We start from the raw sequence: 287,826 nt of genomic DNA, 5'->3' as shown, positions 1-287,826 counted from the left end.
GGATAGTGTTGCTTGGTTTCTTATCATTACAATCGGTGGTTAGCTATCTAAAGAGTATGCTGGTCAGCTGGTTTAGCTTTAAGCATAGCTTGTGCTCACTTTACTGGCTTCCTCTAGTGTCCTCCAGTGTCAGCATACCAATAGTTATTATCCCTTTTTAGGCTGACCTTATTTTTTTAAGTAGACTTGGCGTTTTGCCTTAAAAACCAAATGTATATATATATTTAGGAATGAATACGATTAGCACTGGAGAGTTTATAACTTTTTGTTGAATTGTGCTTTCTTGTGTTTTCTTCTTCTTTTCTCTTTTTTTAATTTTCTGAATGAGAGTGTTTGAGTTTGTTACATTACATTATTTATATGTTGCATTATTTATTTTGTTGCATTATTACTAGATGCAAAATCAGATTTTTGGTAAGTAATTGTTGTTATAATTAGTTTTTACTGAATATTTGAAAATGTTATACAATATAAAACTTTAACATATATTTTGTTCACTGTTTCAGTAGTATATTCTTGAAATTAACTATTTTTCAGTGTTTTGTCACATTGGAATATTGAAATATTGTGATATTATTTTAGCCCCTAGTAGGCAGTTCTATTTGTATAATAGTGCTTAACCAATGCACTGACGCACTGATTATGATGTAGTGTTTTTAATTTAATTTAAGTTTATTTTAATGTAACACATATTTGTTTAGTGTGTGATGAGCTGTATATGGTAGAAGAGCCGTGTGTATTATTTGTCAGTCTGATTGAAGGCTTGCCCTCGCTCAGGAGTTAAACATGCCTGACTTCACCTGACATATAATCCTGCTAATAGGGATGAGTAAGAGGGCAGGAGTTAAGACGTGTGTGTGTGTGTGTGTGTGTTTAGATGAAAGTCTCAGAGGCTGGACGTTTAGGCCAGTCTGATGACTCGAGGTGCTATGGGGTGTTACGTATGCATGTTTGCAAAAACTCAATCACACACACACACACACACACACACACAGACTCACACATCAGGGTGGAGACAAACTGGGAGGTTACTGTTGATAACAAGACACCGGATCACTCATTGAATGACAGGATTTTTTTCCTGTGTGTTGATATAAAGACTCTTCTAGAGGACTTCGCATTGAATGGGTCAGTGTGGACTGAGGTGAGATATTATGCATTTTTTATATTTTGTATCAATAATAATCTTTTAATTTTTACATTAATGTTACATTTACGATGCATACTTTTGGCTAAAAGTTTGTTAAAAGCAGCTAAGTGGTTAAACGCGGCTAGAAGTAGTTAAAAGTGTGGATACAAATGGTAAACAGTCAAGCAAATAAAAGTAAAAAACAATTCAATAAGTAAACAGATTGGTTGTTTAGGAATGCCAGTATGTTCATTATGGATTGCAATAATCACAATCTTTAAAAGTAACAGTGTGTTTTATGACATGTTGTGACAAAATGCCAAAAAAACAAGAGTTTCAGTCTGTAAATGTTATATCAGTGATTTCTCATTGTATAATACATGAGTATGATTAGACTTGACACATGCATGTGTTCATGCTTAGCCTAAGCAGACTGGATTTAGTACTGACAATTAAAGCTCAAGCTCCTATAGGCTAAGAAGTGTCTGTCTATTTGAAGCTGTTTCACAACTAAAAAGTCTTGCAGGGTCATTGGGCTAGCGGCCCTCACGTGGACAAAAGATAATCCTGCCTAATTATTTACACCAGCCCAGTCATCCTAGATCAGTGACCATGCTGTAAAAAAAGCAGGTGGGAGTGCTTGCTTTTGCACTTCATATTCATTTGAATGCATAATAATTAGTGATGTCAATCGATTAAAAAATGTAATCTGATTAATTACTACAAAATTCTGTGATTAACTGCGATTAATCGTATTTGTTTTTCTTCAAATTTCTTCAAAAATTCATAAAATTCAATTACATTTATATTAGTGGTGTTAATTAAAATACCAGTATATACTTTTAGGGGAGATAAAATAACGTAGGGTGCTGGAATAAAGAATGCATGATAAATTGAACTGTAAATGTTTCTAACTTAATTTGATAAGAATAAAAATCTCAGCCAATAGGAGCAGGGCAGTGGGGGGGAGGGGGGGGGGGGGGGTGCGCGTGAGTGTGAGAGAGACACAGAGAGAGAGAAACTCTAACCAGGTCGGAGGTGGAAGTCTGAACCAGAGTGTTACTGCTGGACACGAGCGCGAACAGCGTTGGGCGGGGCGCGGCAGATTACGGCGGAAGTAGGGGTCAAACTTGGTGCCTTTATTAACTTGCGTAAAAAAAATAGTAACGCGTTACTGATTCCAAATTAACAGCGCGCGTTAATGCTTTAAAGTTGACAACCCTAATAATAATACATATTTTTTTTACCTTTAGGAAAAAGTAAAAGCACAACTAGTTACTTGCATTGGTTAAATATTTACAAGAAAAAATATTTACACCAGTAGCAGATGTAAACAGACTTATTTTTATGTGAATTATATCTTCTCTGTAGTGTACTGGACTTGATATTTCCAATTCCAACATTAAAGAAATCTTAACAGTAAAGAAAATTTCTTTCCATTTCCTGTGTTATTTAAATACAGCAGTTGGTCTTAGTTGTTCTAAGAGGTTCTTAATGGCAGCTTCACTACAGTCTACAGTTTGCCCAAACACATCTAATGATTTAGTATGGACTGCTCGCCCAGTCAAGTAAGGAAATGTTGTAACCCATATACTATAACTACTGTTGAGCAATTATTAATGTTAAGACATCTCATCCAATACAAATTATTGGATGTTTCAAATATTCAGTAACCACCGTGACACTATTATAAAAGATAATGGTTTTCAGGTGTAGTCCAAGAGACGCACTGCCCTGCTCAATCTCAGGTATTCACTGTTCCTGATCCAACAAAAAAACTTGATACTTTGTAGATAAGCTGAATGATGATCCCCAGGACAGTTAATATGAAATATATAAGAATAATAAACGAAAATGTTGAAAGTCAGTGGACCTATAGATTGATTAAAGACATATAAGATTTTATTGTTAGTAGTGTGATGTGATGTTACCTTTTTTGTTCATGTGAGGCCTCTATAGGTATGTGCTTTATCAAAATAATAACTATAGAAATTGGGTTACTGTAGTGAATAATTTGTGATAATAAGGATCATTGTTTTTCTCTGCATTTTCTCAGGCTCTTGGTCTTTAGTAGCTGCCCAGAATCTGACTGTGATGTAGGAGGGTTTTACTTGCTGCTGTAGACTAAGGGGTCATGGCAAAGTTGCAGAATTCTGAGGATGCCTACTTGGGGTCTGGTCCAGGTGAGGAAGATGAGATCTGTGAGTTTCAAAGTGACTCAGAGTCTGGTAGTCTTCTATCAGATGATTCTGTGCTGCCGGATTATGAGGAAGGGGAGAACAGCAATAAAATTGCAAACACACTTTACGAAGCCTGCTCTCAGAACAACGCCCCAGCACTGAAGAGGATCCTAGAGCAAGGAGTGACGCGTGATGACGTGATGGAGGTCGACATAAATGGCTGGGTGAGAGAGAACACATGATCATATTTACAGGTCAATTCTTACTTTGAATTTTTTTCTACTTTGTCTCCATATTAATGATCTTAAACTGGCGGTCTTCAGGTTGTATATAGTCACAGTGTAGATCAGGGGTAACTTCTGCTTCCATAAAAAGAACATTTTTTTAACATGCTGTTTTTTCAACATGGGTTTTCTTGTCAAAGTAGAATATCTTAAGCAACCTTAAACTGTGTGGAATTGTCACTGGCCACCTCTGCCAACTGATGAAAATCACCATTGCCTATACAAGCTGGATGTTTGTGTGGATTTTGGGGTAATGGGGATATATGGGAAACATTTGATATAAGTATAATATCAGTTCAGTGTTGTGTTTATGCTGTATGTAAAGCAATAAAAAAAATATTTTATGCCATTGTTCATTAAAAATACTTTTTTCCATTACAATTAGGCTTTATTGGTTTGCATTTTTTTACTATGGGCATTTTCAATTTGGCTTTCTGTATTTCTTATATATTTTGTATGACAACAACACTGTCTTAAACACAGACGAAAATCATAAATAAAACTTTTCAGCATTGAAAAAAACATATTATAAGCTGGTAAGAGTAAAACTAATGTTGAGCTTACAAATGGCACTAACAAGTTAGCGGGGGAACAACACACAATTACGGTACATTTATCCACAATTATTCCTACAACAAACTGCTGATATTATCAGCTAATTGTAGAGAGATAACAAAATCTATTACAATTTAACGTAAAAAATGTTTATTTTGGTAATGATATGCTTACTATATGAGGAAGGTGTGCCTCTCCAATGTGTATGTCTCCCAGTGCAGTGTAGCTAACTAGTGTTAGCTTTGTAGCTAGCAGAGCTGTAACTAGCAGAGCAGGAAGTCAGGAAGTTGATGTTCAATAAAACACTCTGCTTAAACTGAAGGAAATAAAGTTTTCTCTGCTTAGTAACAGTTATATTTTCACAGACTAACGGTTTAGAACATTTTTTGATGTTGTTTTGTGGTAAGAAAATAATACTATTTCCAGTGTAAAAATAATCAAAATTTAATTGCTTCATATGAGCCCATTCATTTTGGACTCACTCAGTAGTACCCTGTGGTGGTCTAACAAACCCAGAAAAGATTCTGAAGTGGGTATTCTCCTCTCTAGAGGTTCTCTGATACAGGGCAGGCTAAAATAGACTTTATTCAGGACTGACTGGCTGCTTTTCTCTGTACATTTTAGCTACATACCATCTAACCTATAAATCTGTCTGAATATGATTATGGAGCATATAAAGCTTGTCTGCATAATAATATCAAACTAGTATCTGAGATGGAAATAATATAAATACCATTAGCAAATGTCGCAAATGTTCATATTGAACTGCTGAAAAAAGGCCATGCTCAAAATTACTGCATTATGAATCACAGGATATAAACTGATGTTGATCTACAGTAACATGTTTTCAGTATTTAGTTTCTATAGCAAGAATTTGTTTAATATACATTAGCCATGATGTGAAAACTACATGCATTTGTTACAATGTTGTTTTAGGATGCAAAACTTTTGTATGTAGCTGGTCTGTGCGATATTAGTGTGATATTATCCTGTCAGGACTAACACATGTCTTTTTCATGGTCAGAATGGCTTGATGGTGGCCTCATATAAAGGCTACCTGCCGATTGTCTATGGACTTCATAGCTGTCAACACCTGGAAATTAACCACCAGGATAACGAAGGCAACACTGCTCTTATGATCGCCGCACAAGCAGGTCAGTCATTCATTCTTATATTGAGGCAGTTACTTCCAGTGTAAATTGTTTGAATTTTAGTTGATCTAATGTTGCAACATATGTAATTTAAATTTTATAAACCGCTCGGCTCCTTTTATTCTGTGCATAGGTCATGTCTCCATATGTAACTATCTCCTGAACTACTTCCCTGGAGTGGAAATAGAGATGCGAGACAGCAGAGGATACACTGCCCTCATCAAGGCTGCAATGCAGGGCAGGAGTGACGTTGTGGCAGCCCTTGTAATGCATGGTTAGTGTACTCTAATAGAAACACACACTCCTTTATTACTATAAAATCTCCCCTTATATACAGTAAAATCCCATGGTAAAGATTTTTTTGACTTCCTGGCAGTTATATTTCATTAACAGGCTGTTAATACTGCCTCCTAGTTTTTCTTTACTCATAGCTTGTTAAGTGGCATTTTTGTTTTTGAATTTATTGTGAAGGCATTGAGTATAGCTCTTAGGGAAGCAACCAGCGTGCTCTGCGACCACTCTTGTTTTATTTGTTTGGTTTATTATTTTTTTTTTTTATGGATTGTTTGAATGTGTGTGTTAATGTGAATTGTATATTTAGATAAAATTGCATTTGGTTGTGGTGGTCCTACTAAATGAGCATTGCTCACCCTATTGGTGTTGAGCTGTAGGGTGGATAAGAGTCTCCACCAGTGAACTGCCATTTGAAAACAGAAGCAATGCTGGTTGGCAGTCATTTACAATAAAAATAATAATCTCCCCCTGTTCCTAAATAAGTAGATAAACAGGACTATGGTCTGACTTTCTTGCTCCACCCTGTTGATGCTGCACCAATAATTTACAGAAGAAACTTTACAGCAACAGATTTTACACTAGAATCTTATGGAAAGGTCATCATTAGATTAAACAATCACCCTAACAGAGAAGCTTAGCCTGAACAGATGAGGCTGGATTAGATTTAAAACAGTACAGTAGGGTCTCAACACCTTCAAGTATGAGTATTTTAACTTAATATGTAGCAGTTTGTAAGTCTGTAATGCTCTATTTACCTCTCTTAGGTGCAGACCTGAACATAGTAGATTCATACCGTGGCAAGTGTGCGCGAGACTGGGCTCTAAAAACAGGCCGCTTTGACACTCTGCAGCGCCTGCGCCGTCTCGTGCTCCGACCCATAGCTGAACAGTTCTGCCTCAGCTATCTACCAGAATGGCCGGACCTCAAAGTACGAGTAGCCAAGGCAACAGCCAATAGGAGCGCAGGGCAGAAGGTGGCCCACCGCCTGAAAAGCACTTTTGGATTCAGCTTCCCGCGAGATCCACAGGACAATGGGGTCATGGACCATGTAGTGCGAATGACCACCGGCCTGCGCAGCCCGCTTGTCGCCACAGCAACACGGCCCCTCTGCCCCAGCAGCCCCCCAGAGGTGGGAAAGCGGCGGCTGGCTGTCCCTGAGCTCATGATGAAGTATTCGGGACAGGAGTTGGAGGATATATCAGTTTGTCACAGTAACAGTTCCACATTCTCTGCGATCACCTCACTCCACTCAGCCGAGTGTGTGCCGACAGCCTGCTGTGCTGACACAGAGCGACGGGGCAGTGTGTTATCCAACGCTCAGTCCAGCCTCAAAACCTTTATCCCCCGCAGCATGGCCTCACGGCGGAACAGCATCTTCCCCTCAGGATGCGTTCCTCAGATCAGAGTGACCAAGTCATCAGAGCCCACACCCAAGAAACAGAAAAAGCCCAAAATACACAAGGGATACCTGGAACCACCCAAGTGGAAATACAAGGAGAGCAAAGAAAGGAAAAAGAAAGAGAAGAAGAATGCAGAGAAAGAGAAGGAAGAAAGTGAGAAAAAAGTAAAGGAAAAGAAAAAGTGAGGTGTGGCTAGGAGGCAGTGTTAAGACAATGCAGAATTACGTTTCAGATTGATTTTTTTGCTGTTTGATTTTTGGATAGTGGAGTGTGTGAAATACATAGCCAGTTCCATCTGTTAGCTAGGTCTCCCACTATCACATATGTGGTAACATTGCTGGTAATGATAAAGGTTAGCACATGCTTCCTTCAAATCACATTAATGTCATCAGACAGCTCAACACTCAGACAGCTTGAGGGCCGATGCTAAGACTAAAGATATACTTCCTGTCCTTGCGTTCATGAAGACAACTGGCTGCATCCTGAATGTAACAGTTCACATACTTGCCTGTGTGCTATTCATGTTACTGTAGGCTTCCACTAGAGGCTTCCACTCACCACAGCAGGAAGGACCCATTATATCGCCTCTAGTGCTACATGTTGTACATTTTTGAGAATGTACACAACCAATGCAGCAAGCAGAGCAAGACAAATGAGGCATCCATGATGTACATGCAAAAATAGTTATCAACAAGTTTATAAAGCTCTGGAAAAAATTAAGAGACCACTTCAGTTTCTGAATCTCTGATTTTGCTATTTATATGTATATGTTTAAGTAAAATTAACATTGTAGTTTTATTCTATGAACTACTGACAAATTCCAAAATAATAATATTTTCATTTAGAGCATTTATTTGCAGAAAATGAGAAATGGCTGAAATAACAAAAAGATGCAGAGCTTTCAGAAATCAAATAGGGCAAAGAAAACAAGTTTATATTCATAAAGTTTTAAGAGTTCAGAAATCAATATTTGGTGGAATAACCCTGTTTTTTAATCACAGTTTTCATGCATCTTGGCACGTTCTCCTCCACCAGTCTTACACACTGCTTTTAGACAACTTTATGCCACTCCTGGTGCAAAAAATTAAGCAGTTTAGCTTGGTTTGATGACTTGTGATCGTCCATCTTCCTCTTGATTATATTCCAAAGGTTTTCAAAAACTCATCATTTTTAAATGGTCTCTTATTTTTTTCCAGAGCTGTATCTAGACTAACTCACCAGACACTAATGTTGGAGTACTGGGCAGAGGGAAAGCTGACCTACAGTTTGTGCCCTTTTAAATTTGGATGACTATGCCACTGGTACTTTTGCCAACTAAAGGTAATATGAATTGCATCTGAAAATGACACTGTTGTGTGTGTCCAACTTCCAACAACTAGTGTCTACAGCTCAGTTTAAGAACAGCCCACCTTAAAAACAGTTACTTAGCCCTGCACACAAGTATATATTTTAGTCTAATAAAGCAGGAAAACAACAGTACACACACATCAACATATGCACACACCAGGATTAAAAAAGGCAATTTTTTTCTAGTAGGAATTTTGTTTACAATACCAGAAAAATGTGTTTAGTATTTATTGTACAAGTGTCTAGAATCTTTTTGCAGGAGAAACTGGTAATATAATTTAGTAGCAGGTTAAACTATTCAGTTGTGGTTAATCATTTCATTTTCTCAGTTTAGATCTTATTAATCACTTTTATGTATTTCAGACACATTGTTAATATTGTCTTGGGTGCAGTGATGTAAATGCTTCATTAAGAGTATGACTAAGTACGGAGTACCATAACCATATGCATAATTTCACCTTTACTACAGTTTACTACAGTAATTCTCTCTGCTCTTTTATTCTGTTGTACTTGTGTGTTATTCTCATGTATGATGATTTTTGTGCTGACTAGCACAGTTAATGATGTAACCCTAATTACAGCCCTCAGACCCATCTCAACCTAACGACACTGACACTGTATGCACGAACAAATTCCTAAAAAAATAAAAATAATATTTAAAGGATTAATTTAAATAGACATTCTTGCCATTGTATCAAAAAGCGTGGATGTCATTGTGGCACATAATATATTTTTGTAAATAAACAGGCGAAAATGAAAAGTTAAACCTGAGTTGATCTATTTTATAAAATGCACAGCACTGACAGTATGAGAAATTAAATAGGTTAAAGAATGTTTTGGGGAGCTGGATGCTTCTTTCCTCACTGTTAAGCAGTGATTTTGGTGAGTGTTACCAAAAATATATACTTTAATCCTCTGACCTGCACTGACACCTTAGACCGTGTCTGTGGAACTGTGGGGACAAACCTGATGCTGCTTAGTAATCTGCAGTAATAGAACAGTAATCTGCTCTCACAGACTTACACAACACCTTCTGAAGTTCAGCAGTGAGGCCACGAGGAAATAAGAAGCAGGATCACTGTGGACAAACACACAAACAAGTCAGTTTCTGCAGTGTGATATATAGAAGCCTGAGGAAGTGGCTCCGGCCTCCATACCTGTTGCACAACAATTACACAACACAACAAACAAGTAAATGTGGAACTAAAACAGCATTACAGAAACAAAAGTGTAGTTTCCTCTGTGGTGGAATGAAAAGTAACAAATTGCATTGACTGTATTTACCACAGCCAATAATTTTTCTCAGTTATAATAATAATAAAACAAATTATTTTAATTAAAAATATTTTCTTTAGAAGTCTTATTTGTAGTAATTTAGTGTGTGAATACAATCTAGTCTTTATGCACAGTTGCTTCTATTTGATTTTTTTTCTGGGCCTGCAGTTATTGGAAGATGATGTGCATACAGGCATACAGGCATCATTTATAATTAATGTAATGCTAATATAATAGCATATAAAATAAAATAACACATTTGACATACTGGCAGAATTTCTTGCTAAGAAAAAATATAAGTCGATCAATTTTTGACCAATTTTTTTGTGAAAGGCATAGTCACCATTAAAACCATTGCTGTCAATGTATTATTGATGACAATACATGTTCTCTGACATTAGGATTGTTGAAGTGTCTGTTCTTGGGCTGAACCTGATAGAATGGACTTATCTGGTCATGTCAGTAGTTGTTTAAATGTTTTAAGTATTTGTTTAGACAGTGGAACAGCTTATTTATATATTTTTTTACATTTTAAATAACTCCCTAGACTCATCTGCATCTACAAATCTTCTTTCTAAAGGCCTCAGAAAGCTCTCTGAATCTAACAATGGGGATCCACTTACTTTAACAATTAAGTGCAAACCAGACTAAGGTCTGAGTTTAAATAAGAGAGTCTTCTCCAACATCCTCTCTAACCATGGTGTAATAATTTGCTGTTGACGTACTTGATTCTGGTCTTAGGCATTTCAAGAAGTAACAAATGTGGGGATGTTCTGATATTTTCCTCACAAGAAAAAAAGCATTTTTATAAATAACATTTTTTTAAATTATTTTTTTTGTTTGTTTACCAGTAATGTTTACATTAAGCGAAAATGACCATATGTTTAAATAAGATCGTTTACATGACAGGACACATACCCAGAATATCACTTGTTGTGATATGTGAAATGTGTATTTTTTGTGGAAAATGAGCAGATAATTTTTTTTGCACCCACATTAAACCTGATTTCAGATAAGTGACCTGTTTCTCACACTACATTGGTAAATGTCTTTTCACTCTGTGGTAAGCTTGGCCAAAACTGTTCGTTTCTGAACCTGGGACAGTGAGCATCCGGTGTGTGGTGTAACATTCTTTCACCACATGAATCTTCTGCTCTTTACCAACCTGTGATTTCCCCTGCAGCCAACACTCTAACACTTACAGCCCACTTACTTTCCACCACCACACAGGCCAACATGTCTCTCTCCAATGCAGCTGGTAAGTGTCCAATTGTTTGATGGGTTAGTTTTTTTTAAGTGAGGGTATATAACCACATTAAAACAATAGAACAATAATAATACAATTTAAATACAGTGAAATATATAGAAAAAAATAAACATCTTTATACAATTAGACTGTGTGCAGTGTGCGTACGTGTTTGCATTCTGTTGGATATGTAAAAAGCAGCTTACTCTGTGTGATTCTGTCTGACTTTAATTATTGTTTTATTTTGTAGCCATTCTGTTCTTCATAGTTCTGAACTGTGTGCACATAGAGTCTCAAGGTAAGTCCCATGCCCTTATTTGTGTTCTTAAATAGGAATATAAAATAGGAATAATTTTAAAACATTATTATTATTATTATTATTATTATTATTATTATTATTAGACAGATTAATAATGACATTCCGGTATATGGCTCTGTAAATTCTTATAATGAGTTGACTGATTATGTTTGTTCGTACAAAATATTTATTGTTTGCATTAGCGCTTGATTAAGTGGAAATCATATTATATCATATTTGTTGTAAAGTTTGCATCTTTACTTTATCACTGAAGCATTGAGGCTAAATTAGCTGAAAAGTAAATAACCTTCCATCAATTAACACTGTGCAAACTGCCTCACTAATCATCATACAATGACCTAAAACCTGGTCAGGCAATGTGTTTATCTGATTTCTTTATAGGAGGAGCAAAGTGTGGTGTGGGTTTTTTACTTTTATTTTGAGATATTTTACCAGCATTGTTTTCTGATCAGTATTTCTTGTTTCAGGGCTTCCACTACTGGTGGGAAATGTAATTTTTGTGTTGAGCCACTAGTAAAGGACACACTTTACCCATGTCTTTCTGGACAAGCTGAGAACACTTTAAAGTGAAATGCTGAGATTTTTAGTGCAGGGCTCAGAATTTCAATGCATCAGAGGTTTTCTTAAGCTTTCTGGACAACACCAGTTTTGATTAGCAATTTTCAATCAAAATATAGATATTAGTGTAGAATTGGCCAATAACTTCATAATATTGATAATATAGGAGTGTGAAAAAAATGCTTATTTTCTTCACTCTGTGATGGAAATGGGGTTACACATGTGACCAATCTGTTTTGGAGGTTTACATGCTTCTTATGCTCCCTCAACTTTACATAGGCCTATTAAAAATATTTTAGGGTAAATTGTGTAAATTATTTTGGATCTTCTTTATTGTTGAAATAAAACTTGTTTATCATTGTTAATAAGCAGATTTCTGTCTCTCTCTCTCTCTCTCTCTCTCTCTCTCTCTCTTCCCTCCAGATTCTCTCCCACTTCCTACTCTTTCACTTGATCCTTCTATGAACACAAGTGACATTCAGCTGCTTTCTCAGGTGAAGCTTCACTGCTCCATCCCAGATAAAGCTCCCTTTCCTGTATTAGTCTATATAGCTCATGTGGATAATCCAGTTGTAAATTCAGCACGTTGGCCGATCTTTTCGAACCTTAGGAGTGCAGATGTCATAATTTTCACCATCTTAATGAACCCTGAAGCTGAAGGCACGTTTGTGTGCCGCTACCAATCTACCAGATCAAAACAAGACTCTGGACTTAGCAACTCTGTCAACTTAGTCATAAGTAAGTGCCATTCTAGGTATGTGTGTGTGTTGTGTGTGCGTGCGTGCGTGTGTGTGTGTTTGTTGTGCATGTCTGTGTGTGTGTGGGTGTGTGTCTTTATCACATAGTGATGATCATGTATCCTCATTATGATTTTACAGAACAACAGAATAAAGATATTTAATCCCCACTTTATGCTTAGTAATATATATTTGTTTTGCTTTGACTGTATAAGGTCATAATTTTTTCTATTGTATATATATTTGAAATCAACATTTTAGTTTTTACTGAAACAACAACTCATGTTTGTGTACCATGCCTTTTATTTGGATTTTAGGATTGCTGAAAGTCCCTTTAAGAGTGCATAGTGGAATCGATGCAAGAAACATTTTAAGGAAAGTCAATAGGTTAAAAAAGCATTGCCGTCTAGACTGGCATAAAAGATACAAAGTGTCCTTTTGGCTGCACTTTTTGTGGAGAAAAATAGTGTGTCCACAATGGTGTCTCTTTTTACAAAAATTAGATATATTAAGAATGTATCTTCCAGATTTAGAAAATGTGAATTTGTTTGTGTCTTAATGAGTGCCTTATGTACCATCCCTTCTAGTCAGTGTTCTAATGGGTGTCATGTCATGCAGTAGATGGCATTTTTATTTTTTTGCCCCTGTCCTTCACACAGCCTGAATCCACCACTGTAAGCTTGAGTATACGGTATGTGTGGGAGTAATATTTAGCCTTATCTGGTACTCCACACCAATGTGTGTTTCTGTGTATGTGTGTGAGAGATAGAGATAGAGAGAGAGAAATTAAAATTTACCAAAATGTTAAAATTTGTCTGTCCTGCCTCTTCTACTCCCTGATGCAGATTCTCTCCCGAAACCCATCATGTCCCTCAGACCTTCCCTAATTCTTTTGGGTGGACGTTACGTTGCAGTGTGTACGACTCCAGCTGATGGATTCATGAACGTCACAATGCGCCTTTATGAGCGTCCACTTCCCCTCACCCCTGGCAAAGAGGGTTTCAACTTTGTAGGATCGCGAACGCTTGCACCAACAGAGATTGGGGCATCAGTCAATAAAACAATAGCTGTTGTCTCAACTGAGCATGTCTGCACAATGGAGGTGTTCTACAAAGGGAAGATCCTGCAGTCTGCGTCCATCCCTGTGGTAGCCATACCAGGTATGACACTACATCAAAGCACATTGTAAAGAAATTGTAAAGTCAAGCTAGTTTATATGTTAATGTAACTAATTCTAGAATGTTTAGAGTTTAATTAATTTAGTCCTAATATTTATAGTTCTGCATCTCTTATTATATTATATTATATGTACATATTCAATTGAAACACACTCAATTTGTGTACTTTTAAGTCCCATCTATACATTAGATCACACAATGTCCCCAGACTGGGAGGCTTTTGACAGTAGAGCACAGAAACCTTGCTGGGATTTGAACTAATGATCTCCTTTCACTTGTCCAGCAGGTGTTTAGACTGCTGTGCCATTCTAGATCTGTGATATGTCACTTCATAGAAACTCAGTCCTCAGGAAGCTTATCTCTCTGTTTTGTCTTGGGCACTGATATGTGTATGATTTCACAGCACCAGGGTGGCATAACTGTCTAACTGTCTGCTTATCAAGAGACAGGAGATCATATGCTTAAATCACTTCAACACTACAGACCTCTATGGTTAGGATTCTGAAAATAAGAAGTTCTCCCCCAATGTGATAGGGAAAATCTGAATCTATAGACGAGAATAAACAGTAAAAATATTGACTGAAGTTTTTGAAGCTTGACTTAATCATTAATGGTTGACCAAAGTAAAATATAGAAGTAAAAAAATAAGTTACACAAAATGAATGGCTAACTAGAGGTTTTCTAATTAATTATTTGTAATTAGCGATTCATAAGCCCTATCCGGACGGAATTAGTTTCTCAGGTGGACGTCTGTGAAAAATGTTTTACACTTCTACTCAGTGATAAGACTCTTACATCCGGACTGCAATTGAAAAAACAGGCGGTCCATTGAGTTTTTAGGCTTTCACAGTCACATGACATAATGTTAATTTTACTCATTTTACTAAAATTCCTGGAGGACCACGTAGTTCACCAAAAAATAGTAGGTAATTCAGCCTGTAATTTCCTCTGAGGATTTCTGAGAAAAACATGTACATGGTTCTTCTGGACGGGAATAAAATCACAGAGGACCCCCATAAAATAAAAAATTACCCCAGAACCCCCTGAGAAACATATCCTGTCTGGATAGGGCTTTAGTAACAAACTTGTTTGAGAATGTGTTTGGTGTTTGGTTTAATTGCACTGAGCATGTTAAAGTACTTGTTCTGGAATCTGTTCATTTTATTAAGAACTCTGTAATACTCTCTTATCATCTCTCTTCAGTTCTAAATCTGTGTTCATTTAATTTAACAATGAATGAATGAGCATGTGAAGACTGAGCTCTTCTGATATCTCCATGTTTGAAGTAGCTCTTGTGTCAGTGCGTTTAGAATACCACACTTTCTACCACAGTAGCCAGGAAAACAGTTTTGGCCAGAAAACTTTCAGGAAGATCTACCAGACCGTTCTGTTTGTAGAATTTTTTTTTGGCTCTGCGGGAATAGCAGCAGAAACACATTGATGCCATGTATTATTGAGCAATTTAAGAGAAAAAATGATTTTATTTCAAAGAGAAATGATTAAGGGCCTGATTATTCAGGTTTAAAATGTTTCACAGCTCATCCCTGCGGAGTAAGGCTGCTCTATGTTTAAGAATGAGTTACAGGCAGCATAGCTTATTTGGAATAAAGCAGACTTGTTTACTTCTATATGTTCCTTATTAATGTGCAGGGTAGAATTTTGTTGAACAGTTCATTCCCCCCAAAAAATTAAACACAATATGTTTCTCAGTTCTACTTTGTATTTGACGACTGCATTTCTAATTTGAGTGTATTTATGCTTGTGTTTTGTTGTTGCTACAGATGAGCTGCCAGCACGTCTGTATTCGCCCGTTCGAGATTCAGCAGCCTGTTCAGGATATTTGTCCATGAGAGTGAAGGATGTTTGGAGACCTGTGTGTTTTCCTCGCAGTTCCGATTATCAATTAGAGGCGGCTGATGTAGTGTGCAGAGAAGTGAATTGTGGGCATGCACTTGGATGGGACACTCTTTCAGATGGCAGTTCAAATATTTTGGGCACACCACAATGCACTGGGAAAGAGAAGAAGATAGCTGAATGCCCTATTGCTAACGTAAACTGTTATAATCCATCCTTCCATGTTATCTGCTCAGGTGAGATGCAAAAAAAAAATCATGAGAAATAAACTAAAATATTTCTACAGTACATAACAATTTAATATGTTTGGCAGGTGCCATGCCTCCTCCTAAATTCTCTGCAATTGGACATGGGTCTTCTTCGGTGGTGTACCTCAGGTCAGAAGAGTCAGTGACCCTCAGCTGCAGTTTGGAGTCATCATCACTGACAAGCAGTGACTGGGTAACATAACTAAAATGTGGTTATTGATTTTTTTTATCGATGGCAGCAACAATTTACTAATGAGTTTTCATGAGGGACTAGGGGGATTCATCTACAGTTTTTGTTGCCCTGACTTTAAAGTTAAAGCCCATTTTCTGATTAGATTATCTAATCTCAGCGACACCCTCCAATAGCATATTTTTCTACAGGTCTTCTCTCACATCCAGATATATTATTGTTATATTTCTACCACAGCATAAATGAGTTACTAGCAGGAGATATTTTCTACAGTACCAGTCAAAGTTTTGGACACATCTCTTCTCATTCAAAGTGTAAATTCAATATTAAAGACTTTAAAGCTATACGGGAACACATGTGAAATTATTTTGTAAACAAAAAGTTTCAAACAAACCAGAATATTACCAGTTTTATAATTTAGATTCTTCTAAGTACCACATTTGGCTTTGAGGACAGATCTTCACACTTTTGGTATTTTAATGTCGGTGTCGTTACCTGGAATAATTTTCTCAGTGTCTTAAAGGAGTTCCTTAAGGTGTGGAGGCCAAACACGTTTTTTAAGTTTACTACATAAGTCCATATGTGTACCTTAACTGATTTCATGTCTTTAATATTAATATATGAAGTGTAGGAAATAAATTAAATAAAGAAATAAAGGAAACATTTAATAAGAAGGGTATCCAAACTTTTGACTGGTACTGTATTTAACTGCTAATAATATGAACCATAACATTTTAAAAAGCCTGTCTTGCTTGTCTCAAGTCAAGACAAGGCTTTTCTGCAGGCCAAGATGATTATATAACTTTCTACTCACTATTTCCTTTTATTGAGAAGACAGTATCGCAAGAACTTAGAAGAGCTGTTCATTTATTGAAATTGATTTTACTTGAAGCTAATCTCTCATGCCCTCTGTCCTCTTTTCAGATATATCTTAAAATTACACTAAATGGAAAACGCATGGACAGCAGACATTTCATATCGACTGACAGCTTTCGGTATACGTTCACTCCAAAAGTGATGGAAGGAGAGTATTCTTGCTTTGCCAGTCCAGATTCAGGCTTCTTGAGGCAGTCAGAGAAAAGCAACTCAGTATATGTCTACAGTATGTTCCTTTCCCACACTATGTTACTACTCTCACACCATATGCCGCCTTGCTTACCCTATTCAAGAACACCTGGTTAGAGTAAATGTTTACTTTGGAACTTAATATAGTGGTACTCATTGGCCGTGATGGCACACATCACAGGTCTGTCAGCACAGTCTCACCTGACATTCATAACCATCCAGATAGATAAACACAATGCAGCTAAAGGAAGCAGCCAGCAGTGTTAGCTTTAACTAGCTAAATACATACTGTCATAACAGAGTGAATAGTTTTTTTTTTAACCAAACAGATTGTAGACACATTCTCACTCAACATTTTTTCAGAGATTAAGGGTATTAGAAAGGAGCAACAGACTCTAAACTATCTAATAGATAGTTGTGAAGATCTAGTTAAAGCCACCCATAAGAAGCTCCATTAGTCCTAAAAACAGAGTTCCAGTGCTTCACAGTCCAGTCTGGGTTGCTTTATATCCCTTTAGCCAAGTGGCATTGCTCTACTGGCCTGTAATATGGAGAATAGTGTTTCCAACATTCCCATTTCATGCACTTCAACAAGTCAAATTGGTATAAATAAATGATTTTGAACTGTTACGCTGCCATTTCAGTCCACATGATTCTTAACATTTTTACAGCTCTGTATCTCTCTAGAAGTCCAGAAATTAATGCCAGTCTTGCATAATGCTGCTTGAAAGGTTGGATTTGATAGTATATTGACATACATTATAAATAATATACCCGGTGACTTCAGAAAATCCACTGACATCCCAAACAGTACAATAACTAACAGGGCAACAATAATGTTAGTACTTTTTACATAATAATAAAAAACAAAGATTTTCACAAACTGCCTCTCAGTAACTGCCTGTACTGTCCAGGTCATGACTTTCTATTAGACATTACAGAATTACTGTGAGGATTTATATGCATTCAGTGACAAAAGTGTTGGTCAGGATGTTGGATCTTCACCAGTTCTCTAAGGGGACTAGACAAGCTGTGTGTGTGTGTACATTTGCACTATTGGGTCAGCAATAGTTGCAACTTAAAGAAACTGAAAGCATGCAATATAAGGGGTGTCCACGGACATTTGAACATATAATATGCATTAAAACAAGATGGACTATACATCTTTTAGCTATATATATATATATATATAAATATGCAATGAATATTTATTATTCTTCACCACTAGGTGGCTCCTGTATGAAGTTTCCTTTTTCATATATTCAAAATGCACAATGCTTTGAGTCACTGTAGAAAAACTTAACGATGAGCGAGACTTTTCCAACAGTTCTATGCAAAGGCTAGTTCTATGAATGACTATAACTACAGTCATTCAGTTCAGAAACACTGGACTGATCTCTCGCTGATGACTTTAATCAAACTGAAAACACAGGCCTGAACAGGTCTCTGAACCTCCTTAAGGAACAAAAACAATATTTTACTAGAAACAAAACACAACCAAAGGCATAATCATCACTAACTGCACTGCAAGGAGTCATTAAATGTGTTTGATGTTCTATAACTGTGTTTGATTGTTAGAGGAGTCTAAATTGTCTCCAGTTGCTTTGAATTTGTTAGCTTGCCATTTATTTAATGTGCTTTAAAGGACCACTCTGTCTATTCTGTCCTTAACAGAGTGGTAATTTAAAACCAGGGTCTGGTTAATAATGTTACTTTTTTTGTGTGTGTAGCCTGTGTATAACTATGTATTATCACTAGACCTGTCATGATAACTATTTTTTATGGTTTATATATTCTTATTTAAATATTATATTTTGCATCAATTGATGTATTGGTACTCTATACTATTCAAATAATTTGAGTTTAAGTAATCATGCTATGTATTTTGGTAAGTCACACTGTCTGTCAGAATTTCACAGTATATGCTTAAATGCTCTGTGTGTACTCTGTGGAGGCAGAATTATTGTTACACTTGACATTGTTTGCTCAGCAAACTTTTCCTACAGAAGAGATGGTGCTGCTGCTCACAGACTCAAGCTCCATCATGGCTTAAAACACTGAATAATTTAATTGTTAAACAAACATACAGGAAAACACAGTGGAGAATACTGAAGCCAGTAAAAATGATTGTGGTCATGTTTATATATTGTACGATATGTCCTTTGTACACTTTAATTATCATGACAGGCCTTATTATGACCATACTTTTTGGGTTAACATCATAATATATATATGTATATTCTATTCATGGTTACCTGCATCCAGAACCCAACATATGCAGGTTATGCTGGTGACCAGTTAAATGATCATCATCCAGCGAAAACCATCTTAGACAAGCATGAAACGTATGGTGGCTATTGATGTTTTGTTAGGAGGATGTAATTTTAATTTTCATATTAATAAACAGTGTGCAAAAACATGCTTTTTAAAGCAGCTTTATGTGAGAATTGGCATTTCGTGCTCCTGAGCTCCCCCTATAGTCAGAAAATGTAAATCGTGCTTTCAGTCACCAGTACAGGACATGCTTTACACATGCCTTTTAGGACAAGCTGAGAGATACAGCCCTGATACCGAAAGTGAAAGAAGTATGTAGGCCTATGCGTTATAACGTGTGACTATTATTACACATTTTTACACAAATAAAAAAATAATCTAAAACACTGTGTTTTACAAGCGTGAGTGAGAGTGGAGTGGCAATGATAAAGATGACATTCTCCCTATTACAGTCATAGGAGCATCACAACAAAGCTGCTATTTTATGGTAAAAAAGGAAAAAAAGGGTTTTCTTTGACATCCATACCATCTCTTAGATTAGAATGCAAAGTAGAGTCAAGATGCGTACATAACATTTAAGAAGAGAAAAGGTTGTACTGAAAGGAAATTTTTAGTGTCAGCTTCTGTAAACATTTTTTACATTTATATGTACAAAAATTAGTATGTAGAAATCTTCACATTCTTACTTGTCTATCCTTTGTTTTTTTCTGCAGTCTATGATCCTCCACCTGCAGGAGCAGTAGCTGCTGCTGTTATCACCACTGTAGCAGGAGCAGCGCTTCTTATATTCGTTTGTGTTTTTCGCAAAAGCCAAGAGGAGCTGCAGAGCAATGCGCATGCAGCAGCTACCCCTAACCCTGAGGTTACACAGCCTGGCAATAGTACAATTCCACCACAGGGGACTCTGCCACAAGTGTAGGAAAAGCTTATTCACTTAAATTGTTGTTTATTTTTACAATAAAATAAATAATGAAATAAGTAATTTTTTTTGTGTTATAATTATTTTAGTTTACACATCATTTATTTCTGTTTATATATGTTTTAATGCTTATCTTGTTTTTTGTTGTTGTTGTGCAAGAGTTTTCTTTGCAGTGTGTGATATTTGAAAAGTACACTGGGTTATCTTAAATAGTGCTTATAAATATTGTTTTATAATCCAATATTTTCATATTTAAAATTAACTGAAGTATGCTCTTAGGTTTAAGAATGTTAATGGAGATAAAGATTAACAATGTTTCAGAAGTGCTGTTTTCCTATTTCTTCATTTTAAAATGTGATATAGAAATCACATCCTGATGGAAAAAATGATATGTCTTCATCACCGCATATTTAATCGCTTATAACAAAAATGTAACAACAGCAAAGCAAGACAGTACACAAGATTTATAGATCTCAGATTTATTTTGTTCAGGTTTTAGGTTGTTACAAAGTCAATTGACATCAATAAATCCGGTCCTCGCATAAAATCAGTTTTCTCTTTTTTTTCATGAAGTAGAAAGTCAAGTATGGCACAGCCTGAGAGAAAGGGAGCGATACCCTTAATTCTGCTCTGGTGTATGTGAGCACAGGGGAGGGATGGAGAACAAAGGTAATGGAAATTGCAGCTGCCAAATCAGAAGGTGCCACTGTAACCAGTCTAGAGAGGACCACCTTCACAAGCCCAACATGTAGCAGCTTTTTTGCCATAACAGATCTGCTCACAGTGTAAGGTCACTGGCCCATGCTGACCAGTCTTTGTTACAGTTACGTCTTGCTGAGAGCAGATGTGGGATAGCAAAATAACTTCTACTGAGACGAGCCTATTGGATCCTGTACTGAAAACTCCTAATCTAGTGTTAGTATGGCACTGCTTCTGGACATAATAATGAAACATGTTTTCCTTCAGTGGTTTAAATGTAGATACTCTGTCTTGTCAACTTTAATCTCCATCTAGTCTTCCTTTCCCCAAACATGTCAGTGCAGAAAATAAAGTCAGAAGTTGGGACCGAACATTTCCCTTTTACATTCTTCCTGGTTTAAATGTTAAGCTTTCAGTTGAATGAAAAGTGAGAGGGAGGAATCTGCTGGACCTGCATACAGTACATATAGCTTTGCTTCCTGGTTGGCTAAGGAGGAGACACACATTACAGACAATTGATATCAAACCAATAAAGCTCCTCATGTTCATTTAAACTAGGACAATCAAACACAAGCCTGTAGTCAGAGACAGTAGAGCCTCTCCTGGTTGCATACTTCTAAAAGGGGCTGCTAGTTAGTACTAATAGCACCGTAGAGTTGGTCTAAGTTGAAAGGGTCATGTAGGTGTAGGTGCAGCTTGGTAGGTGAGGGAATCAGGATGCATCTGCTTAGAAGTGTCTGGAACGGTTGACAGATGTTACGGAGGATTTGGTGATGGTTGAGCCTCCACCATAGCCCATTCCACCTCCGATTCCACCACCGATTCCACCTCCGATTCCACCACCATAGCCAAATCCAGAGCTGGCAGAGGAGAAACCTGCACAAAACATGGAGAGAGAGAGATGAGATGTCAAATCAAAGAGGCCACAAAGGAACACAGTAATAATTCAACTGTTTCCAGAAGATGCTGGTTTTAGAAGTGGCTGATGCAAAGATTACAGAGTGGTTTAGCAAATATGTGTCCACTATTGTAGAAGAGCAAACTGACTTACCACCACCTCCAGAGGTCTGCTGCACGTGGATGGTTGCAGAGGATCCTCCAGCAGAGATTCTGAATAGAAATGTATACAGTTAAATATTTAAAACTAAATAAAATAGAACAAACATCTCACTATTATGCACTGTGGTTAAAATTAGAAAGGTCTAAGTACCTGTTCTCTTCTCCTTCCAGCAGTTTCCTGTAGGTGGCGATCTCAATGTCCAGGGCCAGCTTGACGTTCATGAGCTCCTGGTACTCACGCACCTGGCGGGCCATGTCTTGCTTAGCCCTCTGGAGAGCATCTTCCAAGTCCTTAATGCGGAGTTTAGCATCCTTCACTGCCAGCTCACCACGCTCCTCTGCCTCAGCGATCTGGGCCTCAAGGTTAGCACGCTGACCAAAAAGAGCAGAAAAGAAACTTTTAACATTTCTGCAACAAAATAAAATAGAACCTTTTTGTCTCAACTGTAGCTGTTCTCCATGCTCCTACCTGTCCCTTGACTGATTCAATCTCGTTCTGAAGGCGGGCAATCATTCTGTTCAGCTCAGCAATCTCAGCCTTGGTTGAGCGCAGGTCGTCACCGTACTGACCAGCTGAGGTCTGCATCTCCTCGAACTGAAATTTAACGTGATGAGAAACAGTTCAAGCAACTGCTGGTAAAATAAAACTCAAAGGCTAAGGCTGTATTGTTAGCATCTTCAGGTTATTCCTACCTTCTGTTTGTACCAGGTCTCGGCCTCAGCACGGCTGCGGTTGGCGATGTCCTCATACTGAGCACGCACTTCAGCCACAATGGAGTCCATGTCCAGGTTCCTGCTGTTGTCCATCTCCACAATAACTGATGTGTCCTTGATCTGGGACTGCAGCTCACGCAGCTCCTACATGCAAAAGAAACAATTTGTTCTGGTCAGATTTCTCATCAGGTGTTGCTTCATGAAACAAAGCTATAAGTCTATATATATTATTTTGAAAGAATAATTTATAAAATAGTCACTTACAGCCTCATAGACTGCCCTGAGGAAGTTGATCTCATCCTGAAGGGCATCAACCTTAGCCTCAAGCTCAATCTTGTTCATGTAGGCAGCGTCAACATCCTAAAAGGAAAAATAAAAATTATTTGAGTTTTTTTTCTGCTGGCTTTGGCTTAAAATATGATTAAAAAAACTCTAAGATATAAAAAAATAAAAAAGTTATTTCAGCCTTTACCTTCTTCAGCAGGACAAATTCGTTTTCTGCAGCAGCACGTTTGTTGATTTCATCCTCATACCTGAAGAGAGAAAGGAAAGAAAAGAAAATTGTAAATAAATGACTTTAAAAAGACACTGAGATTATGTTAGCGTCTGTTTAGCTAGCAGATTTAGCAGATGTGCTTACTTCCTCTTGAAGTCCTCAACCAGACCCTGCATGTTCTTCAGCTCTCCCTCCAGCTTCATCTTCTCATTGCCCAGTCCGTCCAGCTGTCTGCGCAGGTTAGCAATGTAGGCCTCGAACATGGCGTCAATGTTGGAGCGGGTGGTGGTCTGCTCCTGCAGGAGACTCCACTTGGTCTCCAGCATTTTGTTCTGCTGCTCCAGGAAACGCACCTGAGGAAAGCAAGACATGTCTTAGTTTTATTGTCGGGCATATGCATCTTATTTGAGTTTTTATTTTACTTTTTTAATAAATTATTATGTTCTGAGAAGTGGATAAAAAAAGGATTTTTATAAATCTGTGTCACATATTGATTCATATGAGTGAAGGAATGCAGTCATTAATCTTTAAAATCTTCAAGCGAATTTGAAAGACTGGTATAAGGGACTGGTTTTACAGTAATGGCTTGTGTGGCTCTTTTGTACTTGTCACTCTTTTATGCTCTTTCTCCTGGATTATATTGTCTGAGGGAACATAAATGACCATGAGTCATTCCTTCAGGCATTTTTCTGCAGGGAGGAGTGAAGGAGGGAGGGGAAGCTCTAGTGAAAGAGAGAAAGTGGACTAACAGGGTGTGTCCATGAGACATGAACCATGAACTCCTGAAGGGAAAGAAAAAAAAAAAAACGCTTCTTGCCTAAGGCCTCGCCTAAACCTGCATTACTCCACAGATGGAATAGTGAACAGATAACATCAGAGGGGGCAGTTTTACCAGCCACACCCTAATAAAGGCTTTGTGTGAAGATGATGACAGATCAACTGTAACACTAAGCAGCACACGCCCTGTCTCGCCCTGAGTACCCTGCACTCATTTTTTTTTTTTTGGAATATCTGAGGTATGAGACCTTGAGAACATGAATGACTAAGTTCATCAAACATCTTCTTTTCTGACCTTAGAGGAACTTTGACATTTGAGGATTTTTTTAAAAGATTTTTTGCATGCAATATCTAGCTGGGAATATACTGGCCTTTCTGCTGTTCTACTACAACCATCTACTAGATGTTAAACTACATGATGTCTTTGGGGTGTTTCTACCTATTTTCTACTGATATGAAACCTGTCAAAAAGCTTTGTTAGGTAAATTATTATTATTGTAAGCTCATGTCAGTGGGTGTGTATAGTGAATAGCGTAATGTCTACAACCCAGGTAACTCATCCTGGTCACACTGTTTCCCGCAGGCACTATAAAATACAGGTGTGTGTGTGCTGACTACATGGTAAGCATTCATTAGGGGTGTGTTCTCTGTCCACACTTGCTTGGACTGTTTGCTTTTCTCCAAATATGGTATCACCAAACAACTGCTCTGAGGTGAGGCCAGGAGAGAAAAAAAAACTCATGTGAGATAAAAAGGCTGATAAGATAAATCTTTTTTGAAGACAAAAAAGAAAAAGCAGACTATTACTAACAAAAGCAGGGTATTTTGCTGCATGCTGTGTTAATTGTGGCCTTGAATTCTGCTGTAAAACAGACTAAACTTTGAACCTAACTCTCTTCTTCTGCAGTGTTTGAATGTGTGTGAGCGTATGTGTGACTCATGCGGTTGCTTGATTATGACCTGTTCTCCACCCATATTTGAACAGACCGTATGAGGGTTTAGTGAGTTAGTGCAATCAAAGAGTTTCAAAAGTTGTTTAGGAATCTAAAATAGTAAGAATTCTAAAATACACACTATGGGAAAAAGCTGGAATGAATCTTGCTGAGCGATCAAGCTAAATGACCCTGCAACAAACTCTGCTTTGACCGGCTTCTGGCTTTTTTTTTATGGCCTTTTCACTGAGAAGATATAGTGCTGAGGCCTCCCTGGTGACACGTCAGAGGGTAGTGTCGGTGAAGCAGTAGCTATGGCAACTTTGAAAAACAGACTTGACTGCGCTCTAGTCTACACCACAGAAATAAATGAATGCATTCTTCCCTTGCAAAGTGAACCTGGTATTTATTTATGTGGAATGTTCAAAGGCAAAGAACAGTTTTGCAAAACAGATGTTTGTCATTAGTTTTTGACTCTGTGAAAGTATCTGTTGAATCAAAATGTTTATTTTACATGCTTATTTTAACTTTTGAGCTAAAATGAATTTAGTTTTAGTATTTTAAGCTAAAAAAAAGTTCTCACTTCTGATAAGAGAATTTTAGCTCAGAGCCAAACAGTCTGTTAGTCTATAGCTACAGCCACTGATGTAGCCTGAGGTGATAACTGAAGTATTCAAGGTTAAAGGTCATCAGTTTAGCTTTCGGTAGCTAACATAGCAAAAAAGCCAGGCTTACTGCATGCTGGTGCATGTTCAATGCATTTACTACAAATCAGCAAGGCAATAAAAACTATTGTACTACTAACCATTTTATACTAACCAACTTTTTCCAGGCTTGAGATTTGCAGGCCTTTAGCCTCTTTGTTATTTATTATTTTAATAAAATGTTTATTACTATGAAATGAATAGTTAAGAATGTGAATTACTTTGTAATTACTAGGTCATTAATAAGGGACCATATACAGGCCATTTGGATTCTTATGTGGTTGAACTGAAATGAGTCTATCATACCTTATCAATGAAGGAGGCGAAGCGGTTGTTGAGGGTCTTGATCTGCTCTTTCTCTTGTGTGCGCACAGCCTGGATGGTGGGGTCGATCTCCAGGTTGAGGGGAGCCAGGAGGCTCTGGTTGACTGTCACAGCTGTGATGGGTGCAGGGACGAAGCCTCCACCATAGCCTCCGCCAATGCCTCCACCAAAGCCTCCGCCAATGCCTCCACCAATGCTTGACCCAAGGCCTCCTCCATACCCTCCACCGATGCTGCTGCTGCTGAAGCTGTAGGTGGCACCGCCACTGAAGCCAGGGCCAGCGCCTACACCAGAGCGACGGACACTGCTGATCCGGCTGGAGCCTCCTGGAGCGCCATAGGCAGAGTGGCTGGAGTAGCTCTTCCTGACGGAACCACTGCTGCCACCAATGCTGTAGCTTACGTTTCTGACGGACATGGTTTCTGTTGTTTTTTTTTCTGGTCTTCAGACAAGAAGAAGAAGAAGCAAGAGCAAGAGAGTGGAGCAGAGTGGAGGAGGAGGCGGAGGAGGTCACTCACAAAGGAGAGTCAAAGTCCCTCTGTGTGCTTCTCCAGTGCTGGCCACCTCCTTTTATTTGATATCAGAGCTGAGGGGTGGGGCCAGCTGTTCTGACACACACTCACCCACTCATACACACACACATACACACACACATACACACCCTACCTGTCAAACAGGTATAGAGTGAGAGTGGAAAGATAAGAAGAGTTACACCCTGCCTCAGGCTTTGCCACTAGCAAAGAGAAGCAAAGAGAGAAACAGCCGAGAAGAAAACAAATTCCAATTGTTGCTTTTGTTCATTAAAAAGCGGAATGTGTCCGTAAGTGCATGCCAGCGGGTGGGTCTGCCTCCCTCAGTCTGGTTGGTTGTGTGCGAGGCAGAGAGCAGAGAGGGAGAGAATGAGTTCACCCCTGCTCTCTTTAGCAGGGTGGGGCACGCTGCTCTTCTTACACTTATGAATGACTGCATAAGAGAGGCCTTTTTCCATAAACTTGTGCCACTGCATGCAATTGAATTGTGGGCAGTGGACTTCATGCCAGGAGTGTAGGCTGCTCTGCTGGGGATTGCAAGAGACGGAGACAGATTGCAAACAGATTGAAAGCTGCTGTGTGTTTCCATTTCAGCTACTTGTTTTAAAAGAAAAGAAAATGCCTCATTCTCTCTTTCTCTCGTGGGCCTCATATAATTCAGTTCAGGTGAATGGGGTCACATGCAAGGTGTTCTGTAATCACGTGGAGAGTAAAATGTGGGTAAAACCTAGGTATAACATTGCTGCTGTCCAGTTAAAAACTTTTATCTACATTTTTTCAGTTTTAGTTTTCCCTGCGAAGCAAAGACGTTTAGAGTTTAGCCAATCTGCCAAAAAAAATATATATATATGATTAAAATTTTGGAACAATGTCAGAAAAACATTCCTCACTGTAAAATTGTAAAGACTTTGGAAATCCCTCTATGTCCAGTACAGAATATCATCAAAAGATTCAGATAATCTGCAGGAATCCCTGTGGGCAAGGGATAAGGATAATGCTGGTGATCTTCAGGCTCTCAGGTGGCACTGCATTAAAACAAATCTTGCTCATAAAAATACTGCATGCACTCAGAAACAGATTTTCCAGAAATCACTGTCAGTAAAACCATTTCCTCTGCAAACCACAAATGCAATTTAATCCTGAATCATGCAAGGAAGACTAATGCCAACATGATTTAGAAATGCTTCTCTGGGCCAAAGAATAATCTGAGATAAAATTGAAAACTCTGTGAAAATTAGTGGATAGCTTAATCAAAAGAAGATTGTTTAATAAGATTCTTGACAGTATCTCCATTTTTGCAGTTTTTATTCCATTGTTTACACCCTGTATAAATAATTTAGAAATTATAATAAAAAATGAAACTTATTTTACATTATTTTATATTAACCTCTATCCAAACTCCTGTAAAGCCATCATTTTGGAGATATATTGTTTTATTGCACAGCAACAATAAAGACCATCTCTCCCTCTCTGTCACACTTTCTCTCACTCTCTATATCTCTCTCTAAATCTCCTCTCTGTTTCACATAGCTGCTACCACCACTCCCTAATTCAAATGACTGGGATTGACTATGTTTTACTAATTTAAATCCCCAATAAGATCAGGTGCATTTAAAGTGGACTAAACATTCATGTGCAACCAACTTTGACTCTTAATCTTTCCAGCTCTTTTATCTCTTTTATCTGTTGTCTATCTCTTTCTCTCTCTCGCTCAAATTCACACTTTCCTGCACAAGGACTCTCTGATTTACTTTCGCTGTTCATTTCTTGCATGCATTACACCTCTCTTTGAGTGGGGTGGGGGAGGGGCAGGTGTGTGTGTGTGTGTGTGTGAATGTGTTGGCCTGCTGAAAGTTGGGTGTGGTGAATACTACCTGTCATTCTTGAGGTTGCTTTGTTTAAGCTACAGCAGGAAAAGTAAGGTCGCTTTCTCAGCCACAGCCTTCAATAGCAGCCTGCAAAGCCGTTCAACACAGATCACACTATGATCACACTATTTGTTCTCTCAATCTGTGCTGAAAACTTTTGATAGTGTCCCATTGAAACTGACACAATTTCTTTAAACATAATATTGGAAAACATATTTTACTGATAGAGGATTACATTGACAAACACATGTACATTATGAGTTAAAGCTTGTGATTATATCAAATATTTTAATTTACTCATTTTGTCTTATATTTTTTGGTATATATTTGCATTGATATATTTTATTTGTGTACAAAACATTTAAAACATTCCACCATGCATAACCTTTTCAGTATGTTCTGCTGTTCATAACATTCTGGACAGAGGTTGGCTGGTGCAGTGAAGTGCTTTTGACTGAACAGATGCTGAGCTCAAATGTTCCAAACCAGCTCACATCAGGCATGAAGTCACTGCACAAGTGGTGTGAACCAGGTACAATGACCAGGTGTGATGTGCATGTCATAACCCTACAGTCATAAGGGAAAGTGGCAGACATGTCCGACGTGATCGTATGATGCAGACTCTACAGCAGGTGTGAAAAGTGTGAAATCAGTGAAGGTGAATCACAGCCTTGTGCAAGTCCCAGTTGGTTTTGTGCAATGACTAATGTGTTTATGCCAAGCCTCCTCTTGCAGGCTGAGCCCTCTCAAAATAAAGAGAAGACAAGAACTGAAGGAGAAACACTACGTGTCTGGGCTCGGCATCCCAGGTCATTGTGGAGGGAGTTAGTTGTGGCCCACCTATAGTGAGATCATCAGGCATGACCTTTATGGCCACACCAAGGTGGAGTACTGCAGGTTTACACATCTGCAGTGATCAGAAGGTTCACATGCCTGATAAAATACAGTGTGAATGGGTCTGTTTTTTCTGTTGTGATTTTAATAATTTCTGTGATTAATTGACCCCTGTCAGACCCAAGGAGTGGCAGAGGTGGCACCCCCCCTCCCCTGGTTTCACCATGATTGAAAAAGCATCACACTAATGTTCTTTAGAATGGTAAAAAAAAGTGACCAAGTTTTAATGTTGGTGTCCCTTCTTGCAAAAAATAATGATGACATGCCCTCTAGATAAAGAAAATGTGTTAATGTGTATTAATGATTGCACATGTAGGTGATGAAATGTAAATAAAGTGATTATACAGCTCTGAAAAAAAATTAAAGACCACTTAAACATTAGGAGTTTCTCTAATTTTACCTAATTGAAAACACCTGGAATATAATCAAGAGGAAGATGGATGATCACCACCAGCAAACCAAGTGCTTCGTATTTTGCACCAGGTGTGGCATAAAGTTATCCAAAAGCAGTGTGTAAGACTTTTGGAGGAGAACATGCAAAAATACAGGGAAATTAATTAAAATTTAATTAAATATTAAAAAACATTTTTTTCCAAAACTTTATGAATATGAACTAGTTATCTTTGCATTAATTGAGGTCTGAAAGCTCTGCATCCTTTTTGTTATGTCAGTCATTTCTTATTTTCTGCCAATAAATGCTCTAAATTACATTATTTGTATTTGGAATTTGGGACAAATGTTGTCAGTAGTTTATAAAATAAAACAATGTTAATTTTACACAAACATATACCTATAAATAGCAAAATCAGAGAAACTAAATAAGAAACTGAAGTGCTCTCTTAATTTTTTTCAGAGCTGTATGTGACCCCTACTAGACATTATCCACAAGGGTGCCCTTTTCAGTAGAGAAAATGGTTTCCAGTTCTGTATAAGGTTGTATGTGGGTGAGAGTGGGGAAGTTTCCTGGTGGTAGCACCTTCATTTTAAGTGGTGTATATAAGGTTTACCTTAAAAATCCTATCTCAATCTTAATTAAAAAATGAAGACTATACATGGTGCATTGTAGCTCTATCACACTGGTGGGGCTCCATGGCAGGCTGTCGGGATTTTATTGCCGCTGAAACTGACATGGCACCCGGTTCCTTACAAAACAATCAAACATCTGTGACATTAACAGACATTAACAAACGCAGTTTAAATCCTGGTCATGCAGCTGCCAGAGCCCCAAGAGGGTACTCCAAGGTGATGTGGATCAGCACAAGGCATCTGTGAGCTGATGTATCAGATCCAAATTGTTATTTTTTCCTCTGAGTGCACTGTGATGCTACTCAGCAATGCTGCATTAGCAGCAATTTGAAAAGAGGTGGTGGCTGACTTCATATGTGTCGGAGGAGGCAAGTGCTAATAAAAAAAAAACAGTGATAGAAAAAGTATTGGGACACTTGCTCATTAATAGTTTTTTGAGGGGTAACTGTCTCTACTGTCCAATGGAGGCTTTCTATTATAGTAATGGGTGCAATTTTAAGTAGCTGACGGCACTTATTAAACGGGATGTCGAACATTTCTGAGTGTATTTACATTTATCATGAAAATGAAAGGATAGTTGTAACACCTCAGAGTTAAATGCAAATTCGGAGTTATATGCAAATGAAAGTTTCTAAATGTACAATTAGAAAGGCATGCTTTTCAATGTGAAAAATGTAGTCCATCCAGCTGTCAGACCCGGGGCCTTTAAATTCTCCACAGATCACTTCTCTACAGCTCCCACACCCAGAAAAAGAACATTCCTCAAGAGTCTGTTAAATCTGGCAAAACACTGCTGTCTGTCCTACAGATCAGACTCAAATCAGTGCTCAAAATCCAGCAAGGTGCTTATTCAGTGTACTTTAATAACATGTACAATGTGCAGAATTGGTCAAATAAACAGTTATTTATTTAATAAATTAGTTCTCAAAAAAGGATTAGGGCGGTGCACATTCTTGACACATTCTCTCAGATATCATTTGAGAGAAAACATCAAATCTATTTCAGAGAACTCTTAAGGAGTGTCTCACACAAAAGAAAATTACACTCAGACACAAAAATAGTATCCTACTCATTCTTTGCTACAATTTTAGCCATTTAATATGAATAGAACATAATACTGTGGGACATATGACAGGACTATTATTTTTGTTATGCTTACAAAATCACTCTAAATTGCTCTGTCAAAAGTTTAAAAACATTTAGCATTTGCAAATGGGAAAATAACAGAAGTGAACATCTCTAATTGTAATTCATACATTGAGCTGCATTAGGGGACAGCCATTGCTGTATCATTTTGACAAAAGCTTTGCTGATATGATTGAATGCTCTGGAGCATTCCCACCCAGATCCAACAACCTGACCTCACTAGTTTTTTTTTTTGCTCAGTACAATCAGGCACCTTCTTTATTTATAAAGAAAAATGTGTTTATGAGTTGTCAACACTTAACAAAATGTGCAAAAATATTTTCTTTTGGCCCATTATCATTTTTAAACACTTTAATTTATTTATTTTTTTTATTTGAATTCAGGCATTCAAATGGTTCTTTAAATTGTTTTAGTTCTATACAGAATCCTACCATTTTAAGCTTACATCTAATTGCTGTTACGTCCTTAACAATGTATTCCGTTATCATGATGTCAATATAATAAAATCATATTTTTTTGTCAGAAAAAGCATTATCCAACTAAAAGTAACTATGTGGTAGATACGTGTGCTTAAAATTACAACGCAATAGATACAAATCTGAATATGCTGCATATTTAGCATATAACATTTAGCATAGAACATATCATAAGTATATTTATAAGAAAGTAGATAACTGCAGAATGTTTGCAAAGAAAAAAAAATGCTTTTTGTACTGATTCACAACACATCTGCTGTAGATTTGTGATTGGCTAATGTTTGCAAGCTGTAACACCTACACTGTGTTCTAAAATCTAGGCAGTCAAGGTAGTCCGGGTTCTTGGCAGGATTTTTCTATAAAGTTGCCTTTTCTGTAGCTTATTGGTCACGCATATGGAACAGTCTAACAAGGCTTTGTGGGGATACCATACACAAACGTACAAATGTGCTGGCATTGTGGTGCAAAACTTGTGTGTGTTATCATTTCTTTACACAAATAAATGGTAATTATAAAAACTAATATTCTCTTTGTGTTGTACAGGAGCAGTGAACTGTCGGTAACCGAAGGTTGCAAAGGATACATCAGTGGCATCCTTCAAATGTTGGCTGCATTTCTCAGCTTTGTAAAAGAAGAAAGGGGCTTTTATGCAATAGCAAGAGACTTTTATGATGTAGCAATTGGGAAATGCAGTCCAGGCATTAGAGCACAGCTACAGTCTGTGTAAATCCAGCCTCATTCTATTAAGAGCAAACTCAGTAGTAAAAAGAATCAAACTGTAAATATAAGACATTTACTGTAGTTAAGGAGTGTACAAGTGCTACTCAGGATCTTTATAGCTGAATACACAAGTGAAAGCTGTGGGACTAATGCTTTGTGGGTAGTGCATTTTCACCCTGCGTAGGTGTGAGATGGAATGACTTAAACTTTGATTGCCATACCTGAGTTTGGTGGAGCCAGAGTTGGTTTGTGTGCTACGCATAACTCTCAAATGCCAATCAAATTAGCTAGTCTGCTTGTCTGTCCTTTAGCGCGGTTGATTTAGCAGATGTGATAACTGACAGATCAGGGTGGAGGGACATAAGGTGTTGGTTTTGTTCATCCTGATCTTGGCTTCAGTTCAAAAAGAACCTAGAAACATAGAAATGTTTAAGCCAGTAAGACATACAGAGAAAGGCATATTGTTTGCACAAAACCTACAAAGTGTGATTGCAACACTCAAGGATTTAAGGAGGGGTCAAGGAGGGCAACTGCCTCCTCTGCTGCCCCCACACTCATGGGAAAAAAAGTGATATATTATGATAATGTGCTTTCTAGATCACAATATTTTAATAATTTTGATATTTTGTCAGTTATGGTGCAAACAGCCTTTTCATTCATATAGTGGGTTGTTTTTTCAGTACTGGTAGTATTAGTAAAAAAATGTGCAAGGACAGCACTAAAATTCATGACAAATTTATCATGCTAAAACAACTAATTTAAAAACAAACAAAACAAAAATCATAAGGGAATAGACCTTTGTGTTCTAGAAAGTAAAGCTCTGAAAAAAATTAGAGATCACTTTAGTTTCGGAATCAGTTTCTCTGATTGTGCTATTTATAGGTATATGTTTGAGTAAAATGAACATTGTTGTTTTATTCCATAAACTAAGGACATCATTTGTCCCAAATTTCAAATAAAAATATTGTCATTTAGAGCATTTAATGGCAGAAAATAAGAAATGGTTGAAATAACAAAAAAAGATGCAGAGCTTTCAGACCTCAAATAATGCAAGGACAAAAAGTTAATCTTCATAAAGTTTTAAGAGTCCAGAAATCAATATTTGGTGGAATAATCACAGTTTTCATGCATCTTGGCATGTTCTCCTACAGCAGTCTTACACACTGCTTTTGGATAACTTTATGCCACTCCTGGTGCAAAAATTCAAGTAGGTCAGCTTGGTTTGATGGCTTGTGATCATCCATCTTCCTCTTCATTATATTTCAGAGTTTTTTTTTATTTGGTGAAATAAAAAAAAACTCATCATTTTAGTGGTCTCTTTTTTCCAGAGCTGTATATTAATTTACAAAAGATGTATAAGGTTTATAATAGAACATTATGGTCACAGCCCCGCAAAAATCTTGTATTTCCAAAACACGACAAGGCAAGGCAAGGCAAGGCAAGTTTATTTATATAGCACCTTTCATACACAACGGTCATTCAAAGTGCTTTACAAATTAGAAAATACACAGAGAAATCAAATAAAAATAAAAATAAAAAAACATGTAAAAGATTAACAGTAAAAATGGAAATAAAAACTAAAATAAGAATAAAGCATGATTGATTAAAACATGATTAAAACAAAGAGAATTAAATTAAAAACACGTAAAAGAACAACAAGGAATTAATAAGAATAAAGCATGAATAAAACATAATATAAAAGTGCCGTTACAGAATAAAAGTGGGCGGAGCTGCAGTGTTTTAAGCTGAGCTAAAGGCCTGATCAAACATGTAGGTTTTCAGTCTGGATTTAAACATGTTTATTGTTGGGGCTCTTCTAATGCTCTCTGTTAACTGGTTCCATTTAAGAGCAGCGTAGTAGCTAAACGCTGCCTCTCCATGTTTAGTTTTTACTTTAGGCGGCTCTAACTGAGCAGTTCCTGATGATCTGAGAGTTCTGCTCGGCTCATACTGCTGGAGCACATCAGATAAATATGCTGGTCCTGCACCATTAACACATTTATAGACCAGTAACAGAACCTTAAAGTCTATTCTGTAACATACTGGTATCCAGTGTAGGGATTTAAGGATGGGGGTGATGTGCTCCCTTCTTTTACTCCTAGTCAGAACTCTGGCTGCTGAATTCTGAATCAGCTGAAGCTGTTTAATGGTCTTTTTTGGGAGTCCAGTTAGGAGTCCATTACAGTAATCAATCATACTAGAAATAAAGGCGTGGATGAGTTTCTCCAGGTCTGCTTTAGACAGAAAATCTCTGATCTTGTTTATGTTCTTGAGGTGATAAAATGCTGATTTGGTGACGGCTTTGACGTGACTGTTAAAAGTGAGATCAGAGTCCATTTGTACACCAAGATTACGCACTAGTTCTTTAGATTTTAGGCTTTTTGAATCCAGATAGGCAGCTAGTCTGTGCCTCTCATTACTATTCCCAAATAAAATAATCTCTGTTTTATCTTTATTTAACTGCAGAAAGTTCTGTCCCATCCATTTATTTATCTGCTCAAGGCATTTACACAGTGAGTCAATGGGACCGAAATTGTTTGGGCAGAGGGCCATGTAGATCTGAGTGTCATCTGCATAGCTGTGGTAAGATATCCCATAGTCACGCATGATTTCACCCAGAGGAATCATATATAAATTAAATAAGAGTGGCCCAAGAATTGAACCCTGGGGTACACCACAGGTCACTGGCACAGTCTCAGAAACATTATTTTCCATTTCCACAAAGTATTTCCTTCCTTGAAGGTATGAACTGAACCATTTTAGGACAGTTCCAGAAATTCCAACCCGGTTCTCAAGTCTATCTATGAGAATGTTGTGGTCAATGGTGTCAAAAGCAGCACTGAGATCAAGCAGTAGTAGAATAGACATTTTTCCTGAGTCTGTGTTTAAGCGAATGTCATTGATAACCTTAATAAGCGCAGTCTCAGTACTATGATTGGGCCGGAAACCTGACTGAAATTGGTCTAGACAGTTATTTATGGACAGGAAGTGCATAACTTGCTTGAAGACAATTTTTTCAATTATTTTTCCAATGAATGGTAGATTAGAGATTGGTCTGTAATTGTTCAATAAGTTTGTATCTAAATTTTTCTTTTTTAAGAGAGGCTTCACAACGGCAGTTTTTAATGCATTTGGGAAAACACCTGACATGAGTGAGGTATTTACAATTTGAAGAATGTCTGCTGATACTGAGTAAAAAACATTCTTTAAAAACTTGGTTGGTAATGTATCAAGACTGCAGGTGGATGATTTGAGGTGACTCACTGTATCAATTAAAACTTCTTCATTAATAGTGCTAAACTGGCACATGTTGACTATGATGCTTTTGCATGGTTTTGGAGAGCACATGGGCTCCTTGGTGGATAGAGATGTACTGATGGCTTGTCTGATATTGTGGATTTTAGTATTAAAAAATTTAGCAAACTCATTACATCTCTCAGTTGAAACTAGCTCAGGGGTCATATATATAGGTGAGTTAGTTAGTCTGTCAACCACAGTGAAAAGAACTTTGCTATTGTTAATATTATTGTTAATAATGCTGGAGAAGTAGGTTTGTCTACATGTGCACATTATTTTATTGTAATCACGCAATCTATCTTTAAAAATTTCTTTGTGAATGTGAAGCTTGGTTTTACGCCATCTGCGCTCAGCTTTTCTGCATTCTTTCTTTTGGAGCTGAACTGCAGCATCATTTCTCCATGGTGCTTTCTGCTTGCATGGCATGGTTTGAACTCTAACTGGTGCAATCTCATCTAAAACTCTAGCAGTTTTTGAGTTAAAACTATCCAGCAGAGTATCTACAGAGTCTGATGGTTTGCATGGTGCAGAGCACACTTTGCTCACAAAAAGTTCAGCTGTCATGTCATTTATCTGTCTCTTCTTGTACCTAATCTGTCTGGCTTCACTGTGTATTGAAGTCCACATTTCAAAGAAGACACAGTAGTGATCTGACAGTGCAACATCCTTAATAGAGGTTGATATGTTGAGACCCTTCGAAATAACCAAATCCAGGGTGTGACCATGACAGTGTGTGCTTCCGGTCACATGCTGAGAGAGTTCAAAAGAGTCAAATACATCATAGAGTTCTCTGGCATAATTATCCTTGGGAAAAAGTCAATGTAAAATGAATCATTAAAGATTGACACAATGTAAAGAGCAAGTGCCAGATTTACATCAAGGTTTTTGTCCCACAGTATTAATACACTTTACAGCAAATTCAAAGCATACATTTTTCCTCTGGTACTCAGTTCAAGAATGACAGTCTGATTTTACACACAAATGGAATGCAGCATTAGAGAAAGCTTGAGGCCTGGAGTTATTGGGCTTTCGCGTGAGCAAGGTGTATTGAAGTATGTGCATGTGTGTGTTTCGTTAATGGCACAGGTTGGACTACACTTTTATAAGAGAAGAGCTTGCCAGGTGTGTATAGCCTGAGAGAAAAGATGGCCTCTTAAAGGTGGAGCGTGCCTTACTTGTTTGTCTGCCTCAAGCTTGCAATCACATGTCTATACACATACTAGACCACACAGTATGCTGAAGAGTGCCTTCAGCACAGAACAAATCATGGCTGATTCTGTTTTAATGACTTCTTTAATGCACAAAAGTATTTCTGCAGGGGTTGAACACAATTTGAAAGACGAGCAAATTATATCTGTAATGATTCGTAAATCTGTACAGGTACAACACTTTAATGGTACTGACTAGATGTGTGCCGAAGGCTCCAAGTATGACAGATTATTTTCTGCAGCTTGTAAAACACTTTTGGCTGGTTTGCAAAAAGTGTGCATCAGAGAGTTTAAATAGTAACATAAGGTGTTGTACTTAAAGATAGCGTGCTGATGTTCTGCTACAGTTTTGCATTAAGTTTATTTCTGCTCATTAAATTCAGATGTGATTATTTCAATGGCACCTTCAAACATATTATGCATAATAGCTTCGACTCCACCAACCACTGGGATTGTCCTACTGCTTATTAGTTGCTTTTTTATTGGGATCTAGTTGTTCACTATCTTTGCCTGCTTTGTAGGTCATCCTGTTTCGTCAAACAAAGCCTAGAAAGGTTTTTACAACCTCAATTCATCAAACTATAGAACAGTATAGAGACTGCAAAGTGCAAAATAAAAATGCAGAATGTCTTACATTTATTTTATGTATGACAGTAGGAACCCAAGATATTACATGTTAAAAACATCAATGTCTGCATTTCAGACCTGGAACACATTCCTAAAAACAATGTTCCTCAAAGAAAACAACATTTCAAGACAAAATATCTTTTTTCAGGACAATGCAAAACCACAGAATGCACTCATTGTTGACCTGGCTCGAAAAGAGAGTGTGTGGAGAATTTAAAAACAGATGGCTGTTTATTAACAAACGTAATTAAGTAAATAACTAATATAAATCAAAGCAATTCTGTGTTTTTACCAGTATTTTCCTTCATTGCGACAGTTTCCATCATTAGGACATGCTGACGTGAATTTTGAGTTTAGATTAGGACCTTCTTGGTCAGATTTAGGTCAGCTAGAGTTTAAACACACATTTTGTCACTTTTTTAAAATGAAAAGTAATTTACACAGCCTCATTAGCAAATAAACTATTAAACATTTATTAATAATTCGAATGCACTATGAAGTTACTCTGCCCCTTGCATCCTAAAAAAATTAAGGGCACATGAATATACATTTGTAGTTAGTTAAACTGAAAACTTAATGCTGTATGGGACAAAAAGGTGCGGTTGTTAATACATACAGGATTGTTTGAATTTTGGTTGTATTTCCACTTCCCGCGCATTTCACAAGGCTTTTTCAGCATGCAGTTCCTACAGTGGGTCAAGAAATGGCAGTTCAGGGGAAGTGTGGAAGTTGAAGAACTGGAAATCCAAGAAAACCCTCAGAGAGATCTGACCATAAACACTGCGCGGTATAACACAGACCTCATCTGCATGGAAGAGTCTTAAGAATAAAAAAAACGTGATGCAATGATAAATATGCTACAGAACATAGCAGCTCAACAAGCACTGTGGGCCAAGAAGAACTCTGTGACCAGTCTTAAGCAAAGGTACTTGGGGGAAAAAATGTTTTGCTGGCTACAAAAAAACGTTTGCAAGCTGTGATTTCTGCCAAAGAGGTGTTACTAAATGTTGACTCTGTAAGGTCTAAACTTGTGCAAAGGGACAAAAACATGATTTTTTAACTTTTTTGTTGTTAGGGACTGATGCTGGTTTTACTGAAATAGTTACAGTTACAGCTGTATATCTAAACAAGCTTAGAGGACAGTTTACATAATGCATGCCCTATGCTGTTAACAGAGCATGCTTTTTTTTTTCTTCAAACCTTTCAGTCATAATTTATGCTCTTTACCTGCAGCATACAATAAACGCTTTATGTATCCATGGGTGTTGCTAGTTTGCTGAAAGCCATCTGTTTGCCGAAAATACCCCATTACTCTCTGTCAGTGAGAACCTCCGGATCTACAGAAGAATGCATGAACCAGCAAAGCAAATACTATCAACCAACAAGAAAATACCTTCATGGTGAAAAATCACCTGAGCAGGTTATCGTAGCTTTACATAGACTGCCTATCCAAAACCAGGGAGCTGTTTCAACAAAACCAGGGGAACAAAACACTGTTTATTGAGGCCGTTGTTAACTCACTATTTTCACTGATCTGCTGGGTTAAAACTTGCTGTGAACACGTTTAGCAAGCAGACAGCACAGAAACCTGAAGCAGTGTGAGTAGTGTATCATTCCCTGCTTGAAATCTGAGAACTTTCACATGCAGCATTACCAAGTGCCAGAACTATGCCAGGTGACACAATCTGAGCTACAGTGAGACATTGAGGCAGACAATAAACATGTTTGTGAACAGCCTAGCCTGCCTGTGACTAGACTTGTCCTGCGTTTTTGAAGGCGCACGGTAGGCTTCAGCCGCTTCTGCTGTTGTTACTGTTTTTCCCACCCGGTTCCTAGCAACCACTCAGTATGGGAGTGGAGTGTGCAACTTCCTATACACGCTAACACAGTGAGCTTTGATCCAGACACTGTTTTCACTCTCCCTGGAATTAATATCAGCAGTTCCAGAGTGACTCAGCCTCAAAAGATCCCTCCAAACTGCAGGCCAAGTGTGGCCACCGTCTGCCGCATGCCCAGGCAACTGCTCAGCAGGGTTTGTCTTCAGCCAGATACATCAGGGTCTGCTTTTTCCAGAGCTATTTTTCCACTTCTTACTTATATTTCCAGAAAATGAATTATCTGTCAACACATCTTGTAAAAGAAAGAAATCTACGAAATTGTAAATTCACACAAACCTAGCTTACTTCGCTAACAGTAAAGGAAGCTAACGTTAGAAGGAAAACATTAGGATACTGGAAAGTTGGCAAAACTTAGATTTTATATAAAATGTTTTCCATGACAAATCCCAGCAGGGTTGATTTAAGCCAGATACATCAGGTTCTGCTTATCCAAAGCGACTTTCACTTTTAAATATCCAGAAAATTAAATATCTGTCAACACAATTTGTAAAACAAAGAAATCTATGTAAATATAAGTGCAAAAAAATTAGCTTGCTTCGCTAACAGTGAAGGAAGCTAACGTTAAAAGGAAAACATTGGAATAATGAAAAGTTAGCAATCATAGATTTTATATAAAATGTTTTTAATAACAAATCACAGCAGGGTTTGATTTAAGCCAGATACATCAGGTTCTGCTTCTGCAGAGTAATTTTCCACTTTTAAATATCCAGAAAATTAAACATCTGTCAAAAGAAAAAGAAAGGAAGAAAGAAATCTAAGTAAATGTAAATGCAAACAAACCTGGCTTACTTAAGTGAACAAAGCTAATGTTAGAAGGAAAGCACTAGGATAATAGAAAGTTGGCAAACCTACATTTTATGTAAAATTTTTTCCATGACAAATCACAGCAGGGTTGATTTAAGCCAGATACATCAGGTTCTGCTTATCCCGAGCAATTTTCCACTTTTAAATATCCAGAAAATAAAAAATCTTTCAACACAATTTGTAAAAGAAAGAAATCTAAGTAAATTTAATGTAAACAAACCTAGCTTGCTTCGCTAACAGTGAAGGAAGCTAAGGTTAGAAGGTAAACATTAGCATTATGGAAACTTAGCAATTTTAACAAATCACAGCAGAGTTTGATTTAAGCTAGATACACCAGGTTCTGTGTTCTGCTTTTTACTTTTTTCCAGAAAGTAAATGAATCTGTCAGCACAGTATGTAATATAATCAAAATGAATCAGAATTTAAAACAGGAAGTTTAAACAACCCAGTCTTACTTTGCTAGGAGTGAATGGATGCTAATAGTAAACTGTAGCATTTTGGAAGTTAGCAATGCTAAGTCTACTACAAAGGGAGGCATAAGCAGCTTGTTTGTTATGATAAATCACAGCACTGCAGAGGAAAATGAATCTTAAAAAGCTATCAATTTCAGTGTTCAGTATTGGAGCAACTTTTCAGCTAAATATTATGAAACCCATGTTACACTGTGCTTTACACGCTTTCCCCTCACGGACCATCCCGACACACACCCCCACACAGCGGCATGTATAAAGGCTTAAAGTCACATACGCTTACACACACACCCACACACACGCACACACACACACACACACACACATTCAGAATCATTACCTGACAAACCTTGAACAATGAGCTCGTTGAGCAAAAACAACAGATTAGCTGATTGATCCACACTAGTTAAATGCCTTCAATTTGTCAGATTCTGGAGCACTGACAAATGTGTCCTAATCTCCAAAAATGTTCAGCATGCAGGATTTTGACAGCCTTTGTGCAACTAAGGTACACAAAGGAGCAATAAAGGCAGTATTGTACAATATAATATATATATATATATATATATATATATATATATATATTTGCAAGAATTCATGGTAGAGGGTATATTATGCAAGAAAATGTACATTCAGATTTTAGCACAGATTGAATGGAAATGATTTTAGATTATAACTAATACACTTAGACGTCAAGATGTTAATGCATTACAGATACAAATCGTCAAAACGCGTCCATCCTGAATTGTTGTGTTTGCCTTGTATCTCCAAAATGGAAAATTATTAGGATAAAATTTTATATATAAAAAATGTTTAATTTGATTACATTAAAAACTGTAATTTTTTAAGTATTTTTGCAGCTTCTGAAAAAAATATGAATTAATGTGACATGAAGAAAATAAAAATGTTTTCAAATCCAAATCAAAAATTAATATATAATATATATATATATATATATATATATATATATATATATATATATATATATATATATATATATATATATATATATATATATATCGTGTATCTGTTAACATTGTGATGTAGAGCAGATGCTGGGTCATGCCTCTCAACAAAATGTTCTTCATTTATGTCAACATAAAAATGTAAAGGTGTTTGGTTTTGATTATTTAATAAACTAACATTTTAGTACAGAAATCAATAATTCTGTTACTGATGACTGTTAGAGTGTTGGGTGACAGGGTGAGTGCTGAGTTGAGTTAAAAAGGGGCAATAAAAGGCAGAATTATTAAATTATTATTATATACTTTTGCCAAAATGAATAGTAGAGTGTATATTATATACAGGAATAGGTACAGAAGCACGGACCCAATATAAATTATTTTAGAGAAGTAAACAAACTTAAGTAGCACCTTTAGTGGACCATTAAGTGGTTAAGATGTTATCACACCTCAGCCTATTGTGCTGATTGTTTGCTCCTGCAGTTAAAATTAATTTCTTTGTAGAGACAAGCTTGAAGACAAAACTCCAGTTTTATAACCTCTTTCTAGATTCCAGCACAGGACAGGTGTTTTAGACACCTGTTCAGATTTTGAAAGCTTGCTCAAGATCTGGAATGTTACCAACGCTTGCAGGGAAAACCAAAGTATATGCTGCCAAACTTTTTAAACTAGAGTGAGCCTGTCGATCACTCTTTCAACCTCTCAGCTTTATCTCGGTCACTTTCAGCCACACGGCTTTACTGTGTTGAAGGCCTGCTGGATGCCTGAAGACAGAAGAGAGCAAATTGACAGGATTGCATCTGTCACACATACAACATGAAAAACTGCCAGTTTGCTTTCTCTAGCTTCCACACATAGCTTAAGCTGTTCTTAATGCTGCAAGCTATCAGGCACATTCGAAACATCTGTGAAATGATTTAAAGGTTGTTTAGTGGGAAGTAAGGAGTGGACGTGGTGCAGAATTGCTGGAAGTTCTGGGAGAATCAAGCTGCAGATGGTTTGTATGTGTCATGCACATTAGTTTCATTGTAGTAAAAATGTGGTGTGTAACACACACACACACACCTCCACTCCTTTTGGGTGTGTCACAAGTCGGTTAAACAATTACCTACCCTAATTACAAACCTGTTTCCTAACTTAAGGTTACCTTGGAACGTTCCCTTTATGAACATTAACATAATTGTTCAATATGTTAGAACTTTCCTAAAAGAGTGACTCAAGAACTTTGGTCCCTAAGGGCCTGTATGCATGTATATAAATACGTAGCCCTATGCTTTATTCAATCAGTCCTACAATATATGCCATTATTTTATAGTACAAATGTGTGTTAACCAGTGTTAAGAGTTTACTCACTAAGATTCCTAGGGCCCTATTTTTGCAATCTATAGGTGAGCTATGCACTGTGCAGCTTGATTTAGGGCTTGTCAGTGTATCTTTGCTATTGTAACAACAGAAAAAGTACACCTTGCGCAGCTTAAAATGTGCAAAAGGAATGTACTAATTCTATTAATTAATCACAGGTGTGTTTTGGGCATAACATGCAAAAAAAAAAAAATTCAGAAAGTCACTTGCTATTTACTTTAAGAGCCAGTTGCCAGTTGAGCCAGACTTTGGTGCAATGCTATTTCAATGGCGCAGCTACATGGATGTGTCCAACGCTTCTCAGCAGAGAAAAACTGTCTGCTTTTTTATGCTGTAAAATAAGTGAAAAGTAATATGGCAATTACCTATATTTGGTTTTGATGTAGAATAATGTTATTATATCTTGTATTCAGGTTATTGTAGCATGTGCTATGGGTTTGTGCACCGCTGCATGTTCATGTGTGTGTAACAAGTGTGGCTGTATGAGCGTTGGGCATGCACCTTTGTTGACCATTCACTGCCAAGATAGCAATGAACATCTGATTGTTGACTGATGATCCTTCTAGATAGTATTTAGTAAGAAGTACACCCTTTTTTCTGCTGCCAAAATAACAATATGCCATAAATATGCCTACCTGAACACACCTGAAACATTCACAAGACCCTTTGCTACTTAACGCTGCAGGCAGAAGGCATAAATAAAGACTGTTGGTGGTGTGCAAGCTAGCAATGAGCATCTCAACATGTCTTGAACAGGTTGTAAGATAGGCCCCTAGTCTTCAAGAGTTTAATGCATTGCAAATACTTATTAAGGTATAAAAAAACTATACTATAATATACTGTAAAAAGAATATTTGTGTTTGCAGTCTACCTGTCAATGTCACTTAGTGTCTGTGTCACACAGAAGTCTTGCATCTTTAAAATGACACATTTTCAGAAGAAGAAAAAATGTTTGGAGAGATTTGAAAGGCACAATTAATGTATCCTGCAAGACCCTCACTTACCCACAATTCTATACAAATATAAAAAGAAAAGAAAAAGCACAACAGAAACTGAGTGCAAAACTTTATAGGACACCCCTTTTGCACCAGGAATGGCATAAAGTTATCCAAAAGCAGTGTGTAAGACTGGTGAAGGAAAAAATGCCAAGATTCAAGAAAACCAGGGTTATTCCACCAAATATTGATTTCTGCACTCTTAAAACTTTATAAATATGAACTTGTTTTCATTGCATTATTTGAGGTCTGAAAGCTCTGCATCTTTTTTGCGATTTCAGCCATTTCTTATTTTCTGCAAATTAATGTTCTAAATGACAATATTTTTGTCTGTATAGAATGATGTTTGTTTTACTCAAACAAATACCTATAAATAGCAAAATCAGAGAAACTGATTCAGAAACTAAAGTGTCTCTTATTTTTTTCCAGAGCTGTACATTTTGACATACACTGCAAACACAAGATTTTCTATTGCAAGCTTATTTTTGGATGAATAAGGAGGCACATTAATGTGGTGTACATAAAGTAAAAACACTTTCAACACCAAATCACAGTTTACCCAGTCTATACAGGATGTCAGTTTGACATCAGAAAGACACTGGACTCAAAAGTTAATCAGACATTACATTTTGGTTGAAAAATGAACATATCAATGTCATCATTCCTCACAACTAAATGTTGTTATTTTATGTCAATATGAATTTGGCAAGTGACGTACAGATAATGTTTGATTTAGATTATTTAACAAACTAACATTTCAGTAAAGAAATCAGTACTTCTGTTACTGGTGAGTGTTCGCCTGGGTGACTCTGAGTGAGGAGTGCTGAGCTGAGTTGAAAGACCTGCTTTCTTTGTTCACCACAGAGAGCAAGACACACCTACTAAAGGTATCCAAGGGCTTACATAAAGAGGGGGTTTGGGTGTCCAATTATTACAACTGATGTGATCCCCAAACCACTAGTAATGCAATAAAAAAAAGAATTCCAGTGGAGCGAGTCTTCAAACACTTAAAGAAAACAATGAGAGGTGAATTAGAATGAGAAGTACGTGATTTGTGAAAGCAAGAACAATGGGAGAGCTCTCTGCAGCTCAGCCTGCAGGTAGTTGTTTGTTCGGAAAGATGTCAAACTAGACAGGCCTTTCACTGCTTATGTAAGACTGAATTACTACTTACACTCTTCAAGATGAAATGTAAACCTTCTAAGTGTGAAGAAAGAAAATGAGACGGATATATTAAAGATTAAGTGCCTCCTAATAGAAGGAGCAATTTAACTAATTGCTTGAGCACACCACTGACAAAAACCTGTAAACCCCTGAAGGCCATGACTCATAAACCTCACGTCTTCCTACTTTTAAAAAGTTATGTAAAAAAAAATCCAATTATGCAAATTTCTTGTGGAAAAAAAATATTGGCGCAATTTTACAACAAAAATAAAAAAAGGACCAATTTCTTATTTTCTTCAAGGAAAACTTACATTATTACTGGGTATAAATCAATAAATATTTTAGAAATCTTTATTTCTTATCTCATTAAAAAGTATTCTTCATTTTCTTTTACAAAACTGACACATTTCTGATTGCTGATGCACTCTAAAATAATCCTGGGACTCAAAAAAGAAGCCTCTCTGAGTACATACAACAAAAGACATGATTGTTGACTCCTGGAAATCTTAAACTGGTCACTCCCTGTAACTGGCTCCAGAGTGGAGACAGTCAGGAACAGACTTTTTTGTATGTACATCATAGAGTTAGAGCATAGGTGGGGGATTCTCATCACAGATATACAAGAGGTTCTCTATTATACAGAGGAACTCAAAAAGCAAGCAAAAACGTATGTATGCATTAACATAGCAAAAGTCATTGTTTTATATCAGGGTTTCCGCCACGTTCATTTCAGTGCGGCGGTCCGCCACGCCTTCGTTCTTCCCCGCCACCCTTCGTGAAAATTCGGAGCCCGGCGTTTTTCCCGCGTTTGATCAGCGTTGCCCCTTCGGGGGTGGAAATCGGTAGTTAGTCATGCAGTGCCAACATAACGCGCGCGCGAGAGAGAGAGTGTGAGTATAGGACAAAGCGAGAGAGAGAGACTGAAACATAACGCGAGAGAGAGAGAGAGAGCGAGAGCGCGCCTGTAAATAGCGAGAGAGATAGAGAGAGAGAGAGAGAGAGAGAGAGAGAGAGAGAGAGAGAGAGAGAGAGAGAGACTGAAACATAATGCGCGCGCGCGAGAGAGAGATGAATTAAACAGTGATTAAACAGCTTCAACTTACGCAGGTGTCCACTCAGGCTCACTCACCTGGTGGAGTGAAAATCACGCTATGTTTCTGTTTCTGGAGCTGTCATAAAGCAAGGATGTAGGGCCCTAGAATAGAGGCACCCTAGAACAGCTCTGTGATGCATTTGTTTTCACGGTCCAGTAAACATTTTATTGTAATTAAATTAAAGATTAAAGATATTATTTGTCTGTTTTAATAAGCACAATTTTTAATTAAATTCAATAATATTTTTTATTTTATTTACTCATTCTCACATTTAAAATACCTAATACAGATAAGAGCGAATAAATAATACATATATATTCTGTTGTGCCCTTTCTCCTCTGTTATGTATAATTTAACATTTTGTGTTGCACACTTTTACGTTTACCGTATCTGAAAAAAGAACAATAAGGATTTATTTTAAAGAAACCTACTTTTTGCAACTTTTTGTTTTAAGTGGGCATTTTTCAGTGACAGTTGGAAATAAAGAAAATAACTGGAAACATGTGTAATTGTGTTATATCGTGATATCATTAACGTGATATAAATTATCGGTTCCCAACCGGGGGGTCCTGCCACCGCACCTTCAAGGAAATCCTGGGGGAAACCCTGTATATACAACCATTATGTTCATTAAAGACTCCCATTTTAAGGACTATTTAAAGATATGTGTTCATATTTTCCTTTCATGGCCTTCCTACACATGGTGAATAACCCATGATAAGCACATTGGGGCATATTACTATTTTTCAGGCATATAATCAGCACAATAAGATCAACTTAATTTTCCCATGCTTTTATATGCTATACTTCTACACTGTCCTCCAACAGCATCATATTACATGTACTGTATTCACTGGATTGTACTGGACTGAGTTGTTTAATTGGACTAATCTTGCCTAAAACCATGTAAATGTGTGACCTGAAGGTTTCAGGTAAAGGCTGAGCTGTATTACTGCTGAGAAACTAATAATGACCGCTGTAAATCTGCAGAACATTTGTATACTTCCTAATCCCCTGAGTTTCTGTTACTACTGCTGAGGATTAGGCTTGTTGAAGCTTGCTGTGTGAAAGCAAGATAGATTAGATAAAGAGAGAGAGAGAGAGAGAGAGAGAGAGAGAGAGAGAGAGAGAGGACAAAAAGCAGCCTCTTTAGCATTATTTATATATTTTTAAGACAGCTTTATGGGATTCTTTCAAAAAGTTACTCAATCTCTTGTTCTGCTGGCTGGTTGGGTCAGTTTAAGATGGAGCCTGAGGTGAAAAAGCCTGAGGCAAATGTGTGTCGCCATCTATGTCCAAAATTTCTGCTCTGACCTGTTGTGGAAATGTGAAGAATTTTCTTCCAGTTTTTTTTCTTACCCTTTGACTTTCTTCACTATTTCATCAAGACACATTCTTTTTACTTTTTTCTCTGCCTTCACTGAGTTCTGTCATTTTAGGCTTAATCCAGAGTAATCTAAAATAACTATTATCGTTATTGCAACTCAATATGCAGAATGCAACATTTATTATCTGCAGAAAATTAAGGGGTTACCAATGAATGCCGTATTAACCTGCAAAGGAAGGCCCTACGAATTTTAAAGTATCTCTCACTGTTTCCATGTTCTGTTCTTTAAACATCCAATTGATGCAAACATCTGCTTGCAATAGCACTGTGATCCATAGAAACACTGTAGTTTTTTAGTTTGCACTTTGTTTTCGCCATTTCGTGAAGATGCATTCTTTCATACCTCTGCCTTCACTGAGTTCTGTAATTTTAGGCTTAAACATGAGTGAATCTAAAATAATCATTACTGTTATTATACGTAATGTCAAAATAGCTCAGTGACTCAGTAAGCACAATGCAGCACAATGCTGAGTTTCCTGCCTGCAGAAACACACACTGCAAGAGCACTGTCTAAACCATGCATGTCCAATATCTAGAAGAAAGAACACTGTGTTGAAATTGATTTTTTAAGCAAAAGAAATTTTGAGTTTGCACAATAAGATCTGTTGCAAAAGAAGTTGTAAAATATGTTGCATTAAAGCCGACTGATGCTGTGTTAACTGTAGAAGTGGGTGCAGATCACAGAAGTATAAAACACATAGTAGCCTAATTGCATTGAAGTTGGTCTGTTATGATCATTATTAAAATCATTATGATTTTATTATAGATATTTGAATTAATGTCCTTATATGTGTGTCATATAGTTAGATAATAATGATAAACTTGGAACTTAAATAATAGATAAATTACAGGTAATGAATACTCTCCATAGTAAAAATTAGCATGTCACCACATAATTTTAGATGCTTGCAGGATGGTTTATTGTTGTTACATTCTTCTGCATTCTTAAGCTTTATTTAATTATTTTTTGCTATCTACAGCCCCATTTAAAGTGGTGCACTTGGTGAAAGAAAATGCCATCAGGCAAATAAAATTAAAATGTATCAGAAAATACATGATTTTACTACTGTTTCACTAACATTGCTAGATTTTGTGTTGCACTAGACACATGAAAATGTTACAACTCATGAGAATATTGTAATTTGTTTAACCTAGTTGACGAAATGTGCTCACCTGGATATACAGATACAGTAGGGAACAAGAAAGAACAGGGCATAAGGGATATGTTTCAACAAATACTCAAGATCCACTGCTAGTCCAATTGTTCCACGCCTTAAAAAAGATTTAAGACCTAACACAATTAGATGTCAACTCAGTTAGGGTCTAAAAAAGGTAAGGAATGTGCAGCCAGTCTGTGATGCCAAATTGTAAAACAGTGTCTAAACAATGCTGTATACAAACCTGGGCACCTGGGACAACATAATCATTACGGTACATAACTTAAATCTTCATCTTTATAAAACTCAGGTTTTAATGTTAGAATGACACCTTTTTTGCCAACAATGACACGCCTGCAATCCCCATAGAAACAAGTCTGAAAACCCCGGTTTCTATTGTTTTATTTGAGAAAAAATGTGTTAATACACAACCATGTAATGTCTGTAATATTCCAAATGCCCATTTGAAAATGCTATTTTACTACTAATGATATAATTCAAATTATAAAATGAGCCGTTAGGTGTTTATAAGAGCTTTATTTGTGCCCCCTCTTCTGTTTTGAGAAGGAAGTACAAATAAACCATTTGACAGCAAATAGCACTACATTTATATATTACAATATAATTATTTCTGGTTAAATAATATAAACAATTTTGTTTGTATGTATAAGGGCATTCATTTTTTGAATTAAGGCCATGTTGGTACATAGTTAAAGATTTGATTTCAGTAATGTCCTAGAGGTCAAATGTAGGAATAAATAAGAAAGAAAGAAAAAAATAGCTGTGGTATGTTTTTAGGGATAACTTTATTGTTGGACACTATAATGGAAACAAGTTGTGGTTCATTATAACAGGCTTTCACATATTTTAAGCCAGAACATGCAAAAACAAAAAATTGGCCTCAATTCACCAGAATCTTCCTATGGATTGTTTAAATTGCTAATTGTTATGCTCTTATTTTGATGTCTTCCATTGTATTTGTATCACAAATAAGAAAACACTGGTGAATGTCAGAACCTATGTGAAAACTGCATAAGGGTTATTTTAAGTATACAGTATAATTATCAAAGAAATCACTTATAACAAATGGAATAGTATGTAGGGAATCATGTGGGGTTATACTACACTACTTTTATAAGATTGTATATGGAAAATAATATTTGCAAGCACCAAATGATTTCATCAACCAAGGTTTCTAAAAGGCTGAATGAGATCACTACTCAGCAACCTCCAGTTTATCCACAGCATCTCCCTTCACCTCCAGTGCGCGGGTCTCCTGTGATGCAATGATGGTCTTCTTGGTTTGGGTGATGGTGCTGGCACTGGTGTAGTTAGTAGTACCAAAGTCGCAAACAGCAAGCCGAGGACGAGCATCGGCACCGTGGACTGAGACGATGCTGCTTTCTAGCAGGTGGGGTTGGTATGCTGAGGGACGGAGAGTGATGGTTAGATTAAGAAAACATAGAGCATTAGAAAAATTAAAGGAGAGATAGAGAGATACACAATAAAACTTACAGGTCTGTCTGGAGATACTGACGGCCTGGACTCCACGTACCAACCTGGCAAAACACAATCAAAGGAAAGGATTTTTTAGAGATAACATTTTACATTCAACAAATGATCTTAAAGCCTCTCAGCATTCCATCCTACCTGCTCTCTTCTCCCTCCAGCAGTTTCCTGTAGGTGGCGATCTCGATGTCCAGAGCCAGTTTGATGTTCATTAGTGACTGGTACTCGCGCACCTGCCGGGCCATGTCATGCTTCGCCCTCTGGAGGGCGTCCTCCAGGTCCTTAACACGAAGCCTAGCATCTCTCACAGCGACCTCTCCCCGCTCCTCTGCCTCTGTGATCTGAGCCTCCTGATTAGAACGCTGGACAAATGAGAGCATAGGGAAGGATTTACACTTCAAGGTAAAACATTGGTATGAGGATTTTTTTTGCACTTAAGAGTCAAGAAAGAAACCATATATAGGTCACATACTAATGTTGGATTAGTTCTGGGTTATATAGTGAGTACTGGGCCTACATGAGACCCATGTGAGAGTACTTATAAGGCCTATTGCAAAGCCCAACTTGTTCCCTGTAACAACCCAGTAATAGCTTACAGTCTGGAACCCTCCTAGCCCTAAAAGCTGCCCTTCTTGTGGGAAAACAACTGATCAAATTTCAACTAGAATACCCCTTTTAAAAATATATATATTATTTCAAAATGCAGCTTTGTACTATGAAAAGTCAAGAGTGTGGATTTTGTGGTCCTAACCACACAAACCACATAAACCATTTGTAGTGGGCCCCATAAGAGTCCAATAGAACCATGTGACTTCCTGCCATCTTTCCTACAATCATACTTCCATTGTTTTCATTAACATGTGTCCACACTTGAAGTAAATTCAGAGGATTCCTATAAAAAATTAATCAAACTTAAGTACACATTGAAGTAAGATCCTCCCTGGGATGAATGTGTCCAGAACTCCACTCCATTTGTCTACATAATTTTTTCTGAGTGTTCTTTGCTTATAAGCCTTTTTTGTGAAGAGGCAGCAATGTCCCAGCACTGGATGGCTGGACCCAGCATAAAGCATAAAGGTTTGATCATTGACCTACATCCACCAGGAGAGGGCCATCTAGTGCAGAAGACTCAAACCTGTTTTCATCACAAAGAGACCTGAATATCAGCCTTGAGTGACTTAAATCTGTGCCCAAGTTCCAAGACACCTAATCTGTGTTTTTCTTCTCATTCTGGATTCCGAGGAAAATGAACTAGATGAAAAACCAAAGTCAAATTTCAGTATAGTTTTCTATTTCAGTGGAAAGCTAACATAAATCTTCAGGCTGTAGCCTTTCCCTGGTGGTGATAGTCTTATATGAATTTTATCTTGGAGTGTCTCTTTCTTGAAAAAGGGGTTGGAGTTAATACCAGGTGGAATGTTAGGTGTGAGTGGTCAGTGGTCAGGTTATCACTGGTATGTGGTGAGTGGTGATGTACATTGGTAGCTATGGCTAAAAAGCTTTTTGCTTAGGTGCCTCCAGCCTCTATAAAGCATTCCAATGACCACATATCAACCATGTCCTCCTATTTTCTTTACTTTTGTAAGTTATCTAATTTTAAGCAGCATTCCCAGATTATTTCTTTCAAAATTGAATTAGGAGGGGACAGAGTACTGCAATTTATGATATTGGTCTAAATAAGTCTAAATAATGCATCTATTTTTTTTTTTTTTTTTACCTTAAAAAGTTGCCCAAATCACAATTTAAAGAATAACTGGTTTCTCCCAAAAAGAAGAAATGATAGCTATATGGTTACTTGTTGGAACGGCTCAATTCTTTTGCAAAAATAAATAAATATATATTATAAAACAAAACAATTATTTAAAAGTAGATGATTCTTTACCACAGGAATGATGATATAACAGAAGGGATAAAAGCGAAGATTTACTGAAGGAAGTAGCTCTTACCAGTCCCTTGACAGCATCAATCTCAGACTGCACACGCTGGATTTTGCGTGTATGTTCAGCGATCTCAGCTTTGGTGCTTTTCAGGTTGTCACCATATTTAGTGACTGACACTTGTAGCTCTTCATACTGAAAGGCACACAATTATATGGTAATTCATACATTGGTTTATACATTATAACAACAAAATATGCAGTTGAACACATTTTTGAGCCAAAGTAAGAGATTACAACTCTGTCACCTTCAGTTTGTACCAGTTCTCTGCTTCAGCTCGGTTGCGGTTTGCAATTTCTTCATATTGAGCGCGAACGTCAGCCACAATGGAATCCATATCCAGGTTCCTGCTGTTGTCCATTTCCACAATCACGGATGTGTCCTTGACCTGAGACTGTAGCTCATGCAGCTCCTGTCCAGATGAATGATGCAAATGAAAATATATTATAAGACTGAAACCATTCATTAACTATAATTTTATACATTTAATTTGAAGTCCAAATGGCCTTGTGTAGACAGACTGACTACATATGAGAACAAAATGCAACTATACCTGTTCATAGATCTGTCTTAAGAACTGAATCTCATCAAGCAGGCCATCAAGTGTAGCCTCCAGCTCTACCTTCGTTATGAATGCCCCATCAGCATCCTGGCAAACACAGAGACACAGAAACATATATTCAGTCTTCTGAGTGTGTTCTGAACCACTGGAATTTACTTATCACTACTATTGTATGGTGGAGGCCAACAATTTCTATTACACACCTTTTTGATGAGCACAAAGTTGTTCTCACACTCGTTGCGTTTGTTGATCTCTTCTTCGTACCTAAGTGAGAAGACAGTAAATACACATTAAAAGTGGATTTTTTTTTCTTTTTTAATTTCTATTCAAAGTACATGTGTACAAGAACAAAGGCCAGCATATAATCTCTGTAATGCAAACTCCCTGAATCTCCATTTTTGATGGTTTTAAATTTTTTTTCGTCTTTTGAAAACATTTGTGCTTGCTCTGCCAAACCACGTTTCATTATTTTTTAGGTTATATATGTTTTTGTACTTATGTTTGAAGTCCTCCACCAAGCCCTGCATGTTGTTCAGTTCAGACTCCAGACGCAGTTTCTGACTTCCCAGGCCATCCAGCTGTCTGCGCAGGTTGGAGATGTAGACCTCAAATAAGCCGTCAACGTTGGAGCGGCTGGTGGTCTTTTCCTGCAGGAGACTCCATTTGGTCTCTAGCATTTTATTCTGCTGCTCCAGGAAACGCACCTGTATAGGAGAACCGGATGCACTTTAAATTTAGATTTATTTGATGCATTGGTTTATTGGTTGCTAATCAGTCTGCAGGCAATTGGAAAGTGCAGGAAAGGTAAATGAAATATGTCTATGTACTCTATACATGTATGCATGTGCTGATCCATAGCTAAATGGTAAAAGCAACAGACAAGACTAACAAGCGCCTCTCTGTTGTAAAAATGCTGTAATGCACACTGTAGCTCTACTATTGCCTTTTTGGTTAAGTGCGTTTACAAACACTTAATAATCCAATAACGGCAGAAAATCAGTTCAGAGCATTTGCATGCACTTGATGCATTTTAATCAGATAATGGGTTTACATATTCTATTTTCTCTATTTTCATAACCATTTATAATCATACATGATTCTCTATATTGCTGCAAAGAATGAGAGAGCTTTTGTTTGCATGAGCTTTTGCCATTCAGCTATGTTTGCATTCATAGTGAGAAAACTGAATGAAATCAGAGTAAGAAATCCCATGAATGAACTTAAATCCTACTCTCTTTTTTGAAATACATAACTGGATATTTTCAGGCTTTAATCCAATCTAAAACATCTGAGTATGCTGTTTATTGATGACTTGAATAATCTGATTATTAATACCTAATTATTAAAATGACTAATAGAAATGGTCCATAATGACTTGGAATAAATATCTGAACATTTTAGATCAGTTTCCTACTCTGATTATTAATTATCCAGGCCTCACCATATTCTAGCTTCATTCCAGCGACCTACAGTTGCATCTGGAATTCTAATAATAATAAAAAGTCACTGAGTAAGTGCAGTTTAATAGTATGCAATTGTGATGGAATGTATTCACACTTTCTTTTTTTCCCCTGTGGACTGATACATAACTGATAAGGAATCAGATAAGGTAAGCATCAAGAGTCATCAGTCATAGATAGGAGGTAGGAGTAGAATCTGGCTGGAATTTATTGAGTTATGGATGAAAGGGGAACCCTCTGGTACAAATGAGTATTTTCATTCTTGGAGTTAATCTTTTACACAGATGTTAGGGGTTATCTCTTGGCCTCTCCTTACTGACAGGGTGTGAACTGGTTTTATGATTTGGAGATGCAGGTGAAATGTATGTGGTTTGTCTGTGTTAGAGGATGAATGGGTGGTGCTCAGAAATGGATATATAACTTATGTAAAGGCATACCAGTAGGGATTTACGACAGAAGTTGAACATTTGCCCTTTAGGTGGGTCTTCTAGTAGTACAGGGAGTGAGGGTGGCGACAGGCTGGCTATACAATTTAGAAATGGCTAAACTATTAACAATAAATAAATTGGAAGGAAGGTCTATGATAAGAGTTTATGCTTCACTCACATTATACTAGACTTGACATAAGAAAAATCACGTATTATGAACTGCATACTTGCTTATTGACACATCCCAATAAACTAGTGTTTGCATTATTTTGAAGCTCTCTACTAAGACTATTTTGCACATTACTATTCTAGCTGCAAAATTCATTCGTCTAACAGCCAAAATACTTTTCACTTCTACTTTTACTACTTTTAACCACAACAGAGATGGCAGGTTGTAATATCAATCAATATCTGAGTTACTGGTCACAGGGTGGTGGGAGCTGCTAAGCTGCCACTGTTGGTGACCCCATATGGAAAAGCAATATATGCAAAATTTATTTCAATAATAAAAAAAACATTTCTACATATTTTTTCTGTATAGGCCTCCAGGTCTATGTAGCAACAATAACCTTGTGCTCTGACCCTGGCCTTCTAAGCTGATATATGCTTAAAGAAGAATTCTGCACTACTGCACAAAAATAATTATGCAAATGGAAAATTACCGATGAATTAGAAATTCATTTAAAATGTTACCATAAAAATCATATAACATTACAAAAACAACAGATCCCTTTTCTACACCAACAAAGTAAAAAAGCACAGAGAGAAAAATCTAGAGGCCCAGAACTTCCCAAACTCTCTCACCTTGTCAATGAAGGATGCAAAGCGATTGTTGAGGGTCTTAATCTGTTCCTTCTCATGAATTCTGACTGCCTGGATCTCAGGGTCAATCTCCAGGTTCAAGGGAGCCAGGAGGCTTTTGTTGACGGTGACCGCTGTTACTGGAAGGGTCACGCTGGCACCAGAACCCAAACCAGCCCCTCTGAAGTAGCTGTAGCTCTCGGTGTAGGTCTTGTTGAAGGGGGTGCTATCTCTGAAGCCATAGTGGCTTGCAGAGGCTGATGAGAAAGTCTTTGTCGTTTTCTTCACGCTGGACATCGTCAAACACCAGATGTGAAGGAGCAGAGAAGCAGATAAACGGAATGTAGGTATGAAGGGTCCTCACAGGAGGATAATCAGACAGATGGAGAGAGAGGGGAAATCTCCCACACTCTTTTATTGGAGTCGGGGAGGGGCATGAGGCAAGCAGATTGGCTAATTCTTAATGAGAAGAGGGTGTAAATGAAAAGATACTAATCTTAATGTTACACATTAACCACTTCCCTGGAATATACTCTGGACGCCCTTCTGAAATACCTTAAATCTTACATAATTACCAGCTATGTTATATGATTGTCTATGTACATGGTTATACAGTATGTTATCAGCAACATCAAAAATATAAATAGGAAAAATATAATATAAATCTGCATGTATCACTCAGGTTTACTCAAGGAAAAGTAGAAAAAGTGACAGTGGCTTAAAAAATATCATGACTAACAATCTAGAGCATCTGAGTTATAAAGCCATCCCATAAAACCAACCTTTCTATTTGGATGTGAATAGAGAGTATTTTAACTTTAATAAAAATATTTTAAAGACCCAGAAATGTAATGTAGGTGTGTGCAGCCTATATGAATGCATATGTGAATGAGATTTCGCAATGCAGTAAAACACACCTTCGTCCATTGACCTGTCAGATGTGTCAGATGTGTGTAGAGACCTAGTTCTCTCTAGAAGCTTTAAGCAAAACCTACAACAAATTTTAATTAAGTTATGTATCAGGCAGATGCAGTATGTAAATTATTTTAGGTCTGTTCTGATGAGACACTGGGTCTTTCCACAAAAGAGCATAAAATGCTTCCCTCACGTCACCCATAGTAGTGATATGAGGGACATTGGCTTGTGTGGAATATGCTGCGGCTATAGGTGTCACCGCTCAGGGCAGGAATTTCAACTGGCATATGTCAGCAGCAAGGTTTTTTTTAGGAACGTCTCTACTACATTGCAAAGTTTTCTTACATTGCATTTTTTCGTCATGTATCGCCATTCAGGAATTAATTGGACCAGCAGTGAGGCCAGCTACAAAATCTGCGTGCTGCAAGATTGCAAACAGAATATGTATTCTTGTATATCCAATCGTATATATATTTGTATCCAGGCTAGAGGTGGCCCAACAGAGTACTAGAGTCTCCTTTCAATTGTACAGGTTTCTTCCAATAAATGTATTATTCTTTGCTAATATTGTAATCACTTTACTTTTCACATCCAGCAAGTTTTGTTCGATTCCAACAAACCCTTTTTAGTCTTTTTTGTAACGTGTATTTCGGATCATAATGGCTAATTTCTTTTTTGTTCTTTTCTTATACGTTTGTGGGAGGTTAAAATGGGCAATAAGATTTAAAATTTAATCAAGACATTACAAAACAACCATGTATATCATACTTGGCATTTGCCTCCTCCTTTAACCCATCCAGGGAACACGCAAATACACACATCAGTGAGCACACTTAGAAGACACACAGTGATACAGTAAGAACACATGGCCAGAGCAGTGGGCAGCCATTGCTGTGATGCCCAGGGAGCAGTGAGGGATAAGGACCTTGCTCAAGAGCCCAAAAGTCACACAACCTTGTCGCAGCCTAACTAGTCACCGCTGCCAAAAAGCAGTATAATATATAAACTATGTTAATTTGAATCCTATTTCATTCTATATTTTCCTAAAGAATTTGTTACGGATGTCGGCTGTACAAATCTTCCTAGGCTGCTAAATTAAGCTTAAAATTAGTTTAATTGAGCAGGTTCAGTACACATCAGATGCATAATTCTCAAGTCCAGTATCTTAGACCATTCCTTCAGCATACCTTCACCTTATAATCAAGCAAACAAACAATGCTTAAAAGCTATATATAAGCCTAGTAGCCTGGGTTTCTATCTTCAAATAATATTTGCATCTTCTGTAATATGTACACCTAACACCCTGGACCCACATATACCAGAGATGTGTGTGGTATTCAAGTACACTCTACTGCACCCCTCCAGTAGAATGCAGCAGATAGTAGCAATTTACTGGGTGTGGAGTAGTGAAGGTTGAATTAAGAGGATCAATAATGCTATATTAAATGGATAAAACATTCTCTCTGAATGAATTGTGGGTTGGATTACCACAAGAACCTTTTACTTCAGCACATTTTAAGCATTTAGTAAGCCCATTATTGAAGTCCATCTGCAAAAAAAACACTTCCCTTTTTAAAGGGAACTAATATAGGTGCAGCCATGGCAGTGACATGTCTATGGCTAGGTTGTATATCTCAAAACCCTAGGGTGTATTAACAAGCTAGAGGTGTGGCAGTTTTACAACAAAGAATCTACTGGTCAAAGCTCAGTTTAGGTGTGTCACCAGGTTAAGCCCATGAACTCTTGTGAATTATCACTGTACTATGCAGAGTTCCAAACATATTTCTACCACTATATCTAAAATAATATTTGTAATGATCTCAATGAAAGAAGAGAAAATAAATCACCTCTACAGCTTTATTTTTTTTTTTACAAAGCCTATAGTATCCTGGCATAATGTCCAAATACAGGCAGCAGGTGTGATCATTTATTTTTAATAATTATTAAATATTTAAAAAGCAGATGTGCACTTTATACAAACTCTTAGCACTGAAACATGGTATTAATATTAACTCGTACCAATATTGGAATTCATATTTCAAAATTTGTATACAGAACCATCTGCAAACTTTTTACATTTTCACACATTTTGGATCAGTATAAATACATTTGTTTACCATGACTGCATTACTGCTAGTTTCAATTATTAATAGATTTTTCACAGATTTAGAAAGCACAGCATACTGACAAACCCTTATACCAAACCAAACATCCAGCTCTGACACACCCACTTCAGCTCAGCCTGTATTGAGCTGACTAGTCAATCATGAGTGTAGGCGAATATCATGGCTGGGAATCATCGAACTATAGCATATATAACATTTTCCTTTCCATTCTATATGCTTATATATATATATATATATATATATATATATATATATATATATATATATATATATATATATATATATATATATATATTATCAGTTCTGTTTCCTGGTTAAAAGTTGTGTCATTATAGAGCTGAGAGCTGTTTGTATAGAAAGGGCTGTAATTCTTACCGTATATTCCTAAGCATAAATTGATATGTCGCACTTTAGCCACATAGTCATAGACACACGAACGATGACACACATCTGATATGTAAGGAATGCACTTTTAACATTCTGGGTTCTGCAATAAATTAATTATTCTTTTTGTTTTTTTTTTTTGTTTTTTTTTCACTTAAAAAAATAGGGGTTTGTCAATATTCTGAATTAGTAGTTCTGTATAGAACTGTGACAACTCGAAAAACAATTCAAGGGTTCCATACAGATTGATAATGAAACCACTGGAAACAGACAAAAAATTAACATATAAAGTAAAAAACAAACATACAATGTGCAAAAGTGAGTCTTTAGCTATTACATGAGTGCATTGTTTGTTTGAATAAAGAAAATATCAATTTATAATTAGAAGTTTGTCCAAAAAATATATAATGCCTATCTCAGTGGTTCCCATGGTGTTCACTGACACACCCAGATCAGCTAGTCAGCTCACTACAAGCTCTCTTCCTGAACTGAAGTGGGTGCATTACAGCAGCAGAACACTGAAATGAACAGGCCAGAGGTTCTCCAAGACCAAAATTACTCATTCTGCCAGTGCAGGAATACAGCCACCAGAGGCCACCAGAACTAAAACAACTGATCTCTCTGAGTGCAGTTTATACATACAGCCAGCACCTCTCTGTGGCCAAAAACAGTACTACACCATCTCACTTAATTTCTACACTCTACATTTTATCTCAACACAAACTAAATTTTACTTTATTTTTCTTGTGTGTTGCCAGATACAAATAATGTATAGTGTTCACTTAATAGTATATGGTGCTCCCTTTACACTGTCTGGTGCTCACAAAATAGCATATAGTCCTCACAAAACAGTATCTAATGCTCACTTATTACAGTCTAGTGCTAATAAAATAGTTTCTGGTAAAGTTTCTCTATTCACGATTTGTGACATGCTGTACACATGCATTTGTGGACAAGCTAAAAGATATAGCCTCTAAGGCAGAACAAAAACAGAGTTTTTTTCCAAGTACTGAGAATTATTTAAGTGTTTATATTTGAAAACCATGAACAATTATTGAAAGACATCATCTCATTTAGACCTTGATGGCTGCGAAACATCTCAAAACAGTTGCGACAGGAAAACAAAAGGCTAAAAATGTAAGTAGTACTAATAAAATATTTTAAAAGATAACTTAAAAGATAACTACTTAAAAATGTAAGTAGTACTAATAAAATATTTTAAAAGATATTTTAAAGCAGAAGCCATATATCAATATAATCCATACACATCACTGCACATTCATACACATCTTCTCTGGGTCAAATTTCACCTAAAATGGAAACTTTGCTTCCAAGAGATTCTGTCTCTCTGCTCTTTTTTACACCCAGTTAGTTAGTACCTCTTATTACTGCTTTTACAGCCTTTTGTTGTCCCTGTGCCAACGTTTTTGAGATGTGCTGCTGCCATCAAGTTGTAAATGAGTTCAGGTTTTTCATGAAATTATAATGTCTCTCTTGTTATGTGTTGTGTTCTAATGAGAATAAAATATGGATTTGTGAGATTTTCAAATAATTAAATGCTGTATTATTAACCTTTTTGGAATCGGGTTGTATTATGCATAACTGTACCAGTAAAAAAACATACAGCTCTGAAAAAAATTAACTAAAAAATTAGAAACCACTTTAGTTTTTAAATCAGCTTCTATGATTTTGCTATTTATAGGTATATGTTTGAGTATAATGAACATTGTTGTTTTATTCTATAAACTACAGACAACATTTCTCCCAAATTCCAAACAAAAATATTTTTATTTAGAGCATTTAGTTGCAGAAAATGAGAAATTGCTGAAATAACAAAAAGATTCAGAACTTTCAGACCTCAAATAGTGCAAATAAAACAATTTCATAGTTTAAGAGCTCAGAAGTTAACTCTGGTTTTCATTCATCTTGGCATGTTCTCCTCCAACAGTCTTACACACTGCTTTTGGATAACTTTATTCCACTCCTGGTACAAAAATTCAAGCAGTTGAGCTTGTTTTGAATGCTTGTAATCATGCATCTTTTTCTTGATTATACTCCAGAGGTTTTCAATTTGGTAAAATGTGTTTCTATAAAAAATGAACTTCACACCAGTGTTCTATACCAGACAACATTGTGCTCATGCAGAGACTCCAGCTTTTCTTACAGACTCTCAGACTTTTCCTTTGCTGGCGCTCATTCAAGATTCAGAGAATGCACTCACAATGCTGCAGCTAAATGGGTGGAGCTACAGTAAGAACTGAAGGCCCAACAAAACCCCCATAAAAAAAGTTCCACTGAAAACAGCTGCCAAGGACACTGCCTGTCTCACGAAAGTCTGCATTATTAACCAAGCAGTTTGGGCTGAGTCCAATGCTTTCTCTCATTTCAAAAAGCTTGAGCAGAAATGTGCTCTCACTTCCCTTCTTTCTGCTGGTGTGCGTGTGCTGTTGGGCTTGTGTAGTGGCCTAGTGGTTCAAATAACTTCAGTCTAAAGTGTGACTCACTGTCCTGCCATTTCCCCTGTTCTCTCTCATTCATTCTCTCTTCCCCTCTCTCTTCCGTCTGTGTGGCTCTTGTGTCTACTTTTAATCGTGGTGAATCATTCCTCTGTCAGTGGGCACGGCTGGTATGGGATGTGGTGTTCACACAAGAACACTGTTCATATCTCACTTCTCTTATTTGTTGAAAGATTAAGGCCTTTTGTTGCTAGGCAATTTAGCCATGCTAAAAGTATCTTGGATTAAAGACTGACATTAATATGCTGTTGGAATTTAGTGCACATACTGTCATACAATATGTGGCAGACACAACATGTTTTAAAAAAGGACAAATTGTTGGACAGAAGGAAAGTAAGGATTTTGTGTTTAATGGGTGTTGTGACCACAGGCATCACACTGCAGGGCACTGGTGTGAATCAGCCTCTATTCGGAAAGCTTGCTGAGGTCATAAGATAGATGACTGGCTTGGTAACCAAAACATGCTGGACTGTTCCCAAAACACAAACGCTTGTTCCTCACAAGAAACAGGGTGTTTCCCACATATTACAAATAATTGCTGGTTCTTGCTGTTTAAATTTGCTACATTTGACTAACTCATGATCATCCCACAGATACAGTCACACAGCTAGTTGCTATTAGCAATTGTTTTGACGTTGGTTAAGCTTTACAGAAGGTTGGCAAACAAATCACATTCAGTCTAATAAAGTGTTGGTTTCCTGAACAGGGATTAAGCCTAGTCCTGGACTATGCGGTACTGTGAACAGGTATTGTCCTTTCGAAGAGGTATGTAGTCTAGGGCTCGGCTTATTCTCTGCCTGGGAAACCAACCCAGGAAGTGCTAACTCAACAAATATTATAAATATGTTTATTGAATGTGTGTGAAATGTGTTTAAAATTTTGTTTGCAAATTACTTACAGTCCCACAGTCTGAGTAAAGTAATCTTTTTATAATTTATAATATCTAACTGGATACATTTTTCCTCTCCAATTTGGAAGGCCAATTACCAACACCAATTGTGCTCTCTGAGAGTGGCAGCAACGTAGTCCACAGGATGACCTAGATCCCCGAGGTAAAGTAGTCTTAACAAACTTTAAGGTCCAACGTGAATAAATTGCTACTTTAAAAAGAAAAAGGTTATTAATTCCACAATATGTTGAATGCTGTGTAACTTTGTTTAGCTTACAACAGATGCAAATAAAGAACATTGTTTTAGGTTGAATATATATGGTAGATTCCTTTTACCCAGCCTCTTATAGGACATATTTGTATGTTTGTTGTTTCTGCTAATTGTAGATGTCTATAAGTGATGTTCTTACAGCTATTATGGTTAGACAATGGCATGCTTACTCATTAACACTGACCTAAGGAATTCCGAATAGAAAGAGGGAGAGGAGAGAGAGAGAGAGAGAAAAAAGAAAGAAAGGCGGAGAGCGGGAGAGGGAGAAAAAGAGATCTTCTTTCAGAAGTTCTTTATGTACACTTCTCATATTTCCTTTAGCTTCAGGGCGTCACAGACTCTTGACTACGCTGTTAAATAGATTACAGCGATATTTGAACGGCTACTCATTTATCACAACAATGGACAGTTTAAGATTAGTGCCGTCATTTTTGTCCAACTATTCACTCCTAAACACAGGAAAAGGTTCACACGGTCCAGATAAATGTCCAGATCATGTACTTGGAGAGGTAAGTGAGCCTTGTATGCCTGTGTTTGGAGAAACTCTAAACTGCGATATAAATACAGAGCGGTTATCAATCTGAGTTTTTTATACCAGCACAACACATAATTAGACAGTTATGTAAGTTTAGGGAGGAAACCTTAAAAGGCCAAAACCTAAGAGAGAGTGAAGGCCTCTGGAGAAGTGTAGAAATGCCTGATCAGTCCTTTTGACCTCTGATATGCATGGGTATAAAACATGGGTATAAAAAAAAGGCAAATAAAATAAATAATTTATATCGATTTTTATAGACTTGTACTCACCATTCATTTTTGTATCCTCTAGATATGTCTATTAATATAGGAGTTGCCCTAAAAAACTGGAAAAATCTGTGTGCTCATACTTTTTAACACAGGTTTAGGGCTGCATTTCTTTTCATTCATAATGTATCAATTTCATATTGATTTCTCAGTAGTTGCTCAGCAATTCATCTTAACGTAAATAACAAAATTTAAAAAATATGGCTTAAGATAATTAACTGAATTAAGCCTGATATTTTAGATTAAGAGTGTTAAGAGACCATATAATAGCTGTGTTGAAATTGCCATCTAAAAGCTGTTACAACCATCCATGTATTGCATTTATAAAGATTGTTTTACATTTTTTTACATGACATTTCAATAAACAGCACTGGTGGCAAGAGTGGGGAAAGAATTTACAAAAAGATTTACAGTGGAAATGATTTGGCAATAATTAGGTTTTTTACTTTTTACTCCCCTAAAGGGCTTCCTTTAGGAAACTTCTCCTTTTTGACACATGTAGACACACCCTTCATAATACTACAATAGTTTTAATCCACTGGTGTGTCACTTCTTCTTTTGAAGTGCATCTAACTGGGCAGTTGATTATACTATATTTGACATTTTCTCTACTAGACAGGGGACAATGTCTAGTAGGGGTGGCAATGAAGATGCCATGGCATCCTTTTCTATTTGAAGGACAGAAGTCCACATATATAAGTGCACTTATTAAGATAAAATATTAAATGTACTTCACCTTGAGAGTACATTATCAGTCATAAGGGTACATTGTCTGGTTTGTATTACTTTAAAACACACTTCAGTGATGCTTTTCCAGAGAATAGCTATACAGGAAAAAAAAAATTCAATTTATTGTGGGGAAAACATTTTGTTTTTAGTTTTCATAGTAAACTCTATAGTAAACTGCTAAAGAACTGACAGAGCCAGTAGTAATTTATTGGTAATTTATGAGGATCAAGATATATTATAGTTATTGTTTTGCTTGTGTTTTTTTGTATGTGGCTTTTTGTTGTTTAACTTGTGTACTAGTGTTTCCTTTGTGGCGAGAAATTTCTGCAACTATGTGTCTCCGAGGACCACCATCCCCCGTGGTTGTGTCTGGCACGATTTATGGCACTTCGCTGAATGGGTATAACTTTGTCCCCCTGTAGTGAAGCTGTGAACTGTTAAGAGTTGCCTTTTGTTCTTGTTTATAACTCCCTCTCTTCCTCTGTCTTACTGTAGGAATATACTGCATTAAACAAAATTCCTGAAAAAAAAAAATATGGAATACCCTCTTTGCACTTCTGTGTGTAAGATGAAAAAAGCCAGGTGGACAGATAGAGAGAGAAAGAGAGAGAGAAGGTTCAGTGGCTGCAGAAGGGAAACAAATGAGGCAGAGAGGGTAAAAGAGCTGAGCAGAAGGGGCGGGAGTTCAAGAGCATATGGGCAGGGCCATCAGAGGAGAGAAAGAAAAAAAAGGGGGATGTGGGAAGGGTCCTAGCTGGCCAGAGTGTTACAGTGAGAAAAGGAGGGACACAAGTTGTGGGCAGAGTATAAAAGGCCTGCACTGCCCAACCCACAACTCTCAAGTCCTTCATTCCTGCACAGCACACTCGTTTTGTTAACCTTTTCCTGCATCCCTCCATCACCATGAGCCACTACGAGCCTTACGCCTCTCGTGCCTCCTTCACTCGCTCTGTACCAGTGTCGCATCGAGCTTTAAGCATCTATGGAGGTGCAGGAGGTGAAGGAACCAGGATCTCCTCTGCTTCGTCCTATGGCAGCCTGCGCTCTGCTCCTCTGGGGTCCTCCATCTCCTCCAGCTCAGCCTTCAAGGTAAGCTCCGCAGGCTCGGGGTCCCTCCGAGCTGCTGGGGCCTCTGCAGGGCATGTCCTGGGGGATGAGAAGGGCCAGATGCAGAACCTAAATGACCGCCTGGCCTCCTACCTGGAGACGGTGCGCAGGCTGGAGAAGGAGAACAGCATTCTGGAGCAGAAGATCAGAGAGGCCATGGAGAAAGCTGGGCCAGACATGCGCGACTACAGCAAGTACCAGGCCATCATTGACGACCTGAGGAAGAAGGTAAGAGATGCTGCAGAAGGTGGCTTATCTGTTTTCCCAGCATCTGTGAAAATGAAAAAAAAACAAAAATCACAGACAATCCAAACCAAAATAATCAACAATAATACATATTTAAACTTTGATTATTCCATATAAACTAAGAGAGTTTGTAAAGACTTTGTGCCAAACTTTTTAAAACTCAAGAAAAAGCACATCCGCTTAGGAAATCACCTTTTACTTTTTTTGCTAATCATGCAATTTATTACACTGATAACTTAATATCAAGAAAGAGAGTTTGCAAAGAAAATACACTTTTTTCGAGTCATTTAATAAAATAAAAAGTTATAACTTAAAAAAAATATAATGCTGAGGATGTTGTTAACATTAGTATGGCAGATGTAAAGTTTTGCCAAACTTTTTAAACTTAAGAAAAAACATCTGTTTTGAATCACTTTTTACCTTTTTTGCTGATCATGCATTTTTTTTACCCAGAATCTGAACAAAGAGAAAAAAAGGGGTTATCAGATTTCATCCAGTCTGAATGAAGGGAGTGGCCCATAGTCCTTCTACTCTTTGTGTGATTCTCCCCCTTTTTTCTCCCTTTCTGTCAGAGGTAACATCAGTTGCTGATATCTGTCATGGGTTTTAAAGCTTGGGTTGCCTTGGAGATGAACAAATAAATTGAGTGTTTGTAAATGTTTCGAGAATGTTTGTCAAACGTTTCTACAGCCAGCAGCTCAACCAACCCACACGCTGTCTGACTCAGAGTCATAATGCAAAGCAGATGTGGAGTGATCACGCGCTCTCACTCACTTACACACACACACACACACACACGCCAACAGGCATGCAAAAGAGGAAATACTGCAAATTCAAATCACATTTGCCTAGTTGCACAAGTCATGTTCCCTTTCTATACTGTTGCTAACGAAATCTAAGCAAGTTTATCACACTAAATAAAAGGCCCTGATTTGACTCCCATGACTGATAAGATCTAGTTTAACTGACAGATAAGGTGAACTACTCAGCAGAGGAACACAATAAAGCAGTACAGCCACTTCCTGTAGTCTCATATCAGGAGGACATTTTCACATGGAAAATTCAACAGATGTTCTTTATGAGAGGAAATTCTGCTCACTATACACCTCCCCCAACACACACACACACACACACAGATGTGTGCACAAAAGTCTCAAATGGCCACATGTACAAAAAATAGGGAAAATAGTTTTGCTGAACCATTTTGTTCTGCAAGAAACCTTATTGCAATTGACAAAACTAACTTTTGTTAGTAGCCACAGTTCCCTGACCGAAAGTTTGCAGAATAAAAGTTTTTTTGCACAGATTTAAATATGCAGATGCTTAATAAAAAGTCATTTAAAAATAAATAAATAAATGTAAAATAAAATAACAAACCTGGTGTTTAAACATGAATAACTGAAAACCATTTAACACATAAGAAACAGATGAATAGCTTCCAAGCAGACTAAAGACAACATGAGAGTAAATCATCTTGACATCTAATAATCACTGTGTACTTTGTGTCTAACTTAATTAGACAGTTATGTTGCCAACATTCCAGGAAAACCAATAACTGCTGACCAACATATAACTATTGTTCAGACTATCAAATGAAAATTATTTAAATGTAGAAAGAAAAAAAGACAGGGCAGATTTGATATAATCAGATTTAGAGAAATAAACACATTGAAATGAACATTTTGTAGTTCAGGAATGTAATGAAATCAAAAGAACTGCAAGCTATGGCTCAGTAAAATTTGCATTTTGCTTTATTCTCAGATATTTGATTCCACTGTGGACAACGCTCGTCTGGTTCTGCAGATTGACAATGCTCGCCTGGCTACAGATGATTTCAGAGTCAAGTAAGTGCTAGATCATCAGACCAAGATGCTTCAGTGGAAAGTCAAAAACAATAATGGCCAATATCTTTGAAAAAATGCATTTCTCAGATCAAGATGTTATTTAGAATAAAAATAATGTTTGAATCTGTTCTATCTCTGTGTTTTTCAGGTTTGAGAATGAGTTGTCCATTAGGCAGTCTGTGGAGGCAGATATCGCAGGGCTGAAGAAACTTATTGACGACACTAACATTGGTCGTATTAACGTCGAGAGTGAGATTGAGGCTCTGAGAGAGGAACTTCTCTTCCTCAATAAAAACCACGATAATGTGAGTATGAGTAACAAGCGATAATGTGATATCTGTAACACCATTATGTACTGAGAGACACTTAACACTGTAAAATAGAACAAATAGATGCTTTAAAGTTTAAATTAACTGAACTTAGACTAGTCAGTCAACAGGATTAGAACTTAATAATTAAGTTAAACTGAGGCAATAGTATTGTACCATTGCAATTGGGCGAAGTAATGAGGCCAGGTCATTTTTTAATTGAGAAAACTTTATTTAGAACAACTGGCAAATGTCTAATGGTTCTTTCAAAAAATAGTGGCTCATCTGTGGAGACCCTTAAACACCCTCCAACCCAACACCAATTAGGGTGAACAGCATTACACAAGAAAAACTACCAAAACTGCATCCTATTTATCCAAACAAACACATAAACAGCCATAACCACAGCTACAAACAGTATGAAGCCCCCCAAATAACCCCAATAAAAAGAAAGGGCTGCCACTGAGGATGTACCTCTACATCTAACTTGGTACTGTCACACAATGAAGAATTATAACCCTATAAGTAACAGCCTCAACATTATGAGACATTGCCATTTCAGGCCCAGAATTTTGGTGGCAAGGCCTCTTAAAAGAACTGTGTACCACTTAAGTCATATTTGTGGAAAAAAAACTGTAGTATTACTCTAGTTGCTGGTAGAAATTCCTATTATTATATGAAAATAACAAATTAATATATACAGTTATCCTTGAGGTGGAGTTCAAAGAATATTTTTTATTAATGTAAATTCAGTAAAATTACATTACACTCTGCAACTGTTTAATAATTCTTACATAATGTTGCTGATTTAACTCACAACAACTAATCTATTTTGGTGTGTACTAATGCTTAATATAACATTGTTTGATATACGCACTATGCAAGCAAATATGCTTATAATAATTTTTTTTGTATTGATTTTTTTTTTTTTTTGTAAAATGTGTCAGTGATTTTTAACAATTTCTCTATCTCTTCATTATCATCATTAGGAGGTTGCAGACCTGCGTAATCAGATAGCTCAGTCGGGTGTGCAGGTAGATATAGATGCTCCAAAGGGTCAGGACCTGTCTCAGGTGATGGAGGAGATGAGGGAAAACTACGAGAAGCAAGCACTGAAGAATGCAGAGGAACTCAAAATATGGCATGAGAACCAGGTACAGCACTGACTCTAAATCAGTGAGTCTTACCATTGTCCCTTAATAGTTACAACTTACTTACGTACGCTCTCTTTTTCTCTTTAGATTTCTGAGGTTCAGGTACAGGTAACACAGAACACAGAAGCGTTACAGGGAGCTCAGATGGAGATGAACGACCTGCGCAGACAGATTCAGACGCTGGAGATAGAGCTAGCATCTCAACAAAGCCTGGTAACATTACCCACATCAAACACTCAACCATGAAGAGATAAAAACATGAGATTTTATCATCAAGTGGCAACACCCACATACAGGACAAATAACAGGTCACACACACATAATAACACCTCTGATTTCCACAGAGGTACACACACACACTACTAACTACACAGGCAAACTTAAATCACCGAAATCAGTTGAAAATTAACTACCAGTTAAACACACACTCATATACACCCACAAAACACACACAGCATTTTAAAGCACAAATGGGTTTTAACTCAGCCTTACACTATGCACACTTTTTGTGCATTCTCTAAATACACTTTCAGATAATTAACTAACTATCCAGCTTCTGATGTACTGGGAGGGGTATTTGGGAAAATAAACAAATTTGTGTTTCACAAAACAAAATAAAAGCTGACTTTCACTACTTAACATATAAAACCTTGCCTCTTTTCAATAAACCCCCTTCAGAAAGCATCGCTTGAAGACACGCTCCGAAACACAGAATTACGCACCAATATGGAGATGGAGAAAAATAACACCATCATCCTGCAGCTGGAGGCAGAGCTGGCACAGCTGAGGGCAAAGATCACCGAGCAGGGACAGGAATATGAAGCTTTATTAAACATGAAGATGAAACTGGAGGCAGAAATCGCCACCTACAAGACCCTCCTGGATGGAGGAGACTTAAAGTAAGGATCTACTGACACACATTCATACAGCTGAATGCAGCTTATAACAGTAACCACAGCTTTCTGACTCAATTTAAACTTTCTTTTTTCTCCAGACTCCAAGATGCACTTGAATAAAGAAGCTGCGATCTCACATGCAGGCTGGACAAAAGACGGGGGAAGGACCAAAACCACAGCAACTTAAATCATTTAATAATGTGAAACTCTGAATAAAATCTGTGAGAAATGTTTTACTTGTGTCTGTACATGCATACGCACATGAGCAACTCTAAGATCATAGCCTTGGCACTGCTGAGCACCAAATGATAGAATATAAACATTTAGACATTTCAGTTGAGCCTATGCACACACAAATGTATCTTCTTTCGTTCCTACTGCCCTTTTGATAACAAGAAGTCAAGAGAAAGTTACTAAAAGAAAGTTACTTAAAGAAACTACCCAAAGAAATAAGTCAGAAGACAAAGCACATTACAGTAATCTTACCACAGTTAATCTGTATTTTTAGAGATTTTTAAATGAGATTTAGCTCATTACTGGGTCGCAGGGTGCAACCGAAGACAGTGGGTACGTGTGGGTGCGGTTCAAGTTAGAATAAGAAGCTGAAGAAATGCTTGCCTTGTCTGATTGGATTAATAGATTACTCAACACCAGCATTAATCAATGTAGTTCAGACCAGCTAAATTCTCTGTCTCTGAGTGATTTACAGTGTAATGTTATTCACCTTAATTTCTGATCTCCATCTACTCAACCATTGATCAAATTTTCTTAAGTGAAAGAGAAAGAGTAAAAGAGAGTACAAGCAAGAATGCGATAAAAGACTATTGAATAAATCACAGAATAGTGCTGAATTACCAATATGAATTTTAGTTTGAAGTCATTTTGGATCATTTTTGTTGGACAATTCATCAATAAATTAACTAATATTAAATATATTAAAAAACAACTGCCAAATTACATGGGAAAAAGCAAAAATACAAGCTTTTTATACAGCAACAAAATGTAGCTGACTTTGTTTTATTTGTCCTTTTAAATACTTTAATTAAATATGAAATAATATATATTGTAACATATAAAACATTGGCCACCCTAATTAAAGTAACACAGCAGCCAATTTACTTTTTATTCAGAAATTTGTGCAGTAAATCATAAACACTTCTATTCAAATACATACATAGCTTATTTTATTAATACATAGCTGTTAGGTGTTAGCTATCTTTTGTCTTTTTAGCCTAGTTTTAATTTACAAAAGAAGCTTTCTGGCTCTTAGTAAAGTGAAATACACACATTCGTATTGTATTAACTTCATTTGATCTATTTAACTAATTAAACTACAGTTATTTCTGACTTCACATTGTGACTGGCAGAGAGGCATTCTGGAGCATTAGCATTAGCACTAGCATTACCTGCCAACCGCAGCGCAGAGGTGAGTATTATCGGTCTGTAGCCTGCTGCTAACCCCAGCTAGTACTGCTGGAGCAGCATTTGCATTAGCCACTAACCGCACTAAGCGCTAGTGGTTAGCCGCTAAACACGCTTTGCCCCTGCGACCTTCAAATGCTAATGCTGCTGCACCCAGCCTTAGTGGAAATTAGGAAATCTAAGCTTACTGTAAACAAATGGAAGCGCTTAACTCACCCAAATAAATCCAGGAGAGAAATCCAGCGTTCAATTGACTTTTAATTTTTTATGACTGTTTTGTTTACTTAGCTTTACCTTATTGCTAAATTAGAAGGAAAACATGGCGACACAACACCCCTGTCCCTTACTAGCATCGCATAATGCACCTTATAATAAGGTGAACCTTATAGTGCAAAAAATATGGTAACTTAACTTACTGTGTTTAACGGAACATCCGCCACAAAAACACTGCAATGAAGGCAAACATTTTTCATCATTCAGTCATTAAAAGATAGTTAAGCTCGTTAAACACAAAGAAGAAGAAAAAACTAAAGCACGAGGTGGAGAACAGAGAGCTGTATGATTAATGTTTAAATGCAGATGTCAGGCTGTGCTGTTACTGGGTTATGCTGTAACGGACTGAAGCTGAATAAAGGTAAAGTTAGGCTAAAGGTAGGCTTGCTGTTTGGCCCTGCGTTCACACGCACTACTTACCTCTGTGCTTCCTGTGATACTGGAGGCTTCCACTAGAGGCTTCCACTCACCACAGCAGAAAGAACACACCATACAGATACGGGAAGACTTTCAGCATATCTTTCCAGTCCACACTGTCCCTAGAGTTTTTCTGTACTGCACGCAGGATATGCAAGATAGCCTTCACATGAACACAAACGTGTCGTTAACAGCAAGTATATCTCCAGCCTTAGTTGGTTAGTCAGTCAGTCTGTATCTCTTTTCTCTGTTTTTTTTTTTAGAGAGTTGTTTGTCAGTTCATTTGTGCACTTTAGCAAAAGTCTTACATTCATTATAATAATCAAAACTAATATAAACTAATATAATATAAAACTAATAATTTACTTAAAACTAACAAAAACGTTAGAATAACCAGTGTAAATATTAAAACCAATTGAAAACCATATAACCCACCAGATTTTCTTAAGCTTTTAATAATAGGAATTTATATGTAAATAAAATAATTAATGTTAAATTGTCAAAATTAATTAACTTTTACATTTACATTTGTGATGTCAATCACTAAAAAATGTATTGTGTTATTCACCACAATATTCTGTGTTTAATCAATAATCATTATTTTTTGTAATGCTGATACTGTTCTGTATTTTGGGCAGGAGGATTGTGATAATAGTGCAGTGTGGTATTTCCTTTTTTACTGTATTATAATAACTCGGGGTAGTTCTGATCCTTTGTGAAATTAGAACATTGTAATGTGCTGAGTTACTGAGTTTCACTTGGAGCTTTAATATGAGGTTTCATAAATTTAGCAGCACAATCAAGTTAACTGAAAAATACACATAGTGGTGAATAAGTCCCAAAATTTCCCTCAAAACTGCTCTGCTTCAGTTCTAACTGAAGATTTGCTTCATTCAGAAGCACACAAACAGTCAGCAAGACAATCTGTTCTGCACCTAATGATTGTGTGCTATTCACTCATTTATGTTTGCAGAAATGGTTGGGAATTAAAATGTTTTATGGACTTTTATGGACCACATCAAAATGCCCCTTTTAAAAATATTAATTATAAATTATTCCTAGCTTTGTATCCAAAAAATGAAACATCAAAAATGTTCAGTACAATTAATAATGACAAAAAAAAAATAAGTGCCTTTTACTTGCAGTCCAGAGTTGTTTTAGCTAAGTAACACAATGGTACAACATACTGCTGCCACTGTCACGTGTAAGTAAAGTTACCAAAAAAAAAGCTATAAATCTGCTGGTGGGCCACTAATAATGTAATCTTAAAAGGTAATGCCAATACATATCTGCCATTTTGGCTGCCCCTCATATGGGGAAAATGACTTGAGTTTCCCCTAGGGTGCCCTTTCTTGCAATAGGTTATAATTATGTGCCCTCTAGAGCAGGGGTTGGCCATGGAAGCAGGAGTCCAGCACAATTTGCTGTTTACCTTCTAAGAGAGCTCCTAAACTACTTAACAGAAGAGTTGAATCAGGTATGTAAAACAGGAAAAGGAATCTGGCCCACCAGGGCTGGGTTGCACCAATTTTGTGTAAATTTCTTTTTACATATGTGTGTAAAGTCTCTGCTAAGCCCTTACTACTAATTACTTTATGCTGTATGTTGTGCCCTAAATAGAAATATATATTGGTTATCTAAAGGATGTAACCTGTCTCCCAACACCCGATAGCGAAGGTGATTCCTGTAAACCCACTTGACGCTCCAAACAAGCCATATAATGTTTTTATTGGTTTAGTTACAACTTACACCTGCTCACATCTATAAAATCTATATTATTGAGGCCCTAATAACACCATAGATTCAGTACAGCTTTGTGTATACAAAACCCGCTATGGGCCATGTATGTGTGCCTATGCACTTTAGACACTCTTCAGCAAGCTGGGGCGATAAAAAAAACTCACACATACACAAGAGAGTAATGTAGGCTACCTTACTGAGCGGGTGCCTCTGTGGTAAGACTTAGAAGTGAGACAAACAAGCAGTCATTGTTGTGCTGCTGCTGGGGGCATTCTCTTTCCAAGAGCTTAAATACTTTGGAGGCAAAGAGAAGGCGGGGGAGGGGAGGAGTGGAGAGGAGTGGGGGGAGGGTCTGCATATGTGTGGCTGTTGTCACTGGGAGCAGAGAGGGAGAATGAAAGAAGGAGAAAGAAGAGGAAGACAGCATGTTCTAGACTGAAGATACAGCACTGTCAGCCTGGAGGATTTGCACAGTGCTATGTTAGAGTGGATACACCTGGCAATGAGGAGGTAAGATGTATTTTGTGTGTGTATGTGTGTGTCTCTGAGAGACAGAAAGAAAGTCTTTTCCTTTTCTTAATTTTTCTTTCTTTTTTGCACTGTGCATTTGAATGAGAGCACAAGACAAATAAAAAGAAAGAAAAATGAAGTAAAAGGTCAATTGAATGGTTAGCAGTGTTTTTCGCTCACAGCAAAATGCAGATTGTTGTGTGTGAGAGAGGGGGAAATTTAATAGTTATGTATTTTCACTCACTCAGCCCAGGAATGGACACATATTAACACAGCCCACTATCAGTTTCACCCACTAATAGAACTAAGACAAAGTCCAAGACTACTGCATACACATGGTAACTTATTGTATTCTGTGTGTGCCCTGCAATAGTAAAAGTGTGGTGTAGTTCTGGGCTGGAGAGAATGACTTTAGCAGCTGGGACTTTTGTGTGCATTCATCACATTAACCTTTAAAGCACAGTGCAAGCAAGGCAAAGGGAACCACATAGCAGGGCATGTGTAGTTGTACTGGAAAATCCAATCTCAATCCAAATCTAGTTCATTAAATTCTGTTTAGAATGTGTTTGGTTCAGTAAAGCTGCACAACGAAGGCAGTAAATTCCTGCCTGCTTCTGTCATGGCCTTGTTAGCAAATGGGTCAAATATTCAAACAAATATCTTCCTTCATGGGCAATGCCCTGTGTGAGTGTGAGTGTGGGGGATCTTTGTAAATAGATCCCAGGCTGAATTCTTGGAATTCCATGAGCAGCCATTTCTTCAGGAAACAGGACTCTCTCTCTGCATTGTGCTTCAGACAGTAATAAAGAGAGAAAAAAAGTAGAATAAATAAAATTGCAACCTGTGTAAAAAGGGTTAAACACTGTGCAGCCATGGATTTAAAAGTGTTTATGGTTTAGGCTTTTGCAGGATTTTTGTTTTTACAATACTACTTTATTATTAACTATTTTCTTATATCCTTGTTAAAGTTCCTGACAACTCTGTTTATGTAAATGGACTATAGAATATATGTACAATGCTCTTATGGAAGAATTAGAAAAAGTTCTTAGTCTGACCATTATCTACCCTCTCCACAAGTCTCCCTTAATCTGCAATCTCTAATCTGGCTCCATCTGCTGAATCTAGATGCTTTCGCACATATAAGTGTGCATAGGAGCACACACACGAATGCACTGTAGTTAAATTCTGTCTTGGGGTTAATATGTCTATATTGAATGGTTAAGAATAGTGTGGATTATGCGATATTACTAAGATTACTGTCTTGCTCAGTTTACAATAGATACACTAGATTTATACAGTAAATTTCTGATCCATCTGAATTACCGCACACCCCCTAAGAACAGATAATACTTGCATGTTTGCATTTAATATATATTTAATTGGTTTCATTGTATCTTAGAACATGTGCATTTGTACAAGAAAAAATAGCCTTTATCTCTACAGTGTGTTAATTTGGGATGCATAGTAAAATTGCCATTATATTGGTACATCACTCCCTAAATATTGCAGATATTTGCAAAATTTAATATATCAAGGCATTGCAATATTTGTTTCACTACTGTATAAACTTCTGGAAAACACAGTATTGATTTGTATTAACACAACTACAGCCAAATATTTGCTAATAAAATTTATTTAAAAAAAAATAATTAAGAACCAAATTTCCTGCTAGATCTTTCTGACTGGATAAACAATACACTTTTGCACATGATGGTGTTTTTTAATATATTGAATTGTAACCTTTGTATCATATTTACTATCATAATAATAGATTCTTGCCAATGACCATACTTAGTATTTAATGCATTTCGGGGAAAAAAACAACAAAAAAAACCATAGGGAGATATTTTCTATATATTTTAGAAATGTTTACATGTCTGCAACTGCAAATATGTACATATAAAATAAGAGATAAAATCCACAATTTCTCTTTTGATGCAAATCTAAATTGCATGTACCAATATTTGATGTTGTTTAGTAAACAATGGCTTATTGTTCATGATAAGTTAATTAAATGGAAAGGTAATTAAGCACTTTCAAATGGTGATGACATGAATGGGTTTACTTATAATGGTCACTATTCAGAAGCACAGTGTGTTTTATTTTAGTTTTATTACAAATACACAGATAGTTACAGTCTGTTTTTCTGTCTCTCGTTTGGTAGATGTGGTAAAGATGCACTGGTCGTCTGAATGGGCAGAGCAACACTATGACGTCTCTTCCACCACGTCACCCCCTGCCCACCCTAAACCGCTATCATACCCACAGCCTAGTCGCCCTGGCTTCTCTGGCTATTCTGATGACATTAATGCCCTCAGTGCCTCAACCCTCCTGAAACGCTATGCTGAAAGATATTCCTTCAGTCCGGCGTACCCGGAGCCTGGGACATTCCGAAGAAGCGAGCCCTCCCAGGATGCCTGGTCTGTGGGCTACAGCTCAGAAGGGCTCACTGGGCTTGAGGCAGTAAAGGGGTCGTTGCCAACTGCAAGTAACCTTTCGGAGCAGTTTAGCACGGGTGCCATATCTCAGGATTACACTTCCACCTACACTGGCCCCCACTTGTACCATAAACCCACCTACCTGCCCCAGCCAGCGTTTGCCTTGCCACCTACCTACCCAGCTTCTGCCCCAGCTTATACCTATCCCCCCAGTCTAACAACCCCTAGTTCCCCTTCACTGCTTCCATCAGGCATACACACACCTACACCTCTGAGCACCAGCCTCCCAAGCAACCACAGCCTTCAACCTCTTAAACGACCTGAAGAGTTCCAGGAACTTCCTCGCAACAGGAAGTTTGGATTTGACCAGCCAAAAACGGCTCGAGTATCACCTTATGCAATCAGGGATAGCAGTGATCAGCCCATCAGCGATGGCATCGGGAATAGTAGCGCAGACCTCCAAAACTTCAGGCCAGACAGGCTTCTCTCACAGCCAGATTTAAAGGTAGACATGGTGAGGAAGACCAGTCATCTGCAGCCCTTGGAGGCACCCTCTTATGGAGGTCCAGATCAGTACACCTACCACTAAGTCTCCTTGAGTTATGCAATAAACGTCCTGTTTTCAGATGAGTAGTATCTCATTGGACGTGGGTATACTTGCTCTGTGTAAAACAGGGAAGAAATAATGATGAAAGATTATTAATAGCTCAATCACACTACCATTCAAAAGTGTATAAGCATAAATGTATAATGTAATACATGCATGTTACTCAGAACTCAACACTAAATAAGACCTCTAAGAGTGTGGTTTAAGTTCCAGTCCATGGCTACATATGCATTGTAAAAGCTACATTTGCATAAAACAAACTATTAACTAATAATACAAATATTAATTTGAAAAGTGATTCCAAACCTTTGAATGGTAGTGTTGGGGTTAATAATATTTGGAATTTTTCTAATTCAGCATAAGTGGTGCACATTTTCCTAGTCTACCATGTTTACCAAAATACTACTACAAAGTGGGTTCCACCACAAACTGACATGCAAACCTTTAAGTTTATCTGTGTGTCTCTCCATTTTATTTTCTTACGTCTGTAATTTGTTCTCTATCCTAGCTCATGCTGCCTCTCTAAGTAATCAATAAGTGTAGTGAAGCATAGCCCATAACCATGGCAAGCTCTGATCCACCGAGTCAATCAATAAATTCCAATCCAAAGGAAGGTGGAGATTGAGAGGTGAGAGTTCAGCAGATTTTGATTGTACTAAAGGTTTACATATATTTGAAATGTATTCAGGAACATAAATGTTTATATAATTCAGGTTTTGACTGTGATGTTTTGAGTTTACTTTCTGAAAATGTGCTGCAACATTGTAATGAATGCTGAATGAATATTACTGCTCATATAAAAAAAAAAACATGTTCACTCGCACACTACATAAAGTAAAGTATATATGCAAACGGTGTACCTCTTTAGAGGTTTCTCTGCAAGTCTTGAATGTAACTGATATCCTCAGGAATTATGAATGAAGCCATAGTTGTGTTTTTACTTTCCGATCTGCTCTTTTTGTCTTGTTTTTTTTTTTCTTCAGTTCACTATATGATATTGCACCTCAGGATCAAATGGTTTGATGATTGTTAAAAATGTCACGTTTTTGCTGAGGCATATGTCTCTTTGGAATGTTAACTTTCAGCTGCTATTGCTTACATTCATCTGTTATGCTCCTACTTTGTAAAATAGCTTTAATTAAAGACATTTTAAACACAGTATATTTTACATCAGTAGATAGAATTTGGGAATACTGTTATCATACAAAGCCAAAAGGAAGAGTGCTTCTTTCTTTTCCTGCTCTGCTGCTCACAGGGCCAACAAAGAACCACACACAGCTTCCCTAACCCTCCTGACATGCATCAGTGGCTGTACTGTGAGATGTAACCCCCACCCATTCTCTGTGCTAGAGGGATCTATGTAGTGCCGCACTACTTTTGTGATGTGAAGGCAAATGGCTGCTACTGTTCAAGTAAATGAGATTTAGACAGGTTTACAAATGGTTAACAAACTGCCTCAAGTGTGCTGACTACATGTGGTTATGCAATTGAGGAAAACAAACATTGCCAGTTGTTAGAAACCACTACCTCATGTTTGTGTTTACATTGATTTATGTTGAACATAGTGTGTACTTCTTTTTCTTTTTTCTCTTTATCTACCTCAAAAATCCTTTGTTCAAAATAAAAGCAACCATACCAATGCACACCTTTAAATATTGTGATTTTTTGTTCTTCGATACTTTACAAGTTTTATTTCCTTGAAAAAAATAATCTTTCATATTAAAAACAATTGATTTACTCTATGTAACAATATGCTTTTATATGTTAATATGTCCATGGCTCACAACCATATAACAGCTTTGGGTGTTTAATTTTGTTTTTTTAATAGTGTCCAGAATAATGCTAAATACCACATATATGTCTCTAGACTAGATCAAATCAATTTTGAGTATAATATACACAGCTTCTGTGACTCTTGAGAAACCCCCAGTCCTGAAAAGGAAGAAGTACAAATCATCCTTTGACTTTTACCCTTAGACCTCCCACTTTCACAGCTACTTTAGCTCTGCTTAGCTCTTTAAAAAGAACCCCCACCCCCAAACCTCCTGTGCAGCAGTATGCAGGGTGACAGATGCTCTATTATCTACAGACCCCTCCCCTGCCTCTAAATGTGCAGCCTACACACTCTAGCACACACACACACAAACACACACACATTCATACAGCCAACATACACACATATATATTTTTATGGTGTCCAGTTTTATGCTAAATAGCACATATTTGTCTCTGGACTAAATCAAATTAATTTTGAGTATAATATACACAGCTTCTGTGATTCTTGAGAAACCCCCAGTCTTGAAAAGGAAAAAGTACAAATAATCCAAATCAGACTTTTACCCTTAGACCACCCATATATACAGTTCTGGGAAAAAATAAAGACCACTTAAAAATCATGAGTTTCTTTGATTTTACCCAATTGAAAACCATCAAACCAAGATAAACTGCTTGAACTTTTGCACCAGGATGGGCAAAAAGTTACCCAAAAGCAGTGTGTAAGATTAGTGGAGGAGAACATGATGTCAAGATGCTTGAAAAGGTTATTTCACCAAGTATTGATTTCTGAACTTTTAAAACTTTATGAATATAAACTTGTTTTTTTTTTTTTTTTTGCATTATCTGTCTGAAAGCTCTGCATCTTTTTGTTATTTCTCATTTTCTGCAAATAAATGCTCTAAATGACAATATTATTATTTGGAATTTGGGAGAAATGTTGTCCATAGTTTATAAAATAAAACAACAATGTTCTTTGTACTTAAACATATACCTATAAATAGAAAAATCTGAGAAACTGATTCAGAAACTGAAGTGGTCCCTTAATTCTTTCCAGAGCCCTGTGTGTGTGTGTGTGTGTGTGTGTGTGTTTTGTAAAAGATCCTTTACCTGATCAATTACCAGCCTTAATATGTAATATGCTGATAAAGATGATGGCTCATCAGCAGGACAACTGGCCACAGTCTCAGTCCTGGTCCAGCAGCTCTGCTCTGCTCTGCGCTGTGTCTCAGGAAACGCTGGTGGATAATTATGTGGAATTGGGTGTTTGTTGAAAAACGTTGATACAGCACATAAATAAGCTAGTTTTTAGTAAGTCAGCTTGCAGCTAAGCTAATATAAAGGTGGGTGAGGCTTTGCTTCCCTCTTTCAACAGTAAGTTTGGTAGCTACTTGCCCCTAGCTTATCAGGCTAACTTCGCTGTCTTCTTTATGATAGGCACAGTGGCAGACAGTAAAATGCCAGTAGAAAAATGGTCCCATATAACAGGCACAAAAACAATACTTACACAAGGTAACGCTGTGAGAAACAATTGTTATGGTTGCTCAAAACATTGTTACAACCAGAGAATATTTAGAGAGGAGACTACCCACTGAAGAACCTCCTCCAGGTTTGTTACACCACCAGAGGGCGCTCCCAAATGAGTTCAAAAGGAATGCTGAAGAAAAATGGAAATATACAGGCAAGGTTATTATTATTTTTATTTATTAAAGATTTTTTTTAAAGAAAATATCTTATTAAACTTTCCTGTTATTAAAGGCTCATCCTGGACAAGTATTTAGTTACTACTTTAAATAGATGTTTTAGCCTTTTTGCTCTATTCACCCAAATTATTGACTACTTAATCACAGCTATAATAGTCATCATATAATTTGTTTGATTATTTGTACTGGAAATGCACTCATTTTTTAACACAGAAAACATACAACATTGTCACAACTCCAAACAGTTGTTAAACTTTTCAACGGCTCTGACCGTATCTTCAGTGTTAGTTAGCTAGCCAGTTATTTGTTGGGGCTGTAAAGCTATGTTGTGTGTGCTGTTATGCTGTTGTTGTGTGTGCTGTTATGCTGCTATGTTGTGTGTGCTGTTATGCTGCTATGTTGTGTGTGCTGTTATGCTGCTATGTTGTGTGTGCTGTTATGCTGCTATGTTGTGTGTGCTGTTATGCTGCTATGTTGTGTGTGCTGTTATGCTGCTATGTTGTGTGTGCTGTTATGCTGCTATGTTGTGTGTGCTGTTATGCTGCTATGTTGTGTGTGCTGTTATGCTGATATGTTGTGTGTGCTGTTATGCTGCTATGTTGTGTGTGCTGTTATGCTGCTATGTTGTGTGTGCTGTTATGCTGCTATGTTGTGTGTGCTGTTATGCTGCTATGTTGTGTGTGCTGTTATGCTGCTATGTTGTGTGTGCTGTTATGCTGCTATGTTGTGTGTGCTGTTATGCTGCTATGTTGTGTGTGCTGTTATGCTGCTATGTTGTGTGTGCTGTTATGCTGCTATGTTGTGTGTGCTGTTATGCTGATATGTTGTGTGTGCTGTTATGCTGTTGTTGTGTGTGCTGTTATGCTGCTATGTTGTGTGTGCTGTTATGCTGCTATGTTGTGTGTGCTGTTATGCTGCTATGTTGTGTGTGCTGTTATGCGTCTGTGTTAATGCTATTCTTTGTGTGTGTGTGTGTGTGTGGGGGGGGGGGGGTGTTTGCAATTTTACTGGTGGCAGTTATGCTGCTATGTTGTGTGTGCTGTTATGCTGTTGTTGTGTGTGCTGTTATGCTGCTATGTTGTGTGTGCTGTTATGCTGCTATGTTGTGTGTGCTGTTATGCTGTTGTTGTGTGTGCTGTTATGCTGCTATGTTGTGTGTGCTGTTATGCTGTTGTTGTGTGTGCTGTTATGCTGCTATGTTGTGTGTGCTGTTATGCTGCTATGTTGTGTGTGCTGTTATGCGTCTGTGTTAATGCTATTCTTTGTGTGTGTGTGTGGGGGGGGGGGGGGGGGTTGCAATTTTACTGGTGGCAGTTCCACCATTATTTATATTTAACCTCCTGATGTTGTGGTGGAGGGTGAATAAGGGTCTCTGCCAGTGCGCTGCTATTTGGTGGTCATTCATGCTCACTTTTGTTCAAAAATATACTGCATGTATGAGACACTTTTATTTATACATTAATATTTAAAATATTATTTCAGGGTCATATCTCTCACCCCTAATGGACTTTGTATTAGAGAACATGTTTGCAATTTTGGAAAGCGGTCAAAAGTCTGTGACAGTCATGACATTGTCACCTAATGATACAATTAAACATTGCAAACTTTGAACAGCATTGCAACATGTCTGATAAGGAGCATCACTTCATTCACTAGACATAATCAGTATTAAATGATGGACTTGTGTTTGCATAGTTTCTTCTGCTAAAATATCTGGATGATAGCAAGTGAGGTGTTCTCTTGTGAGTGGGTTTGAACACTGGTCAGCTTGCTTGAGTTTGAACAATGCCTAATAGTGGGCATTTAACATTCCTCAATCCTGTCCCATTAATTATGAGATGTATTATAGACAGACAGTATCTTTAATATGTCTATATTATAGCATTAAAATTTAATTTGCTATTTTTCAGCAACAGGTCTGTATGTTTTTAAGAAAGGAGTTTAGATATGTTTTGTCTTTACTTAGATTATGTTGAGATAAAATTACATGGGAAATTCCTTTAGTTCTCCTGTTGCTTAATAATAATTAGTAATATTGGATAGTGGAATCCTTATTGTTTTGGCCCTCGATAAGAGAAAATTGAGTTGCTAAATAATGATCAACATATTGTTGATGTCACTCCACTCAAAAACCTTGTATCTCAAACTCTACAACTAAACTAATTAAAAAAATATATATATATACATTTCTATAGGCCCATTCGTCATATACACACATTTTTTTATCACTATTCTAACATGCAGGCAGTAGTTAGAACACACAGTCTCTCCTGCTCATTTAAGTAAAACACAAGCACTCGGTTGTAACTGGAAGGCTGCTTTATTGTTTGGAAAAAGGTTTCGTGCTCAAATGAAGACAATCTTTCACTGATTCTCACTAAGTCCAAGTGGTTGTGCAACACACCCTCTCCTTTCCAACATCAGTGGCAAGAGATAAGAACAACTTTGTTAACCAATAAGCACTTTTGAATTATTATTATTATTATTATTAGCAAATGAGAGAAATAGCATTTCAGTCATGCTACAAAAAGAAAACATACACAAATTAGTATCGATAGAAAAATAAAGAAATGGTCAGAAATGAACAGAAGCTGAGCACAGAAGGCAGACTGCTTATCTCTCCACAGGCTGAACCATTAAGAGATTCACAGAGCGAGCACTTGAGAGTGTACACTCAGTCACATTGAGAGTGTTGCACTCCAGCCACCTGCCCCATACTATACTACAACCTCTGAGGATGAAGTCAGGCTGATGCCAGTTAAGGATTTTATTTTTTTTTATTATTATTATTCACAGATGTCTCAGACATCCTTTAGAACATTTTTCCCCAGTGCTCATTTTAAACAAGCTCCACTTGTTTAGGAGAATTGTAATGCAACATTATCAAGATTTTCATCAAACAAAATAGGCAGCAAAAGGCACCTGAAACAAACATACGCAGACAAGAAACATCTGAAACCATAATAGAAAGCCTAACTCAACTTGCAAATTGCATTGCTGTGTACCTAGTAGATGAGGAAGAAGCTATGCTCTAAGCTGCATCACACACGCTTAAAGTGACCAAGCTGTCACAAGTGATCGTCCACGCACTCTCACACAGACACAGACACACACACACACACATAACCACACATACATACATACATACTGAGAAGATCGTGATTTTTGGTGTCTACACCATTAAATCAAAAAAGATTTATAGGGAGGAGAATACGTGAGTATGCATTTTATGTATATAATTATGCATGTTGGTGTGTGTATGTGTGTGTCTGCATGTATGTGTGGTGAAGGACAGCGCGATCGAGGGTCATCTTCACACAGGACATGGGTAGAAAATGAGGTGCTGGTAAACGCATTCCCCTCCCAAATACAGGAGACAGACATAAGCAGCTAATACTTCACCATGCACTTAGCATTAGACCCACAGACCCACACACACACGCTCTCACACTCACATACAAATGCCCCTGCAGACATGTGCTCATTCACACACATTCTCACACTCTCTTTCACATGTTCTTTCTCTCTCTCTCTCTCTCACAAACACACACACACACAGTGTGGGCCAGGCCAGAGTTTTGGTCGTTCACTGAACGTATTGCACAAAAGAAATAAGAATGTGAGCAAAAGACAGTCAGTGGTGCTTCCCCTCCACTCCAAGCAGAGGTCAACTCAGTGGAGGACAGTGTTCTAATGCCACATGTATGTATGTTTTTATATATATATATATATATATATATATATATATATATATATATATATATATATATATATATATATATATATATATATATAATACATACAGACACTCATGCATACAAACATATGTATATGTGTGCATATATATACACATATGTACATATACATGTATACATAGATACATATGTTGTCCAGCTCTATATATGCCTAGATTTATATATAGATTTATATAATTTTTGCATTTTAATATATATATATATATATTTGTATTAGATTCCCCTCTTTAATGTGAAAAGTGTCTCAAAAAATCTACTCCTTCTAACAAATATTTCACAGTCTACGAAGTGAGACCTGGGCAATGAGTGAAGCCATTCTATTCAGGTTATTATTCTTCATCTTCTTCTTCTTCAGGATTAGATTAATAGCAATAGTTTTTTAAGTATTTCTGTATTTACACAAAACTATGCATGCTGTTAAAATAAAATTATATATTACATTATTTATAGATTCTTAAAAAGTTCATTCTTAACTTTTCAGCATTTTGTGCCGTTTGCAACATAGCCTGTACTGTACAATATTGTTTTTTTATTTATTTTTCATTTGTTTTGTTTTAAATGAATGTATGATTTGATGTATCATTTATACAGTCTATCCTGGATGGCTGTGGAAGTGCGAATGGTGTTAGTTTTGCTGAGCAGAGTTTTCTTTTCTTTTTTTATAATAATAATTTTTTTGCTTCAGGTCAACGCCCTCACTGATCTCACACATGCTGCAACTGGACCAGATCAATTCCAATTAGGGGCTCTGAGTAAACGGTATGTTGCTAAAAAAAACAGGAAACACAAACAGCTCTGCTCTCGTACATTGGCTGCCTTGCTCACTGGAAGTTGCCCTAATAGCTTTTTGGCATTGCATTGGTGTTGGTGGTCTACTGATGAGAAACATGGCTGACCAAAGGGTTGACTTAACATATTCCCTGTGTATCCACAGGGATAATGGTGAGAAGTGGTGAGTGGAATTTGATTGACAGTCCGATCTAATCTCTCCGCCTCACAGTGTTTTCCTCCCTGCAGCAGAGTGCATCCTGTTTCATACTGCAGTTACTGTTTTTGTACTGTGTTTTGTAGATGGTTGAAACATTCAAAACTCCACACACGGATGGAAGCTGCTTTGGGTGGTGAGAGGAGCTCGGCTCTGTGTCTTTTAGCCCTACATCTCCTGCTCTGCGAGTGTGAGCCTTAAAAACAGCACACCCAGGCCTGCTCTTCCACGAAACAAAAAATCACATTCTCTGGGCCTTAGGCACGCCCTTCCTGATGACATCAGAGTCAATAGAATGATAAATCTGCATTGTATCCTGAGAAAGATGGGGGAACTCAACAAGCATCAGTCTGTCTGAAAGCATAAAAAACAGGAGAGTGGGGGTGCATGTCCCATCCCACTCCTGGGACATTCTAGACACTTTCAGACCAAACTAGCACACACTGAATAGCAAGACAGATCTCTTTGGCTTCTCCTTTTACAGCTGTGACTTCCCAATACACGCTCTTTCAGATTCTCTTTCTCTGTTTGGCATTCATCCGTGCCCCAGCTACAATCATACAATTGCTAAAGATGTGATGGCTTTATACATACATAAAAAATGCACAGCCGATGCCCGTGGCATCAGACGTAACAGACACACATTAGCAGAACTCTCGAAATACAATGCAAGAGTTAAATAATATCTCCAGAACAAGTTCTCTAAAATAAAAAAGCCACTTTCCCGAAAACAGTTATAGCCCATCTTGATCTTACCCCTGATGAGGATCAAAAACGCCAGCCAACGTGCTACACCCCTAATAGTGCCCCCACCCTGCACCCACCCCTCCCTCCTAAACCAACCCTGCACTCACCTACCATGTGACCCGTGGAGGGGGCCAGTGCTGTAGGCAAGGTAAGCGATATTGCTGCATACAAATAAAATAAGAACCTATAGGATTTACAGTGTTCTTTTTTTCCTAGGGTCATTCCTCATGTCATCTCCATTCACACACATTCCAACATTCCATTTGTCCATTCACAATCTCCTGAGCAGCAAAAAAAAGGGGCGTTCTTCTTTAGTTCTGTTTACCTTACGCATGTGCCGCAATGCTATCAATCATTTCAACAAAAGCCACTGATTGTTTATAGGCTCTCTGTAGTCTGTAGTTACTGAAGCCAAAAACCCAAAGCAGGTCTATTGTATTGTGTACTTAACAGAGACGAGTAAGGACACAACATCATTTAGTGTCTTCAGCCAATTCAGTTTCAACGTTATCAGATTATACTTAATTTCTGGTAATAAATTTAGCCAGTGGACAGCCTTTAACGTATTGTCAAGCCACTGTGGTGGTCTGTATTAGTGTCTTGTGGACTATGATTACTCATGCAAGATTTCTGATCAAAACATGCCATCATGCAAGTCATTTCTATGCATTGAACAAGCACAATAATTTATTATTCATTTGGAGATGTGTATCGGAGGCCCCCGGCAATTGCCCCCTATCCTATCAGTGTGAAAGCCCATGTAGAAAAAAGCCTTTTGATGCAAGTATAACAAACATATGATGACTGTTACTGAGGGTGACATGGGCAAAATGTTGAATGTTGATTTTTTTTTCTTGTTGTTTTTGTTGTTCCTCCCCTTTTCCTTTTTTTGCCGCTCAAATAATGTAAAGACCATGTAAAGTATATTTAGTGCCGACAAACACAAAGATACCATTGGAATCAGCCAAGCTCTAAGTTTTGTGTATCACACTCCACTGATCCCTGCTCATTCTTACAATCATTTTTTGAGTTCTTCCACATAGTAGTGAAAAGAAGCGGCACAGACTCCTCCGCTGTCCGCTTCTGGAAGCTGATTCTTCCATAATAAGCAGTGTTCATTTCCTTCACGGAAATTCCGTAGACGCACTGCATAAGCACGGGATTCTCCGGATGTGGGGAACACCATGCTGTGGATCCCAGTTTTCCCTTGGTTTCTCATATTCCTGCTTAATGACAAGTTCTGTCCTGAAGCGCAGAGTAGCCCTCTAATACACAATATCAAGTATCAATCCTTTGTTAAATTCCTATTTGATTTTGTTTAAATCAAGTGTTGATGCAACAGTGTCACACAGGAAGCTGATTATGTTTGGTTTAACTTTTTGAGTCAAGCTTGAAATAACCCCAATGCTTTCCACTGCATCCATACAACCTGTGAAGTTTGTAAACAATTTTTGTTTTGCTCCTTTATACTTGGATTTTTTTAAATATGATTTCTTACTTGCAAATGAAATTAATCTGTACATCTGTGTAGTTTGATTCAGGGTATCCATTTGTCTTGCTTAAAAGTACAGTTGTTTTTCTTACACTATTGTTATGACCATTGTTAGTGTTCATGTGTTGCACTGCTGCAGCTTTAACATTTGGATTCCCTGACATCTTTTTGGTTTCGGCCCTTCTCCTTACGCCCTTTGCCTTCGTTGTTGTCGTCTTGTTTTTCCTTCTCTGGCTTAGTTACACTGTCGTAAGACGGGAGGGATGCAGTAGAGGGCGTGCTCTCCTTCTTCTCCTGATTTGTCCCTCCGTTTTCCAGCTTGTTGTTGGCGGGTCGGCGTTTGCACACGAAGCCTTTGCGAGCCAGGTGAGCTCGGTACGCCCTCTGGATGACCACGGCCGACACCTCCTCCTGCTTGCGGCGCAGGGTGGTGGTAATGGGCTCGTACGAAACTTTGGACGGGTTTGCTGCCACAAAGCGCTCTTCCATCTGCTGGCGCATCATGTCCAAATCGCCACTATCACCCAGCACACGTTTAGTGAAGGCAAACAGAATGTCTAGGCAGTGGATGCGGTCTCCACTGACCATGGGTAGATCCATGGCGATCAGCTCGATTATATTGGGCTTAGGCACTCGAAGTGGGTGCTCCAGCGTATCGGCAAAGTCTGGCAGCTTGGCAAAGGTGATAAACTGGGAGGCATCTGGGTCAAATTTCTCCCAGATTTCATAGAAGGACTCAAAGTCGTCCTCACACAACGGGTCAGCGCTCTCCTCTGTGGCTACGCTGAAGTTCTCCAAAATAATGGCAATGTACATATTTACCACAATCAGGAAAGACACAATGATGTACATTACAAAGAAGAAGATTCCCACTGAAGGGTTTCCACAGTCACCCTTCACTGTGGTTCCTGGGTTCTCCTTCTCAGGATTGCAGTCGGGCGGATAGTTGAGGATGGGTGCCAGCAGGCCGTCCCATCCTGCTGAGGTTGTGATCATAAACAAGATTATCATACTGTTACCAAAAGTTTCAAAATTGTACATGTCGTCAATGCCGAGCTCCCTTTTCACGTATGCAAAGTTGGACATGCCAAAAATGGAGAAGATGAACATGACCAGGAAGAGCAGCAGGCCAATGTTAAATAGGGCAGGAAGTGACATCATCAAGGCAAACAGTAAAGTCCGGATGCCCTTGGCTCCTTTGATTAAACGCAGGATGCGGCCGATTCGAGCCAGTCGGATAACCCTGAACAAGGTAGGCGACACAAAGTATTTCTCAATCAGATCTGCCAGGAACATACCTGTGACATGAGAAACACATAGACGAAGAATGAGCAAATGCTGTTTAAAATATGACCACACACAAATGCAAACATGAGTAATATCTGTTTTAGAGGAACAGCTTGACAAAAAAACTAATTTTATAAATGTTTCATTTCTCCAAATAAACTATCAAAATGGGCACAACAGGTTACTCCATAGTCTGTGCCACATCGGAAATGCTTTATTACACAATGTTATGGCCTGTTTACAAGGGCACCTTAAAACTAAGAAGGCCTTGTCTAAATTAACTGAAAAAAGACAAAAATAAAAATGAGATGGCTGATGCAACAGTTTTGGCTCATTGACATTATTTAAACTGGTTCAGATTTTCTGGAAAATACAGTGGTTCAAAAGTACATTACATTGTGTAGTCACTGATTGGCACACTTTACTCACCTACGATAGATAAAATCACCACAACGCAGTCGAAGATGTTCCACCCATTGGTGAAATAGTAATGACGTAGTGCAAAGAGCTTTAGTACAAACTCGCCAGTGAAAGCCACGATGAAGACAAAGTTGACCCAGTACAGGATGTTCTCTGTCTCGTCTGATTGGTCATCGGTTTCCACCATCATAGTGACCATGTTAAGACAAATGAGCATCATGATGGAGATGTCAAAGGCTTGCTGCATGACAAAGTCAAACACCACTCCCTGGATTTTGTTCTGAAAGACAAGGATGTAAACAATGTAAAAACATTTTTTTGCTTGGTGAATTTTTGTTTTCCAAATGAAACGCTCCAGTTGTTGCGATCTGTCGTACCTGCGGTCTGGGGATGGGCTTTTGAGGTTTCTTTGAGCCCAGTTTCTTCATGGCATTGTAGTATTTCTTCTGTTCTTCTGTCATGAAGATGTCCTGACCTCCAAAGTATAGAAAAAACAACATTGGTTACAATCTGACATGCATGCATACATGTGATGCTTTGCCAGATTTAAGCAACCAAGTTAGTAATTTTACTGCAGAAAAGATTGTCCTACACAGAACACACACATTATATACATGAAGAGCTAGAACATTAGAACATACATATTCTAGAAAATACAGAAATGACAGTGTATTCGACTGAGATACTAATGGGAACCGTTATAAATAACTGTGAGAAGAATACTTATCTTTTTCTTTTGTTGGTTGAAGTTATCAATGATGACACCAATGAAGAGATTTAGTGTAAAGAAGGAGCCAAAGATGATGAAGATGACAAAGTAAATGTACATGTAGATATTGTCTTCATAGAGAGGCTGATCCTCAACCTGGAGATAAGAATGGCCGAATGAGCACTGACATCAGACATTTTTGCAGTTGAGTTTATGCAAAATACCATAATTAGAGATCTAAAACTGGCTTAACATACAGCTTGACTACTTTTTATATTTTCTCTAATGGTTATGTTTTAATATTTATACATTTTGGCATTTAACACTTTATGTTACACATTTTAAGACTTTGTACATTACAGTATCCTGACATGAATGGTAAGTTCAAATAACATATTAAAAATGCTAACTGCATATCATAAACCTGCTGTGACTATAAGAGGCCTACAAGCCAGAGCAATAGAGAGTTTCTTACCTTTCTGGAATCCACAGCTGCATACATGATGTCCATCCAACCTTTAAATGTAGCCTGTAATATAGAGAAGAAACAGCCAAACAAAGAGATCAGAGTTAGTTTCATAAATATTGTGACCTATCATTTTATTTGACAGTATAAAATTAGCAAAGCAACACATACCACTTGCAAAAGGGCCAGGTACCCAGCACCCACATTATCAAAGTTGATCTTTACGTTCTTCCAGCGAACCTCAGTGAAATTTTGTTCGATTAAATTGAAACATTCCGTCTTGTTGTTGACTTCGTCTGGCTCAAAGTATTCCTCTGACGTCGCATTAAAGCAGTAGTAGTACTTTCCAGCAAACAGGTTGACCCCCATAATACTGAAGATGAGCCAGAAGATCAAACACACCAGCAGCACATTCATAATGGAGGGGATGGCCCCCACCAGAGCATTCACCACAACCTAATAAACAGAGAGAAAGAACGAAAAGGAGAAGTGGAGGGAAGAAAAAATGGTCTGAGGGCTAAACACTAATTACTGAAAGCAAATATAAATACTTTCTGGGTTTAAATATGCATATTTTACTCATTACTACAGTGGTATAATTAAACAAAACGTTCATCTTAAAAGGGAATCTAACTCATTTTAATCTTTTTTTGTCTGATATTTTTATAGAATTATGAATTTTCTCAAATGGAAGTGTTTGAGTGCAATGCTATCTTGTTACTGATATGGGCAATATTTATTAAACTACACATAAGATGTAGCATGTAATGCAACAAAAGTCCTAAAGGTTCCTAATCTTCCTGTGTTAATCCAACCCATGCAGCTTGAGCATTCCAGCAGATTATAGAAATAGGCTGGCCATGGCACAGCATATATGTCTTCAAAGAAAGTTCCTAAAACAGATCCAGTATGCCGACGATCACTGTCATGTTGGAAAAGCACACTGGAGTGTTTGCTTTCAGAACAGAATGGGCCAATGCTTGCTGGACCTAATTAATGTAACATGAGTGAACTCACCATAACATACGTGTTACACACTACATAACACACGTGTTATATATTTATTTATATATATATATATATATATATATATATATATATATATATATATATATATATATATATATATATATATATATATATATATATTATTTTTGTATTTTTTGCAAGCAGTCTGAGTAGTACTACAAAGAAATGAGTGAAATTCCCTTTTGTACTTAACGTAGCATAACTAACCACATATACTGCATATGTCTGTGAAGCATAAGCGCAAGAAGCAATGTATTAACTCTAAGAAATCTCAGTTAACATATACACACACATCAGCTGCACACTGGAATGGCTTTTGACAATTTCTGTTTTTGGTTTAAAGAATTCAAACAGTTTCAGTATGTGCTGAAAATGAAAGAAAATGTGAAAGAAAAATGGGCCAAAACTTATGTATACTGCTGAGAAATTATATAATCATGTGTCATGTACAGCATGCTTTGTACAAAGACCCACATCCCAGTTTTATCTTTAAAATTTAGTTGAAATAGTTTCAATTTGTCATTGGAAGCCATGTAATAAAACTGACAGAAGTTACACCAAAATTAAGCATTATTAAACCCTTGCCATTCCAGTACTCTGCTGACTTCTGAAAAAGTAAAGAAAAAAGAACATTCAGAGAACAACTCCAGCCAAAGGAGGAGCCCAAGCTTAACCTCCCAAGACCACACTCTCATGGTGAACACAAAAGCAGTGATGTTACTGGCTGACTGGATGAAGCTCTGACATGGCAGGCTAGTAGCAGATCATGCAGAGCTGTCAGCAAGGTCTGAGCGCTAACCGTGGTCATGTTCCCCTCTGGTACACTAATAAAACGACCTGCCTGTTTGCCAGTTAGCCTGGTTATGTTCTGTGTGGCATTTGGATATAATATACATATGCATATATAATATATGTATGTCCATAATGCCCAAGCTAACCAGGCTAACTAAGATATCATACAATCTAGGCTAAAATATGTTGATAATATGTACAAATACAGCCTTTCTCTCTGAATGAGGCTTGTTTTGTTCACTCATTCAAATCTATTGACAACAACTAAAACTAAAACACACATCAAAGAGGGGAGCATGGATCTTTGCTTTAAGCCATGTGTGTCGGGAAAAGCATGCAAATTACATGACATGTATAAAGAGCTCAAATCAAGGTATGAACCTTGACAGATAATACACGATAGTAGCGATAATGAAGTAAATCAAAGCTGCTATGACTGTTTTAAAAGTAACACAAATTAGTTAAATTACAAAGCCTGCACAATAGCCTTATTTAACATTAGTTTCACATATACCAACTGAGAAAAAGTGGCCATTAAAATAAATATTGTCTGTAAAAGCGTATTTCTCTAAAATTTAATTATAGTTTGTCTATCCCACCCTGTCACACATGATGCTACCCATGGTGGGAGGGTGAACGCTTTTTAGCCAACTGTAAATATTGTTTTGTCAGCTATCAGACACTCTTCAACGGGGGACAGGAAGGGCCATCCTACCCACTGATACAGTACAAAGTCACAGTCTGCATCCTCTTGGACTTTCATTCTCAGGGATCGAACTAATGTCCTCCTGACGAAGAGACCACAGCCTTGCTGGCTGTCCTTTTTCTCTATATGCTAAACATATACAAGTACAAAATGCGGATGTGTCATATTTGCATCCTTTAATGCTCTTTCTTTGTTGAACTTGATTTGTAATGATCTTATTTTATAATAATCAACTTCAGCCAAAGCTGCTAACCTCAGCATTAGCACTCTCACAAGTATTTAACAAATACTGTGCAAAATCGGGCCAAACTATAAGCTGGGGTTTGTCTCTATTTAGCGACAGAGATGGTTCTATGGTTGTAGGTTGGTGGATGAGCGTGCTTGGGGAGGTGGCAGAGTACGGCAGGACAGGATATGGGTGTTGGAGTCAGGCTGGGAGGGGTGGAGGTGGGGTGGAGGTGCTACTAGAGCAGTAGGCTGCTTAGGCAATCATATATCACAAACAGATCTTGAACTAATGCTGTAGCATGGATGAAGGTTTTCTTAGTGCAATATGCAAACTATATTTTTTGGTATCTATTTGTGATGAGGCAGCTTTTAATATTGTCTGTATATTTCTCTAATTCATGCCAATTTAACTGTAAAAGTATTGTATGCTATATTAATTGTACTCCTTTAAATGGAAGTATGTAAATTCAGCTGCATCATGAAGCAATGTTAAGATTTTTTTTCATGTAAAGCTACATGCATTTAAAGTGAATCTAAGCCATAATGGTATAGTATGGGCGTCTCCACAATTACTGGTCTTGTTTTTTTTTGCTTTTCTGGGTATGCATTATCGTTTTTATTGCATAATGGTGGATCTTAGCATGCGGTAGTGTTGTCACAAAGTGACGGGCATGCACTGGGCAGCTTTGGATCTTACCCTCATGCCCTCAAACCGGGACAAAGCTCTCAGGGGCCTGAGGGCCCTCAAAGTCCTCAGGGACTTAATTGGGCCAAGGTCTGAGTACCCCAGCGCATTAGCTATAAGGCTGACTATAGACACCTACACAAAGAAAGGGAGGGAAGGAAAGAAAGAGAAAGAGAGGGCCAAAGTGTTAGCGTCAAGGAGGACGTCAGGGACAGACTGAGAAAGAGAGTGAGAGAGAGAGAAAGGACCCTATGTTGATATTAAACTGGAGAGTTAGAGGCATAACAGATATATGCATACATAGATAAGGTTGTGGTTAGGTATGTATGTATATATGTGTATATAAACACACAAAGAGAGAGAGAGAGGTTAAATGTGGGGTTATCCGGTCAGAAGTGTTATACGGTTGTGGACGCCCCCAAGCTTTTTCCCTGTTGTTTTATTAAGTCTTAGCATGTGATTTGCTTTGTAACTGCAGGCAGACGAAGCTTGGAAAGCAGCTTAACAGCAAACCTGGAAGGAAATGTGTGGTTGAGGTACTAGGAAAGAAAGAAAGAGAGAGAGAAAGAAAGAGAGTGAGTGAGAGAGTTCAGACAAAGAAAAGGTGGAGGAGGGAAACGTTAAGAGAAGAGGCAAAGAGGTGTGCACAAACTTTACAAGCACATCCACTGTACTCCGAACAGACGAAATACACACAATACATACAAACACCCACCGCATACAGTACACAACGAGACCAGTAGAGAGTCGTTAGGGTGGGAGGGCGGTTTTGGGAGAGCAAGGAGGCAGAGAGAGAGAGGAGCGCCTGTCAGAGAGAGTCCTAACAGTGACCTTACCCTGGCCCCTCACTCCCCGGCCCACACAGGCCCCCTCAGTGCCACTGGATCCATCAGCGCTAAAGAAAGACAAGGTTACAGTCACCTGTCAGAGACATAAACCATATATGTCTATTTATACCTTTCACACACGTAAACACGCAAACCTTCGCTCTTTTTATGTGAGCCACAGTGTAAAAAATATTCTACAATCAAGCCAACTTAAAATTATACAGTAACTGAACACAGAGAGTTTTTATTTAACTCAACAATTAATTTAGACAAAATTTCTCATAACTGGTATTTTTCAGTTCCACTTCTCATTTTGGTCAACAATATATTTTACGTTAAGCCTTAAAAGCATAGTAAATGTACTGCAGCGGAAATTGCTAAAATATTTTGCATGATGTTTAGTAGTGATGCGCAATATAGACAAAAAGTAGATGTCTGATAACATTGGATATCCCGATGTTAATATAAAATTAAATTATTATTTTAAATTAACTGGGTCCTCTCAAGTAAATGTATTGATTTAATTATTTTAGTTGAATAAACTTAACTTTTGTATTGTATATTGTTGACCCAACTGAGATGTAAAACAGTGTTTTATAGAACTTGTCGATAAATTAAGTTGATATTACTTAAAACCACCTGTATTCTGATATTTTATCATTTTAATTTAGCCTGATTTGACAGTGCATAAATTATGGACTTATCATCAGTTTCATGAACACATTCTGACTTTTGAGACACTTTGACTTTTGACTATTGTGATAATTTGACTATTGCCGTTTGCTGTTTTAATCTGGTATATACAGTTTCTGTCAAATGTTTAATGAGGCCTTGCTATTCAAAATCATTTCAATAAATGTCTAGTCAAACTGTCAAAAATGTAAAATAAAACTTAAGTAACAGATACATCAGGGCTGTGCTTCCCAAAAGCTTTTTACAAAGCTTTGTTAAATAAAGCTGTTTTATTTAACAATCATTTCCCAAAACATATGTAAATTTAGAAGTAAATTATAGTAATGATTATGATCTAAAACTTAATCAGAGTTTAAGTTAAAAGAATCAACATCCATGTTTGACATATTCAATCATTTTCTACTATTCCATGTGTAACATATTTTCTGTATTAGGTTGGGTGGCAGGAGCAGTGAGTCCCCTAAAGCTGAACTGAAACCTGCACACTGCTGTAGAGGAACATTTAGATTCACTATCCAGTCAGAATTCTAATTTTAATTCTTTATTATGGTACAGTGAAATCATACTGAAACCAATGAAAGCTGTACATGATTGGCTTTAGATTTACTCTAATACTGTACCTAACTTTGCTGGCCTGCTCTTTTTCCACCTTAAACACATTGATATTAAGTATTATGTTAAACTATGTGATGCTAAACAGTGCTGTGCAGTGTGTCTGTAGAGACTTAAGCTGTTAATCACAGATTTATACACCCTTATACGACTATTGTTGACAGACTTCAGACAGACACACTAGACTCGACTGGTCTCAACAACAAAATCAGAGTGTGCCTCTCCCCGAGTCCAAGACAAGACTGATTCAAAATGAGGCAGAGCCTGAGACAAATCTGAGACTGAGACTGGGACCACACACTTATGGACTTGAGTACCACAACACTACATAAAGGGTTTACAGACTTTCTAGCAGCACTGTCATATGCAGCCCAAAAATAAAGTAAATTCTTTATCTTAAAATGGTTAGCTAAATTATTGACTAATTTAAAAAACAAAAGCATAATTGTTTTAACATTAAATTTTAAATGCAACAGGTGATCAGTTATTTAAATACATGCTGTGAGTGAATGTACACATAGAGTGTATAAAAAGTGTATACTGCAGTTATTAAGGGTACAACAACTTCATTTCAGTATTAAAAACTGTTAACTAACACATCATAATTTTGTATATTATTTTTTTTTTATTTACACTAAATATTAGATAACATCCTTGTTTTTACACACAGGAGTAACACTCATAAGCATTTCCACAAATTTCTGTTAATAATCAAGACTAGGCATCTTTGTAGGATCAAGTCAACTGCACCATAAAATTATTTCAAAACAATAAATACAACATTTATTAATTAAATCAGCATGGTTTGCTAGGTGTCACTACACACTAACAGAGGGTAGGCACACGATTTACTATTTTACAATTTACCATTTCTCTCTAACTTCTTTCATCTTTCATTTTATACTGTGCAGTGGAGGCACACTTTCCCTTCTCTTATATTCACAAACTATTCATACTATTCATACATCATGTTTAAGGTTTAAGGTAAAAGCAGAAAGGGTCTGTGGGTGACAGTGGATCAAAGCCAATTACTAAGGTTGCCATTTGACCAAGGACGGGTAAAACTGTCCTTTCCAGAAAATAAATCCTGACATGGTGTCCATTCAGCACCTGTCACTGTGCAGCACTCAACAGGGAGCGGCTGACGTAATAGCAAACGTAGATTGATGACATAGCAGTTTCTATCCAGCTGAACATTAAAATGTCAGCTGGCAATGACATCACATGCAGGAAACAAAAATATGCAAATAGTTTTGGATTTCATTTTTTTTTCTTTGTATTAAAAACAGATATCCTTGCCATTTCACATTAACAACAGATGACAAAAAATATTTGCCAGTAAATTACTGATATTTTTACAAGTATGTTTTGTAAAAGGTTTGGGAAAACAATACATTTAGATGGAAATGAGGAAATTATTTGTTTACTTTACTTATACATTTGTATTTAGAATGTATTTAAATGTTTATTTTATTTTCTAAGCACATATAACACATTTTTTTTTTTTTTTTTAAATTTTTTATTGTTTTTTTCACTAAAACATTATCCACTGTATTTTTGAATTTTAGGTTATTTTTTCTAGGTCGTTCTGTAACTTGTAATCTTGCAAAAATACAGATATAACAGGTATTTTAAGAAATCCTTCTATAATTCCATTCAGAATAAAAAAGGGGAAATTACAGGCTTTTGCCAGAGTGTGGCAGAGTTGAGTCTTTACTTAAGTCGCTAACCTTCTGACTAATCTGACTTAATACATTTTTATTAACTTCTGATGGCAATTTTATAAATTATAGTAAATATTCCATTTATTTATGCCTTTGCTGCCTGTAGCATGATTCTGTAACCATGTATATAGGCTTCATCAGATTTGCATATTAAACAATCAATAAGATAACTGATGTCATAGGTTTTACAAAAAAATCAACTTAAGAGAAATAACACTTTTCTCACACTCAATAATTAATAATTCATTATGAAATAAAATATGAGCTGTAGTGTGACATATATAAATGAGTGACTGGCACATGACTAACTCCTGAGTATGTTGAGCAGAGTTGTAACAGCGATTAGACAGTATCGGTCATCTGTCTAAATGAGGATGAGGCTACATTAATTAAATGAGTAGTTTTAATCAACAGGACATGCTAACATTATTTTAGTGAACTTAACATTGCTAAGTGATTAAAACATTCCAATTAAAGTTAATTGATACCCTTTATGTCAGTACCTTAAGACCCAAAACACAAATCCACAAGAAATACTATTATAACAGTTTTTTATATCACACTTTGTTAACATTACACAGTCAGAAAATTACAGACATTACAGTTTCACATGTGATCCCTGTGCAACAGAGCAAACTGCTGTGCTTAGTTTGAAATAAAATATATCAAATGTAGTATATAATATATGAAGCTATAATATATATAATATATATATAATATATGTAGCTGCCCATTAAAAAAAGAAATCTGAATCTCTAAAATGGCAACTTCACAAGAGGATAAAGAAAACATTTTCCAATTTTAAAGAAAGTAAATTAAAGACTTTATTCTAAGCAAATCTGAAGCGATTATATTGGTCCATTCATTATGAAATTTAGACTATAAGCTATAATTGTCTAAACAGTATGTAAATAACTGAATAATGGGAATATGGAGATTTGTGTTGCAACAAGTAAAGAAGCTCTGTTACTCAGGTTTGGTTTATCTATCATAGTGTAAATGCACTGGCTTCTCAATTGTCAGCTTAGGAAAAAGAAAGAGAAAGAGATATACAGAGAGAGACACACAGTGAGAAATGAAAGTAGTGGAATAGAGAGTAAGCAAAACAGATACTTACATCCACAATGAAGAAGTCCAGCCAGCACCAGGCATTGGTGAAATACTTGACAAAGCCATAGGCCACCCATTTCAGCAACATCTCCAGGATGAAAATATAGGTGAACACTCGATCTGCATATTCTAGAATGATCTGGATTGTTTTCCTCTGTTCAATATACACATCTTCAAAGGCCTTGAAAAAAAGAGACAGTCATTTTTATATCTTCATTCGTCAAATAATTTAAACTGACATTTTAAATGACAAATACTTTATATTTATATGTGAGTAAAACCCTATATTATAATATAAAATGTCAGGTGTTGCATCATCTTTTGGATTGCATACAAATGCAAATTCACAAAGTGACATCAAACCAAGCTGAACTGCTTGAATTTTTGCACCAGGAGTGGCATAAAGTTATCCAAAAGCAGTGTGTAAGACTGGTGGAGGAGATGCCAAGATGCATGAAACTGTGATTAAAAACCAGGGTTATTCCACCAAATATTGCATTCTGAACTCTTAAAACTTTTTTTTGCATTATTTGAGGTCTGAAAGCTCTGTATCTTTTGTTATTTCATCCATTTCTCATTTTTTGCAAATTAATGCTCTGGAATTTGGGAGAAATGTTGTCTGTCGTTTTTAGAATAAAACAATTATGATTTTTTTTACTCAACCCTATAGCTATAAATAGCAAAATGAGCTGATTTGGAAACTGAAGTCGTCTCTTAATTTCTTTTCTAGAGCTGTATATTTCCATTTTATGTGTGCATGTGTTTATCTGCATGTGAGTGTGTTTTAAGAGGCTGAGCTAGACTATAATTTTGCTACGCTCCCTACAACATCACCACAGAGCGGCACTGCAGCCTCACTTACATTAACTCACTCTTCCACTAAAACACAGAGTTTGGCCACGGTCCCTACGTGTGGCTGCAAGAGATGCTGCAGAATCCTCTGCATGTGGGGCTTTTTCTACAGCGCTTGGCTACAGTCCCTTAGAGCAAACCAAAGATACTGCAGCCTGAAGACAGACTGCTGAGCTACAAGAGCCAGTACAGTGCACTACAGCAGCAGCAGCCATTAGTAAACTACATATCACACACCACAAAGCACATCCCAGCATGTTTTAACACTGCTTCTGCACACTGCTTCACCTGATTACACTCATTAGCACTACACTAATTATTATTAGGTAAGAAAAGTCATGCTAGCTGGCAAGCTCAAAACAGCACACTGCTGTTTAGCCTAGCTGCTGTGATATTTGCCATTTGTGTACTGGTGTGTGTGTGTGTTGGTGTATCCTCACCAGAGCCCCAGAGCTGAGCAGGATCATGAAGATAATGAGGGTCTCAAACCAGTTGTGTTCTACAATGAGGTAGCAGGTTTTCCTCAGGTACCACCAGTACTTGCCCCAACCCTCAGTGATGGGTACGTCACAGCACTTATACCTCGCAATACAAGCTGTAGAGCACACACACAAACACCATTTAGCTTATCTTGCATATAGACACACATAACAAACAGTACACAGCATTTACATGGTCACGTACAACACATTTAACCACATTTAAACTATCAATATCATGGCTGGCAATTATTACTATTTTAAATTGATATTTACATTATTTACATTATTAAGAGATTATTCTATTCTACCACAGTGATCTGAAATATGTAGATTCATGAACAAGAATATGCACGGCATTAAATACAGTAATATACATACTGTATATATTTTTGGAATATTTTAGCTTTCACTTATTTTACATATATATATATATATATATATATATATATATATATATATATATATATATATATATATATATATATATATATATATATATTCTTTATATGTTTAGAGCAACTAAGTAGAACTTCCCTTATTTTTATTTTCTGCAGCTGGGATTAAAACTGAGTATTAAAGGCAGATATTAATAGAAAGTGCTATAATTTGTTTACTTCAGTTTAAAAAAGTACAGTACAGTGTGTACAGTACAGTACATGTACAGAGTGGGCACTAATGGTCAAATGATATATTTTTTATTATTAAATGAGTAGAAAAGACTGCATAGTTCATAAAAACTCTATATCTATATCTTGAAATGTATCAGTATTTATTTATTTATTGATTGTTTAAAGAACCTTATAAATGACATTCTCTACCCTTCACCCTGCTTACCATCAGTCCAGCAGGCCTCTGGATCCAGATATTCCTCCACAACCTCCACAGCTGCAACTTCCTCCTCATCAGGCTTTATGTCTATCGTGCTCCCCTCAGAAGAACTGGTGTCATCCAGCTGAGAGAAAAAGAAAAAGAAACCAGAAAAGGATACAGTGATCACGAATTAGTTTTTGAACCACCATGTGTAAATTAAAGTTCTTACTTCTCTTTTGTTAGAAATTAAATCTTAAATTTATTAAGTCTTGGGTGAAGCAGATCATTGAACCGCTTCACAAGCCCTTGATGAGCAATTTCACCTTAACCCTTGTGTGGTGTTCATATTTTTGTTACTCGTTTACTTTGTTACTTGTATTTAATTCAGCAAAATTAAGCAATTTTACATTAAAATGCTTTACACATGCTTGCTTCACCTAAATTGCAAGCAATATAAACAGCTTACATGGTTAATTTTTGCCCTTTACCTTTCTTATGTTACATTTCTTTCAAAAAGTACTACTCTTTTTTTATTAGTTTTTTAATAAAATGTAAAAGAAAATGAATTAAACTCAAGATATAAGTAGAAATTTAGTAAGTTTCAAATTTACAAATGAAGCAATGTTTATTAGCCCTTGGCCAAACATACTGTATGTAATATAAATGTGTGTGTGTGGGGGGGGGGGGGGGGGGGTGTACAGTGTGTGTTTATCGAAAATGTGTTTTGATATATGTTTTTCACAAAAAATGAGCCAATGCCAATGAGTTTGAGTTAGAAAAAATGTTTTTTTAGTATCATTTGATGAAAAATGAAAACGGGTCCCACAGACCCGAACACCACACAAGGGTTAAAACCCTAAAAAACTGTGTAACATGGAGTATAGTTACGTTGGTAATTATGCCAACTGGACCAGGTCCTGATAAACCTATCAACCCCCCCAGACCCTTAACTTACTTTTTCTAGGCTGCACTTTAGATATTTCACACATAAATAAATCACAGATCATCTAAATTGCTTGTAGTGTTCAAGGTTCATGGAAATTACATTACATGATAAGCAGATGTTACACATGTAATGGGAATATTGTTGTTTCAAATGTGGTTATACTTATATACATTATAAACACTTATGTATGTATGTATGTATGTTTGTAAATATTTCACTGCTGTGGAGTAAAAATCTTAAATTTAGATGTTTTTTAATATATATGTTTAATCTGTCAGTTTTTCTTTACATAGTATCCAAATTTCATGATGAACAGACACGCAGAAATGTTCAAAAATGAATTGGATGTATAGATTCTACTGACAGTTTATTAGGGTCTTTCTCTTAAGTATACACCAAAACACTTTTCAGCACCTTTAGCATTAAAAAAATCTTGGAAATGTTTAATACTCTGTATATATAGGATCCCAATAGTATTAGACAGCTCCACATTCCACATGTGTTTTGAGCCTCACACAGTGTACTTTTCAAGTCATTACGATAGCAAAGACACAATGACACCTAATGACCCTAAATCGGTTCGTCTAAAAATCTCTAAAATAGGGCACATAGAATGTGTTATATATAACAGGCCTATGTATCTATACATTCAGCTCTGAAAAAAAAAATAAGAAACCACTTAAAAATGATGAGTTTCTTAGATTTGACCAAATTGAAAACCTCTGGAATATAATCAAGAGGAAGATGGATGATCACAAGCCATCAAACCAAGCTGAACTGCTTGAAGGTTTGTACCAGGAGTGGCATAAAATAATCCAAAAGCAGTGTGTAATACTGGTGGAGGAGAACATGCCAAGATTAATCAAAACTGTGATTAAAAACCAGGGTTATTCCACCAAATATTGTATTCTGAACTCGAAATGGCAATATTTTTATTTGGAATTTGGCAGAAATGTTTCCCTAGTTTATAGAATAAAACAACAAAGATCATTTTATTTAAATATATATCTATAAGTAGCAAAATCAGAAAACTGATTCAGAAACTGAAGTGGTCTCTTATTTTTTTTTCAGGACTGCATGTTACATAATCATTTATTGCAATTACAAAAGTAATTAAATTTATTTATTACCTTCTTTTTACTTGACAAGACTGTAAAAAAAATATTGTTTCCAATTGTACACTGAGCTATGAGACGATGATAAGATGATAAAATATAATAAATCTTTCAACATGCTTTGTTATATAAAAAACTTTCCTTTTTGTGTTGTTATTGTATGTACAGCAGTCACATAAAATATTAACTGGCATGGTAATAATTAGAAATAATATGCTGACGACATTACTACAAATGATCCTCTGTTGAGTGCTCTGAACACTTACCTGCCACAGTGAGCTGAAATACAGTTTAGGTTACTGGAAGAAATGGGAGACGCTTAGGGTAATAGCAAGCCTAAATATCTTTATAATTTCATTTTAATGGATTATGTAACTGTAGGAAGAGGTCACTGTAAGAAAAAGCGCAGAGTCCTAACCTCAGCTATGTCAGCAAACACACTCTCACACACTCTCACATACACACACAAACTCACACACAGAAAGCAATGTTCATAGCACTAAAAGCACATACGGTAGAGGAGCTGCCAAGTTATATTCACAATACACACATACACACACGTGCAGAAGCAAATACACATTCATGTACAAAGTCCATCACCCTCTTGTCTCCCCTGGCAGGGACCGACCCTGATCTGAGCAAGCCAGGATGACGTTGCAGTTTTATAAAATCCCTGTCGTCAGCACACACACACGCACACACATCCACATAGACAGAAACACACACACACACAGACACACAAGGAGGCAGTAATAGAATCAAAGAACACTCACACACCACCCCTGCAGTCCTCACTGACCCAGCCCAGCCAATCACAGGCTCAGATCCACCCACTTGTGCCCTGACTGGCTACACTGCGTTACCTGCTACAACATGATTGGATCTCTGTTCTGCACTTGGCACGTGTAGTCCAGCAGTACTGGAGCTGTCCCTCTAAACTGGGTCAAGGTGACCTAGACATCACACAGACACCCAGACTATGACAGAAAACCCTGTAAAAGTATGTGTGTATGTGAGTGTGTATGTGTGTGTTTGATGGAAAGAGAGAGTGTAAGACAGATAGCGAGACAGAAAGACAAAAGAAAACCATGAATGAGTGTGATCCTCCTTTTTTTTCACACCACTTTAGCCCTTCTTATGTTTTTTATTATCCCCATGTCCATCTATGACTCTGTTCGCATCTTACTGATTCTGATCATTAATGGGCAGCACAAAGAACAGGTGTGAACAGGGTACAATGTGTCCTCGATCTCTCGTCTCAATGCATCCCCGTCAGCAAAGCACCACTCACATTAATACATAATAACTGCAAAACCACAACATCCACCGTCTGAAGGATTTTGATATTCTGATTTGGGCTCAGGACACTTTTCACATAACCAGCCCCTCTTCCAGAAACCAAACATGATGTGAGAAATAACATAATTAAAAATGTCAGGTCTGAATCGCTTGGATCACCCAGGACACATGTTAATCCCAGGTGTGAAGGGACCAAGCAGTCTTTTGTATGTTTGTTAAGTAGTATGATACAATTTTATACTGTATATATAATACTGTATTAATTCTTAGAAACACAGCACAGATTAATGAATTAATTAATAGTTTATGTGTAAAGACTTGTGGCAGACAGTGGTTTATTTTGTGTTGTGTTCAAATCCTGACCACCAGATGGCAGTGTTGTGTTGTCTTCACATCAATACATTGTTTAACAATTAATTTTTGAAAATAAATAATACATAAATGAAAACATTATCACAACCTTTATACAATTTAATTTTCAAGCACTACCTTCATGTTAATCAATTAATATTTTTTTTTTCACTTAATAGTTCTCATATTGTATCCATATTTAGATACTTTGTCATTGTAAAATATCACAATTATGTAATTTTTTTAGGGTAACCCTTTACAATAAGGTTACGTATTTAACAGTATTTATTACAGAATGTCTCAACTAATTATTAGCTGATGCTGGTTAAGACATTAGTTATTCAAATCGTTTAACTCAATGTCTTAATTCATTATTATTTTAACATTCTTAGGCATTAAAATAAACTGTTTATTAATGTCTGAACTAGTGTTGATTAATAAACAGACATTACTTCACAATTTTACAATGTTTATTGTCCATTTGTTATTTTTTTGTTATTTAACTTTTTTTGTTGTTGTAAGTATTGTTATTTGTGACCCTTGTTGTAAAATGTTAGGAAATCAAAATGTATCTTTAAAACAAAAAATGGTCACCATTAATAGTTCAAAAAAGTCCACATTGTCATGACAGGAAATATAAAGAGAATAGGCTTGGAAAATATCTTATAAATATGATCGATAGTCAAAATTATTTTTTAAAATTCTGATAATCAGTATTTTGACTCAAATAAAATAATTAATAAAATTAATTCAAATAAAATAACTGAATGGGTTCATTTGGACATATTAAATCATTACCCCACTATTGTCATACGTAACATTTCTCCAGGTTCCTGCGAATACACCACCCTAATGCTCTTCTCTCTTTTCATCATCATTAATAACTGCTTGATAACTTCCCTGTGTTACTAATGTACAAATAGCATGTACAGTAAGAACACAACAGTGCACACTCAAAAGAAATCAGACCAATAAGGCAAAACATTACATCATCTCCTGGACTGCATCTATTCTCTGGCTCAGTGGATAAGCACTCAGCAGTAGCAGGGAGGCAATAAATCACGGCAGTATCCCAGCTCAACACTATAGCCATACAGCCTACACAGCATGAATCTACCCATGCCACCTTAATCTACTCATACCAACTTCATCTACTCGCACTCTTCACGTTCCCACTGCCTTCATTTCCTACCGTTAATCTATAGACTAATATCATGAATTATGAAAATAATTTTCGGTAGTTTTTATCTGGCTACATATTTACTAGTGCCACACGATATATGCAGTAATATTAACCCATCATTCCATACTGCTGGAGTATTAAACTCTTTAAGTGAAAGTGTCATGGTCCAAGATTAACCTGCATTATCTTCCCCACAATTATTTGCTAGATCTGTTAGATTTGATTAATCCAAGCACTCATAGGAACCTATGTATCTGGGATGTGTGTAAATAGAGATTCTTTTTTTTGTTTGTTTCACTTTCAAATTTCTTTCTTTTTTGTTTATAAAATCTGTTTAATGTTTTGTTATAATTCAGTTTTATTTTTTCCCCTAAAAAAAAAAATCTGATCTATTTTTTTTGTCATTGTTTTTTTTTTTTTTCATATAGTCCTTGCATATGTAAGGGCTTATTTATGTGTTAATTGTAAAAACACTATAGTGATAGTACGTAACAATAAATCACCTACAGCTGTTTCAAGGTCCTACTACAAGCATTGTTTCCATAAAACATGTTTACATTGGGCTGGTAGATATGATATAAAAAATATATACATTGGTATTTTTTATACTTTTGGAGATGAACAATACAAGTCTGACCATCGACTTAGAAAATAAGCAGATTTTTTTTATTATTATTAAATAAAAACAAAATGAAATACTGATTCTACCAGTGTATTAGTGGGAGTTCCTATTTGTGCCAGAGGAGGGTGATAAAACCTTGAGGCCTTTATTGTCTTTATTGTACAGTGGCTAAAGGTAACTGCATAACTTTGCTGCCATATTGCGCTTTGGAAGGTTTCAGTGTGATTAATCTATAGAGTTTTAAGAAGGGACCAGAGCTCAGGTTGCTATGCTGGATTATAATAGCAATTAGTTCATCACTTAATTTTTTTTTTATTGTAGACTTCAGATCTGGATCTGGCAGTTGTTGCTAAAATGTCAGAACTTGAACTTTCTTGTAATTATAAATACAAAATTATTAAGAATAAATCATTAAATTGCCACAAGGGCAAAAAGTATACAATTCTGTTCTTTTCTGCACTAAATCTTTACCTTTCCCAGGGAAAAGGCATCGCTTAAAATGTCCACTTGCTTGACTGTCATAGAATCTTTACAATGTTAAACAATGTTGAAATATTTGCTGAAATATAGTATAAATCTAGGGCTGGACAATAATTTGATATCAATATGTAATATAATAAATTATGATATCATTTTTAAAAACATGTACAATATTTCAATATCACTCAGAACCTGTCAGAGGGTTGCATTAAATCTGTAACTACATGCTGGTGCTCTGAGCTTCATAATTGAAGATGTTATTAACATACATACATCATACACACGTCATACCAAACAGTAGAACTTACTATATCTAACCAGCACAGTGCGTCTATCTGTTAATTCAAGCTGAGCACAATGCAGAGAACACGATGGGCTTCCGTGGCCTGGCAGTGGCAGTGTGTGATGATGTACACCACAGGCAGTAGTTTTTTTAATACCAATTATTCATATCAATATCAGAATTATATTGTGTCAACCTCAATTAAGAAATATATCGATAAGGAAAATTTAGACATGTCGTCCAGCACTATATTCATCCCACCATAGTTTCACTCAAATGAAAATCAGCTTTTGTAATGAATGGAAATCACACTGCCCTACAGCAGCCTCTGCTATCTGATCTACAATGATCTTCTAAAAAAACCCTAAAATCATACTACACTTCCTAAACTGACCATCACATCACAAACCATACCTTATTCTTCTAATAAAATGTATCTGTAACCACACACTCTCAAAGCAAACACCTTAGGTTAGGCTACACTATGAAGGCCACATTGGCAGCTTACATGTTCCCCTGATTACAAAGACAAACAAAGATCCTGAATGACCTTCTCTTTTAGAGTGCTAAATGATGATATTATGCGTTTGTCACTCTGTGTTTTGAAGAGTAACTGCTTGTGTAAAATGGTGGGACAACGTTTCTTCCAAGCATTTTGAAGTGTAAAGTCCTGTGTAGTAAGCACCACTAAGCCCTTTTCAACCCCTCAGAGATTACTGTACACATAGAATTTTCCACAAGCATAATTTCAGCTGATACAGAAATCAATTCAGCAACTTATCAATTGTATTTCAGTTTTCCTGTTCAACAACCTTACCTTAAAAAAACCTTGCAGATTTTAATATACAAAAAAGGGCTGTGTGGACTGAAATTAACTCAGTCACTTGAAAAAAATGCGAGAATTGGTTTAAAAATATAATTAAAAATTATAGTCAAAGCAATACAATTTCCAATATTAATAAGAACAATATAAAAGCCCCCAAAAAACTGCTGTATGTTGCAATTTTGGAAAAATCATATCACCAGATATAGGTAGTTCTAGATATTTTGTATCTCTTTCATTGGAGAATCTCTATACACAATGTCATGTAGTCCTAGACTAAGCTTAATGTCGATTGGGAAACCTGGACAAGCCTCCACTGGATGATCAGATCACCCTTTCTCATCCCCAACTCAAGTATTGGATGGAGCTCCATCATTCCAGAGAACACAGTTCCACTGTTCCATAGCTCAACACTAAACCCTCCAGCCCACATCTGGTATTAGACAAATAGTTAATGTTCATCTGCTCAAAAGAGTCTTATATTGTTGGCAATACACACAACAACCAACTCACAGTCATAAACCTGGTTAATTCATATGTTAATTGTTGTCATTTTTGTTGATATGTTGTTGAGTTAGTTGAGTAACAACCACCAGCCTAACTCTCAGAAAACAACTGATGCTCCCACACCAAGAGAAATAAACAGTGAATCATTTCACACAGCCAAAATTTATGACATAACTGTGCGCAGAGGTGGATTGATTATGTTTTGGGCTTGTGTTGTAGCCAGTGACACAAGGGTAACTTTACTGATAAAATAAAGAATGTATTCAATTAATAACCAGCAAAATTGGAAAATAAACTTGCTGTAAAACAGGTATAAATAAGTTCTACAGGAGGATTATTCCAAACACAAACACCAAGCCTCCAATCTAAACATCACTGAAAATCTGTAAACAGATCTTTTAAGAGCAGCATGCAAGATGGCCCAAGAATCTCACAGAACCAGAAGCCCTCTGCAAAAACCAATCAGCAGAAATACTTCTGGACAATGGACGAAACACTCTTACTTACTCTCAGTCTTACTTCAAAATGCATTTACAAAGCTGTTATACATGTAAATATGTCATGACAATGTATTTCCTTTTTAAATTTTTCCCAAAAATGTAAAGACAATTAATACACCCACTCACCCACATTAGGGTTCCCCTATTACTAGTAATGCCCCCAATAGGAGGGTTAAGACCATGAACAGAACATGCCTCATACAAGTAAAATCTGTTTTCCCAATCAGTAGCCCACAGTCAGTTATACACTACTCATCACTGTGTCACTGCAACTGTTATTAGAAAATGAAGTTTCTGACATTTTGATTCTGTTTCATTTTCTCTCATTTGATTGTTTCCTGCTAACATACCTATGAATTAAACACACATGAGTAAAGGATGAGTAATGGACTGACAGACTCACTTAACTATCTAGTTCAACAGAATGTCGCTTACTCAAATGTGCTTCAACAAAAGGTGTCAGATCAGTCAGTCAATGAATCAGTAAGAGACTGACTCTCTCAGTTTTTTCCACCAAAAAATATCTAATATAAAATGTAATTATGAATAAAATGTGTTGGTGTTTGAAGTGTGATGTTTGTCAGATTTAAAGTCAGAGTGTCAGCCATCAGCAGCAATGATATGTTTAATCTCATACATGTAAACAATTCCCCTCTTCAATCTATAAGGTCATCTTCATTCCTATCATTCCCTCATTATTTTATTCATGCTTAGAAATAGGTCTGCACAATATACTGTTGCAGGATTGCAATGTGAACATCAAGTAAGCCTTTTTTTGCTGCTTGATCATATTTGTCTCATTTTCCATGACATGCTGTGTTAGACCTGACCAGTGTCATTCATTTTACTACAATACTGGGTACACAGTTCATCATTTATATCATGACAAGTTGGATTATTGCCAATATTTTTCCAATATTGTGCAGCCCTACCAAGGAATTTGTCGTTCCCTCCCTCATCCCTGACTCTCCCTTCTACTTACATCTTTGCTGTTCTCCACATCTGACTCACTGCTGAAGTCCTCAGTGTTCAGGTTCTCAAAGTCGGATTCTCCCACAGCAATGGGAACCCGTACGGTCAGGTTGGGGTTGTGGATGAAGGACATGCGATCCTCGTCGATCATGTACTTCCCCACACTGCTGCCGATCCCGCTGGTCGTGCCGTTGCCGTTCTTGGCAAAGTCTAGGTCACCGCATTTGATGTCTACTCCTGTGTGGTTGCCGATGATGTTGAGTTTCTTGTCATACATGTCGTCCAATGGCTTGTCTTCGTCCTCCAGAGGAGCTTTCTTCAGAACATGTGCCACAAGAAGTCGCACATGGATTTTTAACCAGGCAATGCCCTTCTTAATGCGAATGACTGAGATCTGCAGGTTGTTCATCTCCCCATCATCATCTGTGGCTGCCAGGTTATCAGCACTGAATGAGCTGAGCAACAAGGCCAGGAACAGATTCAGCACCTACCAGAAAGGAGGAGACCATGGTTGTGATGTATCTTAACAGAACATGCAGTAGAAGAGCAGTCACTGGCACTGGAGTATAACAAGTATACCAAGTAATATGTCACATATAAAGTGATTGCACACTTCATTACACCTCAGAAACTCACCACTAAGTTTCCGATGACCATGACCATCATGAAGACAGTCAGACACATGGTCTGGCCAGCCACCTCCATGCAGTCCCACATGGTCTCAATCCACTCTCCACACAGCACACGGAACACAATGAGAAAGGAGTGGAAGAAGTCGTTCATGTGCCAGCGGGGCAGTTCACAGTCCTGAGCAATCTTACACACACAGTCCTTATAGCTCTTTCCAAACAGCTGCATGCCCACCACAGCAAAGATGAAGACGATGATGGCCAGCACCAGGGTCAGGTTTCCCAGGGCACCCACTGAGTTACCAATGATCTTAATCAACATGTTCAGTGTGGGCCACGATTTAGCCAGTTTGAAGACCCTCAACTGTATGACAACAGAGCAAAAACATGCTTATAGTGAGGAAGAAAATAGGCAATAAAAGACTAAAATGGGAGGAGGTATTAAAAACAGTAAAGACGCACTGTATTTATTGATCTGCAGTGCTGCATCAATCTTATTTCCAAAAGGCATAGCATTTTTTTAAATAGTCAAAGCAGTATGTGACTTTCTTGTACTAGGTCTGTATGTGAATTATTGATGGGCGATAAGGCTCAGATTAATTTTTTGAATAAACAGCAGATATGTCAGTTGTTTAGTGGTATCTGTGTTTTTGTTCTCCTCCATGTTGCTCCCATGTCACACACTGGATGTGGTGGAGCCATGTTTTCAGATTTTTAGGGGGACAGTACATGAACACACACAGTGGGGAGACTATTAACAGTAGACATTAGAAAGTATGAATTTTATCTTATATAAACTGAAAACTTTAAGTACTATAGGGTTTGCTTTGGCGAATAAAATGATAAAATACAAAATATATATATTTTTTATTTAAGTATTAAACTTTTGTTGATCAAACAAACTTTAATTGACTTCTCCAGTTTTGGGTATAGGCAAAACAATCAACATATAATTTCTCTTAACAACATTTTTAAATGTATCATTTCAGGTCTCATTTCATGGTTTTCTTATTAATGTTGTGGTGGTCTCTAGTATGTATGAACACCCTGTAAGCCGGTTTAAGTGCATCTGTTTTTGGCGGTTTTAGTTCAATGGAGGAGTGGGCGAGGAAGAACGACAGGATTTTGGCTTGCACTTATGAATATTCATGACATGCAATCCCCTCTCATTGGCTAACTGCACTGTGACGCTCCCTCCACAGCTCTGCAGTGAGCGAAAACGGAAAATGCACAGGGTCTTCAGGAAGTCTCTGTATGCTGGCCTACTGTTGCTAGCAACACAGTGCTTTGTGACACATCTATTTTTTCAGAGCTACTTCTGGTGTTTTTCTTGACAGAATAAAAAAAATCAAAATAACCTGCATGAAAAGATTACTTTGACATGGTGTTCTGAGGCACGCATACATACACAGACTCACCAATCTGAAGGATCTGAGCACTGACAATCCTTCTACATCAGCTAACCCCAACTCCACTAAACTCAGGCTTACAATAAAGCCATCAAATATGTTCCAGCCCTCCTGGAAGTAATAGTATGGATCCATTGCGATCAGCTTCGCAAACATCTCAGCTGTGAAGATACCTGTGAATACCTGTGATGAGAAATTAGAGACACAAGGAGAAAAAGACACTTTATAAGGGTCATCAGACAGACAACCACATCTAAACTAAAGTCGGTGGATAATTTAAATAATGTTAATTATTCATTAGCAAACCATTCATTTTCACTTCACCAAAATGAATCAACACTGCAATCTCAAACTTTTTTTTACATAAATAGGCTCATATAATAAGGGAAGAACAGGGTAAAAAAATAGGATTGCCAAGCCAGACAAAGAAACATTAGAGAAGATGTGGTACTACTATTGCACAACAAACTGCAAAAAAAGTTGTATTAAGAAAATAAAAGAAAGTAAAACACTGAAAAGGTAAATAAAATAATGTGTGTAAATAAAAAGAAGATTAGGAAGTAGATAACAAAGAAAAAGAAGCTGAAGCAAGTGTGCAAATTTCAATTTGTTTCATGTAAAGGCTGTACGACAGAAATTCTCTTCTACTTTGTCTTTCCCCACAGGACTGGTAAACATTTATTCATGCAAATATCTTCATCATGACCTGGTTCTTGGTGTGAAGTTTTAACCCATTCATTCACTACCTCTTCTTTGCTGAAAACAGTCAGTAGACTGGTGGTAATAAGCACTATTTAAGAATCACCTCAAATCCCTGAGATTTGATGATGAGAAACTAAATAATTAGAATGGCTTACTCTCCTGTGCTGTGGAGGAGTATTTCAGGATACAAGGAGGGATACAGTAACAACAATACACTGCGCTCGTCACTCTAACCCACTAAGCTGTGACCTATGAGAAGAAATCACCCAGACCAGCAGCAAGCATGGAGTAGAGATCCAGTAGGGGACAGGGTGATTGCTCTACTCCTAGAAAGGAGAATGGTGGTGTTGTTAAAAAAAATCTTGCATGTTAAACTCTTGGGTTAAAAAGTTGAAGTCATCACTGGGGATAGAAGTATACTGAAATACGACATTATTAATGCATTTTTTTTTAATATATTTGAATAATCTAGGGGTTTATGATATGGACAAAAAATCTGATGTACAAATCGTTGTTGGATATCAAAGTATCAATGCAAAATTAAATTAAGATCCTAAATGAATTCATTCCTTAAAGAAACAGACTGCCAGATAGAAAAGAGTGATTTTTCACACCACATAACACATTTCCACAGCTCCTGAGTACAGTAATAATAATAATAATAATAATAATGCATTTTATTTGACTGAACCTTTCTGACACTCAAGGTCACCTTACATAAAATGAGATAATAATAATAATAATAATAATAGTAAATAAAACAGTAAAACCAGGAGATAATACTCAAATAAAATATAAGTAGAGGTTCTAAGAGGTATTAACAATACTAGCAGTTAGCAGCTTTAGCATTTGTTTTATTACAAAAAAAAAACAGAATAAGTATATGAGATTTCTTCATGGAAAATATGTTTAATTAAACCTCAGACAAGAGAGGCATTTGTGAAAGAAAGTCATGGTTTCTGTCTCTTCAGGGTATTATCTGTTTATGAGTCTAAAGCCTGGGACCTGTAACATATGCACCTCACACTGTGGCTAAGTTGGTACTGTTAAACAATACCACTCAAAGTTGATAGGTGGCATTCAACAACTCTTTAGAACCACCCATTCCTAGACTAATGTTGGTCAAGTAGATTCTTTGGCTAGGTGCTTGTTTTTTTACATGTGGCAACGGGACTGAAAGAAATACCCAAGCTCAATATTAGTGGTTTGTTTTCACACACAAGAACTCCATCCGAACTGCGGAACACTACAATTAACAATAGCATAACACTATATGTGGCACTAGGAGCAGATAGCTTCCACCCCTGCTTTCAGCAAACCCCAGCAGAGTCTGCTTGAAGCAAACCCCAGACCGCTGATTTCAGGAGCACCAGAGATCAATACTTTGGACAGGTCCCGGGCTCTGAAGCAGCTTTCACATTTGACCAAAAGTACCAAACACACAGTAACCCAGGTCTGAAACATAGGGTAGTATGAAAATCTCCTAAGATTTTTACTTACATATCTACTGTATTTTGCAGAAAGAATCATGAAAATCTTACCAGGTTTCCTACACTCAGCACACTCTCAAACTGTTCCGTCATAGGGTAGTGTTCCATGGCCATGAATACTGTGTTCAGCACAATACATATTGTTATGGCAAGATCCACAAATGGGTCCATCACAATCAGGTTCACAATTTCCTTAATTTTTATCCATATTGGACAACACTCCCAGATCAGAAAGGTGTTGGCAAACTTGTACCAGCACGGTGGACACTTCCTCTGAGACTCCTCCAGCTCTATACAGAGACAAAACATTGAAATGGAAGATCAACAGACATTCCATTCACACTGTACAATAAAAAACTGAATTAACATCAGAAGTAAACAAAAGAACAGCTGAAAGAGTAGGAAACAGTACCCTCCACTAGTGTGTTAGTGATGACAGTCATCACACTGTTGGCTCGTTCTTTACGCCCAAATGACGTGTTAAGCTGGTCCACTGACACCATAAGAGATCCTGAGTGTTTTCTTTTCACATCCACTTCTGTGGTCTGTGGAGTTGGGGAATGAAGAAGAGTAAGAAAACAGAGTTGTGTGGAAGGAAAACAACATTGACACTGACATGACATTACCTGAATTTACTCTCCAAAACTATACAGATTTTTTTCTCTACATTTACCTTTTCCTTATTTTACATTCTAATACAATTAGTATACTCTTATTCATTTACCCGTCTTTTTCACACTATAAGACACACTTAAAATCCTATAATTTTCCCAGAAATCGGCAGTGCGCCTTGTGTATGAATTTTACCAGTCAGATTATAAAGCCACTCCGCTGAAGTGCAGTGTTATACAGGAGTTTTAGTTTAGTTCTCCAGCACAGGGCTGGGGTAACATAAGCATTAATTCAGAGGTGAGTATTATTGGCCTGAAGTCTGCTCCTAATCCCTGCCAGCATTAGCATTACCTACTAACTGTTAGCTGCTAATGCTAATGCTCCGGCCTTAGTGCTGCAGAAATTCGGTAATATAAGCTTACTGTAAATAAATGGAAGCGCTACACTCACCTCCCAAAAAAAAGTTTTCAGGAGAGAAATCTGTGTAGATTAACATCAAGCACTTGTTTGACTTTAAAAGAAAGTCATTTTATTACCGTGTTGTTTACTTAACTTAGCCTTACTTAATTTAACCCTAGTAACCCCCCCGCCACCACCCAGCAGCGAAACCTGCTAAATTAGAAGTTCCTTATAGTGTCTTAACATGCGGTTTTTAATCCAGTGCGCCTTATGTATGAAAATAGACCAGGAAATAGACGTTTATTGATAGTGCGCCTTATAATATGGTGCACCCTATAGTGCAAAAAATACGGTATATATTATTACACTTTGAATAATACTGTCGATATACAACTTAAATGCGCTACTATAATTAGCAAATAACAGTAATATTAATGCTATAGTTGTAATAAATTGTTTTTTTAATGTTTGTATCTGCAAAAAATGCAAAGACACTGAGCCAGAATCATAAAAAACACACCAGCAGACTAACAAATTTAACATCTTCCTTTCTTGAAATTGTGCATGTTACAAAGTCATTCCTTTGGTAACTTTATAATCAATTGACTCTAAAGTTGTAGACTGTAATTCACTGCAGTGAAGGTACACAGCGCTTTTAGTCCCCCCTTGTGGCAAAAATTAAACAAACATTATGATATGTTGCGAGATACAGAACTGGCACTGGCAGTGAAAGAAGCCAGTCGACTGAGCTACTATAGTTATTAGGGGTATGAGGAGACACTAATATCACGAGACGAGACGAGACACGATACTGGGTTCACGAGAACGAGACGAGACGAGATTTAAAAATATAATTGAAAAATGAAAAATGGCTTGAAAACTAGAGTTTTATTTGACAATATCATACAACGCAAACTTAACAGACTGGTTTGTCTCACACATTGACAACCAGTCATATTAAGCCTATGGTTTGTGTTTTTTTCTTCTAAATCTCTTGTAATTTAACTATGCATAACCATAAGCAGTCATATTAAGACTATGATTGAAGTGCAAACAGAAACTGTACCGCGGAGCTCTTCTACTGTCGCGCGGAGCTTTTTAACTGTACGGCGGAGCATATCTACTGTATTTTTCCTGCGAGACAGGTTTAAGCCTGACGAGAAATATCGTAACGTTTTAATCTCGCGAGATCTCGTGCCACGACATCTCGTCACACCCCTAACAGTTATATGACAAGATTTTACTAAAATGTGACTTTAGTTATGTAACATTATGTAGTATTATGTACACTTGTACAATGTTATGCAGTTCTTGCAAATGTTATACTGTTCACTTCATCAAAGTTAAATAGTGCAGTGAGCCAGGAGTAGCAATGATAGAGACGTTATTTTGTGAAACATCAACATGAATTTTTCTTTTAGATTTTAGGGCACAAGTGCCACATAGTGTTGACTTAATTAAAAAAAAAAATTAGCTCAGCCCTTCAAAATAAATAAAAAAAAATTATATATTTCACACAAACCATGCAGTTTGTGTCCAGTTCACATATAAAACATTGTAATGTTAAACAGGGAGCACTGTGCTGGAACAAGCACAGTGACTTTATGAATAGGATTTAATTACTTGCTGGATATTTTGCATAGTTTTATGAGTCTGGTCCAGTATCTTAAATACTTCTAAAATACAGGATAAATGAAGTGGGCCTTTAGTAGACCTTAAATCTTGATATTCAAATCAATGGTATGTATACTAATTTTAATCTTGAATCTTAAACTGACCTCATTTAGGTACATCTTATGAATCACCTACTTTCTGCCTGTTCTTTTTAACCTCAACTTTACCCTATTCCCTCATCATTCCTGGCCTAGTTGCCAAACTGTACAAATTGGTAGTTATATTACACACATTTCTCAATCACAATTTCAGCATGCATGAACATGCACAGAGTAGAGAAATAGGCAAAACTGCACAAGACTTTAAAGCCCAGACTCCACTGCCACAAACGGTCTCCATTTAAATAAAACGATATTATTTTTTAATTCATAACAATTACATTTTTTATATTATTATTGGAAAATTGGTGCGATGACCGACAGAAAATTGCAGATTTCTTTCATTTGAGGTTCCTTCATTTTTGTAGATACTTTGTGTCAAATATACACAAAGCAAAGACAGCTCACACTACTAATGGAAACTACTTTCCATTAAGCTGCTGCCTAAACCCAATAAACAGCACTGTGTAAAGTAGATTCAATCAGATTATACATTTATATGATTAGCGTGGTGACAGTTTATAAGCTCTTTGGAAGCTGGGCTGAAGATCATGCATCAACCAGAGAAGATAAAGACAAAGCCTGGATAGAGAGTATAAGGATGTCAGTCTATCATGCTAACTAAGATGAGATATAATGCTGTTATCGGAAAGGTTAGGAAAGGTTTCTCTTGCATCACACTTTACTGAGGGAAAGACAGAGTGAAAACTGGAAAAAGGCAGAAAGACTACAGGCTGGTCCTGAACTTGCAAGTCCATGGAGGAGGTGGATATGGTGAACAAAGAGAAGAAAAAAATGGTGGGTTAAAAAGATTGAATGAGCACTGTAGTAGAGGGCAGACGAGCACTGGAAAGCTAACTGTGATCAGAAAAGAAGGCCTTATTTGCTTTGAGAGAAGGAAACGTTTAAATATCTTTGATTGGGATGGGGAGCATTGGCCAATAAAGGTCATGGAAGCTCCTCTAAATTGTCTAAATTGTTTTAACTGGCCGAGCCGTTTGTAACAGCACATTGTGTGCAGGGTTTGGTGACAGGTAAAGACTGCTCAGAACTGCTGATACAGATCACAACTTGCATAGGGGAAAAAGTAAGGAAGAAGAAGAAAGTTTCCAAAATAAAATTCAAAAGTCAGTGACCAGGAGGATAGGACAGATTCAAGCCCAAAAGGCAGGAGAAAAAAAAGAAATTGGGGTGAAGACCAGCTGCCACTCTCATGCCTAGACTGTAAACCTGCCCCCTGTGGACGTCCTTACACTGTCGTCAGTAGCTGCCTTATCTATTTTCACCTCAGGCAGAAGCCGTCCGGGACCAGGCCCGATCAGAGACACCACGCCGTTGCAGTCCACCGTGCTGTTCCTCTTGCAGCCAGAGTGCGGCGCTAGCGGGTTGATGCGTGAAGAACCCTGGCTGTAGCCGCTGTAGCTGTTGCGTCTGTACGGTATGAAGAGGGAGCCCCGGCGATCCTCGCTCTCTTCCACCGTGCTGTGTTCATCATCTGCAAACTCGTTCTCCGAGCCAACGTCCCGCGATCGTCCTTTGAAGCTGAAGATGCTACTGCGACTGTTATGACGGGACATGAAGGGGGATCCAGGTATACTCAGCAGTGACTAGGAGATGGGAGAGAAAGGCAGTCAAACACAGCAAGAGTTCAACAACACCTTCACTTTGATTAGCATCAGTAAAATTATTTTTTCCCTTCATATTTTCATAAATTATATCATTATAATGCCATAACAAAATTTTCATCTGTCCATTCTTCGTTACACTTTAATGCACAAATTATGTACAAAAAAAAAAGATTTATACTATAATGAATGTATTTATGTCTTTTTTCAAGTTCCCTGAAAGATAACTGATTAACAACAACAAGCTATTCCAAGAAAACTTTCTCCAACCAATTACACCACCTCTACACCAGCCTGAGCCTACACTGCAGCCTCAGCTTTCTGTTCATAGCTGATAGAATTTGAACGAGTCGTGATCTTGTGACTTTGTAGCCCACCTCTCTCAAAGTTTGATACGTTGTTCTGGTCATCACAATTGTAAAAAGTGGCTATCTGAGTTATCACAGTCTTTCGTTCAGCTGACTTCTCTCACAGGGACATTTCCTTCTGTATACTGGAGAGATAGTTGTAAATTAACAAGTCTGTGATTTAAGCAGTTCTGGAAATATTCAAATAAGCCTGTCTGGCACCAGCAATCACTCTATGTGGTTGGCTGATTGGATAATGAATGCATGGATGTGTTATATACAATACATGAAACATGTAAAGATCAAACTGAACTGAATCAAACTGAATTTACTGCACTGAAAAAATAATCAGATATGGACAACTGGACAATTCTAAAATTAATATTTAATTCATAAACATTGGGTGTTCATACAGTGATGTGTCTTTCTATTTTTTTGCTTTGAGAAAACAGCTGGCTACAAAAACTACAATTCATCTCAATTCATTATCAAGTATCAAACTATTATTAGTATTACAATATTATTAGGATTGATACTTATATATATACTAACAAATAAGCAATGTTTTAATGTATACCAGCTCCTGGCAGCATAATGCTTCTCCTTCCCACCTGAAATTCACAGATGAGCCAGAATACTGGATGAAAATGTGTGATATTGCAGATTGTTAGCAGCTAGCTGAAATTCACTGAGAGTGCAGAATGCTAGCTGCTAGCGCAGGCATTTTCACTGAGGTGGGTCTGAGTGGCCTCTCCCTAATGGAGCAGTTGACCACTGCAGACTAAGTACAGCAGAGACAGCCCAAGCGCCCTCTCAGCAGAGACTATTTCACTCAGTTCAAGAGTGGGATTGATCTGGTAAAGTGGTCGGGCCTGCACTGCTGCACTAGCAGATATGAGAGGATGAGGTTTCATGAAACAGCTTTAGCCAATACATCAGGACACTGCATGTTTGGATGTTTGTGTAACAATAATTTGTGAAAAAGGCCTCTCATTATACCATTTTATACAGTTTACATACAAATTACATAAAAAAATAAAACAGATTTGGTGTATTTTCAATTAAATTACACATTTATCACCAAATATATTTCCAAAAAAATCTTTAAAAAAGGGCAGAACGAGGCAGAGATGACTTTCCCAGCTATACTCTACAATAACAACAACAAACAATCACAGTTCCACTAAGATCCATAAATCTTAAGTAGTTTCCTGAGGGTGGAGCTTAAGGTGTGGCCATAGACCACAGTTTTCCAGTAGCTTAACCTTCTGCCAATGCAAAGGCATATTACTGCTCTCAGCAGGAGATGAAAGATTTATAGAAGCAGGATGAATAATTCAGACAGGGCCAGTGGAAGCATGGCGTCTTGAGACCGCACCCCACTTCCCTTCACAACGACACACTCACACGCACACACTCATACTCACTCACACACACACAGGCTAGACTAAGAAACAGGTGTCAAAGCATCCCCCAGTTTACTCACATAACAGTGCAACAATTGATTGGAAACTATAGGAATATATAATAGCAATAATCAGCAATGTCATCCAGCTGCAAACTTCAAACATTTGGACAAATGGACATTCACCCACATCTAACTACTGTTTAAACCTAACAGGCCGATGAAACTGACAGACTATAAGAGAAAAAATAGAGAAAGATGAAGTGACAAATAAAGAGATAGGGCCGTTCTTCATCTATCACAATATCTGAGCCATCGCTGATTTTTTTTACCAGAACGACATTAAATGGGAAAAAAGAGGGAGAGGATGATGGAGAGATAAAAAAAGAAATATAGATAGTGTAGATAGATGAATGGGCATAGGCACTTCCTCTGATCTCTGGGCCCAAGGCTGGTGCACTTTGTCTAATCACAGTGGTGAAATGGACGATGACTCAGCACAAAGGGGCCGTAACTGCACAGCTCAGAAAGCAGGAAAAACAGGGCTGGGCCGTGCCTGGCTGGGAGTCACCTGATTTTACTACGAGCGACTGACAACAGCAGCTATTAGTCATTATCAGCTCACAAAATGCAGGGATTGCAGGAGGGACAAAACTATTCCAACAAAAGCCACAAAACAGACATTTTTAAAATTATGATGTTTTGATGTTTTGTCTGATGTTTCTAATTTTTGCTTGTGAAGCTCAAAAGTCTGTCTATATATTTTTTATTGTGGTACTGCTATTTTGTGGCTGCATGAAGGCAAGTACAGAAATCTGAGGCTGCAGCAGACATATGGCCACTAAAACTGGACAGGTGAAGATTAGGAAAATAGATTGGAGCCAACAACATAAATCCACAGGGAAAATCTACATTAGTGGTGGTGGTCCAATTTTGGTATACATTTTGGGCTCAATAATACCAATCAATTATCATTTAAATCGCTGACCATGTGAATCGCTTCATGACCATAATTCATTTTTAATGATTACTTCCAGCATGACCATGCAGCACCATGTCACAAAGCAACAGTCACCTCAAATTGACAACATATCAAATCTAACTCTAATTCAGTGACATTTTAGGCAATTTCAGTTAATACTGTCTGCATATAGTACTAGCCAAACTACTAACTGAATCACGTCTGAATTAGTGCATGGTCCTAAAGGATCCTGAAGGATAATTTTAACTTTTAGTTTAAATGTAGAAAATCATTATAGTCTTTAGCTTGTTTAACAAATATCATAGATCATGATAATCCAGTATCTCCAGTTTTGATGTTTACAATTCTGCAAATCTGCATATCTCTGCTATTACCTGGTTCATGATGGAGGTCTTCCTTCCCAGCCTGTTGTCAGGAAAGCGGAAACGGCTCCTCTTGCTGCCATCGTCCGACTCTGATTTGACCACCTTCTCACTGTCCCCTTTCTCCTTCTCCTGTTCCTTTCTCATCTTTTTCTTTCTGTTCCGGCGCTCCTTGGCACTTTTGGAGCTCAGCTTGGACACCTCTGAGGAGCTGCGGGACAGTCGCCCTCCTCCGTCATCCTCCACAGCATCCTCTGATACTGTCCCTGCTGAGGTGGCCATGGCATTGGCCTAATGTACACACAATCAAGTGTGAAAGAAAGAAGCAAACCACAATAAGAGGATTTGAAAAAAATATTTAGTGATGAAAAAAGGACACACATAAATTATATCTTCAGATAGACATTATTACTGGCTTTTACAATGATGCATATTGATATTTGTATGTGTGTATGTACCAAAGTGGGACATATGATCATGATGGTGGCGATTCAGTTGCACCGATGTAGTAACTGAACCCCAATTCTAACAAACTTGTGACATTGTGCAAAATGTGAAGAACTGAATGATAAGTTTGTAAATCTATCAGTCACATATTTTATATATACAACGGAACATAAAACAGAAAGAAGTGAGACATTTTTCCATTTCCTGAAAAACTCTAAACTCATTTAGAAATGGATGGCAGCCACATCTGATATGTGTATTTTGTTATATTTTGAATGGGATTTACAAATCATTAGAACTCTGTTTTGATCTACATTTATTTACATTTTTCACACCATTCCAACTTTTGGGGAACTAGGTTTGTATTATTATACTATAGTAAATTGCTTCAATCCTGTGTAGTGTAGACCTTTCTCTAAAAAGAAATAATAATAATATGGGTTAACACTTAACACAAGCTGTAATAGCATGTGATCAACATGACATCTCCAATGATCAATCTTATATTTAAGTGGAGAATGCAAGTCTCAATATATTCATGCCCCACACTATGCTAATTAATTCACCCATAACTATTGATAGATATTAGATGTTGTTATTGAAAATATAATTCCTGTTGTTGTAAGATTACATAAGTGTATGTGTGTGTGTGTGTGTGTGTATTGTACCTGTGCCTCCTCTTGCTGTTTCTTGAGCTGTTCCAACATAGCTTTAAACTCCGCCTCTTTCTGCTCCGCCTCCTCGATGGTGGCCTGGTTCTGCTCTTCATAGGCCATGGCCACCACAGCCAGGATCAGATTCACCAGGTAGAAGGAGCCCACAAAGATCACCAGCACAAAGAAGATCATGTACGTCTTTCCTGCTGCTCGCAGTGTCTAAGGTAGAAGACAATAGAGACAATGTTTACCAACTGTGCTAATTGATTAATGCTACGAGTTAATCACATAAAATAAATTAATCAAGTTCCTGTTTCAGTGTTTTTCAAAATGTAAAAATTGAGATTGTGATTTTCATATTTTTCTTGTACAATATAAATGCTGCTTGTAAGGTTAAATGGAGCTGCTTTTTATTCTTAACAAAAATAGCTATGTTAAACACTTTTTTTCATATTAGTTTTATTGCACAATAAAAAAATGACATAAAATATATTTGAAGTTTATTAATATTTTTTTCACAATATCACCCTGCCCTTTTCTGAATCCAGACTCTGCCTTGGTGGCACAATGGCAGGGCAGAGGTGAAGATGTTTTTTTCTGGGAACCTGGAGGATTTTGTCTCTCAAACTGATCTAGTTTTAAATTCACCCGGAAACTTCTGGATTAAACCTAGTGAGTAAGGTGATGAGAGGAAGGACCGCTGAAAATAAATGTAGGGAGATGAACACGCACCAGCTGATAAAGGTTTTCCCAGAAGTCCTGTGTCATCAGTCGGAAGAGAGCAAGGAAGGCCCAACCGAATGAGTCGAAGCTGGTGTACCCGTAGTTTGGATTGCGGCCTGCTTTCATACAAGTGTACCCCTCTGGACAGCGCCTGTACACACACATTCCCATGTAAATAAATGTGCAACAGCATATAATCCTTTGGATCTGGTTGTTTAAGTGCAATATTTAAAACAGAATTCCTGAAGTACAAATGCAATTTATTTAAGTGGTGCAACAGAAAAATACTTTTAATTCCAGTTTAATTCCAATTAAACTGTTTAAAATTTCTTAAGACTTCTTTATGGGGGCCAAAATGGTTCTTCTATGGTACAACACAAAAAGCACTTTGTTTTACATTCATTTTAAGAGTGCATGTTAGGAAAACTGTATATGAATAGTGATCACATTTGTCAATGTGATTGTGTGTGTATGTCTGTGTGTAAAAAAGTCTCACCCAGAATCAGAGCTGTTCCCACACAGCAAAGCATCTAATTGGCCTGGCAGGAAGTAGAAGTTGGCTAAAATAGAAAAAGAAAATATTAACTCGTAGCTCACTGTAACAGAGAAATTCTTTATTAATCCCTGAAGGGAAAATACTTTGTTCCACAAGTACACAAATATGTAAGCACATATATAAATTGGTAAAGTTTTACATTTGTGAAGAACTTAAAGTCGTTAAAATAAAGTAAAAGAAGTAGTGAACAGAAAACATCATAAGCGCAGACGCAAACATGTCAGTACATAATGTAATTTACGTAAGAAAATCACAATAGTAACATGTTCCAGGGTTAATTAAAGTTTTGTAAATGTTTAAATCTGCACAAACAACACAGCAAGATATGACTAAACACTCAATACTCTCTACTTTAGTATTTCAAACCCAAGAGATGCCTCCACTCACTGTCATTCATGATATACTCGTCGAAATCAAAGCCCTTGCTCCCATTGGCCAAGTAGGTGACAGAGAGGTTGCTGATTGGCCAGAACACACACTTTTGCCGTAGGTTGCCCATAAAGAGCTGGAGGCCAATTAGGGCGAACACACTCAGACAAAAGACAGTGAGAATCATCACATCAGACAGCTTCTTCACTGACTGGATCAAAGCCCCCACAATGGTCTTCAGTCCTGAGAGGAGATGAACACACACACACATACAGTAGTGTTGTATCTGCACATAACACACACATGGCTCTGCAATACTATGAACACACACACACACACACACACAGTTTTACTGTACAAAAATACTTACCTGTGAAGAAACACACACACAACCACAAATTATCTGAACAGATCTATTTTTATCTTCTGTGATACACAATGCCATCAACATGTATACGTAACAACATACAGCTCTGGAAAAAAATAAGAGACCACTTCAGTTTCTGAATCAGTTTCTCTGATTTTGCTATTTTTGTTAAATGTTTGAGTAAAATGAACATTGTAGTTTTATTCTATAAACTACAGACAACATGTCTCCCAAATTGCAGAAAATGAGACATGACTAAATAATAAATAAAAGTTTTAAGAGTTCAAAAATCAATATTTGGTGGGATAACCCTGGTTTTTAATCAGTTTTCATGCATATTGGCTTGTTCCCCTCCACCAGCTTTACACACTGCTTTTGAATAACTTTCTGCCACTCCTGGTGCAAAAATTCAAGCAGTTCAGTTTGGTTTGATGGCTTGTGATAATCCATCTTCCTCTTGATTATATTCCAAAGGTTTTCAATTTGGTATAATCAAAGAAACTCATAATTTTTAAGTGGTCTCTTATTTTTTTCCAGAGCTGTATAATATGTAGTATATTCTCACTGCCCAAACTGGCAACTTTACAAGACAAAATAAAAGCCTTTCTAACTTTTAAAAGAAGTAAATGTAAAAAGATTTAATTCTGAACCATTTTACTGAGTATGAACTGCATATTCATAGTAGTTACAGAATAATTAGTAGTTTATGAATATTTTACAGAACAGTTTAATAGTAATTTATAACTTAAGCTAATTAATAATTAGTGGTATAATAGATAATAGTAGTTAATAATTTGAGTAGCTACTGATTAACTGCTCAATAATTTACAGCACTTACTAAATAATTGGTAGTGAGTTACCAAATAACAACAACTGTTAAATATATGTAAAGAATAAATCAAGAATTTATGAGTTTAATTTGAATCCCCATCATCTCAAACACACACACACACACACACAAACACACACACTTATATATTATATACAGGAATACTCAGCAGCTGATTCCAGTGTATAACATTTCAGTACATTTATATAGTATGTAATTCAGTGTACAGTTTATTGTTTCACAGAAAAACACAAAAATATAAGTCAGTCACAGATTCTCCACACAAACTCTTACAACAGGAGAATATTTTACCAATTTAATAATAATTAGCCATTCCTATAACCACATGCAGTACTACTGGGATCTTTTCGGATCACTGCATGTCCTCAGATGTCCTTAATTAAAGGATTTCTTTGAGGAAATGCTATTTAGTAATTAGCCAGAGATGAAGGCTGTCATCAATATCATTTCTCCCCTCAGTGAGCAATCTGAAATTATACTGAGTAGTGGTCAATATGAATATTCTTGCAATTTATACAGCAAAGCATTTTTGTATTTTTTTTTTCCTTTGGAGTCATGTAGGAAATCTGTAGGAAATTTCTTTATGCAGTTACAGTAATAACTGTATACTGTATACCTTTAAAATCCTAAACAGACTAAAATATTGCATATTATTTCGGCCTGTTAATTTTTTCATCAGATGAAATCAAAAATTACATTTTCAGAAATTTGTATTCAATGCTTATTATCCTTTTTGTCACATCCAAACAATATATATATTTTTCCAGATTATTATTATTATTATTATTATTTTTTTTTTTTTACTCCTGTGCTATGAGTAATGCCCCCAACACTTGGAGGGTGAAAATTAGAATATTTCAATACATATAAAGTCAGCCACCACTTCAATTTAACTTGGATCACTGTATCCCATCACTCGGTAGCTAGCTGATACATCAGCTAACAGATGCCCGTGCGGACCAGCGTTACCTTAGGAGTGATGTGGAAACAGAGCGCCATCTACCCACCCAGAGAGACTGTGATTCATAATGCTACACTCTCAAATCTGCCCTGTTCAGATATATACACACAGAGAGGTAAAAATGGTACTGACAGAGTGCTTAACTGATAAAGTACTACTTACAGCATCATCAATCTGGATGGCAACATTAAACAACAAATGTATATATTTTTTTATTTCAGCTACAAAATATACAGTCTAAAAGAGTTACAAGACCTATCCACCCATAAATGATGTAATTACACTAATCTTTGCAAGTATTCTGAAACTGTAATCTATTTAAATGCTGTTACACATGTGATGCTGAAAATTATATTTATTGTTTCAGTCAAAAACAAACTAGCTAGAACTGGACTGTCATTTTTTGGTGAATTCTTGGATAATTTAAAATTCTAATATGTGTGGAGACTCTGAGAAGACACTCTAAGAATACACATAAATTACATTCAATACTTAACACATATCAGCAAAATAGATAACAGAGCAGCGCCATACACATAAATGCAGAGAGCCAACACAGACAGAGAGAGGAAGAGGAAGAAGAGGACAGGCAAAGGGGAGGAAGGGTCACATGCAGGTCATTTAAACGCCAAGGCTGAAGGCAGCAACATCATCATCACCTTATCGTCATGGTGACAATGCCTTTTAACCAATCATTCATATCCAGAAAATGCTTAACCATCGCCTTTTTCCAGGAGAACGTCCTGCTATTCGAGAGACACCAGAAGAATGAAGAGCTCCAGCTTAAAAATGTCTACCCAGGTGGAGCTCACAAATTCTGTTAAGTGTGCTGCAGTGTGTGTGTGTGTGTGTGTCCATATAAATGGAAATTTAACTTCAATTGCAAAAATCTCCATCTCTCTCACATTCTTGAACACACCCACAGACACACACACACACACACTATAGGAACTGCAAATTCCTTCAGCATAAGCCTGATCAGATGTCTCTCTTCTATGCTCCACTCCGAGTTCTTTAAAATAAGAAAAAGGAGGGATTTAAAAAAAACTTTATTGTGACAAAAAGTATTGAAGTAAAGGATGCAGAAATTCGAGGAAAGACGGTTGTAAAAAAAATAAATAAAATAAAGACAAACTAAAAAGCAGGTGTCTCAGAAAGCATCATGCAGCAGAAATGTGTCAAACTAGGCTTGGCAGTCTTGGTGAGTGAACTACATTACCCATAGGCACTTGCTATAGACTTGCTATATAAGTTATCAGCTCAGTTTGGAGGTATGAAAGCTCACACAAAACTAAGACAGACATACAAATGCTGTTTTTGTTGAGTTTTTGATGTTTTACTGAATCTCTATTTCACAAAAACTCAACACAGAAGACACACTGTGTTGTTTGAAGCTGAGTAACACACACTGTCATGTGATATAAATGTGTCCTCACTGTTTCACTCTAGATTTAATTACTATGCTATCTTTTTTAAAGCTTTCCCACAACTTATACATTCATCTTAGTCAAAAATACTTTATATATTAAAATACTGCTGTGCAAAAAGTATTTTATATGTTATATAAGGTTGGTGTCAGATGTTTAAGTACACTCATCACAGACATAAATGACATAGGCTTTCAGTGACCTGTGGCAGAACATACGCTGCCTGACTAAAAAATAGTCACAACCTGGATTTAACTAAGCAAATAGGTAAGAGTCTCCCATTAGATAATTACTTCATGGGTGATTAGGTTTTAGCTAGCAACAAGTTAGCTTCTCATTTGTTAATCAACCATGTGGAAAGAAACATCCTGTGGTTGTGAAAAAGTATCTGTTCTAGAAGGGTGAAATTATCAGCATGCATCAAGCAAAAAAAACATCTAAGGAGATTTCTGAAACTATTAAAAAATTAGGATTAAGAACTGTCCAAAATTTTATTAAAAAGTAGAACGACAGTAGGGGCACATCATCTTCAAGGAAGGAATGTGTTGAAAAATAATTTTGATAGTCAATGGTAGAAAAACAGTACTAGAACTCAAGGTCATGTTTAGAAGTGAAAGTGGGAACATTTCCACACGCTCGCTGGACTCGATACCCTTAAGAAAACCACTTATCAGTGAGGCTAACTGGCAAAAACTTTTTCAATTTGCTAGGAAGCATAAAGATTGGACTCTGGAACAATGAAAAAAGGTCATGTGGTCTGATGAATCCAGATTTTCCCCGGTTCCAGAGTGTTGAGTGCATCAGGGTAATAAGAGAAGAGGCTGAAGTGATGCAGCAACATGCAGCCTTGCTGCAGTTGGTCAGGTCTAGGTTCAGCAACTTTATGTGCCCAAAGAAAGAGCTGTCAGAGTCAGCTGACTACCTGAATATACTGAATGATCAGGTTGTTCCATAAATGGATTCATCGGGCTGGAACTGTGAGAGAGTGGTTCAGGAAACGTTTTTACACTCACCACAGGCCACATTGGCCACCACAGATTCCAGACCTGAACTGAGAATCTTTGGGGTGTGCTAAAGACAAATCACACAGTCCTCCAAATGCTTTATAGTTTGTCATTGTCCTGCTGAAACATCCAGTTGTGCTAATACCGCCATGCTTAACAGTTAGTAAATTGTCTTGAGGTTAAATGCAAAGCCTATTTTTACAAACATTCCTCTGGACACTGGGGTGAGTGATACAGTGACACAGCGTCCAGTTCATGGCTGGCCTGTGCTTGGTGCTTCTTTGGTTGTTCCCAAGATCCAAACCGTCAAGTAAACACTTTTTTATGTGGGCACACCAGAGCTACCAGTTGTAGTTAATCACAATCATTAACGGGAAGTAAGAAGGTCTTTACCTAAAAAAGATTTCTGCCACAGAGAAATCTTTATGAGCCTAATACTGCCATGACATTTGTGTCCATGATGAGAGTATGTAAAGGTCCGACCACAATCTATGCACTTTATGATGCATTTATATTTACTGTGGTTCATATATTTATATACAATTACCTTTTAATTACCCTATAATTGTGTATAATTATTACCCTATAATTGTGAATAGCAAGCAAAGCACATATGTGAAATAGCCTTTCATAGTATTTATTTGACATTATTGGACATCAGTGGTCTGACAGCAGACTGCAAAGCCTATCAAAAATGTATTGCCACCATTTTTGATTGTTTCGGTAAAAAAAAGAAACATAAGTACAAAATAAAATAAAGGTATTGTTTCTGCAGTGTCCTCTTTTGGAAAAAAGTACAAAACTTAATATCAAAAACTGAAACAAGAAGAGTAATAGTAATAATCATAAGAATCAATAATAATTGTTTGCGTCAGCGTGAGAAGCAGCTCAGCCTTCGTGTTTAAACGCGTTCTCACCTGGTATCACAGAAATAGTTTTGAGAGCTCGTAGAACCCTGAAGGTTCTCAGGGCTGACACATTCCCCAGGTCCACAAACTCTGTTACATATCTGCAACAAGGGAGGATCACACACAGAACAAACACTATGACACAACACACAAACACACACACAAACACATTTACACAACACGACAACACGCACGACACGTCACTACCACCAGCACCACCACTGAACTGGGAGGAAGACATCACGGACAGCCTGTCCAACGAGAGGAGAAAGAAACAAACGGAGAAGAAAGGAGGAAGAAAGAAGGAGTGTGGAAGGAGAGACAGCGAGCGGCGCCCTCTGATGACCCTGAGGCCTGCTGGACTCTTACCTGGGATCACAGCAACAGTTTTCAAAGCCCTCAGCACCCTGAATGTGCGTAGAGCTGACACATTGCCTAGGTTTACAAACTCTGTTATATACCTGTAGAACGGATCGTAACAGTTATCAGTTAAAAGAGAGAGAGAGAGAGAAAGAGAGAGAAAGAGAGAGAGAAAGCGTGAGGAGAGAGAGAGAGATGAGGGAAGAAAGATAGAAAGATGAAATTAAGAAAAGAGCATTGTAAGAAACAGCAGGAGATAGAAACAGCAGCATAATAGAAACAGCACATTTAATCTTCTGTCACATGTACACTAGCAGTCGAAAAGAATCACTCACAACATCCTCACACACTGATGTTCAGCAGCAGTTGTAATAAGTTTAATGAATCTTGTAATGTATTAATAATATGATAATAGTATGATTAAAAATACAAGGGAGTTCAGGTACCACAGCAAAACAGGCACCACGTTAAAAAGCTTGTGGACCTGTACTGGAAAAACTTCAGCCACTATGTCAGACCTGTGAACAACAAGTCTATACAATTTTGAATGTTGTTTTAAGATGGCAGCTTTATTCCTTAAAAAGTAAAAAAAAAAAAAAAAAAAAAAAAAAAATATATATATATATATATATATATATATATATATATATATATATATATATATATATATATATATATATATATAATGTGTATTGGATCACAGAAATTATTGGACATGTACTAGTGTGAACATCAGCTAAGAAAACAATTAATAAAGAAAAATACCTATCACCCTAAAAAAATCTGCCACTGGCTAGATGTAAAGAAATTAAAATAGGATTAAAATGATTTTTTCATAAAACAAATAATGCTAATATGACAAAGTGGTGACATATCAAAACTTTCAACAACCTTTATGGCATTTAGCACCTTTTACCAGAAACCTAGTCTTTCAAAACTCACTTTTACAGCTACAGTGGCCAGTTTGATAAAAAAAGCTGGGTTCGTAGTGTTAGCAGAGGTAACAAAACACTAGAATTTGCCTATCTAGTCTAACATTTAAGTTATCGTATTTTTCATGCAATGAGACGCACTTTAAATCCTTAATTTTTCCCCAAAATTAACAGTGCACCTCATGAATTTTACCAGGTTGTAAGGAGCAAAAATGCCACTGAAGTACAGCATCATTCAGGAGTTTCAATTTAGTTCTCCAGTAGTGGAAAAGTATTAGCATTAGCCGCTAGACGCAGCTCTAGCTATTTCACTGTTCAGAGGCGGGTATATCGGGTCTGCAGTCTGCGTGTTTACCATGTTAAAACAAGCAACGTGGAACCTTTAGCTGATAGCGCTCTGGCTTACCGGAACACTTAGGGTTCCTCAGTGTAGTGCTGCCGGGCGGCGTTTACAGCTAAGCGCTGCTAACCGCTGCTAACCCAGGCTAGCACTGCTGCTAACTCCAAATCTGAAAAGTACTGTAAGTAAACGGAGGCACTTTACCAAATAAACAGCGTAGATTACTGTGCGACCATCCATACTATTTTTGCTTAAAATATGCTTTATAATCCGGTGCGCCTGATGTATGAAAATAGACCAGAAAATGCATTCGTAAAATACGGTTTATGTCACATGTAACTGAGTGTTACATGTTACAAAACTAATTTAAGCAATTCCTCTTGACTGTGAGTGTATGGTGCTATATAATCAACTGTGCTATTGTACCTGTGTATGCTGGACATATGAGAAGACAAAACATAAAAAAAGGTCTGACTGTAACTTTAAGATTTAAACATATAGTTAAAGATTTTAGATTTAGACCTGACTAAAAGCAAGTACTTGTAAACAAAATAATAATAATTTCATGGTGTCATACTGATTAAACATAAAACTCCAGGTTTTCATCTGGACACATAAAATCTAATGTCTGTTTCGTAGGTTATGCCTCAATTTAAGAATAATTGGAAAATGTAAGTGTAAAAAAAAATACACACTAAAATGTGAAGACTGACAGAGAGAAGCACAAGAAAGAAAGTGAACAGACACAAGTAATGGTCAGAAGTTGTTACACCTGTCAGGGATGGGACAAAAATCACATATACACACTCACTCGTTCTCTTTCTCTCACCTACACATGCACACAAATGTATACACATCCTCCTGTGTGCAATAGAGGACCTCAGAGCTGCGAATACCTCCAGTAACCTGTGCAGAGGTCATAGTGTCAGTGTTGATTTTTGTATTATATTTCAGGCTGCACAAAGTCTCCACAAAGACACTGTGCTCACATGTCCTTCATCTACTTCATCTGCAGCCTCCTCTGCCCTCACTGCCAAAAACATATCACACCTCTTAGCCTTAGTCTTGTATTGTTCATATTGTTCATATCATCTGGAGGTGTAGTCTCGTCTTAATCCACATCCTGTAGCTTTATTACCAGGACTGTACCATACCTTCATTTGTTGTGTTAAAGTTTTTCACGTGATATGAAAGCCATTTAAATATTATTATATTAATATATTCTGTTTAAACAGTTATGATCTACAATGACAATTAAATTGTGCACATTAAATTATGGGCATACAAGTTTCAATATTGGTGTTTCAATTGCTGTGGTAAAGAAATAATCTGAAGTCTTACTGGTTTACAAGTGCATATGTAGTGACTTACAATCATGATATAACTAGATATGTACAAGAATTATCCTTGGTTATCCTCTGAGGTTAATGTTGCACACAGGAGTGCTATCTTTTGCTACCCATCTCATGAACTGCATCTAACCTGCGAGTCAGGCTGCTGGAACGGTAGTGTAGAGTGTGATACAGTGGGCCCATACTTACGCCATAGAGATGACCATGAAGTCCAGCCAGTTCCAAGGGTCTCTGAGAAACGTGAAGCCATCTATACAAAAACCTCGAGCCACAATCTTTGTGAGGGACTCGAAGGTGTAGATCCCTGTGAAGGTATATCTGTGGAAGAAGGGTGAAGGTGTCAATTTGTGTGTATGTGCTTTGTAATATAGACATTTAGTTTTAGTAGTTTCAAAAAAAAATACTGAATTGAATAAAACAGAATAGAGCAAAACAAAGCAGAATACAAACAAATATGGCACAACAGAGCAGAGCAGTGACAACAAGAATAGAATAGAATAAAAAAGAATAGAATATGGCAGTGTAGAACAAAATACAACTAAATTCGCAACAGCACAACAAAAAAAGAACAGAACAGAACAACATAGAATATAATAGAATATAGCAGTGCAGAACAGATTAGAATACAGTACAATATAGCAGGGCAAAGAACAATATAACAGAACAGAATAGAGATGGGCAGAACATAATAGAAAACAAAATATAATACAATATAATGCAGCAGGGTAGAGAACAATAGAATACTTACTCTACTTGCTTGGACCATTCTGGCGGATTGCTGAATGTCATGAACACACAGTTGGTCAAAATTGTACACATAATGATCATGCTAAACAATGTGGAAACAGGAGTTAAGGAAAGTTGGGAAGCACAACTTAATCACACACATACAAACTGAGCATTCTCGCAACAGAACAGAACACCACACACTGACTCAACACTAAATAAAATGTCATTAGTGCAACCATTTCTGAGGTCAAGGGTCAACTGGAAAGGAAGCAAACTCTTAGGGTATTGATTGGTGCTTTTCCCATGAGTGTTCAGTAAGTGAAATGGGCACACTTAGTGTCACATCTCTAAAACACGTCCTGGAAGCACTCTGCATTGTCAGAAGACTGACAAGATCACTACACAGAACTTCTGAGAAAGGTTTACACCATTAATTAATATTAAAAGGTTTACACCATTAATTTATATTAAAAGGTTTACACCATTAATTAATATTAAAAGGTTTACACCATTAATTTATATTAAAAGGTTTACACCATTAATTAATATTAAAAGGTTTACACCATTAATCATTATAACAGGTCAGAGATTAACTCTAGATTTCACTCATAGATTTCAGAATTTTTTTAAAGCCTGCTGTTGTGTTCTGGAGAAATGCGACAGAATTAACGTTTAAGAAATGTCCTCTAAGAAAAATATAGTTCATTTAATCTGTTCCATAACTTGGCTGAATGCACAAAATTATTAAAATTAAACTTTGGGTCTACACATTTTCTGCATGGTCAAAAATGACCAGTCATTCTAAATGAATAGATGACACATAGATTTGTGTAGAAAATATTGAGATATAATCATTAAATATAATATTATAGAATATAATATAGTAAGTGTATTCAGACACATGGTCATGTGTCATATGGACAAATACAAGCATGTGTGTAAAGCAGGCTGGAAATAGGGGTAGTTTTGCCATAGAACACTGTTCTTAGGTGATTAAACTTTAACACAAAGTTGTCACTGTACAATATATTTAATCTACAAGTTTCTATATTTGATACTTTTTACAAAAACTGAATGATGCCTACAGATCATTGACCTGAACTAGCAAACGGAAGTTTAAAACTTGCTAGTTCACAAATGTTTAACTGGATTAATTACAACATAAGGTTATACTATATGTACTGTTGTGATTTTATAATTAGCTTTAAAGGGCAGTCATTTTTGATCAGGAAAACATAACTAGCTAAAGTGAAATGAACACAACAGGAGGAATACATTTAAAAAATAAAATCTATTTTTAAAAAGACATAATAAACAGACTTTACGTAACATGAACACAGATTATGTAACAGAAAGTCATCCACACCAACAATGGTGACAATGTGAAGAATAGTTATGCTGAATGAAGCACTGAAAAGGATATGAATGTATCAAAATTTTAATAGCTATTTGCCTGAACAGGCTAAAAGGACTAATGATATACAACGAGGGCGTGGCACTGAAACGGAAGAGCGTTTTCCCTTTGTTTAGCACTATAAAGGTCTGTGCAGAGAGAGAGGGAGAGAGAAGAGAGAGGGAGAAAAGAAAGGGAGAACGAAAGAGAGAGATTATTGGGAGGCACAGCAAGAATACAGGACAAAAGTATAAACAATTCACCAGACAGTTTGTGACATTTAGAGAGATTCAGAGGCAATATTCATTTACTGTACTAAAAAAAACACACAAAAACAAAACATTAGGGGTGGGGGGTTTGGGCTGAAGAACACTATTTTTGAGCATATTGGCATCTTTCATTGAAAAACGAGCAGTGGATCTCTGGAAAAAACTAAAACAAAATCAGCTTGGCAACAAACGAAGGCTTTGTGGGAAAAGAGGTGGTATTTGCAAAGAAGCCTGAATAAAATTCACATTACAAAGGCATTTTTCCTGTGTCAAGAACATTCACAACATGCACCTGACCAGATGTTAAGTATTGAGATGTTCCTTGCGTGGTAAAGCTGTAAAAGAGAGCCGCAGTATGCTCTGGCAAAGGGACGCACCACTTACTGGAACTCAGACAGTAACACTAACGTTAACGCTAACCGCTAACATCACCATCCATCAGGAGCAGGAAATGCTGACTCGAGAGAGAGAGAGGGAAAGAGGGAGAGAGAAAGAGAGAGAGAGACAAAAGCACTGCAATGCTCCCTTGAGTCTATGTACTTCTACCTACTGTAGAAATATCCACTTGGACCACATCCTTCCCTCCACTGTTCCCTTACAAAAAAAAATAGCTGAAATTAAGCAGCTTCACATCACACACATTTCAGGGCCATGCACACAGTCTGCAAGACTGTAGCACACATTCTTTTCTTCATACTGACACACACTACACACACACACACACACTACAGACACACACACACACACAGGGAAACACCACAGAGGCTCAGGTAAAAGGATAATCTTCCTGCAATCTAATTAGATTAAAAATAGAGGCCGCAGAGTGAGGGAGGACTGAGCCAGCTCCTTCCTTCACCTCGGCCTCTCCCTCCTTCATCCGCTCCCTCTCTCAGCCCATCCCATGTTTTCTGCTTCTCTCGCTTTCTTTTTCTTTTCTTTTTTTTTCTCTTTCTCCTTCCACTCGGGTCTCAGTCTAGCTACGCATCTGTCTTTTTTGTCTCCTCGCCACGTTGTAATTAAAAAGCACACCACATACAAGACTCATAAGCCAGACACAATGCAATATGTCCTCCATTTAAAGACATCTGTCACTGAAATCACTGAAACACTGAATCCTAAAGGCTGTCACATTTAGGGAAAAAAGCTGCGAACACCCCAGCAGGCTCTGTGTGTTACTGAATACTGAGTGCTGGCTTCCCCAGAGTCTCTTCCACACACGCACACATACACACACACACACTGCGACAGACTGTGGGCTTCCTCTGCTTGCTCAAGCTCCCACACTCACAACACTGCTTTACTCACAGAGGAGAAGCTGCAGAGCCATCTATCCTTCCCTTCCTCTGCCCTAGATACTGGAAAGCAACCTCAACTTCAGCATCAAATTACCCATGGTTAACATCCGTCCTGCCGGAAGTAACGCTTATAGGAATTAAGATATACTGGAAAAAATGTTTCACTGGAACAGATTCTGATTCTTCTCAAACATTTACACATAATGCACTTCCACATGAATAAAATATGTTCCATCAACACCACTTCTTTTAGCTGTCTTTTAGTTTCATCTGCTTTGAAAATGAATATACTGACTATTATACTAATTTATATTATATTTAAATAAATATTTTTATATAAATGAATATATTTCACAGAAATGCCAAAATGCAAAAAAGCTAATTCTTTGTTAAGTGCATCTGCACAATGTTGATATAACACATAAATGCTTAATCCTTGAAAATTCTAAAACTCCACAAAATACATGTAAGTTGTATACTAAATAGCTACTAAAATAATTTAGTTATTGAATAATAGGTCTTAAAATTAAAACAACAAACTGCAAGGATCAAAACTGAACAGATGCTTAGATGCTTAGCTGATATTTCAAACCAATAAAAACAGAATATGACAGAATATGCAGGGGATGCTAGACTACTGAATATTTAACCCTCTGGAAATTAATATCCCAATCTCTGTACAATAGATAGTAGTACAGTAGTTAAATTCTATATTTTATGTACTGGTACAGACACTGTAAGGTAAGCTATAAATATTAGATATTAGTTTTTTAGTTTAACTTTTTATTTAGTTTCAATTTTAATTTTATTTGTGTGCAGACTAATTTGTCACAAACCAAGGCATAAATTGGACTGAATGAATTGTAAAATGGTAAATATGCATAGAAATTAACAGGAGAAAAAAACAGAAGACTATTTTCAGTTTTCAATAGATATTTTAGTTTTGATTCAGTTTTTGAAAGCTAAATTTTTATCTTTTACTAACAGTGACAAAGACATACTTTTTTCACTTTTAATAGTTATCTGTTGATATAATTGTGAATGCCTAATATTTTGTTCATGTAGAAACCATGTAAATCAATTAAATGAATGTTTATCATACTTAATAAAAACAATAAAAAAAATTACCATTAAGCAACAAACCACTGCCATCCTAGCTGAGACAAAACACACACACACACACACATTCAGAAGTGTACTCAATTCACATGCTCAGTTTACACACAAACACAGAAACATGACAGCTTAAGCCATCCTTAAAAAACACATGAACGATTTGCTGCAGAGCTACTGAAAATTTCATCGTCTACAAAAAACAGAGCTAGAAAGAGTGAGAGAGAGAGTGAGAGAGGGAGAAAAAGAGACAAAGTGAGAGGGAGTTAACCTAAGCATCAGAACAACCCTCCAAACTGTACTAGCAACCCACTATACACAGACAAACACACACACACACACATACTGAGATAAACTTCCACAAACACTCTACACTGAAAAAAATAAATAATATATATATAAATATTACTATTTTACTCTATAACTATAATTGTGTTATAACAGTTTTTGGATATGGATATTAATAATGTAACAACTATAATACTTATAATTTAATATGTTATATCTATAACATATAATTTATATGTTATATCCATCTAGAAGACAAACACTAGTAGTACAATAGTATAGTAGTTGTAGAAATAATATATAAAAATTGATATAATAGTATGATTGACAGTAACACAGTAGTAAGTAAAGAGTAAGTCAGACTGTGAGCTGTCAGGCCTGTCTGAAGTAAATCAGTGCACTTCCTGTACACACTGTAACATCCTGTGATTCACCTCTGCGTCATTGGTTGGATAATAAAAATGTGACAGTCAGATGACACATTACAAAACTAAATTAATAAATATGATAATTTAATTCACTCCTAATAAACAATAAACATGATATAAATTGACACATGTCCAACAATACAGTTTTAATGACTAATTTCACTTTCAGTGAAATAATTCTGAATCATTCAGATCTGAAAGATGAACTGAAAGAACCGCACCATCTGCACTTCTTTACCTCCTCATATTACTCTAAGATCTCATTCCCACTCCCCTCTTCTGCTGCAGAAAAACATACACACATCCAGAGGGGAGAAAACGAAGAAGAGAAAAGAAGAGAAGAGAAGAGAACATCTAAAAAAAAGAACAGAAGAGAAAAGAGAGAAGAGAGGAGAAACGAGAAGAGAATAGAAATGATAAGAGAATAAAAATTAGAAGTGGACTAAAATTAAAAGTAAGATTGGAGATCTTCAATTTTCTTCCATTCTCTCTTTGTGTGTATGTAAGACATAGTAAGACAGATCAGAGAAAATAGAGACACAGAGACAAAAAGAGAGAAAATTACTGAACATCCCTCATTTAGCTGACTTCACCTTGCAACCAGTCATATTCTATTACATATCTCCACAGCAAACTGTAGACTGGACCCCAGTCACCTCTGAGACCACACAGCATGGCAAACAATACACACCACACACACACGCACACACAATCACAAAATGCAAGTATTCAATCCTCATTCCTGCTGTTTTATTCCAATATAATTAGGGCTGGCCCGAATAGCGTTTTTTGAGCTCCGGATATTCGGCACTGATTCGAAGCGAATATTCGAATATTCGTTTTTAAAAAAAGAGGTAAAAAAAAAATAAAAAAAAGCAAATCACGGCCCCTTTAATCCACTGAAAAATGTTCAATTTGCTCTGACCGACGAGACATATTCACCCCGGATTTTTGGTGTTTTTATCCCCCATATTTTTGTGTTTTCACCCCATATTTTTTCTGTGTTTTTAGCCCAGATTTCTTTGTGTTTTCATCCCGGAATTTCTGCTGCCCCACACCGCGGCTTATCCGCTGCGTAAGCAGGCTAGGAGGCTGCTGCACGGTTTCTCCGCTGCGCAAGCCAGCCCAGTAAATTGCTGTTTGTGTTTTCACACTTAGGCTATTTGCTTAAAAAAACAAACAAAAAAAAACGTTTGTTCAGGAAGTATTTTATATTCTTAAACATTGTTAATTATATTAGAGGACAGTCATTGTAAACTGTACTTGGTCTATTTCGGTTAAAGGATTGTGCAGGGCATATTACTGATTTTGTATTTTTGCACTTGGGCTATAAGCTCAATATTAAATATTTCGTTTGTTTAGAAATTATTTTATATTTTTAAACCATGTTAAATTATATTAGAGTAGAGGAAAGTCATTGTTAATGACGTTATTGTACTTGGTCTATTTCGGTTTAAGCATTGTGCAGGGCATAGCCCTATTACTGATTTTGTATTTTTGCACTTGGGCTATAAGCTCAATATTAAATATTTCGTTTGCTTAGAAATTATTTTATATTTTTAAACCATTTTAAATTATATTAGATAAGAGGAAATTCGTTCAGACATCATTTTTGTAGGCCAGGCTTTTGTAACCGATTTAGCCCCTACTGTTGCCACATTACCCCTTACGTTTTATTATATAAATCAGTTTCGAAGAGCCTGCATTTTTTTTTATCATGTATAATAGAGGTCTGCGCGAGACTGATTTTTAAACCCACTCTTCCACGCTCCGCGTTTCTGTCTCGTTACCGCTCCGCAAAAAAATAGCTTCTTTTAATCCCGCGCCCGCCCGCCACATACACATTTCTGCCGCTCCCGCCCCACGTTCCTAATATAAATTAAATAAACTACATTTAATGCTTCAAATTTACTTATATATTTATTAAAACAGCAGCGCTGAATAGTGTGGTCCCGTTCCTTACCCCAGTCCAAACACCATCGGTGTGTGCGTGTGTGTGTCGGTCCATCCTGCGCGTTGAGAGTTTTCTTTAGGTTTTTTTTTTTTTTTTACAATTATTACAGTTTTCTTGCTCCCGCATCGTCTGGATTAAACTCCCGCTCCAGCCAATAACAGTTCAGTTCTGTCCCGCGCGCAAGATATTCTGACGGGACCCGCGAGAACAGAAGTGGTTAGAGTGAGGTGGAACTCTGGAAAGGAGAAAAAAAACGAATATCCGAATACCAAAATTAAAAACCGAATACCTACTCAACGAACGAATATCCGAATACCCGAATATTCGGGTCCAGCCCTAAATATAATGTACTTTAAAATACTGATTTTATAAAAAGCACTGCATCTAAAAAATACGCTCTAAACCATAATACTTCCACTAACTTTCCATGGGTTCAACTTGATAATTTAAGGAAATTATGCACACAGACTACACATCTCGAACAAACATGCACAAGAATATGTTCTTTAATTGCTGCATGTTGCTGCAAATTACTGCATCCCACAACCCACGCTTACAGTTCTTATGAAGATTTATGAAGGCCTTATCAGTTAGTTACATTTAGCCTGCTCTATGAGGGTATTACACTGCCTTCTCCTGAGCTGTTAGCAAAACCTACCTTCTCCAAGTCTACATTAACTGCTCAGTCCTGCTATAGCTTTAAAACTCAAGAAACAAAAGTAAAAATGTGCACAGGGTTAAACTAAACTCCTCAACTAAACAACTAAAGCAAGCTAAGGCTGTCAGAAACATGCTAAATGCAAGCACCACTTTTACAAAGCACATACCCATTTATAAACTTCAAAATCAAGAAAAGAGAAAAAAAAAAGATTTAAAGAGTACAAGATTCTATTACATGATTTATGATGTGTTCCATAAACGTTACAGAACGCAGCACTGACCGGTGGGACATGCATGACACTGTCGATCAGGGAATGTTAAATTTCCACACAACTTTAGAACTGAATGTCACATCCATCTAAAACATGCACTATCAGGCCTCGCTTGATAATTCACATCACCTTTCCATGAGCATGCTGGCCAGTGTTCAACCATACTCACAGCTATGGGTGTTCTCAAGACGTCTTCTGAGGTAACCCTTAATGATCAATTTACATACACCTGTACCATGATCTTTGAAATATCGGAGTATTTCTATTCACACAGAGCACTGTATTAAATCATTTTAACTAGACCTAACTATGCTCTCTCATGAAAAATGTTGGTCAGCATTCTAGAAATACTGCTGATCGCCACAATGTGTGTGCGTATATATGCAGCTTCGGAAAAAATTAAGAGACCACTTCAGTTTCGGAATCAGTTTCTCTGATTTTGCTGTTTATAGGTATATGTTTGAGTAAAATGAACCTTTTTTTATTCTATAAACTAAGGACAACCTTTCTCCAAAATTCCAGAAAAAATATTGTCATTTAGAGTGTTATTTGTGTAAAATGAGTGTCTGAAATGTCTGAATGTCTGAAATAACAAAAAAGATGCAGAGCTTTCAGACCTCAAATAATGCAAAGAAAACAAGTTCAAAACAAGTGGAATAACCCTGGTTTTAATCACAGTTTTCATACATCTTGGCGTGTTCTCCTCTACCAGTCCTACACACTGCTTTTGGATCATTTTATGGCACTCCTGGTAAAAAATTCAAGCAGTTCAGCTTGATTTGATGGCTTGTGAGCCATCTTCTTCTTGATTTTATTTTATTCATTTTGTTCAATTTGTTAAAATCAAAGAAACTCAATTTTTAAGCGTTTTTTTTTTTTTTCCAAAGCTGTATATATAGTTATGTGAAACCCATTTTTTCTTTTAAACATATTTAAGCACATAAACATTTGATCTTTATTTTAACAATGTTTAGGGAAGGAGGTATTTTATATAAACAAAAACAACTAATGAAATGTCTTGGAAAAATCACTTGTGAAACGTCATATAGAGAAATTCACTTTTCCTGTGAGAAAGAAAGTTAGGCCACCCCACAGTTACTGCCAATTTAAAGGCATAAAGATAGAGTCAGCTGCAGCACATAATCTGCAGATGACATTAAATTGTTGGAAAGGTTGTTTTTTAAACCTCCAACATTTAGTTTGATTTGACCTTGAATGATGAAGTGAGTGGATCTCCATCACCAGATTGACAAAGCTCTCTGACCCTTCAAAAAGAAGATTTCCAGAGAAGAAAAACTCACAACCATTAGAAATCAGACATTCCACTGTCCACTAAGTAACTTACAAGTGAAACAACTACCAACTACCATGACCAAGTTAGGACATCCTAACAAGTTCATGTGGAGATGGGGGTCGAATGGTTGTTTTTCATGCATAAGCCCTATCCGGACAGGATTCATTTCTTGGGGGTCGTCTGTGAAACATATTTCACACTTCTACTCAGTGATAAAACGCTTCCATCCGGACTGCAATTGAAAAAACAGGAGGACCAGTGAGGTTTTTTTGGCTTTCTTGGTCACGTGCAGAGGTGGAAAGTAACTAATTACATTTACTCTAATTACTGTAATTGAGTAGATTTTATGAGTAATTTGTAATTTTGTAAGTAGTTTTTAAATTAGGTAATTTTACTTTTACTCAAGTTCATTTTGACACAAGCAATTTACTTCACTATTTTGGAAAACTCCCCATTACTGAGTAAAAAATGAAATGAGTTTTGTTCTCCATGGCAGCGCAGCTGAACTTTTCCCAGCATTGTTTATTAGGGTTAGCGGGAGAGATGCTGTGTGAATCAGCTCTGTACCCTGGGGTCTGTGTGCGCAGCTCGGGGGAACCAGTGTTATGTCGAGTTATGCTGCTCATCGATATTTGCTTCTTTACGGCACTGCGCATGCGACGACCAACATTTTTTTTGTATGATTTCCTTAAGTTTTTACTGGGAACATTAAACAATCTGCTTGAAAAAAAATGTTAAAAAAATGTAGATAGCAGTTAAAGCATAGCAATGGCAAGTTAAAAAATAATAATGAACTGTAAAACTATAAAAATACGGTTTATATTCACCTATATGACCATAACTTTTTAACAGTAAAGAAAAAAAGGGATTATAGAAACCTATGCCACTTGTTCTTAAAAAATGTTTTATGCAGTGGTCTGAACAAATACTGACTGAAAGGTCCAAATTATTTAATTTAATAATTATTTAATTTATGATTTGTTGTACTTTTTTACATCAAATAATTAAAAGTAACTATGTAACTTTTACTCAAAGTACATTTGAAATTGAGTACTTTTTTACTTTTACTCGAGTAGATTTTTAGATGGGTACTTTTACTTTTACTTGAGTAGAATTTTAGCAAAGTAAAGGTACTTTTACTTAATTACAATTTTTCAGTACTTTTCCCACCTCTGGTCACGTGACATCGGGTTCAGTAGCTCCTCCATGTCCACTCGCTGTTGTGTTTACGTGGATCTCTAGGAACGCTAGCCCAAAGTGTAAATATGGTGTGTTTCAGTGGACAAATAGCTATTTTATGAAACTCGAGGTGACGAAACTCAGAGATGTGAGTCCAGACGGGACTAAAATTACTGGACGGGACTAAAATTACTGGACGGGACTAAAATTACTAGTTCAGTGAAAACCAGTAGGTAATTCAGCCTGTAATTTTCTCAGAGGACATATGAGAAAAACACAAACATGGTTGTTCCAGATGGAAATAAAATCACAGATGACCCCCATAAATGTGAAAATTACCCCAGGACCCCCTGAGAAACTAATCCTGTTCAGATAGGGCTTTAGACAGCTCTCTGGTTTTATGTTGGTTACTCCTCTAACTATAAATGCACAGTCTACACAATGGCATAGGCATTCAATGCTATTTATTTTTTGAATAATCAATGTATCAGGACAACATAACACACTTGACAGTCACGTATTAATACTAAAATAATAAAAGGTGTAATTTTCTGAACTGTATATTAGTTCCAGCTGTAAATTCCTTGAAATAACAGCCTCACTCTTGCAATACTTTTGAAAGGGAAAGTACATATTCTAAGTGACCCTGATCAGATGCAAAAATAATGGTACTGATAATTGAATTGAAAATAGTAAGCACGTTCCCAAAACCTTCATAAAACAGAATAATCTTAATGCTATAATAACTTTAATACTATGAATCTCACCTAGCCTGTGGCAATAGCATACTATTAACAAACACAATTCCAGTGCTAAGCTATACTCTAAATATATAGTACTGTTAATCATTTCATTTAAGGGCTTAACTAAAGAGCTCCACACCATGACTGAACCCACTGACAAAACCAACGGCTGAAACATACAACATGCTGCCTACTCAGGCAGGACTCTGTGGTAGTAAAGCACCCAGTCATGACTGAATCAAAGTGTAGTTATCAAGCCTTCTGTTTTATTGAGCTAAAACGCTAATAGCTAATGACAACACAGCTAAACACTTATATCTAGCAGTAAACTGTAAATACTTTGTCAACGTCAGAACGTATTGTTCCCTTTTCATTCAGATACCTTTATCACTGCACTGCCTTCTAAGTGACATAGTATGGGCATCTATTTAGCATTTCTGGTGCTTCAGACAGGATTATATACAATTCTTTGGTAAAAAAAAAAAAAAAGATAAATTTGGTTTACTAAATATATGTATGTATTTAAGTATGATTTGGAAAGTTAAAATGATGTAACAAAGCAAAAAGAAATTGTGATATTTCAAATCAGATATGTGACAAAGCATTGAGGAATAGACATTCTAATAATTATAATATCTAATGCAGCTGCATTCTTTTTAATCAAATTACAATTCTTGCAGACTTTAATTGTAATTCAAATCCTGGGTTAAGTGCATTGTAACAAACCTATTATATTATATTAACATTATACATTTCTATATATATATTTTTCATGTGTGTTGCTTACTGTAAAGGTTTATAGGCAGAAACAGCACAAAATGCAGTATTTGCAGAATTACATCCTCAGCATTCCTACTCAAAGTACAATCTAGGTCCATAGACATCTCAACCAACAACAAGCTACACTGACATGCCAAAAGTCATGGGATTCAGTATGTCAACTGATTATTAAGTTTTACCTCAGAGGATTGCTTGGGAATGCCCATCCCATCCCATCCCATCCCATCCAGATTCAATGCAGGACGCTCAACACACACATATAACAAGATAAGACACTGCATGCATTGTGTCATGAGTTAAAGGACAATTGTTGCAAAAATATCTGAGGTAAAAGTCTATTGTCTCTTGGAATAGTCTCGCATTTACACTTTTTGTGGAAACTTCTGTCCAAAATACTTGTTTTAACATAACACTAAAAATAACTCTAACTCTAAAAACAAAATGAAATGTAAGTGTGAAATCAAAAAGTCAAAGACACTAGGTTAGGGAACAGTTTCTACTCCCAGGCCATCAGACCTCTGAACACCTCACACCTGATGGCCCTTCCTTCAGTCAGTATTTTACAGTTCCTTCTACAGTTCCTTATTGCTGGTTAGAATCCAAACAGCGAAACACAACAATTATTTTAGGACATACTCACAAAAGCTGCCAATCAACATGAAGAATTCTTTCCCAGGTTCTATTAGGGATTTTTTTTTCTTTGAAACCTAATGCCCTGCCCATCAGCCATGTAGCCACTTCTCCACACCCTCTCTCTCCTTTATTCTCTTTCTTTCTCTGCCTACTCCACTTTCCTCCAGGATCTGAGAGCTGCATATTGGTCTTCTGTTCACTTTGCAGCAGACATGATGCGGTAAACCCCCTCCACCTGTGGGGGGAGGGAAGGAGGAAGGGAGGGAGGGAGGGAGGGGGAGGGGGAGGGATTGTGCCAGGACAGGCAGGCACTGATAGCTTACTCACTTTCTTGTTCAAATAGAAGGGGTCCAAGTCCTCCAGAGGCACTGCCACCATTTCCGAAGGAACGTCCCCATAGATGAAGGGCAGACTCTTCCCCGCCTCCAGATCACTGTTGGGCTTAGGGCCACTTTCGTCGTCATCATCGCGGTGACTGCTGTCTGATCTGGGCTTGACAGGTTTCTTTTTCTTCTCCTCAGCGATGCGCTTCTCGATGTTGGCCAAAGTCTCCGGGGTGAACCTCTTAAAGCTGTCTGGGCCTGGGGGTGCGAGCAGCGGCGCAGCCATATTGTCATCCTGCAGCAGCGCCCTCTTTATTTAGAAGTCATCCAGGACAGCGAGCTCTGAGGATGGGGTGGAGGTTGCAGAGTGAGAGAAAACATGGAAAAAAGAGAAAATAATTGGTTATTTATTACTATAAAAACATATTTTACAAACATTCTAAGTAGAACTACCTCAAATAGGTCATAATAAAACAAAAATATTTGCATTTGAACTTGTATTAAAATTTTCTTAATACCAGTTTTCCCCCTTTCAATATTGCTTCAAAAAATCCACATGTGACCTGATATTCATGTGTGGTGTTTCAGGGCTGAACAAATTTCAAAACAAATTTTATTTCACACTAAACTGCATGAAAGTTTAACCAAACAAGAGTGTGGTGCACTATTCTGTTATGCAGCACTGCCTGGACAAGCCTAAACTTCATGGAGGAGTCATAATGGAATGAAGGATGCAAAGAAAACTGCATCTTTTAACAGAATAATGATCATAAAAATACATCAGCCCCCAAAGTCTAGCTAAAGTGACACTAAAGGGCCTCACAGTCGCCTGACACCTGACCTAAACATCAGCAACAGTATGTGGATATAGCTTAACCCTCCTGTCGTGTTCACCTCCTGCCCCTTACTTTAGTGTTCCCGGTCAAATTTGACCGATCAGTTTTAACTGCTCTTAAATTAGCACAGTAACCATTTTTGACCACCAAATTTTTATACAACATTTTTTTTAGCTGTGAACAATATCTCAAAGCAGTGTTTAACCTGAATTTATAGAATTATACATAAGATAACTGCAGTGAAAGTGCAAATAGGCACTGATTTTTTTTTTTTTTTACAAACTGAACATAATAACTAATAAATTGAAAGCCAAAGACAAAACTCAACATGAAGGTGTGTTTGTGTGTGTGTGTGTGTGTGTGTGTGCATGTGAATTCATGCACATGAGTGGCATGTTACACTCAGGTCAGAGTGGGCCTTGCAAACATAGGCATCATATTTGCAGCACCCCAGGCTTGTTTTGTTGTCTCTAGGGGCACAGAGCTCACATGGGTTTTCCCATGTATGCCTGCATATTCCAGGCATAATTCCAGTATAATTCCCTCAATGAACTCTGGTGAAGAGTTGGAAGCTGAACTTGATGTCATCCACATGAGATGAGTGTGTGAGTGAGTGAGTGAGTTGGGGTGGTGTGTATGGGGATATTTTGTGTCTGATGAATGAATATATTCTGGTTACCCATTCATTTCCTATACCGGTCACTTTTGACCGGGAACACCACAGGTGTAACAAGGTTGAATAAAACCCTCAAAATTCAATGAAAGTGGTGATCATCACTTTTATGTGTTCAAGTGCATGGTGTGGAGGGTATCATAAGGCCTTGAGGCAATCAGATGTAAAACAAAATATTTATGAGTGTTTTAAGTTGTAAATTGGTCAGATTTGACCCGAACACGACAGGAGGGTTAAACAAGCTGCGCATACAAGATGACTCGAGAATGCCTTTAAGGTTGTGACCACACCTGCACACACTCTTATTCTTAACTGTTTTATACAATAATATATATACATATATTATATTTACTGTTTATACTGTAATAGGAGTGTTTGTGTTAAAAGGTGACTCTATAGGGTGTATAACCTTCAGCACAGGACGTATTTACGATTTTGAGAAAGATTTTTTTTATTATGAAAAATGTTATGAAAGACACAAGTAACGGTGCATTATAATGTTCTGAAAATAGTGTTTTATTTATGTTTAATTATCTATAGAGATAAAGATAATATATTGTATAATTACTGGTCGGAATATTAAAAAATATTCAAAAATGCAGTAGATTGCAACTTTTTTCCCCACACATTTTTCCCAAGATGAGAAGTAGTTTGGTGTGTGTTAAGTCTCCTTCACTCTGCCTCCAGTCGAGTTATGTCACATGAGCACAGTTTAAAACGTAAAGAGTGTGCATCTAAAAATAAAGTACTTCATAACTTTTTTTATAGTGGCAAGTTGTGTTTATGATTTTAATAATCACTACAGCATAAAAAACATATGAGACATTCTGGCTTAGAACTAGGGCTGCACAAAATGTTGTTTTAGCAACATAAGTGTTCTTACAATCGTACAATCATTCTATTCAAATATAAAGAAAATATTTCTTTGCCTTAAAATAACCTCACACTTGACTTACACTATAAGAGTGTGGAAGGTAAGCCTCTAATATGGTTTTTAAATAGTTATATTTAAAAAATTAATGTAGTCTATAATTCAACCAAGTTAAAAGAGTTTTAAGAGTATTAGAGAATTTCTTTAATTAATTTAATTTCTTTAAGATTTCTTTAAAAACTGCATTTAAAAACATTCTTCTGAACCTCTTAATGGTTAATTCTTTTTGTTTTGATTTAGTTAGAAATGTTTTTGTGAATTTTATAAATATTAAATCAGATTTGTATTTACAGTTCTGCATAAATATGTTATTCACATAAAATTTACTGTCACTGGCCTGCTGTAAAATATGAAAAGTATAATCAACTCCTGTTTGAAGAATAAACAAGATGAAATGTAATAAACAAGCCACAATTAAGTCACTTTCAACCAATATATGAAGATTGGCATCTTCTATAGAACTAGTGCATACAATTACACACTACTAACTAACTACTGCATGTCCCACACAGATACATTCATACATTCAGACAAATGTGCTCACTTTGTTCATATATGAGTCACAAACTGCAATACACTTTTACACTCCCCATTAATCTCACTTCAAAAGCCCCACCCCAAACCCTTTCTGTCTCATGCGCTCACACACACTTTCATTATATCCATTAAGAAGTGGATGACCAAGCAGAATGATACTCAGCTCTCTGAGAGAGAGTGAGAGAGTGAGAGAGAGAGAGGAAAGAGAGAAGAAATGAAAGCAATAATGGCAGCGAAAAAAAGAAAGAAAGCGAGAGATCAAAAGAGTATATTACAAATTATATATAGATGTATAACCTTTATATAACAACATACAGTTTAAGTCAAAGTCACAGGAAACTTTTTATTTCGGAAACGAAAGGGAAAATGTCATATCTGAAAACCCCAGCTAGTAATGGGTCCTGAACCTGAGCGCCATGTTGAAAGCCGCCATATTTTCTTTCTGAAATAAAAGGATGTCCTGTGATTTTTGACTTACATTGTATATATACTTACTGATAAAAAAGTAGAATGAAACTTGGTGGGTAGTTTTTGAGACATGAAAATGATTCAAGTGCCTCAGTTTTCATGCGACCATTTTGGGACACAGACAAGAACAGTGAATCCGTGAATGACTTAATAACTGATGTCACTCACTGTAGGTGGCTCCTTTAGAGTCATATTTAAATAGTGAATAAAACAATAAATGATAACCATAAATATATTTTGTTATAAAATAGAAGCATACTATATGTAGACAAAAGTATTGAGACACCTCTCATTCATCGCTTACAACATCAAGGGTGTTAAAAAAGATGGAGCACTGCTGTGTGGATTTGATTCCATTTAGTGACAATCAAATGAGGTGAGGAATTGAGGAGGATGAATACCACTGTCCCACTTCATCCCCAACTCCCCAGCTAATGCCGGAGGTATTGGGCTGAGCACCATCATTCCAGAGAACACTGTGCCACTGCTCCACAGCTCAGTGCTGAGGGGTTTTTATACCTCTAGCCCACAGCTGGCATTAGCCCTGGTGCCTATAGGTTTATGTATATCTGCTCCAGAGTGAACTATTTTATTGGCAATATTTCTCTACAGTGACCAGACCAGCTGTCTGTGAATTTGCACATCTGTGTCAGAAATTGGTGCAATGTAAAGATGAGGGGAGTCACAAAAATATGTATAGTGCCCCCCTGACTGGAACCTTTGTTGTCAACACACACTGCAGATCAAGATTCAGTAAGGTCCAGCCCAAAGTCCAGAATAATATAATGTCTAACCTGCATTATGATTCAGTGTAAGGTTACCTTGTACGAGAAGTGTATGATATGGACAAAAAAATGCAATATGTGATAGCACTAATGGATATCCTGATATCGATGTAGAATGCATATAATTAATTTAAGGACTTGGATGCACTCTTTTTTCCCAAGAAAGAAGTAGTTTGATGTGAGTTCACTCTCCTTCACTCCTTCACAAAATAAAGTTCTTATAAACTTTTCTCGTTGTGGCAAGTTCTGTTACAGATTCTAATAATAATCGCTACAAGCTAGAAACATATGAGACATCCTAGTTTAGAACTAAGGCTGCACAAAATGTTGTTTCAGCAACATAAGACTTCTTGTGAAATCTGGTGAACATTCCTGTTTTTATTAAAACGCACTACATTTAGCAGAAAAATGATTTACTGCAACGTCACTTTTTAAAAATATCGTACACACATAAACATATTAAAATAAACATGTATGAGCCCTTTCTCTAGTTTTCTCTATCTAAAGCACAATATTTGCTTTAGCTTTCCTCTGAATTACGTTCTTCTGTGAAAGCTGATTCGGTTCTCTTTGCTGTATAAGTGCCACTTATATGTATAAGAGTCACAGACCTCATTATAATAATGTGTATGAGTTCACAAAACAGACGATTGGTCCCTGAATTTCATTTGCCATCGATTCTGTAAACTAAAGGCTAGAAAAGTTATGCAAGTTATTTAAAAAAGCACTGTCAAAATTAAATAAAATGTTTTTAAAAGTTTAGTTATGTCAAAAAAGAACAGCGCCTGGGTTTGGAGCAGACCACCTTCCCCTTAAAAGTCACTTCTGCTTTACAGTATGGCATTGCACTTGGGTAGCCTGAGCTGGGATTGTTAAAAGTGCTAAAGCCAAAGTCCTGAGGAAAGAGAGTAAAAATGGTAGTTTGCAAAGTCGTATATGTCTTATTTTGGACAAAATATTTCACACCAGTGCGCATATCCATCAGAGGTCCTTTGCTAGAAACTATACATTTTCAGAATTGCAAAATAAAACAAAAACTACTGTTAAATCTTCGCTTTAACCCAAACTGAACTAAGAGCCAATCTCTTTTTAACCAGGTGACCAACATTGGGGTACTAAAAACTGTGGTCATTTTACTTGGTGCAATTGTTTGTGGACCTCTACCTCGCTCTGCTTCCAAGAGTACATAAATACATTCAACTATACAAAGCTTTTTATTACACAGAAAAAATACAACCACCAGTAATTTTAACTGTCCATCCAAAGCATATTTCTCTTTACATGGCCAGATTGTCCCTTAAAGGCAGAAAAAAATATGTCTTGAAATAATATTCTGTGTTTTGCATGTAACAATTACAGTTTGTATCAAAATACATTCTGAATCATGATCACGTATATCTGCTAGTGCCAAGCAATACCAAGCCATTTCAGGTAAAAATTAAATTAAACATGATACAAAGCACACGGCTCATCCTTTGCCAAAAGACCTAGTGATCAATACATCAACTGTACAGTCCGATGCTGTTTTCAGTCTTTGCACATGTACACTCTGCAGACCCTCCAATGCACTGACTCAACTCAAATTGCATAAGAACGTCACACACCTCAACAATTCCAGTTGCACATGCTAACTAAGAAGTGTTCAGTCCACACCTACTGCTCAAGACCAAAAAACAGCTGCATCCCTTTCCATGACCCAAATATCAATTTGAGCCACCAAAGCCTACAGTCAAACCCCCAAATCGCCCCCTCTGTTTTACACTAGCTGCATCACAAAAGCTAGGCTGCAGTCCAGATGGGCTGCATTTTGAGACTGCTACGTCATCAAAAGCTTTTCCAATCAGAAGGATCCTTGGATTACAGCCGAGGAACACAGGCTTCACTCTGAACATTGTTGTTCTTTATTCTTCTGTCATCCAATGTTATTGTTCAAGCCCCTGAGACAGACTTAAGGCTTCAAGGGTACTGTTGCTCCCATAACTGGACACTCAGGACTAACAGAAAATGTGCATAAATATAATACTGCTACTAGAACATCTAGAATGGTTTATTATAAACAGTATGTACAGAAATCAGTTAAGCTAGAACGGAACAAAAATAACTAGTTGTGGCACATTGAGAAAAAGGCCACAGCTGTAACAAATACATAAAAAATATATACACACACAGCACTGCAATAATTCTAATTTACCTGGGTTAATTATTACACCCTCTTTGTAATAACACTGATGGTTGATCAGTTTTCAAACAGTAGTTTTGGTTTAATTTCTAACCATGTATGGTTAGGATGGGATGGAAGCATATCTCCTCAAATGGTATAATGAAATATTTGCTTTTGGGCAACTACAACCAACCTGGCTTTTTTGTCAGTGTGGTGTGGTGGAGAGTGATTCAAATCATTATTTTCTGACATAATAACTAACAAATATTTAATTTTACAGTTGTTCTGTGTGATGTTTGTAGTTGCCTTGTTTGCAACAAAGCACGCATCTAAGATAAGTTGTTCTCTCACTCAAACCTTCCATTCCACCTTAAATGATACTCTATTTAAAGTAGAAGGCAATGGTAGCAGTAGTTCACCCTTATTTTGGTAGCTAGCTTACAGGTAATGTCACAGCACTTATCATAAATAGAGCCCTTTCTTATTCTGTTCACCAAAATAAAAACACAAATGAACAATGTGTACAAAAACAAAATTAAAGTTACTTACTTTGTTTCTCACTGTGGCAGCAGATGATACCAGAAGGCATCCTGCTGCAACCAAACTAGATCCAAATCGAATCGAAATTTTAAACTTGTAACTGACAAATTAAAAATGTCAGAACCGGCCGTGACACTGGAACCAATATGGACATTTTTTATAATGAGAATGTTATATAGTTTCAAATAAACTGAATATCTTACAGTAACATATCTGCTTTTTTAATTTGACTATTTTTTTATTCTGTTGATTCCAAGCAAGCACATTTGCAAGCACTTGTCACAGTGACATATGACTAAATCATTTTATAGATTATAGTAAGTATAATAATCATATTATAATACCTTTAGAATATTTAGCTTTTTATCTTGTGTTTTACACACAGTCAGTGGGAGTTTAAAGCATTTTAATACTAGTTCTACTGTGTATGACTTCATGTGTATGTGATTTAAAAACTATGATTTTATATTATTTTATTTGAACAGGATCATTTTCCTCAGATGTTGCACCTATGGGATAAAAGAATGTTTGAAGGTTCTTCTGTTTTGAAATAAGTGATTAAGTGCCTTTGTTGGCTGTAAGAGACCACTTAGGGTGCTTGTGTGCCCAGAAGCCCTTATTGATAGGGATGCATGATTATATCGGAATTATAACGGTATCAGACGATAAATTCCTTTTTTGAACCATTGGCATCAGCTGATATGGCCAATATTTCAAACCTATACTTTATGATATATTTATTGTACGCCAGAAAAGGACTAAGTGGTGCTGCATGCACTACTACAATTGGCCAAGACTGTCTGTGCTGCTTTAAAATATAATAAGTTTTATTAGTTTAAAAGTTCTTAGTAAGTTATGAATGTGTATATTGGCATCGCCAGATATACAGCCTGTGTAATATCGGATATCATCATCGGCCCAGAATTCCCACATTGGTGCATCCCTATTCATTGGCATAGAAACCAGGGATATGGTTCAAAAATAGATGGATTGCCCCCTCCACCACTTATGTGGTCTTTCACTTTGTTTAGGCTTGAGTTCAGATGCCTGTTCAGAAATGTCTTGCAGTGAGCAGCTTCACTGACCCGAGCTTTCGCCTCATTGGGCGACGGGGAGTTCGCGCCTGCTTTATACGCGAGATCAGTGATGACAGCAAAAATTTGCAACCCTGACAATATACCGCAATAAAAACCACTTTTGGATAATGGCTTGTTCTGCTAACAGACTGTTCATCAGTTTTTGTCATATACAAACATAATTTATATTTTTTTCTAACAACATTAAGTGTAATGTGAAGTAACATGTTTAGTTTGTAAAGTGACCTTTAGTTGGATTTAATTAATAATAAAAAGAAGCACAGTATCAAACCCGTTCCTATGCCTTTGTCCCTACTTATTTCATGATCTATGTAATAAGCTACTTAAGGAGTGGAGTAGAGCTCCTTTTACAATGAGTTCTGACTAGTTTTTAGCAGAACAGCCTCAACAGAGAGCCCATTTAGCCATCAAGGGGCCTAGAATATAGCTAGACTACTACTCAGACAATGTGGAGCAGGCCTTACAGACATAAGGATAACATTACTGCATATCGGTATCCTGTGGACCACTGGAGGGTCACAGAGCCATGCGAAACGGAAGAGCAGACTACACGCGAGCGGGTTCAGGTTACAAGCGGGCCAGTGCCAACCTCTAAATCTCCTTCTTCCTCGCTCGGCATCCAGAAGGAACGGCGTGTTAAAGGAACCGCCGCTCAAGGTGATGCATGAACGACACGCTGTCCCTATACAGTCTCTGTGCTGTACTCCGCGCACTGAACTGATACTGTATTATTTACTTTTAGGATCATTTCCATCATTTAGTGATAGAGCCTGGACTGCCCGTTTAACAGAAAGCCCAGCACAGGCTGAGAAATAAGCGGTAGTTGCTACTCACGTGTGCGCGCGCTCAGGTGCTAAAAATCCCGCGCCTGCCGCCGCCGCCGCGCAGGGGGCGTCCAAAAAGTGGAAACACTCCAGAATACTCCAAGAATTTCTGTCCTACCACAAACAGAACAGGTTTAAAGATGAAATCAGTGCTGGCAGAGCCCTAAAACCGGCCCCGAGCTTTCTGGATTCCACCAAACAGTGTATGAGAGAGTGAGTTACAGCAGCAGAAGCAGCATCATCGCAGCGTTTGTCCTCCAGCAGCACGGTGCGTTTTGTTGGATCTTGGTGATCATCGCTTCGTTTCGTGTTTCGTAGACACTAATGGAGTCCGTATACAGGCGGCAGCTGGGATGGAAAGTGAAAAAGTGAACGTTCAGCTTTAGAACGAGCTCGTGGAGAGAGGATGCTGCTGCTAATGCTGGTGGTGGTGATGGGGCGGGCGGAGAGGATGCTGAATCGATTGAGGACTGAGGAGCAACGGGAAGAGAGAGAGAGAGAAAGGGAGGGGGGGGGTGTACAGTGTGGTAGAGCCAGCCTCTTATCCCGTTCAGAGAATATAGCCTGAAGCCCAGAGCATGGAGTTAATCACTCATCTGTGCGTAACCCGTTCACTCTTACTCATATAACGAGGGCTGCTGATCCTGCCAACGTAAAGACAACAGGGTTTTTTCTTTTGAAAAAGTCTTTGCAATAGACCGAATTATAAGAACTGTGGGTGCAGTGCTCCAATGCTCATGAATGAGAGAGAATGCAACCAGCAGCGCGCCTCCAGCCACGGGTCATTCAGGGAAATGCCGTCATCACTGCCAAGCGAAGAAACACGCGTTTATATAACCGCACACGACCGCACAAGTTCCTGCATTAACACCTATGAACACTGTCTTACTGTCTGCAAACCCCCTTTTATCCATTTTACCTTAAGAACACTCCTCATTTTCCTATTACCCATCCCCACATTCCCAGCTTGGTCATCGTAACCCAGCAGGTACGTGACCGACCTTCAACGCTGTTGAAAAAACGTTGAAATAATGTTCAATAAAACAACGCTTAGTGTAAAATGGTTTTGAAAATGCTGACAAAGTATACAATATTATAAATCAACGTTGAAACTGGAATCAATCGTATGCCATTGTTTTAGAAATAGATCATTATTAAAATTGTATTAGCATCATATTTTGATCATAAGACCACCAAATATCAAATATATGTATGTGTTAGGAAAAAAAAACTCTAAACTACAGTTGAGTTGTCTTGTGTCTGCTTCCATCAGACGAACCTCTTTTTGTCAGTAAGCATGCAATATTTTTTTATTGAGTGTTCATGGTAGAACCACTAACCCCTTAGGAGACCCATACTTTTTTAAGTATCTTTACAAGAATGAATAGGGATTATAAACTTTTGTTTATTTAATGCTGAAGAGTAAGAAATTGACGTTGATTCGTCTTACAAAATAAAGCATATAATCCAACATTGAATCAACCTTGATATGATGCTGATTCAACCGCGAATAAACGCTGAAATGCCGAATTGACTAATTTTCACGAGCTTCTACTTTTCATGCATGTCACACTGGAAAGCGCTGACCCTAGCAAGTGTGTAGCTATATATGTGTGCGTGCGCGTGCATGTGTGTGTGGCTAGAGGCTCCGGCGCGTGGGCCACAGCCTCTGGACTAAAATACTGCAGTGGAGCGGAGGGGAGGCACGAGCCCAGCCGATGGAGCTGCGAGACATCCGCGACTAGCCAATCACGGAGAACACCCAGCGCTGCTGGAGGAAGAGGAGGAGGAGGGAGGAGGAAGAGGAGGGATGGAGGGAGGGGGTGTCTCTGCTGCCTGCTTGGCTGTCGCTTCTGCAAAGCTTCCATGTGCGCTTTGACATGAGCGCGCGCACACACACACACAAGAGCAACGACTTTATTTTGGCTTGAGAAAGCACCACACCCGTACGTGCACTGCTCGCCCGGCTCTCCCACATTCACCCCGCAGTATCATGCACGGGGTGGGGTTGGAGGGGGTGCAAGGGAGGGAGGGGGCTAAGGGAGAAGCCCCTACTCAGCCCCCCCCCCCCCTCACCAACTCATCACCCCCCCACCCCACCCCCGCAACTCCACCTCCCTTAGTTTTCACAACATAAAACCCATCCCGAGCAGAGCGGTCCAGCCCGAATAAGTATGGTGGCGAGGGTGACTGGGAGGCTGAAAGGCTGAAAGGGAGGAGGGACGCAGGATGAGGCAGGATGTGTGTGTATATATGTGTGTGTGTGTGCTGTGTGTTTGGAGAGGGTGGGGGGTGCTGGGGTTGTTAAATGAGAGCTGCCTGCCACATTAGAGTTTTTTGGGATACTGCGTTGCATAACAGTGTCATGCATCACCTTAAAGTGATGCACGCCTTTCATTCCCTGCCGGACGCATCCCATTCACCCCCCCTGCAAAGTGTTCAGACCAGCGCCAAAGTTTGCGGCGTCCTGACTTTGCCTGTCCCACTGTACGCCTGTATGCGTACTGCACATTTCCACAGCACGCGCTAATGTCAGTGCTTTCTCCGGCGCCAATAAGGCCAACACCCTGCGCGCGCCGGTATCCGCACTGTCCCTCTCTCAAGCAGCAGCATCAGCATCAGCATCAGCATCCCTCTCTCCCCCGACCGGCGCCCCGCGACCAGCACTACCGCACGACCTCGCCGTCTCCCTGCGCTCCCCTGCGCTTCCCTGGCAGCGAGCCTGTGCACATCCCCGCGCACTGAAAACATGCTGCTCTGCGGCAGAAGCGCACAGGCGACTCGCGCCTCGCAGCCACCCCGCAACAACCCGCATCCACCCATGCCCGCAATGAATGGACAAAGTCTACTCACTTTTCCCGCATTAAGAGAGATCCATACAGGTTGTAGCGTCACTAAGGATGTCGAAGGGACCCGGGAGAAACTGCGGATGTCGCCATATTGTTGCCGCTCTATCTTCCTGGCCAGTGCGCGCGGCGAGCCTGCATAATTGATGACTCTCAGCAGATTCTTAGGGAGCGTCTGCAAACGCACCTCTTTCCGGAGCAACGAAGGGACAGTACTCGCCGAGTCAAATTACAGTGAGAGCTTCCGTTCGTTGGAACGGACTGAAATGTATATATTTTTTCCAAAAGACATGTGTTGGATCCTCTGGTGTCTTTAGTGTTTTTAGTCCATTTTTAATTTCTCTTGCTATATGCTTTAAAAAATACAAGCATCCTGGAACAAGAAGTAATTTGTTTTGTGACATTTTAAATGATCATGGGTACAAAATATGTGCAAAAACGAGAGAGTTAAACATTTAGAGAGAATTAGAAGGTAGTTTTTATTCTGTATCATGTATAGACTATTCATAATACGTTGTATTACAACACCAAATAGAACTGCATAAAGAAAAAAAAACTGTTTCCCAAAGCATTGCAAGAAAAATCCTCTTAAAGGAGAAATCTAGTGTAAAATGGACTTCATTCAGAAGTATAGCACTTTTAGTCGGTGCTCCCAACAGGTTTACAATGCTAGTGATAAAGGCATAGCGTTTCCCATTTAAAGAAAATGCAATAAGATTTTTATACCATTAACATACTCAAAGTAGCTCCACACTCCATTGGTAGATTTCTGAAGGCCCAGAAATTTAAAAGGAGGCAATGGGAACGATGAGTCGACTGACATGCACAAACGAATAGGTTGGATAGTGGAACAGGCTGCAAAATGATTTCTGTATAAATGCGAGAATTCCAGCTAAGAATGAAGAGCACTATAAAACAAATGGCAAACTTTGCTCAAAAGATTTATCGTGGCCTAATTTTAAGTCTGGAAAAATACCTGAAGGTACTGTGTGTATAAACAGTGTTTTTAATAAGGCACTTTTAAAGTTCTCAGTGCCTCGTTTTAAATGTCAGGGCCCTCAGAATTTTACCAATGAAGTGTGAAGCTTCGTTGACCTTGATATATGGTGTAAAAGTAGCAATTTATTTGCATGAGCAATGCTATGCCCCTATAGCTAGCATTGTAAGCTGTTGGGAGGACCGGCTAAAAGCACTGTATTTCGAAATGCTGGGCGCGAGCAGAGGAGGTCTGTTTGACAAAAGATTGTACTCATTATCATGTTTCACTACACCCCAGGTTCTCCTTTAACCTAGAACAGAGAAAGAGAGGAACAGGTTTTTATACTAAGACTTTTATGGGGGATATTAATGCTGAAGTGTTTTGAGTAATCCTACATAGAAATACAAAGTACACAAGGTAAAAAGTACACAATGTTAATTTTTTAGGAAAATTTACAAATAAAACCAGTAGTACACCTCATATTGTTGTTTTCCAAGTAATAAAGAAAAACATGTATCTCCATTTTTGTTGATTTTTTGTTTACTACGTAATTTGAGCACACAACTGTCCCTTACCATGTCAAAATTTCTTGATGAATTGACCAAGAGACATTCTTCAAAATTACCTGAAATTAGCTCTATACATTGACTTCTATTGAAAGTTAAGAAGGCTTTATCTTTCTCTTGTAAAGTTGCTAGGGTTATGTTTTTTATTTGACAGTGACGATATACATACATCGTAGCAGGTATTTTAATGTATGCTGGTTATTATGAATGTTAAACTGGCAGTTACTCAGTTTAGTATGTAGGCTGGAATTATTTCGCATAAATAAATAAATAACAACTGGGAATTAATTCATTTAATATCAAAACATGATGTACTATTGTACAAAATGGTTGGGTGAGATCTACTTTAATATTACAGTGGTATGCATCATTGTGTGTGTGTGTGTGTGTGTGTGTGTGTGTGTGTGTGTCTGTGTGTGTGTGTAAATGGATACATGATGCTCACATTACCCCCAATCTGTTCTAAATAAATATTATTTTTGTGGAGAACATTTTGTGGACATGACACCACCAGTCAGTAACTAATCAACAAGATCTGTTAACAGGGGGTGTGGAACAGTAATTTGATATGTGTATATTTTAAAGCCAGAACCATCATAGTTTTTTATCACTGTATTATTCAGGTTTACACACTATTATTCAGTGCGTCCTATTGGAGTTCTCCCTAACTACGAGGACTGTTGTACTACAGGCAGCAGAACAATTTGACCATATCTGAGAACACCAGTTCTAAGCTGATACAGTAGTGGATATGGCACAGGGGAGCTGAAATGTGATGTCTGCATATAAATCTCAGGAGGCCATCTGAGGTAAAGCTATTAAAATGCTCAACATGACCTTTTCCCCATGATGTGCTCCCCCATGATGCTTGTTATAATCAGTATTACAGGGGTCTTGAACTCCCGTTCTGGAGGGCCAGACTCCAGCGTTTGTCCTTGTGATTTTCTAAAACAATTATTGACCCGAATCTGTTACCTTTTAAGAGATGAGTGTTCTTTATTTGTATAAGATTAAGATTATAAGATTATTTGTATAATGTTTTTTTTTTTGTATAATATTTTACTACTGATGTCAGAAAGCACCTTTAAAGAAATCTGGAAATAAGATAAATGGTCAGACCAAAAATATTTATCCACCAGTGAGAAAGCCAAACACAACAGTGGTAAGGAAAACTCAATCTAAAAGCTAGAGAAAGAAATCTTGAAAAGAGCCAAGCCTTAGCGTGGGGGACCCATTCTCTATTAAATTATTGAATTCAAGTCGCTGTACAATCACACAAGACTGTAGTAATACTTATAGCAGCAATTAGTCTGTCTCAGGTTTTCTGAATTTCTATTTGATTTCAGGCTCTGCTACAGTCTCAGTGCAGTTGATCCAAGGCGATTGTCAGTTTAACCTGCCTGTCTGTGGCCTTAGGTGCCCTCAAGTCAACGACCTGAACATGAGACCTCATGCTCACACCAGACCATGCTGCAACCAGTTTTAACCAGTTGCAACAGCCATCCCGCACACAGCTTTTAGAAATGTTGTGCAGTGTAAAAATCCAAGTTAAAATAAGTATTTATGGTGTTTGATATGGTGTTGGTGACACAGTATTTTTTGGTCAAGGCTCTGTGGTGAAGTTTGATTTTGGATTTGAAAAAAAAAACTGTGGCTGTAAGGTTAAAGTGCAGAACATCTGCTCTGATTTGAAGGAATGTTATTTTTTTATTTCCTGATAATTTAAATCTGGCAGTGTTTTTGTGCTCCTGGTGAAAAATAAATTACATTTTAATGAATTCCTTCCTCGACTGTAAAGTTAAAATATGGAGGGCATTAAAAGACATTAAGGAATACATTATATTATAACAGTTATTTATACCTTATTCAAGTTTAATAACATGCAGTTTGTTAATTAATGTTTTTGTTTTGTCCACAAATCACACCATTTACACATCCGACACATCAGAAGAAGGGTCACATTTGATGGGGTTGGTTTTAACTGGTCAATAAACCAATTGATGTTGCTGATGTATTATGTCCGGTCACCTAGCTGCTCATATGCCAATCAACTCTAATCAGAGTTCAAACACGGCTGCTGTTAAAACAGCACCTACAGATCAGAAGCAGCTAAACTATTTAATTTAGTTCAACTCATTTAATTCAACTCAAACTAAATCAGCTGCATGTGACTTAGACTGGTAACTGCATCATCTACATCAACAACAGTTAGCAGTAAATGTATATTTTTTAATATGTATAATAATGAAACTATATGTGAATGTTACATGATGCCATTAAAGTGAAACACACATGCATTTTATTTTTTTCTGAAACAACAAATGCTGACTTGAAGCCTTGCTACTACTTTCTCACTTAGAAGGTAGTATACTGATGAAGGTGATGGAAAGATGATGGTGCATGCAGAAGCTCTACATAGTTTTGTAGTATTTTTGTATGTCTAAAAAAAGCTGGCTGTATCAGCAAGGACAGAACACACCTTGGTCACTACCTCTTTAACTGTTCAAGGTAGTGCCATCTGGAAAGAGGTACAGAACTATCCTCACTCAGACCAATAGACAAAACAGCTTCTTTTGCCTCTATGACACCCACTGACTCTTAAACCCTTAAAACCTAGACATGCATGCCACGCTGCACTTTAATTAATGTATGATCAATAATATATATGTTGATCTAAATGTAAATGACAATTATCTTATCTCTTATTCAGACACAGTATCTCTTCTTTCTTTTTTCATTCAAGTTATAGGTGTGCAGAGAACTGTGGGTGACCAAGGGCCACGAAGGATGCATTAGTTGTGTCCCACAAATGGCCATCTTGGGAGCATCCTAGGCATTGGAACGCAGCTAATGCAAACTACAACTGAGCAGTGAAGCTAGTATGTTACACAGTGTTCTGCTTTCTGAAGCTTCCAATAACTACTCACACAGCCACCTTTATCTCAACACACAGCTCAAAACACACCTACTGAAAAAAACTTGTAAAAACGTCCTGATTTTAACTAAAACTGTAAAGCAGTATCTGCAGAGCTGAATAACTATAAAATAACGAAATGCAACCAGACAAATAAATCAGCAGCAATCCGAGTTTTCCCACTGGTAAATACAGCTTCAGCATCTACAGTAAATTAGCGAACTACATTATGTGCTCATCTCGACAGTACTGGCATACCTTTAAGGTATTTTTATTGTGGGTAGTCATAATGAATGCAATTGTAATTGAATAAAATGCCACAAAATGTGTGTTGTGGCTGCTGACGTGTGTATAGTGTGTGATGCACAGAAACATCAGAAGTAAAATCGTGAGATATTGTAAAATATAAAGTTTAGAGTTATTATTTGGAACTAGCCTTATCTGTCACGTCCTTGCCCTGTTTCTCTGTGCTCCCCCCCGCCTCTTTAAACAACTGAAGAAGAACAGCGCGCATCCAACCCCCCCCCCCCCTTCAAAACTTTTAATAGTTTTAATATTTTGAGCCACTGAATTAGAAAAGTCACTGCAGAGTATTATTATAATTATTTATAACTATTATAATTCATTCACTTTAGATTGCTGGATAAAGAAAGTGCAGGCAATAAAAGTGCTAATGAAAATAATCAGCAATGTTGTCTCATATATTATTATTGTTATTGTTATATTATTATTATTATTATTATTAGTAGTAGTAGTAGTAGTAGTAGTAGTAGTAGTAGTAGTAGTAGTAGTAGTAGTAGTAGTATTACTTTTATTATGATTGATAATAATAATAATAATAATAATAATAATAATAATAATAATAATAATAATAATAATAATAATAATAAAAATTAGAAGAAGAAGGCAAGGCAGGTTTATTATATAGCATCTTTTATACACAGTGGTCATTCGAAGTGCTTTACAAACTAGAAAATACAAAGAGAGTCACATAAAAAAGAATAAAAATAAAAATGGAAAAAACAATTAAGAATAAAGCATGAATAAAACATGATTCAAACAATATATTTAATATATTTAATTAATAATTGATTGATTAATTGATTCATTTATATGAATCAATTATATGAGGGAAAATGTATAAAGAAGCCAATCAGCACAGTGGGCGGGTGAATTCTTGCACGTTTTTACAGTACTAGACTGCTGATTGGCTGCTGCCTCATGCTCCTCAGAGAGGCTCCTCCTAATTTACCCTTAACCGGAAGTCAGTGTGTTTATAGGTGTTAGCAGGTGGGCGTGTGTGGAGATCGTTCTGCTCTTAGGGAGGAAAGATGCCGGTTTTAATGCACGCCTGCACTTTACTGCTAAAAATCCTCACCCTGCCGCTGCAGGTGGCGGAGCTGCTGGGTATATACAAATTCTACAAGCGCGTGTTTCCCGTCATCGTGTACAACATTAGCTTCTCCTACAACAGCAAGATGAACGAGAAGAAGCGCGAGCTGTTCCGCGAGCTGCAGCGCTTCTCCCCGCGCGGAGGAGGGCCGCTGCGTCTGCTGGAGGTGGGCTGCGGCAGCGGCGCCAACTTCCAGCACTACCCCACCGGCACCAGGGTCACCTGCACAGACCCCAACCCCCACTTCCAGAACTACCTGCAGAAGAGCATGGACAAGAACGACCACCTGGTGTACGAGAAGTTCGTGGTGGCTCCTGGAGAGGACCTGAGGGTCGTGGAGGATAACTCTGTGGACGTGGTGGTCTGTACACTGGTGCTGTGTTCCGTTAAAAACACTCCCAAGGTTATCGGGGAGGCAAAGAGAGTCCTGAGACCGGTAAGCAGGCTGTAACCAGCTGATACCCACCTCAGACCGCTTACATAACCACCTGTTGGCTTTTTAAAGCAGAGGCTCCAGATCTGTGTAGACAGTTTGTCTCATATGTCTGTGTGTACACAGTACTTCTGTTCAGAGTTTCACTAAAATTCAGGCAGCATCTTAATATGTAGAGACTATGATATAAAATGTACATTATAGATGCTTGTTGTAAGGAAATATATGCGGTACATTTGAAAACACAAAGGTCCAGGTTAAAGGTTAAATTATTAATTGTTCATAGTGTATTTTTATGGCATTTCTTTCCCTATAAGTGTCTACATTAGTCAGCTTTGTTTGTTTCATTTTTTATTTTATTTCTAATTTGTTTCCCGTTTTCTCCCCAATTTACACTGCCAGCTAACCAACCTACTCATTAGGACTCCCCCTATCACTAGTGATGCCCCAACACCTGGAGGGTGAAGACTAGCACATGCCTCCTCCGATACATGTGAAATCAGCCACCACCTCTTTTTGAACTGCTGATGATGTAGCATTGCCGAGTAGCATCACAGTGCACTCAGAGGAAAGCAAAGCAACATGGTTCCAATACATCAGCTCACAGATGCCTTGTGCTGCAGACATCACCCTTTGGAGTGATGTGGGGAGAGAGCGCCATCTACCCACCCAGAGAGAGAAAGACTAATTGTCTTAGGGCTGCGGTAGCCGATGGCAATCTACATGAACAGGATTCGAACCAATAATCTCCCGATAATAGTGGCATCGCTTTAGACTGCTGGACCACTCGAAGCCCCCGTTTTATTGTTTGTAAGACCTAAAATAAAAGTTTTTCCTATAAAAGCTGCCTAATTGTAAGGACGATCTTATCACAGTATTCAATTAGTTTGTGATGAGCCATGGGGGGTGCTATGAGAATAAAGCCAGCTACAGGTCAATTTATAAACACAGGAAATCCACAATAACTTTCCTGTTTTGTTTCACAGGGTGGAGCATTCTTCTTCTTGGAGCATGTGCAGGCGGACCCTTCAAGCTGGATTTACTTCTTTCAGCATGTTTTCCAGCCTTTAATGTAATGAGCAAACAAATACACACGCAACTGCACTAATAATAATACTTTCTGCCATAATAATAATAATAATAATAATAATAATAATATACAATACACACAATAATATATACAGATCTATATACACAACATTTACAAACATTTTTAGTTTGTAGTCTAGATTAGTTTGTAACACTATTTGGTCATAGAGAAATGAGTCCATATAATTAAACCATATATGAACAATGCTCTAAAACTTCTATTTAGTTCAGTGATACTTGGAAACATCCCTTGCACTACTAGACAGTGCTGCAGCTCCCTGAAGGTTTTAAGGGATTTTGCAGCAACTCTAAAAATAGGCTGTAATCAGGGGTTACATTGGAGCTCAGACACTTTTAATTTACATTAAGTTTATTTGGTACGGTTATCTTGGGCCTATGCTCACTGACTTACTTTCTCATTCTTAAAATGCAGGTGCCCTTTATAGCTAATCATTTGTGTATGTATTATGTATTGATTCGCACAGTTTGTCTTTCATGCTCTAGGGAAAAGGTCATCAGTGGAAAGGGATTACTATCTGTCCAATTCTATTCAGAAAATATTTGGCTGTGGCATGTTAATGTGTTATATGTGTGGTCACTTGATTAGTCACTTCCTCTACTTCAGTGGTCACCTATCCTGCTTCTAGGAATTGCTGTAGAATTTAGATCCTATCCTACCTGACTCTATCTGATCTGTCTTAATCCTGGAAGCAGAAGTCTTTGAGTAACATAATTATTAAATGTGTATTGAAATAATTAAATTGTGTAAAAGTTCATACATACAGGGAAGTGGATCTCCAGGTGGAAGGTTGCTAACCACTAGGGAGGTTTATGATCATTTTAATTTGTTTTCCTCCCTGTTGTAAAGTTAGGTAGTACAATTCTGAAGTTAGTTCAGTAGCCTCCAGTGAGGTATTTAAATCGACCATGTCATTAGTCAGTTTCTTTAATAATATTTTACACCAAAATCAGATTGTAATAACACATGCTGGGAACTTTGCATGCACAAACCTGATAAGTTCTTGTTCCAGCCAAGTGGAAGAACTCCTCAGGTAAATAAATAAAATGATAAAGGTTTGAACATTAATATTGCTAAAATCAGGATAGTTTCTGGTTAGTTGAAATAAAAAACTGCATCTTCAGCAGCCTTTTGCAGAGAAGATTGGTGATTCAAATTAAACAATATAGTCCTACCCCCTCAATGCCAGTATAAATGTAACTACATACACTGTAAAAGAAGTAAAATTTTAAAAGCCCATGTTAATCTCTGGCTATGTGTGCCTTATCTCTATGTGGTGGAAAAAACTACACTAGCCCACTGTTTGTTCAGGCTAGCTTTGACTTTGATACTATTGAATGCATGATATGCTCATGTGTTGTAGGTACTATTTCGGTGATGGTTGTGAAACTACACGTGCTACATGGAAGCATCTGGAAGCAGCCGGTTTCTCTGACTTGCAGCTTCGCAAATTCCAGGCTCCACTTTTCTTCCTTATCAGACCACACATTGTCGGTTATGCTGTAAAATAATGGCAACACAAACTCATGTATAAACTCATTGTATCATTTATATATATTTTTACATGTTATTTTTTGTATATGTCACTGTAAGACAGTTTGGCCACAAATGTACTTCTAAAGTAATGTTCTTAAAATGTCATATTTACTTGTTATGAGGATGTAAATCCATGCCTGAGATCTGAAATTTAACGAGATTTGTAAAAAAGTAATTCCCTTCTTGGGCATTGCATTAAAAATGCATTCAAAGTTTCTATTATACTGTACTAAAGTTTACCACTACATTATCTCTATTAGTATCTCTGTTTCCTTTACGGGTGTCTGTAGACATTGAAAATCCTGCCCTGCCAACATGAGCTTTACCAAACAAGTGCTGCAGCACATCACTACACACATAGCATGGGTGATTAAACCTAGTAATATATTTTTATATAATTAACAGGAAATCTCTGTTCAAACTGCTGTGTAGTCCAAGCCTAGGCTTAACCCCTGTCTTGGGAAACTGCTCCCATATTTTTAATAAAAAAAGTTATGATTTGTGTAACAAGAAAACAGCACTTGTTGAAGATTGCAAGGGATTAAGCAGTTAAATCTTAGAATAAAGATTTCCCATTGAAAGTCAAATTCATGTAAGGACTATGCCTACTCCCTGTCTGGAAAACCGACCCTTAAACATACACAGAAATTATTGTCACAGTTTAATGTATTTTTGTATATATAAAGTTAATCTTAATTTTGTATGTTATCAAGGCCAATCAGAACATTAGCTTCTGAATTGTAAATACATTATATTAACAGCAAGGGCTGGCATGGTAAAATACTGCAGACATATTCAATAAAAGTGTTTTTGTTAGCAGTAAATGGATCATAAAATTAACCAGAAGAAAAGTATGATAGTGAAACAACATGAAATGAGAGAGATGGCTAGCAGAAATATAAAGTATTTTTGACATAAGATACATGGCAAAGTCACAAGAACAAAGATAATATTGTTCTAGTGTAATGTGCCAAAATGTGCAGCATTGCAAGAATGGTCTTAAGTCTGAAGAAGAAATCAAGAGTTAAAAGGTCTACGTACACTAGATGGCACTGATAGGCATAGTGTTTTATCTAAAAAAAAAAACTGGGAACAGAATCAGGTGCACACATCTGTGCATCTGGGCTAAAATCATTTCTAATTGATAGGTCTATCAGAATCTGGAGTGACTGATCTGAAAAGATCTGAGCCACAAGTAAAAATGTTTTAGAATTCTTTGGAACAAATAACATATGTGTTAATTATATTCACAAAATACAAAGATTAATTGGTGAGCCAGTTAAAACACAAAGGTCCAGTAATAAAATGTATAACCTAAAATAATCACTATTTTACACATGTAGTTCATAAAATGTCCCCACAACAAACAGACCAATAAACGTCTGTAGAGACGTTCTTTCTATTAACAGTTTCTATTAACAGTAGTTGACTGCATGTAATGCAGGTAAATATATTTGTTTATGTTTTTAATGCAGCAGTTTCACAGTGAATAACTGCCTGCAAATAAGAGTCCCCACTTCGAAAGAGAAGAAAGCTTATACTCCCCTCTTGTGGTGAAATATTATTCTGTTAAAAGTGTAAGTGAGATACTGCCAGGTCATGCAAGGGCATTAAGTAAATACTTATTTAGGGTCCAGAGTAATTAAAACTGGCCTCACTGTAAAATATCTTAGCTATGTATAAAGGCATAAGTGCATTAGTTTTTTCTGATGTAGGTGTTCATTCAAGTGTATTCAGTGGTCAGTTGTATTGTTAAGAGTTGTTTGTTGTCTTCGATTTTCATTTCAGGATTGCTCTATTTGCAGGTGTTTAGGTCTTTACGTGCACATTAAGTAATTCGATTTTTTTTATACGACACTTATTACTCATACTTGTGTGATAATATAATACAATATATATATAATATATATAATATATTATATTATATATATAATATATTATATATATATAATATATTATATTATATATATAATACAATATATATAATACAATTGTTCTGACAGTACTCACTCTTTTTCTTACAGGCTCTACAACATTCTTTATAATCACTAATTCTCATTTCTGGACAGATTTTTACAATTTATAATACAGTAGTCATGGTGAATAATACAATGGCAGCTTTTTCCCACAGTGATTGTAAAAGGCCCTAGTGACTTACTGTAACACAAATGTGTGCTTTGATGAACAGAAATAAAACATGCTTTAAAGGTTATTGATTTTTTTTTTTTAAAGCATACCGTAGCTATCACACATGTACGTGTCATGTGATTGGCCTTTCTTTTATAATGGTATTTTGTTACCTCATCAACAGATTTCTAAAGTAGTATCTACCTTTTTGAATAGCAATAAATTATTTTTTATCCTGATTTACAGCAGTATAACAATAAAGCATTACAATTAGTAACGCATCTAAAACTTATCAACATATGTTTCTTAAAACATATGTTAATAATAACAATAATATATGCAGAAATGCAGAAGGACTACAAAAAATATATAATGGACATAAAAACAAGAAGATGGTCATAATGTAATGTTTGATAGACATATGTTGTTTACTCATTCTATTTCAGACAAATTAAATAAATAAATAAAATCATTAAAAGCTAAATAATAGTTTAACCAGTTTGACAACTATATATAAAATTATAAAATAAAAAAGTGGCATTTTAATATAGGGACTGTATAAAATAAAAAGGTACTCAGGTATTCAGGTACTCGGAAGAGCTGAGATTTAGAGTTGCTCAGCTTCAACATAGATAATTTGTTTTAAATTCTGGTGACCTGGGTACTGTATAAAGGCCATAATGGTTTCCAGTTACAGAAAAAAATGACAAAATACAGAGTCAGCACAAAGAAACTTCCATTTGCCTTATGTGGTAATACCTGAAAAACACAGATTACGCAAATATCCAGTGGAAATGCTGTATCCTGTAGTCAACTGCTGTCTCAGAGTTGTAATACGCTACTAAGGAATTGTTTTAAGATTCACAAAGAATATCTATCTCACATTTTTAATCTGCAACATATTTTCAAACGATAAAATCAACACCGCATAATAAATTAATTACACAATACCCAACTTCTTTACATTACCAAGGGTTAAGTTGGTAAATGTTAAGCAGCCAAAGGCACACATTTAAGTATTTTTCCTGTTAAAATGTACGAAAACCACTATTTTACCATAGTCTAATGTGTAGTTTAAATGTTTTATGCCATTTCTTCATAGCAAGCATAACAAATGTATGTAGTTTGTCTCAGTAGATAGTTATTTAGCTAATTTTCCAGTTCCACCTTAAGGGGTGCAACAGTTGGCAGACTGCAGCATTGAAGGTGAAATAGAAAAATAAAAGAAAATAAAATCTCATAAAAGTCCTATTAAAGAGAAATTAAGAAATGGACAAAAATAATTAATTGTTACACACCCTGTCCCCTTTTTGAAGATATACTATACCCTAAAGTCAACAGGTTAACCAGCTAAACTTTAGCAATCCACTGATATAACCTAAATCTGTATCAGGTGTTTTAAGGGTTGTCTCAGTTCTTAGGGGGAGAATTTCACCCCTTTACTCTGTGAAAGAGAAATAGAAGTGGGCCTTGTAATCATTAAGTATACACACCTAAAGGAAAACATTATCAGAGTTCATATTCAAACATAGGTAATTTCAAGAGGAACGAGGGTCCAATAAATATACCAGAAAATTCTGAGTTGTGCACTTTTGTTTGTCAACCTGTAAGGGCAGATTAGTACAGTTGAAATTTAGGCTGGCATACTTTTTTATGAATACTCTATCATTTCAAGAATTTACTGCTGTCACTTAAAGTAAAATAGGCAAAGCTTACCCTTAATATTTAAATTTATTTAAACATTTTCCACGTTGCCTAGAGTTAATCTTAAGGGCATATAACAAAAAAAGTTTAAGCAAAAGCTCTGGCAATAACCTCCGGTGTCACTTATTTTAGGTAAACTAATATTTCATGGTAAATGTGGGGGGGTCCAAAGTAATAATTGTTAAGTGTGATGTGACGCCCATGGACTGGTCTATCTCATATTCTTTCCTTTTTAAAAGAAACGTAGGATTTTCCTCAACTTTTCCTAGAGAAGGAATATGAGGGAGTTTTTATATGTTTATATGTTTTATGTGTTTTCCAAACTCATTAATTTATTAATTTGTGGCAGCTAGATGATTACTGGATTAACCATTTCGGACCTAAATTATGTTCCAGTGATGAAAAATTACACACAAAATAGGACTCTACGGCCCTAATATAAAGTCTATATGAAAATAAATCAAATTAATTAATTATTCTTAATTAATGAATTTATTTTTTTATTCCTAAACATAATAAAAAGGTGTTCTAAATGACAGAATTAGTAAAAATTAGCTTGCATTACTTTGACTTATTTGTTCTGTAGTGCTGACATGCCCTAATGTCTGTGTTGCTGATGTTTTTTCCAGTGCAGTAATTAATGTTGTGTGCAACAAAATATAAAAATAAAAAAAAACATGATGCCCATTGTAATTGAAGCAGGGTCTGAAAGGGTTAAAATGTATAATGTTAATAAATTATAATATAACATGAACTGCTGTAAAATCTGCACACTAATCATGACAGTGTGGGTGGGTCACATGTCGCAGGGTTTTTTTTTTTGCAGTGCTTGGCTGCTGATTGGTTGGCGCCTCGCGCCCCTCCCCCGCCCCTTCCTTCGCCCCGAACTGAACCTCTGCGTGCGTGCGGATCAGCGTTAGCTACGGTCAAGATGTCGATTTTATTGCAGATCAGTGTTTTGGTGGTAAAAATCCTCACCCTGCCGCTGCTGGTGGTGGACCAGCTGGGTTTCGGCCGGTTTTACAAGCGCGTGTTTCCCGCGATAATGTACAAGCTTAGCTTCTCCTACAACAGCAAGATGGACGAGAAGAAGCGCGAGCTGTTCCGCGAGCTGCAGCGCTTCTCCCCGCGCGGAGGAGGGCCGCTGCGTCTGCTGGAGGTGGGCTGCGGCAGCGGGGCCAACTTCCAGCACTACCCCACCGGCACCAGGGTCACCTGCACAGACCCCAACCCCCACTTCCAGAACTACCTGCAGAAGAGCATGGACAAGAACGACCACCTGGTGTACGAGAAGTTCGTGGTGGCTTCTGGAGAGGACCTGAGGGTCGTGGAGGATAACTCTGTGGACGTGGTGGTCTGTACACTGGTCATGTGCTCGTGCCAAAACACCCCCAAGGTTATCAGGGAGGCAAAGAGAGTCTTGAGACCGGTAAGCAGGCTGTAACCAGCTGATACCCACCTCAGACCGCTTACATAACCACCTGGTGCTGGCTGATGTGTGCAAGCATCATGAGAACAGGCACACTACTGTTCATGGTCCTTATTTGCCATCTATAAACATTTACTGGGTTACATTCTTTCTCTATGTGATTTTGTATGTTAAAACGTATCTGGAACCACACATGAAAGTGACTTAAATCAGATTTAACAAAAAAAAAAGATTTGACATGTTTACACTAGGGGTGTGCCATATCATATCATACGCAATAATATCAACAAAATATTGGAATATCGTTATTTTAAACGATATTCTTAAACATGAGTTTCTTGGATTTTACCAAGAAATAATCAAGCCATCAAACCAAGCTGAACTGCTTGAACTTGGCAGGAGTGCCATAAAGTTATTCATAACCAGTGTGTAAGAGAGAGACAGTTATCGTGTAAGACTAGTGGAGGAGAACATGCCAAGATGCATGAAAACCGTGATTAAAAATCAGGGTTATTCCACCAAATATTGATTTTTGAACTCTCAAAACTTGAATATGAATATGAAAGTATTTGCAATATTTGAGGTCTGAAATCTCTGCATCTTTTTTGTTATTTCATTAATTTCTCATTTTCTGCAAATAAATGGTCTGAATGACAGTATTTTTGTTTGGAATTTGGGAGAAATGTTGTTCATAGTTTATAGAATACAAACAATTTTCGTTTTACTCAAACATATACCTATAAATAGCAAATCAGAGAAACAGATTCAGAAACTGAAGTGGTCTCTTAATCTTTTTGTCTCTTCAGCTTGGTTAATGGCTTAGAATAAGCACCAAAAGCAATGCAGATTAAAAAAAACTGGATACCCAGTTTGTCCAGTAAGTGTAATGTTTGGTCGGTAAAAGTGCACTTCCTGTATTTTATTGCATCACTGAAGTTTAGCTTCGTTTGCTCTGTTTGCTGCAGAGACCAACAGAGGTTGCTACTATCCAGTTGCTGCAAGAGAGCCAGCCAGTACTAATAATGATTAAATAAGAAAATGTTAATGTTAAAAAGGTGCAGCTATAAAAAATGGCCCAGTGTTGAAAGAGATGTACAGAATTGACATAATCTATTACTGACTTGTGTTGGGAACATTACAGGGAAGTCTATTTGCTCCTGACCTAAAATGAAGTTGAGTTGTACAGTTTAAAATACTTTAATAATAAATGTGATTAAATGTGATTTAATTTAGACTGATTAATTACATAGCATGTAATTAAAGTTATTTTACTTAATCGCCTGACAGCACTGTTAAAACATAAAAAATGTGACAAAAAAAAACAAAAATAGAAAAAAACTAATTTGCCAAAAAACAAAACTGATTTCACATGGCCGTATGAAGTGTATTTTTTTAAAATATAGAATAGAATAACAGATGCCAAATAAAAATCAAAATATGGCAATATGGTTTACTGGAAGATAATGTAAATTTAGTGTCTGAGATATTTATTCAGATTCTGTTTCAAAGATTAGCAATACTAATAATCCTACAAGTGGCTTCATTTGTTAGATTAAATTAATTAATGTATATTTATGTATTTGTATGTGACCTAATTATAAGAATGTACACTGGAAACTTTACTAGTGCCATGCTCAAATAGTTAGTGATAAATCTATCCCAGGTTGGAATACAGATTTATTGCTTAGCGTACATATACAGCTTTGTGCAATACATTTTGCAGTACTCCTCTCCGAGCATCTGGTCTCCCACACCTACATTATTGGATAATAAAAAAAACACACAGTAAGAGTAACATTTCTGTTTGTTTTACAGGGTGGAGCATTCTTCTTTTTAGAGCATGTGTCAGCAGACCCCTCGACCTGGACATACTTCCTTCAGCATGTTTTCCAGCCCTTGATGTACTGAACACACACAAACACAAACATACAAACACGCAACTGCACACAGTGTCACAGTACCCACAGTTACCTATACTTGTTCACATATTTTTAGGCATAGTTTTTTTTTTTGGTAAAAATGTTTGATTAGTTTGATTTCAGATAATGAAGTAAACATACACAATGGCATTTTTATTAATTATAATAATAGATGAGTTCATAGCATAACCTCTCACAAGGCTAAATACAGTAGCATTCAATAATGTACATAAATCAACATGTCTTTATTATACAAGTTTAATTTCATTACCTTTTTAAACGAGAACTTTTAATTCAGTTATTTTAATCAGGCATAGAAAAAACACACTCTGTATAGCAGATGTTATGAATACATGTGAAGTTATTACAGGTTTTCCTTCCAACCAAGTGGAAGGTCTCCTCATGTAAATTAATATAATACTTTGCTTTGTTGTAATAGAAACCTGCAGCTATACTTGCCCTGTGTTAGTAAGATTTGTGACCTCTGTCTTACTACATAAAAATTGTACAAAATAGTCTCCATATTATTGTAAATCATTAAAGACCCCTGATCCCCCATTGTGATAATGCATGAATTGCACTATATTGTATCTGCCATATCTCTGTTGAGGTCAAAGTACACTAGTGCAGTGTTTGTTCAGGCTAGATTTGACTTTGATACTGTCAGATAAATAGATGTGAAACATTATTTTGTTGTGTGTTCTAGGTACTATTTTTTGGATGGTTGTGATCCCACACGTGCTACATGGAAGCACCTGGAGGCAGCTGGTTTCTCTGACTTGCAGTTTTGCCACTTCAGAGCACCCTTTGCTGCTGTCTTCAGTCCACACATCGTCGGCTACGCTGTGAAATAATGTCAGCCCAGTCAGACCCATTGGACACGTTGGATTTATATATTTTTTTTTATCCCAAATATTTGGCTTTTGTAAGACCATTTATTTAGCCTCAGTGCACTTACAAAAAATGTTTATAAATTGCTTCTTAAGATTTTATACATTTAATATGAGGATGTCCGTGTGACTGACATGTAAATCTGCTGCTGAGGTATACTATTTGAATAGATTTGTGAAAAAGTCATTCCCTTTAGGGCCTTGCAAGAAATACAAATTCAAGGTTTCTAATGTATTGCACAAAAGTTTACCCCATATTGTGTCTGAAGTGTTTGGGATATAAAGAAAGCACAGCACTGCCATCTAGGGCCCAGCCGGCAAAGTGTGAGTTTTCATATACAGGTGCTGGTCAACGAATTAGAATAATTTGAAATAGTGCAATCATGAAATTCTTTGAATGCATTTTTTGTGCAGAAAGCAAATCAGGTGTTCACCGCACCTGTCCTACTCGTTAGACTAATCACAGAACTCGTTACCTGGAAAAAAATTTGCTCAGCTGAGCTTTCCAAAAGGCCCATTTAGGCCATTTAACTGTGACACTGTTGTTTTATTGAATTAGAATAATGGAGAAACCGTTTCATTGAATTAGAATAAATGCTCGAATTTTTGTTTTCTGTGAAGAGTGTTCACTGTGCAGTATAAAGTCAGGGTTGAGTAGAATTTCTAAGTTGTAAAATCAATCATGGGTAAGCAGCGCGACCTCTCAACCGGAATAGTGGCTCAAATTCAAGCCCTTCGCCAACAAGGCTTGACCCAAACTAAAATTGCTGAGCAGCTCGGCATCAGCCAGTCTTCCGTCTGCAAAGCTCTCAAGAAAAACTGCAGCAAGTGCACCAACTGTTCCGGCGTCCGAAAAACTTCTGCTCGCGACAACAAGCAGCTGAGAAAGATCGCAGTCAGCAACCGGTTCAAGTCCACTTCCGAGCTCACCGACTTGTGGAACAAGCAGACCGGCGCTGACGTCTCCAGATCAACCACTTACCGTCGTCTGCGCGAACTCGGCTTCAAATCTCGCGTTCCAGCAGTAAAACCGATGCTGAACAAGAAACAAATGGAGAAACGGCTGAAGTGGGCCAAAGAACACGGCGAGTGGACTGCTGAAGACTGGCAGAAAGTGGTCTTCAGTGACGAATCACGCTTCTGCATCTCCTTCGGTGACCAAGGTCCTCGTGTCTGGCGTCGTGGTGGCGAAACCTACAACCACGAGTGCGTGAAAAGATCCGTCAAGTTTCCCCAAAGCGTTATGGTCTGGGGATGCATGTCCGCTCGAGGTGTAGTTAAACTCTGCTTCCTCAAGAAGACTGTCAATGCTGCCGTATATCAAGATGTTCTGGAAACGTTCCTGATTCCGACTGTTGAGGAACAGTTTGGCGAAGAAGACTTCATATTTCAACAGGATCTTGCACCGGCTCATGTGGCAAAGTCGACCAAAGATTGGTTCACTAAAAAACAGCTTGAAGTTTTGCCATGGCCGGCCAACTCACCTGACCTCAATGTCATTGAAAACCTTTGGGCCATCGTCAAGCGGAAAATTCGCGACAGAAAGCCTACTACGCTGGACCAACTGAAGCAGAACATCGCCACTGCCTGGGAAGCTGTGAGTGCGGAAACTTGCAACAAGCTGGTCAAATCGATGCCGCGGAGACTTCAGGCAGTCATACAAGCCAAGGGGGCAGCCACAAAATACTGAGAAAGTGATGATTGTAATTATAATAAAAATTATTCTAATTCAATGAAACGGTTTCTCCATTATTCAATAAAACAACAGTGTCACAGTTAAATGGCCTAAATGGGCCTTTTGGAAAGCTCAGCTGAGCAAAATAATAATATACAAAACATGCTTAATATTCAACATAAGCAGAGATGGCCTTAAATTACATAAATTGCCTTATAAACACAAAAACAGCACAAATTTTATAAAATCCCGCTAAAACTAGAAACTAGAATATTAGATGATACAGTGTATCAATAGATCCTTGTTAGTATGTACTTAGGTTGTAAAAATAAAATAAAAAAGATACTGGGATTTGAATCCAATAAACACATGTTCTCTGTGTCTGTCACTGTGTGAATGTGGAGGAACTGTGCTGACAATATCAGAACCACAATGGAAACTTGGGTATGTTTGGGGGAAAAAATGTCACTTATAATTATATTTACACATATTAAGCCTTATCAGTTTTTAAAAGGTGCATAACAGGAGTCTGGGATATATGTATAATATACAAACTAACAGGTTTTATTTTTGTATATTTGAATTATTTAGATGATTGGCTAGTAGGGCACCCTGTTATGGCTAAATGTTACAGACAAGATAATTCTACTACGTGCACAAAGTTAATTATAAGCATTGTTATAATTTTTATATAGGCAACCATTAGAGTGTTTTTTATTTACATTTACTGATAAATAGTTTAAAAAATGGCTTTTAATTTAAGGAATCACTTTAGAAATCAGTTGGATTATACCCCTTTCCCAAAATGTTTTGTAGAGACACTCACACAGAACACTGATGCCATTGGTGTGACTTTTATTAGTAATTTACTAAAATTTATTGTTTTAATTGGCATAGCTTTCATTTAGCCTTGGGCAACAGTTTTTTTTGAATAGTCATGAAAGCCAGTAGCTATACTGAAACAATGAGGTGCTTCCTGGAATTTGACTGAGGTGTAGATCAAATACTTTCAATTTAATTGTGGTTATTATCATTAACAATAGTTGCATTACCTCATTTAAAAAGAAGAATAGGAAGGTTTCTAGTGCATGAGCAACCATGAGTCAGCACAAAGTGATTAGCAAGCCACTAAAATAAGCTTAGCTGGTAAAACTAGTGAATAGCCACAATCGTACTGTAGCATCATTGGGGCGCAGTAATGAGGCCTGGCAATAGTCCAGTTAAGCAATATAAATCCTTTATATAAAACAAGGAGAGAACATGAAACAAGCAGTGGTTCATGTTTTGAAATGGCAGGACCACTGAAGGAGCCCTTATCCATCCTCTATCCCAACACCACGAGGGTGAATAACACCCCACCAGCAGAACCACTACAACAAGCCCTAATAACCCAAATAAACAGAAACTAATGGCACTTGGGATGGGAACTTCCCATACTCTGTGCCACCACAGTACGCTGTAAAACACTTTAACTTCAGGTTTTTTTATTTTATTTTTAAAATATCTTGTTACTCTTGGTCAGTGACCCAAACTGTCCCCATTAACACCAATTGAGCATTACTTGAAGGTGTATGGACACAAGTATTATGACACTCTATTTAATTAAGTGTATAAAATGTATCACCTAGTCAATCAGTTTGCAGTTACAAGCATTAGTGAAATAATAGGCCATTCTTACTAAAAGTTCAGCATGGTTTTGTAATAAGATGCTGTCATTGCAATAATGTTACATTTTCCTTGCTTCTTGATATACCAAAAATCAATTGATTGATTGACATACTGCATAGAAGTATTCAATGTTCTGGTTGTTCAATAACTGCAAAGTTTTAAAACTTCCTTTTTGACATCAGCTAATGAAATGCACAGGCAGCACTTCTTTGTCTGGAAGTCTGATTAAAAAGTCTAGTCTAGGTTTGGCAAAAAGACAGAATTTCATATGCCTTCCTGACTGCATTGTGCCAACTGGTTTTGTTGGAGGAAAAATAATGCTGTGTGGTTATTTTGAGTTATTTTAAATGGGTTAGGCCCTTTAGTTCCACTGGTAGTATATCTTAATGCCTCAGCACACCAAGACATTTTGGACAATAGTTTGCTTCTAATGTTGTCTAAAATCTGAGGAAGTCCATTTTCTGTTGTAGCATGACTGACCCACAGAAAGCCCTGACATCAGTCCTATGAAACAACTTGGGGTGAATTAAAACAGAGATATTGAGCCAGATCTCAGTGTCTGGCCTCACAAATTTTCTGCATGAATTGATAAATCTTCTTACAGACTCCTTTCCAGACATCCTTTCCTGTAAACTGGACGTTGTTATAGCATAAAAAGGGAGGACCAACTCTGTATTATTGCCTATGGAAGTAGAATTTGGATGTCGTAAAATCTCATGTAGATGTCGCAGTATTTTTAAGTCCTTGTTGTGTGTGTGTGCGTGCTTACAGTCCTAATGGTCAGTAGTTTGTTTGGCATGGGAAGGGTACAGTGTGGCAAAGGCCTCCGCTTCAGGAAAGAAGCAGTTCCTCAGCCTGTTGGTGTAGGAACTTACAGTATTGTTTTCCTCTACTTCAAACATGGAGTGATTGGGGATGTAGTGTTTGACGTTGCTGCCCTTCTTTTTCAAGCAGGTAATAAAAACACTGTCTAAAATTGGGAGCCCCCTTCAAACAGTAGGCTTTGGCATCTTGTGATGCAGATCTTTGCACACACTGTCCTGCAGTTGGTTTGGATGGTTTTGGTTGTGTTCCTAGAGAAAATCCACAGTCACTTCTTTAGCTTGGTCTGCATTTTTGACCAGATGTGAGCTACCTGGGTACTCTATTGAATATGGAGGGTGAAGTTGGTCAGATGGAACACTTGTCTCAAATGTTCTACATTAAGTCCCTTTGTCTGAAAGTGTGAAGAATGTGGAAAGCATAAGACTCTGCACACAGCCCAGTTTCTCCCATTCTGACCTACTGTGGACGAACCATGAAGAAGTCCAAGCAGAACCAATGTGTAGGTTCTGTGGTTTTGTGAGCAGTATTTGTGTGGGGGGTGGTCGTGTTAAATGCAAAGCTAAAGACCACAAAAATAGCTTTCTCACATAACCGTCTGGTTCTTTTTAGTGTGTCAGAGCAGAGTGGAGTGCTGACACACCATCCTCTATGGAATGATTTGGTTGGTTGGTGCTTATCCAGATTAGGTGGGATGATGGTTCTCGTGTGTAAAATTCTAAGCTTCTCTAAGCATTTTATTACTGTCTGTGTCTTTTACTCATCTTTTTCTTTTGATTCTTTTTGGAATTGAAACAATTGGGCTAATGAACGCAGCCTCTTGGACTTTCAAAGTGAGCATAGACCTAGTTCAATACAGAAGGTCATCTGGTGATCATCACTAGTCAACAAATTGGTGGGGCTGTAGGAGGCCTGCATTATTATTTTAACACAATTAATTATGCCACCTAGTTTGACACCATATTCTTAAGAAGAACAAGTGCGATACACAATAATTGTCTCAGTACACATGATTATAAACAAAATGCATCAGTAGTGATCGATTCAAACACTGTCTAACAGAGTCAGTTTTAGATGGTCCTTACCCTCTTCATAATGAAATTTGCAGTGGGTTAGTATTCATTAAGCATTCATTTAGAACTCGATATACTGTGGATGCATTTTGTTGATATGTAAAGAACCTTTATCACGATACAATGAACTATTGTCAGTCAACTGACTCCATCACATTTTTTTAAAATAACATAAATGCATACACGTCACTGTACATATACAAATATGTACGAAAAAATGACCACCCTCCAATTTACACATCTGTTTCACAGTGACGCATATCTAAATGCAGGAGCCAAAACACTACAATTCAGAAATGCAATATATCTCCCAATTCAGACTGACAGATATTGATCACATCATACCAGAATATTAGTGTACTTGTAAACAAAGACAGTAGTTTTTGTAATAAATGCTGACATGAATTCAATGTCAGTGTCAGTGACCACACATCGTCAGCTATGCTAAGAAATAACGCTACCAAAATAATGAAACAAAAATAAACAATCCTCACAAGGCATGCAGAGGCTGAAAAAAATATTTATTTAGTTTTACTTAATAAAACGACTCATCTTGTCATTTTAATGCAGGTGACACTGTTCTAAATAAACAGTGTCACCTGCATTTTCAAGTACAGGTGTACTCCCTGATTCAATTGTCCCAGTAACAGCTTTAAGCCAAAAAAAAACAAAAACAGCTTTACCCTGCTCTAAAAGGTGCACTTTGTAAGAGTAAACAAGTCAGTCAATTATTGCTGTTAACTTAAATCATCCTTTACCATGTGGGCAGTGCATCTGTGGTGTTGGAAACAATAAACAAATATATGAATAGTAACATTCTCCTTTTTAACTTGAAGTTGATTAAAAAATGTATCACCTTAAATATAATTTAATGCAATGTGTTATCTATGATTCTTTCTGGTAAAGTTTGAACTAAAATTAATCTACAATGCACCCTAAAGCCAGACATAAGCATCCAGCACTTCCCGATGCTGAACTCGGGCCAAGTTGGTCTCGGACTCTCTGCAATGTTGCACAACCGTGCCATAAAAAGTATGATAAACGTGGGTATGGGAATACTGGAACATTTGGTCAAAAGGGGAAGGAAAGCAAATATTCTAAAGCAACAACAAAAAAGACTGAATGAAAAACAAATCACATCACAATATTCAAACACAGTTCAGGTACATCTGAGAGGCAGAGTATAAATGGCAGGCGCTTAATATATGCACTATTTTTTTCCAACAGTTTCTGCAAAGCACTTTTGGAAAAACAAACACAGAATTTCCCTGGTAAATGAACAGGTCACACACTGGTAAAGCCAAAAAAATCCCTGTGTAGGTGTGCCCACATACACACAACATACATACACAAATTATACACACCTGATCTCACTTGTTATTAAAAATATGTAAAGGAAACACAATACACAATTCATTCATTTTTGTCCATCTATATTGTTTCTCACTCTTTGGTCTGCCACTCCAAATCTGTTTATTAAAAATGTGTATAAAAACAAGAAACTGACACGTTCCTTGTGCCCAGAATTGTGTCTATACAGGCAGATCTGCAAAAATTGTCCATTTAGCACTGTACCAGTGCAGCTGCATTAACCCGTTTTGACACAGTAAAGGTCTTTTAACGTTTTGAGCTCCTCAATCAGGGTTTTGTTTTGATTCTCCAGCACAGCCACGCGATTCTCCAAGCACTTCACATATTCCTTTTTCTTCCTGCGGCACTCACGGGCTGCCTCCCTGCACACAGCCAATGATGACAGTCATTTAACAAATGAGATATTGCACATAACCTGCCTAAAAAAATCCTTATTTAATCTCTACATCACACAACAGATATACACACCTGTTTTTAGCCAAGCGGATCTCTCGCTTTGCCTGGGGGTCGTCAGACTTGCCCTGAGAGCTTATGACAGGTGAGGTCATGACTACAGTCTGAGGCAGTGCCGACGATGAGCGGATTTGGTAAGCCTGCATTTCTCCCCCTGTGCGTACACCACAACATTACAAAAATATATATTTCACAAGGTCATTTTAGTCTTTGTGCTTGAAAACACCACTTCAGTTTAATTTGTTTCAGTACAGTAAACCACTACAAACACCTTGATTATAGAGCTGCAGTGCATGTTGATTTGCTATCAAAAAACACAACTGTGTACTTGAGTTGGTTGCTAGGTAGCAGAGTTTGTGTGTGTGTGTGTGTACACACTAACCTTGTAGCACCAACTGATTGCTGGGAAGTAGTATCTGTTGCCCGTCTGCAGTCTGAGCATACTGTAATATAGTAGGCTGGCTAGGGCTGGAATTGGTCATGGTAAGAGTCTGCAGGCTCTGCACCCCCTCAGCACTAGCACCAGCCAACTGCAGAGACCCATTTGATGCAATTGTAACTACAGGAAAACAATACAAACAAACATCTTATTAACAGCAGTTTGTATAATGCTATAGTGCAGTGTTTTTACCCAAAAAATGTGTGAACTAGAGGTGATTGAGATAATAGGTCAAATATGACTAACACTATACAAGGAGTATTTTCTTGTGTGAAGGGAAATAAGCTAGCAATATTGTTGATCTCTAACTGAAATGTGTATCAATTGTTTTCTTTTTTTCATAAAAAATGATCAAAATATATACCAATTCACCCTACATATACATACACACGGCAAAAGCTTGAGATAGCAATATGTTAACTGATTTTAAATGAAGAATGGGAACTGCATGGGATCACGCCTACACTGGTACAAATCAGGTAAGTGATTCAGAAGTTAAATAATTGAGTTCAATGAGGCTTGATTGTGGGTGTCAGATGGATGGGGCATTTAGATAGATCCCATGTGTACTGAGAGCCCACTCACATATTCCACATGTCAATGCAGTGTTTGTTAGCTTTCACAGGACACAATACTAGTTCATGTGCAGTGTGTGTGTGTGTGTGTGTGTGTGTGAGTGTGTCTTAAGCATATAAACATATTTACAACATTTCTAACTTCATAACTAAAAGTGGCCTTACAGTACTGGCCGCTGCTGGTCTGATAGATTGGCGTAGGTAGAGACACCGTTGTCATTGCGGATGAGGCCGAGATCTCCTCCTCTCCTTCATTTCGATTCACCATCTCTTCTGCTGAGAGGTCGTTCAAAATCTTCCTGCAATACAATTAGAAACAATGTGTGAGTATAAATCTCTGGTTAAAATGTTTCTGTAGACTAATCCTTTTAGTCCAGCAAATAGAGTCATATGAGTCACATGCTTTGTTTCTGCAGAGGGTAGAACAACATGTTTTAGGTCAATAAAAATACTTTAAATGCCTTCTCAGACAAAAGACTATTTCTGGAAGCTTGGAAGGCTAGATACAGTACCAGCGAATTAAGTATTGTGCATGACTTCCTGTAAATGTAACTGTTTAGTGTTTCAGTGAGTGTTAGTCAGAAATTATCAGCTCTGGGCTGTGTACATTAAAAACAATGTCTGGACATACACTATATGTCAAAATGTTTGACACCCTTTGCATTGAGCTACTTAAGTTGCACCCATTGCTGAAACAGATGTGTTATGCACACAAACAGCTTGTCTAGTCTCTGTAGAGATGTATTGCAGATTGAACAGGACTCTATAAAGCATGTAAACCTAAAACTTAAACAAAAAAACACTGAAACTGTGTTCTCTGTAATGTCTGTGGTTTATTAAATACTTTTAGGACAAGTTGGAGGAGTTGGAGGTAAGGTGGGGGAGTTGACGTTTGAGTACAGAATTATGTATTTATAAAACGTTTGTGTGTGTGCATGCATGTGTGAGAAAGACCTGTAAGAAGGGCGCCGCGCTAGAATTTCCCTCGTTTTCTGGTTAGAAGATCCACTGTCTGAGGAGTCCTGAGAATCGTCACTATCAGACTGATGACCCTGGAAAGATAGAAACACACACTTATGTTAGTAAAAACTAGGAAAGAGATAAGTGGTGAAAAAAACTGACTGTCTGACTAATCACTTTCAGTTACTTAATTGCTGACTAAATCTTTGTTTTAGTAAGCAATTAAAAAAATATTTTACTCTATTTTCATTTTGCATTCATTTAACATTACCAAGAACAAACAAGTCATAGAAATGTTTTTTCCACAAAGTAAAAGTAACAGATGGATCATTTTGTCTGAATAAAATTCACTACGGCAAATGTAAGGCTGATTAAGAGAGAGTGTATGTTACCTGTATTTGTGCTGGTGGAGACTGAATAACCGATGACTGGGCAGATTGGATCACTCCTTGTACTTGAATCTGACCACCAGGTAGTTGCACCACAGTGACTGGTGACCCTCCAAGAGACATCTGCACAATGTACAAAGATAATGCAGTAAACAGATAAAATAACACATTCACATACACCAGAGCCATTACCAGATTAAAAAAAATAACTTTTTTAGTGCTTTCTTAAACATGCGAAAATATACACACAAAGACAATACCTGGGTTATCTGTGATAATTGAGAAGCTGTAAGAGTTGTAGGGATGGTCACAGTTTGTGACTCAGTGCCATTAGTGCTGTTCTGGTGAACCTCTTCCATTGCCACCACTGCAAACATAAACATAATCACAGTCCATCACCAGACATTTTTAAAGAGTGTCTACAGATTCACAATTAGTGATACAAAAACACTGGGACATTATTATTAGTATTATTATCTCTTTATGTAGGAAGATTCATCCATTTTGCAAATAAATATATGTGTAAGTGTTCATAGGACACTCAATGTTCTTTCACTCACAGTAGGATGGTAGCTAGAACGGTAAGTAAGCTTTGAGAGCACAGTTTTTACTCAATGTTTCCACCCACCCCCTCCGGTGCTGAATGTCTCACAGCACACTGCACTCTCACTCTGAGTCACAGAGTGAGCTCATTGCTCATGCAATCCTAAATCTCAATAGTGCACAGTGACCAGCCAGACCCTGTGTTACTGATGATGTAAATAGCTAACAAATCTGTTGGAGGGATAAAATGTGGGCTGCCTAACACCTACCGTCATGTCTCCAGTTAGAAACTACTCAGTAGCAGAGTGTGTTTCTATATTATTCAGTACTACTATTAAGTAGCTAATATACCATATAACACAGCTCATTATAACTTGTTTTTGTAGGGCAATTAGGAATGATTTTGTAACATATGCTTTGGTAACCACAACTATTTTGTACTATTATTATTAGCTAGATATATGGTAAAACCTCAAGAGGTTCTCCTCCATCTTTTGAACAAAAGCCTTAGACATCTATCCTCCTGTTTGGTGTCAACAGCTTTAACCCAAAAGAACCCATGGTGACGTATGTGACAAAAGCTGTAAAAAGTTCACTTTGTCCATTATTTTAACCTATGAAGTTTCTAAGTGACCTGAACTGAGCATCCTGAGAGCATCACTACAGGACATTGGGAAAAGGTGTGTTCTTCCATCTGACCTCATTTACAGAATGTAGGTTTGCTGGATTAGTGTTGAAGACAAAACTAAAAAAAAAAAAACTAATTTTAAAAGGGTATTTTTTTTATTCTACAGGTCTGTTTCATCCATTCGAACAATTCAAATGATTTAATTAAATGTATGTGACATGATTTGTAGAATATGATAAAATATCAATTAGGAAGTTGTTGTAATTTCTTACATCAAGATTTTCATCTTACAATATTTAGTCAATTAAATTTTGATTTTGCCATCAATGTTCAGAAATGGGTCTGGGCTCTTATGGGTTAAAAGCCCAGTTATTTGTAAAATACAAGCAGTACCAGCTAAAATAAATAAATAAGGCTAACCTAGTTAACCTATCATTATTTACTAAGTTTCAACAGCAGATAGTTATTTATGAGATCAGTTAGATTAGGTTAGGGGTTAAAATGTGGAATAGCACTGTGAGATTTTGAGAGTTATTTATACAGTATGAGCTAGATAACTAGCTTAACCTATGTATAGTTAACTAGTGTAAAACAGAAACATTTCAGCAATACCTTGAGTAACTATAAAATAAAACACTGATATAAGATATTTTTAAATAGCTAGTTAGTTAACTAATTAATTAAGCTAGTTAGCGGCTCTAGCTAGCTAACCCTAACTAGCTAGGTAACTAATTTCCAGCTCCTCGTCTGTGGAAGCCAGTGGATATAAGTTTAAGCAAACTCAAGACCAGTTGGGGTTGGATCTTTGCCTGACGGGAGACGGGTGGCAGTGGTGGGTCTGCGTGACGTCACCCGCCAGCCACTTTTTCATCGACCCGGCAGCGCCAGGCACGTACCCGGCAGTACTAAAAACTGACAGGGGGCTTGCTGACAGTACGCCGGCAGTTTTAAAAACTGTCAGGTAGCTTCCTGACAGTACGCCGGCACTACTAAAAACTGTCAGGGGGCTAGCTGACAGTACGCCGGCAGTTTTAAAAACTGTCAGGTAGCTTCCTGACAGTACGCCGGCACTACTAAAAACTGTCAGGGGGCTAGCTGACTGTACGCCGGCAGTATTAAAAACTGTCAGGGGGCTAGCTGACAGTACGCCGGCAGTTTTAAAAACTGACAGGGGGGCTAGCTGACTGTACGCCGGCAGTATTAAAAACTGTCAGGGAGCTTGCTGACAGTATGCCGGCACTACTAAAAACTGTCAGGGGGCTTGCTCATAGTACGCCGGCACTACTAAAAACTGTCAGGGGGCTTGCTCATAGTACGCCGGTACTATTAAAAACTGTCAGGGAGCTTGCTGACAGTATGCCGGCAGTTTTAAAAACTGTCAGGTAGCTTCCTGACAGTATGCCGGCACTACTAAAAACTGTCAGGGAGCTTCCTGACAGTACGCCGGCAGTATTAAAAACTGTCAGGGAGCTTCCTGACAGTACGCCGGCAGTTTTAAAAACTGTCAGGGAGCCTGCTGACAGTACGCCGGCAGTTTTAAAAACTGTCAGGGAGCTTGCTGACAGTATGCCGGCAGTTTTAAAAACTGTCAGGGAGCTTCCTGACAGTACGCCGGCAGTTTTAAAAACTGTCAGGGAGCCTGCTGACAGTACGCCGGCAGTTTTAAAAACTGTCAAGGAGCTAGCCTAGGATGGACTCTTTCATATGGGAGTGGACCTGTTTTGGCATTATGGAAAAATCATGAGAAATTTAATTTTAAGCATGAATAATAAAAATAAATAAATAATATAAAATAAACAATACAGTGAATTTTTCCCAAACTTGCAGGAGTCATAGCCTAGGACAGACTCTTTCAAATTGTACAGATCATGAGATCATGAGAAATTTAATTTTACACATGAATATAATAATAATAATAATAATAATAATAATAATAATAATAATAATAATAATAATAATAATAATAATAATATAAAGTAAAAGTGAAATTTGCCGAAACCTGCAGAGGTGATAGCCTATGTTTCGGCATCAAATGCTAACAGTGGAACTGTTTTGGTATTATGGGAAAATCATGAGAAATTAAATTTTAAGCATAAAAAATAAATACATTAATATAAAATAAACAATACAGTGAAATTTGCCCAAACTTGCAGGAGTCAAAGCCTAAGACAGACTCTTTCAAATGGTAATGGAACTGTTTTGGCATTATCCAGACTCTTCTCTGTGCTGGCACCAAGGTGGTGGAATGAACTTCCACTGGATGTCAGAACAGCAGAGTCACTCGCCGGCTTCAAACGTCGACTGAAGACACATCTTTTTAAAGAGTTCCTAAACTAAAAAAAAAAAAAGAGGTTCCTAGGGTTCTAAACATGATTAAGTTCTGTGTATCTCTTGATCCTAGTCTACAAACTAGCTTTGGATAACTTAAGTAACTTTGAAGCACTGTTGTAAGTCGCTCTGGATAAGGGCGTCTGCTAAATACCGAAAATGTGAATGTAAATGTAAATGGGAAAATCATGAGAAATGTCATTTTAAGCATAAAAAAAAAAAAAATTATATAAAATAAACAAAACAGTGAAATTTGCCCAAATTTGCAGGAGTCATAGCCTAGGATGTACTCTTTCAAATGGTAGTGGACCTGGTTTGGCATTATGGGAAAATCATGAGAAATTAAATTTTAAGCATGAATAATAAAAATAAATAAATAATATAAAATAAACAATACAGTGAATTTTTCCCAAACTTGCAGGAGTCATAGCCTAGGACAGACTCTTTCAAATTGTAGAGATCATGAGATCATGAGAAATTTAATTTTAAACATGAATAAAATAATAATAATAATGATAATGATGATAATAATAATAATAATAATAATAATAATAATAATAAAAATAATAATAATAATAATAATAATAATAATAATAATAATAATAATAATAATATAAAATAAACAATACAGTGAAATTTGCCGAAACTTGCAGAGGTGATAGCCTATGTTTTGGCATCAAATGCTAACAGTGGAACTGTTTAGGCATTATGGGAAAATCATGAGAAATTAAATAAATAAATTAATATAAAATAAACAATACAGTGAAATTTGCCCAAACTTGCAGGAGTCAAAGCCTAGGACAGACTCTTTCAAATGGTAATGGAACTGTGTTGGCATTATGGGAAAATCATGAGAAATGTCATTTTAAGCATAAAAAAATGATATAAAATAAACAAAACAATTTAATTTTAAATATGCATATACTATATATATGTTTATATCTATATATTTTTGTAATTAATATAAAATAAACAAAACTGTGAAATTTGCCCAAACTCGCAGGAGTCATGGCCTAGGACATACTCTTTCAAATGGCAGTGGACCTGTTTTGGCATTATGGGAAAATCATGAAAAAAACATATTTTAAGTATAAATAAAAAATAATAAAATTTATATAAAATAAACAAAACAGTGAAATTTGCCCAAACTCGCAGGAGTCATAGCATAGGACAGTGGATCTATTTTGGCATTATGGGAAAATCATGAGAAATTTAATTTTAAACATGAATAAAAAAAGGACATAGAACAGATTCTTTCAAATGGTAGTGGATCTATTTTGGCATTATGGGAAAATCATGAGAAATTTAATTTTAGACATGAATAAAAAACAATAATAATAATAATAGTAATAATAATAATAATAATAATAATAATAATAATAATAATAATAATAATAATAATAATATAAAATAAAAAATACAGTGAAATTTGCCCAAACTTGCAGAGGTGACAGCCTAAGCTTAATGTATGTCTGAATTAATATAATAGACTGAAACGTGTCGGTCTCCCGTTCTCTGTGTTTTTTAAGCGTGCTCTCCGCCTGCGCGGCTGTTTACCGTAAAATCGCACGTATACGCGCATCTAAATTTAAAGCGCGGATGACTTGACTGAGAATTTCCGAAGCGCGGATAGCTTGACTCCGGTCTTACTGTCAGGAAGCTCCCTGACAGTTTTTAATACTGCCGGCGTACTGTCAGCTAGCTCCCTGACAGTTTTTAATAGTGCCGGCGTACTGTCAGGAAGCTACCTGACAGTTTTTAATACTGCCGGCGTACTGTCAGGAAGCTACCTGACAGTTTTTAGTAGTGCCGGCATACAGTCAGGAAGCTACCTGACAGTTTTTAGTAGTGCCGGCGTACTGTCAAGAAGCTACCTGACAGTTTTTAATACTGCCGGCGTACTGTCAGCTAGCTCCCTGACAGTTTTTAATACTACCGGCGTACTGTCAGCTAGCCCCCTGACAGTTTTTAATACTGCCGGCGTACTGTCAGCTAGCCCCCTGACAGTTTTTAATACTGCCGGCGTACTGTCAGCTAGCCCCCTGACAGTTTTTAATAGTGTCGGCGTACTGTCAGGAAGCTACCTGACAGTTTTTAATACTACCGGCGTACTGTCAGCTAGCCCCCTGACAGTTTTTAATACTGCCGGCGTACTGTCAGCTAGCCCCCTGACAGTTTTTAATAGTGCCGGCGTACTGTCAGGAAGCTCCCTGACAGTTTTTAATAGTGCCGGCGTACAGTCAGGAAGCTACCTGACAGTTTTTAATACTGCCGGCGTACAGTCAGCTAGCTCCCTGACAGTTTTTAGTAGTACCGGCGTACTGTCAGCTAGCCCCCTGACAGTTTTTAATACTGCCGGCGTACAGTCAGCTAGCTCCCTGACAGTTTTTAGTAGTACCGGCGTACTGTCAGCTAGCCCCCTGACAGTTTTTAATACTGCCGGCGTACTGTCAGCTAGCTCCCTGACAGTTTTTAGTAGTACCGGCGTACTGTCAGCTAGCCCCCTGACAGTTTTTAATACTGCCGGCGTACTGTCAGCTAGCTCCCTGACAGTTTTTAGTAGTGCCGGCGTACTGTCAGGACGCTACCTGACAGTTTTTAATACTACCGGCGTACTGTCAGCTAGCCCCCTGACAGTTTTTAATACTGCCGGCGTACAGTCAGCTAGCTCCCTGACAGTTTTTAGTAGTACCGGCGTACTGTCAGCTAGCCCCCTGACAGTTTTTAATACTGCCGGCGTACTGTCAGCTAGCTCCCTGACAGTTTTTAGTAGTACCGGCGTACTGTCAGCTAGCCCCCTGACAGTTTTTAATACTGCCGGCGTACTGTCAGCTAGCTCCCTGACAGTTTTTAGTAGTGCCGGCGTACTGTCAGGACGCTACCTGACAGTTTTTAGTACTGCCGGGTACGTGCCTGACACTGCCGGGTCGATGAAAAAGTGGCTGGCGGGTGACGTCACGAAGACCCACCACTGCCGCCCGTCTCCCGTCAGGCAGAGATCCAACCCCCTCTCCTCAAGACCCTGATATTTTTGTGTTGCGTTAAAACACTCTTGTTCAAGCTAAACTCTCTTCTTATCTGTTGAAGATATATTTTACGTATTTTTTGGAGATTGTAGTTGATTGTGGATATATCAAATTAAAGCGTTTAAGAACAACTGATTCTGGATAACGGCGGCATTGTTGTCTAACTATTGCTGTAATCAATATTGTTGACCTGAAGCAACAAATGAAAAGCCACTGTTTTGGTAAGTAAATAAAAACAAATATTACCAATTAACGTTATACATTCAAAAATAAAAAAGGACAGTGAGGGCAACACAATATCATAAAGGGTTAATAAATATTTAGCTAGAGATACTCAGGAAATTACTAAAGTATTGTTCTGTTTTACACTAGATAACTTACTCACAGGCTAGCTAAGTTATATTGTAGTTTAAATAATTCTCAAGATTAGTGTTAACTATACAGTGCTAATACTGGATTCCACACTAGATTATGTTAGTTAGCTAAGCTAACTGGCTAATAGAATTACAAAATCAAATGGAAAGAACAAGAAGTCAGTACAAGCGTGCAGTAGTTATTAAACACATGACCACTAAATGCTATTCTGCTCTTTTTAACATCACCTAGCTGTTTCTTTCACATGATTAAAAAAAATATTCTTTTACATATCACTGTTTTACTTTTTATTAACTAAAAGCTTAATATTATTAAACGTATTTTATGGCGGCATCCGTTTCAGTTAGGTATGACAGTTAACGCTAGCTAGGCGCTAAAAACGTACTTTAGCTAAGCTAGGTTAGCTAACGCTAGCTAGCTTACGAGACAGTAAAGCAGGCGCTGTGTTTGAAACATAATGGTGGATCTCTGGCTCGCTAACGCTAGCTAACTATCTCTCCGGGGCGGCTGAAACTGTGGATTAGCCCGGACATCAGCAGCTCTCGCGGCCGCGCTAACAGAGGCACCGCCTGCTCTCCGCAGCTCCGGCTCGTGCTGTCAGGCTGCACACTGTTTATAAGTCACCGGGCGACTTACTTACGCGACGCTCGACGAAACATTCTGGCTAGTCACTGGCACGCAAGTACCCGCGTCAACACACGTCAGCGGTGCAGGGAGCCATTGGTGCACCTTCCCCTTCGACGACAAACGACGACGAGGCGACCATAACCATAACCGTGCGGACGGGCGCCATGACCGCTCAGACCCGCACACACAGCGGATACACCAACCAGCGCTTAAACCGAAACAACACTCACCTTCTGACCGCTTTATCTTCTTCTCCAACACGCCGCGGGAGAACCGTGATCACTCGTTAATGAACTTTAACAGTTAAGATGCCGGTAAACGTTATAAACAAATCAGGGCGGTTTCCATTGAAAAAAAAAACGCTAGCTTGTTTTTTTGTTTTTTTTGGCGTTCGGAACGCACCTCCCACTCGGAGGCTGTGTGACGTCACAGCGCAGGAACGTTTTAATTGGCCACTGTTTCTAACAAGACGCTGTAATGTACAGTAATGAATGAACCTTATTATTATCCATAATAACATTAGTAATAATAATAATTAATTTAACTTAACAAGCTGATTACTCTAATCATCACTTCTTTATCATGATGGCCATAACATAAGGGATCTATATAATGTTGCCCAAAGGCAACAAACTAAAAAATGTTTTATTAACCTTACAAAAAGAACGCAAGAATATATTAAGAATATAAACAGCAAAATATACTTGTTTGCATATTCTGTCACATAATCATATTTTTTATTTATGACCCACTTGTACGCCTCATTGCGTTGAACGTAGATATACCTTTTCACATTGTATTAAATATATATATAACCAACAGGTTAATAACCAAATGGTTTGTTACCATATCATGCCATAGAGTGATATTGTTTAACATCATTATTATGTCATAAATGCACATTTTTTACCATAATATTATTACCATTCTTACCATAACAAACTTATAAGAGCCCACTTTTTGTTTATAAAAATAATTTAAGGTGTCCCTGTATAGCTTTACTGTCTTCAATACTAAACTTACAATGTAAAAAAATCATAAAAAGAAAGAAAAACATTGAATAAGAAGAGGTGTATCCAACATTTTGACTGATACTGTGTTTATGTTAACTTTCATTTGTTTTATTGAGTTCTAAGCAACACCCTTATTTATTTAAATTTAAATAAATACAAACAAAGATAAGACTAAAATAATTAAATAAATAAATAAATAAAATCACAGTAAAGTTATAACCAAATATAGAATTCTGTTATTTAGCCAGATTTCAGGAACAACCAGCAGATTAAGAGTTAATGATCTTGTAGGACCAAGTAATATAATTTCTGACTTAGTCATTTGTAACACAGGATTTCAGCAGAATAATAACAAACTTAACACTAAAACTCATAACACATAAGTGCTGCAAAATAAAAGCCTTTTATTCTTTTTGCCATTTAAATATAAAACAGTAATTAACCAATGTACAAAATCAAACAGGTGAACGTTAATGGTGGGCTAGGGTTGCATAATCATGACGTTCATTAATATTCGTACATGATGTTAAAGTATCACAAAATGAACCCCTTTGTAGTTATAATATGACAGTCATTATTACTGTAATTATTATTAATTGAAATGTACCAAAAAATAATACATATCAACATAAGAGATGAGTGCACTCTCTGGTCATGATTATGAACGCTCCCAATCTATCTTAGACCTGCTTTCCAAATAAGTGTTTTTCCCTCTTGAGTGTTTCTGTCAGGCTGTGGTGCGAGTGTTAAGAGTGTGTGTGTGTGTATGTGTGTATAATATGGGATGTGACTGTGGAACACCTGCTTGCATAGTGAGAAATGCGTTTCAGACACAGCCCCTCCACCTGGCTTTGCACCAAGTCCATTCCCACTTGATCCTTTTTCTTCTTCACAGCAGGCAGCCGCTATTTAGCATCCAGAAGACAAGCAGAGAGTTTATTCTCATACATCAATGTTTACTGCAGTCTTAGTATTTTAGTGAATGTACAGTAAATCCCATTCCTTTTAGAAAGCGGTGTTTCCCTGAATATTTCCTCATAAAGCTCCCCCTCGGGTTTGTGCTTGAACCCAAAACCAAACATTCCACCACACTAAGGGAATAATGACTAAACAATACCTTCATAATCTTGTAACTAATTTGGGGGGGGAAAGAAACAGTGAAAAGCATCATTATGAAGTAACGCCATTCAGCTGTGTACACACAGACATGTTAATGTCAATCCTTTACAACCAAAAAAATGATACACATGAATCTATAAACATCCACACATACGTGCACACACACACGCGCATGCTCACTCGCATTCACCACCCGCCCCCGACACACACCCCATAGTAAATAAGGTTTGAACAATATCCTGGTGGTTCAGATCTACAAGGATGAATTATTACAACATAGTTTCTCTCCATGTCCCACAGTGCTTGGCTTCATGTTTTCATGCTCACAAAGCAAAGACTGAAAATATCGTAAAGTTTCTGCTCTTAAACATCAAAAGAAGTTGGAACAGAACGCAAATAAACTGAACACAGGCCCCACAAAATGTGAAAGAATAAAAAGAAACAGCGAGCTTATTTACAAGGACTCAGTTATACCTTCAAATGTGCATTCAACCAGCTGAGGTTGCTTCAAAATCATGTCTGACAGCAGTTTTACACACTCATATTAAACCAAGAATATGACAAAGAACAGCAAAGGACATTACAGTACAGTACATAGCTTTATCTGTACACAAATCTATAGTTTACAGGTGTCTTTTATCCGTGTGGGATTTTCTGAACTTTTCCCACTACAAATCCCTGTACAGTACAGAAAGTGTCCACTGTTCTTCAGAAATGCTGCTTGAACATGTAAAATCTCCGCCTTTGTACAGTTTGCTATTTTACAGTAGTAGTGGTTACATGTACAGATTCCTGGTTTCATTCCTGCCAGTTAGAAGTCAGAAAAGTTTGTCCTGATGTTCCTAAGCACCTTAAGATCAGAGAAGAGAAGGAGCAGAATGTCCCAGAGGACATGGCTGTGACGTTTGGCTGTGGGTTATTTGGTAAGTCTGTGTGTGTGTGTGTGTGGTTGTGTGATCAGAAAAGATGAAATGTTCTTATTCCTCTGGAGGTAAAAGCAATACATTGTCTTAAATATGTATGCAATTCTTTTTTTTTACCCAGTAGCAAAAGTTTGGACACACCTTATTAGACATTCTGATCTACAGGTTTATGCCTACAGGTAAGACCAATCAGCCACAACATTAAGACCACCTCATTGCCAGTATTTAATTACAGACTGTAGTCCTTTTGTTTCTCTGCATACTTTATTATTCTCATTTAACCCTGTTTGTCACTGAATAGGATTCCAAAAGAACACCACAGAGCAGGTATTAATTATTTGGGTTGTTGGTCATTGTCAATATGTGTATATACATATATACATACATACCCACACACAGAGGTGTGTCCAAACTTGTATCATCAGGGAGTGTATATATTAATCTGCATGTACAACAGCTGCACATGCAAAAACTTGTCACTAATGCCAGTGTGTCAGTATCTAAATGATGTATGATACATTATGAGTCTGGTTTATTTAGAAAATATTACAGTATTGAGACAAAAAATGCCCTTTTGATTTGATAAGTGTTAATAGTCCTCATGCCTTTCATAAAGTGCATAAATGGGTCAAGAAAGAAGGAAAGAAAAATACACCGTGTCCTAATGCTGAAGCAGTGTGTTGGAGAGGGCTGGAAAGTGCTGTAAATATATATTATTTTGGTTCCTTTCTTTTGACATTTGTTCAGTTTTAAAGTAACAAGAAACACATCCATTCTCATCTTCCATTCATTTCATTATATGACACCACCAAGTATATGACAAAAGATTTCTGACCAAAAAAAAAAACCTTACACATTCTTACATATCTTAGGAAGAGCCTGCAACACTACTTATTCATCAACTTCATCTATTCACATATTACTAGACCCTACACTTACATTTGGGATCCCCTTGAAAACTGCACTAAAAAACATGGAAATGTAAAGAAAATGCATATGAAATAGCAAAGTCAGTGAATTGCAGTTCCACACATCAGACCTAATGCTGTTCTAAAGAAAAGTATATTTTAGTTCAGTGTTTGTAACAAAATTCTGTGCTTTAAATTCAGCTCAATGAACCACTTCAAGTTTAAATAATTTATGAGAAATAATAAGATATTATAAAACATAATTAAAAATGTAATACAAAAGAAAAACTGTATTTTGGCTGTGGTGGATAGAATGCTTAAATGAATTCAAGAACTATTCAGTGTTTGCAGAAATAAATGTTAATACATTATTTGACATGGAATGGTAGTGTGTTTTAACTAAAAGATAAAAGGCAAAAGGTCAATAAATCCAGGAGATCTTGAGTACCGTCACTTACTAGATCACTTAAAACGTGTGCCAGAAAACCAAACTCTAAATTGACCCTTCTTAAAAAGTGCTTAAACTTGGAAGGGGGTGAAGGGGGATAAAAATAAAGTGATTATTAAAATGACATTGTGACAGGGAATGCTGAAATTAGGAGAATAAAGAATTGTAGCTTCCAAAGAAATAAAAAGATTATATTGACCCTCTCCTACCCCTTTTTACTTATACTTGGTCCTCTGCCCGGTGGTAAAGAACAAAGTCTTCAGCCACACACCATGAAGACTCAAACACAGCATATGTGTCATACGGCAAGCGCCTCAGTCTCTATGTAGATCAGCAGATCTTCTCCAGGCTACTCTTCAACAATCTGGCCCAACTCACATGTTGTAGGCCACATATATAGGGTCTAACTGATCAGCAAGGAAGGAGTCTCTCAGGTGCATCCTCTGCTTCTCCCCTCGAGAGTTGATGGGGATGACCCCAGGATCAACAATCACCACCACGCCCACGATCAGGTGATGCTCCTCCAATACCACGTTAGTTATCAGAGGGACCAGGTCCAAAGCATCCTGCTCTGATCCACACAGCTCAGACACCACCACCAGAAGATTGGTCCAGGTGAACACAGCACTGTAAAGGAGTGTATATAATGTGATCATGAGTTTGTGTCAGATAAAAAAGCAACCAAGAATAAAAGATCTAAACAAAATTCATTTTCTTCCACACATAAAAACATACCTTTCACCAATGCCTCGGTGAGCCCGGCATACGCTGGTTTCTATATCAATAGGGTGGTAGCGCAGACCTCTTAGCTCTAGGGTTTCATCCAGAGATCCCACCACAAACAAAGCATCATGGCGATCTGGGAAAGAAAACACTAACTTAGAAATAACAAATATTTTTGCATTTTAAATTATGGCATTTAACGAACGCTCTTTTTCAAAGATGCTTTACTGCTCACTCAGAAGATATCCCCAGCTAGTGAGTCCAAAAATACTTAATATGAATAAGATTAAACACTACCAATTACATAAGTCAGTATATAGTCAGATATATATACCCCAGATAACTTGCCCATGCAGCCCCCACATTAGTAGACTTTGTCAGTGATGAGACCAGGAGGGGTTAAAAATGGACCCCCTATGGGTTGTACACTGCACATGGGACCTAGATGGGACCATGTGAGGTTAAAGCTCCACTAGGTAGGATTGAGATTTTGTGCTCGTGGGCTCCCCCGTACAGTTGTAGAGTGTAATAAAGGTTTCAGGCGGATTAGTTTCTCTTTCTCGTTTTCTGGCTTTCACAGACATATTCGGTCTCTTTCCAGCTTCTGCCAGAGTGTCTGTATGTTAGTTTGTAAAGAATAAACCAGTAATCCTTGTAGAACTGTTAGAACTAAAGGTCGGAAAGCAGGTCGCAGTTCTCGCAAGAGTTGGTCGCGGCCGCCTCGGAAAACTTACAGAGTCTGGTTTGAGCTCAGAGGAGCCCCGGCACAGACACGAGAGCACCGCTATTCCTCCTATTACACCTTAATGCAGCGCTGCTGTGAGTTTCAAGCTGTGATTTAACTTCTTTAAAAAGATCAAAAATCAAGGAAATCCTACCTAGTGCTGCTTTAAGGTAGGCTGTAATCTCGGGGGCTATTTGGGAAAACTGACAGTTTTTTTTCTCCGGTTCGATTCTAATGCATATATATATATATATATTTTTTTTTTTTACATATTTTCTATTTATCGTACAGCGATGTGATCATCTGTAGATAGTTTTTCGTTATATATATTCTTGCACTCTTTGTATTCAGTCAGATGTATTTTGAGGTATTATTTACAGTGAACATATTATACTTTATACTTATTGTTAATAATATTATAATTTGAAGTTTATTTATGGATCATTGTTATAAGTGATGAACATGCGTTCATAGTTGATAATAGTGCCGTGTCTGTACTTTTTTTTGTACTACCCTTATTAATTTTGTATTACTGCGGCCGCTAAATTTCCTTCGGGATCAAGAAAGAGAGAAAGAATAAAAAAGAGATAGAGATAATTAACAGTCTGTCTATATGTCTGTTAAACATGTACACATGTGTCTTGCCTACCTAGAACTCACTTAACCCTTATTCCACCCATGCAAGCCCCATATTAGCATGTTGGCTGGGGCTCACAAGCTTTAAGTGCTTAAGAGATCAGATTTGGCCATTGTTCAGATTCATAAATGTGACCTGTGACCTATGTATGTCGCCTCTATTGTTTTTAGGTACTTATGGTGTTATGCTGAATTCTGACTCACTGCCAGAATCTAACTCCCCTTCTCATGCTCATATAATGCAGCAACATGCTTAAGTGAAGATTAGTTACTTGTTTTGTAGGAAAACTGAATAATAATAGTTATTCAAAACTTTAAACAACAGGAAATGTGAGAATAATCAGTTGCATGAGTCAGATTCTGTTTTTAAGTCTGATGACTGTGTTAAACCAGCCGTTCTGCATTTAATACACCATTACCTATATATCCCCATTTGTTATAAATGGCACCCCAACTTGGATGGTAAATAAAAGTTAACACAGATGTTAATTACAGTACAGGTAACAACAGTGGAAATTGAACAGTATATTTTTAGCTGCACCACATCACCTAATTAAAGAGCAGCATACACGCAAGACAGGTCATCAGGTCACTGTCAATGACTGTTATGACTGTCCTCTTATCGTCAATAGTGGTAGTAGAGGGATGGATGTCTCTCTCTTTTTTTTCACTCACCTCCACTAGAGTCAGTGAGTTCAGTCCTTTTAACGAAGCCCAGGTATCCAGTCCTAGCCCAGAGTGTCTGAGGATCTCCAAAGCTAAGTTTAGTGTTGAAGTGGTCGGCCTGCAGGCTCTCCTCTCCGTAGATGGTGTAGTAACCCGTTGCTGTGTGTGGACTGTGCACCCAAATCTGAGACAAAGAAAGAGCGGTATTACCATCACAGCAAATACTTCTTACTTACTACTTAAGCTTTCCTTATTCCAAGACTGTAATTCACACAGACACACACACCTCTCCCAGGTGAGAATCGCCTAGTGGTCCTCTGGTCTCTGGATTTACTATTATTACCCTCACCCCAGGAAGGATCTAAAAGGAGATACAAAAAGATTAAGATTTTTTTTTTTTATATAGATATAGATGATTTTTATGTAGTTGTGCTGGTTTAGTCTCATCTATTGCTGTTAAAAGTGAAGATTACTCACTGTCCCAGACTCCATCAGAGGAAGAGACTGAGGTGCTCCTCTTTCTACCAATCTTACCCTAACAAACACAAACACGCTCAGTTAAACAAGATGTGTCCCAACAAATAATTTAAGCTTTCAAAGACACATTAATAGAATGTCGAGAAATGAGTACAATGGCAATAAGTCATAATTCAGTCTTCAGTGTTTAGAAAAGCATCTGCTAGCTACAGAGGTGCACCACAGAACACTTTAAAGAACACTAAATACTGTTCAGTTGCATGACCACATAAGCATTTGGCTAGTCATTACAGCTACAGGTCAAAATGACTAACAACAAACAAAGGCCAAGTACCTTCCAAAAGATCTAGGCTTCTATTACTTAGTACTATAATGTCAGAATAATTTAACCAGTTTGTAGTGTTTTTAGTGTGTATCGAACAATCTGCTTTAGGGTGTAATAAATCTGATTAAGATTAAGAGACAAACAAAAACAGTGACACAAATATTAATCATTGGATGGATAAATATATATATGCCATACCTATCATGTCGGAGGGACTTCATGTCTACATACACAGTAGAGGGGTCTGGTCCAGTGGTACCCTGTATCGGTCACATTCATTTTAATACTTCAATTAGTTGCACGTTATATATACAGTAACAGGTAAAGGATTGGAAATAATATGTTAATAAATATGTTCTGCATTGTAGATTAATAAAAAAAATCGTCCAAACTATGAAGAAAAACATATGGGATTATCTAGTAAACAAAAAATGTTAAACAAACCAGAATGTGTTCTATATTTTAGATTCTTCAAAGTAGCACCTCTTGCTTAGATGACAGATTTGCACATCTTGACATTTTGTCAGTCAGCTTTATGAGGTAGAGTCTCCTGGAATGGCTTTCAGTTAACAGCTGTGCTGAACTTGTCAAGAGTTACTAACTCAAATTTCTTGCGTCTTAATGTGTTTGAGAGCATCAGTTGTAAAGTTGTGAAGAGGTAGTGTTGGTATACAGTGAATAGCTCTATTTGAGGAATGTTCTAATCTACATTCAAAATATTTCAAGACCTTTTAAATTATCCTCAAGTGCAGTCACAAATCAAAATATCAAAAATATTTTGATGAAACTGGCACTCATCAGGACTGCCGCCCAAAAAAGAAGACGAAGAGATGACTAAGAGTCCGCAGTTGCACAGGTTAAGTTCATCAGAGTTACCAGCTTCATAAACCGCAAGTTAACAGCACCCCACCATATATAAATTCTTCATCTAAAAGCTTCACATAGTATTTTGATTTGTTTGACACTTTTAAGTTACTACATGATTCCTTATGTGTTCCTTCATAGTCTGGATGACTTTAGTTTTCCTTTACAATGTAGGAAAAAAAAGCTTATATTAAAGTACACACACAGAGCAAACCTATACATGTGCAGACCAGTTTGTTTGTGCTTGACTACCTGGAGACAGATGGCCAAGTTTACTCTAGATCCAAAAGCGGTGCTGACTGCTCGCGAGGAAAGTCCCAGATCTTTGAAAAGTTTGGAGAAGGACTGTGTGAGAGCCAGACGTGGACGCTCCTCAGCTACTACCACACAACTCCTCACACATGCCAGGTTTAATCCCCGAGTCTACAGAGGAAGAATGTGAAAAAAGTGAGAGACAAAGACAGAGAGAGAGATGAAGACATGGAAGACATTCAGCACTCTGGTTTCTTGAGGGGTTGAGTGTTGACAAGTGTGTGTGCACAATGGGTTACTCATTCAAATCTCTGAATGTAGTATGGGAAACTGTAGTGTCTGCTGGGTCTTCCCTTTTTTTTTTAGAGCACTTCAATTTTTTTAAGATATACAGTGATATCATTTTCCTCACTCTATCTCAACCAGGTTTTAATCTATGATCAAATATTAACATTCTAAATAATTTGAGTTTATGTTACAGTAATATATTTAAAGTAGATTGTAGATGACCTGTCTTTAGGTAACTGTTTCGAGCAGATAGTTTGGTATATAGGTTGATAGTTTGCACAGTCATGGTCAAAACATCAAGAAAAGTATAGAAAAAAAAACACAATGTCTGTATCTGTACACTGTAAATCAGTCTTCAGTGAGAGAATATACACTGTACTGTACTGAATACAATGCACTGCACTAGTGCCCTGGGTCACTATAAACCCCAAACTATGCATAAAGAATAGTAGAAGTATCTAGACTTTCAAAGGCTCAAAATTCAGAAGCTTTTTGGACCGTATATGTTAATATGTTGATATATATATAAATGGTTGTGTATGTGTGTGTATGTGTGTGTGTTTATGGGGGGGGAACCTTCAGTATTTCAGTCTGTCCTCCGAGGCCTTTAGTGCAGAGCTCCATTACAGAGTAGGAACAGAAGGTGTCTCTGATGCGGTACTGACTGAGTGTGCTCAGCCACAGAGACAATGAGCTCTCCAGCTCCAGAGGAGGAATCAGGATCGACTGATGACCTGAGTATACACTGTAAACACACATACATATTTAAATTAGAACACATGCTTTCTAAGTGTGGAGGTACAGTTTAATGGTAATTCTGATGCAGTCACTAAAGCGGCCTTAAACTAATCATCTCAGCAGCAGGTGTGCTTCTGCCTGTTAAACACTACAAAAAACAATAATATATATCCAATAGTCTGATCAAATAGTCAGAATGTGTCGCTTTTAGTAAAGTTATTGATATGCCTGTTGAGACATATACAGTTAAAAAAACACAGGTTTGGTTCTTGACGTTTCTGGAAACTCCAGCCACCGTGGCTTCATTTATATTACAAGCCTCCTTAATCAAATCAGATTTTTTGCACAGATTGGATTTGGGTGGTTGATTTTTGTTGATGGTTCACATTCATGAATGTAGGTGACTTGTATCTGTTGTGCCTAATAACAACACTGTGGCACACATGCATGCGAAGGAAAATGAGATTTTGTTACAACACTGGTGCTGACTGCTGAAAACAGAACTAAGAACATGTGTACAGGTAAAAAAAAAGCTTGTAATTTGATTTGACCTTTTACATTTACACTGCATACCCATAATTCAGATAGTTATTAGATTTAGGACCACATATGAAAGAGACTCAAATCTGATTTGAAAAAAAATCTGAATCCCTGAAAATGTGACACATCAGGACAAAAACATATGATTTGAGTTACTTTATTAAAGTCCTTGAGGTAAGCTCTGGAAATGAGTAGTCTAACACACTAACAGTCAAATAAAATATTTTATTTGTTCCATATTTGTCACACTGTAATGTGCACTAGATTATAAGGCGCACCATCAATAAATGTCTATTTTATGCTGTATTTCCATACATAAGGCGCACCAGATTCTAAGTCAAATGAGAGCTGGATGTTAGCTGGATTCAGATTTCTATCCTGAAAACTGTTCATTTGGGTGAGTAAAGCTCTTCCGTTTATTTCCAGTAAACTTAGATTTCTAGATTTCCAGCAAATGCAGTAGTAGCTTTAGCATTAGCATTAGCAGCTTATCACTAGTGCTAGCTGTTAGAGGCTAATGCCGCCTGACAGAGCTACACTGAGGAACCCTGAGTGTTCAAGTAAGCCAGGGCGATATTAGCTAGCGGTTCCACGTAGCTTGTTTTAACACGGTAAACATGGTTGTGGTAGTGGGGGGAAAAGTGGACCTGACTACCCAGGGCCCAAGTAGGGAGAGGGGCCCATGAAAATCCTGATTTTTTTTCACTCACGTTCCTTGTGTACTTGCATGAGGAGCCCACTGACATTGAGAGTGTACAGGGCCCAGAATTTGCTGCTACTCCCCTGGCGGTAAACACGCAGACTACAGTCCGATACTCACTCTGAACAGGGAAAGAGCTAGCGCTTAATGTGGTAAACGGCTAATGCTAATACTGCTGGAGAACTAAACTTAAACTTCTATATAACACTGCACTTTAGTGGAGTGGCTTTACTGCTCCCCAACACCTGACTGGTAAAATTCATACATAAGGTACACCGGATTATAAGGAGCACTGATGATTTTTGTGGAAAATTAAAAGATTTTAAGTGCACCTTGTAGGGTGAAAAATACAGTATTTATTATATATATAGTATGTATAGGTTAGTGCCAAATCAATACATAGAGCTCTGATAAATAGCCTTACATAATGTTTTTAGATGACCTGACAGATTTTCGCTTATATTCTTAATTTTTCACTGTTTAAAAACAATTATACTTTAATTTTACATTTTTATTTGATTGATTTATACATTTAAAAATGGCTTCTTTGATTTCCAGTTGAATGAATCATTGCTGTAGGGAGGGTGGGAGGCTGAACACTTCTTGTTACTGTGTGTGCATGTGTGTGGGTGTGTGTATGTTGTGTTACCTCGCAAGGCACCAGAGCACGAAACCGAGTCCACAGTAAGGGTCGAGGCAGATGGCGATCTGGCGCGAGGAGTAGAGCTCACACTGCAGCTTTATGGAGCGACACAGAGCACTCACTGCTGCGTGGGAAATCTGACAAACAGCCAACCACAGCCTTAGACTTAGATAATCAGCGAGCATGGTTTGACACAGATAATGAATACAATGTAAAGCAGTTCTGTCTGCAATCTTGTACACAATCAACACATTCTATTAAACATCCTTTTCTATTTCTGTACCTTGACTCCTGTGAGCATGCCTGTGGTGGAGACACTGAAGTCTAGGTAGGCGATCATCTCGGCAGAGGGAGGCTTGTAGATGGTGGGCGGACGCTTGCGTGGAAGGTCATCTTTGGAAAGAGAGATTTATATGGTTACAGGACGCAAACTCACTGTAGCAAAAATAGGAGTAGTTTTGAGTAGTAATGCTGTAGTGCTAAACAAGGATTAAGCCTAGTCATAGACTATACTTTTCTTTTAATAGAAAAAATGTCACATTCACAACTCATTCATCTTCACAACGTGACGTTGTATTTGTTATCCTGAAGGTGTGTTGGATGTGTTAGGTGTGTATGTGTGTGTGTTTGTGTACCTGTGTCAATTATGATGGGCCATGTTTTTATGTTGACAGAAACAGCTGCCTCTTTTGATCTGAGGATCTTCATTAGAACCTGAGTAGTGAGGATGCAGGCAGCCTTACTGACCTAAAGAGAGAGAGGAAGAGAAAAAAGAACATAGACAAAAAAGACATGTATTTCAAATCACGTAACATTTCTTAACAAATCATTTCCTCTGCTAATGAGACTTGCACACACTTACGTCAATGATCATGCGGACCGTGGGTAGTGTGGCAGAGAGGTTCTGTGGGTGTGGTGGTCTCACGGTGACAGGAATACAACCAGCGTACAAACAGCCATAAAATGCAGCAATCAGATCTATGCCTGCACACACACACACACACACGCAAACACACAAACACATACACACATTAATATCATAGGAACTCTAGCTAGTACAGTAGATCAACAGGCTAAAAATAAAGATGTTTTATTTTGTGTGTGAACATGTGTGTAATAATGACCTGGTGGGTATAACAACACAACATTCTCTCCAGTGTTGATGCCACTTCTCTCCATGAGAGCAGCCGCAATCTTTTCTGCCCTTTTGTGAAGCTGCACGCATGTAGCCGTACACACTGCCACACCCTGCAGAGAGAGCAATCATTTAAGGTAAAAGAAAAAAAAAATACCAAAAAAAATACCACAAAATTATTTTTGGTAGAGCGACTGAATTCCACAATCAAGATATGCACTTAAAACCACACGGTTTATGATCACATGAACGATGGAGATATGCTAATCAACTTTGTCAATATTTATAATATGTAATGTATTATGTTTTAATAAAATGTAATATGCTTATCTTGAGGTTGTATGATAGGTCAAATGGCAATACCAATTAAGGGGCACATAAATCAGGGCCTTTTGCACCTCCAAATATGAGGTGACACATTGCAGTCAGCACACTTGCAAATGGGAAATATTGCATATTTTGGCTGACAATTTGACATAAACTGATACACTGCTGGTCAATTTCTTCATCTTTACTTATTATTATCATATACAAAATAATTTTAGGTAGGCCATGAAACTAAAAAAAGTACTACAAAACCTTCTTTGAGTGGTAGCAAACAAGAAACCCATAACAAAGCATTAAAAAAAACATGTTTTATTTTAATATGGATTTGCTAACTGACAATAACAAAGATGAATACTCAAAAATCTGCTGTATATAATATAAATAAAACTCCAATATCTTTTTCCTGTCAAGATTCAGAGAGATTTACAAACAGCAGCAACAAACTACATCAGAGAACTGAATTGGTTTTCCTTTAATCAGATGTCCCATATTTTGTTTAGATAAGAATAAAAGAAAACAAAGACAAATGCAAAACCTTTTAGTTAGTCCTTTTAGTTTTAAGTCTCACTGTATTAGTGACTTTTATTCTGACTTTTTATGGGTGACTTTATTTTGGTATGGTCTATTTGATTGTTTGTAATATGGACTTTTGATTTGTCTTTTGCTTAATTTGTATGAGTGACTTTTTGACAATCTGTTTCTTTGTTTGTATAAGTGACTTTTATTTTGATACACTGTTTGCATTAGTGACTTTTATTTTGAAATAGAGGGAAATATTACTGTACACATGCAGGTGTATACAAGAAACACCTGTCACCAACTGTTGAACTAATTAGTTGTCAACTAATATTATCTACTCAGCCGATTAGTCGTTGCAACCCTATTGTATTAAATGTGTGTGTGCTTGTGTGTGTGTGCTACCTTTGCATTTAGTAGCACATAGAGCACATGATCAGGGTCTGTTTGTGCTCTCCACTGCAAAGCCTCTGTGAGGAACTGATGCTGAAAGCACAAAGTAAAATAGTGTAGAAAGTGAGATCAATTCACAAATTAAAAAATAAAATAAAATAAACACCACATCACCAAATTTAAAGAGATTGAATCCATCTTGTCAAGATATTAAGGTACTAAAACAGAGAGCAATCTGGTGCAATTTAAGGAATATGACCATATCTTACCATCATAGTAGGCCACATACACAGCTACATCCATTTGAAGGCATTAAAACACAACATACAGCTGATTTACAATCACCAATAAGACTCAGTCACTAATCGGCATCATATTCTGTATGAATTAAAAGTCATGTTAGTGACTGTGAAAGACTAGATTAATTATAAGGAATTAAAGATGATTTATTAAGTGTTATTAACAGTTAGTTGTTTGACTGTACCAGTACTAAGTGTGTGTTCATACCTTTCGGACGAGGTCTTGATCTTCTATCATTCCCAGATCTCTGCCTGCTGCCTGAGCAATTCTCTTCCCAGCAACTAGATTACCCACCATGATAGAGGCAGGACCCACCCCAACTACAAACAAAATCCATAACATTACAATCTAGATAATCTGATTACTACAGATGGACTGATTAGATGATGAACGCATTAGTATGATGGGTCAAATGCCAAAATGCCAACATTGTTCAGGGCCTTTTGAACCTCCAAACATGAGATGAGGCAGTGTAGTTAGCACGTGCAAATATGATCTATCGGCGCTCAAAGAAATAAATGGGAAATTTCATCCGATTTCCCATTTTTTTCTAACAATTTGGCTTATACTGATACACTGCTGGCCTATCTCTACATCTCTATTTATTATTAAAATTATTATTTGAGGTGGGCCATAAAACAAAGAAAGTACTACAAAACCTTCTTTGATTGGTGCCAAACAAGAAACTCATAAGGAAGCGTTTAAAAACAAATGTGTGTGCTTAAAGAACATTTACTTTTTTTTTTATGACTTTTCAATGCCTTCATGGCAAATTTACATGATCATACTAGTTTTAAAGTGCAGATATGGAAAATAAAACCAAAAAGTAACTAAAACAATAATCGAAATTTATTATAGTAGGCTTAAAATGAATCTGACGCACAATTTTTAATACTAAGATGTGTGTCAGATCCAGAGAGCTTCATTGTGTAGGGTTAATTTACTGAATTAAATCTGAGCTGACGTATTTGTTAGCTCAAAACAGATTTTCTCCGATACATGGAAACAAAGATTTGTAGATCTGGGTATCTTTATTTTTCCCAAATTTATCCAGGCCTGGAAATTGCTATTTTCAAATTCCATGACTTTTCCAGGTTTTTCATGATCATACGAACCCTGCATGTACATCAAGAGAATTCTCTCTGAGATATTATAGATTTCTATTATGAGAGCTATTATAGACAAAAAGGTTTTTTACTACATTACAAAAAGAAAATTAGCATATACAAGTTCAGTACATGTTCTAATAGCACAATCTGTTTTAGCAATAAAGTTACTGTGTATTTATGATCTGACATAAAATGTTCTAAAACAGGAATATGACAAACAAGTGTGTTATTAATGAAAACATTATTTAGAGTGAACACACAGACACACACACACACACACCTGGTTGTTTCTGCCGTGGTTTGGGCATGTTGGTGACACATGTGTGGGGGCACATTAGGATGTTACAGGGGTGCAGCGAGCCCTCCAGGAAGAGCTGTTTAGTCTCAGAGATGTGAATGCCCCCCAGAGGAGTTTTAGGCAGAGTGTTGGCAGGGACCAATGCCAGGCAATACAAGCCCACCTGGTGAATGCTGTCTATGGCCTAGAGCACAGAGTGTTCAAATGTTTAAAACAGCAATTACAAATACATGTACTTTACATTTTCTTTAACCGCTACTGAAATGGACACCAAAGCCAAACCACAAACAAGCAAGCCAACAAAATCTCGAAAACCGAAAATCTTGTATATCATTGCTCTTAAACAGGCTTTGCAGAGAGACTGTAGCGACTTCTTTTAAATAAAGAAAAAATAAACATTTTAAATTTAAATTTAAAATGTATTTATTAATAAATAATTAGTTTCATATAACAAAATATCATTATAACTAATCCCTAGGAGTGTACTGGTTATGCTGTGGGAAAAGGTAGATTGGGTTGTAGCCAAAAAAAATATATATAGTATATATAAAAGTATATAGTTATTGAACAAAATGTTAAAAACAATTTACAAGTTTTTTTTTATCAGATTTTATTAGTAATTTAAAATATATATATATTTTTATTGTAATTAGTTTTTTGTTTCTCATTTAAAAAAAAATAGTGATTTCATGTAACTGTAAGTAGCTGCCCACATTGCAAAGACCACTGTCACCACTTGGACTAAGGGCATATGTACAGACTAAAAAAAATTTGCATGAAATTTGTTCTTTCTATATTGTAGTAAATTTAAGATCTATAAGTTTTCACCTGCAGTACTCGACTCATCCACTGAAAGCTGTCCTCCTCACTGGCATCAGGCCGCTGCTCCGCCACTATTACTATTCGCTCATCATAGAACACAGTCACTGAGAACACAGCAATCCTAACACACACAGACACCCAGACAGAAAGGAATATTCACTATTAAAAATGAAGAGAAGTTAAAAATAAAGTTATTAATTTGTGATTAACATTCATTCTAGATTCTAAGTTATATTCAAATTATTTACTACATTTAAACAAGCAAAATGGAGTGTATATAGTATTCCAAAGGGGTTCTTAAATCATTTTAAATTTTAATGTAAATTAATTTATAAATGCCTTTTACCAGGCAAACCAGCTTCCAAATATTATCAAATGTAAGTTTGCAGTACTGCAAATATCTTTATCCTTAAGCATATTTAAGCATCTTATTTTGTAACTTATTGCAACTGATATGGGTGTAGATTATATTACCCTGGAATTATACATCATACATTCTCTTTAATAAGGAACCTTTAACTCCTTTAACCTTTTTAAGAGTTTACTCTTTAAAAGTACAAACATTTCTGCTTGTCTACTGCTGGTCATCTGCAGCAGAATTACGCACCTGCCCCTGTACACAGTTTTGACTGGCTCCACTGCTAGAGCTGTAGCCACCAGGTCATCAGCATTGTGGCGACGACCACTGACTGTCAGCAGACCCTCATTCTTCCCCACCACGAATATCAGGCTGCCCTGAGATACAGGCAGGAGGTTCCAATCGTTAGAGATCACACTTCCAAAAATAAGCAAGACTCTTAACCAAATGAACTTCAGTAAAGAGGGAGTCAATCTTACCGGTCCTACAAATCCCAGCAGCCCTGAGCGGACAAACGGAATTTCTCCGATAGGTGCACCACTAGCGTTAACTGGAATAACCTGCAGGGTTTAGAATGTGCAGCAAATCGTCAAACAAATATTTTCAACAAATGGGAAAAACAATAAAGCACACACACATATACATGCATGTATCCAATTAGGTGAAGTATTTGCTCATTTCAAAGTCTGTGCATCTGTGAAAATAGACTGTAGTAGCAGAAATAATCAAGCAGTGATTAACACAGCGTCTGTGAGATAAAGACAAAACACTTTCAGAGCGGTGCTGAAACTGAAATAAGTAAATAGTAATCTAGTAATCTTCTAATCTAGTAATAATCTTCTAGCAAGATGTTTAGTCTGCGTCTTATTCTAAGAGTTTATTGGCTCATTGCAAAGCAAAAATGCAATTGTCGCCTGATGCATGTAAACTCAAGAGTTTTCTCATTATCTTTCTCATTACCCAATAAACATGTTGATTGGATTACTGACAAACTCCAATGTTCTGCAGTAATGGGATTATGAAGTGCATGTAAAACACACACAGTGAGTGGCAGTGCTTATGCATATATTTGTAAAAGTGAACATGAACAGACCTCAAAGGTGTTCTTGGTGACTCCAGACAGGCCATAGTACATGTTTCCCCCGGCACGAGAGTTCACCACAATCTCTCCTATCTCATCAGTCTTACACAGCATGGGTGGCCCATCCGGTTTTACAATGCACATCAAAGCTGAAAGAAAAAGAAAATGTGCATACACATTATAAAACATTTTATTATTTTAATGATCAAAGTTACAGGTTCAATTGAATACCACTGAAATATACTACTCTAATTACATGTAAAAACAATATTTTACATTGTATTTTACCTGTCCTTAATCTAACTAAAAATGTCTCAATACCCAAACAAAAACAAGAAAACATCTTCCATACATTTAGTGTGTCTAAGACTAGGGCAACGGCTGGTGTGAGTTCAGGAAAACGTAAAAATGTAACCATTTTTACTGCAACATTCTCTTAACATGTATCGTCATACTGTATCTTTCTATAGTAATATATGAATAAAGAGTGAATGCAGTTAATGATACAGGGAGAGAAAGCCTGCTTAGCAAAGCCAATCACCTCCTGGCATTACGTGGCCCACGTCCTGAACAGTAAGGGCAGAGTTTTTGTCCTCTGTGTTCACCCTGATGACTCCGTGACTCAGGCCAGTCATAGAGAGGATGGCCCGGGCTGGGAGAGGAGCACCAGGAACTCCAGGCCTGTAATAAAAAATAAATAATTAAATAAATAAATAAAAAACACAGGGCATGCCATGATCAGTCAATTTTTATACAAATCTTAATCATATTTACTTGTGATTTTTTTTGGGAGGGAAATGAAGGGCTATGTTCATTAGGTCATATAAGATATTTATTAGACATTTAAAACATTTCATTATGCATTACAAAAAAAACATATAACAGTTTATTCAACAAGACTTAAATAAAGAACCATATTTGATTGTTAGCATAAGTCAAAATTAATGTTTTTGTAATTTATTATGTGGCTTTATGAACACTGCCCTGTCGTAAAGTTTCATCATTGCATGAAGCCAGTAAGTAGTAAATGTTTCATTAATATTGCCACAAATGCAAAGTTACTGGATAGCTAAGTGTGTTTGGATAAGGATAATAACTGCCAAATCCGTCACGCCAGCTATCAGATGACCACGCTCACTGTGAGCAGAGTGATGGGGGAGATGGAGAGCCATCTTTCAGTCAATCATGTTCCCTGGAAGGTCCACTCACATGTCACATGTTATGTATAGAGTATGATATAGATTTGATGCAGAAGCATAAACTGACCTTACTAGAAATCTAAAACAAAAAGATATTTGTGATTTTACAGTATATACCTGCGTATGGCCACAGTCATGGCCTCAGGTGAGGTAGCACATGGACAGATGACCTCAGGCTTCAGACCGTGAGCTTGGAACACGTTCAAAAATGCATCACATGATGACACAGACCCTGACAGAGAGAGGTAAATAGGGTTTGAGAAAGAAAGAGAGAACAGATGTTTAAAACATCACAGACTCCTTCAACTCTCCTTTCTTTAAGTTTTTTGCTATGACATATTGTGGGCATTGTAATTAGTATGTCTCACAAGGATTGGCTCCATCGGCGACAATCAGCATGCGCAGGGAGGCCAGGCTAATGTCCCTCTGCTCTCTGTGCGACATCATGGCCCAGTGCAGGTCCCGACACTTCACCAAGGCAACACGAGCTATGGAAACACAACAGGGGGGAGTTTTACAGTGTATGTTGTTTGAATGGTGAGAATGATCTGAAATGTGGGCATCACTATGTTGTCTGTACCTTTGTGTATGTGAACCCGCTGGACCCAGGACAGAGGGCAAGCCTTCATTACTGCATACGGAACGCTGATGGTGTGAATCCTGTTCATCACACTCTAAAATAACCAGAGAAAACACATGTTTTAATGCTCTGGATCCAGAAATGAACTTTATAAAACAGCTGTACATAAGGGCTGGATGATATGACACAAAACCTGATATATGTAAGAGAAGTAGTCAGATATAACATGATATGATGAAAAATCTAATTAAATATATACAAGACAATTGCACTTTTAGTGGCATTTCACTGACTCAGTAAACTGCATTAAATTAGGATTTTTTGAGATGGTCAAATTAAGAAATTATGCTACTCCTTTAAATTCAATGTTTTTACAACATAATTTGTACAGCAAACGACATTAATTTCTACATTAATAACCCAGGCACATTCTTTTTCAAAATAAAATTGAACACAGATGGTAACTTGTGTAGCAGGCATGATAATGTGTTAGTAATTTTTAATATAACAGCTTTTTATTATAACAGCTTTATATATACAGCTCTGGAAAAAACAGAGCTGTATAAATAAAATACTTAAAAATGATAAGTTTCTTGGATTTTACCAAATTGAAAACCTCAAGAGGAATCAAGAAGAAGATGGATGATCACAAACCATCAAATCAAGCTAAACTAGCTAAACTAGACTGGTGGAGAAGAAGAACACGCCAAGATGCATGAAAACTGTGATTAAAAACCAGGGTTATTCCACCAAATATTGATTTCTGATCTCTTAACAATTTATGCATATGAACTTGCTTTCTTTGCATTATTTGAGGTCTGAAAGCTCTGCATCTTTTTGTTATTTCAGCCATTTCTCTTTTTCTGCAAATAAATGCTCTAAATGACAATATTTTTATTTGGAATTTGTGAAAAATGTTGTCTGTAGTTTATAGAATAAAACAACAATGTTCATTTTACTCAAAATATACCTAGAAACTGAAGTGGTCTCCTTTATTGTTTTTAGAGCTGTATATATCGATATTTACAACATGTTGCCCAGATCTACTGTATTGACTAAACCATTTCTTTCAGCGCTGATAATAATCTACATAAACAACATTCCCTCCCTGATACTCACTGTAAGAACTCCATGCCATAGACCCATATCCTTCTTAAAGTCCAGAACATTCACCAGCGTTTCACCTGAGAACACACACACAGACACACACCACAAAGTTTTATCAGGGGAGGCTGGTGAGGCAGGTAAAACTACATTTCTGCACTTAACAGACCTAACTACAGCGTGAAAAGTGTATATATCCCCACTGAAAAGTAGTGATGCTGCATTTCCATAAAGACAGAACTCACCCTCACAGTAGTTACAGGCTTGTGTGAGGGCTTGACAGTGTGTTAGCATGGCAACCTTTGACACAGCAACCCCCATGACTGTTCCCTCCTTACTCGCCTTATACTGAGAGAAAAAGAGCAAGAACAGATTAACAGGTATAGAAAGAACAGACAAAAGTATAGTGAGAAAAACACATTAAGGTTTCCCCTAAATCTCCACCACACAGAAACAAATATGATGCAGTCATACCTCTATATATGCAGTGTCCGTGTTAGCTGTTGGGATGTGTGGCTGCCAGTCTTTTGAAGGTTTTGTGAGGTATTTGGAGTCAGTAATGACCCATTTTAATCTTGGCCAGCCTTCAAAAAAAAAAAAAAAAAAAAGCTATATTTTAAATTGTAACTTTAGCATCAGGTAACAGCAACTGACAGTTTATCAAAGCAACTGTGTGATAGATAACTAAGGCTGCACTGACATGAGCATTTCAGAGCAGTGAAGTCCCACATTTTGCATATCGGCGCTGATCTCAATTTTTGACGATTTTTAGTTTACTACATAATTTGAACAAACTGTCCCTTACACCAGTGGTTCCCAACCTATGGGTCGCGACCCAACCTATGGGTCGCCAAAGATCCACGATGGATCGCGAAGCCCTCTTGATTTTAAGGGGTTTAATTTTAATACTATATATAGTCTAGGGTAAGCAAAATTCGCCGAGCTGCGCTCTCTCTGTCTCTCTCTCTCTGGCGCGCGCGCGGGCGCTGAAGATAATAATATAATAATATAAGAATATAAAACTCAGTTTAGTTAAATAAATGAAAATGAGTGAGGGCCTGTAAAGTTAATCAATTATTGTCCAATATTTGGACAGGTTGAGGTTTTGGTGAGCTGTTTTACTGATTTGAAACTGAAACTGAAACTGATATTATTATTTTTTTTTTATTTTTTTTATTTTATATAAATTATTTTTTATTCATTTTAAATAGTTGTATTATTTTATTGATCTAATTATTTTTTTCTTCATAAGATAAAAATTCCTTATGTTTTATGTATCAATTTTTCCTTTTTTACGTGTTTATTTTATTCATCTATAGTAAATGTCAGTTTTTATTTGTCATTTCTAACCCCCCCCCCCCCACCCCAACCCAATTATACACTTACATCTTTTACATTTGGGGGGGGGGAGGGGGGGGGGGTTATGTTGGGTCACCAAAGCTTACAATGGTAAAAATATGGGTCCCTGAAGAAAAAGGTTGGGAACCACTGCCTTACACTGTGCCAACATTTCTTGATGAACGGACCAATAGAAACTCTTCGAAATACCTGAAATATACTAAATTACTTGGGGAAAGAACATATTAAAAGTTTTGAGCAATTATGTACCAATACAAAAATGTTTCTGATATCACTGTGCAACCCTACTAGGAAGCCATGATTTGTCATTTATTGCACCTACTGAGCAAATTACTCAAAAAAAAACATCCAAGTGCCTAAAGGACTTGACCACACTATATGTTCAGCAAAAAAAACAGGAAGATGTCTGTTAAGTTATCAAATTTTAAATGTGTTACAAAGACAGTACAGTCTCGCCCAATTTTTGTCAAATTAAGCCTAATTTATTAACCCTAAAATTCAAAGTACTGCAAAAGAAGGCCTGACCTTTGAACTGCAGTATTTCTCCGGTGGGGGTTTTCGGTAAGCCCTTCAGACAAATCTCACTGGTCAGGGCAAGACCAACCCCACAGCTGCCCAACAAGAAGCCAACCTGACTACTGCCTGCGTCCTGTGGAAGCACAAAAACAAATCCCAACACTTATCAGTAGTTTATCAGAAATTTTGTGATGTAGTGGCTTTAAATAAACCCAGGGCTGGTTAGAGGTGTGCTGCAGGTACCTTGCGAGACAGTGGCACCTCTATGGGCACAGGTATGACCTCAGCAAGCAAACAGCCGTAAAACGCAACCCAGAACATCCCCGGGTCACTGTTGGGGTACACCAGGGCCACCTGGATGTGGGAGAAAATTGTTGTCAGGATCTTCATATAGAGAGTCACACACCTTAATGTTTTGTAATATAAGCTTCTGTCTGTCCAGTCAGTGTTTAAAAAAATCCACTTAACCATTAGTTTAACTACAATCATTACATTACCCAAATTACTTATCATACTTAAAAAAAAAAGTCACACATAGAGATAGACAAGAGACAGGGTGCGTTTATTGTATTAGTTAATCATTTGTTACTTTACAGTTTTGCTATGTTCACAATTACAAACTTAATAGGGTATCTACATTTTTGATTGGCAGTGTAAGTGTCCAGTTTTGTTTAATTCAGTTTCTGTTCTGTAAGCGACATTCAGCATGATCATGCTTATTGCTCACCCGGTCTCCCGGTTTGAGGATCTGTTCGTTCTTGGTTCCCAGTTTGTTGAGGAGTGTGTAAGCCAGCTTAACACTACGACTCCACAGTTTCCCTGGCAACCACACACCAATTAATCACTTACAATTTGACAAAGCATGTCTACAGAGGGGGAAAACACGTCAGTCACGGAGAAAGAAGCATCCTAGGAGGCTCACCATCCCATCTGAGCCTCTGACCTCAATCTATGAGATTACTTTGTAAAGACCTATGTTAAGTCTGTTAAAGTAAAAGATTAAGTCTGAGCCATTTAAAACATTAGGCAGAATTATTATTTTTGTCTTTTGCATGCTTTGATTGTTTAGTAATATGTAAATAAATCATTTGTTTTTACCATATGTGAGTGTGTAGAGTGGTTTTCCTGTAATGTCAAGAGCTGTGAGGGCAGGGCTCTTGCCCTGTGTGGCTCCCCATCGGGCCAAGGCAGCCTGGAGGGCAGGAGGCCAATTACTGACCACCCCCAGGGGCTCTCCTTTTACTGGAATTATCTGCCGACCCTCAGGCTTAGGCGTGTTAGGATCTGGCCGAGGAACTGTGATGGAGAAAGAGTGACAGAAGATTAAGGGTTTGACGCTGATAAATTATGCTAAACTGGTTCAACAAAGGTATATAACGGTCTGTAACATAAAATCAGCAACAGAAAGTATCAAGTAATTGTGAAGAGAAAAAGTAAAACGATATGATCTGAAAAATGTCTGATGCATTTTTATTTAGCCCCCCCTTAGTCAATATTTTGCTGAAGTTACAGCTGCAAGTGTTCTGGGTACGTCTCTACCAGATTTGCACATCTAGAGGCTGAAATGTTTGCCCATTCTCCTTTGCAAAATAGCTGAAGCTCAGTCAGACTGGATGAAGACTGTATATGAACAGCAATTTTCAAGTCGTGCCACAGATACTCAACAGGATTTAGGTCTGAACTTTGATCTCTGACTAGGCCTTTCTAACAAATTAATATGCTTAGATCTTAACCATTCCACTGTAGCTCTGGCTTTATGTTCAGGGTCATTGTCTTGCTGGAAGACTAAGCTCCGCCCATGTCTAAAGTCTTTTGCAGAGTTTTTCTTTAAGATTGCTCTGTATTTAGCTCCATCCATCTTCCCATCAACTCTGACCAGCTTTCCTGACCCTGTTGAAGGAAAGCATCCTCACAGCATGATGCTGCCACCACCATGTGTCACAGTAAGAATACCATGTTCAGGGTGATGTACCGTGTTTATTGCGACACATAGCGTTTTTTCATCAAGGCCAAAAAAGTTCAACTTTGGCCCCATCTGAACAGAGTTTTCTTCCTCATGTTTGCTGTATTGTCTACAATGGCTTGCTTTCAAATATGGCTTGTTTCTTGCCACTTTCTCATAAAGGCAGATTTGTGGAACACTCGACAAATAGTTGTCATGGACAGATTCTTCCACCTGAGCTGTGGCGGCTTCTCTGATTAGTGCTCTCCTTGCCTGGGCTTTCAGTTTTAGTGGACGGTCTTGTCTTGGTAGAGCTGCAGTTGAGCTATACTTCTTCCATTTTTAAATGATGTATTGAACAGAGCTCTATGAGATGGACAAAGTTTAAAATATATTTTTATAACCTGTTTATAACCCTGTTCCACAAGTTTATTTCTGACCTGTCTGTTGTGTTTTCATGATGCTGTTTGATCACTAATGTTCTCTAAAAAACCTCTGAGGCCTTTACAGAACAAAGTTCTCCTGAGTTACACTGAGAATAAGTTACACAGATGTACTCTATTTAATAATTAGCTGACTTCTGAAGGCCTGATGTGTCACAATGGATTTTATTTAGGGGTATCAGAGTACAGTGGGATGAATACATATGCAGGCTAGGGTTGTCACGATACCAAAATTTTGACTTCGATACCAATACCAACTGTAGTATCACGATTCTCGATACCAAAACGATACTTGGAAGAAAAAAAAACAATAAAAATATCTGAACATAAAATGTTTATTTTTGACTGAACTGGATTGAACACTGAACAATCGGTGCAAACGTTTTTATTCTAAAATGAAACATTTGAACAAAAAACAAGTTTCGTTATTATAACCTTAACTATAACATAATTATCTAAACACTTCCTAAAAACTAAAAGTAAAACCATAGGTAATGGTAGCCTGACTATGTGAACCTGACGGGCGGGCAGAAGTTAATTTCTGAATAAGGAAAATAAAGAGACAGAAGAACATTACAATGTTATGTTCATTTTAACACTCACTGCTCCGTTTTATTAATCAACCGTTTACAGATTTTAATAAGCCCATGTTCAGTGTAACGATCAAGCAGGCTATGTGCCTGACCACAGATTTGCGATGGAAACGCGAAAACGTGAACATCCTGGCTGTTTTCGTGCTGTCTGAATGAGCGAAATATGATCAGAATTATGTTAAATAATACTGTAACATAGAAGCATAGAACTATTATTTAATTAAAATGATTTTTAAGAACAGCTAAACACAGTTCTGCAAGTCAAACGCGGAGGCGTTCACGTACGAGAGAGAGAGACAGCAAGAGTGAGAGAGAGAGATTTGCGTGTTCTGATGTGAGCTACTCACAGGTAAAGGTTCTCTTTTATCTCCTCGTGCTCATATTCTAGTCCCACACATAATTCTGCAGCTCCCTCAGTGTTTTCTGTCGTATTTTGCGGCTAGCGCGAGCGCTTACAACTAACACCGCGGACCGCGAGGTGCTGCCGTGCTTGTGCCGAATCCGCTACTGAATCCGACTCCCGCTTCGCGGACAGAATCGGCACAACACCCCCCGCTGTACAACTGCGGGAGTGAAAACAGCGCTTATAAATAAAGTAGTTTAGTTTCACTTTCAGTTTTCGTTATTTTCGTTATTTTATTTAAAAATAAAAATATAAATAAAAAACAGATGCCTACATCTCAGACTATTTTCTGGAGCCCGAACCCGACCCGGCCCGAGGAATGTGGTGGGAAATCTCGGCCCGAACGTGCCTCGGGTCAGTTCGGGTTCGGGCAGAGAATCTAAGCTCTACTCCTCTGCACTGGATAGACTTATAACACCGTTTACAAACTGGGTTTGTGGTGTTGGTCGGATTCCCTTCTTCATCAGCGATGTAAGCAAAATTTGCCCACACTTCACTCCTCGTGCCCGTTTTGTCCACAAGTTGCGGACGAGAGACTCGTTGCTGCTCTGCTGGCTTGCGCGTGCGTGTGTCGCTCTCAAATGAATCAAATGAATCGATTCACACGATAATCGATTCATTTGTTCAGAACACTAAGTTTATCTGAATCCTGCCACACCGACTGCTGCGGTGTGAATCAGTTTTCTTATGAACTGAATCAAATCGCGCCTACTAATTTGACTCATTTGAAGCTAGTGACTGGGCTATATACAGTATCGAAAGCATCGAACGCTAAAGAACCGAATCGTTTGTGATGACGTAGTATCGAAAAAGAATCGAACCTTCGGTACACCGTGCAACTCTAATGCAGGCCACTCTTTTCAGATTTGTATTTAATAAAAATTATTTTACTTCACAACTATTTGCTACTTTGTAAAAGATTATCACAAAAAAAGTTTAATAAATGAGCATGAATATTTTTTAAGGCACTGTATAAGGGTATATTTGGGTATAAAAAGAGTGTATATGGGTGTTTATTGGTTGTTTGTGTAAAATAAAGCACCTTCCACAATCTCTTCTTGGTCATCCATAAAGAATTCGCTGAGCGGGGGCCGCTTGGGTCTTTTAAGTGTGTTGAGCAGCTGTTGGATCTTCGTGGACACACGGCTGGACACTGGAACACCTAGATCAGGACCGGGGCCAGGCAGGTGAGGGAGTGAGACAGACGAGCACAAACACATATATACAAACACACACACACAGTCCTAACTCAACAGGGTATAAGAAAGGCACAACTGGAGAAATATGGCGCTCCCTTTTACAGTAGGTTTTTAGTCCTGTTCAAGAGAAGCCCCAAAAATGTATTTGAAACAATTATATCTCAAATTTAAGAGCCAGAGACCAGGACTAAAAACTAACCGACTGTAATCAGAGATGAAGGTAGCAGTAAACTGTAAGCTATAAGGGGACTAACAGACTAAGGGGGAGTGACTGCCTATACAGGTGTGGTGGGTTTCTCTCTCTCTCTCTCTCTCACTCTCTCACACACACACACACACACACACACAGAGCAGACCACAGGGTACAGTCTAACTGCAGGGCATGGTTTGGGCTAAACGTTACCTTTCCCCACTCTTCTCACTAACAGAGAAAAGCAATGAAAAGCAACACAACACACGTGGAGAAAGAGTGGAAAGAAAAAACAAAACAAAAGACAATGGATCTGATTAATAAAGCAAATAATGAAAACAGACATTTAGTTCTGAATAAATCCAATCATTATTTTCATCAAATTCACACTTGAGGAAATAGTGTATCTCTATACAGTCACCTACATGCATACTTTCACACACTCTCTTACATTAATTTTGTTAATACATTCTAGCATTATAAAAACAAGAACCGGTTCAGACCAAACTAAGTAGGGTATGCACTTCAGGTATAAGATGTTTCAACATATCAAAAATGAGACCTATGCAGACCTATGCAGTTCATTCTAATATAAAATACTATAGAAGTTGTGTAGAACCCTCATATCAGTCAGTTTGGCTTATAAAAATACAACACACACACACTCTCTCTCTCTCTGTACCGTCAGCAGTCTCCATCATGCTGGATCTGCTCTGTCCGCGGCTCATTCCTCTGACCACTACGTTGGATGGCAGGTCCACACGTGATCCCCTGGAGCGGGCCTGGGCCTGTGCAGCACCATCAGCACCAAGGGCACTTGCTGGAGGCTCTAAGGCAAAAAAAACAAATACAAATTAAGCTGTGCCCACCATAAACACTTGATCTTACAGCACTAAAAGGAGACCCACACTTACAGTCCTTCCTCTCTACAATCATGACATGCATACACATACATTTTACAGCAGTTTACAATAACTGAATAATAACTGATTCGAAATAAGAAATCTTAACAAGGCAAAAGGTCCTTTAGTATGTAATGTCTAAATTATCACACAGATCTTTTATTTCAGTTTAAGTAAAGACCCTAATCAGAGAAACAACCAAATGTGAAAATAGTATAATCAGAAAGTACAGACACCAAGTATTTTATCTGAGGGTACACAGTGAGGGAACCTGAAGGGGAAGGGAGAAATGCACTGTCCCATCACAAACAAACTTGAAGCAAGTGTGTGCTTAAGTCCAATGAATGATCAGCTCAAAAAGTGAGGACAACATACTTCTAATTTCACCAAATATTCATTTACAATATTTTTCACACTATAAGGCACACTTAAAATCCTTAATTTTTTCCCAAAATCTACAGTGCAAATTATAATCTGGTGCGCCTTATGTTTGTTCTACCAGTCAGGTTGTAAGGAGCAGTAAAGTCACTCCGTTGGAATTCCAGTATTATAAAGGAGTTTCAGTGAAGCTTTTCCAGCACAGAGGCTGGAGCAGTATTAGCATTAGCCGCTAACCGCTAGCTCTTTCACCGTTTAGAGGTGAGTATATTGGACTGTAATCTGCGTGTTTACTGTGTTAAATCAAGCTAGGTAGGACAAACCGCTAACTGAAAACACCCAGGCTTGCTGGAACACTCAGGGTTTCTTAGTGTAGCGCTGTCGGGCGACATTTACTAGCTACTAACTGCGCTAAATTATTGGAAATCTAAGCTTACTTTTAATAAACAAAAGCGCTTTACTCACACAAACAGTTTTTTAGCAGAGAAATCTGTGTAAATTGGTATCCAGTGCTTGTTAGACTTTGCTGAATTAGAATAGAAGGGAATACATGGCGACACCACTGTTTCTTACTAGTGTCGCTTAAAATGCGCCTTATAATCTGGTGCATCCTTATGTATGAAAGTAGACCAGAAAATAGACGTTCACTGTAGTACACGTTCACTGACTGTAATCTGCGTGTTTACTGTGTTAAATCAAGCTAGGTAGGACAAACCGCTAACTGAAAACACCCAGGCTTGCTGGAACACTCAGGGTTTCTTAGTGTAGCGCTGTCGGGCGACATTTACTAGCTACTAACTGCGCTAAATTATTGGAAATCTAAGCTTACTTTTAATAAACAAAAGCGCTTTACTCACACAAACAGTTTTTTAGCAGAGAAATCTGTGTAAATTGGTATCCAGTGCTTGTTAGACTTTGCTGAATTAGAATAGAAGGGAATACATGGCGACACCACTGTTTCTTACTAGTGTCGCTTAAAATGCGCCTTATAATCTGGTGCATCCTTATGTATGAAAGTAGACCAGAAAATAGACGTTCACTGTAGTACACGTTCACTGACTGTAATCTGCGTGTTTACTGTGTTAAATCAAGCTAGGTAGGACAAACCGCTAACTGAAAACACCCAGGCTTGCTGGAACACTCAGGGTTTCTTAGTGTAGCGCTGTCGGGCGACATTTACTAGCTACTAACTGCGCTAAATTATTGGAAATCTAAGCTTACTTTTAATAAACAAAAGCGCTTTACTCACACAAACAGTTTTTTAGCAGAGAAATCTGTGTAAATTGGTATCCAGTGCTTGTTAGACTTTGCTGAATTAGAATAGAAGGGAATACATGGCGACACCACTGTTTCTTACTAGTGTCGCTTAAAATGCGCCTTATAATCTGGTGCATCCTTATGTATGAAAGTAGACCAGAAAATAGACGTTCACTGATATCCCTTACTTTTGCTTATTTCCCAATCTCAGATTGCTATGAAATATCTGTGAAAAGACAATTCTAGATGAAAATGTGGCTTAATCATTCATGTGACTCTAAAGGAGTGTACAAGGGTGTTTACTGATATATTTGATTCACTGTTAATCACAGTAATTAAGGGTACTGTGTGTGTTCATATACAAAACAACATTTTCTAACAAACAAACACACAACACACAAGCTCAAAAACATCTAGATATGCACACATATGAGATTACCTCGTCCTGTTCTTGTCACTGAGAGTTAAACATTGATTAATGGTAAAAAGAGAACAAAACATAAAGAAACAGGCACTTCATTAAAACAAACAAAAATAACAACACTGCAGAAATTAAATATTAATAAAAATTAACAGCAAATTCACAAAAACACTGCAAAACACCCCACAAGAAACATTATAAAAATAATAATTAATATAATTTATAAATAACATGCACCTCTAAGGCAGAAATCAAACTGAATACACTAGAAATAAATGATGTTTGATAAAGATGCTGCATGTCATAATGATATGCCTGTGTCATTAAAGAGAAATATAACCAACCTCTGCTTCATATAATTAAAAATACATTTATATGTATTTAAAAACTGCTGTATATATATATATATATATATATATATATATTATATCTTAAATTTGGTCATTTGATCTGTGCACACAAGTGCTTGGTGACACACAAGAGCATGGTGAGGCTAAACACTAGACAGAAGAGTTAATGACCAGCTTATGGGAGAAGTCCACTGTTCAAATTCTAAACACTGTAGTCCAGTCACAGTATATAATGTATTACAGATGAATGATCACATATTATATAGAAAACACACATCATGAAAACTATAAAGATATTGGTTGGTGTGTGTGTGTCCGACCGTCTCCACTCACCGATGCGAGCATGAGCGAAGGCCTCGGCGAGGGCAGAGGGCTGAGAGTGCGAGTGGGGTGGAGGGGGGTGTGGAGGGGGGACCTGATGCTGACTCTGGGGCTGCGGGGCCTGCGGAGGGCGTGACTCGCCGTGGGACATTGTGGATGAGGCAGAGGATGAGGAGGTGGAGGAGCCGTGGATGGAGCTGTTCATCCATGAGTCAGGAGATTGCTGCTGCTCATTGCTTCCAGCACTCGCCCCACCTTCATCATCGGAGGATGAGGAAGAGTCTGAAGGAATAGCAAGAGAGTGAGAAGGCAAAGAAAGAGAGCAAAAAAACGGATTTCCCTCTGCTACCTTATTGTGGCCCTTAATGAGAATCAGTAGAGGGTGTAATCACTCCTAATTGAGTGTCTGAACATGGTTATTTAAACTGTAATTACACGCTAGAGTGACAAAACATAACTATGGGCAGTACTGAGCTGCAGATGTCACGCAATCTTTAATGAAAAAGCACCAGATTATGTAATTTCCAGAACTTAGAACACATTCACAGACCAAAGCAGTACACATAGCAAGGTATCTAAATACAGATGTAGGCTGGTAGGGGGGCTAAAAAAATAGATTCTTTTTAAAGAACCGTGATTCTTAGTCCTGATGATTCTTAATCAATTTAAAATGCCCCGAAATCCTTTAGTATTTATTTTTTGCCGCTCCTACTCCCGACAGTACTGCATACCGCACTACGCGTCCACTTGGCCACTGCAGAAGTCCATCTAGGCCACCGTACAGCAAGCTAGTTAGTTAGCCAGATCCATTTATCTGAATGGAGTCCGCTAGCGTAGAGCAGGAGGAGAGCGTGATTTAACCTTTAATCATCGCTTAAAGTCAGTGTTTGGGCACAATTTGTATAATATTTAAGGTTAAGTTTTGAAAATGTATAAAAAGACTGTGATGTCTATGTTTTTTTTACATTTTAAAGATTTACAAAAACTAAAATCTAAAAAAATGTATACAGTAAGGAACCTTAAATTATTGTTTAAAATAAATGTTCTATTTGTTTAAATTGTCATTTTATCTTCTCAATAACATAAATTAAACAAAATGTATAGACCAATAGAATCGAAAAATTGTCCCGGAATCGAAAACTGTTTCTTAATCAAATCGTGACTCCAAAAATCGGAATCGAATTAAATCACCAGACATTGAGATATTTACACCCCTATAGGCTGGTCTTACCACTATGGGCACATGCAACAATACAATTTGTTAATAAAACCAAAAAGCTAAACATTAGTTTCTATACATTTGTAGGGGAATTTGAGCCTGCGCGCGTGTGTGTGTGTGTGTATTTGTGTACCTGGTGGAGTGCAGTTGTCGATGGGTGACTGCACATATGTTGAGCGTCGTTTAGTTGGCATAGGCAGAGCCATCTTTTCCTCTTTATGTTTGGCCAAGGCAGCCTGTACAGCCTCAGTGTGGATATCTGAGAGGAGACAGTAGTAAGAGAATTATATATTAAATAATTATTATAAATGATACATTTTAAACATTTCAGATCAGTGTGTAACGCTCCCTTAAGTCACGATCCCAACAGACATTGCTGTTCTCCTGTGAAGTAGGAGGGATGACTGCTGTGGGGAGCAGCAATTAGCCAAAAAGTCAACACAGCATTTAGAAAGCTGCTGATTCAGAGACACGTTATCACCTGATCTGTAGCGTTCATCCCTGGTCCCGCCACTGCGGTGTGGCCGGCGCGTGCGGCGGTGGCGAGAGGAGGAGGAGCTTGAGGAAGCATTGCTAGGTGCAGCAGCTGTACTTGGGCCAGGGTCCTGTCCGTCAAACTGTGGAGGTGGAGGAAAATCGCCTGAAAAAGAGCAATGACAAACAAAACAACCAGGTAGAATGGTATGAGTAGCCTATATGTATACAGAGTACATGTGACTGGAAAACCATTGCCTTATAATATACTGATATACTATACTATATACTATAATATACTATAGATTTGAGCAATATTTCAGTTAAACTCTTAGTCAGCTGTCGAGCGTCCATAATGTCATGTTTAGTGTCAGAAGTGTGCTTCTTACCAGGGATGTGTATATATATGTATATATATATACATACATACATATATTACAAAAAGTATCCTGACATAATGTTTAACACTATAATGTGTAGTTTATTCACAGTTTACATGCTATTTCTCCTGAAAATTGGAACTTAATCCTTGAACTGGCTCCGTAATTAGCATTAAGAGATTTCATAATTACACAGCGGTCAGTGGCCTGTCTCCTCACTAATAATACAGCTGAGTTGAGTGAAATGATTCGGGGCTACTGGAAAATTATTCTGGGCTAAAGCCCCGGAAGCTCAGGCCAGGTGACGCCCCTGCTTCTTACATTAAACCTGGAAATTAATTAGTCAGTTGTTTGAGCTGAAAAAGCAGAAAATTGAATTAAATCCTTCAATTCAGTTCCCCACTCCTAAAATAATAGAACATAATACCTTACCACTTGACACTGTATGATATTCTGTTGTCCATAAAAATTACGAAAAGTATGTGATGCCTGCGGTTTGCATGATGTGATTTCGGTTATATCGGGGAAGCCATGGCCTAAAGGTTTGAGAAATGTGCTTCATATTTTTCACAAACTTTTGTCCATTTCTAAAGGCTTAAAACTGCATGTCATACAATGTCAGTGGCACGGTGACAGGTTTTCCTTACTTCAGGGGTGGGGAACTCCGGAGCTAAAAGGCAGAATTCCTGCACAGTTTCATACCCTGGACCAGCAGGGGGAGAGTGGAGTTAAGGAACCGGAGTTAACCAGACTTTAACCTAAACCTAACCTCCCTCAATATTTGCCCCTGAGCAGGGCATCCAAACCCCAGTTGCTTTATGGCCCTATTTATTACTTAGAGTAAATTCTATAAGATTGAATTCTGTTGTGCTGATGTGCAAAGACTTCAACAAAGTCTGTTTCAACAGCAATTTTTTTCTTATACCAATTTGGACACTAATTTCAAATGCTAAACACCAAACATGTTTTGAATGACCAGTTACATTTTGTTTAAGGGGCAAATTGTGTAAACTGAGGAAGATCACACTCTTTGCAGATAAATCAATGCAGCACATATTCCAATCACTAGAGGGAAGTGTGGAACGAAAAACTGGAGTGACTCCCCAGAAGAGTGTGAGAAGAGAAGAATATGCTAAAGGCTTGTTTCATAACCATATCATCATATGAGTCAGGGGACAGTGGAGAAAAACACAAGCACACAACACACAACCCAAAATAGGACAGGCTAGAAAGAAAAGAGAGGGAGCAAGAAGAGAGGATGGAAGACAAAGAGAGAGGGAAAATGCCCGTGTCGTACTTTGTGTTTGGATGATGTAGGGAGCGAGCAGCTTGGCCCTCTTCTTCTCATATCCTTTCTGTGTGATATCACCTGCAAAAGGAACACAATGCAGTTAGCACAAAAACGTTTGTTGGCACTGATAGCATGCTAAATGCTCACATATTAATGGGTTCATGTCTTTACAGTTTAATACAGCGTTAAGAAGGAAACAGTTTAGCAGATTCAGCACAAGATTTTTTTAATTGAAATAAAATGTACAAGTTGAACACCTCTCAGAGGCAGCATCAGACTGTCGTGCTGTTTTTCAGCAATTACAGAAAGGTGTTAGGCCTTGCTAGCTCAAAGCTGCATTGAGAATGTACGTATTCACTTAGAACATAATGCAGGGCTAGAAACATACTTTGAACATGACTACACACACACACACACACACACACAGTCCATCTGTTTCTGTAGAGCCTTTGAAGGCAAGAGAACTGAAGTGCTCTGTCTGAAAATTCATTACAAATTCTGTGAAATATTAAAAAATGCCATCCGAAAGCAGTACAGCAGCTCCTGTCAATTCATACATTTATACACTGATCTCTCAATTACATTGCATTTAGAATACAGAAAACCACCCTAATCATCAACAATAAACATTAGCAACACTGAAAATCAGCTACCCTCCTAGACCTTCTGTATGTAAACCAGAATCTCATCCTCACAACATTACAGTAATATGTTATCATATAATTATAGCCTTCATCAATTTTGTAGCCCCCAAAAAAGAACCCTCTGGGACTTCACAAGATATCCTAAACCGAATATTTACTAAATTATTTAAAATTAGGATTTTGAATTATGATTAATGATTAAGAACTGAATAAATAACCTAGAATGTTCAACTGTTTAAGGATTGAGGGCAATAGCAGAGTCCCCTCTTGTGCTGTGCTGTGCTGTGGTGGGTTTTAGTGTTTTGACTGTGTCTAAGCAACCTTTCCATTTACTCTCAAATTATGGCGTGTAAAAAAACTATCAAAGCAATGTTATGTTTGCTTGTGAGGAGTAGGTTAATGCACACACCTTATAGAAAACTGATTTACATAGAATAAAAGCTATTTCACATCAATATTTAACAAAAATGAGTATCAATTTTACTCCAGCATTTTAATAAATAAAAAGAAAAGTAGTTCAGAATGTGCCTTACTATAAACCTACTTTCCTATAAAACATTAATTTAATCCAGTATAAAGAAGTTAATATATAATTCTCATTGTCTGTTAATATAATTCTGAAATTGATACAATAAAAAAGCCACAGAAAAACTGCCAATAACACCCACAATCAGTTTGCCAAGTAATGTAATGTGCCATGTAATAAATGTCAATAACAGCTGCTGTAAATAATGCATTTTGATATGTCAAATCTGCATAAAAATCTGTCTAAAATTGTTACTAAACATTGTATATTGCAATATATATACTGACATTGAATTATTGTCCAGCGATACCCTACTACTCGTTTAACCACTAGCCCCAGCCTTGCTGAGTCAACACTATTAATGTTCAGAGTGTGCTGCTATAATATCTCCCAGCAGGTAATGCAGCACAGCTACCTGGAGCATTTACACATGGTCTACCCGTGACTTCCTTTTCACACTCATTCATTCAACCTCTGTCCCTCCCAGTATCTCTCTCTAAGAAAACAGAAAACTGTTCAAAAGGATCTACATGCAAGCTCAGACAGCCATTAATACACCCTGGCTGCCTGCCCAAACACAGCTTGTATTTACCACATACTGAGAGTGTGGGAATCAGTGCTATTGCTGCTGTTGTCATTTCTACCCTGAAGGCAAAGATGAAGACAGGCACAGAAACAACACTGAAAGCAGGTTCTTTATCCAGCAAAAAGGTGAGTAATGTCTTGACATATGTACATGTATATACTTTACAAAGGAATGCCGTTGTGTCCAACATACTAAATACAATACAAATACACAATGACTATAGCTAATCTAGACACTAAACAAACAAAACCAAACTTATAAATATCTAATTTTTAACTGCACAGTGGAAATATGCAGTAAGAGCAGAGAGTCATTGGCTGTTTAGGGTGAGTAAAGCTGATTGTAAGTGTCAGAGGCTGTGCTATTATAGGGCAGAATTGTGTACCAGTGTTTTGGGAGGACTTCCAAAACACACCTGTTTTTTGGGTCTTTTTATATACACACCCTACTACCCTGCTGAAGATGTCTGACTACTCAAGTTTTAAAGGCACAAGGAAAGATGAGCAGGACAAATTTGAGCTTATTCAGACATTGCTCTTCTCCTGTGAGTTGCAGGATGTTCACACATATTGATAGAAGCTCCCTGATGGAGCATCTAGATTGGTCTCTTCTTGTGTTCAGTAGACCATTCAGTGTTCTCTGTGGGCGGGATTTTGGTTTTGTTTGCTCTATGTACAGAGTAGACCTATCAGTGTTCTTTGTGGGCAGGATTCATACACTAGATGGGGTGTGGATAAAACTGGAAAATTACAATCATACCACAGTTAGTTCCAACCCTGCAACGTGATTAACTGAGAGGCATTTTATGAGTGACATTATTAGCCAGTAGTGCACTGTAACCGAATCTCTCCATGTATTACTCCGCCACATACAGGTAACCTAGCAACGATGCAACGCTTACAAGCCAAACAGCGCAGCTACAAACAGAACAGCAATGGAACTATCTTAACTCGCGGAGTATTTATAACCAAACATATCGTATTTTCTCATCCTCTTTAACTCAAAATCTCTCAATAAACAGTGATAATGGAACTGTTGTATAATCACAATAATACACTTGAGGTTCGTGCTATAACGTGTAAAATTGGCACTACTGTGCTGCTCTACAGCACTTGGACTGCGGCCTCGTGCCTATGATTACAATATTCAGCCCTAATCTACACACAATACACAGTAGGATTCTGTCACTCCAATATAACATTTTTAAATGTATCACCTTTGTTTTACCACAGCCTTCCACAGACATGTCAATAACAACGCTCCCTCCCACAAAATGCCAAACACAAACATGCAGGTTGTGACGTAGGACACAAAAGGACTGTCCCCAGAAGAAAGCGTGCATTCATCTGAAAATGAAAAGACTGCATGAAACAGCCTTTCTCCCATATAAAAAGGGTAAAAAAAAAAGGCAGCACAGAGCAAACTCCCATAAGTAATGCATGAACACAAATCCAGCTGCACCAACACATACATATTTTTACTCTGGAATGTACCACCAAATACATTCTAAGAGGGGTATCTCTTAGGGCATGGACCTGTTTATGTTTTTTTCTTTTAGTTGTGTGATTATCTGATTATCTGTTTCTAATGTAAGCAAAAAATACAGAAATATGCATCATAAAAATAAAGTATATTTGCCTGGATTAATCTTAAAGAGACTCCAATGGTTTAAAAAAAGTGAAAATTACTGTATGCAATACAATAGTCTGGCAACTGTTTAAACATATATTGGTAGTGTAATGTTGAGTTCTGTTTTATGACTATAAAGGCGATAAGGGCAAATCCATCACATATCCAGTATATCTTTCCCTTACACGCAAACACCCACACAAATGCACATATAGGCTTAATTTCACTCAAATATAAAAACATTATTCTTGATGCCAGGGTGGATCAAATGAAAAACTGTATTACTGCTCTACTGTCAATGATCAAAATGCATTTACAAATATTTTACAGTTTGAAAACTCCTGAGGAAATAATCTTTTCATTTTAGGCACAAAATAATGTAAATTAACCAGATGTGCCCAAATATTAGCATGAGACTGTATATATCTGTATTTATATCTGGAGTGACTTACAATTTAATTTTGTTAATGAAGTAGATCAATGTACTGGTATAGCATGACGTACTTGACTGGAGGCTGGGGGTTGTCAAACCCTGATCTGTCACATGGAGTGTTATTCACTAAATGTACAAACAGTTCTGGGTTTCTTATGAAAGAGAAAAGTCATTAATTCATTGACAATATAAAGATGCATATAGATCTGGGCACTGAGTGGTCCAGCGGGCTAAGCACTACCACTATGATAGAAAGATTGCTGGTTTGAATCCCGGTCATACAGCTTGCCATCAGCTGCCAGAGCCCTAAGAGAGCAAAATTGGCTTTGCTCTCTCCTGGTGGGTAGATGGCACTCTTTCCCCTCATCATTCCTAGGGTGCACAAGGCCCAATGCATCTGTCAGCTGATGTATCAGAATCGAGTCGCTGCGCTTTCCTCCGTTCACGCTGACTACTCGTCAATGCTACATCGGCAGCAGTTTGAAAATCGATAATTGATAATCTTCAACCTCTTTGTGTTGTAGCATCACTAGTGAGTAGGGATATACAGCTGACTAGCAGCTGAATGGATGGGACAATCGGCCTAACTAAATTGGAAAGAAAAAATATGAAAAAAAATGAACATAGATAGATATATGCATACAAATATATAAAGTTTCACTCATTGACTGCACATAGTATGGTTGCTGTGGTCATTCTAGAATATTACCACAATGTTGTAAAATTGTGGAAAACAGAGGCGAAGCCAGAGACGGTTAATCATTTGGTAGACCTGCCCCCAGAACAAGATTGTCTCAGAATGCCTTTGAGTTTAGAGTACAGCACAAATTTGTCACAGTATGTTCAGTAAAAATTAGATGGAAAATGGTCTGTTTTGTCACAGAAACGTATGAGCATAGGAGCTACACATCACATCACACTGCAACCAACCAGCAGAGGCCCTAGAAGCATTGCTGTCTCTATTCTTCCTGCAGTTTCACTCTAGTTCCACTAGTTCCACTTAGTCTCCCTTGGGAGAATCACTGATTCCATCTTAAGCGTAATTCCTTTATTTGTGTGCCTTAACTTTGTCATATGAGCCAGTTTAAATGCAAGTGTATTTACTTTACTGGTCCAGCATGCTAGTTAGCCAGCTAAAGGCTACACAGCTAACACCAAGGCTAAACTACTGAGGAAAGTCCAGCACTAGAGTGAGTGCATTCCAGTTCTTACTTTACATTCCTCATTCTCCCCTTTGGCTAACAGTTAACTCTACCAGAACCTACAACAATCTCTTCACTTACAATAATTAGATTTTTTTAACAATGCAATGCTTGGCTGTGCTATTCAGCTGCAGGTTGTAACAATGTTGTAAACAAGTCAATAAAAGCATTTCCTAAAAAGTATTGACTTGTAAAACTGCATCTGAGCATTTTTTTACAGCAACCAGAGTTAAATACTTTTTATTTTTATGAATCAAATATTAAAACAACATATTCTACATTTAGTCCAATCAGTCTTGGTTTGAGTGAGTATAATTATTTTCTTTTGACATACTATCTTTCCCCAACTGCTGTTTCTTTTTTCTTTTTCACCAACTCTGTACTACTGCCCATTTTCAGTTTCTTCCCTTTCTCTCCATCATGCTTTCTCCGTTCTTTTCTCTCTTATCTCTCTGTCGGCACTATTTCCACTAAAAACACACACACTCACATTCACACACACACTCTCACACACTCTCACACACAGGGATAGGCCCTGTTCATAAACAGATATGATTTCTAAGGGAAGGTGGAGGAAGGGAGAGGGGTAAAGATAGCAGCGAGGGGAAGAAAGAAAGAAGGAGTGGAGAGGAATAAAGGGAGTGGAAAGGATGGGAAAGTGTTTTAGCTCTGCAGAGAGACATGAAGCCGCGGAGCTCTAGGATTAGCCTCTACAACCTTTCGTCTCATTAACAAATGATAAAACTCAACCACAGTATATCTTGGATTAAAACATTAAAATTGTTTTATATATCTACCTGTTTTACCTTTATAATTCTACTTGTGGTTTTTTTACAACTAAAACAAAATGTTTCGGTAATGTTTCGGTAAAAGCATGCTGGTCTCACTGTTGAGTGCTAGATTTGGATACAAATAAATAAACTGAAATGGAATTATTAATAAAATCAACATAAAGCATATTTTCAGTCAATTCTTATTTTCTGTAGCAAATCATATATTCAAACGAGACACCATCATATTACATCAAATCTAATTATAAACAAATTATGAGCGTTTTTATGTTGCCTGGCACTGTGGTCAAAATACTGTATATAGAAACCTAACTGCAGCAAGGTATTTTTTCTGTTGACTCGTTAGTTGTTAGCAATGCGTGCCCTGAATTTAACGATAACCCGGCCAATTGCTCCATGCCAATCCGAACTGATCCACTGCATGCTGCAAAGAAGCCCCTTTAGCAGCAGATCAATATGACCACTGCACCTAATTGGCAAAAAGTAAGTCATGAATAATTAAATGCTGAACTCTGTCTACGCAAATTAACATAATCTGTAGACCCTAAAAACTAAAACTAAAACTGACCAAAGCAGACTGCAAACTGTGATATGTTCTTTGAGCTTTTTATGTTATAATGTTAGATTGATTTTCCACTTTTATGATTGCTCCTTGCATTAGTCATAAAAAAATCACCAGCATAGTCTCCATAGTCATTATTGGCTGTACAACTTTACCACTGATACAAACATATTAAACAAACGTACAAACATAAAAAATTCTTCCATCAGGTTGCTTACAGTATTGTGGTTACACCACTTTCTGTCAGTTTGTGGTCTAAAATTCCCCACAGAGTCCTGATCTGGGATCTGGGATCAGGACTCTCTGTCCTCAGTTACTCTTGGTTCCTTAGATAATGCCCATTTCTTTCTGTCCTACAGAAAAAAAAAACTAAACCTGACTTCTGTTCTCCTCTCTCTTTCTCTCTTACACACACACCCTTGGTTAGTAAGAAATGACTCATCATTCTGTAACTGTAAACGGTAACTGTGTCTTCTTCTATTTCTCTACCTCAGTGCTTTCCCCCATTCAGACCCCTCCATGTAGTGTTATGCTCGCATATAATTTTATATTATATAAACCTAACCCCAATCTGAACCTAAGTAAACAAAAAGACACTGGTTTACACTTGTAGGCCACACCCAAGCCTTATCATTTGCTTGGGCATTTCCATTATTTTTTATCCAAAATATATGAAAACACACACACATTTATCCCCAGAGACAGACACACACACTTCCTTTCCCTGTGAATGATGTCATTTTCTCCACTGCTTGGCCATCTGTCCTCTGACAGGGTTTCCTGTGCTGCTGATAGAAGATCAAACTGTACAACTGAATGTGTGTTTTGTCTTTTTGTGTGTGTGTGTGTGTGTCTCATTCAGTTGTGAGCACACAACTCTAACTGGACCCTGCTCCACACATTCGCCTTCAGCACTCAGTCATCCCAGCAGTCCCAGTGCGACCATGGTAACAGGAGTTTGAATAAAGACACAGTGTGTGTGTGTGTGTGTGTGTGTGTGAGAGAGAGTGTGTGTGTTGGTGCAGGTGGCTACATGTCACAGGAAATACACCTTAATTAGGTTAAAGTTTAGATGTTAAAACGTTAACCTAAAACAAGCAGAGGAGACAAAAACATAAGTTAGCAAACTTGAGATCAACTTTTAACAGTTTGGACGTGGTTTACGGCCTTTTCACACACAGTTTGTTCAGACTGAGGAAAAAAAATTACAATAAGTTTTAAAAAGGAAAACACCTATATTAATGTTGTCCTTATATTAATGTTGAGTCTGAAATTGATGGACTGCAATGATGTGTTATATTTTTAATGGGTGCCTGTTTGGTTTTCTGCTGAATAATCAGAATTGAGCTCTGTTGAGCAACAGTTGTCACTGGTGCAAACCAAAATAATAATAACAAAAGCAGTGCACAAAAGCTTTTACAATGAGCAAAAAGCTGACTGTAAAAATGTGGGTGTTAAATAAAATATATGGCAGAGCAGATCTGAAAATCATGGTAAGTTTTACAGAGAATTTACGTAGCTATTTTTTTTTAGCTTGTCTAGATGAATTCTTGTCTGATCATTCCAACAAAGAAATGTAAATTATAGCTTTTAGAGCAAGATCATATTGATGCAATTGAGAATATTATGTTTGAGATCCTGTATTGATTCCCAAAACAGTATTAAGTATTACAACTTAATTAACAAAAAACCCAACATAAAAACGTAAACTACTTTGTTTTAGGTGAATGAAGGTACATCAAGTTATTAATATATCCCACAAAAATGGCCTGAGTGCATATTTTACATGTAAAAATTGATGTCAAACAGCAGTTCATTTTGTGTTTTGTTTAAAGCACTTTTCAATGCACATCCCTAATAGCTTTCTATTCACATGTATTAGGGACATTATAGAGAGCGGATAAATGAGCATAAAGCAGGCAATGAACAGAGAAAAAGAAAGAGTAGAAAGGTATGGAGTGTCTAGCCCTGGTTACAGAACACAGAAGACAAAAACACGTCAGAATTACTTTGTTACAAATCACATTCGTTTTTATGTACGAAAAAACAAAACCAAAAAAAAAAAAGAACCAAATTGGTCTAGGCTGACTGACTGGTTTAGGTTCAGAATAAAGTGACAACAATTAATTAAACACAATTAATTAACCTGCCATTCTTTAAACGCAAGCAACTATACAATATACGTTTGTAGATACCCCATCTAATCTAATGTTTCTTCTGAAATTGAAAATTGAGTGTATTGTAGGGAGTGCTGGTTTGCTGCAGTATAATGGCCTTCACTCTCCAGGCAAAACTACACTAACTGCTTAAACACTGCTATAAAGACTGGATTGGGGGATTAGGACGATCTTGATGCTTTTGAACGTACAGTGTATTTAGCAGTACAAAATAAAGTGGCCAATGACAAGAATGTCCAGTACAAGCATGCACAATTAGGTGCTTCTAATAAAGCAACCAGTAAGTGAAAGCACAAGGTACATGTTCCTACTAAAATGGTTTAGCAAGTAAAAGCACAAGGAAGGTGTTTCTAATAAAGTGGCCAGTGAACTGCAGTACCAGGTAGGTGTTTGTGATTAAATGGCCAGTAAGTGAAAGCATAAGGAAAGCTTTTTTAATGAAGCAGACGTCAAGTATATTCAGTTTGTGAATAATGCCGGCATCTAGCATTCAGCCTTTTAGTGGAAGTGCTGTTGCTTGTCCTGGCCCTCACACTCTAATGATCAGAGTCATCTTGATTAGGTCACTTGGGATGTTGTGACCACTGCAATGCACTGTGGGTCGGTTTATTTCTGGACAGACTGCAGTCTAAATGCAGTGCCAAATCTCAAATGAGGCTCACTCACTAAAAGACGTGGACAGCCCTAAGGCACCTGATTTCACCAATTATGTTGCAGCAGCAGTGTTATGATTGGGCCCCGCAGGCCTAGGCCCACCACTGGTCTACCTGAAATTAAGTCGAGTTTTTTTTAACATTAAACATTAGGGTTAGGGTTAGAGTTATTAATAAATAAACTGAATATGTAGTATGTGCGATTCAGTATACTGGTAAAATAATATTTTAATCATGAAAGAAGGTGGGCATCCCATATAGGAGAAGAAAACTACCTACAATCCAAATATGAACTAACAACAATATTAGCCAGCTTCTTAATGTCATAACATATTCAAAAAACTGTAAAGTGAAGAGAAGTAAAGTAAAAATATAGGTATATGTCTTATATGTATATGTGTGTGATAAGGAAAAAATATATAATTTAATAGGAGACACAACTGACAAGGCAATACGACTTGGTATCTCCAAAATTGTGGGTCTTTTTTAGTGTTCAGGTTGTGCAGTGGTCAGTGCTACAAATTCCAGTGCACCTTATTCACTCAGCGCCCATGTTGAAACGCAAGCGAGGTAAGAGGGTACGCCCCTAAACCAGAAATTCCAAGGCAGTGAGGGAGCCGGCAGAATATCCATCATTTTAAATGGCATTCAGCTCCCTACAGTAGGATATTAACTAGCTAGCTAGCTAAGCAGGCTATTCGAAAAAGCTATGGCTTGACTAAAGTTACCTACCACTCATTCTGACGTTAAACCGAGAAAATAACCAGTTCAAATCACACCGTTTAAATTAAGTCATAGCCGGAGTACTGGGTTTAGCTAGCTTGCTGTCTCTCTGCTAACATTCATCTGGCTAGATTGGCTGGTTGGGTAATATTAATATGGCCTGCTTTAGCTTGCTAGGTAACACAGTAACATACATCTTATATTGAAATGGTGATCTCTACTGATTTTGTGAATCCATTCACTGTGAAGTACAGGATTTTTGGGGAATCTATGGAAGGTTTGACCTCTTTAAGATTTCATTCTTTTTGAAGACGTGCATTTGGGAACGCAGCAGTGAGGCGGCATTGCTAGTACCCGGCAGTCCAACACTACATCTGTAACCCACAGCCTCGTTTTGGTAGACACTCTGAGTTCCACAGTACAGTTTTGAGTTTTAATTCACTGACTCTTACAGCTGGTGCTTGAGGTTCCACAGCATTTTATATGGAATTAATTCCAAAACAAAGTAGATTTCATTCTGAGACACATTGCACAGCACAGCATATTAGGGCATATTTTATAATGTGGCATCTCTCCCCACCCCTGATTGTATTGGCGATCTGCATCGCCCCCAGAAACACTGATCAGCTCATCTTTATATATATGTAACAAAAGCATAAATCTTGGTTTAGTCTTTGGTCCTGACTTTCAGGTGTTAAAATGCCCTTAATGCATTTCCAGTACAGTAATGTTATATAAGGATAAACAGACTTTGTCGCAATTTAAACCACATTTTAAACATTTGCTTATGTGGTACATGCAGTGTTTAGAGGCAAAGCCTCGGGTTTGGTTTTGTTTCTTTCAGTTTTATTGTTTTAGTTTTCCTCTTTCTGTCAGTTCTCAGGGTTCCACTGAAACTTTGATGATGTTGCTCGATGCGGCTGGATTTGTGACATGCATTCAACCAGCTTCAGATGAATGAACGCACACTGTTTACCGAAACCTCGCCACACACGTCCCTGTGGGAAATGCTGGATCTTTAAGAATAAATATTTTCATCACTGTTGCCTGTTCATAGTGTTTTCAAATGTTAAGAGCTTCTTCTGGAGCTCAGCAGTCTGCGTCCTGGAGGAGAGCATGACAGAGTTACAACATAAATACAACACTGCATGTCTGCTCCCAGTCACCTGAACTGGCTTTCCCTGCATGTTTTCCCGTGAGTGTGCATGTGTGAGAGAGAGTGAGAAAATGAGAGAGTGAGAAAATGAGAAAGTGTGTGTGTGTGTGTGTGTGTGTGTGTGTGTGTGTGTGTGTGTGTGTGTGTGTGTGTGTGTGTGTGTGTGTGTGTGTGTGTGTGTGTGTGTGTGTGTGTGTGTGTGAGAGAGAGAGAGAGAGAGAGAGAGAGAGAGAGAGAGAGAGAGAGAGAGAGAGAGAGAGAGAGAGAGAGAGAGAGAGAGAGAGAGAGAGAGAGAGAGAGGTGAATAATTCAGTCTCAGAGGCACCCATTCCTCACTGCAGGGGACATTATTTATTCACATGTCCCACCCAGTGTGTGTGAGTGTGTGTTTAAGTGAGTAAGAGAGAGATGTGTGGAATGGAAATGATAAAAGTAGAAGGGGTAGAATCAAGACCAAGGGAGAGAAAAGACACCACAAAGAAAAAGGGGAGTGGGAGAGCGATAGAGAGATAGGGAGAGAGGGAGATATGGAGACAGAAGGGGAAAGAGAGAGAGAGAGAGAGAGAGAGAGAGAGGCAGGGAGGGAAAGAGAGAGAAGAGTGGACCATGTCAAAGCATGCAGAGAATTATGGGTAAATGAGCATGTTGCTTCCTGATGCTCTGTGACCTAGATTAGAGTAATCTCTCTTGCTCTCTCTCTCTCCCTTCCTTTCACTCAGTCTCACTGTCCCTCTATCTCTCCCAGTCTCTCTCTGTCTCACTGTTACTCTTTTTCCCAGTCTCTCTGTCTCACTCTCTCTCTCTCTCTGTAGAACCTGCTTGTTCTTCCACAGACTCAGTGAAGAAAACCAAACCACAGAGGATCTCCCTCCACACAAAATACTGAACAACACAATACCTCCCAGCCTCTCCGGTTACACACACACACACACACACACTTGCACTCCACTCACACAAGGCTCATTTGATCAGCTTAAGTGCATAAAAGCAGCAGAGTCTGTGCTCTGAATTCCAGTAGAGATCACCACAGCTTGGTCCTGATACTTTCAATGACACTCATTGTGTGTATCTGCGCGTCTTTCCTAAAACACTTTCATTCACACACACACACACACACACACACACACAGAATGTGCTGATTGTGCAGTCTGTACGGGAACCCATGCTTCAGGACAGGTCAAACTGACAGTAAGGTCTCATAAGCGATGAAAGGGATTCTGGGAATTGTAGTAGCAGTTGGCTTAACACATTCTCTCAGGGTTTATCGAGGTCCCTTCATTAGGATCAGTGTTAATTATCATTTCTATATTTAACCAGCGACTGCCGTATGATTGTGAGGTCACAGTCCTCTGACATTTCAGCTAAGAGCACAGCTGCTAACAGCAACCAGGCCCTATCTCCCAGCTCCACTCCACCTCCTCCGCTTCTCTCAGCTGACCCTATACCCTCTATATATATCTGACATAATCAATAACTGCTTTTACACATCACCACTGTTCAAACTAATGTATCATTTCTTAAACATGTAAAAACCAGCAACTGCAGCTTGTATTGTGTAAACATTAAACACCCTTTTTATTTGATACATAAACAGAAAAAAAAGGTAAGAACAGAATGCACACAATGCAAACATTTATTATGAAAGCATGTTGACACCATGGGTCTAGATGATCTGGTTTAGATCAATTTTGCTCAAAGTGACTCTGATAAGGCAAATTATTGTGAGTGAGAAGAGAAAAAAGTGAATATATAAGAGGCTCTTGATTTTCTAGTCCCTGTTTACAGAGGCCAGAAGGCATCGGAGCTGGTACCACATGTTCCACTCTGTTAAAAATAACATTGTTTTTTTTTTCTGTCTGAGAAAAAACATACTCTTGTGAAATCGGGGTGAGAATCACAGGGTGTCGCCTAAATCAATATTATTGGGATACATTTCACATGATAATGATAATCTAACAATACTATAGTTCTGCAATACTTGATATATTGCAGGACAATTCTCTGTGATTCTTCATGGCATATGTATAAATGAAGAAGATAAAATACAGAAAAACATACCAGTGTTCATTTTGATAGGTGATTTTGATTTAGTTTTAATCTTAGTCTTTTGACTAAAATGACTAATAAAAAGACTAAAATGTATAACAGTTTTAGTCACTTTTTGGTCTTTTGTTTATTATTAATTTTAGTCTAGATTTAGTCTGCGAAAACAAAACAGTTTTGTCCCATTTTAGTCCAATAAAAATACGTATTATGTATTTTTATTGTTTTACTATTTTAAATGTATTTTTGAGATAATTTACTGCGAATGTTTATTAAAATAATAGCCTTTAAGTTTGTTGCATCCAAATTTTGCTAACAATTAAATATTTCAAAGCAAGAGACCTGTAATGGAGGTGGGACGAATAAAGCCTTAAAAGTTTCTGAAAATACACTTCTACTGCAGTACAGATTTATACTAACATTACTGGCTTTCAGTAGACTGGACTTATATTACTTAACAAGCTGTTAAAAAATTACACACAAAGTAATCACTGTATAAACAGTGACAGAGGAGAAATCTGCTTTGTGTCTCACGGCTTGAGGAAGAGGAATGTTTGTGGCCAATATAACTGAAACATCTTAGCTAATGATGATACATTGCACAGATCCCTTTTAGACATTAAACTTCGCTAACACTAAACCGGAGACTTATCTTTACTAGCTAACCTAGCTAATGGAGCCGCATTACGTGGGTTACCTGTCTCCAGAAATCTGAAGAAGCTTTCCTTTCTAAATATCTTGGTGATGAGACACATGCCACATTATATATTTTTATTCTCCATATTTTGAGTTTTGTTTTCCATGGTAGTGCAGCTGAACGTATCACATTAATGGTTATTTCATTAAGTGGGAGAGGAGGAGGAGCCGCTGTGTGAATCAGTTGTGTGGGGCTCAGAGTGAGGGGCTCTGGGGAACCGGTCATAAGGATGCTGTGTGGAGGGGCTGTATTCTGATCGCTGCTAAATAATATAATTTATTACAATTAATTCCCCCATTCGTCAGTCTTTGACATTTTCGTTTAGCTTTTTATCAGTTTTTATTTAGTTCTCAACTTATTTATCGCCACATATCAATAATGTATCACAAACTAAAACGACATCACCGCATCAATATTTTGTCACACCCCTAGTGTGAAAGTGTCCTAAAATGGGTCTTGCATGAATGCAATGTAATTGAGGTATTAGGAACTATTTGTTTTCATATTCAGAATGCGTTATAAAACATTTAGATACACTTAAATAACACTTAAATAACAACATACATTAATTCTAAATTAAATGTGCAGCCCTACCCAGGCTGTTACATAATATTTTGAGAATTTTGGTATTGGCCTGTTTACAGCTTTGATTGGGATAGGCTGGACTTTATTCTGAATGAAAGCACAACAGTGTTTGAGGTTCACGATTTTCCATTATTCTCATTACTCATTATTATTATTCTCGTTACCCTCATTACTCTCATTATTCAACTATGCCAAGATAATTACAGTTTTCCACTTCAGTGCACCATGAAAGTGGTATTGACACGAGCACAGGGGCCTGGATACATACAATATATAGCCAACATTTTATAGTGCAGTAGCAGCCAGAGCCGCTGTTCTTTTTATTACAAGTCAGTGTATTATCAACATTATACTGAAGGGGTTATTTTAAGATAAAACTGAGCCAGATTGCATTTTAAATGCTGGATATTTTCATACCAAGTAATCTTTAAAAGAACCACTATACTTAAATATTTTCTCATTTCTCATTCTGTTTAACTACCATCAGCGCAAAGAAAAGAGGCTTCAAATCGCCTACCTAAACACACACACGCTCACATAAAGCGACTAAGAGAACCAACACTCTTCTTAAGAAATGCAGGACACACATAAATGGTTTATGTATTTGAATGTGGGGGTGAGAGATGGAAGTGTTCTAAAGGCTGCAGGCTTCTGATTGAGGGCCATAAATATCATGGCTGGAGGTGGAGACAGAGGACAGTGCCAGGACTGCATTCTGAGCTCAGCAACACAACACACCAATGCTGACATATGGCAAGTGTGGCTAGCACTGTACACACACTTACATTGTCCACCCAGGGGACAATAGATACACCAACACATATGGGGGTGGTAAAGAAAGAGAGAAAGAGAGTTTTAGCATGGTGTCAAAATACCCATCACCAGATGCCACGTCATGTTCTCAAACATAACTCACACTACAGTCATGAAACCGTGGGAAAATCATTGTAAATAATTTATAATGGACGCTCCAAATTGTTATCTAAGAAGCCATTGTGGTTGCATCATCTTGGACAGAGTTTGACGCTCAGCTTTTACCCAACTGTTCGAATCCCAGGAGCTCAGATGATCGGTGGTGGAGCACGAAGAAAAACATACAGGCATGCCTCTAATTCTCAACACACAACTCACGCAAACATGAGCACACAAACACATGCACCCATAGATGTGCTTGAGTCAGACATCTGAGGAAAGTTATATAACACAAACACATGAACACACACACACACACACACACACACACACTCAAATCAAATGTGGTTAATCAGAATACACACAATTAGTATGCTACTGCATTGCCACAGCACAGACATTCAGGTGTTCAATTTTTTTTATATATAAATGAGTTTTGTTTATTTAAAAAAAGTGCTTTAAAATATAAATAATAACCCTGCAAATATGGCTGGAAAATATTAAGGTCCATATAATATCAATCCAAAATGGCCTATGCAGTTCTTATTTATTAACTCTGCTTAAAAATATAGTAAACTGATGACCTGTAATAAACATCAGTCAGTGACAGATACTTTAAACAGTATTTATCTTATGTATATCCATGTTGTGTTGACAGTTGGATGTATTTGATGTGCCTAAATGCCAAATAACTTATAGGGGACAGTAACACCTGTAATATATGTGTTACTATAAAAGATCCTATACTACTTAAATGTGCCTTAATAGACCATTTTAGTTCCATGTTAGTAAATGCAGTAAAACACATTCACCAGAGTTTCCACTCAACCTGGATTCAAAAACGACGGAAGGTGAGCTTTAAGTAATTTTGGAAACTTTATATTGGTGCATTTATCAAAAAAAATTCTGACACAGTGTATAGAAAAAAATGGTGTGTTTAAATTTCGAAGTAAACTAAAAATTGATAAAAATTGATTAATTGTTTTTTATTGGACGGTGACAATATGTACTGTGTTGAGCCATCGGGACAGTGATTTAGCTATGTAGTTATCATTTATATCATGTGATTTATATTATGTAGTTAACTATGTAGTATCGCCCACCCCATTGGACAGTGAAGATATGTACTGTTGTGACATGGTGACAGTGATTTAACAAACTATGTATGTAGTTAATAAGCTACTTTAACATCCCAAAACTGAAAGTGTACAGTTTTATGGTGTTATATATAGGGTTGCAGCGGTAACCGGTTTCACGGTATACCGTGGTATTAAAATGCACGGTTATCATACCGTGTGTGTTTGCTTATTACCGGTAAAACGCAAGCCAGCGGAGAAAGTCACCCGCGCATGCGCAACTCTGCTCCGCTTCAGCTACTCAGCACACAGCGGTGAGAATGGCAGAGAGTGCATCAGACTAGAGCTTAGATTCTCTGCCCGAACCAGACCTGACCCGAGGACCGACCCGAAATCGGGTCCGTTCGGGCCGAGATTTCCCACCACATTCCTCGGGCCGGGTCGGGTTGGGCTCCAGAAAATAGTCTGAGATGTAGGCATCTGTTTTTTAATTATATATTTTATTTTTAAATAAAGCTCTGGTGTGATAATCACAATGTTAATGCTAAGTAACCAATTATTATTGTTAATGAAAACGAACCAAATAACGAAAACTGAAAGTGAAACTTAACTAACTTATTTATAAGCGCTGTTTTCACTCCCGCAGTTCTACAGCGGGGGGTGTTGTGCCGATTCTGTCCGCGAAGCGGGAGTCGGATTGAGCAGGGAGTCGGATTCGGCATAACAGCGGCAGCGCGGCTGCACCTCGCGGTCCGCGGTGTTAGTTGTAAGCGCTCGCGCTAGCCGCAAAATACGACAGAAAACACTGAGAAACTGCAGAATTATGAATTGGACTAAAATGAGCACGAGGAGATAAAAGAGAACCTTTACCTGTGAGTAGCTCACATCAGAACACGCAAATCTCTCTCTCTCTCTCTCTCTCTCTCTCGCACGTGAACTTCTCCGCACTGTGTTTAGCTGTTCTTAAAAATCATTTTTATTAAATAATAGTTCTATGCTTCTATGTTAGTGTTAATTAACATAATTCTGATCATATTTCGCTCATTCAAACAGCCTGAAAACAGACTTGTAATCTTGTAATCAACAAGCTTGTAATCAATGTGGCCGTAGTCACAGCTAAAGGAGGAAATACATCAAACCTGTTCTCCCATCTCCGAGAACACCACCCCGCTGTGCAGCGCAAAGTATGTGTTCAGTTTATAATTTTACCTAAATAACCTAAATAAAACTTCTTTGTAGTCGTGCACAACCCATGCGGTAAGCGCCCGCAAAAGCGCTGAGTTATCCGAAATTTGGGCACGCAGGTACAGGCGTGAAGTGCGTGCGACGATAGATTCACGTGTCCGTGTAAAGGTCCTGGCCGGACTGGATGTGAAAGACGCCATTCATTTACATGCGTTAATTTTCAAATTCTGACGTGCCTGTTTTTCATATGTTGAAGGTTTTAAGGTGTGAAAGCCTTAAAATAGAAATCTCTATTGTGAGGATCATGTCAGAAATAAATCCCCTCTTTCTGCAGTATCTGGTTATATACCAACTTTTTTTATATATATATATACACTCTTAATGCCCTTAAGAGTAGTGGAAAAACACGGTTTCCTTCACCTGATGGTGTAGTTTCTACAATAAATAGTTAATTGAACAAAAAAACTTTGTTGTAATTTCTTTAAGGGTCAGTTTAATAATATATGTAACAAACTGTGATACCGTGATAACCGTGATACCGCGGTATTTTCCGAGACGGTTATCATACACGAGGCTGAAGTTGGTTTGATATTCGCAGCTCCAGATTCGTTTGGCTCGATATTCGCAGCCTCGTATTCCCCGGCTGAAGTTGGTTTGATATTCGCAGCTGCCGCTTCACTGAACCACCGTGAACTAAAGGGAGCGTTCACAAACACCCGCTGTTTATATTAAACACCTCACAGATCAACACTGAAGGAGATAGAATGAAGAAAAGCAGTACAGCTGTTAATGAACAATGTAAATATACAATATATTATTAAATATAATTTTGTATATTGTAAAATATTTATTTTAATTACTGAATTTATAATTATATATTACAATAAATAATTAAATATATATTTAATAAAATTATATTTTAAAAGCCATTGCGCTCAAATAATATGAGGCAGATGTTCAAGTGTGATTTTGAAGAACTTTTTCATGTTGGGCCAGAACAAATACACATGATCTGAAGAGTACTAGTCTTCTAATTTAAGAAAAACCTGGAATTAGCCTGGCCCAAGCTGATTTTATACTTTAAAATGAACTGGCAAACTTTGAAAGACTTTTTCATCTTGGGCCAGAACACATACACATCAGATGAAGAGAACTACTCTCCCACTTTGAGGAAAACCTGGAATTAGCCTGGCCCGAGCTGATTTTATACTTTAAAATGAACTGGCAACATGGAATACCGATCCATAATGCACAATTGTTTTTATGTAAAGCTGATGTTCTAGTGTGATTTTGAAGGACTTTTAAATCTTGGGCCAGACCAAATACACATGATCTAAAGAGAACTAGTCTTCTACTTTAAGGAAAACCTGGAATTAGCCTGGCCCAAGCTGATTTTATACTTTAAAATGAACTGGCAACATGGCCTACCGATCCATAATGCACAAAGAAATTGAATATAAAGCTGATGTTCTAGTGTGATTTTGAAGGACTTTTTCATCTTGGGCCAGGCCAAATACACATGATCTGAAGAGTACTAGTCTTCTTCTTTAAGGAAAACCTGGAATTAGCCTGGCCCAAGCTGATTTTATACTTTAAAATGAACTGGCAACATGGAATACCGATCCATAATGCACAATTGTTTTTATGTAAAGCTGATGTTCTAGTGTGATTTTGAAGGACTTTTTAATCTTGGGCCAGACCAAATAGACATGATCTAAAGAGTACTAGTCTTCTACTTTAGGTAAAGCCTGGAATTAGCCTGGCCCAAGCTGATTTTATACTTTAAAATTAACTGGCAACATGGCATACCGATCCATAAGGCACAAAAAAGTTTAATTTAAAGCTGATGTTCTAGTGTGATTTTGAAGGACTTTTTAATTTTGGGCCAGACCAAATACACATGATCTGAAGAGTACCAGTCTTCTACTTTAAGAAAAACCTGGAATTAGCCTGGCCCACGCTGATTTTATACTTTAAAATGAACTGGCAACATGTAATAAGGATCCATAATGCACAAAGAAATTTAATATAAAGCTGATGTTCTAGTGTGATTTTGAAGGACTTTTTCATCTTGGGCCAGAACAAATACACATGATCTGAAGAGAACTATTCTTCTACTTTAAGGAAAACCTGGAATTAGCCTGGCCCGAGCTGATTTTATACTTTAAAATGAACTGGCAACATAGCATACCAATCCATAATGCACAATTTTTTTTATGTAAAGCTGATGTTCTAGTGTGATTTTGAAGGACTTTTTAATCTTGGGCCAGACCAAATACACATGATCTGAAGAGTACTAGTCTTCTACTTTAAGGAAAGCCTGGAATTAGCCTGACCCAAGCTGATTTTGTACTTTAAAATGAACTGGCAACATGGTATAACGAGCCATAATGCACAATTTTTTTATGTAAAGATGATGTTCTAGTGTGATTTTGAAGGACTTTTTAATCTTGGGCCAGACCAAATACACATGATCTGAAGAGTACTAGTCTTCTACTTTAAGGAAAACCTGGAATTAGCTTGGCCCGAGCTGATTTTATACTTTAAAATGAACTGGCAACATGGAATAACGATCCATAATGCACAAAGAAATTGAATATAAAGCTGATGTTCTAGTGTGATTTTGAAGGACTTTTTAATCTTGGGCCAGGCCAAATACACATGATCTAAAGAGAACTAGTCTTCTTCTTTAAGGAAAACCTGGAAATAGCCTGGCCCAAGCTGATTTTATACTTTAAAATGTATTGGCAACATGGTATAATGAGCCATTTTGCACAAAAAAGCCACTGTTCCAGTACAATTTTGAAGAATTTTTAAATCTTGGGCCAGAACAAATACACATGATCTGAAGAGAACTAGCCTTCTACTTTAAGGAAAACCTGGAAGTAGCCTGGCCCGAGCTGATTTTATCCTTTAAAATGAATTGGCAACGTGACATGAAAGCCATTTTGCACAGAAATAATGAGTATAAAGCATTGATTTTGAGAATACCAGAACTCTTCATCTGATGTGTATTTGGTCTGAAAAAAAAGTCCAAAATCATACTGGAATATCAACTTTAAATAATATTTTTTTTTGTGCTGCCATGTTGCCAATTAATTGTGCAGTCTAAAATCAGCTCTGGCCAGGCAAATCCCAAAATTTCCTTAAAGTAGAAGACTAGTACTCTTTAGATCATGTGTATTTGGTCTGGCCCAACATGAAAAAGTTCTTCAAAATCACACTTGAACATCTGCTATACATAAAAAAAAAAATTGTGCATTATGGATCGGTAGGCCATGTTGCCAGTTCATTTTAAAGTATAAAATCAGCTTGGGCCAGGCTAATTCCAGGTTTTCCTTAAAGTAGAAGGCTAGTACTCTTTAGATCATGTGTATTTGGTCTGGCCCAATATGAAAAAGTCCTTCAAAATCACACTGGAACATCAGCTTTACATAAAAGAAATTGTGCATTATGGATCGGTATGCTATGTTGCCAGTTCATTTTAAAGTATAAAATCAGCTCGGGCCAGGCTAATTCCAGGTTTTTCTTAAAGAAGAAGACTAGTACTCTTCAGATCATGTGTATTTGGTCTGGCCCAAGATTAAAAAGTCCTTCAAAATCACACTAGAACATAAGCTTTACATAAAAAAAATTGTGCATTATGGATTGGTATGCTATGTTGCCAGTTCATTTTAAAGTATAAAATCAGCTCGGGCCAGGCTAATTCCAGGTTTTTCTTAAAGTAGAAGACTAGTACTCTTTTGTTCTGGCCCAAGATTAAAAAATTCTTCAAAATTGGACTGGAACATCAGCTTTACATAAAAACAATTGTGCATTATGGATCGGTATTCCATGTTGCCAGTTAATTTTAAAGTATAAAATCAGCTTGGTACAGGCTAATTCCAGGTTTCTCTTAAAGTAGAAGACTAGTACTCTTTAGATCATGTCTATTTGGTCTGGCCCAAGATGAAAAAGTCCTTCAAAATCACACTGGAACATCAGCTTTACATAAAGAAAAATTGTGCATTATGGATCGGTATTCCATATTGCCAGTTCATTTTAAAGTATAAAATCAGCTCGGGCCAGGCTAATTCCAGGTTTTTCTTAAAGTAGAAGACTAGTACTCTTCAGATCATGTGTATTTGTTCTGGCCCAAGATTAAAAAGTCCTTCAAAATCACACTAGAACATCAGCTTTAAATTAAACTTTTTTGTGCCTTATGGATCGGTATGCCATGTTGCCAGTTAATTTTAAAGTATAAAATCAGCTTGGGCCAGGCTAATTCCAGGCTTTCCCTAAAGTAGAAGACTAGTACTCTTTAGATCATGTGTATTTGGTCTGGCCCAATATGAAAAAGTCCTTCAAAATCACACTAGAACATCAGCTTTATATTCAATTTTTTTGTGCTTTATGGATCGGTATTCCATGTTGCCAGTTCATTTTAAAGTATAAAATCAGCTTGGGCCAGGCTAATTCCAGGTTTTCCTTAAAGAAGAAGACTAGTACTCTTCAGATCATGTGTATTTGTTCTGGCCCAAGATTAAAAAGTCCTTCAAAATCACACTGGAACATCAGCTTTACATAAAAAAAATTGTGCTTTATGGATCGGTATTCCATGTTGCCAGTTCATTTTAAAGTATAAAATCAGCTTGGGCCATGCTAATTCCAGGTTTTTCTTAAAGTAGAAGACTAGTACTCTTCAGATCATGTGTATTTGGTCTGGCCCAAGAAGAAAAAGCCCTTCAAAATCACACTGGAACATCAGCTTTACATAAAGAAAAATTGTGCATTATGGATCGGTATTCCATATTGCCAGTTCATTTTAAAGTATAAAATCAGCTCGGGCCAGGCTAATTCCAGGTTTTCCTTAAAGAAGAAGACTAGTACTCTTCAGATCATGTGTATTTGTTCTGGCCCAAGATTAAAAAGTCCTTCAAAATCACACTGGAACATCAGCTTTACATAACAAAATTGTGCTTTATGGATCGGTATTCCATGTTGCCAGTTCATTTTAAAGTATAAAATCAGCTTGGGCCAGGCTAATTCCAGGTTTTTCTTAAAGTAGAAGACTAGTACTCTTCAGATCATGTGTATTTGGTCTGGCCCAAGATTAAAAAGTCCTTCAAAATCACACTAGAATATCAGCTTTAAATTAAACTTTTTTCTGCCTTATGGATCGGTATGCCATGTTGCCAGTTAATTTTAAAGTATAAAATCAGCTTGGGCCAGGCTAATTCCAGGCTTTCCCTAAAGTAGAAGACTAGTACTCTTCAGATCATGTGTATTTGGTCTGGCCCACGATTAAAAAGTCCTTCAAAATCACACTAGAACAGCTGCTTTATATTCAATTCTTTTGTGCATTATGGATCGGTAGGCCATGTTGCCAGTTAATTTTAAAGTATAAAATCAGCTTGGGCCAGGCTATTTCCAGGCTTTCCCTAAAGTAGAAGACTAGTACTCTTTAGATCATGTGTATTTGGTCTGGCCCAATATGAAAAAGTCCTTCAAAATCACACTAGAACATCAGCTTTATATTCAATTTTTTGTGCATTATGGATCGGTAGGCCATGTTGCCAGTTCATTTTAAAGTATAAAATCAGCTCGGGCCAGGCTAATTCCAGGTTTTCCTTAAAGAAGAAGACTAGTACTCTTCAGATCATGTGTATTTGTTCTGGCCCAAGATGAAAAAGTCCTTCAAAATCACACTGGAACATCAGCTTTACATAAAAAAAATTGTGCTTTATGGATCGGTATTCCATGTTGCCAGTTCATTTTAAAGTATAAAATCAGCTTGGGCCAGGCTATTTCCAGGCTTTCCCTAAAGTAGAAGACTAGTACTCTTTAGATCATGTGTATTTGGTCTGGCCCAATATGAAAAAGTCCTTCAAAATCACACTAGAACATCAGCTTTATATTCAATTTTTTGTGCATTATGGATCGGTAGGCCATGTTGCCAGTTCATTTTAAAGTATAAAATCAGCTCGGGCCAGGCTAATTCCAGGTTTTCCTTAAAGAAGAAGACTAGTACTCTTCAGATCATGTGTATTTGTTCTGGCCCAAGATGAAAAAGTCCTTCAAAATCACACTGGAACATCAGCTTTACATAAAAAAAATTGTGCTTTATGGATCGGTATTCCATGTTGCCAGTTCATTTTAAAGTATAAAATCAGCTTGGGCCAGGCTATTTCCAGGTTTTTCTTAAAGTAGAAGACTAGTACTCTTCAGATCATGTATATTTGGTCTGGCCCAAGATGAAAAAGTCCTTCAAAATCACACTAGAACATCAGCTTTACATAAAAAAATTGTGCTTTATGGATCGGTATTCCATGTTGCCAGTTCATTTTAAAGTATAAAATCAGCTTGGGCCAGGCTATTTCCAGCTTTTTCTTAAAGTAGAAGACTAGTACTCTTCAGATCATGTGTATTTGGTCTGGCCCAAGATGAAAAAGTCCTTCAAAATCACACTAGAACATCAGCTTTACATAAAAAAATTGTGCATTATGGATTGGTATGCTATGTTGCCAGTTCATTTTAAAGTATAAAATCAGCTCGGGCCAGGCTAATTCCAGGTTTTCCTCAAAGTGGGAGAGTAGTTCTCTTCATCTGATGTGTATGTGTTCTGGCCCAAGATGAAAAAGTCTTTCAAAGTTTGCCAGTTCATTTTAAAGTATAAAATCAGCTTGGGCCAGGCTAATTCCAGGTTTTTCTTAAATTAGAAGACTAGTACTCTTCAGATCATGTGTATTTGTTCTGGCCCAACATGAAAAAGTTCTTCAAAATCACACTTGAACATCTGCCTCATATTATTTGAGCGCAATGGCTTTTAAAATATAATTTTATTAAATATATATTTAATTATTTATTGTAATATATAATTATAAATTCAGTAATTAAAATAAATATTTTACAATATACAAAATTATATTTAATAATATATTGTATATTTACATTGTTCATTAACAGCTGTACTGCTTTTCTTCATTCTATCTCCTTCAGTGTTGATCTGTGAGGTGTTTAATATAAACAGCGGGTGTTTGTGAACGCTCCCTTTAGTTCACGGTGGTTCAGTGAAGCGGCAGCTGCGAATATCAAACCAACTTCAGCCGGGGAATACGAGGCTGCGAATATCGAGCCAAACGAATCTGGAGCTGCGAATATCAAACCAACTTCAGCCTCGTTTATCATACCGTGAAAATCTCATACCGTTGCAACCCTAGTTATATACAGCTTTGGAACAAAAATAACAGACCACTTCAGTTTCTGAATCAGTTTCTCGGATTTTGCTATTTATAGATATATGTTTGAGTAAAATAAAGGATTTTCAAAATGAGAAAATAAGAAATGACTGAAATAACAAAAAAGATGCAGAGCTTTCCGACCTCAAATAAACAAGTTCATATTCATAAAGTTTAAAGAGTTCAGAAATCAGTATTTGGTCGAACATTCCTGGTTTTTATTCACAGTTTTCATGCAACTTGGCATGTTCACCTCAACCCGTCTTGCACACTGCTTTTGGATAACTTATGCCAATCCTGGTGCAAAAATCAAAGCAGTCCAGCTTGGTTTGATGGCTTGTGATCATCCAGCTTCCTTTTGATTATATTGCAGAGGTTTTTAATTTGGTAAAATCAAAGAAACTCATTATTTTTAAGTGGCCTCTTATTTTTTTCCCAGAGCTGTATATTTTGATTTATACCATGTAACCTAACCTAGTAATCAGAGGTTGAGCAATAGATAGACAGATAACGTTAGATAGATAGATAACGTTAGATAGATAGATAGATAGATAGATAGATAGATAGATAGATAGATATAAATAAATAAATAAATAAATAAATAAATAAATAAATGTATATGTCTCCTCCACACACACAGCATACAGGCCTATACTGCTTTCTTACAGACTACACGGTCGTTACTGTACTGTCGTATTAAAAATCTATCAGCTTTATCGAGGCGTGTGAGCGAAGAGAGAGGGATGCCACGAGTAAACACGACGTAAAACACAAGAAAAACACTGTGGATGAAAAAGAGGTCAGTGTGTTTCGGCCCTGAGCAGTGAAAACAGCGTTAGCTAACGCTGTTAGCACTGTAGCATCTCCCCCTCTCTCTCTCTCCCTGTCTTTCTGTCTCTGGTGGGCGAACCAACACACACCACTCAGAGCCATTCTCTAAAACCTGCTCCCACACAAGCTAACTAACCCTCTCACACACTCTTTACACACAAACACGCTACATACCTGCCCCTGTTAGCTAGGCTAGCTAGTGAGTGAGGTGCTCTTACCCTCAGACAGCTCCAGGTCTAGCTCGGCGAGCTGCTCCCGGACCTCCGCGGGCAGAGCGGACACCTCCACGCCTCGCTCCGCCATGCCTGAGCGGAGAGGCGGTCAAAGCAGAGCGGTTCCACCCCCCCCAGAAACACTACAGCAGCTTCCCCGCTTCCAGCGAGCAGTAGGAGCGGCTGTTACACGGCAGCAGAAGCTCCTCCATCCGTGAAGCGCTCCATCTCCGCCATACCGAGAGAGAGAGACGGAGGTCCAGAGCGATGGAGAGAGAGTCACGTGACCCGCAGCCCGGAGGAGCAGAGGAGCTGCTGCCGTTGCTGCGGAGGATCAGGAGCGTCTCTGCTCCCTCTGCTGTCACTGTGACTCCAGAGTTTAAAGCGCAAGAAACATCACAGACATCACCAACATTTACCACTATAACATTTACCACTCCGGAAAAACAAAAACAAACAAGAGACCACCTCAAAATAATCAGTTTCTCTGATTTTACCAAATTGAAATCCTCTGGAACATAATCAAGAGGAAGATGGACGATCACAAGCCACCAAACCAAACTGAACTGCTTAAATTCTTGGAGCAGGAGTGGCATAAAGTTATCCAAAAGTAGTGTGCAAGACTCGTGGGGGAAAACATGCCAAGATGCATGAAAAATGTTATATAAAAAAACAAAAAAACAGTTATTTCACCAAAAATTGATTTCTCATCACTTACAACTGTATTAATATGACGTTTGTTTTCTTTGCATTGTTTGAGGTCTGAAAGCTCTGCATCTTTTTTATTATTTCAGCAATTTCTCATTTTCTGCAAAATATGCTCTAAATTACATTTTTATTTGGAATTTGGGAGGAATGTAGTCTGTAGTTTATAGAATAAAACAACGTTCATTTCACTCAAACATATACCTATAAATAGAAAAAAACCCACAGAAACTGAAGTGGTCTTCTTTTACTTCATAAAACTCTATAAAACACCTTAATGACTTTCAATTAATCTTTTTGACTTTATTTACAAACACTGCTTTATTTGTAACTTTACTATAAAAAATTAAGCACAGTATAATCCTTTGAATAACCACACATTTTCTTTCTTAAAACTAAGCTTTTAAAAATAGGTACTAAAATGTGAATACAAAAAAATTGAGTTAATTTGTACATTTAGTAGATTTGTATTATAGGTGCCAATACCTTAAAAATAAAATATTAATTAAGATTTTAACTAAATCATACATAAAATCATGATTTATTTTTTTAAGACCTGGTACTTAATTGTGATTTTGGGAAGGGGACAAATATAATGGTGTACTGTGAAAAACACTTGGAAGACTAGATCCGTTTTTTTATTGTTATAATATCTCGGGGTCATTTTGATGCTTTTTAAACGACAATATTAAAATGTGCTGAGCTACTGAACATAACTGAGTGTTTTAATTAAGAAAATGTTATTGTGGCTACTGAATAGCCATAGTTATCTTTGATGACAGATTTTCTCAGTGGCTTCATGAAGTAAAGTCACCTGATTTAATTTCCTTCTTAGCGTCTTGAAGGAGTTCCTGGAGGTGCTGAACAATAGTTGCTGCTTTTTTCTTAATGCAATGAAGCTCCAGCTCATCCCAAAATGACCCATCTCAGTTGGGTTTAGGTCAGAGGATGATGAAAGCCAAACACTTTTTTGTTCAGTATATAATTCCATATGTGTCCCTTAATAGTTTTGATGTCTTTAATATTAATAAAGAAAAATACTGAATAAGAAAGTGTGTCCATACTTCTGACGGGTACTGTAAGTAAACCAGATTACAATCCCCAGCATAAACCTTTATGAATGCCACACAACTGGATTAAAATATTTCACTCATATATACAAAGGGTGTGGCACTAAACTCAAACTCATCATTCTAATTCAAATGGTATTCACGTCTTCTTTCCATTTAAAAGTATTAGGTGTTTCATACAAATGCCTGTCATGTACAGAGTAAATTACAAGCGACAGACATTTGAACAAAGGCAATTAGCTAACTGCATTTTTTGGAAGGCAAGCATACAATTAATGCTACAAGTCCAATTAGACATAGGCCATGTCCAATTTTAAATGTTCTACCCTGTGAAAACTGTCCTGGTCAAGTGTAATTGTCCAGAAGCAACGATAGATAAAGAATGAATCAGCAGGCCACAGAATCCCTGGTTGTAACACTCATTACTAAAACTATAAACTGCCTCAGGACGCAATGGCAACACAAGAAGCTCTCAATTACAGTCTTGGCTAGGTGGGGTCAAATGATTCAAAATGATATTAATAATGCACTATGTGCTTACAAGATTGGAGTAAAATAAATGACACCTGACATATATAGTGTCTAAAATTTTCTTTTGTTTTAGGGGGCACAAAAGATGTAGTAAGACATGTATGATTAAATTTGCCTTGTTCTGCAATGTGACTATTTTACATGCACACACTGTGATGTCAACGAAAAAACAATATATTGTGTAGCCCTAACGCAAAAGATCAGGGTCAACTAGTTCCTTTCCCTCATCAAAACATCATCTAATGGTCGGTGAGGAAGTCTAGTGAGGGCATACAATACCTAAACCTATGAATAGCACTATGTCCACAAAACTAGAGTTAAAAAAAAAACATTGCTGTTAAGCACACCACCACCAGAACTGTGCTGGGAAATATGACTTTAAATAAACATCATGATTTGCTAAATAACTGAGCATTTTACATCCATTGAGGTTCTGAATGCTCTGGACAACCCACTCAGATTACTGCATTTTTTTCAAGTATTCCTTAAATCGACATCATGTGATCCCTGATTTAAACCTTCATGAGCTGTCCAGGTTGGTTTTTATCTATAAATTAAATTAAATGTACTGGCATAGGCATTCATTGCAAAATACCACACAGGTGATTTCCATTAATGTTTAATTATTACAATATATCTTCAGGACCATCTCATTTAGTTAATATAGTACAGACAGCAATGCTTGGACATATATCGGCATATTCTATATTTAGTGATATTTACAGCTCTAGTTAAAGGGTTCTTCTGACAAGTTGCACACTTTCGGATCAGTTAGTGATACACACTGAGAAAAGCTCCTCTTTCACAATGCACTGCTGCAGGTGAGAAAGCACACCACCAGACAGGAATAGGTAGGCCTCACAGAGACTGATATGACTGCAGAGGAGAAGTAATCCATGAAAAGTAAACAAATAAAAAAAACAAAAACAAACAAACACACAAAAATAAAACAAAAAACAGGGATGGGAACATAAACAAAACAGTACAGTCAGGATGGAATTATACCAAGGCAACAAACGTAACTGCAATCATAATGATTAGTAGTTTGAATGATATCATCAAAATAGGACTGAAAAGAGGGGCGTTTTGACACTGTGCATAAGTGTGGGGTTTTCAGTCACTACACAAGCCATATACAAACATTCAATGACAAAGGCTCAATGGAGAGGACCCCTTTCCATTACTAAGAGATCAAATCCTGGTGTACTAAGCATTGTGATACATGATAGCATTCCCTTCCCCTTTAAAAAGGAAAGGCTATTTTAAAAAAAAGGAGCATCAATAACCAAAGGCCTCACATTCTTGCACACATACAACACATCAATGATACACAAAACACAGAACCCATCGCTAAAATGCAAGCAGTGGGATATTGTTGGTGCATGTGTGTATGCGCAGGTGCCCACTTTGGAGACTCAATATCCAAAAACATTTGAGTACAACCTCTAATGCAAAGTACTTATGTTGGCTTCTTAATTAAAGGAAAAAAAATGCGATGCAACAGAAAACAATCACACACTTGTTTATGGTTATGCTACCCGTACATCTCATACATAGACCGCAAAATGCAGACTGATACGCACATTCAAATAGAAAAATATATTGCTCTTCATCTCCAGACAAGCCTATCCTGTGGCTTTCAGTTATACTAATAATAGGCAAAGAGTTCCACTGACGACCACAGCCACAGAGCAGGAGAGACCTGAGAGAAATGATTTAGGTTTACCAAGACACTGAGAGAAAAGAAAGAGAGAAAGTGAAAGTATTAGAAAGAGCGACTGTAAGCGTAAAGTGTCTGCATATTGTGGTGCTATTCTGCCTTACGTGGTTTGAATCATGCAGTCAAATATTTAGAAAGAAAAAAAAAACAGTATTTCAATGCGGAGACTAAAAACAAATAGAGCAATACCTGCAAACGGCAAAATATCAAGTGAGCACAACACTGCACAAGCGTGCATAAGTACTCTATCTCTGTGTACACGGGAGTGAAAGAACACAGTGAGTCTTTACAGGTTTTCTACTGCAGTGTGATCCAATCTGTATAGTCTGCCAGCGACATCCTGTGACAGGTCACACACTCAGGCCACTTAGTCCAAGAAGATGGGGAAAGAAGAGGGGGAGGGAAGGTTTTTTTTTTATATATAAAAAAAAATGCAATCTCTAGCTACAGTGGCCTATAGTAACAGGAGAAACCGTGATACGTACTCTGAGGGTAAGGAGCTGAGTGTGGTCAGGTCATAGTGATAATTGTTCCCATTTGCCACATATGAAGGGCATTTACAAACACACTGTGACTAACAGTTCCGGTGGGAAGAGATCGGACATTGGACTCCTGCAACAAGCCCACCTCCTCACACAGACGCCCAGTCCTCACAGGCTTGAAGTACATGGTCATCATCTGGAGGTAGGCTGTGACTGGGACGGCACATCTCCAGCTGGACTGCTCCACTGGCCAGAGCCCATTCCGGCTAAAACAGCCACAGCCTCCGCAGCCCTCACGCTCAAACCATTCACAGATACTGGAGCAGGAACTGAAACTGGCAACACCAGGGCTGACACTGCACTCTCATCAACACCTGCAGCTGGAGACAAGGTGACAAGTTCATTTTTTTATCCTGGTAGATCAACATTGAAGTAATGTATTATTTCATACCAAAATATTGGCTACACACAAGGGACAAAATGTTCAAAAGTTAAAAATGGAGTGGTTCTACCATTAGGGAGAAAAATATATGAACACATTACCTAGGTAGGCTTTTTTCTGCATGGCAGTGACCGGGCAGTCCTTATGAGCCAGCAGCAACTCTTTCAAACGTGTCACCTCTCCCCTTAACAGAGATACTTCATTCTGTAATGTGTAGACAAATTAAAAACAAATAAGTAAATACACAGCAAAAACACAAATGTTCTAGAAAAACTATCAAAAGAAATGTTTTCTGAAAGATTCTTTAAGTTGCTATGCATCACTTCATGTTTCTTGAGTATCAGGATTATATCCAGATAAAACCAAAAACTCTCAAAACATGCGAAACAGTGAATTTAAAGGGAGCAGCCATCTTTAGCCCACAACAGAAAGATTAATTGATTGAGTAGGTTTTTAATGCCGTGCCGACACACAACAGAAAGAAACTAAATGAATAAACAACTGGCTGTAGCATAATGAGCTGATTGCATATTTTATCTCAAATTTGACTACCAAATATAATTGCATGGCTTATAAAATATAAATCAGGATACAATACAGATACTAGTCACAAAGTGGCCGTGTGTAAATGAGGTCCGTGTCTCACCGTGAGGGTAACATTATTTGTGGCGAGATCCTCTGCACGCTTCTCCAGAGCATTGACCCATACTTTGCGTTTCTGCCGACAGCGATACGCAGCAGCTCTGTTCCTTTCTAGAAAACGGCGTCTACGCTCATCAGGCTCCGTCTCTGCCCCCCGACGTCTGCGCCCACCTCTGGGTGGAGCTGGAGACACCTAAAGAGGGAGTAAATAGTAACAATGTGTAAACGCAGTATCCTTCAAAATGTTTGGAACAATGGAATCACTTGTTTCTTTGCCCCTTTTGTATTTTTATTGTGCAAGTTTTGGCTTCCTGTTCCTCAAGCTGTTTACGATTGTTCAAGATGTACTGGCTGTGGTGAATCAGCAGATTATACAGATAAGCAAGATCAGATTATGAACACTTTTTATACAAATCAGTGTTTTTTTTCCACATTTTTAATAAAGTGGTTACACTCCATGACTTCTCACTGCAACTGACTAATATAAAGTGCATTAAATAACATTTTAGTGTGCAAACTGCAAAGCATTAACCTGGGGTTCTGGAACTATTATGACAATATGACATCTGTCATTTTGCATCTTAGAACAGAAAATTTCAAATAAAAATAATAATTCTCCTTGTGTGTGTAATTGGTAAACTCTGGATTTCATGGCAGGAAGGTAATACTAAAGTTTCTGTTACATTTCCATATGCAAAGCCTGCAACATTCAAAGACATAATGGTAGTGTATTCTGAGTAAACTTCCTTAAAATGTGTGAAGCATAAACAAGCAGGGCAACCACACATGGTTACTATAAGAGGCAAACACACATCGACAATCATAGACAGCAGGTGTTACTGCTTTGAATGTTTCAGGGTCACGCTAAATATGGCATGGCAAATAAGCAGATTTGTTTTACAAACAAGTAGATTTAAACCAGATAATTACATGATCTACAAAGATGAACACTTTACATCATACGTTAAACCTAGCCAAGTCCCACAAGTGGGACCATATTTGCAAAAGGTTTAAATTGTGGAGGTATTCCTTCTTTGACATACTTGCCTCTGTATGATTATTAATCTCATTGTTTGTTTTCTTTCATTTAAATAATGTCTTAAACAGTTTTGGTAAGGCTTTTTTGTATTCTGTTTGTGTTTTATCTGTCTTTCACTATAGTTGCCACCATCCTCCAATACATAAGGTATTCGGGTGGCAGGCATGCTTGTGAAATTACCATACTTACCCTAATGTTTAATACAGCATATTCTCTGTGTAATTTTGCACATCAGACAATCCACCCTGAACTGTGACACCACTAGTCTCTTATAGTTTTTAGTTGAATATTTTTTCTTAAATGCCTAAAATCAATATGACTTAAATGCCTAAAATAGATGACGACACCTGAGGGAACACAAACACTAGGCCTGTCACAATAATTGCAATATCGATTTATCGCACAATAAATAAACATGACCTTAATATTTTTTGATAATCGTGATATTGTCTATTGTGTTTATTTGTGTTTTTGTTTACACATAAAACAGTGAACAGTATTTTAGCCAGTTATGCTTCAATAACTGTGACTCCATACACACAGTGTGGACTAAAGTAGGTGAAGAAATTAGTATATCATTTCCAAAATAATTATAAAAAATAATTATTTAATTTTTTGATGTATGATTACTATTTCATGCTATTATGTTATCATTTTGTCAGTGGCATTTAATAGTCTTAAAATTACAATAACATTGTGTATCGCAATAGTTTATGGGACAATATATCATCCACAAAAAAATCTTATCGTAACAGGCCTAACAAACACTTGTGTGCATGATGTACAGAAGCCATGTGTCCTATACATTACAGTGACTGAAATGGGTTTGGGGTATTACAAAATATATGTGCATTATCTTTTTTTTGTTCGTTTTTTTCTTCATACATTATTAGTACGTGTTCATGTTTCTGGGACTGAACTGCTGACCTGTGGCTGAGCCGGTGAAGGTGTCTCATTGGGTTCTGTTTTCTGGGTTGGCAATGGGCCACTAACACTCTGTGGTGACAGTGCTGCTTTAAGCCTCTAGAAGGAGACAAAATACAAAAACACTTGAAAAATACACCCACATGCACACATTCCTTTATTTTACTTACTGCAATAAACAGTACAGAGTGTGCTATTATCTAAACCAATGTGATCATTTGATCAAATGCTAGCCTGTCTGTGCATGTGTGTGTGTGTGTATGTGTGTGCACGCGCACACGTGTTGTTCTCACCATCTTGGCATCGCTATGTGAGCTGTATCCAGATGGAGAGGAGGAGCCACTGCTGCTTCCACCAATAGGAGGGCCTGGAATCCCAGGGATGTTGGGTACTGGGTTTGATGACCTGGCCAACTACACATATACACAAAACTTACTTAGATGCCAAGCAAGCACACAGGCCAGATAATGACAGGGTAGTTTTTGCATCTCTTACTGATATGACTGATGTTTGTCCAGGACTTGGAAGTAGGGGAACAGTCTGACCATTTGGAAGTTGCATCATTACAGGAAAGGAGCCAGACGGAGAGCTGCAGAAAAAGAGAAAGAGAAACTAACATGCTATGTACAGCATCAAACATGAGTACACCTCTTACATTTCTGGAAATATTGCATCATATCCTTTTACAGAACACCACAGAAATTAGACTTCTGACAATAACACAGCCATTATTGTCTAAATAGCTGGCATCACATGTCCAAATTGTGCCCAATTGTATCATTGCCCATCCATGGTGTCATGTGAGTTACAAGGTTGCAGGTAGGAGTGGGGATCGGGGCTGTTCAATTTAGTGTTTTGGGTCCATTTCCCCCATACTGGTCACTGGATGAACATGGCCCCTAATGGCAAAGAACTCTCCACAAAGATGTCTGTAAGAAGTTTGCCAACACCCAGCAGTTTTCCAGGACGGATTCCACTCAGAACAGGCCTCCCCAAATTCGACCAAAAAAAGATCACTGATGTGACAAGTCCATGTGTTCAGCCTAATATCCAGAGGGGGGTGGTGGTGCTGACTGGTCCAGCGGTCCAAAGCGCTGCCACTATGAGCGGGTCGCAGGTTCGAACCCCCGCTCATGCAGCTTTGCCACCAAGCTGCTGACGCCCAGAGGGAGCAAAATAGGACCTGCTCCCCTCCGGGTGGGTAGATGGCGCTCTCTCCACACATCCCTCCTAGGGTGATGTCCACAGCACAGGGTGTCTGTGAGCTGATGTACCGGAACCAAGCCGCTGCGCTTTCCTCTACTCAGCAATGCTGCATCAGCAGCAGCTCGAAAAGAAGCGGTGGCTGACTTCACATGTATCGAAGGAAGCATGTGATAGTCTTCGCCTTCCTGGTGTGTTGGGGCATTACTAGTGATAGGGGAGTGGGTTGGGTCATTGGCCGTTTAAATTGGGGAGAAAATAGGAAAATTATAAATAAAATTATATAAAAAAAAAAAAACATGATTGTTGCCAGCATTGCTGCAGAGGATGAAGTGGGAGCTCAGCCTGCAGTGCTCAGACCATACACCACACATTAAAAGTCTGAAAACAGTTTGCTGAAGATAAACAGTCCAAGAGCATGTACAACTGGAAACATGTCCTGTGGCCTGCAAGACAAATATAAACCTGTTTGGTTCAGATAGCATCCGGCATGTGTGGCAGTGCCCTGGTACCAAGACAACTTTTCTATGCCTACAGCCAAGCATGGTGGTGGTAGCATCATGATCTGGGGCTGACACTGGAAAGTTGAATTCTATGACATTCTAAAGCAGATCATGATCTCCTCCCTTCAAAACTGGGCCACATGGCAAGTTTTAAACGCAATAAGGACCAGAAACCACCAAGATGACAATTGCTTTGCTGAGGAAGAAGCAAGTAAAGATGATGGCCTGGCCAAATATGTCCAAAGACAACTGAGCACATGTGGGGCACCCTCAAGCATCAGGTGGAAAAACGCAAGATGTCTAACCTCCACCTGCTCTGTAATGTATCATGGAGAAGTAGAAGAAGATTCCGGTAGCAACATGTGCAGCTCTGGTGAATTCCATGCCCAAGAGGGTTACGCTAGTGCTTGTGCTAGATAATAATATATATATATATAAAATATATATATATATATATATATATATATATATATATATATATATATATATATATATATATATATTTTTTTTTTTTTTTTTTTTCATGGAAGCACCCTGCTTTATTTCCTGTATAGCAGAACTGCAATTGTAGTTTTGTTCCAAATCTTTGCTTGCAAATTAACATGTACATAAAGATAAAATTAATATTCATATTAGGCTATCACTCAGCTAGGAACAAATTAAGATACCATCTTACAGTCACAGCTCCTGCTGGCTCAACACCTCTCTTGAGAAGCATTGGTCTAAAAATAAAATCAGAGTTGTACCTGAGTCTGTTGGAGGGAGGGGTCCTTGTGATGACAGAAGTAGGTGAGGGCTGAGTTGGGTTCATACAGGAATCGTATCCTAGGTGAAGAGGAAGAGACCCTGGTCGCACTATTGTTGGTGTTGGTGCAGAGCTTGCTGTTGTCCGTGTAGGCATATCCTGTTCAAAATATTTTACATAATTTAGGTTGGAAATCACACTATTTTCCACACATGTAGTGTCCTTGAATTATGTGCAACTGTAGTATATACAAAATATCTAATCTGAAAAAAGAGCTAAAAAACATAAATGATACCAGTAAAAAACACCTGTTTCAACTGTAACAGATAATACATTACAGACTAAAGTACTAGGACTCCGTCATTAGAAATATAAACAGTATGTGGTATAATGGATCATTGATTTTAGTGACTTCTGGTAACATCTCCTGGAATTTTTAATATTGCAGGTCAAAAAATATACTGCAATGCAAGTTATTTTATTAGTTTTTACATTAATACTAGTGCAGCCCAAGTATCAAGGTAAGCTGTTGGAAGAGCACCATCCCAACTCATCCCAATCACCCCATTATTCCATATCTAGACACTCCCAGTATTCAGCCTTACCTTAGTCTTCCTCAATGCAACCGGCTCCTTTGTCATAGTGACCGAGTCTTTGCTGTCCGTCATACTGGAAGAAGATGAGGGGCTGTCAGGAGGGGAGGAGTCAATCTCCAGAGGTCCATCCCTCTCCATTTCAGAGGGAATTTGAAGAGCAGAAAGCTAAGAAGACGAGTGATTGTCCAGATCAGATTACTGAACTACAAACTTAACAATTCAGCCAAATTTAAATAAACTGTATACAGGTCATAGGGATCAATCATTATACAACATGAAACTTCCTATGTCTTACCGCAGTCTTGGCTCTCCTCTCCTCCTCTTCCTGCTGAGTTTTGCGGAGCTCCTGTTCAAAGGAGCCATCAAGCTCACTGAACAAACCCACTTCCTCACAGTTCTTCAAAAAACGGGTGGGAGTGGGTGTCTGATCTGCACCACAAACATACACAAACAAACCCAATCAGCACCAGCAGCACCGTTTCTGCTCTACACTACTAATGAGGGTGTCAGTAAACAGTATGATGTAATATAAAGACATTTTCATGTTACATGGCATTCGTAGTCTACAAACAATAAATAAAAACAATTAATTTAATGTCACTCTAACCTGCAATTATAACCGTGTCAGTTCTGGTCTGTCCAAACTTCAGAGTCATCTCATGTTTGTGTTTATGTACAGCCAAGTGATCTTCATTGGTAAACCGCTGATGTATGAGAACAAGATACAAAATTCCATTTAGTAACATGTCCATCTCATATTTACAGCAAAATTATATTATAGTTTCAAATAATGAAATTGACAAGAGAACAGGGTAGTCTTAAAGTAATGGATCATTCAAAATTATTGTTTTTACTGGATGATTTCGGTTAGTAACTGCACCATCTGATGTTATTTTATACAGAACCAATCAAAAGTGTAGACAAACTTCTTGTTAATATGTTTTCTTTATGTTAACAGATTTTTAATAGGCTTTAAACTTCTAAGTAGCCACATTCAGCTTTGATTTGCACCCACTTGTGTTTCATGCACACTGGAATGATATTTTCTCAGCATCCTGAAGGAGTTTCTGGAGGTGCTGAACAATTCCTTCACGCATCTCAAATTACCTCAGTTGTGTTTAGGTTAGGATATTGTGGAGGCTTAACATTTTGTTGCTCACTACATAATTCCATACATGTTTCTTAATTGTTTCGATGTGCTTTGTATTAATCCACAATATAGAAAATAAATTAAATAAAGAAAGAAAGAAAGAAAAAGAAACACACTGAATGAGAAGGTGTGTCCAGCAATATACAGTGACTTTTGACAGTGTATATTGGCACAGTTTCCAAAACGCAGAAATAGAAAGAAAGCAGCTCAGGAATCAGCCAACTAGCTCTTACCTGTCCACATCCAGGGGCAGAACACACGAAAGGTCGATCGTCCCCCATTTTACACCAAATAGCTCCTTTATCACTTCTAAAACACCATTTAAAGAAATAATTAAAATTAGCAACAGCTTAATCACCACAACAATGCCAGGCTTGAGGAACTGTGATGATTCCTCTCGAATAGCTACACACAAGATCTTGTGAACAGAGGAGGAACATATCTAGCTTAGCTACCAGATGCTGCCTGGGTTCACGTTCATTAAATAACATGCATTGTGAGCTTCGGACACATTAACTACTATTATGACAGCTATTTCAGACTAGTAGCTGTATGATCAGAGTTTCAGTGTGGCTAATTTAGATCATATAACCTAATTTATGTGCGCAAACTGCATTTCCGCTCCGCTCGAACCTGTACAGTAAGATGATGTTAGCTGGTTACTAGTAAACTGTGTCGTACTACAACTGAGAGGAGGAAAGGAATGCATTTGTCAGCTTGTAAATTTATGACATCTTTAGCTAAATGTGTTTGTAATAATATAATACATCCACACATATGCCTGAATTATAAAAATTGAGGCCCTGGTTTGAAGACGAGGATATAAGTTATCATCGGGGAGAGAGTGCTAAGACATAACATGACTACAGTTAGCAAGGCTAACTGTTAGGTTAGCTAGCTAACGACATGTTAGCTTGCGTTAGCTAACTCTATAACGTTAGTTGTATTCTATACAGCAAGAGAATCAACATGACAGGCGGCCGGACAGTTTAAATATTGCCACAGACACGCGGTCAGGATGTAAATTCGCAAAGGAAGTAGATAAAGAGCAGATTTAGGGTGGTGACAGTTTTATGTGTAGCTTTCAGGACATAAACAACGACTGTCTGTTGCTAACTAGCATAGCTTAGCTAGCTAACAGTTACCTACTGCTGCTGGGGACTCGGTAAAAGCGGGATCCGGCAAAATTAAACAACCGGTAAATTAGCTAACTTAGGTTAATTAAAGAATATTTAGAGCTTCCAATTATCCCAGTGTTTTATTTTTCACTCACAAAATAAGTAAATGGAGTTCTGTGTAATATTGTGTGAGTAACTAAAGATATCAGGTCTAGTACCCAAGGCTATTTATTGCCTGTTGGTGTTCTGTCAAATTATGCTCTCCATCGATATGTGCTTCTTAACGGCATCGCGCATGCGCTAACCCACATTTTTTCATGTTTTCATGTGTTTCTATGATAATTTCGTTTTCTTGGGTGAATTAAACCACCTGCTTGAACGTTATACACTGTAAATTGCAATTTAAAATATTAATAATAATAAAAATACCAAATAACAAATATGGCTTCCAATCACCTTTATGACCATAACTTACACCTTATAAGTTACCGTGATTTATCCTTTTCTAATATCGTATCTAGACTTCTGAATAGAACATTTTCTAATATTGTGCCTTTTATGTGTATTTTGTTACCTTTAAATACATTTAAAATATACTCTAGGGGTAACACGGTAGCACAACTTGTCAGAACACCGGATTCCACATTTTACCAAGGCTGCTGCTACAGTATTTGCTTCTCCTATGCTGAGCTAGCTAGCTAGCAGCTAACAGGCTAATGCTAACACACCGCTGCCGTTTGTGCTGACGCTCAGGGTTTTCGTGAAACTAAAGCTCTAGCCAGTGTGATAAAACGCTGCAGAGTGCGGCAGTTGTTACCCCGTGTGAGTGGTGACCGGTGGTGTTTGCTAGTTAGCCAGGTTAGTTAGCGTTAGCTAACTCACCCCGCCGCCGCCGCCGCCGCTCCTCCCTCTCTGCGCCTCTCACTCACACACTCTCCCTCAGCCGCTGCTCGCTCTGCTCCTTCATCCACTACAACACAAACCTCGCGATAAACTGCGATGATTCAGCCGCCGGATTACACCCGTTACGTAACAGATTTACAGTAGTGGATAAATCCTGAATCTCAGATTACTGTACTGAATAATGCACACAAAGGACAAACGCCAAAACTAATATCAGGAACCTAGGTTAATATTTTCTCCACAGTCCAGTGTGGCCCTTAAAGCAGGGATGGGCTATTAATCCTCCCAAGGGGCCACAGGATAAACTGGGCAGGTTGTGAAGGGCCAGAACAACCGGTTAATGTCAAATACCAAGAGTATGCAAATCTGTCCTCAAAGCTAAATGTGGTACTTAGAACAATCTAAAGTATAAATCGTATTCTGGTTTTGGTTTACAAAATATTTCCACAAATGTTTCTGTATAGCTTTAATGTCTTCCATATTAAATTTCTAGTACAGAAAAATCATAGGAAAAAAACACATTGATTGAGAAGAGGTGTATTCAAACTTTTGACTGGTACTGTACAGGTGCTGGTCAACGAATTAGAATAATTTGAAATAGTGCAATCATGAAATTCTTTGAATGCATTTTTTGTGCAGAAAGCAAATCAGGTGTTCACCGCACCTGTCCTACTCGTTAGACTAATCACAGAAGTCGTTACCTGGAAAAAAATTTGCTCAGCTGAGCTTTCCAAAAGGCCCATTTAGGCCATTTAACTGTGACACTGTTGTTTTATTGAATTGGAATAATGGAGAAACCGTTTCATTGAATTAGAATAATTTTTATTATAATTACAATCATCACTTTCTCAGTATTTTGTGGCTGCCCCCTTGGCTTGTATGACTGCCTGAAGTCTCCGCGGCATCGATTTGACCAGCTTGTCGCAAGTTTCCGCACTCACAGCTTCCCAGGCAGTGGCGATGTTCTGCTTCAGTTGGTCCAGCGTAGTAGGCTTTCTGTCGCGAATATTCTGCTTGACGATGGCCCAAAGGTTTTCAATGACATTGAGGTCAGGCGAGTTGGCCGGCCATGCCAAAACTTCAAGCTGTTTTTTAGTGAACCAATCTTTGGTCGACTTTGCCGCATGAGCCGGTGCAAGATCCTGTTGAAATATGAAGTCTTCTTCGCCAAACTGTTCCTCAACAGTCGGAATCAGGAACGTTTCCAGAACATCTTGATATACGGCAGCATTGACAGTCTTCTTGAGGAAGCAGAGTTTCCCTACACCTCGAGCGGACATGCATCCCCAGACCATAACGCTCTGGGGAAACTTGACGGATCTTTTCACGCACTCGTGGTTGTAGGTTTCGCCACCACGACGCCAGACACGAGGACCTTGGTCACCGAAGGAGATGCAGAAGCGTGATTCGTCACTGAAGACCACTTTCTGCCAGTCTTCAGCAGTCCACTCGCCGTGTTCTTTGGCCCACTTCAGCCGTTTCTCCATTTGTTTCTTGTTCAGCATCGGTTTTACTGCTGGAACGCGAGATTTGAAGCCGAGTTCGCGCAGACGACGGTAAGTGGTTGATCTGGAGACGTCAGCGCCGGTCTGCTTGTTCCACAAGTCGGTGAGCTCGGAAGTGGACTTGAACCGGTTGCTGACTGCGATCTTTCTCAGCTGCTTGTTGTCGCGAGCAGAAGTTTTTCGGACGCCGGAACAGTTGGTGCGCTTGCTGCAGTTTTTCTTGAGAGCTTTGCAGACGGAAGACTGGCTGATGCCGAGCTGCTCAGCAATTTTAGTTTGGGTCAAGCCTTGTTGGCAAAGGGCTTGAATTTGAGCCACTATTCCGGTTGAGAGGTCGCGCTGCTTACCCATGATTGATTTTACAACTTAGAAATTCTACTCAACCCTGACTTTATACTGCACAGTGAACACTCTTCACAGAAAACAAAAATTCGAGCATTTATTCTAATTCAATGAAACGGTTTCTCCATTATTCTAATTCAATAAAACAACAGTGTCACAGTTAAATGGCCTAAATGGGCCTTTTGGAAAGCTCAGCTGAGCAAATTTTTTTCCAGGTAACGAGTTCTGTGATTAGTCTAACGAGTAGGACAGGTGCGGTGAACACCTGATTTGCTTTCTGCACAAAAAATGCATTCAAAGAATTTCATGATTGCACTATTTCAAATTATTCTAATTCGTTGACCAGCACCTGTACATCACATGTCCAGAAGTCAATTTTTTTAAGTGAATACGCATACGAAATCATGTTTAAAAAAAAAAGAAATGTAGGCAACTAATTTTGTGCAAATTAAATTGAGGGAATAATGAATCTATTAAACTGAGAAAACATTGTTAAATTGAGGGAACAGATATTAAACTATGAAGCAACTTATTTATCTAAATATTTGATACTTTAGCTTAAAAAAAAAAAAGCTTAGCATCGTTATACTAATCACTGGAACTTTTTTTGTAAATCTGTCTTAACAGGGAGCTTTTTGTTTTCTTTTTGCTGCAGGAAGAGTCTCTTCTCAATTATATTATTGAGCTTAAATAGTAATATAGGATAGTTTCACTTTTTCCACAGTCATAGACAGACGGCTTTAATACGCATGTGGTCATTAACAATGGACATGTCTACAAGTATTTACTACTACTACTGTTTTGTTTTTTTTTATTGAGGTTATAAAAGCTTTAAATGACAGGACGGCTACAAAGCACAGTAAAAGCAAATAGCAGTAATGTGTGTAAACATGTTAGAATATTTGTAAATAACAGCGTTTGGATACAAATAAGGAGGAGGTGAAACCTAATTTTCAAAAAGCACTGCAAACAGAGCAAGAACAAATCCTGAATTTAAGGAAATGTAAGCCTCATTATTCCCATCAGCAAATGTGCAAGTGTTACTCATAATCCCCTGCACAGTGGAAACAGGGACTTGTTTCCTCCAACCTCTTACATAAAAGCATGGCTGCATCCCACCACATTTACATAGATTATACACACACCCCTGTGTCATGCCTCTGCACATTAGGAGGCTGCAAAACCAAGCACTTACTGTAGCTTATAATGCAACTGTAATGTGATATCAGAATACAAAAATAACCAAGTAGATGCAGATCATTTTATCATCATTTATTCTCTTTTTTTCTCCATTTTCCTTAAACAGTTATACAGTTCTCATTAGACATCTACAACTCTGTGTCCAAAACATTTTACGACCATGTACTATTTCACCTCTCCCTGACAAAAAAAGCCTTGTGGGAAAAGAAACCCCAAAACAGAAATACGAAAAGCTATGAATTGAAGAGGGGGAAAAAATCTAAATTCTAGCAACTTGAAATATCCTCAGGTTACTTTCTAAAAAGCTCACAGCATACAAGACAGAGTAGAAACAAAATTAGTGCATTTAATTTTACAATATCACAAGCTGCTTGTAAATCAAAAATGAAATTAAGGATAATGAGGCTCATTGATTATTTCGAATGAGTGGCACATACTCTATATAGTCTGTGACCAAAAATCTCATCCTACAAGAAAAAAATAAAAAAATAACATCCACACCAAATAGTCTCACCCACCCACACATCTAATGCCAGCATTTAAGCGAAACAAAAATGGACATAAGTAATGAAACAAAAATAAATACAAAAAAAAAAACTAAAACTGCAGAGCTTTTCCCCTCAATTGCTTAAGTCTTATAAATGAGTGGCAAAAAATACAACTGTTAGGACACATTTAATTTAACGACCTTCAGAAGGTTTACATCTCAAAAGTCTTTAGTAACATTCACACACACACAAAAAAAAAAAAACACAACTACATACTTCATGATTCCGCCTACTCATTAATCTATCAAAACGCATGTGAGTAGCATCATCCACTTGAACAAGTAGCTCTAACCCGGGGGCTGAGGGTCGGAGCATGGGAGGAGTTACTGCAGTACAACAGCACTTCCTGAGATTGTCTTTCTGTTGAATCAACTTTGGTCTGGATTTGTGCACAAACCATTTATACATTTGAGAACAATGAAAAATAGAAAGAAATGAAAGAAAATAAAAAGTACATCTGTTTCAAAGGCAGGGAAGAAGAGCAACACTTGATACTGTTGAAACATTTGAACATTCAAATACATTTTAGTAACTTAAACTTTTGATGAAGACTATGATAAAAACGGTTTTACACTCAGGAGGTCACAAAATGATTATTAGGACATGCATTCGTACTCGTGTATCAAACACTAATGATTTCCTCTTCGAGTCCTGAGCCCCTTCCTAATCAATCATCTACGAAATGAGACTGGCCGATAAACGGATACATCGCATAAGTGTGCTACACTGTTACACACACAGGTAATTATTTACCTGAAATGTACTCACATACTGTATTTTATACATTTTATAATAATGGAAAACCAAAACAAAAACACCACAGACTGGCATACTGGGCACATATTCAATGACATAAAAGCAGGCTTTAAATTTACTACTCATCTGCATTCTCATTTTTTTTTACAGCAGAGGACGTATTAGCATGTTATACGCACACACTGATCCACCAGAACTTTAATACCACACCCTTGCTTTATTTATTTATTACTTAACACATTGTTCATTTGATTAGCTCCACTGAACATATAGTAGCTCTTTGTAATTCTATAATTACAGACTGTAGTCTTTAATAGTCTTTCTTTACATACTTTATACTCCTCTTTTCACCCTGATCTTCAATAGCCAGCAGACATTATTAGGTTAGTGGGTCATTCTTAGCACTACAGCGACACTGACAAAGTGGTGCGCGTTGTGCAGAGTTTTTAAACACTGTCCATCCACTCTATGCTAGTCATCTTCTAACTCTTCATCAGCAGTCAGTCACAGAACACTGCCCACATTTGACTGGATATTTCAGACTGGTGGGGACTATTCAGTCCAGCAGTGGCAGTAAAGGTGTTTAAAAACTGTCTGACCCACAAGCAACAGTAAACACACACCAATACACCATGACCACATCAGTATCACTGCAGTGCTGAGCATTAGTAAAAGACCCACCACCCAAACAATACCTGCTCTGTTGTGGTCCTGATCGTTAAAGAATAGATTGAAAGGAAGCAATTATTAGTAATTAGAGAAAAAAAAGTTGATAAATGGACAATGAGGTGGTATTAAATGTTATGACTGATCTGTATACATATATAGTCACAGCCCACAATCAACACAGCAAACACCTGGTTTCATAAAACAGAGACTTACACCACAGCTCACAGCACAAGAGCAGGGAGGACATTCCATCGCTGTTTTACTGTGAAATCTACTTTTTCCCACAATTCAGTCTCTGAAAACACTTGACAGCACACGACGAAGCAGACACCAGAAAAGTACAACACAACAACTTCAGCCACTTCACAAGAACTCATCATCCTCTTTCCAGGTGGTTCAACAGTCGTCCAAGTTCAGCCTGCCCTGAGTGATCAGTCTTTATTTCTGATCATTTGTTGCTTTTCTCTCAAAGAATATAACCTGTACAGTTTTTTGCTTTCCAGTTTTTGACACAACACACGCACATTTGGACTAGAAGGGGGAAGCAGCAGTGTCGGACCATCTGGCCTCTTCTGGTTGCATATGGAGAAGCTGTGCTGGCATGTCAGTGATGCTTCATAAAGTACTCTAACAGGTATGGATAAGAACCACACAGCATTGTACACTGGTGTCCAGGACTGTAAACACCCAGCAACAAGTGAGCTCATTCACACTCGTACAGTCAGTCCACTTCTGCAGTCACACACACAAGCAACCATGTGCCATGGAGGCAAATTCATTGTTACAAGTCCTGAGGGTCCCTGCCCATCATGTTTCTTTTTGTTTCTTCAAAGACGCAGCAGCTCATGCATTTCGTGATCAGAGCTGTCCGTCAATCATCAACGTAGTGCAACTGTTCGTGCAGTTAATATGTAGATTTATATATAGATTTATATACTCTCTTTACATATAATATAATATATTAAGATGTGTAAATCTGTAAGTGTGTATGAGGCCTCCTATATGATGTTACTACTTTGGCGATCTCGGAGGGATGTTCTGCTCTTTTCCACTGCGTCTGTTGTAGCCCACTTGGGGGGAGGGACGTCTGCCCTGAGGGGGTCGTCTCTGCTGCTCTCTTAGTTTGAATCCTGCACCTCTGTATCCACCACCACGATGATAGCTGTTCTGCTCCCGAGGGGCTCTGCTCTCAACTCCTTTCTCTACCCTTTCACTTGAACTGCTCTCAGTAGGGACAGGGGCCTCTGCCTTGTTTACACGAAGCTCACGAAGTGGTTGGCTGGCGGTAGGTGAAGGTGTGGGGCTAGGAGATGGCACAGGTGCAGGGGGTGGGTCTTTAGGTGGCTTCTGACACACTTCTGCGTAGCTGAGTTTCCGAGGCTCCTGGGAAAGGAAAAGTCAAAACATGCAACATGTTTAAAATCCACATGTTATGCATTGACTTGTGATTTAACAATTAGATCATTTCTCCCTCAGATCTCATAATCTGGACGCTCATAGGGACAGGAGTGGAAGTGACTAATATGAGAGAAAGAGAGAGAAAAAAAGAGAGGAAAATGAGAGGAGAGGTAGGGAGAGACTGAATACAAAGAAAAGGTGAAAGATCTCCCAAATCAGTCCTCCCACCACCTGGTCTCCCTCAATGCGCTCAAATCTCTCTTCACAGGGCCATGCAAGATTTCCATTAACTACTGTAGTAGAGCTTCCCTTCAATACATAGAAACTGAACTCACCGGTACTGGTGTGCTGGAGGGGGGAGATGGACTGGATGGAGCAGGTTTAGGGACGAGAGCAGGCTGAACAGGAGCAGGAACGGGAACAGGAGCAGGTTCGGGAACAGGAGTAGTGGTGACTGGAGCAGGACTGTGAGCAGTCGAGACATGAGAATCGCTGTCTGGTCTCTTCACTTGATGCGCAATGCTAAATGAAATGAGTATGAATATGAATTTTGATTCAATATTACATGCACCGTTTTTTTTTTTTTTTAAAGAAAACAGTATCTCAAATTAATACATACATCTAGTTAAACAGCACTATATTATGGGGCCCTAGTAAAAAGGATATGGAGTAATATGTTTTTGCATACAATCTAAATAAATAAATAAAATGATATTTAATAATCTAATATTGTTAAATATTGGATAAATTTTTTTTTAATTATCTAATATTTGATATCATGAATTAAATGCATCTTTTTTTATTTTAATGCACTCTTAATTCTTCTTTAGAAGGACAGTACTTAATGTTTTAGAACAGCTTTTAAAAGGTGATCAACTTGATATAATTATGCCATTCTTGTTATTCCTGAAAGTGCTTGCTTGATTTTACACATCATACTACTGAAGTTTATCTAACAATTGCATCACTTTCATTTGACCCAAAACAGTACTGCTTTTATTAATACACAGATGGCTTATATTTAAGTCAATGAGCATCAACGAGTATAGTTTAGGTTTGGTATTCCTTTTGCAGGCAGATATTTCAGGACCAAACTAACTGGGGGGAGAAAAAATTGTCGTAAAACGAGGGCATGCAAGCACATTTACCTGGAGCCCGGTGTGTCAGGTTTTGGCGCTGATGTGGTAGTAAGAGGAGCAGGCCCATCACTCTGAGAAGGCTGTGACTCCTTATGAACGTCTTGTTTTGTGGCATCCGACTGTAACAACCAAACATCGACAGCATGAAAAATTATTAGAATATACTTCACTTTCAGGTAACAAGTAACTAAAGACAAAATAGAGAAGAAGCACGACTTTGTACCTTGTCCCTGTTAATGCCCTTCACTACATCTGCCATACGATTCTCCAGACCAGATTCAGTGGGTGGGATCATTCCTCCAGGCAACCGGCCTGCCACTCCCCCAGGCAGTGGGGGAAAGTTAGTGGCTGCCAGGTCAAATTTGGGAGGTGGGTTTTTGACCTCTGTTAACGGAAGGAGCCTCTGTAAAAGGGAACCAAACAAAACAAATTACCCTTTCATAAAGCTAGAATTATGACCAAAATATTAGGACTTTCTATTTACGTGTGCAGACCGTCTTACCGTTCGCTCATCTTCCCTCCTGCGCCTCATGCCACGATAGCTTCCTCTCCTAAAAATACACAAAGAGGTTCAGACACACATACAGGTACTTGTTAAGTGACTAATATTATATGGGTATATCCATGTCTGACCCTCAGATCTCATAATCTTACTGCTCATTGGGGCAGAAGTGAGAGTGACTTAAAGGAGAAAAAAGAAGGAAAAAGAGAGGGTAGAACAAAGTAAAGAAAAAGCCAGACTCTCAACACCTGTTCTCCCTCTGTGCGCTCAATTCTGTCGTCACTGGGTCAGACAATGCAATAAAAATTTAATTCCTTTAAAGTTCAACTTGTTCAAGCAGGTATTATTTATTCAGCTGACACAGATAATCTCTATCTGGGATAAAACACTGTCTAAACTGTTAAATACTTAGAACTATGTAGAACTATCAAAATTCTTAAATCAATGATCAAGTATTCAAAAATGACCATTTAAATTAGTACACTAAACAGTGCAAACAAGGTTTGTCTGCTCCCTGCCAGCTCTGCAGAAAGCAGTGCTAAGCAATTACTCAGTAGCATAACAGACCTTGCTCGGCTGCTGCCCAGGTCAGTGTGAGTGTTTTCAATGGGAGAGGGTGGAGTATCACAAAGGCTGAGTGTGGAGGCATCTGAGCTTGCCACGGTGGTGGGGGTCCGTGGTGTCTGGGGAGTGCCTGTCCCTAAAAGAGCCTCAGACTGAGGAGTTCCATCTGTACGGGGCTGCGGCTTAACGTGATTCCTAAAAACAAAAGAAAAATAACATAGCTGTGAACACAAGAAGCAAGAAGAACATAGAGTCTGACTAAAAAGTCACCAGATGGAGTAAAAACTACTAGAATTAAAAGATTTTGTGTTTAAGACCTAAACAACCTCAAAACGATTCAGCTCAGCCATTATAATGCTGGTACGGCAAATGTGTGTTCATTGAAAGTAAATGGAATGGAGGGTGACAATTCTACAACGTTTTAAGGATATGAGGTTGCTTTGACACCTGCACATTTTTTAAAAGTTGTAATTAATTCGAGCAGGTGTAAATACAGTAATCGCATTTAAATGAGGACCAAAACAACCACTCCGAGACCCAGGCAAGTCAAACCAACAAGTGGAGGCTTTGTTAATTTTTGGTTGCATCTAAGATTTTTCCCCTGTGTGAAAACAAACCAAACCAAGGGTAAACTAAACAAACTAAAATGTGAAAGTGCCTTAAACTACTTTTTATTTTTTGCAATGGTCATGTCCAACTACTTCAGGTCAGTTTTAGTCTGAAAGCATGATATAATGAAATCACATCTAGCCATGAGTGACTGATGAGATGAATTTGAAATTTTAAACATGATATACATATACACAACAAAATATCTACCTGAAGGTATTGATAACATTCTTTCTTGAATAAAGTGGAAGTCTGGAGAGCAAAAATAGCAAGGTCAGTAACAAGAATAACGGTTGCATATCTAAATAACCAAGGGTCAGAGAGGTTACAACGCACGGAATGATTTTCGATTGTTTTACAGTTGAACTGGAACATTCTAGCCTAATAATAACAGTTTTATAGCACATTCATTGTGCATCTAAAATGTAAGATGTCTTGTTATTTACTGGTCATTTAAGACAGCAAAGGGACTTCTGTATTTGCATCAGAAATATACTGCATACTGGTTCCCATCACCAACATTATTATAACATTACAAGTTACAAGCCTCGCACTGCAATACATCCAGATCATCATCACACCGACACCTTGTATCTATTTAATGGCCCTTTTTTGCTTTGTGCTTCAACAAACAATTAGATTAGACGAGACTGAACCATTATATCCTGTGTTCATTTCCCTATTTACTTTCAACTGGTTTTGTGTTTTTAATACACCGCAGTTGTGTCTGAAGTAATAGCATTTACTGTATTGGCAAAGATTCAACCACTAATGTTTTACCACACTGGTGCTGAACTGCTGACTACATCTTTTTTCCACCAAACATTGATGAAAGGAGAATTTGGAGTCACTTTAAATGACAGTTGGGAGGTTGTAGAGAAGTACATACCGGTTACGAGGGAAGTGGCGCGTGAGGCTGAGGGGAGATGAGCCATTCTTGTAGCTTCCTGCTGCGCTGAAGCCATTAACGAACGTACTGTTGGGAAATGGAGCCTGCAGATAGGAGACACACAGGTTACGTGAAGATAAACTGCAAATGCAAATGTTAGTTTTACCTATTCTACATATGTGTACGGTTGAGACAGATACAGAAGAATAATTCAATTGTGACATCAGCACTCTTCAGTACATTAGCTGTAATTGATTTCTCCAGCCATCAATGAGTTTTGTATTGCCATCTAGTGTAAGGAACTCCAGGGCTCTGTGTCCTCACTAAGAGCAGAAACAACTGACAAAATATAAATTATGTAGTATAAGCTGACCAGCTCTCACTACTAGGCAAAAGACTGCACACTTTTCAAACTTTTTTTACCTTTATCATTTGTAATGTTACATTTGTCATTTCCACAATATTTTACAGTCTGAACAAACTACTCCTGGTTTATAATACCTACAATTAATCACTTGAAACGTATCACAAGTAACTCAAATTCTAAATGGAAGTGTATCTACCACACTCCCAACTTATTCTACTCTCCAATCTTATCTCCTCTGAACAGAATCCTCACCAGTGGTGTTTCGAAATAAGGTGTGGGCGAAGGGGTCCACGCCTGAGGAAGCAGGCTGTAGAGCGGGTACTGCTGAGGAGGTTGTTGGTACATCTGCTGCACGTAGACTGGAGAAGAGTACTGAGACTGAGGGCTGCTGGTGTATACAGCAGAGTCTACAGCACCGTAGCCATTCTTAGCAAAGAAGGTGTTTATGGCCTTGATGCGAGCCTGAAGCAGACAAGTTTAACAGTGTAAATAAATCAGGTAAATATGCTAATACACAGATTAAACTTAAACATTGCAGCTTGTAAGCAAAGTCCCCTCAGATCTCATAATCTCACGGTCACTAGGGCAGAAGCACCTGTACTTAGGAGGAGGACAGTGAGAGTAAAACAGAGACAGAAACAGGGGTGAGAAAGAAGAGATGAGAGAAAGGTTGAAAAGAAGGAGAAAGGGATGAATAATGAAATCTCCAAGGCAGCAGGTTTTCTGGATCCTTCCAAGCGCGATACTGATCATCACTGGGGTGTTATATTTAAAAATAAATAAATAAAAACAAAAGTAACGCGAATGTTAAAGAACCATAACTCCGAATAAAGAAAATAAATCACTCAACCAAAGCACAGAAATTCAATCACACAGCTAGTCCCATCAACTATCAACTTATCATAAAATATATTACATTGCAAGCACCTGCTTAAAAAAGAAAACCATTCTAAATAATGTTACTGCTTTACTGCTCTTTAAGATCTAACCTTATTAAGCTTTCATTTCATTTTTTTCATATATTTATCATAAAATTGCCCTGAAATTATATTGTTTAGTGATGATAGTAATGATATTTGTTTCACCACCAAAAATACATAAAGTGTTAAAAGCAGCTATGATCACAAACATACACTGAAATAAACACGTTCTCATGATTTTTTGGGCTTAAGCAGCCTGTAGTCATATCCCCCAGTAATCAACTTTTTAGACACTTTCTGTTCCAAACATGGATTACATAAGAGGAAGAATAGTCTAAAGGGGTTTTCCTCCTTATTGCAATGTCATTCAAAAAAAATAAAAATAAAATAAATAAATTTAGAAAACGTTACAGCGAACCACTGTTACTGCTCAAATGCTTAATTTATTTGGCATTCGAGCCAATGTCTGGCACACTAAATGACAACCAACATGCAAAATAAAGTACTAGAGAGACACATTTTAACAATTATTAACTGAAGACAACATTGTTAATAGGTTCGTATGTAGGCCTAAATCACATGTATAAAAGCAGAACCCCTAACCAACCATCTTGTCTTCAGACTAAAACAGAAACTACTTACCATGATTGGCTTTCCCTGAAAAGTTTTCACTTCTTCACGCAAGTACTTGTAGGCCTGTGAAAATGTAGAAGAATTGGGACAAAATTAATTTTATAGTGAAGGCACTTAAAGCAGGGGTGGATGTGTCAGTTCTGAAGGTTTTGGCAATTATCCTGTCCAAACAAATTCAATTCTACTCAATGTTATAGCTTTAGGTTGTGTGCAAACTTTGCTGTCCCCCAACCCTCAGGTTACCACCCCTATAGCAAGTGATATGAAATTGTGGGTAAGAATGTTCAGTATAAGCATGCAATCCACATATACGTGGGCTGTAGAGAATTTGTGTAATACCTGCTGGGCGTCAGTATCTGACTGGAACGTGATGTACCAGTTGTTATTGTGAGCAAATTCAACGCTGATGGCTTGTGGACATTTCTCATTTTTAAACAGTGACTCCACCTCCTGAAAAAAAGCAAATGTTTTACAGTATAAAGTAAATAAATGTCACACAAACAGATTTCTAAATGAAAAATCCTGAGATTGTATGAATCGCCCCTCAGATCTCATAATCTCACGGTCATTAGGGCAGAACTACCTGTGCTGAAGAGGGGGACAGATTGAGAGAGACAGAAATAGAGGTGAGCAAGAAGAGATGAGATGGAGAGGAGAAGAGGAGAGACAGGAATGAATAATGAAACCTCTACAGCATCAAGTGTTCAGGAACCTTCCAAGCGCGATACTGATCATCACTGGGGAGTTATGAAACACTTAAAAAATATTTGTCTTTTTTTTTAACACTTTGTTAAAAATTCCATGATGAACAGAAAATAAATATATTGAATATTTCCATTTGGGGTGGTAGAAAGAAAATTCTGGACATTTTGGGCCCCAACATTGAGAGTAACTCAAAATTGATCTCACCTCTACAGGTGTCGTCTCAGGTACTTCACGAAGAATAATGATGCAGCGTTTATGATTGGGCCGAACTTTCTCACCCTTCTCGTCTACTTGCACCATTGGTGATGCTGTAAAGACCACCAGGAAAGTTAATATAAACAAACACACGTTAGAAAAAGAACAGAAGGTCAGAGTTGCTAGACTATACACATTCTAAAAAATAAAAGGTAAACCCCTGCAAAAAAACACAATCTAAGGAGCTTAGAAAATCACTCACATTATTTAAAAGCTTTTTATTAAAAAAATATTCTTCACAAATTCCTAATGAAGCATCAAAGTATTTAAACAAAAAGTGGTTCTTTCATGGCATTGTATAAACAACCCATTGGCACAGCTTTACCCTTTAAATTACGTTCCTATTGATTTTAACGCTGAAGCTCTTGCCCTGCTAAGGAACTTTAGATAAATTCGTCACATTGACCATTGTGTTTTTATCCAACTTCTAAGAGTGTGAAGAACACTTCTGTAAAGTCTCTGTCCATAGTTAAGTAAATTCCATATCAGCATCTTTTACCTCGCAGCACCTCCAGTATTAGGTCCATATCAGTGGTGAGTAGTTTAATGCCCTCCATGCTGGCGATCGTCCAGATGGGAACAAATTGATCACTATCCATCTGAGACATGAGATATAGGTCTTTGGAGAGGTTCTCCCTAAACAAAACAAAACAAAAAGTTATAAAGTGAATCTTAGATTTCACAAAATACATACACACTGTGAAACACAACAACCTGAAGAAGCATCTTAGAAGAGTGACACTTGTAAGGAGCTTGTTTATTACCTGGAGAAGCAGAACTCGAGCTGTTTCTTCAGTGACTCCCTCAGAGTCTCCTCAGACAAGGGCTGCATCTCCTCCACCACCTCTCCTTCCACTGTGCACAAGTGAAAACAGACATTTCAGACACATGCAAAGTCTACTACTGTATTCAGTTGCGCATGTAAACATATGGAATTAGCGAGACCAAAAGCTAAAATGAGGGATGAGAGCCAACCTGGTTCATACACTGGGTAGGATATGTCTGAGTCTATGCCATTGAGCAGACCACCATCTACAGGAGGACCTGATTCAGAGTCGACAAAGCCAATATTGTACCCTTTGCAGCCTAGACATCAGAAAAACCACAAGGGAAAGGAGAATTACTCAATTAAGGTAGGGCAGGGAAAAACAGACAGTCATATTCTTTTCTGGTGGATTGGTCATAGAAAAGTGAACTTTCCATTTTCATCAAACATAAAAAAGACAACATTCTTTGTTAGTCATGTGTGCAATAATGATGCTGAATTAAAATTGTATACTGCCTTATAGCAGGCCACATCTCTGGTAAAGTTATACAAAGCAATTTGACTTTTACCAGAGATTTCTCTGGACCATTTTTAAACATCTTTAAAAAAAAGGCAGTGCTGTCTAGTTCTATATGCTCCCTTAATTTAAATTTTATATAATACTAAATTGTGGAAATTCATACATAAACACTAAATCCAAACTACACAAACTAGAGAGAAAAATACATTAAATAAAGGATGTAAATAACCTGGGAATACTAAGAGGCTAAGTTAAAGTACTAATGTTAACCTCAAACTGTTCACTTTCAAACTACATAGAGACTGAAATGCATCAAGAATTATGTGTAATTTTCTTAGTTAAAAATGTTAACAAATCAGAGAAGCAGTAGACATGATAGAAAAGTCAGAGGTACACTATTTTTTTACATGAACTTACTAAATAATGTCATTAAGGACAGTAAGATTTCTGTTTTCTGAATCTCTTTCACACCTCTAAACAGTTGTTTATCACAACATCCTCCCAAACATCTCAGAATAAGAAAAGGGTGAAATTTCAACTGGCTCACACTCACTTCACTTCACTTCACTGTCTATGGCACAGACACTTTGTCTAGTGGCCAGTCTCACCTTCTGGCTGATCTGTGGGGGTGTGGTCTGCCTGTGGCCAATCAGGGCTCTCCATGCCCTCCTCTGGGTTGTGGGTGGGAGGAGCAGAGACTTCCTGCCACACTTTGGCATTGGGATTCAGACCGGCCCCCTTTGTGGTCACCTTGAAAACAAAACAAGATCAAGAAGTGGGGGTTACATACAGGAGCTACTTGTTTATGGTGAGAAGTTAATCTGAATAACAGAAGAGCAACATCTCTTTTAAACTTATAAAGAAACTTTGCAGCTGAATGTGAAAGCTGCTGACATTTAAAAAGGATGACTGCTTCATACTGGAAATTCAGTTGTGTAAAGAACATGAAGTAACTGAAACGAAGAGTACTGTAACAGAGCAGCAGAGCTTTTTAAGAGATGTAAATTTTGTCATTAGCGTCACAGAGAGGAACTTCAATGAACCCAAACATGTTTATCCTTAAATACAATATTCCAACCTACACTCCTCAGGTGGAACAGAAAACACGTACACCATCAGGCCTCCTTCCAAACTTTTCCCTCTTTATCACTGATATCTGACTGACCCTTGCCTACCCTTGACAAGGACTGAGTGTGCATATTCATTATCATGTATTTAACTAGGCAGCCAGCAAACTGCTACGAGTTCACCTTTGACCGCAGCCACGAAGCCCTGCTGGAGCTCAGGCTCATTCACAGGCCAGATTATGTGAACCTGCCACAGTATGCGTTTAAAATAGCCTTTCACACGCTTAATCTGATCAGCCCCCAGCAGCCAGCGAACCAGTCAGTATAATAAGGGTTGAGAGCGACTGCCAGCGCGCTACAGACCCGCATCTAAAACGGTCACCTGGCTGACCTGACCACAACCTTATTGGATTTAAACTGATCCACGCTGATTTCCAAACCACAGTGACGGAAGGATACGTGTAGACAGAATGAATATTTGAACATATTTGTATATTATAAGCATTGCTCCTTGCAACCAGCCCTGGTGAAATATATTTTTAATTCAACCAAAGACGGCAAATAAGATTCCAAATCTTACACTTTTGTCGCGACTGCCTGGGCGTCTTTTTTGCTTTCCAGGTAACTGGAACCAGAAAACAGGGATGGATTTTTTTCTCTCTGGAGCAGAGTTTGCCACCTCTCTGTAACTAGCTAGACATGCCGGTTGGTGTTCTGTCGGGTTATGTTACTTATCGATATGTGCTTCCTAAATGCACTGCGCATGCGCTGACCTACACTATTTAATTTTTTATGGCATTTTTTGTAATAAATCTCTTTTTTTTGGGGGGCGGGGGTTATGTGCATTAAACAACCTTGACTCGCTTTCGCTGCAGAAAAGTGTACATGGGTAAAAAAAATTCACAATTATTATTAAAAAATACACAAGCAGTTTATAATGACCTCTATTTGCCATAACTTTGCCATAATAATGATGTATGCTAGCCAAATATACCAACTTACATCTACTGGGAACATTCTCTAATTTAGTGCTTCTTTTGTATTTCTACAGTTAATTATACACTAGGGCAGCACGGTTTGACGGGGTAGCGCAACTCGACAGAACACCGGCCCACAAGGCCAGTTAGCTAGCTTAGGTATCGTTCACGTGGCCTTGTCGTTTTGAACACAAGCAGAAGACAGTCACTTTAAAATACTTGTTGTTTAAAGCGCTTGCACTGGTTCTAATGCAATGTAACGTTACAGAGCATTAATTACCATCCAAAACATTCACAAACAGACAAGCCCCACAGACAACATCCAAGATACAGCCACGCTGCTTAACCCGAAGCTAAAAGCCAGGCCGTGTCGCACGCAAACCCCCACAAAACTCACCTCAACGAACAACAGCATGGTCCTTCTCCCGGTGGAGCCCTCACTCACCGCACACTTACTTAGTCACTCAGTCAAAAATCCTACTTCACCAAAAGATTCTCCACGTTTAACTTTATTTTCCTCACAATCAAAAACGCGCTTCAGTTGTAACCGAGTTCACAGACAGCATCAACTCCTGCACCAGCATGGCCCAGTCAGCGGGGCGCCGAGGCTCTTCTGCGCTTCTGATTGGCTGCGGCACTCGCTCTCCTCCCGCCCCCTTTCCAGTCACATGCGCAGGCACGCTCCGAATTGCCCCGCCTCCCATTCATACATTCGTCCACACAGAGCTGACTCGTGTGCGTCACCAACAAAGCGCTCCCTCATTGGAGTTAGTTCACGTCCGTCACTTCTATTACAACCGGAACCGGGATGCGACCATGATTCACCGCCGAGCACATGGCAAAAGGAAAAATAGCCACATAACGTAGCTTAGCATCGTCGAGATAAGAAACAGGGAGGAAATTTCCAAAGTAAAAAGAACAAATAATAATAATAAAAAAAAAAACGAGAACATACACCAAGCACAGCTTCACAATAATGCGCCAAAATGTATCAAATGTCAACTGAGGAAAAGCTGTACCATACAGTACAAGGCGTATGAGTGAGCATGTGACTGCTTTTCAGATAAGCTAGCTAGCGCTCTCACTACCATTCTGTTAACACTACAGGAAACAGGGTAGACGGTTAGCTAGCTAGCGGTTAGTGTTTTACAGTCGAGGTTTACGAATAGGCGTTGTCTTACGAATGTGCACACGAATGAAAACGCGTTTTCACAATAAACAACAAAACGTTAAAACGTTTACACATAGCAAACAATACATCATTATAAACACATACACCGCATAAACTAGGGCTATTTGATTTCAGGGCCACCGTCCACAGTTTGGTGACTTCCTTGTGTAAACACGGGTTCAAATTAATTTGCTTCTAAACAAGTTTAACTGGTGTTGTTTAAGCAGGACACAGTCCATCTAGGACTGGAACTAAAGAACTCTGGTATAAACATTGAACTGCAGTCGAGGATTCCCTTTGAAGTTCAGCAAAACAAAGGTAAAACAGGTATTTTGCAACTGTACCTACAACTCAGCAGCACCTAGGAACAACTAAGGATAAAATCAAAATGTAAACAATAGGAATTCACATTAATTATGTTGTCCAACTGAGACACAAAACCTAAATACTTTGGCAGCAACTAAAGATTATTTGGGTAGTCAAAAAATAGTCTGGTGATTGATTTTCCATTTTACATTGTTGATTTCATCAACTAATCTTTGCATCCCTAGTAAATACTTGTGACTATGCTGGACAACACCAGTGCACAATATGACATTTGGTTAAATAGGACTGTGACTGGTTAATGTATGTAATGTACTATTAAAATATGTTGCATGAACCAAATACAAATGTTTGCTTCTTAAATAGAAAAATGGACCACTAACTACTCTGCTAATACATTTCTAATCTGTAATTGCAATATGTGGTTGCATCAGTACAGAAACGTATTTCAAGGTCACAAAAAAGCAGTTTTCCACTTCCATTATTCTTTGTGAATATTGTAGAATATATGTATATTTTATATGTAAGTCTATGGTCACTTTTTAACTATTTGAACTGCTATTATGTGTATTGTGGGGAGAGTAAATGAAAATGATTTTTGCTTTAGCCACTACTATTTATTATTGTTCTGTTTCTTTGTGAACTTATGGCACTTTTGCAGTACTGCACATTTTTTCATGTAATGCAGTTTATTTTCTGACTTAAGCTGAGTGGCTAGTGTATTTATTAACTTGCCTGCTCACGTGAAACTCTGCCTTTTTTACAAGTATGATCTTCTTAATGAAATGCTCTGATGTGCCTAAATTAAAGTTGTTATAGTTGGTTGTAAACAGACCAGACCCTAAATTTACACATTTAGTTTGCCATATTGAGACGTACCTCCCCTTACAGCCTGGATTCCTTTCAATGCTCAGGTCAGTCACATAAATTAAATACCATTTTATTTTTTATTTGTCAAATATTTAACTCTCTATAACCGTGTTGCCCTCAAGCAACAAAACACATTTTTGGTTATTACCTTTACCATTTCATATCATAACATACCATACCAATATAATGTTACCTGGCATGTATATGTATAATTCAAGGATGTGTACAAGTGAGTCATGTGTGTGTATTTGGTTGTTTAGATTTTTCTTATATTCTTGCACTCTTGTAAACTTTTTTTCGTTGCAGTTATACCCCATTTGCTATGTTAATCATGATGAAGCAGTGTTTCTCTTCACTGATACTGGAGACCTCTGATCTTGCATGTTTTGGGAGCTTCCTTGCTTTAAAACATCCGATTTAAATGATCAGCTTGTTATCAAATATCAAAATACACATTTTTGGTTACATAGGGACTTTCCTACGGAAACATACAATTCATGTCATAAAGGGTTATCATACTACCATTACATTTTAAATGCATACAAAATCAGACAAAACGGAAGCTAAAATGCCTTCCGCAATACTTTCAACAGGTTCCTCTCAGTAAGGAACAGCGACCGCATGGCGGAGTTCAGTTTAACACAGGAGTCTTAACGATAACTTCCAGAGGCGGCGATAAAGCGACTTGTCAGTCTGGGCCATATGTCAATCCTTGACAACTAACGTTAAGCTCACGCTATTTTGCGAACCATAGCAATCGAACTAGTGAAAGGATCAGCAAAATGAAGAAACTCTCAAGTTATCTGTCTTTGGTATTAAAGGCAGAAACATGGGCTTAAATCTAACGTTAGACTGTTAGACTGGACATGTGCCGTCCAGCGAGTTTACAAGGTCAATATGCCAAACATGGTAGCCAGTTAGCTAACTAGCAAACCTTTCAGAGATAAACTCACCTTTCCACTACAGTAGGTTAGCTTAGTTAAATAATTTATGCAGCAAAGTTAGTTAACTAGTTGACTTTCAGTGGACTGATACAACTCGAATTAAATGTGAGCCATAAATGAATGGTACAGTTAGTTTTTTTAAGTTGAATGTATGTTTTGACTGACTAGCTAAAGTGGTTTGTTGCGGGAGCTAACTAGCTAAGCGAGCTAACCAGAGCCAAACCACCACTCTGTGTTGGTTGGTGGCTAACCGTTAGCTATCCATATCAAGTAACATCAGTTTATTATCCACTACGCCACATACAGTGAACGCTGTTAAAGTTCTCCCTCTTTCTCTATTTTTAACGTCCTACCCGCTTTTCTCTACTGGCGAATTTAGTTTGGCTACAGATATCCAGTTAGCACCTCTAGCCGCACGCATGTCGCAGCACTCACGCCGACCTGTAAGTGGGGGAGGGGGGTGGAGGGGTCAGTGGCGGCGGCGGCGCTGGGTCCACAGTGCCGATTCAGCAACACAGCAGGCCCTGACTCACCATGCTGCCCTGCTCCTTCCCGGCTCCGGCTGTTGGTCTGCTGTTGTCTGAAATGAACGATGCTGGCTCGACCTCCTCCGGCTTCTGTAATAAACCCCTGTACTCTGAAGTCATCAGCCGCCGCTGTTCCGGCCGGTCCAGTCCGGTCTCCCTCTCCCGCACCTCCCTCTCTCCCTCCCTCCGCCCGCCGGCCGAATGCAACAAGCACTTGCTGTGACTAGTTTTGAGTCTGTTTATTAGCTAAGACTCGCTAAAACCAGAAAAACAGAAAAGCTGTCGACCCAAAGGTTACGCCTGACTCTTGACGTGCAGTGTTCTTCCCCGACACATTAACCGACACGAGCTGAAAATAACTGCAGCGCTCAGCACCTCGAGATCACCGAGCGTCTCTGAGAGAAATTCGCACTCCGCCACCGTCCCGGCAGACAATGCGACTAGCGCTGATGTGAACGAGCCATTCTACTGAACCGGTTCTTTCCAACAGATCACTGGAACCGATTCACCCCGCATCTCCAAACATGTTTTTATTATTTTTTAAAAATATACAGTAAGCATCCCCCTTTAACCTTACATTCAGCTTTTATATTAAACACGGCCTCTGACAGAAGCAAATGGCCATCTACTCAGATTCCCTTTGGCAGCTTTTTAAAGATGTACAATCCTTATCATCCAATTTTGATTTGACTAACCTCCTAGCTCTAAAAATGCACATTATAATCATCATTAAACCTGGTGACAGTACCATCTACCTCTCTGGCAGTAATAATGTGGGTTTTGGGTAATTTGTAATATTTTTATAATTGTAATGAGTAACAATGTAGTACATACAACGAAATACGCAAAAATATGCAGTAAATTAAAAGTGGAAGTAGTAGAAAAAAGTCACTTAAGTACTTACGTGCAGTTGTGAAGTGCTTCTACAAATTTACAATCTCAAAAATGTTTACCATTCAAA

At 37.6% G+C, this 287,826-nt stretch overlaps 13 protein-coding genes across 29 annotated transcripts; 6 read left to right on the top strand and 7 right to left on the bottom strand.

The window, feature by feature from the left end:
* The first annotated feature begins 859 nt into the window (after window positions 1–859).
* On the top strand, window positions 860–9,264 carry ankrd33ab (ankyrin repeat domain 33Ab). The gene is made up of 5 exons (XM_015607106.3): window positions 860–1,144; window positions 3,186–3,533; window positions 5,173–5,302; window positions 5,433–5,573; window positions 6,358–9,264. The coding sequence occupies exons 2-5, from the start codon at window positions 3,264–3,266 to the stop codon at window positions 7,176–7,178; spliced, it is 1,362 nt and encodes a 453-aa protein (XP_015462592.2). The 5' UTR covers window positions 860–1,144; window positions 3,186–3,263; the 3' UTR covers window positions 7,179–9,264.
* A 1,509-nt stretch (window positions 9,265–10,773) lies between these two features.
* si:dkey-195m11.11 (uncharacterized) lies at window positions 10,774–20,262 on the top strand. Its single transcript, XM_007254225.3, has 8 exons — window positions 10,774–10,873; window positions 11,112–11,159; window positions 12,162–12,476; window positions 13,321–13,635; window positions 15,435–15,743; window positions 15,821–15,948; window positions 16,870–17,047; window positions 19,998–20,262. Exons 1-8 carry the CDS (start codon window positions 10,852–10,854, stop codon window positions 20,201–20,203), a joined length of 1,521 nt encoding a protein of 506 aa, XP_007254287.3. The 5' UTR covers window positions 10,774–10,851; the 3' UTR covers window positions 20,204–20,262.
* Window positions 20,263–20,666: 404 nt separating this feature from the next.
* Window positions 20,667–26,469, bottom strand: LOC103040875 (keratin, type II cytoskeletal 8). Its single transcript, XM_007254224.4, has 9 exons — window positions 25,891–26,469; window positions 23,316–23,524; window positions 23,148–23,208; window positions 22,940–23,035; window positions 22,655–22,819; window positions 22,431–22,556; window positions 22,113–22,333; window positions 21,954–22,012; window positions 20,667–21,778 (listed from the first exon to the last, which is right to left on the bottom strand). The coding sequence occupies exons 1-9, from the start codon at window positions 26,323–26,325 to the stop codon at window positions 21,630–21,632; spliced, it is 1,521 nt and encodes a 506-aa protein (XP_007254286.3). The 5' UTR covers window positions 26,326–26,469; the 3' UTR covers window positions 20,667–21,629.
* A 23,311-nt stretch (window positions 26,470–49,780) lies between these two features.
* LOC103041493 (keratin, type II cytoskeletal 8) lies at window positions 49,781–56,092 on the bottom strand. Its single transcript, XM_007254226.4, has 9 exons — window positions 55,694–56,092; window positions 53,497–53,705; window positions 53,205–53,265; window positions 52,993–53,088; window positions 52,687–52,851; window positions 52,449–52,574; window positions 50,644–50,864; window positions 50,509–50,552; window positions 49,781–50,418 (listed from the first exon to the last, which is right to left on the bottom strand). Exons 1-9 carry the CDS (start codon window positions 55,985–55,987, stop codon window positions 50,210–50,212), a joined length of 1,425 nt encoding a protein of 474 aa, XP_007254288.3. The 5' UTR covers window positions 55,988–56,092; the 3' UTR covers window positions 49,781–50,209.
* Window positions 56,093–65,130: 9,038 nt separating this feature from the next.
* krt18b (keratin 18b) lies at window positions 65,131–70,109 on the top strand. The gene is made up of 7 exons (XM_007254227.3): window positions 65,131–65,656; window positions 67,436–67,518; window positions 67,667–67,823; window positions 68,816–68,980; window positions 69,068–69,193; window positions 69,659–69,879; window positions 69,975–70,109. Exons 1-7 carry the CDS (start codon window positions 65,225–65,227, stop codon window positions 69,994–69,996), a joined length of 1,206 nt encoding a protein of 401 aa, XP_007254289.3. The 5' UTR covers window positions 65,131–65,224; the 3' UTR covers window positions 69,997–70,109.
* A 3,988-nt stretch (window positions 70,110–74,097) lies between these two features.
* Window positions 74,098–78,926, top strand: si:dkey-195m11.8 (fidgetin-like protein 2). The gene is made up of 2 exons (XM_007254228.4): window positions 74,098–74,238; window positions 76,403–78,926. The coding sequence occupies exon 2, from the start codon at window positions 76,414–76,416 to the stop codon at window positions 77,263–77,265; it is 852 nt and encodes a 283-aa protein (XP_007254290.1). The 5' UTR covers window positions 74,098–74,238; window positions 76,403–76,413; the 3' UTR covers window positions 77,266–78,926.
* Window positions 78,927–83,060: 4,134 nt separating this feature from the next.
* Window positions 83,061–158,447, bottom strand: scn8ab (sodium channel, voltage gated, type VIII, alpha subunit b). 8 transcript variants are annotated; one of them, XM_049479105.1, is made up of 27 exons: window positions 158,296–158,447; window positions 146,595–146,932; window positions 135,391–135,508; window positions 133,986–134,076; window positions 133,427–133,555; window positions 130,623–130,714; window positions 124,755–124,979; window positions 124,308–124,371; window positions 123,821–123,962; window positions 123,101–123,307; window positions 121,998–122,276; window positions 118,518–118,871; window positions 114,894–115,026; window positions 114,533–114,771; window positions 112,299–112,472; window positions 110,888–111,244; window positions 110,262–110,738; window positions 101,195–101,312; window positions 100,319–100,473; window positions 99,034–99,207; window positions 94,073–94,195; window positions 90,792–91,076; window positions 90,630–90,683; window positions 90,173–90,310; window positions 89,823–89,927; window positions 89,455–89,725; window positions 83,061–89,036 (listed from the first exon to the last, which is right to left on the bottom strand). In XM_049479105.1, the coding sequence occupies exons 2-27, from the start codon at window positions 146,874–146,876 to the stop codon at window positions 87,880–87,882; spliced, it is 5,943 nt and encodes a 1,980-aa protein (XP_049335062.1). In that variant the 5' UTR covers window positions 146,877–146,932; window positions 158,296–158,447; the 3' UTR covers window positions 83,061–87,879. The 8 variants fall into 8 exon arrangements, with proteins under 8 accessions (XP_049335062.1, XP_049335065.1, XP_049335061.1 ...); XM_049479108.1 differs by having other exon boundaries at window positions 118,551–118,871; XM_049479104.1 differs by lacking the exon at window positions 130,623–130,714 and adding an exon at window positions 130,263–130,354.
* Window positions 158,448–164,013: 5,566 nt separating this feature from the next.
* On the top strand, window positions 164,014–169,429 carry mettl7a.1 (methyltransferase like 7A, tandem duplicate 1). Its single transcript, XM_022675780.2, has 3 exons — window positions 164,014–164,576; window positions 165,560–165,645; window positions 167,045–169,429. The coding sequence occupies exons 1-3, from the start codon at window positions 164,079–164,081 to the stop codon at window positions 167,190–167,192; spliced, it is 732 nt and encodes a 243-aa protein (XP_022531501.1). The 5' UTR covers window positions 164,014–164,078; the 3' UTR covers window positions 167,193–169,429.
* Window positions 169,430–171,909: 2,480 nt separating this feature from the next.
* LOC103029516 (putative methyltransferase-like protein 7A) lies at window positions 171,910–177,327 on the top strand. The gene is made up of 3 exons (XM_022675779.2): window positions 171,910–172,477; window positions 174,293–174,378; window positions 175,103–177,327. Exons 1-3 carry the CDS (start codon window positions 171,980–171,982, stop codon window positions 175,248–175,250), a joined length of 732 nt encoding a protein of 243 aa, XP_022531500.2. The 5' UTR covers window positions 171,910–171,979; the 3' UTR covers window positions 175,251–177,327.
* Window positions 177,328–181,026: 3,699 nt separating this feature from the next.
* On the bottom strand, window positions 181,027–192,645 carry atf1 (activating transcription factor 1). 3 transcript variants are annotated; one of them, XM_007254233.4, is made up of 8 exons: window positions 192,469–192,645; window positions 184,972–185,078; window positions 184,715–184,834; window positions 184,317–184,414; window positions 183,528–183,661; window positions 182,731–182,907; window positions 182,364–182,502; window positions 181,027–182,257 (listed from the first exon to the last, which is right to left on the bottom strand). In XM_007254233.4, exons 2-8 carry the CDS (start codon window positions 185,068–185,070, stop codon window positions 182,113–182,115), a joined length of 912 nt encoding a protein of 303 aa, XP_007254295.1. In that variant the 5' UTR covers window positions 185,071–185,078; window positions 192,469–192,645; the 3' UTR covers window positions 181,027–182,112. The 3 variants fall into 3 exon arrangements, with proteins under 3 accessions (XP_007254295.1, XP_007254296.2, XP_022531498.1); XM_007254234.4 differs by lacking the exon at window positions 192,469–192,645 and adding an exon at window positions 192,252–192,389; XM_022675777.2 differs by lacking the exon at window positions 192,469–192,645 and adding an exon at window positions 192,248–192,374.
* A 990-nt stretch (window positions 192,646–193,635) lies between these two features.
* dip2bb (disco-interacting protein 2 homolog Bb) lies at window positions 193,636–253,257 on the bottom strand. Of its 5 annotated transcripts, XM_015607119.3 has the most exons (41): window positions 252,932–253,257; window positions 227,092–227,163; window positions 225,422–225,580; window positions 225,074–225,199; window positions 223,734–224,003; window positions 223,069–223,086; window positions 220,775–220,921; window positions 220,306–220,323; window positions 219,746–219,865; window positions 216,421–216,618; window positions 216,050–216,141; window positions 215,566–215,676; window positions 215,332–215,455; window positions 213,922–214,031; window positions 213,693–213,795; window positions 213,463–213,527; window positions 212,344–212,437; window positions 212,132–212,251; window positions 211,881–211,995; window positions 211,106–211,245; window positions 210,577–210,713; window positions 209,963–210,043; window positions 209,733–209,860; window positions 209,132–209,246; window positions 208,286–208,487; window positions 207,104–207,216; window positions 206,866–206,889; window positions 206,609–206,689; window positions 205,350–205,473; window positions 205,088–205,209; window positions 204,861–204,972; window positions 204,509–204,618; window positions 204,232–204,362; window positions 202,181–202,349; window positions 201,317–201,487; window positions 200,399–200,460; window positions 199,876–199,933; window positions 199,685–199,759; window positions 199,408–199,582; window positions 197,385–197,508; window positions 193,636–197,276 (listed from the first exon to the last, which is right to left on the bottom strand). In XM_015607119.3, exons 1-41 carry the CDS (start codon window positions 253,014–253,016, stop codon window positions 197,024–197,026), a joined length of 4,854 nt encoding a protein of 1,617 aa, XP_015462605.3. In that variant the 5' UTR covers window positions 253,017–253,257; the 3' UTR covers window positions 193,636–197,023. The 5 variants fall into 5 exon arrangements, with proteins under 5 accessions (XP_015462605.3, XP_015462607.3, XP_015462606.3 ...); XM_015607121.3 differs by lacking the exon at window positions 206,866–206,889; XM_015607120.3 differs by lacking the exon at window positions 220,306–220,323 and having other exon boundaries at window positions 252,932–253,256.
* A 2,577-nt stretch (window positions 253,258–255,834) lies between these two features.
* On the bottom strand, window positions 255,835–266,755 carry atf7b (activating transcription factor 7b). 2 transcript variants are annotated; one of them, XM_007254240.4, is made up of 12 exons: window positions 266,613–266,753; window positions 264,911–264,986; window positions 264,135–264,231; window positions 263,823–263,956; window positions 263,537–263,692; window positions 262,933–263,090; window positions 260,976–261,069; window positions 260,774–260,893; window positions 260,484–260,579; window positions 258,522–258,710; window positions 257,977–258,079; window positions 255,835–257,813 (listed from the first exon to the last, which is right to left on the bottom strand). In XM_007254240.4, exons 2-12 carry the CDS (start codon window positions 264,956–264,958, stop codon window positions 257,626–257,628), a joined length of 1,383 nt encoding a protein of 460 aa, XP_007254302.3. In that variant the 5' UTR covers window positions 264,959–264,986; window positions 266,613–266,753; the 3' UTR covers window positions 255,835–257,625. The 2 variants fall into 2 exon arrangements, with proteins under 2 accessions (XP_007254302.3, XP_049335071.1); XM_049479114.1 differs by lacking the exon at window positions 260,484–260,579 and having other exon boundaries at window positions 266,613–266,755.
* Window positions 266,756–269,802: 3,047 nt separating this feature from the next.
* On the bottom strand, window positions 269,803–287,307 carry larp4ab (La ribonucleoprotein 4Ab). 3 transcript variants are annotated; one of them, XM_007254242.4, is made up of 17 exons: window positions 286,872–287,307; window positions 281,594–281,735; window positions 280,675–280,785; window positions 280,464–280,554; window positions 280,199–280,335; window positions 279,649–279,752; window positions 279,079–279,189; window positions 278,749–278,802; window positions 277,439–277,648; window positions 276,820–276,923; window positions 276,141–276,182; window positions 275,325–275,516; window positions 274,758–274,806; window positions 274,479–274,658; window positions 274,265–274,374; window positions 273,452–273,638; window positions 269,803–273,101 (listed from the first exon to the last, which is right to left on the bottom strand). In XM_007254242.4, the coding sequence occupies exons 1-17, from the start codon at window positions 286,983–286,985 to the stop codon at window positions 272,730–272,732; spliced, it is 2,310 nt and encodes a 769-aa protein (XP_007254304.2). In that variant the 5' UTR covers window positions 286,986–287,307; the 3' UTR covers window positions 269,803–272,729. The 3 variants fall into 3 exon arrangements, with proteins under 3 accessions (XP_007254304.2, XP_007254306.2, XP_007254305.2); XM_007254244.4 differs by lacking the exon at window positions 286,872–287,307 and adding an exon at window positions 283,427–283,637; XM_007254243.4 differs by lacking the exon at window positions 276,141–276,182.
* Window positions 287,308–287,826: the final 519 nt, after the last annotated feature.

The sequence above is a fragment of the Astyanax mexicanus genome, chromosome 5 (assembly GCF_023375975.1).
Source record: "Astyanax mexicanus isolate ESR-SI-001 chromosome 5, AstMex3_surface, whole genome shotgun sequence".
Lineage (NCBI taxonomy): Eukaryota > Metazoa > Chordata > Actinopteri > Characiformes > Acestrorhamphidae > Astyanax > Astyanax mexicanus.
This window is presented reverse-complemented; position numbering and strand designations above follow the sequence as displayed.

Excerpts from the sequence above, each read along its gene's own strand:
- ankrd33ab (XM_015607106.3), top strand. The coding sequence starts at position 3,264 with ATGGCAAAGTTGCAGAATTCTGAGGATGCCTACTTGGGGTCTGGTCCA. Across the intron at positions 3,534-5,172 it reads AGGTCGACATAAATGGCTGG|AATGGCTTGATGGTGGCCTC; the intron begins GTGAGAGAGAAC and ends TTTCATGGTCAG. Across the intron at positions 5,303-5,432 it reads TATGATCGCCGCACAAGCAG|GTCATGTCTCCATATGTAAC; the intron begins GTCAGTCATTCA and ends TTCTGTGCATAG.
- si:dkey-195m11.11 (XM_007254225.3), top strand. The coding sequence starts at position 10,852 with ATGTCTCTCTCCAATGCAGCTG. Across the intron at positions 10,874-11,111 it reads GTCTCTCTCCAATGCAGCTG|CCATTCTGTTCTTCATAGTT; the intron begins GTAAGTGTCCAA and ends TTTATTTTGTAG. Across the intron at positions 17,048-19,997 it reads CAACTCAGTATATGTCTACA|TCTATGATCCTCCACCTGCA; the intron begins GTATGTTCCTTT and ends TTTTTTCTGCAG.
- LOC103040875 (XM_007254224.4), bottom strand. The coding sequence starts at position 26,325 with ATGTCCGTCAGAAACGTAAGCTACAGCATTGGTGGCAGCAGTGGTTCC. Across the intron at positions 23,209-23,315 it reads GTTGAGGACTTCAAGAGGAA|GTATGAGGATGAAATCAACA; the intron begins GTAAGCACATCT and ends TTCTCTCTTCAG. Across the intron at positions 22,557-22,654 it reads AGACCTGGTACAAACAGAAG|TTCGAGGAGATGCAGACCTC; the intron begins GTAGGAATAACC and ends GTTAAATTTCAG.
- LOC103041493 (XM_007254226.4), bottom strand. The coding sequence starts at position 55,987 with ATGTCCAGCGTGAAGAAAACGACAAAGACTTTCTCATCAGCCTCTGCA. Across the intron at positions 53,089-53,204 it reads ACTTTGTGCTCATCAAAAAG|GATGCTGATGGGGCATTCAT; the intron begins GTGTGTAATAGA and ends TGTGTTTGCCAG. Across the intron at positions 50,553-50,643 it reads CTGGAGGGAGAAGAGAGCAG|GTTGGTACGTGGAGTCCAGG; the intron begins GTAGGATGGAAT and ends GTGTTTTGCCAG.
- krt18b (XM_007254227.3), top strand. The coding sequence starts at position 65,225 with ATGAGCCACTACGAGCCTTACGCCTCTCGTGCCTCCTTCACTCGCTCT. Across the intron at positions 68,981-69,067 it reads AAATATGGCATGAGAACCAG|ATTTCTGAGGTTCAGGTACA; the intron begins GTACAGCACTGA and ends TTTTCTCTTTAG. Across the intron at positions 69,194-69,658 it reads TAGCATCTCAACAAAGCCTG|AAAGCATCGCTTGAAGACAC; the intron begins GTAACATTACCC and ends AACCCCCTTCAG.
- si:dkey-195m11.8 (XM_007254228.4), top strand. The coding sequence starts at position 76,414 with ATGCACTGGTCGTCTGAATGGGCAGAGCAACACTATGACGTCTCTTCC.
- scn8ab (XM_049479105.1), bottom strand. The coding sequence starts at position 146,876 with ATGGCTGCGCCGCTGCTCGCACCCCCAGGCCCAGACAGCTTTAAGAGG. Across the intron at positions 114,772-114,893 it reads CACTAACACACTAGTGGAGG|AGCTGGAGGAGTCTCAGAGG; the intron begins GTACTGTTTCCT and ends GTCTCTGTATAG. Across the intron at positions 91,077-94,072 it reads CCCGGTTTGAGGGCATGAGG|GTTGTGGTGAATGCTCTGGT; the intron begins GTAAGATCCAAA and ends TCTGTTTATTAG.
- mettl7a.1 (XM_022675780.2), top strand. The coding sequence starts at position 164,079 with ATGCCGGTTTTAATGCACGCCTGCACTTTACTGCTAAAAATCCTCACC. Across the intron at positions 164,577-165,559 it reads CAAAGAGAGTCCTGAGACCG|GGTGGAGCATTCTTCTTCTT; the intron begins GTAAGCAGGCTG and ends TTTGTTTCACAG. Across the intron at positions 165,646-167,044 it reads CATGTTTTCCAGCCTTTAAT|GTACTATTTCGGTGATGGTT; the intron begins GTAATGAGCAAA and ends CATGTGTTGTAG.
- LOC103029516 (XM_022675779.2), top strand. The coding sequence starts at position 171,980 with ATGTCGATTTTATTGCAGATCAGTGTTTTGGTGGTAAAAATCCTCACC. Across the intron at positions 172,478-174,292 it reads CAAAGAGAGTCTTGAGACCG|GGTGGAGCATTCTTCTTTTT; the intron begins GTAAGCAGGCTG and ends TTTGTTTTACAG. Across the intron at positions 174,379-175,102 it reads CATGTTTTCCAGCCCTTGAT|GTACTATTTTTTGGATGGTT; the intron begins GTACTGAACACA and ends TGTGTGTTCTAG.
- atf1 (XM_007254234.4), bottom strand. Across the intron at positions 183,662-184,316 it reads GCGCGGCGCCCTTCTTACAG|GAAGATTTTGAACGACCTCT; the intron begins GTCTTTCTCACA and ends ATTGTATTGCAG. Across the intron at positions 182,908-183,527 it reads GACCAGCAGCGGCCAGTACT|TTACAATTGCATCAAATGGG; the intron begins GTAAGGCCACTT and ends GTTTTCCTGTAG.
- dip2bb (XM_015607119.3), bottom strand. The coding sequence starts at position 253,016 with ATGGCGGAGCGAGGCGTGGAGGTGTCCGCTCTGCCCGCGGAGGTCCGG. Across the intron at positions 201,488-202,180 it reads GACAGACTGAAATACTGAAG|ACTCGGGGATTAAACCTGGC; the intron begins GTTCCCCCCCCA and ends CTTCCTCTGTAG. Across the intron at positions 200,461-201,316 it reads ACTTGGCCATCTGTCTCCAG|GGTACCACTGGACCAGACCC; the intron begins GTAGTCAAGCAC and ends TGACCGATACAG.
- atf7b (XM_007254240.4), bottom strand. The coding sequence starts at position 264,958 with ATGGGGGACGATCGACCTTTCGTGTGTTCTGCCCCTGGATGTGGACAG. Across the intron at positions 263,957-264,134 it reads TGACACGGTTATAATTGCAG|ATCAGACACCCACTCCCACC; the intron begins GTTAGAGTGACA and ends TTTGTGGTGCAG. Across the intron at positions 258,711-260,483 it reads CTTCACCGGCTCAGCCACAG|GTGTCTCCAGCTCCACCCAG; the intron begins GTCAGCAGTTCA and ends CTCCCTCTTTAG.
- larp4ab (XM_007254242.4), bottom strand. The coding sequence starts at position 286,985 with ATGACTTCAGAGTACAGGGGTTTATTACAGAAGCCGGAGGAGGTCGAG. Across the intron at positions 276,924-277,438 it reads CTTATTTCGAAACACCACTG|GCTCCATTTCCCAACAGTAC; the intron begins GTGAGGATTCTG and ends TCCTATCTGCAG. Across the intron at positions 274,375-274,478 it reads AGGGCATTAACAGGGACAAG|TCGGATGCCACAAAACAAGA; the intron begins GTACAAAGTCGT and ends TGGTTGTTACAG.